The 286,797-nt window shown below is 38.8% G+C and overlaps 6 protein-coding genes across 7 annotated transcripts; 2 read left to right on the forward strand and 4 right to left on the reverse strand.

Moving 5' to 3' along the window:
• Positions 1-16,574: 16,574 nt before the first annotated feature.
• LOC116637410 (protein SET-like) lies at positions 16,575-18,007 on the forward strand. The gene is given in 1 exon segment (XM_032412757.1): positions 16,575-18,007. A coding segment is annotated over 1 exon segment (888 nt). The 5' UTR covers positions 16,575-16,621; the 3' UTR covers positions 17,510-18,007.
• A 12,421-nt stretch (positions 18,008-30,428) lies between these two features.
• TMEM155 (transmembrane protein 155) lies at positions 30,429-34,697 on the reverse strand. Its single transcript, XM_032412758.1, is given in 5 exon segments — positions 30,429-31,282; positions 31,285-31,304; positions 32,347-32,504; positions 33,540-33,604; positions 34,669-34,697. Coding segments are annotated over 3 exon segments (300 nt in total). The 5' UTR covers positions 32,481-32,504; positions 33,540-33,604; positions 34,669-34,697; the 3' UTR covers positions 30,429-31,136.
• A 34,799-nt stretch (positions 34,698-69,496) lies between these two features.
• Positions 69,497-82,591, forward strand: EXOSC9 (exosome component 9). Its single transcript, XM_032412763.1, has 12 exons — positions 69,497-69,664; positions 70,014-70,108; positions 70,827-70,946; positions 71,070-71,172; positions 72,087-72,224; positions 74,005-74,087; positions 75,832-75,964; positions 77,038-77,126; positions 77,752-77,898; positions 78,478-78,662; positions 80,907-80,985; positions 81,355-82,591. Exons 1-12 carry the CDS (start codon positions 69,599-69,601, stop codon positions 81,437-81,439), a joined length of 1,323 nt encoding a protein of 440 aa, XP_032268654.1. The 5' UTR covers positions 69,497-69,598; the 3' UTR covers positions 81,440-82,591.
• CCNA2 (cyclin A2) lies at positions 82,167-88,634 on the reverse strand. The gene is made up of 8 exons (XM_032412764.1): positions 87,933-88,634; positions 86,918-87,161; positions 85,333-85,445; positions 84,913-85,136; positions 83,843-84,050; positions 83,173-83,286; positions 82,597-82,730; positions 82,167-82,256 (listed from the first exon to the last, which is right to left on the reverse strand). Exons 1-8 carry the CDS (start codon positions 88,143-88,145, stop codon positions 82,208-82,210), a joined length of 1,299 nt encoding a protein of 432 aa, XP_032268655.1. The 5' UTR covers positions 88,146-88,634; the 3' UTR covers positions 82,167-82,207.
• Positions 88,635-88,647: 13 nt separating this feature from the next.
• Positions 88,648-139,500, reverse strand: BBS7 (Bardet-Biedl syndrome 7). Of its 2 annotated transcripts, XM_032412761.1 has the most exons (20): positions 139,305-139,500; positions 136,959-137,024; positions 132,828-132,890; positions 131,289-131,464; positions 128,558-128,744; positions 126,477-126,549; positions 125,747-125,863; positions 123,985-124,115; positions 122,432-122,516; positions 121,596-121,698; positions 119,784-119,976; positions 110,679-110,753; positions 108,078-108,143; positions 104,052-104,191; positions 102,234-102,398; positions 93,005-93,114; positions 92,768-92,871; positions 92,513-92,636; positions 90,318-90,463; positions 88,648-88,967 (listed from the first exon to the last, which is right to left on the reverse strand). In XM_032412761.1, the coding sequence occupies exons 1-19, from the start codon at positions 139,338-139,340 to the stop codon at positions 90,330-90,332; spliced, it is 2,148 nt and encodes a 715-aa protein (XP_032268652.1). In that variant the 5' UTR covers positions 139,341-139,500; the 3' UTR covers positions 88,648-88,967; positions 90,318-90,329. The 2 variants fall into 2 exon arrangements, with proteins under 2 accessions (XP_032268652.1, XP_032268651.1); XM_032412760.1 differs by lacking the exon at positions 88,648-88,967 and having other exon boundaries at positions 90,134-90,463.
• A 6,491-nt stretch (positions 139,501-145,991) lies between these two features.
• TRPC3 (transient receptor potential cation channel subfamily C member 3) lies at positions 145,992-218,781 on the reverse strand. The gene is made up of 12 exons (XM_032412765.1): positions 218,237-218,781; positions 198,777-199,548; positions 191,527-191,715; positions 182,582-182,746; positions 178,671-178,887; positions 176,416-176,649; positions 174,073-174,337; positions 171,073-171,268; positions 168,696-168,905; positions 165,549-165,632; positions 150,765-150,840; positions 145,992-147,826 (listed from the first exon to the last, which is right to left on the reverse strand). The coding sequence occupies exons 1-12, from the start codon at positions 218,446-218,448 to the stop codon at positions 147,684-147,686; spliced, it is 2,763 nt and encodes a 920-aa protein (XP_032268656.1). The 5' UTR covers positions 218,449-218,781; the 3' UTR covers positions 145,992-147,683.
• Positions 218,782-286,797: the final 68,016 nt, after the last annotated feature.

Genomic DNA, 286,797 nt, shown 5'->3' on the forward strand with positions numbered 1-286,797 from the left:
GTCAAAAAACTAGCAATGATAGTATTTCACATTGATTGAATGCTAATTTTGTGCCAAGCATTGTTCTAAGTGATTCTTCAATTTCTCACAACAATCCTGTGAAATAAATACTATACTATTATTGCCCTCACTTTACAAATGAGGAAACTGAGGTAAAAGATGGTTAAATAAATGCTTATGGTCAAATGACTAGTCAATGGCAGAGGTAGAATTTGAACTCAGGTAGTCCAACCCCAGAGCCCTTGCTTTGAGTCACAATGCTATCTAGAGTATCCATCTTCTCCAACTGTTACAGCCACAGATGATCATGTTTTGGGTAAAGAGATGTAGGGCCCTGGGGCGCCTGGGTGGCTCAGTTGTTAAGCGTCTGCCATCGGCTCCGGTCATGATCCCAGGGTCCTGGGACCGAGTCCCTCTTGGGGCTCTTTGCTCAGCAGGGAACCTGCTTCTCCCTCTCTCACTCCCCCTGTTTGTGTTCCCTCTCTTGCCATCTCTCTCTCTCTGTCAAATAAATAAATAAAATCTTTAAAAAAAGAGAGATGTAGGACCCTGACAGTTCAAATTATTTAGGTCACCAAAATGTTTTCTGTTTTCTCATGGCCTCAAACCATGAGAATGTGAGCAGTCCAGTTTAGCCAAAATTGCACAGAGATGTATTCTTGAAGCCATGCTCCCAATAATGCTTGTCTGCAAGTACTAGAAACTCAGAAGAAATGTGTCTAATTTTAGGTAGACAAAAAATAGAAAATAAAAGCAAGTATGTGAAATTTGATCAAAAATAGTGCTCAATATTAACCATCACCTAAATTACTTTTGTACGCTTTTGCCTGGACAGGCTTTAATTATTATAATTGCCACCTGTGAATTCTTAGCTGCAGAACTACAGCTAATTCATTTATCCCACCTGTGGGTGGATAATTTGGACTGAAAATTCCACCACATACATAGGTCTCTACTTTTTCTAGCAGTACTCTCTGAATAAACCAAGTCTCCATTCTTTGGTACACACTGTTCTTATTGACAGAAGAGATGGTTTACCATCTTACCAGATAAACATTTAAGAAATGTACTTGAAAGGACAGTGAACTCCTCAGCATGAAATTCCTCCCTGACTCCTGCACTTCTTTTTCCAACCATGTATTTTCACTACCAGAAAAATTTACCATTTGACTTGATTTCTCCAAGTCTCTTCTAAACAGTCAATCAACCTTTGTCATCATTTTTACTTAGTATGAATTAATGAATGACTCAATCTCATGCATGGCCAGCTGTGATCAGGGACATGGGAAGTTGGTGTTTTGACTGGGATGCAGTAAGTACAAGTCATGACTATTTTTGAACATAAAGTACAGGACTATTGTTTTCTTAATCACTCAAAATGAAGACAGTAATAAAATCTACCTCTTAGAATTGTTGTGAAGATTGCATGAACATAATGAGCATAAATACGCTTTAGGATAATATGAGACACACAGTAGGTGCTTAATAAATGATGGCTTTTATAATTAATTATGATGGCTTTGGCAATAATGGAGAAATTTCAAGGAATCAAATATGTTTGAAAAGATGGCAAGACAGTTACGGTAGTAGATCTGAATGAAGTTTAATGAAAGAGTCAAATGAAACCCTCAACTCACAAAGCTAGCTGTCACTGTCCAACATCATTTTTGCCACTTTGAATGATGTATGAAAGACTAGGATGCATCTTGTGATCTCATTGTTTAGCATGCAAACCTAAATATTCGTAGATTTATAAATCCATTTAATCATTTAAGAAATTCTGTGGAACCAAAACGTCAAGTTTATAGTTAAAATCTTTTCTTTCCACTTATCCAGTAATCCACGATCTCTTCATATGTCTATTTACTTGTGAACAAAGCAATCACCTAACATCACGCCCACCGACACGTGATGGGCAACCTAACCAAAGGGTTAGGTGCACTATTGTTTTTCTCATATGCAAATTATCTTCCTGATTTATTATCAGCAGGATATGCCCGGTGAGCTATTTTTTTCCAATAACAGCAATAGATTATATATAAAACTCCAACATTTTCTCACTGAGTTCCATTTGTGACCAGAAGCAAACCCTTTCAAGGTTGTTAAGAGGTTTTCAAAATGCAGTTTGGCTACAGATCAAAAATAAGCCAATTGTCTCCCAGGGTGCAAGAATTCAGGAGTTACGTCATTAGTGCCATGCTCTTACCAACGTGGCTTCTCAGAATGATTATACTTGGGCTAGTTTTCTGGTTAGCTTTGTGGATGATGCAATGTTTGCTCAGTCAGCTAAGAAGTGCGTATATCCATGAATTAGTGTGACTGGAGAGAAAGATCCAGAAAGGCAGAGTCTCTGTTTATACTAGGATACCATGTAGGGGGACAGGCCTGACTGGACTACTCAATGAGTCACTGATCATTGGTCAGTGGCCTAATCACTTACCAGGTGTTTTGATCTTGAGCATGTAATTCATGAGCATCTTGCCTTTCTCACAGGACAAACAATATTGTTACAGTGGAGGGTTTCTCAATACCCTTTCTCACCCTAACATTCTGCTAATCTTGTTTACAGAAGAGGAAATTGAAGTTAAAGACCTTTTCTTTCTTTTTTTAATGTTTTTAAAGATTTTATTTATTTATTTATTTATTTATTGAGAGAGAGAGAGAGAGAGAGCATGAGCGCTCACTTGCATGTGAGCACGGGGTGGGGGGGGGCAGAGAGAGAGGTGACAGAGAGGGAGAGAAAGAATCTTAAGAAGGCTCCACACGGGGCATGGAGCCTGATCTCACCACCCTGAGATCATGACCTGAGCCAAAATCAAGAATTGGACACTTAAGGGGCGCCTCGTTGGCTCAGACAGTTAAGCATCTGCCTTCAGCTCAGGTCATGATCCCAGGGTCCTGGGATCAAGCCCCGCATCGGGCTCCCTGCTCAGCGGGGAGTCTGCTTCTCCCTCTCCCTCTGCCTGCTGCTTCCCCTGCTTGTACACTCTTTCTCTCTCTGTCAAAAATAAATAAAATCTTTAAAAACAATAATAATAATTGGACGCTTAAGCCACTGAGCCACCCAGGTGCCCCAAGACTTCTTGTTTCTTATTAAGAGGTGCCATTTTCAAAGGCTGCCATGATAACTCCATATGTGGAGATAGAAGATTTCAATAAAATTAAATTATTTGTGAACTAGTGAATTAAAATAAACTATTAAAATAAAATAAACCAGTGAAATAAAATAAAAGCCACCTAATTTTCTCAAGAATCACCTTCAAATGAATCTTCAGTGTCACATGGATGACCCACACAAATCTAGTTGACTGATTTTTACAAGGGCACAAAGGCAAGTCAGTGGAGAAAGGATAGTCTTTAAATGGTGCTGCAACAAGTGGACATTCATATGCAAAATAAATAAATAAAACTAGACACAGACCCTACACATTTCACAAAAATTAACTCAAAATGGCTCATAGGAGGTCGAGTATAACTCCTTATCTCTTAAGTGTGGGCTACGTTTAGTAGTGACTTCCTTCCAAAGAGTACATTATGAAAAGGGGAAAAAAAAGAGTAACTTTATGGTGGAGAAACCTGACAAACACCACCTCAGCCAGGTGATCAAGGTCAACATCAACAGCTGCAAGTCATGTTGATAGCATATACTCCTGATAAAATTTGTTGTTAGTCTTCCTCCATAAAACTCATAAGCCTAGTCTAATCATAAGGAAAAATCAGACAAGTCCCAACTGAGAGACCTTCTACAAAACACCTCATCAATACCTCTCAAAATTGTGAAAGCCAGCAAAAACAAGGAAAGTTAAAGAAACTGCCATAACCAAACATACCATAACCTAAGAAGACATGATGACTACATGTAATGTTATATCCTGGATTGAATCCTGGAACAGAAAAAGGACATTAGATAAAAACAAGGGAAATGTGAAGAAAGAAAAGACCTTAGTGAATAATAATGTATCCATATTAGTTCATTAATTGTGTCATAGGTACCATACTAATGTAAGATGTTAATAATAGGGGAAATTGGGTGTGGGGTATATGGAACTCTCTCTGTTATGTTTGCAATTTTGCTATAAATCTTAAACTATTCTAAAATTAAGGGTTTGTTTTAAAAAATGAACTTTTGTGTATTTCCAGGCAAAATATTCACTCCAATAATATTGCTTTGAATTTTTTTCCCTCTGCTTCCTTCCTAGTAAATGATATGGCTGCTATGTAATTTTATTTGGTCCTTTAAGTATCCTTCAATTTTGGAAATTAGTTGCATTCATAGAATTACATCTTTGAAGCTAAAATATTACCAACCGAAAATAAGAGAAAAAGCATCTCACTTTTTGTGTGTATTTCATCAAACAAAACAATAATAACAAACGATTATCTTAATAAGAAGAAACAAACGGGAGCCCCACTGATCTGAGGATGATCTTGTTCTGTAAAATTAAATGATATGGAGTGGGTTGAAATAGGCAGAAAGCTACAGCAGGCTGGTTTCTTTATTGTATTGTTAGTTTATCCTAGTTAGTTACTCTTTGATTTGTTGCCCGTTAGAATGTTTCCCAGGAATGTGGTCTGGCACAAACCCTGCTACGCTGAGAGCTCGGAAACTTGCATTTTGGTCCAAATTTACCCACCAACTACTTGTGTGACACGGAGTCTCCACTGTTTTCCATGGATAAAGTATATACCAATTTATGCTGCCATCAACAGTGAAGGAGTGTGCCCATTTCCCTCTACCCTTGCCAACTCTGTGTTTTGAGGATCTTTTTAATCTACACATTTGATAGGTAAAAAAGTGATCATTTGTTGTTTTTATTAGCATTCATTTTGTTATTAATTTGAACATTAATAATTTCTCTTTCTTCTTTTGTGAGTTGCCTATTCATATCTTGCCCTTTCTTCCTTTAGGGCATTCTTTAGTTCTTTAGCGGAACTGGTTAGAGCTGACCTCCAAGGTCTCTTCCTGTTTTGTGATTGGAGACATAGGAGTAACTTACGACCACTGGTGACACACTATCATGGATTTGGTTTTCAGATTACCTGGCTTCACCTGGCACAGAGTGGGGACCTGAGGAAGAGATGTAGGATGGGCAAGAAAAAAACAGCTGAAGTTCAAGCTAGAAAAGAGAAGTGTGAGGGGATCTGACTCCCAGTATTTGAAGAACAGTCATGCGGAAAGGGATAGTAGCCATGTTCTGGGAAATTCCAGAGAACAAACTCTGGAATTTCCCTGCTCACCAGGGAGCCTGCCAACAGATATGTAGGAGCGGCCTACATCTGAACCAGTATAACCTTTGAGGGTGGTGGCTTCCGTCACAGGTGTCCCAAAGGAGAGTGGCTCTCACTGGAACAGCCGTGTCTCCTCACAGCTGAGGATGTTAATTCCCACTCACCTGCTGGGTTTGTTCTTTTAAAACTGCCTTGCTTTCCCCACCTCATCCCTTCCTGCCAACCTCATCCCTCTCCCCAGAGTTTCTGATACCCAACCCTGGTTTTTACTATAAATATTTCATGTCTGCCAGGGGTTTGGGACAGAGGGAAAAAAAAAAAAAAAGGCTTGAGAGGCACTGCCCTGGATCATTGAAAAGCCTTCTGTTAGTACGAGAGAAGGGAGTGGCCACGCATCGCTTCCCCCCTCAGCAGTGCTCTGGTCCCCTGACAGCCCCTGGTCATTCCAGGGCCACCAGCACAGCCCCGCGGAATATCTCCTTTCATAGCACAAGACCTCGTTTCATAACGAGGGCAATTTCACTATGCTTGGAATCCTCTCTTATTGGCTTTTTTTTCTAAATGCTTATAACTCCTCCTACGTATTTTAAATCCAGCTACCTAGGAGATCCGACAACGTAAGAAGTCTCCCTAAATTCATAATCTTTTTTGGTGGGGAAAGGCCTGTTTTGCCAAATTGCAACATTAGAATCCAGGAGAGCTCACTTCTCCCCTCAGATGGAAGGAAAGCCACGCGTGCTGAGTACACATCCCAGTTTTCCATCCTTTAAGTGATGTGTTGGTTGAAAGCCACAGTGCTGGGGCGCCTGGGTGGGGCTCAGTCGTTAAGCGTCTGCCTTTGGCTCGGGTCATGATCCCAGGGTCCTGGGATCGAGTCCCGCATCGGGGTCCCTGCTCACCGGGGAGCCTGCTTCTCTGCCTGTCGGAGCCCCCTGCGGGCATTGCTAGAATAATGGCTTTTTCTCTGAGACCACAGTTCCCTCCCAGGCCATCAGTGAAAATTAGAAGAGCACAAATATACTTGGTGGGCCACCTTCCTGAAAGTGTCCTGCCATCTCACATTTTCCCTAACAAACTCAGAAAACGAGTATCCGAAACATAGAAGATGGCCTCACAGAAGAAGGACATAACCTGAGACATTTCTTTCTAATTTCCTCCAGTCAGAACAAAGCTTGAGACCCTGTTGCAGTCTAATACTGAAAATACAGTCTCGTCGGAAGACATAAACATCAAAGGACCGCACTTTTAATTTTTATAAAACAAGTTGAGTACCTGCTTCACGGTTTATCAGTTCTATTGATACTCAGGACAAATATCAGCAACCGCCTTGCTTGTAAGTCACAGAATATTTTATTACCTTTTCTTTTTTTTTTTTTTTTTGCAAAGATAATCCCGGCAGTAAAATAATGGGCTGAGTGACTGACGAAAACCTAAATTATCTCCAGGTAGGTTTCAGGCCAAGTTTATCGGGAGTTACCTGTGTCTGACGGGCCACACCTGTCGCTAAGTGCTCATTACTATTGCAAGGCTGTTCATCTATTTGGTTCATTCAAGGGGCCCCTTCCTCTCTCAGGAGGACATGACCCGGAGACCTGCCATATCGGTGCTTCTGCTGTCCTTAGCCCCAGCTTCTATTGGTGTTTTTATGACATTACATGGAAATCATTTGTTTTTACATGTCTATCTGTCCCCCCCTACTACACTGTGAACTCTTTGAGGACTGCAAGGATGTCTCATCCATCTTCGCTCAGAATGTCAGTGCCCAGAGCAAAATAACTGTTCAATGTGTGTTTCTTGAGGGAGTGACCAAAACGGTGACCTGACATCACACTGTGGCCCGGGGGTTAAGAAGATGCACTTCCATGGCAGGTGTCTGTGTTTTTCAACTCCTGTTCCCCCCACTTTTCAACTGTGTGACACTGCACAATTAACCCATTTGCACCTCAATTAATCTGTTAAATGGGGTAATAATAGAATTTCCTTTGCAGGTTATTGAGTTAGTATATATGATGGAAATTGTGGAAAAATGCAGGTACACTAATATTTAATACATGTTTACCGTGGTTGATGTTGTTATTAATAAGATTATTATGGCTAGGCAATAATAATACCCCTATTAGTAATACTGGAAGAATTTCTGACATGGGTTCATGGTTCTTTGCGCCAGAGCCTTCGATAGCAAGGAGGCAAGTCAGATACATACCACAGGATAGACAGACAGCAGAACGATGTATAAATGTTCTCTGTCATCTGTGAATGAAATGTAGCTAATACTGGGCAAGGGTTCCCTATGAGCCAGGAATGTATTAGATGATATAACCTCTTTTATTTTTTTTGATAGATTTTATTTTTTAGAGCAGTTTTAGGTTCATAGCAAAATTGAGGGGATGGTACAGAGATTCTCCACTCGTGGATAGGGAAGACCCCATTATCAACATCCCCCACCAGAGTGCTACATGTGTTACAACTGATGAACCTACATTGACCCATCAACCACCCAAAGTCCATAGTTCACATTAGGGTTCACTCTTGGTGCTGTACATTCCATGGGTTTGGACACACGTATAAGGACACATATCCACCACTTCAGTATCATACAGAGTAGTTTCATTGTCTTAAAAGTCCACTATAAATGACCTCTTTACATTTTCAAAACAGTTATGAGAGAGATATTGCTATTATTATTCTCATTTTTAAAAGATGTGGGAAATGAGGATCAGAGAGCGTAAACAACTTGTCAAAGATTATACACTAACAAGTGGATCATCTGGCCCCAGAACCCGTTATCTTTCTGTTCCAAGTTGCCTCCCAGTGGAATATGCGAGAGCAGATGAATCACAGGAATATAATTAAGTGTCCTCTATAGCAGCTCCCACCTTATGAGGACATAAGCCACTGTCACCAGGCCTCTTCAGCCTAGGGTACTAATGAGGTCTCGAGAACAGTAGCATCCAAATTATGGTAGTTTTTAGGCCTTCCTCCAGCCCTGAGCGTACTTCACTGGATATATTTCTGGGAGTTGAAGTAGAATTAAGAAAAATATATTTGAATGCAAGTCATTATGAAATTATTACATAGTCATAATCTAATAATTAATAATGCATACATTTTCTCCTGGGAGTCCTCAGTCAAAACTATGCTGTGCCCAACTACAAAACTCTAGGGGTGGATTTCGTATTTTCTGGCCCACCACAGGCCAAGTTCAGTTCCCAAAGAAGCGCCAATATAACTCGGTGCTTTTAAATCACAACGCTACCCATCAAGTGGCAGATACTATTATCTTCATTCTGTGGGTGAAGACACTGAATTTTTCAGAGTTAGGTGACTTGTCTGAAGTCCTAGAGTTAATAAAAAGCAGAAGATGGAAACTCAGATGTTCAGCATCCACACCGCCTCACTGACAACCAGCTCAGAGCCATTTTCCGAGGACCAGCTTTGTGACAGGCGCCGTGCGAAGGGCTGCAAGTGGAAAAGTGAATAAGACAGCACCCACCCTTGTTGGGAGACAGACCTGTAAATAATTATCATGAAATGTAAAAATGGTGGTAGAAGACCTACAGAAAATGCCACTGGAACACATGGAATTCTTTAAAAAGGATGTGACATCTGAGCTGGGCATTGGAGAATGAGGAGGAGTCTGTCCAGGAAGGGAAGGGCACGGTAAGCAGAAGGCAATGCTGGGGCGTGGAGTCCGTGGGAAGTGTAAGGGAGTGATTTCTTGATTTTTGCTGCATTTTAAAAGGTGAGACACTTTAAATTATATTATTCATAATACAATACTAATAAACCTTGCAAAAGTGTCCTTTAAGGTGGCTACTTGTTAAGTCCATATGTATATGGACTTATATATATATTATTGAAGTCAAATATATATATTTAAAGTCACTAAATATTGGTGTGCTTTAGGACCATTATCTTACCTTTCGTCCTTAATCTATCTCGGTGGTTCTTGTCTGGGGCCATCTTGACCCCATGGGACATTTGGTAATGTCTGAAAACGTTTTTGGTTGTTACAACTCGAGCAGGACAGAGATGTTCCTGGTATCTAATGAATCTAGACCAACGTGCTGCTCAATATCCTACTGTGCACAGACCTGCCCCACACAACAAGGAATTATCCTACCCAAAATGTCAGCTGTGCCCAGGTTGAGAATCCCCGCTCATCTGCTTGGAAGGCCACGACTCTCTCTCCGACTACCAGCCGAGTCCAGAGCAGGAACCCCCCTGAACCAAACCACAGAGATTTCAATTTCAGAGGGAGCAGCCCTGGAGCTAAGGAGCCTATCCTTTCCTCCCAACCTGGCAAAAAGTGTGCTCTGCATTATCTGGGTACAGAGAGAGCACAGAGAAGACAGAGAAGAGCAAGCTGATCAGGGGTCCTGAGAAAGAACCAACAGTATCACTTAAAAATAATTTGTTAATGGTTTACCTAATAAACAAAATCACCAAACTAAGTTTTAAAGGCCCTGCCCCACTTGTGAAGGGCCACAGTCTTTTTTTTTTTTTTTTTTTCCTGTGTTGTTTTGTCTTTACTCTTCTTACTTAACAGTAATAACAACAGTCAACAACAGAGCACTTACTGGATACCAAGCACTGGGCTGACTGCTTTACGGGAATTATCCCCCATTGCAATATTACTTCCAGAATGTACGTTTTCTCCTACTGGACACTTAACCTGACGAGAGGAAACACTGGAGCAGTTCCACAAAGAAGGCAGTTAACATCACATGGATATCAGTTTTCACTGGGCGAGGCAGGAGGGAAAATCCAGTCATCAGACCAGGAGAGTTCGATAAGCACTTCCTGGGGGGACATCTATCTGTCAGGTTGGTGCTATTCCCTCAGAAGTCTCTTACCCTCAAGGAGCTAGCAGAGAAAAAAATACATATTTATACAGCTTCTATTCCACCAAAGTTCCTATTTAGATACCCTTATGGTAGATGAACCACTTACATTCCTCAGTGATTCCAGGCAAGAAAAGTATTATCTTTAAGTGTTATGTTTTAGGGAACTTGACTTAACCCAGGCCTGGTGCTGGGGTTCAGGCGGGAGGAGTTTAGTGGTAAGAGTTGCTTAGTTGGAGAATTTTAGGGTTATTTTTATAGAGGCTGGCAGGTGAGAACAACAGAGAAGGAGAAGGAAAGCATAATGACCTTTCCCAAGGCCCCCTTTACAGATTAGCCTTAGCCCTAGAGAGAGATGATTTTTCCAACGTTTTTGTCTCTGACTACAGGAAGAAATGTGATTTACCTGCTCCCCGCAACAGTTTCATAAAACGCTATTTATACTTTCACAAGTGACACACTGATCTCTTCTGCCCTGATTCCATTTCATTTTCTTTACTGTTGGTCTTGAACTAGTGGGTGAATACATGTCTTGGTTTGTCCAGAACAGTTCCAGTTTATGCCTGTTGTCCTTGTGTAATTATTAATACCTCCCTCTTTCACTCACTGATTTCATAACCCACCAGCTCGTGTTTGGAAAAATCCTGCTATAAAGAAAGAAGCCTCAAGCAGCAGTGAAGGAACAGTTTTCACAAGGAATAAGAGCTGCCCTGGGGCTCAGATGGCAACGAGGAAACAGATCAACAGGGGGCTGCCCACTCCCGATTTCTAAACCAAGGTTTGGGGCTTTGGGGATCCACCTGTTTGGCAGCCGCCCAGGCAGTGGGGATTGCGCCCAAGTGGTTTCTCATAACGTCATCATGGGACATGGCCCCTCTTCCATCAGGCACAGACGCTATAAAGAAGAATGGAACTAGAGGGTATTATGCTAAGTGAAATAAGTTAATCAGAGAAAGATAATTATATGATTTCACTTATTTGTGGAATTTAAGAAACAGAATAGATGGGGCACCTGGGTGGCTCAGTCAGTTAAGCCTCTGACTCTAGCTTTCAGCTCGGGTCATGATCTCAGGGTTGTAAGATGGAGCCCAGGGGCTATCCCCCTCTGCCTCTCCCCGTGCTCTCCCTCTCTCTCTAAAAAAGAAAAGAAAAGAAACAGAACAGATGAACATAGAGAAAGAGAGGGGAAAAAATAAGACAAAATCGGAGAGGGAGACAAACCATAAGAGACTCTTAACTGTAGGAAACAAAATGAGGGTTGCTGGAGGGGTGGGGGGGGATGGGGTAATTGGGTGATGGGCATTAAGGAGGGCACTTGAAGTAATGAGCACTAATGAATCGCTAAACTCTACCCCTGAAACTAATAATATACTATATGTTAATTAATTGATTTTAAATTTAAAAAAAAAAAAGAAGGATCATGGCCTCAACCCAGAGATGCACTGAGACACTAAAAAAAGCTTGTGAAAGGACTTAGGGCCTACAGAATGCATGTTGGGCAATAATTCAGTAACATGGAGTTATTTCTGATAATATTTAAGCCCAGAGTTTTAGGAAATTAATTTTTGTAAATATCTGTCTAACCAAAACATGCTAGAAATAGATTAGTTGCTTAACAAAGTTGCTTATTCATAATAAGCTATTCAAAAATTTTAAAAAACATAAATTTTTGTTTCCTTTAACTTTAAAAAGAAATTTGCTCAGAGGTACAGAAGTTTCAATAACTTTCCTGTGAATAAAACTTAAATTTGAAATGAACAGCACTGAACACTTTTACAGTGTTTTCTTCTATGGAAAAGGAAACTTTTACTTACTTTAAACTGCTTTGGATATTCATTTATTTAACTCCTCCTCCATGTTTCCCCATCATAAGATACATTTGAAATGAGTGAAATCATACAGAATTTGTTATGATACTGCAATTCAGGAGGAAGTATTTGGAAAGAGGACTGGCCCATATTCTCCCCAAATATTATATTCTAACCAACAAAAGAGTAGTTTTCCCCTACATTTTTAAAAAGAGATTTCACATTTCTGCTTGAAATAATTAATAGCAAAATATGTCAATTCTTCTGTCTTCTGAAATAATTGTTTTAGAATTCTTATTGCCACTTCTCTCTCCTCAAAAGTCTTATTAAAAAAAATAGAAGAGCATTCCCCCAAATCAATTGGTACATAGAATTTCCGTATTATTTTTATTTGCTGGGGCTTCTGAGCATGGCTTTCACAGTGCCGCAGCATAAATCCAGCAATGTATGTTGACACGTTCTTCTCATGTACCGTGCTAAGCTGTAGGCTTAAGACAACAGCAGCTTCTGGCTTTTTTTAGCTTTCCAGGCAAGGGCCCAAAAACAACTTGTTAAAATAGGTGTTTTAAGAAAGATAGAAATGAAAGAACTATAGTCCTGATTGAGTGCTTTGAAATGTCCTCAATGCCTGTGGATCCTTCTTCTAGAATACCAGACTTGCTCTGAAAATGATAAGCTGGACCTTTATTGTCGAAGTTCCAAAGGGAGGCAAGAAGACATATGCTCTAATGCTGCACTGTGTTCTCTAACATTACACTAAATATGGAGATTAAAACTGCCCAGAGAACCAACCCTGATAAAAATCCCTAAGACCTTATGCCTGGCAACTTCATTCCTTCTGTGTCTCTTCTTCAAGCACCTTGTTCACTTGGCTTTCCAAGATGGCTCCTGGCCTGGATTTCTCCCGTCTCTCTGACCAACCCTCCTCCATCTTTTTTGCTGGATCCTTCTCATTTCCCCAGATTCTGAACATGGAGTACATCTGGTTCCATCTCTGGCTTGGTTTAGTCTTTTTTTCTTCACCCACACTCACTCCTTAGCTGATCTCGTTTATTCTCACCACACTTAGTAAGCCATCCCCTTCCTTCTCATGGCTTTAAATTCAATCTATGTTAATGTTCCTAAGTATGGAACTCAAAACACCTCCCATGGTTTCCAGGCTCACAAATCTAGTCGCCAACTGAATGTCTCACAGGCATCTCAACTTTAATGTGTCTATAATTGAGTTCCTAATATTGCTCCCATCCCTCAATTTGCTCCTTCCACTGTCTTCTCCATCTCAGTTCATGGCAACCCCAACTTCCCAGTTGCTCAGGCCAGAAACCTTGAAGCCATCCTTCATATTTCTTCCTCTCACATTCCCTATCAGCAAATCTGGTTGCCTTTGCTCAAAAATGTAGCAAGAATTTGACTGACCCAGTACTGCAACATTATACAATTCTAAGAGGCCCCTGTGACACTGAACGCATATTATGCCTCTGGAGGCTCTGATTGTAAGACCACTCCCACTGTCACCATCCTGGTCCAACTACCACCATCTCTTACCTCATATTAAGGTTACAGCCTTGTAACTGGTATCTTTGCTTCCACCTTTTTCCTTTCTGTCTATCCTCAATAAAATGCCATTCTGGTAAAAACCTAAGTCATATCATATCATTTTTTACCTCAGAACTTTCCAGGGCTTTCTCAGTTCATTCAGAGTAAAAGCAAACATTATATGGTCACCTATCACCACTCTGACATCATCCACCAACACCTTGCCTCTCTTTCTCCACTCTTGGTGCTCTGACCACTTCATTGTTCTTTGAGCATGCCAGGAACACTACTATCACAGACCTGGTACTTTCTGTTCCCCCAGTCTGGAATAAACTTACCCTAGATTTCTCTCTTCCTTTAGATCTTCACTCAAATGTCACTGTTAGGTGAGGGCTGCCTTGATTACCCTATCTATAATTTTAACCATCCCATCCTATACTTCCCTTGGCCTCTCTGCTTTTTTTTTTTTTTTTTAACACATATCACTCTCTAAGGTTTTGGAGGATAGTGCATTATCCTTCAGGATCCTGCAATAAATATTTTCAGATGACTTTTATATGGTGTTATGTCCCTAATCGGTAAAATACATGGGTCCAGGAATCAAGGGAAGGAAGCAGAAATGGCCCATTTACTACAACTCCCACTAATCTACTTGGAGAACTTGTGTGTACTGTCCTGTCAGCTCCAGGTTCTGTGGGTTTAGAGGTCATGGTTTACAAAAGGGGCAAACACTTTCCCCACAGGACACAGCGAGAGAGTCCTATAAATTATAGCTGACACTTCAGACCCCTCTTGACAAGAGACTAGCAAACAAGAAATGGAGCACCACCCTGGCTGGATATCTGGCCCTAATCATCAAGAGGAGGTGACAGCTACTGTTACACGAAGGGCACAAGAAGGAATATGTTGACATTTGGTGATTCACATGGGCACCTGTGTATATTCCCTTGCTCCATTTTGATAGTAAATGGACAAATATTCAAGCCACAGCCTGAGAAGAGCGTGGCTACCAGAGGCAAAATCATGATGCTAGTCCACAGAGACCAGCAGAGAAGCTGAGAATGAGAGTAACCTAGATTGGATCATATGGGAGCAAGAGTGAATTTCATTTGCAGCTCTGAGACCAATGACAGCAATAGGGGCTGTCATTTACATCCCACCAATCTTCCTCTTACAAGTTTTCCCCAGGAAAAAAGCCCCACAAAATCCTGGAAGATCTGCTCTCAGAACTTTCATAATGAAATGAATCTGAGCAACACAAGAGGAGGACTTCAGCAGAGGCTGTGGTGTGCTACCCAGGTCTCTTTCGAGACAAAGGACTTATTCCCCCAGCATTTGGGAGTGCAGTCATCAGAGAGTGCTCAGCTGTCAGCCCTCTGTGGGAATTGCCTCCGCTAAAGAGTTGCCTTGCCTGAGTTCATGTGCCCTTAGGAAGTCTACATCCAATGACTGGTTAATGTACAGTATAACTAGCCCCCATCCCCATCCTGACTTGGGACAACTCTGAAGGGCCATCCCAGCTTTAGAACTCCCTAATAGTTTGGGTGAGTCCTTGGTTCAGACTGCATTATAGCCCAACTTTTCTTTGTGCCCAATCATGCTCCTTTCCCTTCCCTTCCCCAGGTATTGACTCCAAGGGCTCTCCTTAGCAAGCTTCTTACACGCTAATTGCCATCTCAGATTCTTCTTTCCAGGGAACCCAACCTACAGCCCCTTGAAACCCAGAAATCTTGACTGCTTCATCATACCTTAAAACTATACTGAGAAAACCAGTTGATTGGACAATGTACACCAAGCCTAGGTATGGGGCTTCTCTAAAACCTCTTAGTGGAAGAGGAAGAATACGGCAAAATTAGACTCTACATGCCCTTATTTATTCAAAAGTAAAATTTAAGAAAGAATTTTGCTGAAAATAATCAATGGTTACTGAGCTCCAGCAAAATTTGCTCTTGCATTAACTAATATATAATACAGATACGCTATATCTAGGACCAACTACCATTGTTCATGATAGGTAAAATCGCCTGATAAAGATTTCACTGGTACATCACACAGCCATTGTTAGGTTACAACAAACGACCCCAGGATCTCAGTGGCTAACAAAAGAGATTTGTTTCTCCCACATAAGGATATGCTGTGGCTCTGTCTCACATGATTTTCTCATCCCAGGATCCAGATGGAAGGACATGCCCCTAACTGGGGCATGTTGTTCTCATTGCAGAGGGAAAGAGCAGTGGGAAATGGTGGGATGGCTCTTAAAGCATTGTCTTGAATGAGGCACGTGTCACATTGGCCAAAGTAAGTTATGAGGCCAAGGTTGACAGATTCAACTCCTTCCCCAGGCAGGGCTTCTATAGGAATAAATCCACTTGGGGTTGGGGGCAGGGGGAGGCCGACAATGTTTTGAACAAATACAATTCACCACAACTGGTAACATGAAGGTCACAGAATCTGACATCTTTAATAAACATTTAACCTCCCTAAGTTAATCCTATACTGAAATCACATGAAGAGAAGTTCCTGTGTCAATCATGTCAACAAAACATTCCACAGCACCCTTCCTGCAGGCACATACTAATTCTAACATCTCAGAGATGTTAGATAACAAAGAATATATATGGGGAGGTAGGTGGGGAGTAAAAGAGACTTTAAAGAAAACAGCAAAGCAGCAATGTACTTCTAAATTCACCAAAATGTGTTTCTAGTCATCAGAGTCATTTCCACTCTGAGTTTGGCAAAAATTCAGGATGTCTGAAGATAAAGAATGGGCTTTTAAGCAAGATCCAATGAACTAACATTCTCCCTGGCTTCTTCTTATGTTTACCATTCTTCATCATCATCAACATCATTATTATTAATATTATTATAAATATTAATAGTATAATTTTTATTAGTTGTGCTTTTCTCCTCCCATTTGTGATAATCTTATATAGGAACAATTTTTAATTTGTTCTAAAAGACTTGGGACTGAGGGGCGCCTGGGTGGCTCAGTCGTTAAGCGTCTGCCTTCAGCTCAGGTCATGCGTCCAGGGTCCTGGGATTGAGTCCCTCATCGGGCTCTCTGCTCAGCGGGAAGCCTGCTTCTCCCTCTCCCACTCCCCCTGCTTGTGTTTTCTCTCTCGCTGTGTCTCTCTCTGTCAAATAAATAAAAAATCTTTAAAATAGAAGCAGGGCTTTTTCCAGACATGCCTCTCTCCTGGTTTCATGGAGTTTCCTCACAGCATGGCCCCCAAACGCCAGTCTTCACTCCCGCCTCAAATGAAGAAACCGAGACTACCTCCTGCCCCCAAGCCGCAGGAGACGTCGACATCTCAGCACTTGCCTAAGAGAGAAAAAGAACAGCAAGAAGCAATTGAACATATTGATGAAGTATAAAATGAAATAGACAGATTTAATGAACAAGCCAGTGAGGAGATTTTGAAAGTAGAACAGAAATATAACAAACTCCGCCAACCATTTTTTCAGAAGAGTTCGGAACTGATCGCCAAAATCCCCAATTTTTGGGTAACAACATTTGTCAACCATCCACAAGTGTCTGCACTGCTTGGGGAGGAGGATGAAGAGGTGCTGCATTATTTGACAAGAGTTGAAGTGACAGAATTTGAAGATATTAAATCAGGTTACAGAATAGATTTTTATTTTGATGAAAACCCTTACTTTGAAAATAAAGTTCTCTCCAAAGAATTTCATCTGAATGAGAGTGGTGATCCATCTTCAAAGTCCACCGAAATCAAATGGAAATCTGGAAAGGATTTGATGAAACGTTCAAGTCAAACACAGAATAAAGCCAGCAGGAAGAGACAGCATGAGGAACCAGAGAGCTTCTTCACCTGGTTTACTGATCATTCTGATGCAGGTGCAGATGAGTTAGGAGAGGTCATCAAAGATGATATTTGGCCAAATCCATTACAGTACTACTTGGTTCCTGATATGGATGATGAAGAAGGGGAAGGAGAAGAAGAAGATGATGATGATGATGAAGAAGAAGGATTAGAAGATATCGATGAAGAAGGAGATGAGGATGAAGGTGAAGAAGATGAAGATGATGATGAGGGGGAGGAAGGAGAGGAGGATGAAGGAGAAGATGACTAATGGAACACTGATGGATTCCAACCTTCCTTTTTTAATTTTCTTCAGTCCCTGGGAGCAAGTTGTAGTCTTTTTTTTTTTTTTTTTCTCCTCTTGTGCTCATTCGCCCTGTTTTTTGAAGTCTCTTTTCTCTCTCTTTATACCATGGTTCTCAACTTATTTTGGGGGGAAATACCTTGAGCAGAATACAGTGGGAAAAGAATCTCTACCCCTTTCTGTTCCAAATTCATTTTTATCCCTTCCTGTCTCAACAAAAACTTTATGGAATCAACACCACCGTGCTCTGTGGGAAAAAAGAAAAACCTTCTGCTCCCTTAGCTCTGCTGGAAGCTGGAGGGTGCTAGGCCCCTGTGTAGTAGTGCATAGAGTTCTAGCTTTTTTCCTCCTTTCTCTGTATATTGGGCTCAGAGATTACACTGTGTCTCTATGTGAATATGGACAGTTAGCATTTACCAACATGTACCTGTCTACTTTCTCTTGTTTAAAGAAAAGAAAAAAAAAAACTTTAAAAAATGGGGTTATAGAAGGACAGCAAAGGGTGGGTTTGAGATGTTTGGGTGGGTTAAGTGGGCATTTTGACAACATGGCTTCTCCTTTGGCATGTTTAATTGTGATGTTTAACGGACATCCTTGCAGTTTAAGATGACACTTTTAAAATAAAACTCTCTCCCTGGGTGGCTCAGTCGTTAAGCGTCTGCCTTCGGCTCAGGTCATGATCCCAGGGTCCTGGGATCGAGCCCCGCATCGGGCTCCCTGCTCTGCGGGAAGCCTGCTTCTTGTGTTCCCTCTCTTGTGTTCCCTCTCTCGCTGTATCTCTCTCTGTCAAATAAATAAATAAAATCTAAAAAAATAAAATAAAATAAAACTCTCTCCTAATGATGACTTGAGCCCTGCCACTCGATGGGAGAATCAGCAGAACCTGTAGGATCTTACTTGGAATTGACATTCTCTATTGTAATTTTGTTCCTGTTTATTTTTAAATTTTCTTTTTGTTTCACTGGAAAGGAAAGATGATGCTCAGTTTTAAACGTTAAAAGTGTACAAGTTGCTTTGTTACAATAAAACTAAATGTGTCCAAAAAAAATCTTTAAAATAAATAAATAAATAAATAAATAAAAGACATGGGACTGCTATATATATACATATATATGTAATTTAGTTATTTTTAAAACAAACAAAAAATCTTACAAAGTGGACAGTATTGAAATGAGAAACAAAATAATCTTACACAGTGAACAGTATTGAGATGAGGAAGTGAAAGAAAGTTGAATCATCAGAAAGGTTTAATTTAGGAAGGAGTCTGGGACTCATGAAAGTAAGAGTAAGTAATCCTGGGAATTGAAGAAAGGGCATTGCTGAAGGCCAAAAATTGAGCCCCGTTTTTGTAAGACCATACTCATTGGAAAAATAGCCAAAATATTAATAAAAATAGCCAAAAATATGAAAGGCCAAGATGCAGAATGAAAGAGAATTTCAGGAGCAAATAGAAATGAAACACCACAGAAGATAACCACGAGAAAATCCCAAGGGAGGCAAACATTGAAAAGCTCCCTCCTGGCACGTCTACTCCTTTCCTGCCCTTCCAGAAATTTTCGTACCAGTCTCCCAAAACTGACTGTGAGATAAGCATGCCGCATTTCCCAGCCACGGCCGTGTTACTTAATGTCGTTTTTGTAATTAAAAACACTGATATGTATTAAAATCCGCACAACTTGTGAAGTGAAACCTGAGACTTCAAAGGCATTGTTTTTCCCAAGGGGCCACTGTAGGTGAGTCCACAGTTCTTGGAAGACTTGTTTACTCTCTCCTCTGCCACTGGGAGCAAATGTGAGAAGCACCAGCCTAGGAAATGCTAAACTATGCATTTACGGGAAACCATTAGAACTAACAATAAGAACTGTAAATCTAAGAATGTTTGTGCTTAAGGGTGGGTGTGTGTTGAGTTCTAACATCTTCAAAACAATTCAATGCTCCTGATATAACTCACTTTCTGGTGTCTTGAAATAGTTAAAATGTGCTTCTACAAAAGAAGTTTGGCTTTGATTTAGACAGGCATTTTATCTACTAAAATCACATGCAAAACTGTTCGAGGTGGATTTACAGTCGCACTGAATTTGTTTTCTGAAGAGTTCTTTTTTTTTTAAGATTATTTATTTTTATTTGTTTGAGAGAGAGAGAGACAGACAGAGAGAGAGTTCTTTATAATCCCAATACTCCCATCTGGTGGCCATAAGAGCTCATGGGCCGAATAAAGTATTGAGATCAGGCTGGCAATGTGTTCCCCAAAATGGGGCTGCTGAGTCCTCTGGTCACAGCAAAGGACCCCGGGACCCAAAGCCAAGGGTGATTTAGGGACACCATATGCTGTGGGTGCAAAGTGTAAAGAAGAAAGGAGGTAAGGGGAAAATAACATGGCATAATAATGGCACCCTCCTCGGGGGTGTGTTGGAGACTGAGTAACACACCTGAGCACAGTGCCCGCTACGTGGTAAACACTTAACATTACAGACACTCGTATTATCATTCCCCCAAGATGAAGACACGTGGTGGGTGCCAGTGGAAATAGTCAAAAGACGACTCAAAGGCCCCCTTTTGAAGGGAACTGTGACTTTTGAGGGCAGATCTGAGGGGTAAGATGAAATCCTAAAGGCAGACTCCCCCTCCTAGCACAAAGGTTTCCCAGATAAAAATAGAGAGAGAGGCTAGGAATTTAATGAATGTGGGGAGAAGCTCACATCTGAGGTCTGAGCTCGCCTCTTGTTATACATTATAAATTCCTTCAGGAGAAAGGACTCCTTTAAGATTATACATATGGAAAAGGTTTCTATTATAATTCAGAATCTCTCTACATGAAATAAAATCTCTAGGTCTAATGAATATGAAAAACGCTGCAGTCCCTGCTGTCCTTGTTCTTCATCACAGAACGTGTGCTGGAGAGGGCACATGTGTGGAGACCCTGGGAGCATCTTCAGCTGCCTGGGTGGGCAGAAACCTCACAAACATAATGAGTGTATAACCCTTCAGACCCTCCTGAACATCAGAACTTTCACACTAGAAATATTTAGAGCCTAACCTTGCACCTCTCTGCTCCCTGACTACTCAGATACTCATTAGCTATGTGCCCATATATGTTTGGCTCTTGATTATATCCAAGTTAGATCAAAGTCTGCCGACATTGATCAAATCCTCTTAGTACTACTAACTTCTAATGGTTCATCAGGGCACACAGAACATAGGTGGAACTCTCCAAAATGTCTCTCTGTGCATTTTGAAGTTCTGGGCAGAAAGCTGAAGAACCCCAGGGCACAGGATGTGTTTTTATCTTGACTTCCAGGAAAAGGCCGTGACTTTGCAAGATAAAGAAGGATGTGAGAGGTGACCAGCCAGCTTCCTTTATGGGTAGGGATGAATTTAGATTTCTGGGCCAGTGGGCTCCTGCAGCGGCTGGAGTGTGTTTGCATGGGCTGGAAAGAACACATTTGGCAGGAAGGTACCAATCTGACATATGCAGGGCAGGAAAAATGCCCAGCTAAAACTGTACACCTCCAGAGAATACCAGGTATGACATGAGAAGAACAATAGCATGGGAGCGGACCGATAAGTCTTGGCAAAAAAACAAAGTGTCGAATTAGGGACAGTACCACAAACTCACATGTCTATATATAAATTAACAAAACATAGGTTATAAATCAAGTTAACCTGAAATTTTAGCAAAGGAAAATGAGTGCTGTATCAGACAAAAGAAGCTCTTGGGAGATGGAACAATTACCTAAAATAAAGTGTTGGAAGAAGTATACTTTGTCGAATTTAGAAAGACTAGCTAACATTTATTGAGCACTTAATATATGTGCTGCCAAAGCGAGCACAATTGAGCACTTAATATATGTCACATATGGTCACATATGCTCAAGGTATTTGGCAGTATTCAGACGGTAAACTGAAGCACAGAGAAGTGATGGACCGGGGATGTAAATGCAAGAGTCCGGCTCCGTTGTCTAAGGTTTTAAGCAACGTCTCTTTAACAGATTAGAGCTAGCCAATAGAAACTGAGAGAAATTCATAAATGATCGTTGCGAGACCATTTCAGTTGAAAGTAAAATGAGAAAGAAAAATGAAATTCTTACAAGATAGGTAAGCTGGCCCAATATCAGATATAATAATGCAGTTTAAGTCTGAGGAAAAACTGGCACAGAGGCAAACAGTGGAGCAATTGGTGATTTCAGCGATCAGAAAAGCTGGGATCCAAATGCCCTCCTTCCCTTGCTGGGGTTCTGAGAAGCCAAGCCTGGCAGAGGTGCTTTCACACCAGGGCTGCAAGGCATGCAGAGGAATCATGGGCAACGGGGTGGGAACTTTGATTTTGGAGGCAGGAAAATGGTCGTGTTTTCAAAAGGCAGGCAGAGTGAGTAGGGGTAAGGAGAGGATTCTGGAAATTATGAAGGAGGGCTTAATGTCAATCCACATCAAAATTCTATCTTTAAAAATATAGTTTGTAGGGGCGCCTGGGTGGCTCAGTGGGTTGAGCATCCGACTCTTGATTTCTTCTCAGGTCATGATCTCAGGGTCTTGGGATCAAGCCCCCTATCAGGCTCCGGACTCAGGGCAGAGTCTGCTTGAGATTCTCTCCCTCTCCCTTGCCCCCCCCCACTCTCTCTCTTTAAAAAAAAAAGAGAGAGAGGAGAAAAAAAAGAGAGAGAGAGGAAAAAATAGTTTGTAAAACACTTAGAAATTAAGCCATCTGAAAACCACTGAATCATATTTCGTATTTTGCATGGGTGGAGGTAATATTCTGGATGAAGGTTTCCAGTTCCTTCAACCCCAGCCTCTGTTGGCAAGAATCTGCTGTGCTGACCAGGTTAGAAAGTGTACCAGCCGTCTCAGCCTGCCGACTCGTGTTGGCAACGGGGCATCTGGAATCAGCTCTTCTGTCACCAACCAGACAGCCAGTGAGCCTGAGGTAAAACTCTGATTCACAACCTATTTCTACTCCTCACTGTGTTAGCCTAGACCATATGACTAGGTTTCTGCCTCAGTTTCTTTGCCTTGCTCTCTACTTCTGGCGAGTCGGGGAGGCTTACCCTTTGCTCTAATCCACGGGGCCCAGCTTCCTTTACTTCCAGCTGCTGACCTATTGTAAATGGACTGACTGCCAGATGTAAACGTTACCTATTGCACGTCTGCATTTCTCTATAAGAGATAGGAAAAGGGGAATTCCTGCTCGTATGCAGTTTAAATGTTAATAGATATGCCAAATTGCCCTCCGGTGTATCTCTTCAGATTCCAACTTCTACCTGAGTATATGAGAGGACTTATTTTAGCCACACCCATGCAAAACAGCACCACTTTTTAAGTGGAATATTATCAAATTGGACGGCTTCCAGAAGAAAGCAAACAGAATGGCAGAGCTTTATTCATAATTACCAAAACTTCGAAGCAACCAAGACGTCCTTTAATACATGAATGGATAAACAAACAAAATATAGTGTATCCATACATGGAAAATTATTTAGAACAAATAAAAATAAATAAGATTTTGTAATGATCAAAGAAAATAAATTTGAAGCAATATTCCCTTTACTTTTATGTTTCTGATTTCTATAACAAAAAATTTTACACAATACACATACCCAGAAATTCCACATCTAGGATTTTATCCTCTAGATATATGGACATATTGATTAAAGATTTATGTCAAAAAATTATGTAGTGTTGTTAGTAATAGCAAACACCGAGAAACAACTAGATATGTATTAAGAAAGAATTGGATAAGTAAATTATGCTTCCTTTACCCATGGAATACTATAGAGCAGTTAAAAACAGGCAGCCCTACATACAGAATATAAGTAAACTCTATGAGGGAAGGAATTATCTTTTTTGTTCACTAATATATCCCAAATAAGCAGGATTGTGAGGACGTCTGTGTGGCTCAGTCAGTTAAGCATCTGCCTTTGGCTCAGGTCATGATCTCAGACTCCTGGGATCAAGCCCCATTTTGGGATCCCTGCTCAGTGGTGAGTCTGCTTCTCCCTCTCCTTCTGACCCTCCTCCCCGCTTGTACTCTCTCTCTCTCTCTCAAATAAATAAATAACATCTTTAAAAAAAAAAAAAGTAGGATTGTGCCTGGTACATAGTGAGTGTTCAGTAAGTATTTTTAATGCAAGGTACAAAACAATGTGCAAATAGTGCGGCTTCATTCGTGTGAATAAAAAAGATATATATGTATGAATATATATTTCGTAAGTCTAGAAGTATACATAAGAATCTAGTAACCATAAAGAAGAAATGGAGACTGACTGGTAGTTAGGGAGGGAAGTGTGATTTAACCTCATTGTCTTCCTAATTATAAAAAAATAACGTTCTCCAAGGGAATAAAAATAAATATCAACAAAACATCCATAAGGAACTAAAGAATGCCCTAATAGGAAGAAAGGGCAAGATATGAATAGGCAACTCACAAAAGAAGAAAGAGAAATTATCAATGTTCAAACTAATAACAAAATGAATGCTAATAAAAGCAACAAATGATCACTTTTTTACCTAACAAAGTTGTAGAGTAAAAAGATCCTCAAAATGCAGAGTTGGCAGGGGTAGAGGGAAATGGGCACACTCCTTCACTGTTGATGACAGTATAAATTGGTATATCCTTTCTGGAGGGCAATTCAGCCCTCAACAATATGTAACAATGCACAATAAAGTTAGTTAGATACCTCCCTTACATTTAACACAAGCTATCCAACTGTCAGGAATCAAACAGATGCAAAGGTTGTTTTTACAAAGAGATTGAAAGCAGTGTAGCTTATATACATATATATTAACATGTTAAATATATATACTTGTTTACCAATAGAAGACTAGGTAAATAAATTTTAGTATGTATATTCAATGAAATACCATGCAGACATTTAAAATTATTTATCTATATACTTCTGGATTTGGAAAGCTACTCAAAACATATTGTTGAGAAAAAGAAAACAGGTCAGAAAAGAAAACAACAAACATTCACATGAAAAAATGAAAAAAAAAGAAGAGAAAAACATAGGAAAATTGTAACAAATATAATACTTAAAGGTTACACATTAGAAGTGTAATCATTTAAATTAGGAATAAGATAAAAGACAAGAATGTCCATTATCACCAGTAGTACTTAATGTTGTACTAGCTGTCCTGGTCATTGTTCTACGAAAAGAAATAAACTGCATAAATGCAGGTTGCAAATAAACAAAACTCATTATTTGTACAATATGATTGAACACCTAGGAAATCCGAGAAAATCACTGAAAAAATATATTATTACAATGAATAGAAGAGTTTAATAAGGATCCAGATATAAGATCAATGTATAAAAATAAATTGCTTTCTTTTAGGAGCAATAGCTACTAAACAACCCCTATATATCATCAACCAAAACTATAAAATGCTTAAACATAAACTTAAGCAGGAATATCCAAGATTGCCCATATGAAATAAACAATCTAAGCCATCACCAAAAGATACAAAAAAGATGTCAAGGGACACCTGGGTGGCTCAGTCAGTTAAGCGTCTGCCTTTGGCTCGCGTCATGATCCCAGGGTCCTGGGATGGAGCCCCACGTCGGGCTCCCTGCTCAGCCAAGAGCCTGCTTCTCCCTCTGCCTGCCGCTCCCCCTGCTTGTGCTCTCTCTCTCTCTGACAAATAAATAAATAAAATCTTTCAAAAAAAGATGTCAATTTTTCTCCAAGTTTAATGTAGAAATTTAATGCAATCCCAACCAAAATCCAAAGGAATTTTATTTAATGGAAATTGACAGATTGATTCTTAACTTCTCATGTGAAATGCACACACACACACACCCCCCAGAACAACAGCCAAGAAATGAGGAGACAATTGTTCTATTACAGTGTATAGTTACAGAAAGTAAACAGTATGTATATATAATTTTAAACTTCAGTATGATGAAATAAAAAACAAAATTAAACTGGTGCGGCCACTCTGGAAAACAATATGGAGGTTCCTCAAAAAGTTAAACATAGAACTACCCTGCGATCCAGGAATTGCCCTACTAGGTATTTACCCAAAGGATACAAAAATATTGATTTGAAGAGGTACATGAACCCCAATGTTTATAACAGCATTATCAACGATAGCGCACTTATGGAAAGAGCCCAAATGTCCTTGACTGATAAATGGATAAAGAAGTTGTCTCACATACACACACATACACACACACACACTGAAATATTACTCAGACATCAAACATAATGAAATCTTGCCAATTGGAATGATGTGGATGGAACTAGAGTATATTATGCTAAGCGAAATAAGTCAGAGAAAGACAAATACCATATGATTTCACTCATATGTGAAATTTAGAAAACAAAACAGATGAACATATGGGAAGGGAAAAGAAAAAGAAAGGAAAGGAAAGGAAAAGAGAGGTAGAGGGAGGGAGGGAGGGAGGAAAGTGAGGGAAAGAAAGAAAGAAGAAAGAAAGAAAGAAAGGAAGGAAGGAAGGAAGAAAGAAAGAAAGAAAGAAAGAAAGAAAGAAAGAAAGAAGAAAGAAAGAAAGAAAGAAAGAAAGAAAGAAAGAAAGAAAGAAAGAAAGAAAGAAAGAAAGAAAGAAAGAAAGAGGCAGCAAATCATAGGGGACTCTTACCCATAGGAAACTGAGGGTTGATGGAGGGAGGTGGGTAGGGGATGAGATAAATGGGTGATGGGTATTAAGGAGGGCACTCGCTGTGATGAGCACTGGCTGTTATATGGAAGTGATGAATTACTAAATTCTACTCCTGAAACCAATGTTACAATATATGTTAACTAATTAGAATTTAAATTAAAATTTGGAAAATAAATAAATAATAAACAAACAAAAGACAAAGTTAAAACGTACACAACTCATTAGGAGAAAACAGTTTCAACTTCCAACAAATGACTAATAATTGTATGTATATATTTACTGATTTTATATATATGGCCATCCAATAGATAGAGATATTCATTATATATCTGTACTATAGTCATTATATATCTGTACTATACATAAATTACTTATGAAAGGACAAGCAACCTATTAAAAATGGGTAAAGGATTTGAATAGGCACAAAGAGAAGAGGAAATGAAAATGGCCAATAAGGGGCACCTGGGTGGTTCAGTCATTTAAGTGTCTACCTTCAGCTCAGGTCATGATCTCTGGGTCCTGCAATGGAGCCCTGCTTCAGCTCCCTGCTCAGCAGGAAGTCTACTTCTCTCTGTCCCTCTGCCTCTGCCTCCCACTCGTGCTCACTCTCTCTCTCTCTCAAATAAATAAATAAAATCTATAAATAAATAAATAAATGGTCAATAAACATAAAATAAGAGCAACAGGGGTGCCTGGGTGGCTCAGTCGGTTAAGCGTCTGACTGTTGATTTCAGCTCAGGTTATCATCTTAGGGTCCTGAGATCAAGCCCCACGTTGGGCTCGTGCTGGGTGTGGAGTCTGCTTAAGATTTTCTCTCTCGCTCTCTCTCTACACCCCCACCCTTAAAAAAAAAGGGGGGGAGAGGAACAAACTGCCTCATAATTTTTCAAATCAAACCTGTAAGGTTTTATTGTATTTTTTTGTTCTTATAATGGCGATTTTTTAAAAGACCCATAATGTCAAATACTGTGGAGAAGTGGATAGATATATTCTGGTACATTTAGAATGGAGACTGAGATTTCCAAACCAGTTGACCCAGAAATCATACTTCTGTGAATACAATCTTAGAAAAATTTGCAACAAACTTAATGTTCATCAATAGCTCATCTGTTAAATAAATTGCTGAGGATTCTCTACAATTTAAAACAATAAAGATGACTTTATTTTCATTAAAACTTTTAAAACATATGTTCCAGTTACTATTGCTGTAACAAACTCTCCCAAAATTAGTGACTTAAAACTATTAGGATCCAGACAGGGTGCAGTGAGAACGGTTGGTGTCTACTCCATAAAGCTGAGGGCCTCAACTGGGAGGACTCAACCCCTGGGAGTTACTCATTAGCTGGGGCTCTGCACTCGAGGACCTACACAGGGCCTCTCTGCCTGGGCTTCTTCAGAGAATGATGGTGGCCTCAGGATAATTCAATCTTACATGGTAAATCAAGGCTCCAAAAGTAGGTATTCCATCAAACAATGGGGAAACTGCACTGTTTTTCTGACCTAGCTTCATAAGTCAGACAGTGTCATTTCTGCACCTTTCTGTTGTCACAAGCCTGCCCAAATTCAAGGAGAGGGGATATAGACTCTCCCACTCAATGTCAAATCATACTGCAAAAGCATGTGAAATGGGAGACGTTGTTCTGGCCATCTTTTGGAAAATACAACCTGCCACAACATACTAGAGAAGCAGGCAAATTGCAGAATATCTATAGTCTGATGTCATCTATATTTAAAAAAAAAAAAAAAAAAAAACCTTCTGTGTATCTGCATGCAAATGTGAATGTAACTGGATAACTATGCATGGGAAATACACAGAAAATCATTTCAAAAGATATACTTCAAACTGTTAACAACCGTTAGCTCCCAGGAGGGAGTGAGCCGACATAGCTGGAGATGGAGGAGACCATTCACGTTTCCTCTAATGGGTCAAGACTCTGCAGTGAGTTCCAAGTTGAGATGCGTAAAGGACAAGAAGTAGTGTATCTGGAAAAACTGCATGCAGGTAAAAATGGGGCAGGAGAAGTAATTTGGTGCCAATCAAATGATCCTAGCTAAATTTCTAAAAAGCATGATCAGATATCCAAACATTCAAATATCAGATTACCACTGAGGTGAGGGGAAAACATCAAAACGGATGTCCTAATACTTGAGCCAGGCAGTTCAATCTGTGGTTAATTCTACATTAGTAACAAAGATGGGACATTAGCAACACATGAACTTCTGTGCTTTGTTTTTTGTATCACTTAGCTTTCCTACAAAAAAGTACCTTTTATAAAGTACAATTTGCTCTCAACTGTAGTAACAGAAATATAAGATATTTCCCAGTTATCTAGATATGTAGAAACACAAGGACCCACGTTTTCACCAAGTGCTACCTTAAATCCAGATTCAGATTGTGGGTGGAACTAGAATTGAGAATAAAAGAAGCATGGTATTGGGGTAGGGTTGACCTTATTGAATTTGACCATTTTCAACTGAAATTACTGAAGCCTCTTTCTGTGTGTAGATGCAGACTTTAGTAGTTTATTATAAAAGTTCAGATTCAATAACATTTTGTAGTGAATACCAAGACTTACTATAAAACTACAGGAATCAAGACAGTGTTATAATGGATGAGAATGGCCCTATGGAACTGAATAGAGAGCCCAGAAATTGTCCAACACTTATATGGTCATTTTATTTTTGAAGAGGATGCCAAAGCAGTTTAACGGAGAGGGAAAAGTCTTTTCAACAAATGGGTAGAAAACTTTATATATATAGGGGGAAAATAGAACCTTAATCCTTACCTCATACCTCACACAAAAATTAATTTAAGATGCATAACAGACATAGTAAAAGTTAAAACTATAAAGCTTCTAGTATAGAAAAAAAGTACAGGAGAATATTTTTGTGACCTATAGGATAGGCAAGAGTCTCTTAGAGAAGACACAAAAAGCAATAAACATAAAAAAAAAAGTGGATAAATCTAACTTCAAAATTTAAAATACCCCTATTAAAGACATTGCTAAGAAAATGAATAGGCTAGCCACAAACTAGAAGAAAATTGCTGTAAAGCATATATGTCATAGATCAATCGTGTCTAGAATATATCAAGAATTCCTATAACTCAATAACAAAAGACAAATAACCCCAGACAGGGCACTATAGAGAAACAAGATCCAAGTGATGTTCAAGACAGAAAAACAACCAGACGAGGAAAAATTAACCCAATACAATTACCACCCTCATATTTTACCCAAACTCTGAATATGATGAAAATATTATTTAATATTTTTAAAACATAGCATTAATTGACATACAGACATGCCCATGAAAAAATCTGATATAAAAATAAATATTTCCAGGTACCTGGGTGGCTCAGTTGGTTAAGTGTCTGCCTTTGGCTCAGGTCATGAACCCAGGGTCCTGAGATCGAGTCCCACATAGGGCTCTCTGCTCAGCGGAGAGTGTGCTTCTCCCTCTCCCTCTGCCCCTCCCCCCTGCTCCTGCTCTCTCTTGCTCTCTCTCTCTCAAATAAATAAAATCTTTAAAAATAAATAAATAAATAATAAATATTCCCTTCTATCCATTAACCTTGTCCTAATTAACTCTTTAAAAATTATGGGTAAGAATAATTCACACACAAAAAAAACTGAGTTACATATAATTATTTTATTTCACAGCCTTTTAAAAAATATAAACCACTAAGTATTTTGAAAAACACACATTGAATAATCACTTAGCAGCCACAATATTACAAAAATAAACCAGAACGAATTGCACAACAGAACAAAATTATTCCTGCTGACTCACTCTGGCTAGGAACGCATAATGTTCACTAGGAATGGTAAGTGGACCAGCACCACCACCATTTCTCCACCATCAATTATCACAAACATCAATCACAGGACCCATTCCCAGGGGATCATTCCATTTATACAGAAATCCATACAATGTATAGATGTCAAGTTAACATCTTGACTTTAGTTCTAGGATACTATTTTTCCTTTTCTCTGGGACACAAGTTCAATGGCAAGGTGGAATAGTGAAGACGATGGAACACCAAGCACATGACTGGCTCAAACCCCTCCCAGGTAGTTGGAAAACACAAGAAAAAGAAAGTTGTATACTGTGCTGTACAATACAACAGCCACTAGCCACATATGGCTATTTACATTTTAATTATTTAAAATTAAATAAAATTAAAATTTACTTCCTCATTCACACTAGCCACATTTCAAGTGTTCACTAGTCACACATGGCTAGTGGCTACCATATTGGACAGTGCAAATATAGAACATTTCTGTCATCACAGAAAGTTCTTTTGGACAGCCCTGGATGTGGGAAGTGTTTCTTCTTCCTTTGCTTAGGCAGGATGTAGGCTGATTATGGAAGCAGCTTTGAGAAGCAAGTCTTCTCCCAGGATATTCCTAGATGGGTGGTAGAGTCACAGAAGGGAGTCAAGTAGCCTTTCTTTACATAGATTACTTTTTCCTATGTATGAAAGGGATGATCCCTTTCTGGGGATCAAACAAACTAGACTCCACCAAAAATCTGTAAGGAAAATTAGCGATACATGAAGCAGATGGGAAAGCAGCAAGGTACAGCCTTCTTTATCCTGTTCCAAACTTCCATAGCCTATGTCCTCCAAGGAAGTGTAAGGTTCCCAGGGTCCTCTTCTAGAAAATCCTGATGTCGGGCAAGCATATCGGCTGACTGCAAAAGCCAGTTCTGGCAGGTGTTTCAAGAAAAAACCTAGGATGTCTTCACTTTGCTCACTCTCTGGGCAGAGCAGTGTTGCTTGGAGTACTATTAGTTGTGAAGGAGTTACAGTTTTGATCTGTTTCAATCATTATGCTCCTTGACAACTGTATTTTGTAACCAGGGCACAGACTGCTAGTTTGTTCCCCAAAGATCCACCATCATCTTTTTTCCTTAGATTTCCTCAGATTTTTTTGTTGAAGGCAATCATCTGTCCAGCTACAAAAACTACATTTCTCATGCAACCTCGCAGATATGACACAGTCTGGCCAATGAGATGTAAGTAAAAGTTGCTGGGCTTCTGAGAAAGCTCTTTAAAAGGAAGCAGAATCAAAATGGTGTGCCCTGTTTTCCCTTTCAGCTTCCTTCATCTTCTTGGGGGAGCTGCAGCAACCATCTTGGAACCTAAGGGAAAAGCCAAGGAAACCTCAGGGGCTACCTTGACCCTGACATCTGTGAGCTGCTGAACGAACACCAGCAATAATTTACCCCTAACCTCCTAGTCACATGAGAACGAAACAAAACCCCTACTTTGTTTAAGCTACTGTTCGGTCCAGTAACTTCCTACTCTATTTCTGAGGTAGCCATCCGTCTTGATTCCCAATAGGAAAGCAAGATTTCCATCTTACTGTAAAAACACTTGCCTGAAGAATCATATATATTCAATAAAGTTCAAGTAACTTCATAGAGTCATACTAATAAAACAAAAGTATAAAAATTTTAACTTCAACCTACCCATGTCTACACAGTGCAACAGTGGAAGAAATGATTAGGTTTATTACATAAAATAGCTGCTATTAAGGAAAACAAGAGGATTTTTAGCTTACTTCATCAGGAAGTTTTTTCTGAACACCTATTATGTTCTGACTATTGTTCTAAGCACAGGTCTGCCCTGATTGCCCACATTCCTATGGAGTAAGATGCTAACTACTCAGATAATTAATCAGATCACTATTTAATCTATAATCTTATTTTGTGTGGACAAAGTAAGAAATGTAGTGTTGAGAATTGATTTCACTGATTCAACCCCCCCGCCAAATTAACTTCAAAGATCTGCAACTCAGTTTTTAGCTTTCCCTTGTACGTGACACAGACACCTGACAGTGATTTCCTAATGATACCAGAGTTTTAATTGTGGTTTTAGCTTAAATAAGCACACCTACCTCAAAGTAGCTATAAAAATTAAAACCAAAGTACAGTACTCTGTACATATTTTCTATGTACTGTATTAGTACCACTAGCATTCTAAAAGTCCCTAGATTAGTAGGTATGAGTTAGAAAAAGTAAACATTTCCCACTATCCTAAATGGTTTAACTATTTACAATGTTAAAATGCTGGGCCATTAAAAAAAAATTAACTCTTTCGCACTTATTTTGAAACTATAAACAGAATTGGAAATATAAAATGTCAAGCTATAAATGGGGTTATTGCATCTATTTTACTCACCTCGTTCCAAGTTTCCACCCCTGCGAATGAACCAAAAACAAATCCTGGCACCTTGTCGTTCCCAGAAAAGCCAGTACATGGCACACTCTGGGTAAATTTTATCTCTTTTTCTGTGGAACTGCACCAGATGGCATCAGTCCTGCATCTACAGCTGTGCCCTAAAATTGAAGTTCAGACATAGGAATCTACTTTATTAGACATTTCAGATTTTGCAGGTGTGAGTGTGATGTTGTTCTCATTCAACTGAAAATGGTTCTCTTTCCAAGTGGAACTGCTGATTCATTGCACTTACAGGTTTGGAAATCAGCGACACAATCAAGATTATCCTAATAAGATTTGAAGTCATTTCAAACAACTGAAATTTAGAGACAACATGAAATAAGAACACTTGAAATAAAATACTAATATTTCCTAATAATTGAATTATGGCCTATTTCCTCATGACGTAAGAAATTCAACTAGGCTTCTAGCATCGCTGAAGAATCACTAAAAACCTTTTATTGAAAATAGAACATAAGAATCTTCTATAATCAAATTATATGATGAGCAGTTATTTTAAACGTTCCTGACTTTTCAAATATTTTCATGTCTAGCCCACATGCATACCATCTTCAAAAATAGACTTGGTTTAGTGATAGTCAGGATCAGAATGTGGTCAGTGGATAGAACAGCCCACATGCACAAACTGGGAACCTAGACCCTGGTGGGTGTCAAAGCGTTAGATCAAGAATATACCAATAGCAAAAAAAAAAAAAAAAAAAAAAAGTGAGTTCAAAAGTAGTTCTTATTTGGGAGACTGGTCTTTGTTGAGTTTTGGAAAAATGATGATTGAATAAACAATAGAAAAAGGCAGCTCATATATGGGGTGTCCCAGTTTCAAAAGCAGAGTGTCTAACCAAGCAAGGGCAAGGCAGGAGATCAACAGCAGCAAGTTCTGAGAGCAAATGTGAGGGACCTTAATTTCCAGAGTTTAGGGCCAAGTTCCAAGCAGAGATTAAATAACAGGAATAAATATTCATTTTTTTGGCCTAGACAAATGGGAACTTAGTAACTAATAATTAGATTACAAGGAGGTTATAAAATGGCACTGGGCACAAGATAGAAAAGTAACCACCCTTTCACAGGGAGCAGAGTCAGTAGAACCACCCAGAGCTTGGCTTCATATGGGGACGGGACAGCAGCAAACTACTCACCCTGAGTTCTCTAGTCTCCTCTCTAGAAGAGTCAGGAGGGTTTAAACCTCTGGACACCAGGGGCACTGCTGGGAAGATTAAAGGATTACAAACTCAAGAAGTCACGGAGGTGTTTAAAATAATTTACCTTCTGGTTATTTATAAAGTATGAAGTGATTGTTTTCTACCCTTGTAAAAAAATAATGGCTAATTAACTACTCCCCCCACTCATCTTCAATGTCCATATTAACCATACAACCCGATAACTAAATGCTACTGCAGGGGTGTCAATCAATTACAGAACTATTGCTCAAAATACAAGATAGAGTCACTGCAGTTGATTCTGGGATTCAAACTGGAAATTCAAAACAAGTCGTACCATAGCTCTGATAAAGAGAAGTATAGATAGATAAATAGAGATATAGAATTACATATATTTATATAAAGAGAATTATATGTGTATTTCTATATGTAGAGAGAGAAATATATATACACACACAGTTATACTTCATTTAAAACAGGGCTGTTCTAGAAAAGTGAAATAGAAATGTGGGAAATTATCTGAATGTCTCAGCCAAAAAAATTTTCCCATTTACCTATATGAGAGTATTTTTTCCTTCCCTAGAATTATCAAAATAATTGTCTTCCACATCACTTTCGTATTATCCACTTAGGCAAAACTTAGTATTTCTTGTTTTTATCCTCTCTATGTGGTCCTTGTACCTAAAATTAATAAATATTTTCAATATTCAGTCATGACATGGACAGCTCATCCCACCTTAATGTGACTGAACCCAAATCTTCCCTTACTGAAGACAAGTATATCTGCATTCCGTATTTCAACTCCAAGGCCCCCTGCACTGTTTTCCAGAAGAGCAAAATGATTATTACGATTGTAAACACTCCTCACATCCCATTCTAATATCTAGGCTCCTCTGCATAGACACTGCTTCTTGCACTTAGTTAGAAATCAGTTCGGCTCCTCCAGTTCTAGTAGAAAGCTCATCGGTTCTAAGATCCTAGGTCCTAGGATCCTAGGATCCTAAGATCCGTTTCCTCGATCCTAACCTCTCACTTTTTTAGGCTCTGGGTCTTCAGAAGTTCAGCTACAACCAGGGACAAAGTGAAATCAAGGGTGGTCCCCGCTTACCATTTGCAGCGAAGGTCCGTTTCGGGTTGTCCCGGTCCTCTCCGTGCAGGGCTGCCCCTTACCAGCTGTAACTGCAGTGGTGGTCTTCAGCGAACCAACCCAGGGCAACAGCTCGGTTCCAGAACTCGAGACGACATAAATCGAGGAAAAAGCATCTGGAAGATGAAACTGTTATTCCCCCAAACTGACAGTGCCTGGAGGGAGCTTAGGGCACATTAATAAGAAGTTTAATGCTGCCCGCCAATCTTCTGGCAAATGGTCTAGTCACGTAACCTGAAACGACAGCCTTGCTCCTCTTTTTCCTGTTGCCCTACAACGTGTGAACAGTATACCTCTTTTCATCACCCCCAAGGCATCTCCCAAATGACTCGCTAACGCTCACCCTCCCGCCGTTTGAGATTCTAAACCCACCTGGTGTGGCAACTCAGCAGGCATCAATGGGGTCGGTGGCAAGAAGAGGAGTAGGGATTAAGGGGAAGAAGGGCCACTGCATCCTCTCTGGCACGGTCAGATGAACCCCATTTAGCGTCTGCCAAAGCGCAAAGATATTTAAAGCAGTATTTGGCATACTGTTTCCTCCTGCTTCCTGTCCCAAAGCCCACACTTTCTCAGTAATTTGGACATTAAGGTTGACATTCGATTTGGGATATCAAATTTGGTTTGGAAGTGGTTGGATTGAATTATCTGAATGATTTAGTTTTCCATCCTTTCCTCACAAGCTAAAATGCAGTGGGGCTGGGAAGAAGAGCTTGCAGGTGCCCAAAGCCATTCCGGCTCCAACCGCTGAACATCTCTCTTTCTCCATCTCTCGACCCCGGAAAAGCTGAGGGTCCGTCCCCAAGAGCACAGCGCCAGCCCAGACCCCATACACCCGCCGCGCCTGGCAACCGAGCGTGCTTCGAGCCCAGAACCACCCCGAGGGGGGGAGAAACTCACCCCTCCGCAGACCCCTTCCACACCCGAACGAACCTGCCAACGCTACAACCGAGCCTGGCACTGGAACCTGGGCGGCCACGCGCACAGGGAATCGAGGTTGAGACCCAGCCCGGCACCCGCGCAGCTCCGTGCCCTCCCGCTAGTGCCCGCGCCTTACGGGTCACACCGCTTGCTCGCGGGAGAAACCCCAAGGCTCCCGGTGCACGGAGAGACGCCCGGGCTGGAGCGCCCCGGCCGTGCTGGCCACAGAGTTCTTCAGCTGCTTGATGACCACGAAGAGCAGGAGGAAAAGTAAGAAGAGCAGGAAGAAGAAGAGCGCCAGGTAGAGCAGAAAGTTGAGCTCCCACTCCATGCTGGAGGCGCCGGCGCTCGGTGGCAGTGCGCGCTGGGCGCGGGTAGCGGCCGCGGGGCAAGGCTTGCAGCCCGCTCTCCCACCTCCGGGTCTCCTCCGCCCGCGTACGGGCGCCCCACGTTGGGCGCCTACTCCGCGGTCCGTGCTCGGCCTCCCCCAGCTCGGAGGAAAAGCGCCAAGGAGCTGGTTAATCCCAGCTCCGCCTCTCCCAGCAGGCACAAGAGCCTCCCGCTTCGCTGAGATCCTCTCCTGCGCTCTTGGGGACGTGAGCGGATTTTTCTAGGAGCGAATTTTGCGGGCGGGGACACCAGGAGAAGGGGTCATGGCTCAGTCCCCCAAGGGGTGTTGGGGCTGGTGTTTGGCAAATGATCTTAAGATCTCCACCCCCAACATCCAATGGGTCCCTAGCCCCCTCCCTTCCTAATTAATTTCTTTCATTATTTTCCCCTGTCCTGGTTTTCCCAAAGGGGAAAGATGCCATGGCCCAGAAACCCAAAAGAATGAAAGATAGCAGTGAAGGTGGGGTCTAGAGGGCTGAGGTGACTTCACCAAAGTGAATTCCAGTTCAAGCTGCCTTGCTCTCCAGAGTTGCAGAGGCACTCAGTACAGAGTGCTCTTTTCCATGGACAACAGCTCATTTAGGAAAGCATTAAGAACAAAACACATTTCAAAAGTTATATTGTACAAAGCTTCAGAACCTTGACTTGAAACTGAATTTCCTTGGTGGAAAGCAAAAATAAAACAACAATAAACAATTACTCGAAATGCTCCCTTAAGTCCCTAACACCTCTCTGTATTTAAGATCACCCATAGCCTATACGGTGCAGCTTGTAAAGAAATCCAGTTTATCGACTGCTGTGTAACAAACTGCCCAAAACTTAGTGGCTTAAGACAACACAAACCTTAGTTCTCTCTCATGGTTTGAGACACTCTCACAGAGTCAAGAGTTTGGTAGCACTTAACTCGGTGATTCTGGCCTGGGGTTTCTCATGAGGTTACAATTGGATGTCAGGCAAGGCCACAGTCACCTGAAGGTTTGAATGAAACTAGAGAATCCAGTTCCAGGGTGGCTCACTTAGATGGCTGACAAGTGGTGCTGGCTGTTGCTGGGAGGCCTCAGCTCTTTGCCTGGTGGGCTGCTTATGTGTCCTTACAACACTGTGCTGGCTTCCCCCAGAGCCAGTGACCCAAGAGAACATGACAGAAAGTGCAGCGCTCTTCACAGCTAGTGTAAGAAGTGGTATGCTATCACTTCTGCGATGTCCTGTCAGTCCCACACAGAGCCTTACTCAGTGAAGGAGTCCAAGGACATGAACACCAGGAGTAACGACGGCCGGGGGCCATCTTGGAGTCTGGCCATCAAAGCTGCTAATGCAACATACTGTCATTGTCCATTCTGTTGGCCTCCAAATTCATTTCATTGTTTATTTGTGAAGAGATGGGAGGGGCCCCCTGGGCTGAATTCCAGGAATAAATAAATGCTGACATACATATCCCAGATTATTTACTGGTCTGCCCATAATAAATAGCTGTTCCAGGGATGGCAAGGGGTTCAAAGAAACAGGATGGTGTGGAAAAAGCTGGGAACTGGAAGTCTCAAGGACCCAAATCTAGTTTCCACTCCACTGGTCAGTGGTCACTTCGGTTCTCTGACTCAGTTCCCTCACCTATAATATACCTTGCATACCTTTTCCCTGGGTTTGTTGTGAGGATCAAAAATGAATGCAATGTTGAATAAGAATGTGTTTTGTTAGATAAATGTCAGATACTATTATCAATCTGTTACTGAGGATCCCCAATGTACAAAAATGTACTGTATAAAATGTGCAGGTCCCAGGTCTCTCACCAAGCACTGTACTGTGTAAGATCTCTCTCTCAATAACATTATTGATCCATCCTCTAGCCAGTAGTGTGCTGACTCACAACATTTTTTTGAAAACTTTTGCAAGGCATTTGCTAAAATACAGCTATTATGAAAAATTAAATGGTGTAAGCTTACAACTAAATAATGTTAACAACAAAGGTAATAAATACTCAAAACTCATTACTTCCACATTATTTTACTATATTTCACTATTATCTATGCACCTGAGGTTATGTACATCTGTTGTAACTATATGGTTACATATTATATAATAGTATATTGCTCTACCTCTCTTCTCAACTGTGTTCAGATGTCATGTGGGTAGCCAGGAATTGGCCACGGTAGGAGCCTTTGCCCTTGGAAATGTACGAACGCTACAAATCAGGGCCAGAGTCATTTGTTAAACACTTAACCACCACACCATGGCTCATGGAGCTACTGAGGAAAATTTGAAGTCTTATATAAGTAAAGCAGAGATTTGTGGGTTTTTTTTTTTTTTTTTTTACTACAGAGAAACACCACATGTTCCTACTGGTAGAATTCTCCATTTTATCTAATCTTGACAGGAGGACAGATTCCAGTGAGTGCTTTCCACTGCCACCTCCTGCTATGGAAACCAAGAGGTTCAAATACATCTTTTACCCACTCCTGATACAGTGCAGGAAGAAGGGCAGGAAGAGCCATGCCAGAAACTCGGCCAAATATCCTTGCTTCCCAAGACTCTGAAGCTTGGGAGCGGACAGAACAGGAGGAGATGTTTGGAGGTCAGATGCATTCTGGGTAGCAGAGGAGCTCTGAAAGCCAGACCAGTCCCAGGAGTGACCTGGGTTTGGCTCTTGTTGCCTGCCTCTCAAGGCATCCTTGATTCCTGCCCTTTCCCCAGATGTGGCTCTCCTGCCTCTCTTCCATTCTGTGAGCTTCCACTGGTTTTCTAGTACATCTCCTTATTGTAGCAAGGAATGGTGGTTAGTGCTATCTTGCAGATGCAAATATTGACTGAGAAAGCATTACCTACACACTCTGCATATATTATGCACTCATAATCAATAAAGTGTTTGGTAGAAAAGACATATGCCATTTGGCACATTGGCATCCAGATATCCAAGTTATTAAAGGATGGAGATTAAAACACAGAGAGGTTAAGTGACCTGCTTAAAGCCACACAGCTAACAAGTGGCAAAATTGGGATGTGAACCCAGGGAGTTTGGCTCCAAAGCCTTCACGCTCAACCCCTATGATGCACTGCCTCACAGGGGAAAGTACCTCTTTCTTGTGTATGACCATCAAATTAATGACCATATTTTTTTCTTTTGAGTGTCAAACTTAAGGAAAATAAATTTCAAGAAACCCATACCTTCTGCTTACTTACATCCCGGGTCCTTCCTTTGAAATCTTCAACGCCAAAGCTTCAAATGAGTGAGTGTTTGCCTGCAGATGAGGAAAGAGGCCAACAGATGAAAGTTTTATGTCACCAAGCTCAAACCCATTTCAGCCTTCCTGACCATAACTGTTTAGATTTTCCATTTATCTGAGCAGCTTAAATAGATTTATAAATATTAACTAATAAATCCTCATAGTCACTCTCAATAGAATGCTATTTAAAATAATGTTGCTACAACAAAAAAATAACTTATGACATTTATTAGATGCTCCCAATGCTTTTTAGCTTCTGGTCATATTTACACACCTCATAAGATGGTCTGAATTTCAGTTTCTATTATATAAATGACTCCATAGAAATAAGATACAATATTTCTCTACCTAAATATGCATATTAATGGAAATCCATAGAAAGAAAACCCAACCATTTTACAAGGCAGAAAGGACACTTACTTTATATAAGAGCTTGGCTGGTTCTAGCATCTAAAAAGAAAGCTCTTGTGCACAAACTGGTAAAACAGACGGAGACTATGTCATTACAATCCCATACCACTGCCCATAAAGTTGACCCCATATATGCTTTCACTTAACACGTCGACTACTCATAGTTAGACTTTATGTATCTTTCAAGTCCTCAGTCCTCTCCTCACAAGTCTCAAAGCAACTGGATATTGCCCCTGGGCTGCTCCAGGTCCTGGCCTATGGACAGCTATGGTGTATATATCAGAATAGGGTTCTCTATCCCTTTGCCTGCTCTGTTCCTCCTCACCCTCACCTCTGCTAGGGAGGAATCTTTTATCATAACAAGCATCAAAACTATTTATGAGAAGTGATTAAGGGTAGGAATAGAAGAATTTGTCTTATAAATGTGCTTCTCTAAAGAGTCTAAAGACCTAAGAAAACACAAAAGGAAGGACAATAAAATTCTACTGTCACCATCCCCGGGTGAAACCTTCCTGGACTTACCTGTTGGGGGTAACCTGCAGAATGGAAGCAGTTTCCCCAAGGCAAGGGAAGGACAAAACTGGGAGACTAGAGAAAAAGATTTCCAGGTATCTTTCTAAGGCTAATTCAGTTTGGTCTGAAGTGAACCCAAAAGAAATGGAAGAAATATTTTTACGCCATGCTCTGGCCTCAAAATGTGCTGTTGACCATGATTATTAACACGGGGTTGTTAAGTAACTACACACCTTTCCAGGTGCTCTGGACCTCAAAAACTGGGTTACAGGTGGATGGCTTCTGCGATGGAATCTCCTGTAAAGCACTCATTCACGTGCTGAGGATGAGATCCATTCTCTGTGGAAGTTCCCAGGCCCTAAGAAGCTCTGTCCTAGCTAATCAGGGCCTGAATCACCCAGTGATCAGTGGCAATTCTTAATGGCCCCAAATATCCCAGCGCATACTATCCATGTCCCTCTGACACCCCAAATCCCTTGCTTCTTCCCCATACACAAATGTACCACCATGTTCATTTCTAGGCGATACAAACTGGGCTTCCTTGGAATTGCCCCCTTATTACACTCTTTAAAACTCCTACCACCCTCTGGGTCAGAATTAGAATATCTATGGGAATGTTTACTGCTGTAGACAGCAGAAAAGTGAGTTGTTCTATTTCAGGGAGTCATATTAAGTTAGCCAAGAGTTATTGTAAGACCCCGACAATTGGATTTGCTTTCCACACCCTCACCTCTTTTCCTACTCCATCCCAAAAGAATGACTGTAGCAGTTTTGCAATACTAACTCTTCAAGAAATAAGTAAAATGTAAATGATAAACTGCTTAAATCTCACATAACCATTTAGGAATTCCAGTGGGAAGGAAGGAAGGGAGAGAGGGAGGGAAATCTAAGGAAGAAATTTATTTGAGGGGTATGTGGGAGATCATCCTATGTGGGTAGCCTTTGAAACCCAGAATTCACCACTAAGAATAATTCTAGACCCTGTCCTTGGTTTAGAATGTCTTAAAACGCAACAGAAGATGCCTAAGTCTGTCCAATATTGAAAAAAATTAAGTGACAGATTGTGCTAACAGCTAAACACTATTTCTTTAATTTAGACTCTTTCCAGTAAGTTAGCAGTAACACTAGAAAAAGTCGATGTGACTGTGGCTGACTCTAGACTTGATCAATACTATGTCATGTAGCAAAATAAAAAATCTGAGCATTATAGAGCAATAGATCTTTTGTTTAGCACAACCTCAATAATGGCAGTGGTGAAACTGTCATTTCTAATGGAAGGTCTGCGAACTTCTGTATGAGCTGATAATAATCAGAGCCGTGGGCTCGCAGATGCACGTGCACATACATAGGACTAAAATTACACTGCCACAAGGGAAAAAGAAATTGGAAAAAAAGGTAGAATTTGTCTGTAACCCATACTCCTTGTGAAATGCCAGCTTGTAAGATCTGGTGACCTCAGCAACTGGGGCCTGTATTCCCAGATCTAGGGATCCAAGCTGCCTTTTAGACATACACACAGGCAAACTGGCAATGAACAGACTTGGGTCCTGGTACCAGCCCTATACACTCTACCTTATACTGTACTGTACAGTGATGAGAGTGTCTTGAGTCCAATGGCTTGGACATGTATCTTGGCTTCATCTCTTGCTAGCTGGGTAACCTTGAAAACCTTTGGTTGCCTAAGAAGCACCTCATCCCTCATTCTTCCTTATTAATAGAATCCTGACTTTATTCAGGTATCTACCTCTTTCCCAGGTACCCCATGTGACTTAGAGGAAACTGTATTGGGGATGCGCATCCTAGTGATCTAAAAGTCATTCAGTTAATACGATGATTTTTTTTTTTCAGTCTAGGAGGGGCATATGACATAAATTGACCTAATCTAATTGAAGAAAAGTATTATCAGTTTCCAAAAAAGAAAACAAAACCGCTGTAGGTATCTAAAGTAGGGAAATTGGTTAGACAGCTGTTGAATGAATGCAAGATGCAAAACAGAGACGTACTACAAGATTATAGTCCCCTGGACTAGAGGTAAAGTACCACAAGATTATAGTCCCCTGGACTAGAGGAGCAAAGGGGAAAATGGAATTACACAGAGTCAATGGTCACTGTTACCCAGAGCTCATAATCACTGTTACTCAGAGCCTGTAATCTCTGTTACCATAATTTATGTCCAAGACTTCTGGAAATTGCAAGCCTACAATAGACTCTGGAGTTCCAAAATAGTCGTATCAGACAGATCCTGCTGCCAGTACAATTGTTGTTTAGGTGGGGAGACAAATTCATAGTGCTTGCTAATCCACCATCTTCCCAGAATCCTACCTCTTTTTTTTTTTTTTTTTTAAGATTTTATTTATTTGACAGAGAGAGCACAAGCAGAGGGAGAGAGAGGGAGAAGAAGGTTCCCTGCTGAGCAAGGAGCCCGATGTGGGACTCGATCTCAGGACCCTGGGATCATGACCAGGGACGAAGGCAGCCACTTAACTGACTGAGTCACCCAGGCGTCCCATTTTTTAATTTTTAATTGTGGTAAAACACACTTAAGATAAAATTTATCATCTTAACCATTTTTAAGTGTACGGTTCAGTGGTATTAAACACATTCATTATGTTGTGCAACCATCATGACTATCCATCTCCAGAACTTTTTCATCTTGCAAAACTGAAACTCTGTACCCATTCCACAATAACTCCCCATTTTTTCCTCTCTCCAGTCCCTGGCAACCACCATTCTACTTTCTTTCTCTATGAATTTGACTACTCTAGGTACCTTATATAAGTACAATCATACAGTATTTGTCCTTTTGTGACTGGCTTATTTCATTTACCGTAACGTCCTCAAGGTTCATCCCCATTATAGCGTGTGTCAGAATTTTCTTCCTTTGTAAGGCTGAATAGTATTCTGTAATGGTTCATTTCATCTGTCAGCTTTATTGGACCCCAGGGTGTCCAGACATTTGGTCAAACATTATTCTGGGTGTATCTGTGAGGGTGTTTCTGGATGAGATTAACATTCACTCAGTAGACTGAGTAAAGCAGATTGCCCTCCCTAATTATTTATTTATTTTAAAAATAAATAATTATCTATCTATCTATATCTTCTATTGGTTGCTTCTCTGGAGATCCTTAACTAATACATATTTCATTGTATGTATATACCACTCTTGTAGACACTTTTTGAATAAAACAGGAGCTTTATCATATGATCTAAATCATTAAAATAATCTACTTTGGTTATTGGTTATAAGAAGACATACATATATGCCCTCTGAAGAACTATTTCCTGTAGAGTGCAAGTATGCTTAATGCAGAAAGCCACAATACTATTTAATATATGTGAAAATTATTTCTCCTCGGGATTTTCTGTATTTAGAGAGACCAATTCCACAGTGGTTAAGGTATCAGTTTGGTATTATTGACTCTGCAATATGCCATATCAGAAGGCCTGTTGTCATAAATACTGGTTAGAACATAAACAGAAACTCTTGGTGAAAGAGAGAGATTCTATAGGGCTCCACTTGAAAATACATCTGGATATTCCTTTTGTAATCCCCACCACAAACAGCCAACATTGACTGCCCACCCAAGCCTCCCTCTGGTTTTTGTATCAGCTGTCTGGAAGCCACTGTGAATCTATCCAAGGAACCTTCTCACCCTCCCCAAGGAAATCATTACTTCAAACTAGAGGCTGCTGGCTTGGGAGAGACAAAGTCTCTTTCTTAGCTTTTTTTTACTTAATGGATCTGAGCATCTAAACACTAAGATGAATGGCACCATAGAGATAGCAACCTTTAAAATATTTTTCAAGAATTCAAAAGGTATAGGTTATGAATTCAGCAATAAAGAGATTGTTCTATTATTTTCTGTGACTTGAAAAGCATTGTAAAAAGAAAATGTTCAGGGTGTTTGTGAATTACCTGTATTTGAATACTAATACTGTCTTGAGGTTTCCTTTTGCTCCACCGCAGATACTGTTGGTTGAACTGAGTGCTATTATAGCAATTACTCAGTAATGAAAACGAAGGTTTGTGACATCTGAAGAAAATGCATATTCTCTGTAGGCTGTTGCACACCTGGCTCTCTGTGTGGCCCTTCATAATCATGATCTCTTCATGTGTTGTATGGCTAAGCTGGTGGGCTATGATTGAAACTTACACCACCAAGAATTTTCTTTCTCCACCCACCGCAGCTGGTGGTGGAACCATTTCTCACCTATGAGAAAAGATGAACACACAACTCAATACACAAAACTGAGCACCTGCTACCTACATATTTTTTTGGCTCTTCATGTTTTCTTCTATCTTGTGTATCTTGTCAGATGGAAAAAAATCTATCGCAAGAAGAAAACAGCCATATATCAGTTTCATCATTTTGCTGATGCCTTAGCTATATTTTCTGGTATGATTTTTCCTCCTTCTTCTCCAGATTTCTTCAGAGTTTCTGGTGTTGTGGAAAGAACACTGGTTGGAAACTTCAGAAGCCTGGATTCTCACCATCCCCTGCTAGCATGAGCCATAACATTAGGCATGTCGTTAACTTCTCTACGCTTCTGTTCCCTAACTTAGGGGATTGAACATAATTATCTCCATGTCCCTTCTAGTTCCAAAATTCAAATGACTTATCGTTTTTCCTGCCAAAACCAGGGGTGGCAGAAGAGTGAGAGTATCTGTGTGAATTGTTCCCAGCTGCCACGACGACAGGGTAGGCTTGGAACCCAGAGCGCCTTCTTTCTCGAAAGGAAAGCAATTTGTTCCCAGAAGGGCCTCTGGCACATTAACAGAAGAGGTTAGTTAACCACTGCTCAGCCCCAGCCATGACATTTTTCTTTTAAGTAAGTAGAGTTATTCACATGTAACCTACATATCAGCTGCTCCAAAAAACCACCACTTTTCCCCTATGTGCAAACCATAAGCAGGACTCAGCACAACGTGGGTTCCTCTAAAAGAGAAAATCACTCCACAAAACATGACTGAGCAACACAGAATTTACTGAAGGGAGACTAAAGGGAGAATTTAGACCACGGAGCAAACAAATATCCATTAGACAGTCCTGTCACTCCCGAAGGCCCTGGTTGGCTGTTCGAGCAACTTTGGGCGCTCTCTCCTTTTAACACCGTCTTCCCCGACAAAGTTATTATTTTCTTTCCTTTGCTTTCTTTGTTATGCAGGAAACCTGATCACCAACCTGAGCTAGCTCCTACCAGTAGGTTATCAAATTCCGTTTTAAATAAAATCGACCCCACCGATAAGGTATTCTACAAGTTGCCAAGAAGATATTCTCCCCCTGAGTACTACACACATAATTCTTCAACTTCTCTGATCAAGCCCAAATCATTTCCAAGTAAGAAAGAGTATAAGAGAAAAGTTGTATTAATAAGACCTGCCAGGTAGGCTGCTGAGGACAGGGCTTCATGCGCAGTGTAACTGTATGCACTGTTTGTATTTTCTTTCAGATTAGAATAAGTAAAACTCCACTGTGGCTAAAATCAACAACACACAAAACAACAGGTGCTGGCAAGGATGTGGTGAAAGGGGAAGCCTCTTGCACTGTGGGTGGGAATGCAAACTTGTACAGCCACTGTGGAAAACAGTATGGCGGTTCCTCAAAAAGTTAAAAATAGAACTATCCTATGACCCAGCAATTGCGCTACTAAGTATTTACTACCAAAATACCAAAACACTAACTCAAAGGATACACGCACCCCTGTGTTTATAGCAGCATTACTTACAGTAGCCAAGATAGGGAAGCAGTCCAAGTGTCCATACATATGTGTATATGCCATATATATATATATATATACACACACACATATATAATGGAATATTATATATAATGGAATATATATTTTGGAATATATATATACACACATATATATAATGGAATATTATTCAGCCATAAAAAGAATGAAATCTTGCCGTTTGTAAAATGACATGGATGGAGCTAGAGTATTATGCTAAGCAAAATAAGTCAGAGAAAGACAAATACCATATGATTTCACTCATATGTGGAATTTAAGAAACAAAACAAATGAACAAAGGGGAGAAAAATGAGAGGGACAAACCAAGAAACCAACATTTAACTATAGAGAACACACTGATAGTACCAGAGGGGATGGGAGGTTGATGGGGGGATGGACAAAATAGGTGATAGGGATTAAGGAGTGCACTTGTGATGAGCACTGGGTGATGTATGGAATTGTTGAACCACTACATTGTACACCTGAAACTAATATAATATCATATGTTAACTAACTGGAATTAAAATAAAAACTTAAAAATCAAACAAAAACAAAAACAATAAACCCTCCATTGTACAGGCTTAAAAAATGAAGCTTTCTTCATCCCACCACCATAAGAAAATGGTTTTACTAGTTTTCATCTAACTTTGAACAAAAATTGGTCTCATCTTAAAGATTATTTAATACTAGATAGTATTGAGCATTTTTGTTATCAAGCACTTGACAATCCATTATTTTATATCTTTTGTAACAACACAATAATCATTTCATGACAGTATTATAAAGCTAGAGCTGTTTGGTATTCATGCTTTTCTAACAAGGTTTGCAGATTTACTCTGCCAAAGAAATAATGTGACAACATTTGCTCTCAACTTCAACATAAGCAGAAAATTAATTTGAAGGACAATTGTTTGCCCATCATTCTATGATAAACTATTGATAATCATGTTTGTAAAATAATTCATGCATAATAACAGTGTTTCTAAAACTATTGTACAGACTGTGATTTTTTAAAATACCATGAACTAAATTGTGAAGTTAGCCTGCAAAGATGTGGAAATTATACTCTTCAGTTAGTGAAATATATTAAGGATAAAATAATTCTGTTTTTTCAGTGAACTACTAAATGAAAAACAGTCTTTCTCTAAAGCTTTTCTAAAGGAAAGTAAATGAACAAATTGTTTAAAGTTAGCACTATAGATACAACTTGTAAAATTTAATACTTATCAATCTGTATAGCTAACATTAAAAAAAATATATAGAAATAAGCATTGCTTCATAGCAGAGTATGGTGATTAAGTCCCTGGGCTGTAGAGCCAGGCTGTTTGAATTGATAAATCTTGGCTTCCATCCCAACCATCATGTGACTTCAGTTTTCTGTGACCCAACTGTCTCATCTGAAAAATGGAGGCCCCAACACTGGGTTGTTGTGAAGATTAAATGGATTAATACATGGAAAGAGCTTAGAACATTGTCCAGAACATTGTAAGTGCTCAATAAAAGTTAACTATTATTCTTAGTATTATTTCACAAGTCAGGATATTAACACACCAAGGACAATGCTGATCTGTGAGCCCTCTTGTAATTACACAAACCAGCTGTATGTTTCATTGCCTACCTCACTAACCATACCTGTCACTGTCCAGATCATGTTTCTACTATTACATTTATAGGGTTTTTTAATGTTCAAATTTTTGATACATTCAGAATTTAATTTTTGATGAGGTATAAGGCAGAGATCCATCCTTATTCTTTTTTCCATATGACTACCCTGTTTTCCCAAAACCATTTTTTTTCAGATGAATAACCCATCTTTCCTACATTTTTCTTGTCTATTCACTCTCCCATAACCTTAGACCAGAGGTCTTCAAACTAGGTTTCAGATACAACTGAAGGTATATGAAGACTTTCTAAATAGGACATGAGCATGGCTATGTCCAGATCTTCAACTTCTATGTACTTTTTCCTAAAATCATCTGTCAATCATCAGAGGTCTCTCTTTTTTATTGGACTTTATTTTTTAGAAGAGTTTTAGGTATACAAAAAAACTGAATAGAAAATACAGAGTTCCCATATATGCCCTCTGTCTCTACAATACACACAGCCTCCCCAACTATCAACCTCTTCCACCAGAGTCCTACCTTTGTTATAGTCGATGAACCTACACTGACCTACATCATTATCACCCAAGGCCCATAGTTTACATCAGAGTTCAGTCTTGGTAGTGTACATTGTATGGGTTTTAACAAATGTATAAGGACATGTATCCACCATTATGGTATCCTACAGAGTAGTTTCAGTGCCCTAAAAATCCCCTGCTCTGCCTGTTCATCTCTCACTCCCCACTAATCCCTGGCAGTCACTGATCTTTTTACTGGCTTCACAGTTTTGCCAATAATACAGCATGTAGCCTTTTCAAATAGGGTTCTTTCACTTGGTAATATGTCAAGGGTCTCTTTTCATACTCCTCTTTCCAAATTTCCTCCCATTTTTAACAAGACTTATCTCTTACCTATTCCTAATCTTAATATTTCCAAATTCAGAAATAATTCTGAATTCAGAATTATTGCCAAATTCAGAAATAATCCTTTAAATAATTTCTTTACTCAATGCACCATAATACATCCTCCCCCATCCATCTCATTAAGAAATATATCTCCAAAGATGTTTCCTTTTTAGGTGACAAGAAACAAAAATCCTTTGTCCACCAACTGGCTTCAGTGGCTCTCTCTCCTTACCCCATTAGGCAGCCCAGCAATGAGCCAGCTCAAAAATACAGTGGTGAGGCTTCTAGCTGATGCCAGCCTAGGCTCCAACTTCTTCGCTTTTCTAAGAAAGTCATCCTACCCCTAGGAAGCGCCTATTGTTACATAGTCAAATAAAGGCTCCCTGCCCCCTCCCAATGCCTTGGGTGAGGTCCTAGGCCTAAACACCTCTCCTTGCTGGATGAGAGCTGGTGAGATCCTGTATGCTCTTCTGCTGGCTCTCAGATATGAGACTTCCCAATAAATCTGCTCTATGCCTCCTCTGTGTATTGTTTGGGATATTTGTGCCAACTAATAGTCACGTAATAATTGTTTATCAAAATTCATAATTTATGCTGTTCTAATCAAATGTTACTTGTGTTTATAATGATAAACCAATCCAAAACAAATTGTTTTACGTACATGGTCATAGGATATATATTTGATGTGAAGAAGCATAAGATAGCCAATAAAAGACTTTCAATATAAAAGCCTATTAGATTAGGATAAAAATCTATAGAGAAGTGAAATAGGAAGTTGAAAGAGAAAAAAACAACATGAAATTACTGTTAGAGAGGAGCTTGTTTATAAATGTTTTAAATGGATGATGATGTGTTCAAATCACTATGGATCTTACGTTTCCACTGAAGAGTGATACAATAGCTTTATTTTAAAATACAGATATTTGTAGTATGCCATAAACAACATCCTTGGCTGCTATTTAAATTTATGATAAAAAATTTTAAATGTCAATTTAAAATATTTTAGCAGAAATACAGTTGTTCTTTTTTTTCTTTTCAAGAAGCTTTTAGGGGGACTGTGATCAAAAACATCCTTAAAAGGATCCTAGACTGCTTATTTTCTTACATCCCAAACACCTCCTCCTCTCACCTCAAACGTGTTTGGAATTGTTCAGGTACTTCTGGGGTGGTGGTGGTGGTGGTGGGTGGGGGTGAGTGTGTGTGTGTGTTTAGGGGTGCAAGGTACCAAGGTTATATAATAGGAGCCCATTATCGATGGGCTGCACTTCGAAGAACATAGTCCTTGGCTTTATCCTCTTTCCTTTTTCTTTTTTCTTCCTAATCAGCAACTTTTGTGAAGGCTCAGCACCTTGCTGCTCAAAGTGTTTTCCATGGATCAGCAGTGTTGGCATCACCTGGAAGCTTGTTAGAAATTAAGACACTCAGGCCTGAGTCCAGGCTTTTGAAGCAGAAGCAGCATTTTAACGATTTCTCCAGGTGGTTCCTATGCACATTAAAGTTTCAGAAGCACTAGGTTGGGGGCACTTAGTTGTTTAGTTATCTCATGAATGTCAGCCGTGCCCGGGGAGGTCCCAGCTCCTCACTGCCTAAATGTATTTTGGCTGTTCCATGACGACCATCATCATTACTCATCCTAATGACATATATTTATAGACCAATTAACAGGGCACTTTCCCATACATAATCTAATTTGATCCCAACTAAAGTCTTCAATTTAGAACAAAGTGCTTTCTGCAAAGTGCACCAATTCATTTCCACCAACGTGAAGAGACGCAAGTAGAGCTTCCTGAATTGTTTTCAAAGATGAGCATACTCTATGTCCAAAGAGTCATTTGGAGTTATTTTCAAATTTAATGACATCAGTACTGTTCATTCAAATATATTTTGTTGTTTTTCCGGAAGATTTTAGAAAAAACCATAAAGTAGTGATTTGGGTTGGGTTGGTTTTATTGTTATACCGTAAAAAGCTAGATCTGCAAAGTATGTTAATAAAACTGTGTTGAAAGAGGTCAAACAGGGACACCTGGGTGGCTCAGTTGGTCAAGCAGCTGCCTTCGGCTCAGGTCATGATCCCTGGGTCCTGGAATCAAGTCCCGCATCAGGCTCTCCACTCAGCAGGGAGCCTGCTTCTCCTTCTGCCTGCCGCTCCCCCTGCTTGTGCTCTCTCTCTCTCTGACAAATAAATAAATAAAATCTTTTTTTAAAAAAAGTGGATTTCTATCATTAAAAAAAGAAAAAGGTCAAACAACTTGTTTAAGATAGATTCACAATCAAAAACACATAGAGAATCATCTCATAAATCACAAAAGGTTTTTAAAGGTCTAATTGTACATGCCCTGTCTCAGGCGCTGAGTGAAGAAATAAAAACACCTGGTGTTAACTCTGTAACTATTGTCCACAGTTCACCCTTTATACATTAGATAGCATGCCAAATAATAAAAGATGCATCCCCATCTTTAAGGAATTTTTATTTTCTGCTTCAAAAGAGACTAAATTGAAAGATCAAAGAAATAGGTAACAATTACAGGGAAGAATATGGAAAAGAGCTGTATAATTTAATGTTGTATGTATCACAGTGATGTGGACAAGCAGAATGAGGTGAGATTAGTAAAATAAAACTGAGACAAACATTTGTTTCAAGGCTTTGTAGTTGGTTTCTTTTGGACCCACTGCTTGTTATTGGGCTGCCAAATAAAAAGTAAAAAAAAAAAAAGACTGCAAGTGAGTGGGTAGAACAAAAAGGCAAAAGGATCAAACTGCCCATTACCAAGGAGTACTGGGAAAAAAAGCAAAGAGGAAGGTGCCTGCAAAGACGTGACACCTAGTGGCAGTTCTACATGGAGGGTCTATAAGAATGAACCAAACAAAAGGAGTCAATATACTAAATACTAATATTTCATTCCTCCTACCAGGAGATCACTCATTCATATGTAGACATATCATTTTCAAGGGATCATATGTGGCAAATGGGACTACTGAATCTGCTTTGGTAAGCCTGGTGGATCCCTGCAGTCCTACCAACATGTTTCTCTAAAAATCAAGGAGCCCTCTTCTGGCTTGGGAGTCACACAAGAGCCTTGCAGTTCTAATGGGTTGCTTTTGGGGGCCAAGACTATGCTGACACAGAGATGCTAGGAGCCCTGTGCTAGTTCCTAAACCTCCTGTGTGGAGTCAGAGTGCTTCCTTAGAAGTTTACCACTGTGTCAAGTACACAGTTCCTCGAGCATGGCAACCTTACCTTACCTGAAATTCACTTGGTACAGATTGTGACAACTGCCTCCCTCCCCACACAGAGTAGCCACTCGTGTGTCACATCTCTGAGGGCAGCTTCTCTGTCGTGTATCTCCCATCCCTCCTTGGAAATGGGTTTGCGTTGTTCCCTTTGCCTCTTTGTTCTACCCATCCACCCACAGCCACTCTCTCTTGGCAGCTGGAAAGGACCTGGCACTCCTGATGTAACTGCCAACGACTTTCGGCTTTGCCAAATTGGGTTCTGACACCATGCTCTGCTGCTAAGGGCTGTGCCTCGCTCCAGCTGTTCCCTTATTTCTTCCCCAGCAGTGTGACACCCACAGTGAGGGGTAGGGGAGAACGCATCCCCCAGCATCCCGGTTTCTCTCCCTGGGCTCCACTGGAAGCTCTTAAGAACCCAACACAATCATGTGCTTCTGAGCACAGGGTTTTTACAGAGCTTGGGCTAATCAAAGAACACAGTTTTGTGCTTTGGGACAGAATAAAGCTTATTAACTGGTGTCACATGTGTTGAGCCAAAATAGACATCATAGCCTGGGGGAGTAGCCACAGGGTGACATGGCTGCTTTCTAAGAGTTCAGGTAGACATGAGCCAGATGCTTGAGGCTGCCACCAGCACGAGTTGTTAAACCTCGTATCTCTCCCTGATTTTTGTCTATGGCACATACAGCATCTCCACAAAATTCAGGGGAAAAATCCCACCACTCTAAATACATTCACTGGTTTAAGTTTTATATAACTCCTTCCAGTGCTATTGCCATGGATTAATTTTTACACAAAGTTAATCAACTGGTTTATGTTTCTTCAGGATGAAGCTGAAAGTGTTGCCATTTAAAAGCATGCCATCAACATATATCCTGATCACCTTCTCTGTGAAAAGCAGAGCTTCAAACTGCCTGCTCAAAATCTGATTACCAAAATATTGACTAATCTCTTGCAGAAAAATAGAAATGCACTGAGCATCTTGTGAGATACAATTTGGATGGCTAAATATGTTGTGGGTTTTTTGGGATTCTATAAAGATTCCCAATTCTGAACAAATTTCTTTATGCATCTTAAATTAATGGCCTGGCTCTATGAAACTTGGTACTTTGCCTCACCTCAACTGACTTTGGTATCCTTCATATTATTGTAGATGATGAAAACACCATCTGTCCTTCTTGAGAAGGCTTTGAAACTATTTTGAATAAAGGAGGGTAGTTTCATTGAAATTTTACATTATTTATATAATGTTGGCAAAGGTTCTGAAAAATAATTTAACAGGTTTCTCATAAAAAGGATGCATGGTTATTTAAAATAAAATGATATTTTCTAATTTAAAGATTTTTTAAAACTTGTTTTAGAGAACTTGAAGCCTCAAACTTGAAGTCTGTCATAAGCATGTTAGTGGTACTTTTGTGCAAAATATGAAGTGATATATTTTGTTAGACATAGTGAACACTCATAGTTCCCCTACCAAAGAGGAGGAAAGCATCAAATTAATAAATGTCTTACCTTTGGCAAGTTGCCTTATTTATCTAGGCATCAAAATCCTCATCTACTTAGGGTTGTTGGGAAAAGTGCAGGTTTGGAAATTGCTTTGAATGGTGCCTGGAACGCAGTAGGAATGCAAATGTGACTGTGAAGATTACTCTTGCTCTGTAGTACAATATAGGCTTGTGGTGCCAGGTAAATATGCTTCCATTTTGATCCTTGTCTTGCTTTTCTCTCATTTATTCAATATTTACTAAGTATCTGCCATGTTTCAGGCCTAGGCGCAGTGGATAAAAAAGTGAATGAAACAGATTCTCCTCATGGAGCTTAAGGAGAGACACAACCAGGCAAACAGACCACTTTAAATGCATGCCATAAATGTTCTAGAGGCACAGAGTGGGGACTCCAGTCAGTGTGGGGTTTCAGGAAAGACTTCTTGCTGAAATGTGAAGAACGGTTAGGAGTTGGCCAGATAGAAAATGTGGAAGTATTTCAGGCAGAGAGAATCCCAATGCAAATGCTTGGAGGTGAGAGAGAATGTGGTGCTTTTGAGTAATTGAAAATAATTCAATAAAGTTGAAGATTAGATAAAAAGAAAAGTGTTTACAGATAGGACTGGAAAAATAGAGGATAAATTAGAAAAGGTATTGTAAACCATGGGGTAGAGTCTGGAATTTATCTTAAAGTAATGTGGAGTCATAGAAGGGCTGTAAGTAAAACAGCATGGTGGATTTGTGTTTTACAAGCATCACACATAATGTGGAAAATGAAGTGGAAGAAGGCAAGACTGAAGACTGGCAGGCTAAGTTGGTGGCCAATACAATAACTTAGAGAAAAGACAATAGCGACTTGAATAATGGTCATGACAGTGGGTCTGGAGAAAACAAATGGATTAGGTGTTTAGTAGGTAGCCTCAGTTGGACTTGGTGAGCTATGAGAAGCGGTGGGTGTGGTAAGAAACGAGTCAAGAATGACACCCTCATGTCCTGGCTACTGGGATGCTGCCATTCACTAGAGAGAATATAAGGAAAAACAAGTTTGGGAAGAGAGATAATGGTTCAGTTGTAGACACAGTGAATTTGAAATGTCCACAGAACATCTAGAAAAATTCAGAGGAGGTCTGGATTTAGGTCTGAATTCCCACAATACCTTTGGGAGTAATCAGCACACAGCTGGTAATTGAAACCAGGGAAGTGGAAAACCAGGGAGAGTGTAAAAAGGAAGAAATTTTCTGAAACAGAATTCAATGAAACACTGATACTTGAGAGATGAACTGAGGAAGAGGAATCCCCAAAAGGGACTAAAAAGGAATGTCACATAAGGCAGAAGAATCAGGAGAATTAGAAGTCATGAAAGTCAAGAGGGAAAAAAAAGTATTTCAAGAAGGTCACTAAAATCATAGGAAAAAAACATCTCAGGAAGACAAATGATATCAAATGATGCAGAAAAATCAAGCAAGAGACTCAATTTTCATTGGTTTTAACAATAAGGAGTGTAAGTCAATCTAAGTGCACAAACACACACACAGACACATGCATATACACACACTCACATCAACTTTCAATTCTCAACTAACAGATTAGTGTTCCTCTGAGATCCACCAAGGTCTGCTCTGTCTTGTTTTCCTTCTCTTACCACCCCCATCCTTTGTAGTTACACTACAACTCATCCTCAGCTCTCAGCAAACCAAACTAAAGGAGGAAAGAGAACAGGCATTGAGGTACAACCTTGGGTTCCATGACCAAGGCCAAACCCATGTCAATGGTGCCCTGATTCCAACTGTTGTAGCAAAACTTCCCTGTGGAAGCAACTTATTACCATTTTAACTGTAGATTGTAGAAATAAAGTACAATTTGACCAACTTAAATTTTGGAGTTTAATTCTCATCTCCTAACAATGCCATTGACCTTTAGAAAATTTAAGAAGGGAGACCATGCACTATCCATTTCAATATTTCAGAAGTTTTACTACTAGCTTTTGCTTTTAGACAACACCATCTACAGAGAACACAAAAGTATGCATAGCTTAATTTCTTTGCTAAATTTAAGTAACCAGAAACCATTTATTAAGAAAGAAATGCAGTTGGAAAATTTTGCTGCAAAGAAAATGACTGACCTATTTTCAAGGTCCAACTATAACTCAGAAATTCAAGTCTATAAAATACCTAATTGGTCAAGGGGTTCTATGTACAAAAATTTTACATTTTTATTTTTTCTTTACTCCTTTAAAACATATGGTTTAGTTAAAAGAAATAGGATTTATTTAGATAGCAGAAGAATGTCAGATTATATGACTCATATCCTACCTAAATTTTCCTGTTGGAAAATTTCCTCTAACAGATGAGTAATCTAATTTTATGCTGGATCAGCCCCACAATCTGATACAGTTATGGGTTTGAAATAGAAGTGATTTGCTAGTTGTATGATTCAAATGCTCTTCTAGTATAATGCAGTCATCCCATTACTTTAACAAAAAATTGAAACTATGTAGAAAATTTCTAATGGTCTTCATCAGTAATGAAGTATGCCAGTAATGTAAACTAGATTTTCATCCTGAAGAGAACTAGAAGTTCCCCAAGTTCCAAAAATGCAAAGAAGGCAAATATGTAAATGATGGTCTTGACACTGATTGCAAGCAAAATTCTAAAATAGATTCTCAAACAGATGGTCTGTGGGCATTTAGAAACATAAGAGGTGACCATCAGAAGCCAGCATGGTCTCAGTACAAACAAATTTTGCCAGGTAATCCAATAGGGTTATTAGACTATAATGGACTTGTAAAGTTGATGTAATAAATACAAGATTACCTAAAAACGTGAAAAATAATTGAATTATTCAGCCATAATAAAGTATGCAGATATTTACTAAGATATAATTTACTACGACTTTGCATAATTAGTCATTCAACAAATATTTATTGAGCACTTACTTAGTGTCTTGCACTGTGATGAGTGCTTACACATAACCTCTTAATATGGTTCTACCAATGAGGTAGAAACTGTTATTATGGAGGTAGTAGAGTATAAGGCTTTTAAGCACACAGACTTGGAGCCACACATAATGCATTCAAATCCTGACTCTGTCACTTAAATGGCTCTGTGACCTTGAGAAAGTCACTTGATCTCTGCCTCAATTTGCTCATTTGTAAAATGGGGATAACAGTAACCACTTTGTAAAGGGATTGTGAAGATTAAATGAGCTAATGTATGTAAACATCTTAGAAAAGTATCTGGCACATAATAAAGGCTGTAAGAGTGTCAGCTATAACAACTCCAGTTTAGAGAGGTAGGATGATGTGTCCAAAACACTACTGTTTCCCAAGCCAGGATCTAAACCCAAGGCTGCCTGATGCCCTGAACCACTATAAAAATTACATTTTAGGGTGACTGGGTGATAGACACTGGGGAGGGTATGTGCTCTGGTAAGCACTGTGAATTGTGCAAGACTGTTGAATCTCAGATCTGTACCTATGAAACAAATAATGCAATATATGTTAAGAAAAAAAAAGAAGAAGATAGCAGGAGGGGAAGAATGAAGGGGGGGAAATGGGAGGGGTAGACGAACCATGAGAGACGATGGACTCTGAAAAACAAACTGAGGGTTCTGGGGGGGGGGGGAGGATGGGTTAGCCTGGTGATGGGTATTAAAGAGGGCACGTTCTGCATGGAGCACTGGGTGTTATGCACAAACAATGAATCATGGAACACTACATCTAAAACTAATGATGTATGGGGATTAACATAACAATAAAAAATAAAATAAATAAAATTACATTTTAGAAAATGTGTGACTTTCTTAGATGATTTCAAAGAACTCTTGACACCTACTTCTTTATACCTTTGTTTTAACAATGTATACCTAATGCGTCTGAAGCTAGTTCTGGGTTCCTGTGCTAAAACTCTCCTAGAGGCCAGGAAAGCTACTTAGGAAATTGGGCTTGCAAATTTGAAGGCTAGAGCCCTCATCTTATAAAAGGCAGATCATTATACCTCCAGAGAGCGATATGTGTTGACCTTATTTAATAACGAATAAATATTGTAATAGAGAAAATTTATTAAGAACAGTAGCTAATGTTTATTATAGCTAACTATGGGCAGAGTCCTGTTCTAAGTGCTTTTCACACATTACTTAACCCTCATGAACACTTTATGCGGGTGTGATTATTAGCCTCATTTTTTTTTTTTTTAGGGAGGTTTATAATTTGCCCAAGGTCACCCAGCTAATAAGTTACAGAGCTGGAATTTAAACCAGGAGGTTGGCTCTGGAGCCTAGGCTTTTTAAATTCCCTCTCATAAAACTATGTCCCGCTCTGTATGGTATGCGCTACAGAACCTCAAAGAAGTAATTTATTTGTTTCCAGCAACCCCTCTCACAGCCTATTTGGTCATTTGGAATACCAAAGTCCACTTAATAATTCATTCCCCACATTTCCAAGTTTCTTTGAATGCCTACTCATCAGAGAGGCCCTTTCCTGATTATATTATCTGCACAGTAAACTTCTGGCCACTCTCTCTCACCCAAACCTGGTTTTACTGTTCTTTGTATTGTTTGTTATTACCAGGCATTATTCATTTGCTTGTTTTTTGATTATTTTACTGTCCACCTGTTTCTATAACATAAGCTGCAAGGGACTTTGTCTACTTTGTTTACTACATTATTCCAGCGCTTGGAATAGAGCCTGGCACATAGCATGCTCACAAAAAATATTTATATAAATGACTGAATTCTTTCAGATTCTTATTTGCTACACAATCTAATTTTATTAGTAATATCAGAAATGAAAATTAAAGAAAAATGTCACCATCAGACATAATACATAATCCCTGTTAATGTCAGCTTTCCTTTCCAGTCCCTGTTTATAAACAGATACTGGTATTTCTTTTTATAGATATGTTCCCATAACAGAGATTCCAATATACATTCACCTTTTCAGATAACATTATTGGATCCAATAAAAAATCCATTGCTGAATGGATTTTTGCTTGTCATTGACTTTCAACAAACTACATATTCAGGCTCAGTTTTTTGTTTTAAGTAAGAGCAAAGTCGGTCAAGGCTTTCCTATCTGCACATTGGAAGTCATTTTCCCATACATTTTATATTGCCAGAGATAAAAATTACATTTCTAGTCCAGTAGTACTTAACTATAGCAAGATTCTTGAGATACAAACCATGCTTTCCTTTCAGTTAACCTCTTCTCTTAAAGATCATCAAAAAATTTCTTGGTCACTAAAGAAAGCATACTTCAGTGATAAAGAATTAGCATTTATGTGCCACAAATTCCTTCATAAATTATTTTAGCAACATTTTCATAAACTCAGGGGTTGCAAAAAATGTTAAATATAGATTTTCTTCGCACTATCAACAAGATGAGAATAGGTCAATGGAAATATGAAATCCAGAAGTAATGCTTACCTAAGAGTTTGTGCTAGAAATTGCATTAGCTGTCTATTGCTACTTAGCAGCTTAAACAATAAATGTTTATTACTCCTAGTTTGTGAGTCAGGAATCCAGGCACAGCTCAGTTGGGTCTGCTTAAGGCCGCTATCAAGATGTCAGCCAGGGCAGGGGTCTTACCTGAAAGCTCAATTTGGGAAGGATTTTTTCCAAGCTCACTTATGTGATCATTGGCATTATTCAACTCCATTTGGGCTGTGAATTGTGGGCTTCAGTATCTACATGGCTGTTGGTTGGAGGACATCCTTACTTCCTTGCCATGTGGGCCCCCCTAACATAGAAACGTGCTTCATCACAGCCAACAAGGTAGTGAAACTGCTAGGACGATGGAAGTTACATTATCTTGTAATCTAATCACAAAAGTATCATCCTCTCAATGTTGAGGGAGTCTACTGGTTTGAGGCAAGTCACTCAAAGGGAGAGGATTACGCAGGCCCTGAATTCCAGGAGGTGGGGAGCCCTAGGGGCCATCTTTGAAGGCTGCCTACCACTGAAGTACTATCTCAAAAGAATACTTTATTGCTTATTTTTTAATATTTTATTTATTTATTTGAGAGAGAGAGAGAGAGAAAGAGAGAGTACCAGTGGGGTGAGAGGCAGAGGAAGAGGGAGAAGCAAACTCCCCGCTGACCATGAGACCATGACCTGAGCCAAAGTAGGACAAGTAGGATGTTTAACAGAATGAGCCACCCAGGTACCCCTACTTTATTGCTTGTTAAAGAGACATGCCCACATGAAACCACCTTCTCGCTTTGGCTGTCCACTATTACCTCTCTTGAGAGTCACCATCATGAAACCACCTTCTCGCTTTGGCTGTCCACTATTACCTCTCTTGAGAGTCACCATCATCTGGTATTCTCCCACTTCTGCTGACGCTGCTGCTTCTGAAACAATTTAAGCCTTCCTTCCTGGGCAACTTTAGGAAGAGGTAAACAAAGTGAAAACAAGAAGTAAAGTAGAAATTTTTCCTCTTAAGTCATTAATTTGAATAAAGAGTTGATCAATGATATAGGGACAGCATCCGTGGACTTTAGGGCTAAAGGTTGTACAAATGACATATTCTGTAAGAGTCTCTCAATCAAGAACCAACATCACTTTTGCACATAGAAGTTCTCATACTGCTTATTAATAAAAGCTAAATTACAATCTTACTTCTGTCTGTATGCAAGCTTTGGGATTACAGTTGGATCTCATCATGTCTCTTTGCATTAGTGAACCCTACTTCATGGTTGTACGTCTAATTGCATGTCAAGTCTAAGCATAAGAAATTGAGTTTGGGTAATATAATATCAGCTTTCTTCTCTATGCACGGTTGACCTTTGAACAATGCAGGGGTTAGGGGCGTTGACCCCCCCCCAGTGTCAAAAACCTGCATGTAACTTTTGAATCCCCCAAAACTTAACTACTAATAGCTTTTTTTTTTTTTTTTTTTAGGACTTTACCCATTTATTTGAGAGAGAGAGCACGAGCAGTGAGGGGAGAAGGAGAAGCAGGCTCCCCGCTGAGCAGGGAGCCTGACACAGGGCTTGATCCCAGGACCCCAAGATCACGACCCAAGCCTAAGGCAGATGCCCAACTGACTGAGCCACCCAGGCACCACCTTAACTACTAATAGCTTACTGAAGACCAGAAGCCTTACCAATAACATAATTGATTAAACATATTTTGTATGTTATGTGCATGATATGCTGTATTCTCACAACAAAATAAGCTAGAGAAAAGAAAATATTAGGAAAACACATTTCCAGTACTATATTGTATTTATCAGAAAAAAATCACATGAAAGTGGACCCAAACAGTTCAAACCCATGTTATTCAAGGGTCAACTGTAGATGTCAATATAATTGAAAGAGGAAAGTTAAGATCCTCACAGAGAAAGAAAATAAATTGACTTGGTGTTAAGGTGAAGATCATATACTTGGCATAGAAATGGATTCCCGTTTATAAGAAGCAGCACAGGGTAGTGGTTATAAATACAGTCTCTTGAGACAGACTGCCTGCAAATGAGTCCTGGTTTTATGATTTACTAGCTGTGTGACCCTAGGCAAATCACTTAATTTCTCTGTGTCCTGGGTTTCCCCAACTGTAAAACAGAGATAATAATTTGACCTACCTCACAGGTTAGTTATTAGGATTAATATTTATAAGTGCTTAAATCAAGACCTGGCACATAGTATTATATGCATGTTTGTTAAATAAAAGAATCTGTTTTAAGTTTTTACTTCACGTGATAGAGCTACCATACGATCCAGCAATTGCACTGCTGGGTATTTACCCCAAAGATATGAATGTAGGGATCCAAAGGGGTATGTGCACCCCAATGTTTATAGCAGCAATGTCCACAATAGCCAAACTATGGAAAGAGCCATGATGTCCATCGACAGATGAATGGATAAAGAAAATGTGGTATATATATACAATGGAATATTATGCAGCCATCAAAAGGAATGAGATCTTGTCGTTTGCAATGACGTGGATGGAACTGGAGGGTGTTATGCTGAGCGAAATAAGTCAATCAGAGAAAGACATGTATCATATGACCTCACTGATATGAGGAATTCTTAATCTCAGGAAACAAACTGAGGGTTGCTGGAGTGGGAGGTGGGGTGGGAGGGATGGGGTGGCTGGGTGATAGACATTGGGGAGGGTATGTGCTATGGTGAGCACTGTGAATTGTGTAAGACTGTTGAATCACAGATCTGTACCTCTGAAACAAATAATGTAATATATGTTAAGAAAAAAAAAAAGAAGAAGATAGCAGGAGGGGAAGAATGAAGGGGGGGAAATCGGAGGGGGAGATGAACCACAAGAGATGAAGGACTCTGAAAAACAAACTGAGGGTTCTAGAGGGGAGGGGGGTGGGAGGATGGGTTAGCCTGGTGATGGGTATTAAAGAGGGCACGTTCTGCATGGAGCACTGGGTGTTATGCACAAACAATAAATCATTGAACACTACATCAAAAACTAATGATGTAATGTATGGTGATTAACATAACAATAAAAATTTTTTTTTAAAAAGTTTTACTTCACGTGACTTACTTCCAGTTTCTGGTCTAGCACACAGTCATCTTGGAAATGGTTATTCCTGTCCACATGAAAAGAAAGAAGCTGAACAAACTAAAAATCAATAGCTTTTCTTAGATCTGTCACAGAAGTGAGGTCACAGAACAAACCACTGCCACAAAATCTGGAGAGGCAGATAGGCAGATACGGAGAACCACAACTTACCAGAACAGAAACTCACATACAGAAACCTCTACAGGAACCTCTGTGGTCGAACACCTAAGCTGTAATGGACTAATTGCTGGAGTTCAATGCAGACAAGTCTGAGAGTTAAAAATTCCAGTTGGGGGTCACTCATAGGATGACTCCCACTCTTTGTGAGTTTTACCTACAGAAGCCCTACCAGGCTCTCACAGTGAAGACTGGGGGAAAAAGTCTTCTCATGCTTCTAGCAAGGGGAGGGGAATGGTAGCCATTTTGACATAGGGCCAGAACACTCTCTGTTCTTTTTAATAAGGCCTGCCCTCAAGAGAAACTATGTCACCAGAGCCCACCTGACCTGGGGGAAAAGAAGGATCCAACTCCATTCCCCACTAGTTTTCCTGTCTTACCTAAGGAAGGTGGGGTGGGAAACTGAGAACCACTTGTAAAATGTCACAGCCTAGGGGTTCAGGCTCACTAAAAGACTGAGACCAAATCATAGGACTATAGAATGTTTCCTGTTCCCCACACCTTATCAACACTAAGGGGTTATGTATGCCAGTTCCTTTTATCCAGTACCTGATGTCTGGTTTTCAACAATAAGTTACAAGGCATACTACTAGACAAAAAATAGAGTTTGAAGAGACAGAGCAAACATCAGAACCAGTCTCAGATATGGCAAGGATGTTGGAATGATCAAGCCAGGAATTTAAAACAACTATAATTCATACACTAAGGGCTCTAATGGAAAAAGTAGAAAACACTTAAGAACACACGAGACAATCTAGATGACCTTAGGTTTGGAGATGATGACTTTTTAGATACAATGTCGAGGACACAATCCAAAAAAGAAACATTGACAAGTTGGACTTCATTAGAATTAGAATTAAAACCTTCTGCTATGTGAAAGACACTGTCGATAGAATGAGAAGACAAGCCACAGACTGAGAGAAAACAGTGCAAAACACATATTTATCATCCAATGTGAGAATTCATAATGCCTGGCTAGATAAGATTTAATAAATATATGCCTTTCTGGGTGAGACTAATTGAAAAGCAAAGAAGGAGTTCCAGAAAACTGGGCCTCCTTTGCAGTTTCTGGGCTGAAAACAGCCGGATCCTTGTTGCAGATCAGTGCACTCATCCAGGGGATAAATTCTTAGGAGAAACATTTATCTTTGGTGGTCACGTACTCCCTGCCTGCATGTGTGACATGAGCATAGCTTGTTCTAATCACAGGATACTCCCTTTGTTACTGTCCTGATTATTAAAGTTTCACACTCCTTGTTTTTTTTATTCCCTTGATGTATTGATAACGCTCAATATAAAAGTGGAGGAAGAGCTTGGCTCGGGGCCTTTTGCCACTAGAACATCAGATGGTCCCTTCTCCTTTCTCCTACTAAGGTATCTGGAGTAATCTTTTTGTTTGCCGCATCGGGGTTTGCTGGCCAAACCCAACAATCCAAAATATACAAAGAATTCTTTAAAAAAAAATTTTTTTTACAAAGAACTCTTAAAACTCAAGAATATGAAAATGTAAAACTCAATTTAAAAAGGGAAAAAGATGGGGCACCTGGGTGGCTCAGTTGTTAAGTGTCTGCCTTCGGCTCAGGTCATGATCCCAGGGTCCTGGGATCGAGCCCCACATCGGGCTCCCTGTTCCACGGGGAGCCTGCCTCTCCCTCTCCCACTCCCCCTGCTTGTGTTCCCTCTCTCGCTGTCTCTCTCTCTGTCAAATAAATAAACTCTTTAAAAAAAAATTAAAAAAAATAGAAAGGGAAAAAGATCTGGACACCTCACCAAAGATTTGTAAATGGCAAATAAGCATATATATTTCCTCAACATAAGTTAATATCATATGCCATTAAGGAATCGCAAATTAAAATAACAAGATCCTACCATACACCTATTAGAATGGTCAAAATCCCAAACACTGAAAACAGCAAGTGGTGCAGATGTGGAGCAACAATCATTCATTGTTGGTTGGAATGCAAAATGGTACAGCCATTCTGGAATACAGTCTGACAGATTTCTTATAATGCTGAACATATTCTTACCATATGATCCAGCAATTGTGTACTTTGGTATTTACCCAAATGAGTTGAAAACTGATGTCCACACAAAAATCTGCATGTGAATGTTTACAGCAGCTTTATTCATAATTGTCAAAACTTGGAAGCAACCAAGATGTCCTTCAATATGTGAATGAATAGAGAAATTATGGTATTTCCATACAATGAAATATTATTCAGTGATAAAAAGAAATGAGTTATCAAGCCACAAAAAGACATGGAAGAACCTTAAATGCATATTGCTAAGTCAAAGAAGCCAATCTGAAAAGGCAACATACTTTATAATTCCAACTATACGACATTCTGGAAAAGGCAGAACTGAAGAGGCAGTAAAAAGATCAGTGGTTGCCATGGGCTAGGGGAGAGGGAGGGATGAACAGGTGGAGCAGGTGATTTTTAGGGCAGTGAAACTATTTTGTATGACACACTACTAGCAAATATATGTCATTATACATTTGTCCAAACCCATAAAACATATACCACCAAGAGTAAACCCTAATGTAAACTATGGACTTTGGGGATAATGATGTGTCCATGTTGGTTCATCAGCTGTAACAAATGTATCATACTGATTGGGGATGTTGATGGTGAGGGAAGCTGCACGTATGTAGTGGGGTTGGGGAAGGAAGGGTATATAGGAACTCTGTATTTTCCATTCAATTTCACTGTACTCTTAAACATGTGTCTATTAACTTAAAAAAAATCCATGCTGTTAAAAAATAAAATAAAATAATAAAAATCCATGCTGTTGAAATATAGCTCAGGTTTAGATTGTAATTGAAAACTCTCCTTCTGTAAAATCAGTGAAGATCAAGTTGGAAATCACTGTACAGAAGCACAAGCACCAATCACACTGCCTAGCATATATTAGGAGCTCTGTAATTCCTTTTCTGCCTCCACTTCCCTCCAGAAATCAGTAAGTCCTCAGTTAGCAGTGTCCCCTGGGGAAGGGCAGTGGATGACATCTGCAAGCACATTTTGCTAAACAGACTGGGAATCCCAGAGCTATGGACAAGACCAGGTGTATCTCTTTCTCTAAGAAATTTAGATCGGGGCTTCTCTAACTTTAGTGTGTATAAAAATCATCTGGAGGAGTTTTTTAAACACTGATGGTAGGGCCCGTTTTGCAGTTTCTGCTTTAGTAATTCTGGGGTGGAACCTGAGAATTTGCCTAATTTTCTTTGAGTCCAGGATTACCCACATGTTACAACTATCTGAGAGCAGTGTAAATCAAAATTTCCCCTGCCTCTCTTCCCCCCTCATTTTGTTGTATTTATAAGCTGAAGATAATAATATTTTATTCCTCTAAACATATAGAAAAAGCTTAATAATGAGAGTTCATATATAGATATTTGATCATAGCAAATGATAAAAAAGAAAAGGAAGCTCTTTTAACTAGTCCATAGAAACTAGAGATGAACTTGATAATCTAGATTTTTAAAATTTATAATATGGAAGGGGACGCCTGGGTGGCTCAGTCGGTTAAGTGGCTGCCTTCAGCTCAGGTCATGATCCCAGGGTCCTGGGATCAAGTCCCACATTGAGCTCCCTGCTCAGCGGGAAGTCTGCTTCTCCCTCTGCCTGCCGCTCCCCCTGCTTGTGCTCTCTCTGACAAATAAATAAATAAATAAAAATCTTTAAAAAAAATAAAATTTATAATATGGAAGAAAAATATGGAAGGGTAATACACACTACATGTGACTGATTAGTGTTCAATCATTTTTGTCTTAGTCTGTTTGGGCTGCTATAACCAAAATACCACAGACTGGACAGCTTATAAACAATAGAAATTTATTTCTCACCATTCTGGAGGCTGGAAGACTGAAATCAGGGTCCTGGCCTGATTGGGTGAGGGGTCTCTCTGAGTCAGAGACTTCTTATGGTATCCTCATGTGGTGGAAGGGGCCAGGGAGCTCTGTGGGATCTTTTTTATAAGAGTATTAATTCCACTCATGAGGACTCCATCCTCCCCTTCCAAAGACCCCTACCTCCTAACATGATCACTTTTGGGGGTTAGAATTTCAACATATGAATTTGCGGGGTGACACAAACATTCAGACCACGACAGTTGTCAATGCATAAAATCTTTTCACATATTAACTATGTAGTTTCCAGTTTGAGTCTTGAAAAACAACAACAAAACAAATGTCTTTGTTAAAATATAGTTGAGGGGCACCTGGGTGGCTCAGTTGTTAAGCGTCTGCCTTCAGCTCAGGTCATGATCTCAGGGTCCTGGGATCGAGCCCCGCATCGGGCTCCCTGCTCCTCAGGAAGCCTGCTTCTCCCTCTCCCACTCCCCCTGCTTGTGTTCCCTCTCTCGCTGTGTCTCCCTCTGTCAAATAAATAAACAGAATCTTTAAAAAAAAAAATGTAGTTGAAAGCCAAAATGTCTTTAAATAAATAGTTAAATGTTTCAGAACAAGAAAAGGAAAACTCATTTTTATTTTTACTTTTTCTGATGATAAAAGCTATTATATGCCTCACAGGAGATTTGGGAAATTCATAAAGAAGAAAGTTCAAAAAAGAAAAAAAAAATTCCCAGAATCCCACCACCCAGAGATAACCACCTTAACATTTTGCATTATTTTCTTCCAGGATAATTTCTGGAAAATCAATTTCTATAGAGACAAATTGTACAGCAGACATATTATATGGTAAACAAAATTGTAAGATTCCATTTGTTCATTTATTCATCCACCTATTAATTTCTTTTACCAGATGTGCTGTAACAGACCATTCACTCATTCATTTACTCACAAGGTACACCAGTTTCAGTAGGTGCTATAAAGGTTAGTAAGACATGGATCTTTATAATCTAGTAGAAATGTATTTAGTCAGGATTCTTCTGGACACACTTAACCAGAGACCAATTCAAATGTACTGTCACCAACTGGGAAGTCCAAGAACTGGTGCAAACTATTTCTACATAAGGGCTCCACTTCTCTCCTTTATTTCTCAGTTTACTGGCCTCTGTCTGACTTCATTTTCAAACACATTCTCTCCCTGTGGTAGCAAGATGGCCCCTAACAGTTCCAGACTTGCATTGTCGTTAGAGTTCATAATCTTAGAGAAGGAAAGACCTACTCTTTCCTAGAGTTCACATGTCAAGACTGATGAAGTGACTCTTTTTAGCCCTGCCTGGGTGAACAAGCAATGAGGAGAGAGGGATGGAGTTCCATGATTATAGGGCCTGGTCATACCCTGCCTCCTATAAACATTAATACCAGAATAATGTGGGATCAGGAAAGGACATTTCTCCAAAAAATAGAAGGATGCTGGTCAGACAAAGCAACAGATGCCCAATAAAGAGGGGGAAAAAAGATGTATACTCAAATATTTTGTTGAAAACCAGGTTATATTTAGACCGACAATCCAGTTTAATATTCTAATTCAAATTGATTATTTTTAAAGAGCAGAATGTACAATATTATCTGAACCTCTTTTCAAACTTCAAAAAAAATTTTTCCCTGAAAACATGAAGCCAAGGTCCCTTGGGTGTTTCAAAGGTTTCTTACTAAAAATAAGATTATGATGTAAATATATTTTGTGATGGTATGTAGATGTGGGTGGAGATGGGTTATACATCTTTGGATTAACTCCAATAAAAGGCAGATGCTGCAGTGTTAAAATTACAATAACATAATAGTGAAAGTAGGAAAGAACAGTGGAAATTCTACCCAAGTGGAGAAAAGCAAAGGCAAAGTAATCAAGTAGCAATCTCAGAACAGCAATCTGACATGGCAAATCTGGGTGATTTCAAGGGAAGCCTTTGGCAAGCCAAAAAAAGGAAGGAAACCAATTGAATAGCTATCCTGTCCAAAACACTGTGTTAGATTCTTTCAACGAAGTAATGATTCTTTCCAAACTAAGATACAGAAGCTGAAGTTCACAAAGATTACTTAGTTCACTCAAAGTCCATTAGAACTGAAGTTTATCTGAAGCCAAACAACATTCTTTTTCCATTACCAAGCTGCCCCCCAGGAAAGGACAGACTACTTCAGTAAAGGCCAACATTTCATTTCTGAAGAAAAGAGAAATTCATAAATGCCCACTAAAAGAACACAAGGATTTAAATGATGAAGTTAGCCAGGAGTTCTGTTGTGAAGTTGTACAATAAAAGAACTTATGTTGTTAAAGAACTTGAATGGCCTATACTCCATAATCCCCTTGCCTATTTTGAAAACCAATTCACTGAGCATGTGGACATAGTTTCTGTCCACTTTCCTCCTTCACAATTTCTGTCTCCAGGCCATGTTAAGCTTATCCTATCTCATTCTTGGCTAATGTTGCTCCTTCTGCTTGAAACACTTCCTTTCTTCCAGATGATATCATGGCTGCTCCTTCTTATCACTGAGAATTTACTTAACTCAAATGCCACCTCTACAGAACAACCTCTTTCTGCAACTTTCCCTATTGAAATAGCAACCCCATTCTCAGATAGCATTCAGAGTGTGAACTTGGGTTTTTTTTGTGTGTGTTTAAGTTTTTATTGTTTGTCTCTTCCAAAGGGAATATGGGTTCCTAGAGGAACAAGATTTTGTCCACCCCTTTTCTCCGGCACTTGGAATTATTCTTGCCACACAGAAGATCCACACACACACACACACACACACACACACATACACAAAATGTAATTTATTGAGTACATGGATTGCAAGTAGTACAAACAGACTACACTCTATCACTGGTAGGAAAAAAAAAAAAAAAAAAAAAAACTTGTAAAAAAAGACGAAAGTAGGGGAATAGAACCTGAAAAGGAGTTACAGTGACTATCACCTCAGAAACAAATGTTAACAAAGTAATATGCAAACACATAGTACTTACTCGTTCCAGACACTGTGCTAAGCATTTTACATGTATTAACTCGTTTTCATCCCTCATAATAAATAGGCTTATCACTCCTACTTTGCAGATGAGTAAAGTGAAGCACATAAGCTAACTTGGCCAGGGTCACAGAACTTCGGAGTTCCTGCTCTTAACTACTTGATACTGCCTCTCTAAAAAAAAGCTGAGTGGTTGGCGGCGCAAGCATCAGGTTCCTCTATGCCCATAAAAATAAGTTTATCGGCTTAAAATAACTGGGGAGACTGAAAAAATAAACAACAAATTTTGTTTCAGCTAGTGGTGATTATAACACCGTTAGTTACGAAGTGTCAATATTCTCAATTCCTGTCAACTTCTCAAGTCTACGAGATTTCACCTTTCAGCCCGCAATAATACCCCACCTCACCGTCTCAAGTTTCGTCTCCTCCCTCCTCTCCACTTCGCCCGTTCATTCCAGTGTTTCTCCATTGAAAATGCTACAAACTCTGCCTTTGCAGCTTTCTGGCTAAATCTCAACTTCCTCATCTGTGTAAAATAACAATAATACCTGTCTAGTCTACCCCGCTAGAACTGAAGAAAGGGTGAAATGCGAAAGCCCTATACTGATATTAATTTCTATCATTGATAGTTGTTTTGGGGTCCTTTTCTTCCCTACAGTTTCTGATAAAAGAAATAGAGCTTTACGTTCAGAAGCCCGCCTCCTCAAACGCACTTGCCTCTCTCCTAGCCAGCCCCGCTAGTGCCAACATTGCTTTGAGCTTGCGCACTAGCGACCGCCCCCAGCCTTGGCTTTCCTAAGCCGCCGAGCTTTGATGACGTATATTTCTTGCGCGTCAGAGCGAGCTGGGAGCGCGTGAGGGGATCAAGTTCACTTTTCCTAGCTGATTCCGGTGCTAGTGTGTGCTGTGGTCCCACAGCATGAAGGAGACACCACTTTCAAACTGCGAGCGCCGTTTCCTACTCCGCGCCATCGAAGAGAAGAAGGTAAATGGTCCCGGGGAACTTCGCGGTGCGTGGGCGCTCTGGTCGCACCGCCGCTCGCAGCCTTCGGGTTTGGTCGTACAGAGCTGGCCCTCGCAGGCCCAGGGAGCCCCTGGAGGGAACCGCCGGTGCGTTCCCCCAATCCCTCAACCTTTTTTTTTTTTTTTTTTGGCTCTAGTTGGGTTCAAAGCTGGAGTCACACCAGCGACTAGTAGTGCTTGGGCATCTGGTTTCCACTTTCCTATGCGGAGTGGTTAGGAATCCACCTATTTCCAAGTGTTTAGCCCTGGCATAGAGTAGCTGCTCAATAAATATTTGTTGAAGGAATAACGAATGAATGTTGTGCTTACAGCGGCTGGATGGCAGACAAACCTATGATTATAGGAACCTCAAGATTTCATTTGGAACAGATTATGGGTGCTGTATTGTGGAACTCGGGAAAACAAGGTAACAAAGGATTCAAATTAGATAAAAGCTCAACAGGGAAAAGTTTAAAAGGACCTTATTGACTCGGTTGTTTACAAAGCAGCTAAGAAGTGTGGACAGACTTCTTTGTTTCGCTGCCAAAATAAGTATATTTTCTTTAATGCGAGAGTTTATTTTTAACCATAAATATATTTTTCATCACATGAGTGTCACATAGTTTTCTGATCTCTTTAAGTCATATATACAGCCAGCAGTAATTGCCCTGAATTTGTTTTCTGCACTTCCCATTAAGTAGGCCTACTTTTCTCATTTTCCTGACATGAGAATTAGGTTTTTAATATTCATTTGGAAGCTGTGAGGATATTGTTCAGATAATGTTGGCCAGCCATGCCATATGAAAACTCTTAAGAAATCTCTCAAGTTTTCAGGCCATCTTGTGTCAATAAATATTTGTTTTAGAAAAGAGAAGTAAAGATCATTGATTTAAAAAAAAATCTGTGGAATAGTCAATATTGTAATAAGAGATGTTTTTTCTTGTCATCCTTTTGTGTATGCCAATATGTGTTTTATTTCTGTATATATTCTATACTTTATATGTAATTTCAGCCTCTAATGATATATCATACTGAGTATGTTGTTACTCGGAGTAAGATCGAAACTTAACTGGTACCTGTTTTAGATTTATTTTTAATTGGAAAGGAGATATATTTAGTTAACAGATTTGTACTTTATTTTGCAGAGTTCTTGGACAGGTTTCCTGTGAACTTGTTTCTCCAAAGCTCAACAGGGCAACAGAAGGTATTCTTTTTTTTAACCTTGAACTCTCTCAGATGGCTGCCCCAGCTTTTGAACCTGGCAGGTATTTAAATCTTTTTTTTTTTTTAAGCTGCTTTTTAGCCAGAGGAGAACATAACAGCAGTGAGCTATTGTTTTAATGCCTGGTGTTATATTTCATGACATTAGCCCATTCCTATTTTCATAGGCAGTCAGATCTCTTGGTGAAGTTGAATCGACTCTTGGAAAGATGTCTAAGAAATTCGAAGTGTATAGACACTGAATCTCTCTGTGTTGTTGCTGGTGAAAAGGTGGGGAATATGCCCAAAATTCTTAATCTTAGGTTGAGTATTGTTGATTCATGGATTCCTATATCTGTACTTTTATTCTCAGAGCTTCCATTAATTCAATTTTATACTGATTCACTTCACTTCACATGTTCCTGAGTGCTACGCATAGAACTTTGTCATCTCTCTCTCGGAAGGGACAATAAACATTAGTGAAAGTATCAACTTGGATGTGTGTAAAAATGTCTTATTCAAAGAACTTGTGGTTTTTCTTATATTCTGTTTTATTATGTTCTTTATGTGAGTTGATAGAAGCAGGTAATGTGTTCCTTTTTTTATGAATGAGGAACTGAAGAACAGATTAAATCCTTCTTTTGTGAAGGTTTATTGACTTACACAGGGCTACACAGGGAGTCAGTGGTAGACTGACATTGGAAATGTTACTCTCAATAAATTGTGCTGCATGATGATGTTTTAGAACTTTACTCTTGATTAGGGTATTTTGACTATCTTTTTGACTCCAGAGAAGTCACTTTCCACATTATATCCTTGAATATGATCCTTCCTATTTGGATTACATGTAAGGTTATTATAAATACTGTCATGTAAAACCTAAGAGTTTGAGGTTTTTAAGTTAGGAGACAAAATAAAAATATATTTAGGATTGGGAAAATCTTAGTATTAATTGTGCAATGGTTCTATTTATTTAGAGTGTATATTTTACTGTTGTCAGATGACTCATAGAAAGGTGAACTACTGGTACTTCAGTTGTTGGCCTGGCTTAACATTTCTCTTAATACATTTTTATTAATAAAATAGAAGGAGTAACTGCATATTTTAACTGCAAGAGAAAAATTTGCACGCAGTGTTACTTTCCTTATGAATAGCCACTGGTTGTGGTCAGTTAGGATTTAGTTTTGTTTTAAATTCACATTCAGGTTTGGCAAATACGTGTGGACCTACATTTATTGAATCATGATGGGAATATTATTGATGCTGCCAGCATTGCTGCAATTGTAGCCTTGTGTCACTTCCGAAGACCCGATGTCTCTGTCCAAGGAGATGAAGTAACACTGGTAAGCTCCCATGATTCGAGCCACGCTTCTCCCTATGAAAGAATGAATATCCTTGATGTTCAGGCAACTTGCTATTAGTGAATTCTTATTGTAGATGGTAATTAAGTATGTTCTGAAATTTGTTGATAAGGCAAAAATGATATATGGTCAAAATTGTCCTTGAAATCTCTTAAATCTTTTGTATCAAAGTGTCTGTCAATAAAAGCACACCCCATCTTGGTTTTCTAGGATAAAACTAGATGACTTTTTCTTGGGATTGAGCACTAGATGAAGCGGTTGGCTTATGTTTAGGAGCCACATGTGTGAGAAATACATGGTTCTCGGCACATTGAGATACTTGTGCTTACTCTCTGGCAGAAGTCCTTCAGAAACAACTGGAAGGTTTATTAAAACATTGCTAGGCTCCACCCTCAGAGTAGGGTAGGGGTAGAACCTACAAATTTGTACTTGTAACAGAGTTCCCAGGTGATACTGATGCTGCCAGTGGATGGGCCACATTTTAAAAACTGTTGACATGTACTGTTTACATTGCCTTTCTTTTGTGCTAAGTATGTCAATGTCAATTTATATGAATTCATGCAGGAATAATGAAAGTACACTGGATAGTTTGAGTCTTAAAGTTGTGAAAGGAAACATCAGATGCCCACATTTCTGAGCAGTCATTCATTTGCTGCTTTTAGGCATTAGACTAGAGTAGACTCTAAAGACTGAGAGGTAGAGACAAAGGTTTTTTTTTTGTTTGTTTTTCTTAAAGATTTTTTTTTATTTATTTGACAGAGGGAGACACAGCGAGAGAGGGAACACAAGCAGGGAGAGTGGGAGAGGGAGAAGCAGACTTCCCGAGGAGCAGGGAGCCCAATGAGGGGCTCGATCCCAGCACCCTGGGATCATGACCTGAGCCGAAGGCAGATGCTTAATGACTGAGCCACCCAGGCGCCCCAGAGACAAAGGTTTATTAACAATAGACATGTTCCTTTAGAAAAGGGAATTGGTGTAAGGAAGTAAAAGAGAAGATCAATTTAAATATATTGTAGAGTTATTGCTGATGGTATAGCCACATTGGAAAAGTTTGGCAGTTTCTTTAAAAAGTTAGTGTCAACTTACACAGCCCAGCAGTTCCATGCCTAGGAATCTACCTAGGAGAAATGAGAGTACATTTTCAGTCAAAGACTTTCATGTGAATGTTCCATGGCAGCATTGTTCATAATAGCCCCAAACTGGAAACAATCCAAATGTTCATCAACTGGTAAGTCAAAAAACAAAATGTGGTGTATCCACACAATGGAATACTATTCAGCAGTAAAAAGGACCAAACTAGTGATATATACTGCAAGATGGATGAAACATGCTAACTTCAAAGGAAGCAGACACAAAAGACAAAATTGTTTGATTCCACTTACATGGAATGCTTGGGGCTGGGAGTGGGAGTGAGAAGTGATTGCAGATAGACTCAGGGAGATTGGGCGGGGGGGGGTATTGGAAAGGTCAAAAAACTGGATTGTGGTAATAGTTGTATAACTCTAAATTTACTCCAAAGTGACTAGATACATACTTACGATGAATGGATTTTGTGGTATTTATACCTCATTAAAGCTTTTTGACATATGCATAAAGTTTTAAGGAACATGAGTGGCAAAGTCGAACAGGTAATTGTGAAAGAGTTAATTTAGGTACTCAACTGACGATTAAAGGAATTATATTTTTTAATACTTGATGTGCAAGGTGTTTTTTTATGTTTATAATTTAGTGGCTAATTATTGAAGCTTTTATTTTCAAACAGTATACACCTGAAGAGCGAGATCCTGTACCGTTAAGCATCCACCACATGCCCATTTGTGTCAGTTTTGCCTTCTTCCAGCAAGGGTAAGTCTCATGCTTGTCATGGGCTGAAATTGTACATGTAGCTAGGAACTTTTTTGTTCTGTTCAAATGTGCTGTGGATAGATGAACAGACACCTCCTCTAATATTAAAGCACCTTATATATATTTTTTTCTTTATTTGTGAGAGCATTAGTTGGCAAAGAGCTTTCTCAATGGAAGTGACAAATTCTTCTGTAATGAAGAGACTTCACAACACTTTTCATAGGATACTTATAAATTTCCTGCAGCAAGGGACACCTGGGTGGCTTAGTCGGTTAACCGTCTGCCTTCAGCTCAGGTCATGATCCCAGGGTCCTGGGATTGAGTCGCATCGGGCTTCTTGCTTGGCGGAGAGCCTGCTTCTCCCTCTACCTGCTCTGCCTGCCGCTCCCCCTGCTTGTGCTCTCTCTGACAAAAAAATAAAATCTTTAAAAAAATAAATAAATTTCTTGCAGCATGGTGGTGCTAGAGATGTACAGGTGTTAATAGAGTTGTGTGCTAGGCTCTAATTCGGGAAAGTAGGCTGAGAATTACTGTGGATTAATGGAAGATAGGACTTTGGAGCATATTAGAGGAGCAAGTCACAAGGGGGAATGGTTCACAAATGGGATAAATCTAGTTTTCTTCAGCTCTCTAGTAGTTTCTTCACAACTTACTAATTCTTCCTACAACAGAAAAACTGGAGTCCATGTAGTGGTGCCTTTCAATGAAAATTTGAGCCTTAAATCTTCTCGGAAACAAAGGGAAATACAAATAAGATATTGTTGGGGTGCCTGGGTGGCTCAGTCTTTAAGCATCTGCCTTTGGCTCGGGGCGTGATCCCAGGGTCCTGGGGTCGAGCCCCGCATTGGGCTCCCTGCTCCACGGGGAAGCCTGCTTCTCCTACTCCCCCTGCTTGTGTTCCCTCTCTGTCTCTCTGTGTCAAATAAATAAAATCTTTAATAAATAAATAAATAAATAAATAAGATATTGTAACAATTTTATGAATAAAAACTAGGGAAGCTTTCAATTTTTAGTCATTGTAATGTAGAATTTCATTAGTGGGAAGTAGACCAGCACTGTAGAAATACAACATGAGCCATATATGTAATTTAAAATTTTCTAGTAGCCACATTAAAAGTAAAAAGAAACCGGGAAAATTGATTTTGATATATATTTTATCTTATATGTAAAATATTATCTTAACATGTAGTATAAAAATTATTCATGAGATATTTTACATTCTTTTATTTCTACTAAATCTTTGAAATCTAGTATTTTTCACTCACATACATCTCATTCTGGACTAGCTACATTTTAGAGGCTCAATAGCCTAGAGGCCAACATTGGACAGTGCAGAAATAGTATTCTTTTAATGAGCCATTAGCAGAACCTAGAAGCACTTCAGGATCTAGGACACACTAGGGGACATTTAAAATTAACAAATTAATATTATCTGTTTTTATTAATGAGCAACAAGTTGTTTAACCAAAATGATAGCATTTGGTTTAGATTATATATTATTTAAAGAAAACCAATATGAACTTAAGTGAGTTTACTGTAATAGCTAGTGATATCCCCTTAGCATTTATTTTGTCCATAAAAATATAATTCTTATCTCTTTTCCCATTAAAATGGCTCACATCCACAGGCTCAGACCTTCACTGTGTTGACTTTATTAATGCTATCTTTTAAAAATATTCAGTATCTTAAAATTGACAAGCATTCAGCCTCAGATTTGCTCAGGTCCATTTAACATTCATTTCAGTACATATTTATTGGTGGATCCCAATGAACGAGAAGAACGTGTAATGGATGGCCTGCTGGTGATTGCCATGAACAAGCATCGAGAGATTTGTACTATCCAGTCCAGTGGTGGGATAATGCTGCTGAAAGATCAAGTTAGTGCTTTGATTAATGTTCTATTAAGAATAGGTCTTTTCTTTTTAGAAGCTTTTTCTTTGTTTTGTTTTGCTTTTTCTTGTTTTTTTAACTAAAAGCCATCAAGGATATTTTCAGTGATTGATTCTAGGATATGTTAGAATCTGGTTTCAATATTATTACATTCTGTTGACTGGTGGCTACAAGGTTTCCTTTCTTCCTTGCTGCTCCCATGTATGGCCCTCCAGGGTCTAACCCTTCTACATAGAGGAACACTTTTTTCTTCCCAGTGAGAAAAGAGATTCATCTCCCTATTCAAAAAAAAATAAAAAGGTGTCAAAAAGATAGAAATTAGGTACTCTCAGAAATTGGGTTCCGTAAGCAGTAGTTCTCAAATCCAGCTACTTATCAGATTCACATAACGGCTTCTAGAAAATAGATTGGCATATAGCATGTAGCACAGGTGGGGCACAGAGGCTGCTTTAGTTGGAATTCCAGTTCTGCCTTATATTAACTGACCTTTTGCAAATGATTTCCTATCTTTGTGCCTTGGCTTCTTTATCTGTAAAATAGGGAATAAAGTTATGTGTCAACACCTTGATAAGGAATGTTAAGGATAAACACATGGGCATATTGCACTGTATAGCATATATTAAGTGTGCCATGTTAGTTTCTATTACCAGTATTATGACCACTATCAGATCCCTATTTCCAGAGATTCTGATCCATTAGGTCCGTGAGGCCTGGGAATCTTTGCTTTATAGTTTCCCAGGGGATACTGCAGCCGTATCTTGAATTAATGCTTTGGATCACTCACACAGAAAGGTAGTTAGTGCATCCCTGAGTATATAATGTATGTCTGTGGCCTTTTCAGTGGTATCTTTTATACTGTCAGAGAAGTTTTTGAGTCTGTTTTCTTAACGTGATAATCCTTCAGATATTTTAAAACAAGTCTCACATTTTGCATTCATTTGTGTTTACATTGTATTTTCGTATTTTAAAAGTAGAAAAACCATTCTCATATTTCTAGTTTTGTTAGAGAAAGCTGTGTAGTTTGTTGTCTTTAAATAATAGAATGCACTTTTATAAATAGGTTTTGAGATGTAGTAAAATAGCTGGTGTGAAAGTACTGGAAATTACAGAGCTAATACAGAAGGCTTTGGAGAATGACCAGAAAGTAAGGTAAGTTTAATTTTTTTTTAGAACTAAATGGTCTTTTTATTTTTAACAGATTTTTCTGTTAAGGACTTTTCTTCCATAAGAGTAACCATGTTAATTTTCACACTCCCATTTTTCCTTATCTGTTAATCTAAGTTGAATATACGGAAGTGTTATATTGTATTCCACTTTAAATATAATCTGAATTGAGAAGCCACATAATATTGGTCTTTAAAAAAATTAACATTTTCTTTAGAAAAAAGAATCTAGTAGCTCAAACTAACAGAAGTAACACAAACTGGGGTTGGTTCTCTGCTTCTTCTATAACCCAGCACTTCAGTGTCTTCTGTAATGTGGGAGGTAATACCTACTTGGTAGGGCTGGTTTGAGGATTAGAAAGTAATATACTTAAAGCACTTAGCACTTGCCTGGCACGTGGTTCAATAAATTAATTATAGTAACTTTTTATTATTTCTCTTGATAAGCATAATAAATTGGTGAGGTTAAGTTAGTCAGATAGCTTTTTTCCCCAGTGTTCCTCTCCCATCAAAAGGATAAAATGGTTAACTTTCCCCTTCCTGTTTTCTCTTCCATCTTATCATTCCCCCTCCTCCACCTCTCCCCACCCTCAAATAAAAAACCCACACAGGAAAGAAGGTGGAAAATTTGGCTTTGCAGAGTCTATAGCAAGTCAAAGGATCACAGCATTTAAAATGGAAAAGGCCCCTATTGATACCTCCGATGTAGAAGAGAAAGCAGAAGAAATTATTGCTGAAGCTGAGCCTCCTTCAGAAGTGTATCTTTATTGGATGGTTTTTTCAGTAACAACATGATTCATAACACTTTTGGCATTATTAGGTATATGTGAAGGGTGTACATACTGAAGTTTGTTTTCTGAAACACTGTTAGAGAAAACATTTAAGATATAAGACAGTGATTAGTCTTATTAAGTCTTCGATATAACATCCACCTCTTCAACTATCCTACAAAAACCGAAAATTTTCTATCTTGTTAGCCAATTTATAGCGTTTTATTTTCCTTTGGAAAATTGTTCCTTAATCTTAGTCAAGCACTTTATATATATACTATTACATATTGTTCTTGGAAATTATTTATTCACCCATTTGCCATATTTATAACTGCAACTGTTGAGAGTCAGTATGTCTCGATATTTCTCACCATTGTTTCCATAAAGTCTTACCTGAGTTACGTTTTTTCTTTCTTATTGTTCAGCCACCCATAGTGTAGCTATTAGTGAAATTTTTTCGCACAAACTTGATGCACACTTCAGTCTTAAAACTTTTACTCTCATCTTTTTCAACACTGCATCAAATAGCAGTATTTTTGTTACTCATAATTTTCTTAACTTGTTAAGTGTTTCTAATCCTGTGCTTTGGACTCCTGGAACTGCCCAAATTGGAGAGGGAATAGAAAACTCCTGGGGTGATCTTGAAGACTCTGAGAAGGAAGAGGACGATAAAGATGGCACTGATGAAGGAATCATTCTTGATAGTATAAAAATGGACACTGGAGTAGAAGTCTCCAATATTGGAAGCCAAGGTAGGTAACACTTCATTTATGGCTTCTATGTAATTATATATATTATATATACATAATATATATACTTTCCTGTTTTAGGGATCTTATTTTTATATTAGCAGTTCCTTTTTTAGAGGGGCTAAGTATTTTGTGATTTAAATTTCAGTTAAACTGTTGATGCTAACTACAATATTAACTCCAATTGTTTTTTAAAAGAATGTGCTTATCTTTGTGGAGTTGTGGTACTCTGGTATGTAGTGGCATTTTTAGTTAAAAATGTTTTGTTCTTTTTTTCTATGTATATCTGGGCCAGTTTTAAAGGGATGAGTTTCTTAAAAAGTTCATTCCTGCATGCTGTTTTTTCTTTGTGGTTTCTAGACTCAAACATAAAAAACCCTTATCATATCATAACATGTATTAGAACTGTCCAAATGAAACTGTTTATAATGTTAGAAATGTTCTATATGTACACTGTTCAATAAATAAAATAGCCACTAGCCACATGCAGATATTGAGCATTTGAAATGTGGTTTGTGACAGAAGAATTCTAAATTTTAATCTTAGCTAATATAAAATTAAATAGCTATATATGGCTGTTAATAGAGCAGTATTAGAACATACAAAACTCTAGAATCACTTGGAATAATGGTAGTCCTGGATGTTCTTTGCATTCTGAAAGCTGTAGAACTGGAGAAAATTGTTTTTAACTTGTGGATATTTTTACTGTTCGGAAAACCAAATGCTTGCTTGGCCCATAATAATCATGAATTGGGTTTTTCAAACCCAAATCATACAAGGATGGATGCAGCAAGTAGGCTGGCAGAGAACTAAAGGGTGTATTTACTAAATCTAGCTGAAAAAAAAAATAGTGTTGATACAGTTTAGGTATGTAATGTACATACCTGCCTACCTTCAGGGAATGAAATCATTACTGAGAGCCTGCCAGGGTTTTTTGTAAGGAAAAAAAAAAAATCCCCATAACTGGGAACCTTTTTCAGCTTTCCTAGTGGTTACTTCTATTTGGTATTATTCTTCCAGACCTTGCTGTATGTATTTATTTACTATATATTTACACCAATATAAGCTGCTTTAAGCACTTACATTTAAAGGACTGTGAATGAATCTTTAGAATTTTTTCATGTCATCAGCCACATTTTTAAATGCTACACAGAATTCTAGCTTTGGCAATAACTAGGTTGGCTTAATAACATTCCCTTATTGATAAATGTTACCATTTTCTGTTATAGTGCTACAGTAAAGCATCTTTGCATAGGCCTCTTTATATATTTGTGAAATATTTTTCTAAGATTAGTAAGATTAATACCTAAACATTCAGTTACTGCTTTGAAGAGTAATATTTTCAACTGAATAATGAAAGTGGACCTAAGATAATTGGGAGGATAAGGCAGGTAAAGCCTTTGTAAAGCATATGAACACAAGGAGAAACTAATTGAAAACTCAAAGATTGATTTATATACATCATTAACTAAGGCTCAGGAGAAAAATTGGCAAAAGATACAAAGTAATTCTCAAATACAAATGGCCAGTAACATATTTCATGGGCAACCCTAGTAGTAATAAAGGAAATAAATTCAAAGCAAAAAGGGATGTTTTCTAACTACTGTATCAGACAATATTAAAATTTAGGGCACCTGAGTGGTTCAGGTTAAGCATCTGACTCTTGATTTTTGCTCAGGTCATGATCTCAGGGTCATGGGATCAAGTCCCAGTTCGGGCTCCATGCTCAGTGTAGAGTTTGCTTGTTCCTCTCCCTCTGTTCCTCCCCCTGCTTGTGCTTTCTCTCCTCAAATAAAATCTTGAAGAAAAAAAAAATACCACCATTGGCAAGGGTGCATAAGAAAATGAGTTTTTCATATAAATTTAAACAGTATTTTGGGTGGATTTGGCAAAATATTTTTTAGAATGTATATACCTTTTGACCTAATAATTCTTTCTAGGTATTTTCCTTTCAGTGTTGTTTATAATAGGGAGAAGTTATATAGACTTTCCCCCCTATTACGACATGTACAAAATGGTCATATAATTACAGAATTTTTAGGAAGTAAAGAAAGTATGTGTTATTTTTCAGAGCTTTGCCAAGGAGTCACTTCAGGGAAGGAAAGAACAAGTAGTTCTGTAAGCCTTAACTCAAGAGTAGCTGGGATTATTTGTATGGAAATAGAGTATTAGAACTGCTGACATAAACCCACACAGAAATTTTCCAAGAGAGTATACTTATATTGTTTCCTTAACATTTTCTTAAAGATGCCCCTATAATACTCTCAGACAGTGAAGAAGAAGAAATGATCATTTTAGAACCAGACAAGAACCCAAAGAAAATAAGGTAACAAATTTCTGGTTTATTTCAAATGTATACACATAAGTCAAGACTTCTCTGGTTTTATTCTTATCTTATTCTACTAGAAACAAAGACACCCCTTTTTTATTTGAAATCCGGCTGTTCTATGGTTTCTTCAAACTGAGATTTAAAAATAGGACCTAATTCTATAAAAATGTATGGATGCCTTTTAAGGTTACTGCATTTTATTCTTAGTTGGCAAATGTTACATATTCTCCTGGGGGGAAAAAAAGTCTCCTATTTTGGTAGTCCAAAATTTAACGAGCAGAATGGTGTAAGTCTGGTAAACCATCCATGGCATCGGCTTTCTAGTGCTAATACTGTAAGTAAACTGTTAATTTATTTTATTCACAGAACACAAACCATCAGTGCAAAACAAGAAAAAGCACCAAGTAAAAAGCCAGTGAAAAAGAGAAAAAAGAAGAGAGCTGCTAATTGAAGTTCACATAGTTGTATATTTGTGTATATAACTATTAAAAGGATATTTATTCAGTGCTAATAACTTGAGTATTTTTCTATTCACAAATCCATTATAAAATCTAGTTGATTCTTTATATAATTTTTTACATTATGCTTTAAAATAAACCTTCTGGACAATTTAGCAGGTTTTAAATAATTGTCACTTCAGTAAAGTGGAGAAATTGAGGAATGAAAAAGCAATTTCTTAGTGTGTACAAAGGGCTGAAAGATTCTCAGGATCATCACAACTGATAAATAAGCACAGATTTATTCCAGATATGCTTAGATTATGCTCAAGTCACCAAATTGATCCAGTTCCTTGGGAAAAATGAGTGTTCAAACTTTTATCTGTTTTCCTAAAACTATTTTTTAATTTCAGGAGAAGCCTTTCCAGTTCCCTTCTGTAGTAAATCAAATTAATTCTTCTGAGTGATATCATAAAGTCAAATCAGATTTGACTTAACAAACCAAATTTTCCAAATCCATTTATTAGTTCTTATTCTTACTGTGCTGACAGCTGGCATCATTAATACTTTAACAAAAGCACTTAAAATTAGCCAAGTATCTAAAATAGTTACATGTACAAAAGATATACAAATTAAAACCATTTAAAAAGTAATAGATACCATAATTTGTACTTGACCATAACTCTATTCAGAAATGATTGTAAAATTAAAACCTTACAAAAACTGTACACCATATACTTTGAGTGATTTACATCTTAGAAAACAAAGGCAGTCTTTCACTGTTACACATTTAGTGTCTCTGGTGGGTTGAGGAGAGAAACACCATGATACCTGTAAGTAGGAAAAAAACTCAGTAAATATTCATTGGGTAAAGGAGATCATGGAATGATAGATATAACTAGGAACTCAGAAATGCTGTTTCTATTCTGATTGAGTTAGTGAATCATTGGTCCACAAAATATGCATGCATGCATGCCCCATTCCTCTCCCCTCTTCTCCCTCAAATGCAGGACATAAAGCATAACTACAACCTACCCAAAATACCTGGCCTGCTAAGAGGAGGCTGTGCCTGTTTGTGAATCCTTTGATAAAGTTAAAATATCAAGGATCTCAATCATACAGTAACCTGGAAAAGCAAGCTTCTTTAGTATCTATTCATGTCAATTCTTACTTTGAACTTTTATACTTTTCTCTTATTGACTGTTGTGCATGCTGTGGTGCTCTGAGGTAGGTCTGGTGAAGGTCCATGAGACAAGGCTTAAGATTTTCCAAGGTATATCCAGTCTTTTGAACTAAAGATTCAGGCTGCAGAGAAGGGAGTAGAGAACCACTGAGTTTTGTTTTTAGCAACAGACACTAAACACAATGAGGTAGTACTGGCATTAAACTTGAGTTCTGTTAAATTTCAAGAGTAACACCTCCAACTAACAAATCTTCCAGATTTCTCAAGCCATTATTCCGTCTTTTATGTTGACTTTGATCAATTTTTACTACTTTCCCTTCCAGCAGCAGGTCTTATGGCCCTAATTCTTTAAGCACACCTTTCAAACCCAAGTAATAACTTTCTACCTAACAAGCAAACATGTTACTAAACAGGTAAGACACTTTAAACAGCACATATTTTTTGATCAGTTTTTCTAGGTAAGTACCTCTATACCAGCAACACTTGTATAGGACAGTTATCTAACTTACCTGGCACAGATACTTAAGTTGCAAGACAGATGTGTGAGGACATGGTGATACATACCCAGCTCTGTCCTGTGACTGTGTAGAGTGCTAAATGAAAAGCTGCTGCAGCAATAACTGATGGCAGATACTTTAGGTAGGGGTCAGCATCTATCAGACTTAGTTCTCCCAAAAACTGGAATGAAAAAGCAAATATACTTTATGATCACAAGAGCTCTAGAATTCAAGCCTCAAATTTTTGCCTTCTGCCCTAGTATTTTCCTCTCTTTAAGAGTGGCTCTATGGCAGGACACCTGGGTGGCTCAGTTGGTTAAGCGCCTGCCTTCAGCTCAGGTCATGATCCCAGGGTCCTGGGGTGAAGCCCCACGTCTGGCTCCCTGCTCAATGGGGAGTCTGCTCCCGCTCACTCTCCCTCTGTGCTCTCTCTCTCAAATCTTTAAAAGACTGGCTCTATGGCAACCAAAGAAAAAAACCCATAGCCTTATCTATCCTCATCCTGTACTTTTTCCTCTTTTAATAATTTTTAAAACTCTTCTGGCTACCATTTCCTAAGACTTCATCCTCATACCACTATTCTTAGTACTTTCCCAATTCATGTTATCTTTTGCCAGTGGTAGGCTCTCTTTATACTGCAACACTAATTTGTCCCCGAAATACTAAATCCCTTGACCAAAGCTATAAAATTAAACTCTGTCACCTAAGAATCTTCATTCAACAAAATGAAAACTTACCATTGCTAAACTTTCAACTTTGCAGTTGGCAGACGGCTGGTGCAGAAAGTATTGGGTAAGAAACTGATTTATTGTCGGTGCAGCTAGGTCAAAAGCAAGCACTTTCAAAACTAGGTGCTCCATTCTCAGGACCTGTTTCTTGGTATAGGTATCATCTGTAATGTACACAAACTCTGCTACTTCTGGGGGATATATTTCTTCAAACTTTCTACAATGAAAAAAGTTTTAAGTAATCAGTCCTTCCAAAAAGAGAAGCAAGCTGTTTATCTAATTCTGAAATCCCTTTAGCAGAATACATGAAATGAGTCCAAAACCTAAACTCCACTAATTGCCTGTTTCCCCTGATACTTGACCATTTCCAGTAGAGCTAGATAAATGCTAACTAAAAGACCCAAATCCATCCAGGACTTGGGATTTTGTCCCAATGCATTTAAAGGATGTAAGAGGCAAGAGAGTTCCCAAGATGGGAACAATGCCAGAGTTCACCAAGTAACTGAAAATTTAGGAAATTCTTAGAAAAATAAACATTTTTAGTTTCTTAATTTAGTTAATTTCCATGGGAGAAGATTTTATGCCAGAAAGCACTTTTTGATGGAAGGAACCACACTTTCAAACTTGGTAATCTAGTCCTGGTGTATTAAAATGTAGCCAGTCTCCCATCTTCATTCAAGAAGGTACCCTGGAATCTAGATCTGGGAAAATTAATGTCCTAAATTAGTTTCACACACTGTTTCATACTGCTACCCCTAAAGCAGTCACTGACTTTCTGCCTTCTGTATATATTAATATGTCACAATGTTAAAAATCACAACTTGTGGGCGCCTGGGTGGCTCAGTTGGTTAAGCAACTGCCTTCGGCTCAGTTCATGATCCTGGAGTCCCTGGATCGAGTCCCACATCGGGCTCCTTGCTCAGCAGGAAGTCTGCTTCGCCCTCTGACCCTCCCCCCTCTCATGTGCTCTCTCTCATTCTCTCTCTCAAATAAAATCTTAAAAAAATAAAAATCACAACTTCTTCCCTACATAGAAGCATATCAATCACTTTTAATCCAACAAACCAAGTTGGACTTACGAGGCCAATAGCATAGCAGCAGTGCCCACAAGCTGAAGTTTTCCTCTCAACACAGACATCGATGAAAGGAACCTATCAATGTAGTTCACAGCCAAGTGCAGGGTCTCATTCTGTAGTTTATATTCTTCTCCTACTTCAACTAACCAGTCCACAAGGATAGCCCTCATACTGTTAGTGATGTCTGGCTGTTTCTTCATGTAACCCACTTTAGGCTTACATTTAACCTGTTGAGAAAGTTACTTACTATAATGTTAAAATTGCAATTAGATTATTCTACCATTAACAAAGATGCTACATACCAGAAACATAAGTATAACATTAGAATAATTCACTAGCAGTTAAAAAACTTAAAAACATCCTGTTTCATTTTGCCACAAGGAATAAACAACAGTATAAGAACTGGATTCCAAGAGCTCTTACCTCCATTTCCCTAAGGTATGTGTGAATGTCCTCATGGTAGTCTGGGACTTCATTGACACTCAGTGGCTTTTCATCTTCTAATACAATTGATATGTCCATAGTATGTGGTGACTCTGGGAGAATATAAAAGTATGATTAAGTTCACTGTTTAATTTTCTAATTAATTTTTTTTTTTTTTAAAGATTTTATTTATTTATTTGACAGAGAGAGACACAGCGAGAGGGAACACAAGCAGGGGGAGCAGGAGAGGGAGAAGCAGGCTTCCCGTGGAGCAGGGAGCCCGATGCAGGGCTCGATCCCAGGACCCTGGGATCATGACCTGAGCCGAAGGCAGACGCTTAACGACTGAGCCACCCAGGCGCCCCAATTTTCTAATTAATTTAATAGCCAAAACTGATAGCCCTTGTAAAGCGTCCCATACGAAAGCATTTCTTTCATCCAACTAAAAAGGGCTTCTTATGACAAAGTACATAGAATATTTCACTTTGGTTTTAGTACCTCTGTCCACTTGGTTTTAATCAACAAGAGAAAATACTGATAGGCCACTAAAAGGAAAGTGCATTTGAAGATGTATTATGTTAAAGTATCACTCATATTCTATGAGAGAGAAGAGCAGATGGCACAGTGATCCTGTGAAGACAGAGTTAAAATCCAAGTTTTGTGATATTATGTAGTATTTACCCTAAGAGATTTTGCAGACCCCAAAGTCTGATAAATTCAAAGTACAATGTAGCAATAACTAGAAGGAGGGCTAACGTGTCAATGAAAATTAGGTTTGTTATGAGCCCTTCAAACAACTTGGCACTACAATCAACAAGTGTTTCATGTTTTGTAATTTTAAATTACCTTTTGAGGCAAAGAATATCATTCGTTACTCTTTTCACTTCAAGGTTCATCTTGAGGTTAAAACTTGTTACAAATTTTCAATAAAAATACAAAAATTACTTTATTTCCAAAGGATTTTCCTGCTATTCCCAGACTTCTCATAATAGAACTAAAACCTAAATGAGATTGAACTTAATGAGTTGTCAGTGACTCGACAGACCTATGGTAAAGAAGTTGCACAAACTGTTGGCAGCTACTTTATTTTATATGTGGTTAACTGCAAACAGCCATGATTCAACTCTTCATTCACAGGACAGTGTCCCTTTCTGGTATCAGACTAGATTTACAGAAAATTTTAAAGCTGTAAGAGATGTTAGATATCACAATATTGAAAGCTGTGTCCTATTCAAATACTATGAAGTGGTATGTACAAAGTGAGTTTTATCAGTACAATTGAAATCTATTCTCCTGAGCAAGCAAAGTGTTTGAGATCTAATTAAACTGATGTTATCAGCAGTTTATACAAGAAGGAAGGAGCACCCAATTAGGATTTATAGGTCACTAGGTCAACGTATTAGCTGTGAGATCTGAGATAAGTCACACACTTTCTAAACTTTGTTACATTAAACCAATTTCATTATGTAGTAAGGATCAGGTACGATAATGTCTTAAAATGCAAAATATCATTAATTCAGCCTATTTAATAATTATGATTACATTGATTTGATACAAATCTTACAAGTTTTGATACAAAACTTACCAAAACTACCATCCATTGGATAATCAAGAGGTACCAGTGGTTTTCTTGGTCCAGGTAAAGTAATAGCTGAATTAAAAGCAAGGACATTTTCACGTTCTGTTTTTTTAGATTCAGGTGGCCTCTTTTGAGTCTCTTCTTCCGCTTCATCCACATGAATGGTAAATGCAGGCTGTTTACTGTTTGTTTTCCAGGGAGGAATAGTGACATGTTCATCATTTATAGGAAGATCCTTAAGAGGTGCAACCTAAAAAGAAATGAATATCTGGCTTTGAGCCTATTAAATGGAGTTTTGCTTTCTTCCCCTTATGGGTCTCAGTTTCTGCTTTCACTCCCAAATACTCTCAGGAAATAAAACTATCTGGGACAAAATCCAGGCAACAAAGTTTGAGTGGCTGAAGAAAGGGATGTTCAAATTCCTTACAGGCATTCCTACATAAGTTATAGAAAGAATCACACTAAGTGAAAGTACGTAAAACTAATCAAGGCTACAAGATGAGTGGAGTGGCAGGCTGAAAGATGACAAGTTTAGGAGAGCAGGCAAAGAGGTGTTGGTTCACCACTTTCGCCCCAGGGTGGAGCAACAGAGCAAATCCGGTAAAATGGCGGAATTTACTAAAAGCAAAGTATTTTTTATACCCTTTCCTAAAATAGAGGTAATCTTAACCATATGGAAAGCAGGAAGCGGGTCCAGATCTTAGGGCAATGCCTAAGGTTTAAAGCGGCGAGAAAAGCGCGGACACACGTAGGACTTGGTTTGACCTCATTATCTATAGAAAAATATCCCCAATAAAAAGCAGACAAGCAGGAAAACACAGCGCTGGCGAAGAGAGCAATGGGAGAGAAGCTGTAAGTGGCATCCCACATGCCAGAAAACTAGGGATCAAGGGGACTCCAGACCCAGGCCTCCCTTAAAAAAGCTCGGAAGATGCTTTCTCTCCACGCTCCTCGGCCTGCTAAACCTCGTGCAAAACTCCCGCTCGGCCCTCCCTCCCACAGATACCGCTCATCTCTTTACCCGTCGTGTCTTGGGCCTCTGCTGCGGCGCTGGAACGCGCGGGTTCCCGGCCTTCAGTACCGCCAGCCCCGCCCGGGTCCGGGGCTGCTGGGCGGGCGCCGCCTTCTCGGGGTTGATGTTCTCCTGGTCCTCTTGGAGCGCCGTATGCTGCAATGTTAGCAGCGACGAGCCCGCCTCGCGGGCCGCAGGCCCGGGCTCGGAGCTGCCCAACATCACTGCTCCCGGGGTCGCGGCGGGATCAGCCTGCGGCGCCAAGCAGCGTGTACTCCGTCCCGCCGACACCGCCGAGAAACGCTCCAGCCGTAACCAGCCGCCGCAGCCCGGGCCAGCCTGCTCGCTCGGGATCGCGCAGTTCCGAAGAGGTTGCGAAAGGCGTAGGTAGGAACTGCCGGGCGTGGAAGGCTAAAGAAGCCCCCGAGATGTAGCGAGCAGCCCGCCGGAGCGGCGGCTGTTCGTGCAGTTCAAGTATCCCGCGACTATTGAAATGGGCCAATGGGAAGGGCCGACGCCCGTGACGTCACTCGAGGCGACACAGTCGCAGGCGAATGAAGGCGGCGGCGAAGGCCACGGAGCAGGGGCGGAGAAACGCCGAACGGCGGCTGGAGGAAAAACGCCTGCGCCGGCCGAAGAGGCGGGGCCTGAGTTTCTGGCGACTAAACCGGGCCACTAGGATCCCTGGGCACGGGGCAAGGGCCGTCTCTAGGGTAAGCTGAGTTAAACTTCAGCAATTGTTAGTGTGCCGCCCTAGCCTAACGTTAGCCCTGGGACCTTCAGTTAGCTTAACTGGTTTCCAAAGCTCTAAAAGCTGAGCCACTAACTGGCCTGATAGTCTTGCTCCGGTTATTCAAGGTCTCTGATTCTCAGTTTTCTTATCTATTAATTGGGAGTAAAAATATCTCCATGTCATATGGTTGTCCTGATTATATAATGTGAATAAATCATTAACACGTTGCTCACGTAGTAACTGATACTCAAGTGCCAGACTATAATGTCATCTTACCATTTAGGTGTCTTCAGTCATGCCTTTGAATTTACCTAATGAAGATGCAATTAGGGAAGGTGCCACCTTGAACCACTGTTGATATATATAGAGACATTATCTATCTATCTATCTAAAACAAAAAGTACTATAAGAAATTAAACTAGACAGTCACTGATTTTAATGCATCTTTCCCCAAGCTGTGGCAGCCAACAAAAAGCACCCAGTGAAATTCCAGTGACCTAAATAAAATTATTTGTTCCATTTAGCAATGAAGGTTGTTTAAATATAATAAAAACAATATGACCTTATTAAAATAAAACTCTCAATGATTTGTGCCTTTAACAAATTTTCAAATTTAATATACAAGGCTTGCATATAATAAATATAATGGTAGATAATTAAGAAACATTGTTTTTGACAAATTCATGAGTGTGCCCTTCTTGAAAACATAATTATATAATCTTTATGTCATTTTAAAACAACCTTTAAATACAATATTACCCTGAATATGAAAAAAACATAAATTAAGATTAATGAATAAAACTTCTGTAGCTTTAAAGTCTTATTTCCCTCCATATATGATAAAATGGAAATTAGTGGGTACTAGTGCAGGAAAATCTAAGGAGCCATCACTATTTCTGCACTCTTCACATGTAGTACACTTGTATAGTTTTACTGGTTACAGGGACAGCAAGTGAAGATCCCTTCAATCTGTGCAAGCTCTGCTCATTTCCCTGGCCACAATTTATAGCACTGAACCAACTCAAGCATTTCACAAACTGAGCATGGTTCACGAAACATTACCCAGCAAGAGTGAAATCAGTTGCAAATCAATCTCAACTCCGAGAAAAAATAATTGGTAAGTTATTTCCACTGGTTAACAACGTATACAGTAACCAGGACACAAACCAGGCACCAGAACTTGGGATCTGGTCCCAGCTTTACAAAATAATAACAGCTTGTCCTCTTAATCACTTAACCTCACAGAGAATCAGTTTTCCTATATGACTTGACAAAATAACAATATATATTGTGAAGATTAGATGACGTAATGAATGTAAATACATTTTTGAAAACTGTAAAGTAGTTTATACATGTGGTATAGCTTGTTAAATATTTGAATATATTTTTAATTTTCCAAATATTTCTCAATTTAAAAGTTAAAACATCCACTTGCAAAAAATTCATTAAAATTCCTTATCATCATTCCACTTGTTTTAAAATAAAAACTCTATTTTTAAAAAGCTCCATTTCTCAAAATAGAAGCATTACTAAAAGAAGTCACATCTTAAATATTTTTAGACAATATTAAAAAGCATTTGAAATAAAAGTATGTACAGTTAGCTTGTGCCATAATTCTGTTTTAACATATTTCGTTTAAAAAGACTCCTTTGGAACTTTACCTTGTTTATAGTTCATGCAGCATCAAAGAAAGCAATCAATGCATTTTGGTCATAACTGTCCAGAATCTCCAGTAAAAGAGGTACTTTGGTTTTTACATTGGTGCCTTTGAACTTGAACTTATCTATGAAAAGATCAGTGATCATGCCTATAAAGAAAAATGTTAATTTCCTGTCATTAATTAGTTCTAATAACACAGTACTTAATGAAAGTGAGTGATTACTTGAGAAACTATTTCTAAGCACTCATCACTACATTATTTAATATATAAGCCTAAGGGTATTGATACTTTTTTTTAAAGATTTTATTTATTTAGTTGAGAGAGAGAGCACAGAGGGAGAGTGTGAGGGAGAAGCAGACTCCCCCCAGGTGAGGAGGGAGCCCGATGCAGGACTGGATCCCAGGATCCTGAGATCATGACCTGAGCCAAAGACAGATGCTTAACCGACAGCCACCCAGGCACTCCAACAGATTCTGTTCTTAAGTTCTATTTGAATTAAAATATTCCATCAATATGTTGACCATTCTTGGGGTTTATCCAAGACATGTTTCAGAATTTTTCATATTTTAGAGAGATAATAAAAGGGATATACCAAATATAGCATAATATCCAAGGGGAATGAGTTTCTGCAACAAAATATATGGGTGAATATTCACACTAAGTGGAATAAAAATGACTATAAATAACCTCATGTCAGTTTAAGTGAAATTTTGTCATTAAATTATTAATTCAGATCAAGTCAAATTTGCTGCCAAATCATTTATGAAAGTTTTAGTTTTTAAAGCTTTCTGGATTTTGGAACTGGTAATAATAGAAAACCACCCATCTTCTAAGTTATTATAAGGATAAAAGATCATGTGTTTGCCATATAGTAAATATTAAGATATTAGATATTATTGTTATAGTTTGTGAGCAAGTCCCTGGGTATTAAAATAAATTCATTAGGCAGGTTCAAAGATCAATGTGGATTGATGATACCAACTATGCCAAAAAGATTTGGCATAGTGCAAAAAGCAAGCATTTTGGGGTGAGGAAGTTCTAGTGCAGGCTTTGCCACTACCAATGTGACAACAAATTCTTTAGTGTCAGATTTCAGTTAAAAAAATGTGAAAAATGAAGATAACACCATCTACTTTGCAGAGCTGTTGTAAGGATTAAATATCTGATTAATGAAGATGTTATAAAGAAATAGGAAATAAATAAGCTTAGCTTATATAAAGATCACACACACAAAAATGTTTTCCTTAAGCTGTTCCATCCTTCCTCTTTCTCTCCCTTCCTGCATATCTCCCTCTTGCTCTCAATGTTTTTCAAGACAATTTGTGAAACATCCAACTTGTCACCACCAAAGCAAAACAACTTTTGCTGTAAATTCACAGCACATACATATCCTTTATTACATTTTGCCTAAAAAATATTAAATGCTGCCTTTTGATATTTCACAATATCAACAGAACCTAAAAATTATTTGTGTGAAATATGGCCTACATTTTATTGCTTCATAGGTTATATTCATTTCACACCAGGTTTCTTCATGTAGAGATTAATTTACTACATTACACTTATTTCACTTAATTTTTGCTTTCATTTTTTTCTAGATTTTTTTTTTTTAATTTATTTGTCAGAGAGAGAGAGAGAGCACAAGTAGGGGGAGTGGCAGGCAGAGGGAGAGGCAGAAGCAGGCTCCCCGCTGAGCAGGGAGCCCAATGCAGGACTCCATCCGACTCTGGGATCATGACCTGATCCGAAGGCAGATGCTTAATGGACTGAGCCACCCAGGCTTCCCTTTCCTTTCATTTTTTCAAGTAAAAATATTAAATATTAAAACAAATTTTACAAAATATTTGATGCAATAAATTGGTTGTCACTGGTTCATGATTGCTGTAATCTTCGCTTATCTTTCTGCCTAGCTTCTCTCATGAATTCTTCACAAATAGCCAGTAGAAAAGAAATACAGCAAGGGGCCGCCTGGGTGGCTCAGTTGTTAAGTGTCTGCCTTCGGCTCAGGTCATGATCCCAGGGTCCTGGGATCGAGTCCCACATCGGGCTCCCTACTCGGCGGCAAGCCTGCTTCTCCCACTCCCCCTGCTTGCGTTCCCTCTCTCGCTGTCTCTCTCTCTGTCGAAAAATAAAAATAAAATCTTTAAAAAAAAAAAAAAAGAAATACGCCAAGGTTTTCTAGAACAGTCCACTAACCATACAGTCTTTCAAGATGTGCAGGTTGCTTTTTGTATTCTTCCTGTAGGTGATCTGCCTCTTCTAGAATACAGCGATATTCTGGTATCAGAAAGTTTGTATTTCCCTCATGAACCTGCAACTCCTTATTTAAAATTAAAAAGAGAAGGACTTTAATAATCAAAATCCAATCCAGTGTAACTTTAAAGTCTTTACAATTTTAGAAATCCCATCACAATAAAGTAATGATCATGAGTCCATGAAATGTATACTTACTTTTAAAGCATCAATTAATTGCACTTTCTTAGCCAAAAGCAACTGGTACTCCAGCTTTGGGTGGATTAGCTTTAAAGTGTGTTTGACTGATACTTCATTTATCTCTAGAAGGAGGTGAGTCAGGCACAATTAGCTAAGTCACTTTGATCAGAAATATTCTTATTGTAACAATAACCAAAAAACAATACCCCATAAAGAATGATTTATTTTTCTTCTTCTTTTTTTTTTTTTTTATACCGTATGATATGTTGAGGTTAATCTTCCTTTTGGTAGCTTCTTTAGAGAGCACATCTTTTAGGATGGATATAGTAGAAATGTTGTCAGATTTAAAAACTCCTTCTCCTTTTCTATAAAATTAATATATTTTTAAAAGAACAGCATTAGAAGAAAATACATAAATAGGTCCAGTAAATACATATTTTGTGACTAGCACCTGGTGTTTAGAATTCATTTGATTTTAGATCTCTTTCTATACATTAATATAAAATACATTGTTTATATAAAACATATTTAAATGTGTAACCTTTTACTATTATATAAATTCAAGTTCTGAACATAATTGTGAAACTAAACAAAAGATGTTAGATATATGCCTCCTAAACATATAACAATTTATATAAATCCTTCATTAAAGCATCTTTTTTCTTCACTTTCACCAATAAAATTTCTAACAGCTAACTCCATATGTATATAAAATGCTTTTAGAATTGCTTATTTACATGTAAGTATGTTTTTCTTTGATGTAATCACATAAATTACAACATGACTACATTCTTTATTCTCAAAAGAAAGTTGATATTAAGCCTAAGAATGACAGCTTCTGTTCTTCCATGCCCATCATCCATTGCTACTTCTTATGGACACAGGACCTGTCATCTTCTTTATAGAACCACTTCTTTCTCTTACCCTTCTCAATCCATATACAGTTGATCCTTGAACAATGTGGGGGGTGGGGTGCCAAACCCCTGTAGTCAAAAATCCGCATATAACTTTGGACCTCCCCAAAACTAGTAATACTCTAGTAAACAGTCGATCAACACATATTTTGTGTAAGTATTATATACTATATTTTTACAGTAAAGTTACAGAAAAAAATGTTATTAGGAAAATCATAAGAGAAAATACATTTACAGTACCATATTTATTTAAAAAATCTACATATAAGTGGTCCCATGCAGTTTAAACCTGTGTTGTTTAAGAGTCAACTGTAGTTTCACTGGCACTGGCCTCAAGCCCATTTGTGGGACTTTAAGAGAAAGCATTTAGCAGTGTATATTCCATCCTCCTGACCACAATGGTTCACGGCTCTACAATGACACTCAATCCTGGGATTTTATTGGAACCAGTGGGAAAGAGAGGGTCTATGATACCTGAAAAGATAGAAAACTGGACAGAACTGCTGGTGGCCACTATGGTACTTAATAAGAAAGCCAAAAAAAGACAAGAACGGAGCTGAGCAATGGAAAGGGACAGTCTTATTGTTTTATTTTTTATTTTTTTTAATTTAAATTCAGTTAATTAACATACAATGTATTATTTGTTTCCAGGGTACAGGTCTGTGATTCATCAGTCTTATATAATACCCAGTGCTCATTATAACACATACTTTCCCCAATGTCCACCACCCAGGTACCCCATCCCTCCACCCCCCTCCCCTCCAGCAACCCTCAGTTTGTTTCCTCTGATTAAGAGTCTCTTATGGTTTGTCTCCCTCTCTGGTTTTGTCTTGTTTTATTTTGGAAAGGGATAGTCTTTGTTGTGCCTGAGGCAGATTACTACTGGACTTTTAAATTGTATGAGCTGATAAATTCCTGTTATTCAGTATGTTGGTCTGCTTCTATTTGGTTCCTTCTTATGATAACCAAAAGTTTCCTAATTAACATATATACCATCTTTCATATATTAAATGCTATCTTTTCATTTGGTTTTCACACACACTAATAGTTTATATTAACTAGCTGTAGACAAATGCTAATTCTTTTTTTCTAGGAAGATGATTCATATATATTATTTTGATTCCAATTATGTTTTAGAAATCATGATATTTTCACTAGTCTTTAATTTTAACTGATGATGTTTAACATTAAACACACAGTACCTAGCACTGTGGAATGATTCACATGGTTTATCTTCTTTTAATCATCACAGCTCAATGAAGTGCTATTATTGCCATCCCTCAGAAAAGAAAACTGAAGCTCAGAGAGTTAAATAGTCCAGATAGGGCAAATAGCTGGTAAGTCACAGAGCCATGATCAAACCTACGTACGTCTGCCTCCAAAGCCCCCTTTCTGCATATATATGTATTTTATTCAGGCACCCTAAAAACATTTATTAAGCACCACTATGTTCAAAGCCATGCAGTAGGTACTTGGAGGAAACATATGAAGATAATTAAGAAACTGACTCTGCTCATGAGGAGTTTAAAGTCTAATTTGAAGAGACAAGCTTACATAAAAATCACTATATACTTCAAATAACAATAAATAACCTAAGACAGGTAGGAAGGCTTCAAAATGTAGCTATTAAGTTGAGCCTTGGAGGATAAGTAGAGTTTTGATTGTTTTTTTAAGGGATTTTATAGCTTTATTTTTTTAAAGATTTTTTAAAAATTTATTTATTTTTGAGAGAGAGAGAACGCACAAGCAGGGGGAGCGGCAAACAGAGGGAGAAGCAGGCTCCCTGCTGAGCAAGGAGCCCAATGCAGGACTCTTAATCATAGCAGACAATTCAACATGCCCCTGGCATATTCTGTATTATTATAATAGCATACCTTTGCTCTTTCCCATTCTGTGTCTTTAAATATTCTTTCCTTAACAATCAAAGCTCAGGTCATGATCTCGATGCTGGGATCATGACCTGAGCCAAAGGCAGATGCTTAATGGACTGAGCCACCCAGGCATCCCTATAGTTTTGATTGTTAAGGAAAGACTATTTAAAGACACAGAATGGGAAAGAGCAAAGGTATGCTATTATAATAATACAGAATATGCCAGGGGCATGTTGAATTGTCTGCTATGATTAAAGTGTGAGGTTTACTGTTGATGAAGGATAGTTGGAAGGCAGGCAGGCAGGGACAAGTTCCCCCCACCCCAAGAGGAAACCACCCTTAAAAAGAGTTTACACCACCCTGGAAGGACCCCTCCACCCTTTCCCATATGATAGGTGACAAAAACCTAACTGGATGACAGGTACAGGGAGCGTTAATCAGATTAAAACAGCCAGTCTCAAGAAGCCCATAAAAACCCCTAGACTTAGAAACTCTGGTGGCAACCCTCTTGGATCCCCTCCCTCCTGGGAGCTTTAGTACTATCACTTTGCTATCACTCAATAAACTTCCGCTTTGTTTCCCACCACTCTTGGTCTGGTCTACCTCTTCCATTCTTTGAAGCAGTGTGACCAAGAACCATGGGCACCCACAGAGAAAAAAATCCTGTAACATTTATGGGAGCTCGTCTGGGATCTTCACCATCATTAAGGACAACTAACCGTGAGTAGTGGTCAGTAAGTCTCTCTCTATTCCCCCTCCATTTTGTTTGTTGAAACAATGGGCACCCATCAGCCATGTAAGAGCCATTAGCGCAACTCCCATTCTCAAGTCTCAGGTGACAGGCTCTCTGAGCTCTTTTCCGACTGATCCCCCAACAGAAGTTGGGAATGTTGGTTTGGTAAGGACTCAGAACTCCTTTCGGGGCAGATCACCGATGTGAGGGACCTAGGGAAAACCTAGCAGCAATTGAAGGGCCTGACCAAGGCTACCCTTTGGACACCCAAAGGCTCTCACGGGGACCTGGTTCCTTACTTGTCCATCTAGGCATCCAGAGAGAAACCTCTCTACTACTCTTTCTCAGCTGATTCCTCCCCTAGGAGAATGAGTGGGAAAGCCCAGGATGGTCCCGTAGACATTCCCTTGTTAGTGGTTTGGGTGGCCTCCAAGGGATCTCACTCTGTTCCCTGTTACAGTTAGAAACACTCTCCTGTTTCTGACTCCTCCTATCCTGGGCATTACTAGGAAACCCCTCAGACTGGCTACACCACCTTTGTGAAGGAATGGCCAAGCAGAGCAAAAGAACTAAGATCTAAGGGATCTCCCAACTTTTCAGTTCCATTGGGGCTTATCCCAATGGATAGGTGGATTTCCCCTCTCTGGTGCCCTATCTTGTACCTCCATGTCTGCCAGACAGAACAATTCTACTAAAAGATGATTAAGTGGCTATGCCAGACAGAAGAACTCTACTAAAAGAAGTCTAGTGTATCCATTGACTTCTAAGGGAGTCTTAAGGGTGGGGAAACCAGGGTCACTCTCTGGAGGTAGGAGAATGACTAGGTAAGTGCAACTACTCCCAATACCTCGCAGAGAGGACAGTGGCTCTGGCTATCAGTCGCCTGAGTAGCTAAAGCCACACATCAAGAAAAGATGAGGAGGAACTGAGGTGGGGGATGCCTTTTCCTCTCTTCCCAAGTCTCCCTGATAAACTATAAAAAACTGAGGTAGGGATGCCTTTTCTCTTTTCTTGTAGATGGGTAATTCCCTGACCAAGACCCTTATTCCTTTAGAGACCCTTCCTGGCATTATAGGCTACAGGAAGAGTATCAGACCTATAAATAGCTTAATATCATTTACTTGGATGCCTTCCTGGTTTTAACTGGGGGAAGGCAACTCATTTTCTTTTGTTCTGGGGCATGGCCATGATATAAGTTGGAAGATGAGACATGGCCATCTGAGGGACAATGCCTTCCAGGTTTTAACCGGGAAAAAGGTGGCTCTTTTTCTTCTAATCTCAGCAATGTAGGATTGATCCCAGCCACCTGGCTGCTCTTTTCTGCAGGAGGAACAAAGGAACACCACATCCACATCAAAAGTAGATAGGCAAATGGAGTCTGCAGGGTAATCTCCATGCCTGGCTCCATCCTTCCTAAGGTAAGATTGGGTCTCCTTACGTGTCCCACCCTATCCTGGAACCCCTGCAGGTGCTGAGGGCTTTACACTTTACAAGACTAGGTAGTGCTCAAAGGGGGACCGAGGGGAGGTGCCACTACAAGACCTGAGACGAAGGTGGACCTCAAAGTTTTCCAAACTTGGATGTAATGTTTCTGTTAAGTCAGACCCTCTCCAAAGCAGAAAATCATCAGGTTCTGGCCACTGCTGAAAGATATGGGGATCAAAGGACAGGTTAAGTTTCCAACTGGAGCCCAGGCTGTACCTCCTCAAGACCCCAGTTAGGATCCTAACAATCCCCTTGGAAACTGGTATCACCATCACTTCCAAGCCCACATCACAGAGGGATTGAGCAGTACATGGGGGCTTCTTCCTCATTCATTTACCAGGGTTAATGGCTATAATTGGAGCCAACTGTGGTTAGTCTACCTCAGGACCGAGACTTCAAGGAATATCCCCAAGCAGCTGCTGAAACTCCCTTTGTTTTGGGGAAATTCCCTGTCTTCTCCAGCCTGACATGGACTGGAAATTTCCACTTTGGTAGAAATTTTTTTCTCAGAGTTTGCTCCTCTGTTGAGCTGACAAGGTTTAGAGCAGGGAACAATTCTATCTAGGTTTCCTGAAGGTCAAATAAGCTTGTGTTAAAATGGCAGTTAATCTTGTATATCTTAAAGTTTTCATGGGTAATTGTTAAGAAAGTTTTGCTTGAATGATAAATAGGATTACATCTAGGTCTTTTCCAAATAGAATAAAGTACTAAAGCATTGATTACTGGACATAGGTTTGTGCTTTTAAGGATATTTGGGTCTGTTGCTAAATAATGGTGGTTAATCTTAAAGTTTTCATGGGTAATTGTTAGGATACCTTTCAAAGTCTCTGGTAAAAGATATTTGCATCTGTTGGTAAACATGATGCTGTCAACCCGAATTCAGGAAGAAAACACCAATAGTTTTCTTAGAAAGGTTGAGAGAGGCTCTCATTAAATACACAGCTATCTCCCCCGGTTCTCCCGAGGCCAAAATCACTCTTAAAGACCCAATCAGCCCCAGATATTCAGAAAAAACTGCAAAAGTTGGCTCTTGGCCCCGAAGGGACCCTAGAAGAGCTCTAATGAGCTGCCAGTGGGTCTTCTACAATCAGGACCAAGAGGAGAGTAAGGGAGAGAAGCTAAAGAGGAAGTCTGAGCCTTTGGTTGCAACCTTGCATGCCACTGCCAGCTTGGCCTCCCAAGGCTCTGGCACCAAATGCAATCTCTGTGGCCGCCCGGGACGTTGGAAGTGAGAATGCCCCCATTGGCATAAACCAAGGGCCTGTAACCCTTGTCCTACTTGTGGAGGGGGACACTGCAAATCTGAATGCCCTTGGGGACCTCAACCTGCAAGAGCTCAGGTGGCCAGTGCCCCTGATTGGGACTGATGGGGCCTGATGGGGCCTGGGGCTCTACATGGTAGCTCCTCCAAAGTAGCTCACCATAGTAACCCAGAGCCTCAGGTAATTTTGGAAATAGAAGGAAAACCAGTCGATTTCCTTCTTGATGCTGGAGCCACCTGTTCTGTTCTAGTCTCCGCCCCGGGCCAACTGTCCAACCGCAGTGTTGTCATTAAGGGCGTCACTGGGTGACCCATAGCCAAATTCTTTTCTCACCTTCTGGGATGCACCTGGGGAGATCTAATTTTCTTGCACTCTTAATACCTGAGAGCCCCACACTTCTCTTAGGTAGAGATATTAACTCTCATATTGATAGCCCCTGGGAAAACTAGCAATTGCCTCCCTTTAATAGAGGCTAATATTAATTCCCAGGTCTGGGCAACTCAGGCTGAAGTGGGTCGGACCTTAACAGCAGTGCCGCTTCCCGTACACCTTAAGGACCCCACAACTTTCCTTTGTTGGAAAAGTTTTTTGGGTATAACAGGACACTGTCGCTCACGGATACCAGGATAAGGAGAAACAGCATGCCTCCTCTATCGGTTGACCAAGGACACCCAGACAGCTGGTACCCATCTATTAATGTGGGATCCAGAGTTAGAAAAAGCTTTTACAAATCTCAAGAGGGCCTTGCTCAGTGCCCCAGCTTTAAAGGGAATGGCCTTGGGTGTCAGGGAGTTAGCTCAACAGCAAATGGGATATTTAAGCAAAGAGTTGGATCTGCTGGCTTATGGCTGGCTGGCATGCCTTAAGGGCAGCAGCGACTGCCCACTCTTGATTCCCGAAGCTACCAAGTACTTGTTAGAGCCTGTCTGGGAAGGCCCGCATACTGTGATTTTAGCCACTCCAACAGCAACGTGCCTGAATTTGAAGCCTGAATCCACCATTCCAGAGTCAAACCCTGGTCCCCAACAGGGCCTAAAAACAATCCGTCTGTGAACCCAGGGAAGACCTCAAATTAGGCTTGAAGCGACAAGACACAGATAATGTTACTCTCCCTACATAATCTATCTCTCCCTGAACCCCTGGCTGTACTCGGTCTTGCACTGTGCTTTGGGCCTTGCCTCTTAAATGCCCTAACCTGATTTATAAGGAGCCTCACATGGAGCCTCATATCTACAGGGGACCCCTTGATAGATCGGGATGAAAGGAACACTGACTGCCACTCCATCCAATGCCCCTGACCAGCAGGAAGTAGCTACAATGTGTCATCGTCCTTTTTCCCTAACAGAAGTTAGGGTTACCTCTTTGGGGGGGGGGGAATGAGGGGTAGTTGGAAGGCAGGCAGGCAGGCAGGGACAAGTTCCCCCCACCCTGAGAGGAAACCAACCTTAAAAAGAGTTTACACCACCCTGGAAGGACCCCTCCACCCTTTCCCACTGATAGGTGACAAAAACCTGACTGGATGACAGGTACAGGGAGCATTAATCAGATTAAAACAGCCAGTCTCAAGAAGCCCATAAAAACCCCTAGACTTAGAAACTCTGGTGGCAACCTTCTTGGATCCCCTCCCTCCTTGGGAGCTTTAGTACTATCACTTTGCTATCACTCAATAAACTTCGCTTTGTTTCCCACCACTCTTGGTCTGGTCTACCTCTTCCATTCTTTGAAGCAGTGTGACCAAGAACCGTGGGCACCCACAGAGAAAAAAAACCCTGTAACACTGTGGTACTTGAAAACAGGAGTCATTGCTACAGGTTTAGACACATGTAAGATCCCCTGAAGGTTTTACAGTAAAACACCTTCATAGAACTGATGCAAAAAAAACAGTTATATCTCTGGAGACTTCTTGATCTCAAAAGGCTGCATTCTGAGGTAAAATTATGTGTTCACTGCTATTTCCAGAACTTAGCATGGTAAAGTCTCACCTAGGAAGCAAGAAGTAGAATACCTCAATAATCTGCTTAGGGAAAGAATCCTAGACAAGAAACTCCCTCATCTCCAAACAAAATAATAAAAACAAAAAAACCCAAAAGGCCAAACAAACCTACAGATGTGAGAAAGAGAATGAAGCACCTTAAAGAAGTATGAGAGCAACCCTCTCGAGTCCCCTCCCTCTTTGGGAGCTTTGTACTATCACTCAATAAACTCTGCTTTGCTGCCCACCCAAAAAAAAAGAGGTGCCTGGGTGGTTCAGCCGGTTAAGCATCTGCCTTCAGCTCAGGTCATGATCCCAGGGTCCTGGGATTGAGCCCCCTCATTGGGTTCCCTGCTCAGTGGGGAGTCTGCCTCCACCCCCCCCCCCCCCCCCCCCCCGCCCCGGTCTCTTGGGCGCACGCCCCCCCCCCAAAAAAAACCTAAAAAAAAAAAAAAAAAAAAAAAGAGGGTACAAGTTCAAAAGCAGACAGAAAAATTAGCCTTACCCAAGAAGTAGGTCATTTCACATTCAGAGATAGGAACAAAGGAGAAGGAAAATTTAGCCTCTACTCTATTCAGAAACAAATTATGGAAGCCTATGGGAGATAAGTAGTGATAGTGAAGGGGCAGGAGTGCAACTAGGAGCTTAAGAAGAGTGTAGCAACTAGGAGCTTAAGAAGAGTGTAGAAGAATATGACCTCCACCTTTTAACACGATAGCTTCAAAAGCCTCTATGTTCTAAACTCTCAAGTTCTGAGCCATTTCCTATTTTTGCATAAATTTAACTGGAATTTTTATTGGAATTAGAATAAATGTTTGAAACAATTTGGGAAGGACTGCCATGTTTACAATGTCTTCGTATTGATGACTATAAAATATATTACTCCATTTAATCAAGTCTTATGTCAATAAAATTTTAGTTTTCTTCATGTAAGTTCTGCATATTTCTAATGAATATTCCTACAGATTTTTATATGGATATTTTGTTATTATTGCTACTCTGAAAGGGTCTTTTCAAATAGTTTATTTTCTAACTGGTTATCGTTGGGAATAGGAAAGACTGATCTTCCATACTCATCTTTATTCAATCATTTCTAAGCTCAGTAATTCTACTTGTTTTTCAATAGATTCTTTTGTACAGTATAGGTTTTCAATCACATTATTTTCAAGTTATTCCTGCCTTAAAACAAAAATTAGAAATTCCATTTATATAAAAACACTTGTGAACCAATAATAAGTTTTATTTACCTGTAGGTACTTTCAAGTTGTGTATCCAGGAAGGTGTTCTGAAAGTAAAATGTCACACATTCTCCTGCTGGAGGTTTTTCAGGAACTTCAGGCAGGCAAAAAACCACCCAGGAGTGAACTTCAGCAAAACTGAATTGGCCCGTTAAAGTCAGTGTATTCATGGGTCTGAAATTTAATGGCGGAGGTACACATTTGTGTGTGGGAATACGTGGAGGTAATTTATATACACAACACATGAACAAACAGAATTCTGCAATAGTGTTTAAACAAATATAAAAGTATCCATTTAATTTTCCTCAGATTAATATTAACCATCAGATAACTAAAAATTTCAATTTCATGGGAAAAAGAATGCTTATATCTGTGCTTTTAATATTCAATTAAGTAACATAATAGCTTTACAAATAAAATTCAGTTTATCCAGGTAGACTTCATTTTTTAAAAGTTCATCTATATAAACTATAAAACGTACTTACATAAGAATTTCCTGAGGGAAAGAATCAGCATAATGTGAAGGCAAAGAATTGGGCTTTCAAGTAAAATAGACATGGAACTGAATGAAACCTTGCTCCATTATTTACCAGCTGTTTACTAACTCTGAGCCATTGGGCAAGTTGGAGAAAAATACCTGCTATCTTGCGGGGATATGGAATAATGCTTTCTATTTTGCAAAATCACACATAGACATATGCACATATACACAAAAGGCTGTAAAATAAATAAATTTAAATAAATCAAATGGATAATTACAAACAGTTAAGAAAATGCAAAGTTTAAGGGATTAAAGATTCAGAGGAATTTTAAGAAGATACAAAATTAAGAAGGGACTTTTGAGATCATCCTGACCAACCCTCTCATTTGCAGATAAGAAAACTAAAACCCAGAGAGATTAAGTGCTTTCCCCAAAGCTAAAGAGGGACATTAGATAAGATACAAGATTAGAATCTTAGTCTCTTGATTCCCAGTTTGCTGTTCTTTCCAGCACACCATGCATGCTACCTCCACTAACAACAACTTAGACTTCAAAACAGGAAGATACCACAAAGAGAATCTATTCTCTTTAATGTTTTCCAAAAATCCAAAAATCTTCCCTATAAATATTTTCCCTTACATCTTATTTAAATTACATATCTTTAAAATTACAAACTGCAATAGAAAAAACATGGGCTTTGGCCTCCAATCAAGTTTCCTGTCAGCAAGTTACTTTTCCAAGCCTCCATTTCTCATTTGTAAAATGGAGACATTACTACCTGTCTTGCTTGCTGTCAAACTTAAATGATAATGCCTATGCACCTAGCAAAATGTACAGCAGAGGGGAAAGTATTCAGTAATTATTACTTCTTTCCCTTCTTCATTTAAGCCCATGGCCTCTCATCTTTAGGAAAGAAAGTGAAAAACTACCAACAGGAGGATGCTTAAGTTGGAATGGAAGTCAGAAATAAGGGACTATCACAACCAATTGCTTTACCAGTATTCCCTGAGGTGAAATAGAAAGCAAATATAATGTTTGAGGCTAATATTATAAGATCCTATTCACAGAAAAACTCATGCTAAATCCTATTTATTCATCATAGGTGTTTGGGAGAGAGAACTATTACTCTACTGATATCAGAATGGTAATATATGAGAAAGATAGGAAAGTTCAACTCAAACCAACCATTAAAAGAAGACAAATTTTATATTAAAAATATGAATCCATACTATTTAATTTTTAAAATGTATAAATAGCTACCAGAATTTATACTATTAAAATCAAAAGCAAGTTTATTTGCATCACGTAATATCCTAAAAAATAAATTCCTTCCTCCTTTGTCCTACCTGTCATGATCAATAAAGTGAGTTCTTTGATGGAGTGAAAGGGGTTTGATAAGGTATTGGCGGACCTGACAGGTTTTAGGTTGAATCCTTGGAGTCACATATGCTTGAAGTGTGCCATACTGGCCTTCAATTGAACGAATCTGATTTAACACAAAAGAGAAAAGAAAATAAAAATAATCTAGCAGCATAACATAAATGTTATCTTTAAAATGTTCAACACAAGTAATCAAGTAATTAGACTTTACTCTCTTCTGTAATATTCTGAAGTAAATGACATTCTATTAGACAACTACTTTTTACCTAGAGTAAAGAAAAATTTAAAAAGATTTTGGCTGTCAAAAGCAAACTTAATCTATCTATAAAAGTTATCCCCACCACATACATTTAGGTGATTTGTCTACACTTAGCTGTGCTATGCCATTCCAAAAAACACACATTCTCACATACTACCCACCGCATCTAAAAACAGGTGTATAAATATATTTCATAAGATTCACATAAAAAATGGTTAAAATTTAGACATTTTTGCTGAGGGGATAAGTGAGTTTTTCAAAGAACTAAAACTTAAATGGAATACTTCATTTCTCATGAGGATATTACAGCATACAGTTATTGTTATAAAAAATCAATTGACAGAGGGGTGCCTGGGTGGCTCACTTGGTTAAGCGTTTGCCTTTGTCTCAGGTCATGATCTCAGGGTTCTGGGATTGAGCCCCGTATTGGGCTCCCTGCTCAGTGAGGAGTCTGCTTCTCCCTCTGTCCCTCCTGTGCTCTGCTCTCTCTCAAATAAATAAAATCTTAAAAAAAAAATCTATTGACAGAAAAAATGTTACCAAGAACTTAATTCTTGATTTTCTATGAAAATAGAGAAGTATACACCATCTAATTATTACATATTTGGATTAGGAAATTCTTTTGCGCTATTTTAAATATACCCGGTTGGATATCCTGAGAATTCAAAACTTAACAGAAAATAATAATTCATTAAACTGTGAAGAACTAATTTTAGAGGAGTTGGAGAGTTGTCCAGCTTCTCCCTCCTGGCCCATTTTCCGCTCCTCTCAGTTCGAATTCATGAGATGGATTGTGGTACCTCTTGTATCACAATGGTAGCTTCTCTAAACTAGCTGATATTTTAATTCATACTTTTCTTAGCATGTTGCGGGCGGGGGGGAATCAATGTTTTACCTAAATGGGAAACATAAATAAAAGTTTAAAGCAAGGTTTTCTGCAGATGTTACACTTCCAATATTGCTCTAAATGGAAAGAGGAAAGATAAAAATAAAAAATACATCTGATACAGCTATATTTTAGGGTTTCTTTTTAAAAGGTAAGTTTACACTGGCACATAATTTTTTCCAGAATAAAAATTCATACTGCTTTCTTTGATTATATAACAATTCATATTCATTATTAAAAAATATAAAGAAAAATTAGGATGAACATATAAGTCACCTAAAATCCTGCCACCCAGAGATGATCATTAGTGCTATTTTGGTAGTTATGCCTTCATACATTTCTCTATGCACACGTACAAAAACAAAAGCATAATTTCATATGAATAAATTCTATTTATATCATAGATATCTTTGTTTTTATTTCTAATAATCACTTTTTTCCTTTATCTTTGCCTCTCCTAATGCCATCACCTCCCACCCACTCCCATTCCACTCATGCTTTCCCCCTACTGCATAATCTATCATACCAGACAGATGTGTTTCTTTTCATATCTTTCTTATATATATAGGGATTTTATCTACATTTTGTTTTTCATGGGATTCACTCCATGTTAACAGGAATAGATCAATGAATTCTTAATTGCAGCTGTGCTATATTCTATGGAATGCATAAACAGCTATTTATTCAACCATTCAATTATTAAATATTCACTTTGGTTCCACTTTTCTGCCTCTACAAACAATGCTGCAGTTAAATACATATCTGTGTGTATAATACTGTGATTTTATTGCTATAAAATAGATTCCTCCAAATGGGACTGTTGCTTATTTTTCCGAAGTGGCTATTACAATTCTTATTTTCTTCAGCTACAATTGAGAATGTCCTTTTTCTCAACCCTGCCATCTGGTGATGTTGCTTTTTAAAATTTTTTGCCAACCTGTTAGATCCAGAAAATCTATTTTGTTTATTTTAATTTGAATTTCCCTAACTAATAATAAGATAGAACATTTTTTAAAAATATTTGTTAGCTCTTTTGACTCCTTGTGTGAACTGTCTATCCATATTCTTTGCCTATTTTCCTTACTGGGTAGTCTTTTTTTTTTTTTTTTTTTTTAACAAGTTATAGGCAGTCTTTGTATTTTATTGATATTCACCCATTACCTAGAAGACAACTAAATTTCCTTCTTTTTAAAAATAATTAGGTACTTAACTCATCTGAATTTATTTTTTATATATGGCATTAAGATAAGAATCCACTTAATTTTCTTTCAGATAGATGCCAATTGTGTCAACACCAATTTTTAAATAGACATAGTAATTTAATAGAATTTTTTTTTTTTTTAAGATTTTATTTACTTGACAGAGAGAGACACAGCGAGAGAGGGAACACAAGCAGGGGCAGAGGGAGAGGGAGAAGCAGGCTTCCCGCTGAGCAGGGAGCCCGATGGGGGGCTCGATCCCAGGACACTTAGGATCATGACCTGAGCCGAAGGCAGACGCTTAATGACTGAGCTACCCAGGCGCCCCAGGAGAATTTCTTTCTACATAAAAATGCCATCCATTAAATTTCCATAAATGTGTAGTGGGCTCTATTTCTAGAGTATTCTGTTGCACTGCCTATTTACTTAGGCCTTGTAAATACCCTACATTATTTTTATTATAGTAGTTTTATGGTACGTTTTACCATATGGCAAGATAAGTTCGACCTTTTTCTTCTTTTTCAGTAGTTTTCTCGCATCTATTATTGCATCCAATTTTAAAAAAAGAACACAGCTTTTTAATATTTTTAGGCCTACTTCCCAATTTATTGGCACAGTCTTGTTCAGTGGAAATGTAATTTAAAATGCTTAATTAAGTTACATAAAATATGTTTAAGTATATTCCTTTAGAAAAAAAATTTATTCCAGTTTTCAATTTTTCTTTCAAAATACACAAAAGGGAACTTATGCAGACTAAAATAAATTGTTTAGAAAAAAACCTACATTTAACTGGAATTTCCTTAACTAGATGTGAAAAAGTTATTATGTTAACAGCATCTCTCTTGAAATAAACAGGCTTTGAGTCTGAACATCAGGAACATTATGAAAAAAGTTATAGTCCCTAATAACCTCACACAAATTAAGTAACTAAAACAGATTTGTGTGATACAATCAGTATTTAATTATAAGGGAGATCACATTACTAAATTGCTAAAGAAAACATTGAAAGATCTCTAGATGATAATAAATGACATTATTGGAAATCCGAGTGGTAGGAAAATATAGGGCAAATGCTCAGATACTTCAATAACCAAATTATGGACAATGACTGGATCAAACGAACTGTAGAAACAAATCAGTGAAATCTAAATACTAAATATTTGATGATACTAAGTTATTGTTAATTTTCCTTAGGTGTGATAATAGTATTGTGGTTATGTTTTAACAAACAGTTCTTATCTTTTGGATATATGTACAGAAATATTTACAAATGAAATTATAAAATATCTTATACTTGCTTCAAAATAATTTGGAATGGACAGTGACAGTATAAACAAGAATGCCATGAGTTGGTGACTGTTGAAGCTGAAGTCATTACCTTTACGTAGGTTTGAAACTTTCCATAATAGAGGATTAGAAAAAAAATTCCACTTAGAGGAAATTCAGGATGGATAATTTTAGAGAAGCCAATAGCAGACATAATGGTTGGGGCTGAGTTAAAACCTCACTGGTCATCCAAAAATCATTACTCCAAATGACTCAGTTCAGGGAGAAAATAATACAAAGAAATGATATCATATGTTGTAAGATACGCCAAGGGGAAGAAAAGTTCAAGCTTTCAATTAAAGGTAATTTCAAATGTTTTTACCTTGAGTTCCAGCCTTGTAGTATTTGCCTGGCACCGATAAGTAGCAAGAAGAAAGTTGTCATTTGACTGGGAAGAATTCAAAGTTGAAGAAAAAGGATGAATTCACATTTTTAATAATAAAAACATCAATAATAATAATGCTTACCATTTACTAAGCACATATCATTTGGGTGACACTGTGATGTGCTTTTTTTATTCTTGCAAACAACCCTATGTGAAGTTTTACTAAGTAAGTTTTAACAGACAAGAAACTGCAGCATTACAGGTTAGGAAAATTTCCCAAAAGCTAGTAAGTAATGAAACTGGAATTCAAATTCATATCTTTTAAGATTCTAAAGCTCACGCTCTTTCATCCTGAGCTTCTACAATAACATTTAAATATTAATTGTCCTAAAAATTTAACTGACAGCACACACTCCTAATGTTTATATTAAAAGACAAAAACATCAGTGTTTGGTGTTGACTGTCTTTGACTTTCACAAATACTTTTAGAGGACTAAGAAATATCTCCTCTCTGTATTTCCAGCAAATAGCACAGTGCCTGGGATGATACTGTAAGCATTCAATACATGCTTGTTGAATTAAAGTGGAGAGGTTACTTCAAATATTATAACTTCCTGAACCTGAATATTAAACTACTAAAAATAGAGAAATATATCTGTGTGCAGGAATTGCAAAAACAAATCAACTTGAAATATTTAGTATTCAGTGTTCATGTACTGCTATTTCCCTATTTTTAATAAATAACTGAAGAAATAAAAAAGATAATATCAAAAAGAAAATTTGAGCATTTTAATTTCAAATCATTTAAATTTAATAAACACAGAATATCAGTCAACCTAAAAATAAATATGCTTTCATGTGATTAAAAACAAATGTTATATACTTAAGTATTTATGGATAGGATGATAAAGATTAAAATACATGAAAGTTCTGGGATTAGGTTTGGGATAGGAGAAGGAGAAGAGCATAAAACAAGACTGGTCATATGTTGAAGTTAATGATGAGTACATGGAGGTTATTATACTACTCTTTCTACTTCTATATATACTTGAAATCTCCATAACAAGGTGGTTTTAAAGCCATCATTCTAGAAAATGGATTTTAAATTAATATAAAATACTCATTTCAAAGAATCCTGCAGTGATGTAAATAAAATAGTTTAATCTTTCACAGCAACTAAGAAATTAAAATTTTAAGATCAACTTGATATTTTAAATGAAAATTAAAATGTAGGACCTAATCTTTGTTTTATTCTCAAACAGGGATGACAAATCATATATATTACATAATACAACTTATAAAATCTCTTATCAAAAAAAGTTTTACTATAAAATTATATTGAAAACTATTCCCTAATATAGCTATCAACTTTGTTCTTCCTCTATTCTTTTCATTCCTCCCTTTTTATGTGTGTAACTACCTGCCAACTCTAGTCACCATCTCCTGCTCTGGCTTGCCTTCTTCAATACAACTACTCCAGACCTTATCTTTACCCTAACTTCTCTTCAGGAGCCACACTTAGCTCTGAGAATGCTAGTCAGCTAGTACTAAGCAGAAAGAAGTGATATAGTAAGCATATCCAAAACCTCTGACACACTCTCATCCAAGGTACTTTGCACATGGTAAGTACTCAACAAATATCTACTAAATAAAGGTTAAGCAAGATTCAACAAGCCCAGAAAAGGTGAAAAAGAACAGGCAGAAGGAACAGACCATGTTCAAATGGAGGATGTGTGAAACTATATAGCATTTTCAAGAAATTTTAAGAACTTCAGTTTGGCAGAAATAATGTGCATGGGAGGGAAGGTAGCAGCTGGTAAGAGATAAGCTAGAGATATAATCAAGAGCTGAATCATAGAAAGTTGTTATGCCACAATGAGAAATCTAGACTTATATGCAGCAGGGAATAAGGAATCTTTAAAAGGTTTTGAGAAAAGAAACGACAGAGAGATGTTTATACTTTAGGAAGACCTCTCTGGTGGTAGTGTACAGCAGAGCCTCGAGGTGAGAGGCAATACTGGGGGCAAAAAAACTGGTGACGAGTAATTCAAGCAAACATGATAAGGGCCTGGAAAGTTAACAGAAGTGGAAATGAAGGGGCGCCTGGGTGGCTCAGTCCATTAAGAGTCTGCCTTCAGCTCACGTCATGATCTCGGGGTCCTGGGATGGGCCTTGAATCGTCGGGCTCTCTGCTCAGTAGGGAGTCTTTGCTTCTCCCTCTTCCTCTATCCCTTCCCTTGCTTATGCTCTCTCTCTCTCAAGTAAATAAATAAAATCTTAAACAATAATAAAAATAAAATTAAAAAAAAAAAAGTAGAAATGAAGCAGAGGAAAGATATAATAGCCAAGGAGATAGAACTGGCAGAAACTAGTGACTAATTGGATTTAACAGATCAGAGAAAGGAAGGAATCTAGGATAACACCCCAGGTTTCTGGATTATCTGAAAACAGGGAAAAAGAGCAGAAGCAGATTTTCAGGGAAAGGTTATGAAAAAGAGATAGAAGAAGAAACATCAAACCCTAGTAGCATTTATAGACTTTATTCAAAATGGCATAATAGAAAAAGTATCTGAAAAGTTGTTTATACTTTGTACTCACCTCAGAATCACAGCTGCTAAAGCTGACAACAGCAGAATTTTTATCCACATCAAGTAAGTCTATTGGAACATCACTCTAAAGGTAATATTAAAAAAAAAAAAAAATGGTTCAGATGGAAAACTAAAAATTTTCACAAAACATTATTTTCTCTTAAAGATTTTATTTATTTGAGAGAGAAAGAGAGAGCACGAGAGCAGGGTGACGGGCAGAGGGAGAGGGAGAAGCAAGCTCCCCGCTGAGCAAGGAGCCCAATGCAGGACTCAATCCCAGGACCCTGTGATCATGACCTGAGACAAAAGCAGAAAATTAACCGACTGAGCCACTCAGGCACCCAACAAAACATTTTCTCTAAGGGTTCTCTTTAGTTCTAGTTCATAGTCATCTTTAAATTTGAACATATGAATTCTCAATTTATATTTGATAATATGTACTTCTAGAAAATAAATGCAATAAAGAATAAATGTTATATCACAATGACTTATTTTTTTTCAAATTTTATCAGAGATCACAGACTGTCATCTCTCACCACCCCCCTTAAAGTATAATCTTCCTAATATGGCCATTCTGATTATATCAGTTCATTTTTATCAATTTTATTTTCACCTGTAACACAGAAAGGAGATAATTTTTCTCTCCTGGAGAGGTAGTTTCTAGGACACAGCTGTTGCACCCAGTTCTATGTAAATTATGCTCCTAGAGTTATTAAATGCAGCTCTTTTTTTTTTTTTTATTATGTTATGTTAATCACCATACATTACATCATTAGTTTTTGATGTAGTGTTCCATGATTCATTGTTTGCGTATAACACCCAGTGCTCCATGCAGAACGTGCCCTCTTTAATACCCATCACCGGGCTAACTCTTCCCCCCACCCTCCTCCCCTCTAGAACCCTCAGTTTGTTTCTCAGAGTCCACACTCTCTCATGGTTCGTCTCCCCCTCCAGTTCCCCCCCTTCATTTTTCCCTTCCTACTATCTTCTTTTCTTTTTTTTAACATATAATGTATTATTTGTTTCAGAGGTACAGGTCTGTGATTCATCAGTCTTACACAATTCACAGTGCTCACCATAGCACATACCCTCCCCAATGTCTATCACTCAGCCACCCCATCCCTCCCACCCCGACCACTGCAGCAACCCTGTTTGTTTCCTGAGATTAAGAATTCCTCATATCAGTGAGATCATATGATACATGTCTTTCTCTGATTGACTTATTTCGCTCAGCATAACACCCTCCAGTTCCATCCACGTCGTTGCAAATGGCAAGATTTCATTCCTTTTGATGGCTGCATAATATTCCATTGTGTATATATATATATATATATATATATATATATATATATATATCTCACTTCTTCTTTATCCATTCATCTTTTGACGGACATTGTGGCTCTTTCCATAGTTTGGCTATTGTGGACATTGCTGCTATAAACATCAGGGTGCACATACCCTTTGGATCACTACATTTGTTATCTTTGGGGTAAATATACAGTAGTGCAGTTGCTCGGTCATAGGGTAGCTCTATTTTGAACATTTTGAGGAATCTCCATACTCTTTTCCAGAGTCGCTGCACCAGCTTGCATTCCCACCAACACTGTAGGAGGGTTCCCCTTTATCCACATCCCTGCCAGCATCTGTCGTTTCCTGACTTGTTCATTTTAGCCATTCTGACTGGTGTGAGGTGGTATCTCATTGAGGTATTGATTTGGATTTCCCTGAAGCCAAGCGATGTTGAGCACTTTTTCATGTGTCTGTTGGCCATTTGGATGTCTCCTTTGGAAAAATGTCTGTTCATGTTTTCTGCCCATTTCTTGATTCAATTATTTGTTCTTTGGGTGTTGAGTTTAAGAAGTTCTTTATAGATTTTGGATACTAGCCCTTTATCTATGTCATTTGCAAATACCTTCTCACATTCTGTCAGTTGGCTTTTGGTTTTGTTGACTTTCTTTTGCTGTGCAAACGTTTTATCTTGATGAAGTCCCAACAGTTCATTTTTGCCCTTGTTTCCCTTGCCTTTGGTGATGTTTCTAGGAAGAGGTTGCTGTGGCTGAGGTCGAAGAGGTTGCTGCCTGTGTTCTCCTTTAGGATTTTGATGGACTCCTGTCTCACACTGAGGTCTTCCTACCATTTTGAGTCTATTTTTGTGTGTGGTGTAAGGAAATTGTCCAGTTTCATTCTTCTGCATGTGGTTGTCCAATTTTCCCAACACCATTTGTTGAAGAGACTGTCTTTTTTTCCATTAGACATTCTTTCCTGCTTTGTCGAAGATTAGTTGACCATAGAGTTGAGGGTCCATTTCTGGGCTCTCTATTCTGTTCCATTGATCTATGTGTCTGTTTTTGTACCAGTACCATACTGTCTTGATGATGACAGCTTTGTAATAGAGCTGGAAGTCCAGAATTGTGATGCCATCAGCTTTGCTTTTCTTCTTCAACATTCCTCTGGCTATTTGGGGTCTTTTCTGGTTCCATACAAATTTTAGGATTATTTGTTCCATTTCTTTGAAAAAAGTGGATGGTATTTTGATAGGGATTGCATTGAATGTGTAGATTGCTCTAGGTAGCATTGACATCTTCACAATATTTGTTCTTCCAATCCATGAGCATGGAACGTTTTTCCATTTCTTTGTGTCTTCCTCAATTTCTTTCATGAGTATTTTATAGTTTTCTGAGTACAGATCCTTTGCCTCTTTGGTTAGATTGATTCCTAGGTATCTTATGGTTTTGGGTGCAATTGTAAATGGGATCAACTCCTTAATTTCTCTTTCTTCTGTCTTGTTGTTATGTGTATAGGAATGCCACTGATTTCTGTGCATTGATTTTATATCCTGCCACTTTACTGAATTCCTGTATGAGTTCTAGCAGCTTTGGGTTGGAGTCCTTTGGGTTTTCCACATAAAGTATCATATCATCTGCAAAGAGTGAGAGTTTGACTTCTTTTATTTCTTTTTGTTGTCTGATTGCTGTGGCTAGGACTTCTAATACTATGTTGAATAGCAGTGGTGATAGTGGACATCCCTGCTGTGTTCCTGACCTTAGGGGAAAAGCTTGCAGTTTTTCCCCATGGAGAATGGTATTCGCTGTGGGTTTTTCATAGATGGCTTTTATGATATTGAGGTATGTACCCTCTATCCCTATACTCTGAAGAGTTTTGATCAAGAAAGGATGCTGTACTTTGTCAAATGCTTTTTCTGCATCTAGTGAGAGGATCATATGGTTCTTGTTCTTTCTTTTATTAATGTATTGCATCACATTGATTGATTTGCGGATGTTGAACCAACCTTGCAGCCCAGGAATAAATCCCACTTGGTCGTGGTGAATAATCCTTTTAATGTACTGTTGGATCCTATTGGCTAGTATTTTGGTGAGAATTTTTGCATCCATGTTCATCAGGGATATTGGTCTGTAATTCTCCTTTTTGATGGGGTCTTTGTCTGGTTTGGGGATCAAGCTAATGGTGGCCTCATAAAACGAGTTTGGAAGTTTTCCTTCCGTTTCTATTTTTTGGAACAGTTTCAGAAGAATAGGTATTAATTCTTCTTGAAATGTTAGGTAGAATTCCCCTGGGAAGCTATCTGGCCCTGGGCTCTTGTTTGTTGGGAGATTTTTGATGACTGCTTCAATTTCCTTAGTGGTTATGGGTCTGTTCAGGTTTTCTATTTCTTCCTGGTTCAGTTTTGGTAGTTGATACATCCTAGGAATGCATCCATTTCTTCCAGATTATCTAATTTGCTGGCATATTGTTGCTCATAATATGTTCTTATAATTGTTTGTATTTCTTTGGTGTTGGTGGTGATCTCTCCTCTTTCATTCATGATTTTATTTATTTGGGTCATTTCTCTTTTCTTTTTGATAAGTCTGGCCATGGGTTTATCAATTTTATTAATTCTTTCAAAGAACCAGCTCCTAGTTTCATTGATTTGTTCTAGTGTTCTTTTGGTTTCTATTTCATTGATTTCTACTCTGTTTTTTTTTAAAGATTTTTATTTGAGACAGAAAGAGAGGGCGAGAGAGGCAGAGGGAGAAGCAGGCTCCCAAGGAGCAGGGAGCCTGATGCAGGACTTGATCCCAGCACCCTGGCATCATGACCTGAGCCGAAGGCAGATGCTTAACCATCTGAGCCACCAAGGCACCCTCTGCTCTGATCTTTATTATTTCTCTTCTCCTGCTGGGTTTAGGCTTTATTTTCTGTTCTTTTTCCAGCTCCTTTAGGTGTAGGGTTAGGTTGTGTATTTGAGACCTTTCTTGTTTCTTGAGAAAGGCTTGTATTGCTATATACTTTCCTCTTAGGACTGCCTTTGCTGCATCCCAAAGATTTTGAACAGTTGTGTGTTCATTTTCATTTGTTTCCATGAATTTTTTAAATTCTTCTTTAATTTCCTGGTTGACCGATTCATTCTTTAGTAGGATGCTCTTCAGCCTCCATGTATTTGAGTTCTTTCTGACTTTCCTCTTGTGATTGAGTTCTAGGTTCAAAGCATTGTGGTCCGAAAATATGCAGGGAATGATCCCAATCTTTTGGTACCAGTTGAGACCTGATTTGTGACCTAGGATGTGATCTATTCTGGAGAATGTTCCATGGGCACTAGAGAAGAATGTGTATTCTGGTGCTTTGGGATGGAATGTTCTGAATATATCTATGAAGTCCATTTGGTCTAGTGTGTCATTTAAAGTCTTTATTTCCTTGTTGATCTTTTGCTTAGATGATCTGTCCATTTCAGTGAGGGGGGTGTTAAAGTCCCCTACTATTATTGTATTGTTGTCAATGTGTTTCTTTGCTTTTGTTATTAATTGGCCTATATAATTGGCTGCTCCCATGTTAGGGGCATAGATATTTACAATTGTTAGATATTCTTGTTGGATAGACCCTTTAAGTAGGATATAGTGTCCTTCCTCATCTCTTATTATAGTCTTTGGTTTAAAATCTAATTTGTCTGATATAAGGATTGCCACCCCAGCTTTCTTATGGTGTCATTAGCATGGTAAATGGTTTTCCACCCCCTCACTTTCAATCTGGAGGTGTCTTTGGGTCTAAAATGAGTCTCTTGCAGACAACATATTGATGGGTCTTGTTTTTTTATCCAATCTGATACCCTGTGTCTTTTGATTGGGGCATTTAGCCCATTTACATTCAGGGTAACTATTGAAAGATATGAATTTAGTGCCATTGTGTTGCCTGTAAGGTGACTGTTACTGTGTACTGTCTGTGTTCCTTTCTGGTCTATGTTGCTTTTAGGCTCTCTCTTTGCTTAGAGGACCCTTTCAAAATTTCTTGTAGGGCTGGTTTCGTGTTTGCAAATTCCTTTAGTTTTTGTTTGTCCTGGAAGCTTTTTATCTCTCCTTCTATTTTCAATGACAGCCTAGCTGGATATAGTATTCTTGGAGGCATATTTTTCTCATTTAGTGCTCTGAATATATCATGCCAGTCCTCTCTGGCCTGCCAGGTCTCTGTGGATTGGTCTGTTGCCAATCTAATGTTTCTACCATTGTAGGTTACAGATCTCTTATCCCAAGCTGCTTTCAGGATTTTCTCTTTGTCTCTGAGACTCGTTTTACTATTAGATGTCAGGGTGTTGACCTATTTTTATTGATTTTGAGGGGGGTTCTCTGTGCCTCCTGGATTTTGATGCCTGTTTCCTTCCCCAAATTAGGGAAGTACTCTGCTATAATTTGCTTCAATATAACTTCTGCCGCTCTCTCTCTTTCTTCTTCTGGGATCCCAATTATTCTAATATTGTTTCATCTTACGGTATCACTTATCTCTCAAATTCTGCCCTCATGATCCAGTAGTTGTTTATCTCTCTTTTTCTCAGCTTCTTTATTTTCCATCATTTGGTCTTCTATATGGCTGATTCTCTCTTCTGCCTCATTTATCCTAGCAGTTAGAGCCTCCATTTTTGATTGCACCTCATTAACAGCCTTTTTGATTTCGACTTGGTTAGATTTTAGTTCTTTTATTTCTCCAGAAAGGGTTTCTCTAATATCTTCCATGCTTTTTTCAAGCCCAGCTAGTATCTTTATTATCGTCATTCTGAACTCTAGTTCTGACATCTTACTTATGTCCGTATTGATTAGGTCCCTGGCAGTCGGTACTGCCTCTTGTTCTTTATTTTGAGGTGATTTTTTCCATCTTGTCATTTTGTCCAGAGAAGAACAGATCAATGAGAGAACAAAATGCTAAGAGGGTAACAACAACCCCAGAAAAATATACACTAAACAAATCAGAAGAGACCTGAAACTGGGGGAAAAGAAAGGGAAAGAATGAAAAAAGAAAAAAAAAAGGAAAAGATAAAAAGAAAAGAATATGATCAAATATGATCAGGCTGGTGACTAGATCAGTGCCACACACTAGATTTGGGGAGTATTTTGGTCTGTTAGAAGAAACTGCCTCCCAAAATTTTAAAGAAAGAAAAGCTTATATATGTACAAAGGGTAAATACAACAAAGGGATGGAATATGACTGTAAAGATGAAAATTATAAAAGATTTTATAAAAGGAATTGATAAGAAGTTGGTTGAAAAACGAAAAGAAGAGAAATTAAAAAAAAAGGAGGGTGGGGAGAGAATGTGATCAGGCAGGAGACTAGAACAAAGCCATACACCAGAGATTTAGGGTATATTTTGGTCTGTTAGAAGAAACTGTATCCCACAATTTTAAAGAGAGAACAACTTATATATATACCAAAAATAAGGTTAGCTACTATGAAGGGATAGACTATGACTCTAAAACTGAAAAATAAAAAAGATTTTTTAAAAAGGGATTGATAAGATGTTCGTTGAAAAAGGGAAAAAGAAAAATTCAAAATAAAAGAAAAGAAAAAGAAAAGCAAGAAAATTTAAAAAATTAACTTTGAAAGACTAAAGAATCGTGGGCAAAAAGCCATGAATTCTATGTGCAGTATTCCCCTAGCGCTGGAGCTCTGCCGTTCTCATTGATCAGTAAACTTGGTCTTGGCTGGCTGTTCTCGCTGATCTTCTCAGGGAGGGACCTGTTGCCGTGGTTCCCAAATGTCTTTGCCAGAGGCAGAATTGCCCCACCCTTTCCGGCGTCGGGCTAAGTAATTTGCTCGGGTTTGCTCTCTGGAGCTTTTGTTCCCTGCAAGCTTTCCGTACAGCTTTGGAGGACGAGAGTGAAAATGGCAGCCTCCCAATCCCCGCCCTGGAGGAGCCGAGAACTCGGGGCCCCGCTCCTCAGTGAGCCCCCAGAGAAAAGCAGTCAATCACTCCCGTCTCCCCGGTCTCCGGCTGCAGTCCGTGCTCACCCGGCCTGTGACCGAGAATTTCTATATCTGGCACACGACCCCATGTGGAGTCTCCAAACCCAGCAGATCCCTGCGGTGCACTCCCGCGCCACTCCTCCCAGGGGAGGAAGGGGAGTCTCTCCGGATCTGCCGCTTGTTGGGTCCCTGCTGGAAGAGCAGTGGCCCGACTGTGCCACGGATCACGGTTTATAGCAACCCCGAGCTGAGAGCCCACGCCTTGGCTCCATCTCTGCAGCTGGCTTTCCTGCTCCGATACCTGGGAGCCTGCCGCACTCAGGCACCCCTGGTCTTTCTGTGACCCCGAGCGTCCTGAGACCACACTGTCCCCGCGAGGGTTCCACCCCCCGCTTAGCCACTGGAGCGATGTCCCTCAGCGGAGCAGACTTCTAAAATTCTGATTTTGTGCTCAGCTGCTCTATCACTTGCCAGTAGCGGCCGACGGAGGTCCACTCCCCTGCCATCTATGTTCCCGAATATCGCCTCGGATTCACTTCTCCGAATGTCCTACCTTCCAGAAAGTGGTCGCTTTTCTGTTCAGAGAGTTGTTGCTATTCTTTTCTTCGATCTCCTCTTGAGTTTGTAGGTGTTCAGAATGGTTTGATCCCTAAATAGCTGAATTCCTGGGACCAGATGAAACTTAGGAAGGAAGTAGGAGACCCCTACTCCTCCGCCATCTTGCTCCTCCTCCTTTGACTGCAGCTCTTAAGCTAGCATTACTTAAGACAGATTTCAGCATTTACTTTTTAATTAATAATCTGATCTCTCCCCCACATCTTTTTAAACCTTGTCTTCTTCCTCATCTTTATTCTTTTCTCATTATCTGATGGTTTTCCATCTTTTGTTTTCCATTCATCCTACTACCATCCTTTTCCACTACCTGAATATCATCCAATTTAAAGAAAACTAATTAAATATATTGTTGAATGGAGTTGTATATTATTATCCCTAAATTTCACCCTTTGTCCTTACCCACTTTGTCTACTGACCTACCTAGAAACTGATAGCTAATGAGCAAGCTGTACTATAAGCTACCATTTCAGAATCTGGAGCTTATAAAAAGATTCTTTTTTTTTTTAAGATTTTATTTATTTGACAGAGAGACAGAGAGACAGCACAAGTAGGCAGAGTGGCAGGCAGAGGGAGAGGGAGAAGCAGGCTCTCTGCTGAGCAGGGAGCTGGATGTGGGGCTCGATCCCAGGACCCTGGGATCATGACCTGAGCCAAAGGCAGCCACTTAACCGACTGAGCCACCCAGGCGCCCCTTAAAAAAAGATTCTAACAAGGGCATTGAATACTGTAGTTTTCTGTCACATCTCTTCAAATTCTCCTAAAGGTCAACCAAAGAACAAAACCCTTAACTTCTTTCTGATGTTTCCTAAAACTTAAGTCCATGAGTCTTTCGTTTAATACTTATAGTATAAATAAAAAGTAAAGATATAATCCAGGTAATCCATGAGCAATTGATTACCTAATGGAAGGTTAAGAAAAGCTTTTAAAATTATATAAACTAAATGCAACATTTAAAAGATAAACACTTAAAGGGGCACCTGGATGGCTCAGTTGGTTAAGCGTCTGCCTTAAGCTCAGATCATGATCCTGGGGTCCTGGGATGGAGCCCAGCGTTGGGCTCCCCGCTCAGTGGGGAGTCTGCTTCTCTCTCTCCCTCTGCCTACCCCTCCCCCCATTGGTGCACTCACTCTCTCTCTCTCAAATAAATCTTGAAAAAAAATTTTAAAAAAGATAAACACAATTACTGTCTAAAAAGTGTTCAATAATAATTAGTGTATATGACTGGTCTGCAAAATAGATCCAATCACAAAACAAATAAATTAGACATTTTGCTTACCTGTATTAAGACGTTATCTATCGCTGTCTGTACCTCTAAGATGAGACTGTAGCTGGCATCATCTTTATTTAATGTGAACTTATCATTTACACTAAATGAAGGTACTGCTGATTTTGCTTTGCTTGATTGAGAAGACTGTTGATATTTCTCTCTTTCCTGTAGTACCTTATACTGCAGATGTTCCAGCTCACTCCTAGAGGAAAATATATACAACTCTGTCACCTATAAGTATACACATTTGAAGTCCTTAGAATGATTACAAGAATTTGAGACATTTTCTTCTGCAAAATGGATTTTTATTAGGTGAACTAGAACTATGACACTAATAGGAACAAAATTTTGTTTCTATGACTGGCCAAACAATTCCACATTATTTATCTCTAATCTAAAAATTAAAACTCAGTTCCATACCAGCAATATTAATAAAGAGTTGTAAGTATCAAAGCAAGTTGCAAATAATCAATTCTAATACACAAATCTAGTTACAGTTACATATAATACTAATCAGAAGAGAAACTGATTGTACTGGCTGAGAAACATATTAGATTTAATTTGAAGAAACAAAATGTGTAAATATGTACCTGTCAATCAGAATTAGGTGAGACAGACAAAGGAAGGAGGCTGCAGAGTATTCACATTTTGGGGACCACAGGATGATCATGAGCCAGTGGTACAGCTGAAGTTCTATTAAGTGTTGAAGAAGATTTTGCTTAGATTGAACTGTACAGGCATTGCTTCATTGCTTAGAGTCATTCCAGTCAAAGGGAAAACCCATATGCAAATGAAGCAAATAGTAACTGAGAAACAGCAAAGAGGCTTCACCAGCCCCAACTTAGGGGGAAAAGTCTGGGAAGAGCTTGGAAGAGATTTGTGCAATAAACAAAGGAAAAGATTTATTTGTCCAAGAAATATTTACTGAATGCTTCATATGTACCTATGTTGTAGGTACTGAATGAACAAAACAGACATAAGCTTCTCATCCCATATTCCACTGGAATCAGGAGGGATAGACTGGGTTATAAATGTACAGTACTATACTGAGGATGTGAGATAGTAGACATTGACTCTACTTGGTTTCTTTGTTGCATGAACGTTGGAGCTTGCTCTCCAGGTGGCTTTGCTAAACTGGCTTGTGGTAAACTTGTGTGGCTTTAGTGAATTAGTACTTGTGGCATTTTGCTTCCTTAAAAACTTCTGTAGCCCTCAACTACCACCAAAAAAAGATTGGCCGTCACTGCCCCAAGAGGTTGGCAAGGGTTGAAGTAGGGAGAGCAGTCGTTAAAAGTTTTAGCAACTCACACTTCTTCATTATATGAAGCAATTTTACTTGAGTCTGGGCCCCTTTTCATAGGACTTGTCAAACTGAATAGGCCACAGAAGCAATCCCTGTGTCTAAAGGAATCAACATTACTCATTTCCAGTAAGAAAACTGATAAGCCAAAGTTAAAGATTCAGAAGGGTCTATAGGAGCAATAAACATTACAATTAATGAGGAATAGAGCATCTGTGTTGGTTTCTTTCTAATGCCTGTGAAAAAACAAAACACTACAACTATCTATAACTAAACAAGTGAAAATATGATCTAAGAAAAAGTCAATATAGAATAAAGCATATAAAAGTATATTTCTAACTTTGAAATAACTAATTAGCACTTACTGCTAATTTTCTGACTGATAAACTTTCATTTAAAAAGGTGATAAATGAATTAAAAGGTATAGTTCCTTCCAATATTCTGCTTCTATTAGTAATAAAAAAACAACCACACACTTCATGAAATAAAAAAAAAAAGCAAACAAAAAAATCCAAGATTACCTTAAAGAAGAAATTTTATTCTGCATCTCCTGATTAATTTTCAGTTCTTCTCCTGGTCCACTTTCCTTATGTACAGGCTCTGTTGTCAGACCTGTAACCCAGCCTGTAGAGATGAAATTACTTAATCATGCACCACTTAGTGCTGCTAGTGTTAAAAGAAACCCCAATTATTACATGCCCCTGTGTCCACCAACAGCAACCTCATTTAGTCTAGGACTTATTCTCCTTCAAAAAACAAAACAAAACAAAAAACAAAAGAAATCAAGTTGGAAAATATTCAAACCACAAAGAAGAAATTACTTAAGCATGTTGTGATATTATTTTTATTTTGCCTGAAACACTATAATACTATGATTAAGGAAATCTTTCACATCTTACAGTTTTAGTTTTCAAATATGGAATAAGTCAACACATTCTAGCAAATACCTGATGAATTAAAATAGTCTTTCAAATCATTTTCATGTAAAATTAAACTCTCACACTGGCTATTTTGAGAATGCAAAAATGACCATCTCAGAAGCAAGGAAATTTTTATAAGAAATGTACACAATAACAAAACTAAATTTCAGTGAATACTTTTTAAAACAAAGAATGTAATTTAATTTTCAAAGATACTAGAGCATGCTAAGTACTCTTAACAAGTATTATTCAAATATTAACTGTTTTATAAATCAATACACCCACTCCTTCCCTCATTTTTCAACCAATAAAGGTTTAATAATATAGGTAAGATTTACTAATAACACTTTTTTTAAAAAGTAGTCATCAAAACTAATTTATTAAATGTTAAGTTTTTTCTTATTCATTCTTTCTTTACTTACTACCGTTTACCTTACCTGAATATGTGGATACCACAATTTCATCATAGCCATCTTTCCCTATACAACCACCCTGGATAGATGTGACACTTTCAGACAACATCTAAAATCAATTTAAGATCAAGCACTTCATTAATAACTAAAAAATTCACATATTAAAATAAGCCATAAAACTTATTTTCCCATTTCCAGATTTCAAAACATACATTTACTGAATACTTACCATGTGGAAACAATGAGATTGGAAGGCAAAAATCCTGCACAAATGGCAGAAAATTCCAGTGCTTTTAAATTTGGGGAAAGAAGATTGAAAATGACTCATATATTTGTGTGTTGCACTTAGCCTCATCAGTCACCTAATGAGCAAAAATCATTTATTTATATAGTTTTTCCCTTTTTGTTTTTAAAGATTTATTTATTTTAGAGAGAGAGAGAGGGAGACTGTGTGCATGAGTGCATGTGCATGGCGTAAGGAGGGCAGAGGGAGATGGAGAGAGAAACTTAAGTAGACTCTCCCTTGAGCCCAGAGCCCGAGGTGTGGCTCAGTTCCATGACCCTGGGATCATGACCTGAGAGGAAACCAAGAGTCGGACATTCAATCAATTGTGCCACCCAGGCATCCCAAGAAAGAAGTTTTTTTAAAAAATTACATAAGCAAAACTCCCAATATGTTTAGTCTATCTGAATTCCATATGCTATCTCTCATGTGTTTTTCCCAAATAGTTTTTTTAATGAATAAAGAAGAAGATAGCCTATATGAAACCTTTAGAGAATTTTTATCCCCATATTATCTATGTAATGTACTTTCTCTATACATCAAAACATCTGTATTTGCTGATCTGCAGTTAAAGCTAAAACTGAGAGGTAGCACTAGTACAGAAATTAGACAGAAAAGTTAATTGATACTGAGTTGTGGTTTTTTTGTTGTTTTTTAAAACAGCCTCAATGAATCCTCCCTGAGGCAGGATGGGAAATCGTGGACTGGAGAACACCACTTCATGAAAATGAAAGATTCCATTTACGGCAGAATGATTCTCCATGTAACTCTGTACCTTAGGATAAACAAGCTGAACTACATTTAAAATTTGTGAACTAAAATTACTCTTATCTAGTAATTCTCATATGGTAAACTCTTGGGTGGGTAGAAGTGAAATTGCAACTTTTCTCTCTCTGCTTAAGGATATTTTGATATTGTCCTAACAACATGAGTTTACTCCTAAAACATTATTATCTTGAAACAACACAGTCTTGTTTATGTTACCCAAACATATAAATGTTACTCCTGTAATCTACTATGCATTATAGAAACTAAGGCAAAATATTTAACACTTCAAATATACACTATTTGGAAACCAAATGAAGCAGTAATTTATTATTCAGCTGGAAGTCAACAGTCTATTATTCAAACACAAGAGTGGTCTAGAGAAGATTTTGACAACATCAAAGGTGCAATATTCTAAGCCAAACACAAGATTTTAACATATTTGATTTAATAAAACCCAAACCATAATAGTCATCTCTATAATTATTTGATGAATAAGCATATATAGTCTTTTTTTAAATGAACTGACCTGATCAAATCGTAGAACAGGCTCATTTGCATTGTCAAAACTGTACACTTCCACCATTCCATCATCTCTCCCAACAAGTAAATCCTTAACCCCATCACCCACAATGTCAAAGCTGTCAACACACAAAATCCCTTTAAAAAAAGATGATAGAGGTGACAAGTTATTAATAAAACTAACACTACAGTCAAGTATATACAAAGTAAAGAATGAAAAAAAATGTATATACCAAATCAGAATGGGAAAAAAACAAAAACCTTGGACCATAATCAGGTGTCCTCTTTTCTATCTACATTCATCCATTTCCAAGACTTTAAATATACTCTAAACAGAAATGGCTCATAAGTTTATATCTCCAGCTCTGGCCTCTCCCCAGAGCTCCAGACTCATATATCCAAGTCTCTATTCAACATTTTCTTTGAGACATACATTTGCATCTCAAACTCTCCATATCCAATGAAAACTCTTCATTCCCCTTAATCACACCCCCTCAATGCTCCTTCCCCAATCTCTCCTCATCTCAGTAAGGTATCACCCAGTTCCTCAGGCCAAAATTCTAGGCTACATCTCTGATTCCTCTCTTTCTCACTGCCCAGATCAAATCCCTTAGCAAATCTTATCAGCCCTATCTTCAAAACACATACTGAAATTGTCTCCTTTCCATTTCCAACTACCATTAGCTTAGCCCAAGCTACTTATATCTCTAGCCTAGAGTAAAATAAATTATAACAACCATAACAATGACTTCCTTACCAATCTCCATGCTTCCAATTTTGACCTGCTTCCCCCCAAATCCATTCTCTCTAGTAGGTTTTTTGTTGTTTTGGTAGATTAGATCATGTCATACTCCCACTTACAATTCTCCAAAGACTTCTCACTGCACTTAGATTAAAATCCAAACCCTTTTCCAAGGCCCACAAGGACCTACATGATTTGGCTCTATGCTACTTCCTTGACTTCTTCTCTTGCCATGCTAACACATTTAGCCACACTGGTCTTCCCTCTGCTCCTCAAATGAATCAAGTTTACCTCTGCCTCAAGTCCTGACTTTTTCCTCTTTCTCCAGCATAATCCGCCCCCCCCCAAGTTTTTACATTACTAACTCCTTTTCTTATCAATCAGATCTCAGCTCAAATTTTACCCTTTATAAGATGTCTTCCATTACCACCCAGTCTAAATATAGTCTTCTTCCCTCCACCCATCACTAATACATCACCCTCTGATATTTCTTTCAGGTGACTGGATGAAGCTATCTTATTTATTCATTTGTTTATTCTCTGTCTCTCCTACCTAACAAGTATTTGTTGAAGGAATAAATGAATATATGAATAGAATTACTATACCTATAAATAGCCATCTCACTACCTTCTAAGTCAGATATAAATTCCTGCAGAAAGGCATAAATTCCTTAGAAAACAGAAATATTCCCTGACCCATTGGACTTTTTCCTTGCCTCCTATCAAATACTCTCAAATTCAAATAAATTTCCTACACCAAACAGTGAATAATGGCTTTGAGCATAGAATGATGTTATGGATGGACATTAGCCCATAAAAGCCTATCTATCCTGAACTACTATTAGCATTTCTTAATTAATAATTATGCCAAAGTATGACAGACCTGCTAAATAAACAAATAGTAAGGTGGCTCTGTGAAGTGCTAGGTCTACTATGTACCATGAATAAATAATACAGAATGAACTATATAATTTAGGATATTTAATAATCAATGAAATTTCAGAATCTAAACCACATCAAAAACATACCTCCCCGCTTTTTCTCATTTCGAATTTCCCACTTGTGTATTGGTTTAGAGGTACTGATCTGAATAAGCCCAAGTTTTCCATCTGATGTTCCAAACCAAAGGTCTTCTCCAGAGTCACCTAGTTATAATTAAAGTCAACATGTAATATTTATCCCATGACTCATCTCTTTAAAACTGAAAATTTTTTGTATACATTGACTTTCACATAAAAATCTCATTTAAAAGGGGCGCCTGGGTGGCTCAGTCGTTAAGCGCCTGCCTCCGGCTCAGGTCATGATCCCAGGCTCCTGGGATCAAGCCCCACATCAGGCTCCCTGCTCTGCGGGGAGCCTGCTTCTCCCTCTCCCACTCCCCCTGCTTGTGTTCCCTCTCTTGCTGTGTCTCTCTCTGTCAAATAAATGAAGAAAATCTTTAAAAAAAAAAAAAAATCTCATTTAAAAAATATAAAAAAGAACACTTACTTTGGGGGGTTGGTTATTTAGTCACAGAATTTTATAAATATAAGAGATAAGACCCTTCCTCATCTAATTTTAAGATAAGGAAACTGAAAATTAAAGTTCAATAATTCATTACTGTTAGTTACTAGCAAGTTATCTGAAGACTACTGTCTCAATTCCAGTTCATGTTCTTTCTACAATTTCCCATTTTCACTTAATATATAGTTAAATGATTAAACCTGAAATATCTAGACTTAACTAACATAATGCCCTCCCTTATCTAATTGTGATTACCGCCATTTCCGTTGTGTAGTGCTAAAACAGTAGGTGGGCCAGGCACTTCAGTTTCATACATCACATCAGATCCCTGAAGGAGAACAAGTATTTCAAAACTGAAACAGAGTACAAATTTAAAATAATATAGGCACTCATAGATAATGTCAATATTCATATAAAAAACTCCAGAATAAAACTGCCAGAAAAGATTAGGTTGTGATTATTAACTTGTCTTTGTTAGCAATTTTGTATATGTTAATTCATTTTAAAATACATACAAAATGTAAAGATCGAGAAGAAATATATAAAATATTCTACACTTTAAATACTTTTCATTTTAAATACTTTGCCCAAAAACTTGACTGACACTGGTAAATTTTCCTATCAAAGCTTTCCAGAAACAAGTTGTTTCTTTTTTCCAGTTTAACTTAGAGCACATTCAAACATTTAAACAGACCCAAAGTTATTTCCTAAGGAGAATGTTGGCTTTTCTTTTAGATATTTCCAAAACCTACTCCAGTGAGAGGCCGAATGACCTGTTACTTAGATAAGAAAACAAATTATGTCCATTTATTTGTCTTTTTAAAAATTTTGTCACTTGTAATGTTTTCATTTAGTACACAGTATTTGTGAAGCTGTTAAAGAATGAGGTAGAAGTACTTACACTCACATGGAAAAAATATCTATGATAAATCATTCAACAAAAAACCCTACAAAATTATAGTAAATATGGAATGATAACATTTTTCTTAAAATATTAAATAACATATAAAATTATAAAAGTCATATGCTTTATCTTTTATTTAAAATTACACTTGAAACTTCACAGGTATCAAGTATATAAACAAAAAAATACACAAAAAAACTTTAAAAAAGACTACCTCTGGGGCAACGGATTGCTTACAAATGCGGAGTCGATGGGGTGTAGGGATATGTGAAGGGTAGAACAAAGGCTTCAAGTTTTAACTTCTCACAAATCCTTAGTGACTTTTTTATTTTTACAGTAAGCACATGGATCTCTTCTTGTTAAACAAAGCAGAATCCTCAAATCAGCTAGACCAATTCCTAATTGAATACTAGCCAGCTCCTGTCAAAAGCCTTATTCAAACAACTCGTATTTGGGAGCACAGGCTATGGAAGAAATTAATCATTCATGCCCCTAGAATGAACCTTGAACATTAACTTTTTTTCCCATAGAAAAAAAAATAAAACCTCATAGAACTACTGGAATTTTCCTTATATAAAAGGACTGATGTCAAGAAATGGCTATGAAATTTCTGGCTGTGAAATTTGGAAGAGTGAGAAAGCCTGTGATGGCACAGGATAAACGGCCAAATGTTTTGTTCAACCGCACTATCATCAGCCCAACTTTCTAACCCAAGTTATCCACCTGTTCTAGGTTATTTGCATTTAAACTTTATTTTATGGATCCTGGTGTGTTTACATATGTGTATCTTATTGAAAGCCACTTTTGAGAAGACATAATTGTAACTCTTATTACTAATAACAATGCCTTATGCAGTTGTTTTAACCAATCATAGTTTTTAATAGAAATATAAGGACAATAAACTGATTTTTCTCTCTATCATTCATTTACTTATCCAATAAATATTTACTGAGTGCTTATTCTGTTCCACATATTGTCATAAATGTGGAATAAACTCAAATGATACAACGCTGATCACAACTATCCCTTCTTTGTTAAAACCTAACACCCTCTCCCCAACACAATTTCCTCCATTAATTTGATTTTTGGGGGAGGAAAGAGTAATGGAGGAAGAAAGAAAAAAAAGCTAGAAAGCGTTCTTTGTAGCAAAGGCATTCCATTCTGACTGAACTAGTTCAGAAATCATGCATGGGGGCAGAAAAGCATCCTTTTTCCCATATATGTCTAAAAACTTGCCAAAGATCTCAATACATTTGCCTCAAGTTAAAAAAAAAAAAATTAGCTTACCAATTAAAAAGCATTTTTTCCAGATATAATTTTAAGTAGGACATTTAAAGTGGTAGTAATAAGTAATTTATCTCAAGTACACATTGTTCAGCAATATTCATTTACATAAATTATGAAAAACCATAAAAATGCAAATAACAGAAACCTGTAAAACTCTGAGCACTCTGTCCTGGCAGGCCAATACCGGTGTAATACGAGGTAATCTTTCCACTGGAAGGCAGATGACGTCATTGATTTTGTCCCCAGAAAGGTAATAATGTTGGTCTTTGCAATCACAATAATGGTTATAGATGTAACTTGCACTGAGAAAGAGGTCTGAGCCAGATATATGCCTGAGAACATTAAAAGTAATTTAAAATATCCATATTTTAAAAAATAAGCATAGGAAACTCCTGAATTCTTTTGATATGAAAATAAGTTTATTTATACAGTCTCTATCATTTTATCACAGACTTAAAGAAGTTCCCCCCGCCCCGTTTCCCCCACTTAATTTGTAGCTTTTTGATATGACGCTGATTTTAAAAAGCTGAAAATGAGGATCTTAAGGCCTCAGGCATCTCAAAAATTAAGCTCAGAAAAACTGAAAACTTTGTCTATATCTGAAGACAATGTCAAAAAGTAACTTTTTCTCAGTATGCACTATGTGCCAAGCACTATCCTGACAGATTTACATGTATTACATGTATTAGCTTAATCCTCATAATTCTGTAAACTAGGGACTATTATTATCCCTTTTTACAGAGAACAATAAAATGTTAAGTAACTTGCCTAATGGTGCACAACTAGTAGTGGAGTGGATTGCAGCTCAGGTAGCTTTTAGCTCTAGAGTTAGCTTTCTTACTACTACACTAAGTTGTCCAGAAAAGGCTTTTGGAAACAAATCTACTTTAAATGATAAACAGTGGGGGAAAAAATGATTTCATTAGTATTTCTTGAAAAAAGAAATGAAAACAAGTTCATTTCAAATTATATTTAACAAAATTTAGGCAATAATCATAGCAATGTTCTAATTCTTATATTGAATCCAGTTTTCACTGGGGGAGTTGAAATTTGACAAAAATCATATACTAGTGTATTACCTTTCACTTCTAGATTGTTAAAATCATGTAATCATAAAGAAGGTAATTTTATTTGAAGGTTTCATCTATTTCTCCACCGTTCTAAAGTCTAGTTAAAAAGTTTTGGTACTAAAATTATTCCCTATGCTATAAAGATCTTCATTGATTTTCTCTTCTTTGATTATCACTTAAGTGGCCTCACTTTGTGGCTCTGCGTATGATTTCAGTAGTCCTCTTAATATCATTTTTACCAACCTAATGAAATTCTATCTTTTTCAAGATTTTAAGTTTCATCTTGAAATCCATCTGCACTACATTTGAAATTATACTGCAATTACACATTTTCCAAAGTATTACTTGCAATCACTACTGTTGACAAGAGCGGGGACAGATGGAAGCATTAAGCAGGGAAGGATGAGTGAGTGGTAACCAACTTTGTAAGTGCTCAGTTTCTTATTGAATATTTTCAAGTTATAACCTTGCTTTTCTGTGCACCCTTATAAATCTGGGGATTCAGACAATAAATTTTAAAAAACTGAGTAAAGATCCTCTCCATCCCACCTCTGCCACTCTAGTAAAAACGTTTAAGAAACTAGCAAAAGATACTGGCTGGGAAACTCCTGATCTTCCTCAAACCTCTATCCACATACCTTCCTGAATGTGGAGTTATGCAAATTATTAATTTATTACTTTTATTTTAGTATTTCACAATTATCACTGGACAAGTCAAAAATACTACATTCTTGTTAAACCACTGAACTCACTCCCACTTGCCATTGTTTAATTTTTACCTAATCTCACCAAAGCAAAGTTTTACAGCCTGGACGTTAGGACATGTGATATGCATTATACAGAATTATGCAGGACAGCTGTGCATCACATAGAACTCTGGACTGAATTAGTAGTTTTCAAACCAAGGTCTACAACTTGGCTGTTGTCAAATGAAGAACTTTTTACTTTTCACTCACTCCTAATAATTCTGAATCTGCAGGTATGAGTAGGACAAGAAATCCACTCTTTTAAGCTTCCAAGAGATTCTCCTAAGTAGCAGGTCTGAGGACAGGGGATTAGATAAACTTTAAAACCCTTCTAGTTCCCATTATTCAAAAAACTAAAATTTTACTTGCAAAATCTCACAAATCAGGAAGCCATTAAGGGAGTTATTTTTTTACTCAGAATCTTACTTGATTTACCTGAAATTATAGCCTATTGGTAGTTACCAACTTTGATAGCCAGCTTTTTGACAAATGATGCTACCTCACAACCAAAATAAGCAGAGACAGCAAAGGAACAGAAACCTAAGTATCTCTAGATTTCTTTTACTTTTTTCTTTTATACCTTGGTCATCAATCAGCTGAACCATTTAGTCAAAAAATAAATGTATAGGGGCGCCTGGGTGGCTCAGTCGTTGGGCATCTGCCTTCGGCTCAGGTCATGATCCCAGGGTCCTGGGATCGAGCCCTGCACTGGGCACCCCACTCCGCAGGAAGCCTGCTTCTCCCTCTCCCACTCCCCCTGCTTGTGTTCCCTCTCTTGCTGTGTCTCTCTGTCTGTCAAATAAATAAATAAAATCTTTAAAATAAATAAATAAATAAATAAATAAATGTATAAATACTATAAGGGTCTTAAAAAGAAAACATTTCAACAACCAACTAATTTTGTACTGATTCTATGTTAATTAATTTCTGACTAATAAAGTACCTTTACTCAATTTTATTTCCCAGGAAACCTATTAAGATATGATACTCAATCTGATGTTTGTCACCTATCCAAAATATTATAAATGGATATGTAAAAATAAAAAAAGGATAAACATACATAGCTTTAATGCTTTCAGTGAGGTTGGTTTCAAAAGAGAGGAACTGTTTTCCTCTCTTTGTGAAGCCTCTAATCTCAGATCCTGCAGCAATAAAAATTTTCTCCTGGGGTGTGTTAAGAACCCCTCCTAGCTCCAATCTTGCAATCTTCTGCCCCGGTAAAGTCTTGAACACTGCCTGCAAAAATTATTGGGGAAAAAATTAAGTACACAAATTTACTGTAAACATTTTCCTTTACTGAAAAAAAATGCTATGATTTCAAACACACAAAATATTATAGTTCCACTTTAGAAACATCTTTATGGATACGAATGTATTTACTCCAGTGAGTCTTCAAGGTTTTTGGCTAAAAATCTTCCAAATTTGGAATATTTATTGCCACACATTTCAGCCACATCATTAAAATCTAAACTTCTGCATCTCAAAGTACAGTTCATTAAGCAGTGGCATCAGTATGAGTAACCTTATTAAAATGCAGAATCTCAGGCCCAACCCCAACTCTACTAAGTAAGATTCCCTCACTGGCTCCAATGGACATGTTTTTGCATTTTAATCATCTTTTTAAAACTAAAGTCTCCTGTATCTTTTATAATTTTCATGAATTTTAGTACTATAAATAAAAGGCTATAAAATTTACTGAAAACCCAAATGTATAACTTAATATCTAACTGGATACAACATTTATATCATTAATTTTTTCCTGGTTATTTTCCATTTTATTATTGGCACCAGTTTCTTTCCCTCCCCTCCAATGACTTTATACAGAGAATAAAGTATCTGGGAGGATATATGAATAACGGAAACACTGGGCTTCTGACAGTTTTTACCTATTCATCTTTTTATAATGTCTATTCATCTTTTTATAAATTCTTCATAGTTAATATAAGTGTTCACAGCTCAGACCCATTGCTTGTAAACTATGATTCTGTGAATATAATGATATACAATCACATCCTTGATTAGCTTACATTAAGTGGCAAAGGTGATGGGATAGTCACTTCCATGTTACATTATGTTACATAAGACTCCACCTTAGCTGGCTGGACAGATTTTCCTGCTGGCCTGAAGAAGTAGGTCACCATGTTAGGAGTGAGCCTGTGAGAGGACCACAGGGTAAGGAATTGTGGGGACCTCAAGACGATGAGAGCAGGCCCTGGTGTACAGACAGCAATAAAGTGGGGACCTCAGTTCTACAACAGGAAGAATCTGAATCATGTCATGTGAGCTTGGAATAGGACCCCAGCCTGGCACTGCAGCCATATGAGACACTGAGCTCAGACTCCTGACATTCAGAAACTGTGAGATAATAAATGTGCGTTGTTTTAAACCCTGAAGTTTGAAGTAATCTGTTCCACAGCTAGCTAGCATATGACTCTTGTGTTGCCTGTAGCCTCGTACTCCATGTAACTACTTCCCTCATAACGCATTTTTCATTGCTTTTAGGACAATTTTAACCTAAGAGTATTCAATAAATAGTGTGTTTCTCTTTTAGAAAAATCTGTTTTTCTCAAAAAAAAAAAAAAAAAAAAGCTATACATACCACTGCTTCTCCTTTTTTCATGCCAAAGCACATAACTACCCCATCGTGATCTCCAATAACCACCTACAATAGATTGAAGAGAATCTAAAATTACTATTATTATGCCCTTTTAACTTATATGGGGGAAACAAGAATCTCAATATATAAATTATGACTTTAAATGTAGAGATCAGAAAATCTAGGCAAGTACCCCCACACAAACTAATACTCCAAGAAATTATAAGAAAAGGGCAAAGAGGAGGTACAGAGAGTCATTATGCAAGTAGTGGGCCATATATTTTGTTCCTACAATGTAAACAGAACAAGAGAGCAGAGATAGAAATGTCAGGGAGGTAATTTTTTTTCTCAACTGGAACATAAGAACATGTTAAGATTAACTTTCAAAACAGATTATCAATTAAAGTTGTGACTGACCTCTTTGATATTTTTAAAACCTTTGTAATAGAAAAATTTTAACATATACAAAAGTAGACAGAATATTATAATGAATTCCCATGTATCCATCACTTAGCTTCAACAATTATCAACATGTAACCAATGGATTATTTTGAAATAAATGCAGAGGGAGATTTCAACACTTCTTTCTCAGGAATTAATAATCAAGCAGACAAAAGATAAGGATATAGATTAGAAAAACAATTACCTTTGATCTAATATATATGCACATATGTATATATGCATGTACATATATATAGGGTGTGCGTGTGCGCACACATGCACAAATAAGTAATCATTCATCCTAAGAATTAAATTATAAATGTTCTTTCCAAGCACACAGGAACATCAGAAAATTGACCATGTATTAGGACATAAATAAAATAAGTCTCAAATACCAAAAACTTGACGTTGCAGAGCACATTCTTAGGCACCCGATTTTTTTTAAAATTTTTTTAAAGATTTTATTTATTCATTCATAAGAGACAGAGACAGAGAGGCAGAGGCAGTGGGAAAAGCAGGCTCCCTGTACAGCAGGGAGCACAACATGGGATTCGATCCCAGGACCCCGGGATCACGACCTGAGCTGAAGGCAGACACTTAACCGACTGAGCCATCCAGGGCCCCAAGGCCCCTGATTCTTGACTTTGGGGTAGGGAGACAGCAAACCCTTTTGTGCATTTGATGAAAGCTATGGACTTTCTCCCCAGAACAATGAACATTCACAAATAATTATGCACACATTTTCAGGAGATTTATAGATCTTTGATATTGGCAGATTTCTATTCAGATGAAAAAATACATAAGAACAGTTAAGATTTTGAGTTTTTTTAAACACTACACTACTCCAGTAATTTTTAAAAACAATAATCTATTTCAGGGATTCCCAAAGTGTGATTCCTGGACTCCTGGGGTCAACAAGAACTTTTTAGGGAATCTGCCAAGTGAAAACTATTTTTCTCAGTAAGTCTTTCTTTTTTCACTAGGTTGATATTTACAATGATGGTACAAAAGCAATGGTGGATAAAATTGCTAGTGTCCGGCAAGAATCGAAACAACAATAAACCAGACCAGTGGTCACTGTAATCTTCATCACCACTTCAGAGTATAGAAAAAAAAATCCAACTTCATGTAACAGTGTTCTGGATGAAGCAATAAAAATTATTAATCTTGTTAAATTTTGACCCTTGAGTCATCTCTTTTTAATATTTACTGTGAGAAAATAGAAAATATGCATAAAATTGGGGTGCCTGGGTGGTACAGTCTGTTGAGCGTCGGACTCTTGGTTTAGGCTTAGGTCGTGATCTCAGGGTCCTGAGATCTAGCCCCAAGTTGGGCTGGTGCTCATTGTGGAGTCTGCTTAAGATTCTCTCTGCAGCCTGCTCTCTAAAATAGATGGATGGTCGCGGCACCTGGGTGGCTCAGTTGGTTAAAGCGTCTTCCTTCAGCTCAGGTCATAATCCCGGAGTCCTGGGATCAAGTCCCGCACTGGGCTCCCTGCTCAGCGTAGAGTCTGCTTCTCCCTCTCTCTCTGTGCCTCATCCCACTGAGTCTGCTTCTCCCTCTGTTCCTTACCCCACTTGTGATCTCTCTCAAATAAATAAAATCTTTCAGAAAAAAAATAAAATAAATAAAATGGATGGATCTTTAAAAAAGAAAATATGCATAAAACACTCTTGCTGCAAACCAAAAAGCACTTATATAATTGTTTCAGTCACAAGCTGAACTACCCAGTTTTTTTAAGAAACACAATTATTTTTAAAGATTTATTTTATTTTAGAGAGAGAGAGAAAAATCGGTGGGGCGGGGGAGGGGCAGAAGGCGAGGGAGAGAGAAACTCAAGCAGACACTGCCCTGAGCACTGAGTTGGATGTGGGCTCAATCAATCTCATAACCCTAAGATCAGATCTGAGCTGAAATCAAGAGTCAGAGCTTAGCTGACTGCACCACTAGGCGCCCCAAGAAACACAATTTTAAGAATGAAAAAAAACAACTGTCAACTATTTTTTTTTTTTTTTAAACAACTGTCAACTATTAACAATGGTTAATAACAAATTGTTATTAACACTTGTGTATTTGTAGACATTTTTTTTTTTATAAAACTGAAGGAAGTGAGCTTGTCATTTTAAAGGAAAATAATTGAGTGTTTGCTCCCAATGATAAAATTTGAGCTTTCACGTGAAAATAAGTACTCTGGGAGACTTGTATCTGCCACTGGGAGCTGGACAGCTAGCTATGCCATATTTAACAACTTTTCTGAACATTCAACCTTTGGGAGATCTGTATAACTCAATGAACTAATAATCTCAAATGACCATTACAAGATGCTATAAAACCATGCATGAGTAAAAGATCCATTCAAAGTACAAATGGTTTTTAATGTACCAAAGTATGAAAAGCTAATCAATATGGTTTCATATTCCACATTGCAACTAATACTTAAGAAACTACTACTTGTCAAGTATATGTGTCATATCGTGTATGAAGAGCCATAATTATCTGGAAAAGCTATTTAAATAACTCCTATTTTCAACTGTGTGTCTGTGTGAGGTGGGTTTTCTTTGTATACTTCAACCAAACAATATATCACAATAGACTGTAGGAAACAGACATGAGAAGCCAGGTACCTTTGTCTGTGCCAGACTGAAGAATTGACAAAGGTGTAATACAATGCCACTATTCTCACTAAATTCTTTTTGTTTATGAAAATACAGTTATTTTTCATTAAAATGTTATTTATGTAAACGTAATGGGTTTATTATTTTAAAAAATAAAATAATAAATATTTTAGACATTTCTCAGCTTTAATTTTAATATAATAATATTCATAGATATAACCCAAATAAACAAAAGTTCTTTGGGATCCTACATAATTTCAGAGTGTAAAAGGGTGCTGAGACCAAAAAGAATTTGAGAAGTTCTGATCTAATAGACCAAATACAAATGACAATCAGAAATCTGTTGATTTATCTTAATAAAATGTTATTACATCAGGAGAGTGTATTTATTTGGCAGCTATTAAAATATCTTACTAGTCTACTAGGAAAGTATAATTGGCTTATATAAATCACAGGATCAGTATTTCTATAAAAATAATATAAGCTAAATAGAAAGTTCAATATCAAAATACTTAAATACTTATAAAAAAAAATTTATTTTTATTTATCAGAAAGAGAGAGCGGGGCAGAGGAGGAATCAGAGGGACAGGGACAAGCAGATTCCGAAATGAACATGGAGCCGATGCCAGGCTCGATCTCAGGACCCTGAGATCATGAACTGAGCCAAAACTAAGAGTTTGACACTTAACTGACTGAGCCACCAAGGCACTCAATATTTAATTTATTCTTACAAATATGATAAAGTTTAACAAGAATTTTCTCTATATCCTATTGTGCTTTATGTTTCTTTTTCATATACACAATCTAGTACACACAAGTACACATTGAGTAAATTATTAACAGGAAAATGGAATATGTTTTTCAACAAGTTTGCTTATCCTTTACAGATTGTACATAAAAATTATAACATCCAAGAAAATTACTGTCTATAAATATCCCTTGGTATTCCAACCTCTGTTCAAATTAAAAGAAATTTATTTACATTTTAACATTAAAGAGTAACTTACCAATAAAGAAATATAAACCTCTCTTCTGTCAGAGCTAAAGCGATAGGGAGAAACCAATATCTCTACAGTACCTTTTGTGTCGTTCTATGTCTTGAGGCAGGAAGTAGCTTCATAGTCTTCTGAGAGGTCACTCCCACCTAAGGAAACACACCAGTCACCTAGTGAATGTTTTCTGACACACTAACTTGAAATGATTACATCAGAGATTAAAAGGACCTGCAGGGGCGCCTGGGTGGCTCAGTTGTTAAGTGTCTGCCTTCAGCTCAGGTCATGATCCCGGAGTCCTGGGATCGAGTCCCGCATCGGGCTCCCTGCTCGGCGGGAAGCCTGCTTCTCCCTCTCTCACTCCCCCTGCTTGTGTTCCTTCTCTCACTGTGTCTCTATCAAATAAATAAAATCTTAAAAAAAAAAATAAAAGGACCTGCAGATTCAGATCATAGTGAGACTTTTTATTGCAATTGGTGATATGAAATAATTATGATCAGTGATGAACTTATTTTTTTTTTTTTTTAAAGATTTTATTTATTTATTTGACAGAGAGAGAGACAGCGAGAGAGGGAACACAAGCAGGGGGAGTGGGAGAGGGAGAAGCAGGCTTCCCGCCGAGCAGGGAGCCTGATGCGGGGCTCGATCCCAGGACCCTGAGATCATGACCTGAGCCGAAGGCAGTCGCTTAACCAACTGAGCCACCCAGGTGCCCCGATGAACTTATTTTCTAATGAAATATGCCACAAAAGTCAAAATATAGGACACCCAAAAATACCAAAATTTATGCTATAAAGTTGTCAAGCCAAAAATAATGCGACATTAGTGGCAAAACACTTTTTTTTTAAAGATTTTATTTATTTATTTGTCAGAAAGAGAGAGAGAGAGTGAGCACACAAGCAGGGGGAGTGGCAGGCAGAGAGAGAAGCAGGCTCCTCACTGAGCAAGGAGCCAGATGCAGGACTGGATCCCAGGACCCTGGGATCATGACCTGAGCCAAAGACAGATGCTTAAATGACTGAGCCACCCAAGCATCCATAGTGGAAAAACACTTTAAAAACAAATATTTCTAGAAGACTTCATAAAAAACTTCATACCTACAGTTGTCATATAGTTGTTAAAAAGTTTTTGTAAAGTGATTAAAAATCTTTGGAAATAGATTACAATTATTTAAAATGCAACATAGAAGATTTTTGCTAAAATACCAAACACGCTAATGCAATGACACCCAATCTGATGATGAAGATTATTTTACAGAAGATATGGAAGATGAAAACAGCATGGCCTGTTCAGCAGGGAACTATCACTAGTGGTGCACAGTTAGGATAGGAGGCTGGGTGGATGGGACCAACGGGGGAGAAGTTGGAAAAAACAGATCATGAAAAGATTTACAGATAATGTAGAACTACAACTTTATTCCATATTCTAAGGAGTAGTATTAAAGTTTAAAGTAATCTGTTTAGATTTGCATTTGTGAAACATCACTCTAACAAGTGATGTGAAGGATGGCTCAGAGGGAGATGAAGCTGGAGGCTAGGAGCCCAATTAAGAAGATGAGAACCTGAACTGGGGGTAATGGAGATGGCAACAATGGGACAGAATCAAGACATATTTAGGAGATAAAAGAAGTAGCAAAATGTAGTGACCAGTTCAATATGGAAGATATTAAGGTGGAAAGTACCTAGCATAACTTCCAGGTAAACTGACGGGGCAAACTTTTGCACCATTAGTCAAAATAGGATTACTGAAAAAGAAGATGGAAAAGCGGGGCAGAATGTCTAGAGCTTAAATAATGAGAGGCAGGATGGTGTAACAGAACACCAGCTCTGGAGTCAGAGACTTTGTTTCACATAAGAACTCCATCCTTTTTCTCTGTTAAGCAAATTGCTCTATCTGAGTCCCTGGATCCCCATCTGTAACATTACCTACTTCGAGAATTTTTATGAAGATTAAATAGCAATGTATGTTAAGCTCTTAGAATAAATTGCATGCACAATAAGCAGTTGTCGTTTTTATGATGATCTGGCTGGTGAGGTCCAGCTCACAGTAAGAAGTGTCTGGTGCTCGGGAGAAGGGGCTGGGTAGAGATGGAGATTCGGGAGTTACGGGCCAACAGGTAGCTGCAGCCTGGGAGAAGAAGGGCCCCGGGGAGTTATCCGGGGTCACGTCAGTTCTTTCTAGGCATCTTTAGGACCAGGCAGGCGCCAGCAACGCGGGAGCATGTGTCGCTTCTTTACAAGTCCCGGCGGACCCCCAAGGACAAGCAGGAGCTGCCCGTGACCGGGACTACGCGAGCGCAACACCCAGCCCCGCCGCATCTTCGCCACAGCACCCGCTCCGGGCGACCGCGACAGACGTCAGTGGAAGGACAAAATCCTCTCGGGGAGCGGGGCTCACCCCGCGCGGCTCCCGTTTTATCCCCTCAGGTTTACCTGTAAATAATCCGCTCGGTTTAAATTTAGATCCATGACGGTGGCACCAACGCGCTGCGCAGCGCCGGGACGGCACAGGAGTGACAGAGGCTGCCACAGCCCAGGCCTCTGAAGGGGTACCGCTCGCGTCCCCTCGAAAGAACAACCCCAGCAGCCTCAGTACGGCATGCAAAGGCAAGGCGTCAGGACAGCGGCGTCCGCGTGACGTCAATACGTTCACGCGAAGAGGACAGCCCTCGCCAAAACGAAGCCCCGCCCCTCTCCCGAAGGACCGCCCACGGACTTAACCTGCCTCCAATCAGAGGCAGAGAGGAAAGGAGGACGAGATCCTGGAGACCGGAGAAAGGTGGTTTCCCCGGAGACTGGAAACGCAGCATTGGCCCCACCCCCACCGCCCTCCAGAGCTGCACTTCTAAGTCCTTCTTGGTGTAGACCCGCGACGTGAAACCTGTGTAGATTCTGAACTATTTTACTGACACTGGAAAGGGTCCTTCAAAGAATTAGGTTCCACAGTTATAGGCGTTAGCTTACCACAATGGTTATCAAACTTCTGGCCTTACGACCCCTTTACAAAACTCTTACAAACCATTTTGGACGACCCCAAAGACCTTTTGTTTATATGGGTTATCTGTTGATATTTACGTTAGAAATGAGAATTGAAATTTTAAAATGTATTTTCAAACCGTATTAAATATTTTAATGAAAATAACTTATTTTCGAAGAAAAAAAAGAGGTAAAAAGACTGGTGTTATTTGCAAATCTATTTACTGTCCACCTGAATAGTAGATAGGCAAGTCCCAGATCTACTACTGCATTCAACCTGTTGGTATAGGTGTTGTTTTTTTTTTTAAGTATATGAAGAAAATCTGGTCCAAAATCAACAAGTGGTAGTTTCTGGAAAGCTAATTGCAGTGTGGAATGTGTCTTCATTATACAACATCCAAGGAATCCTATATGTTAATATTACCGTGGATTTCATCAGAAAAGTTTTGAAGTATTAGAAAGCTATCAACCTCAGACATGGATACAAATTTTGCAATATTCTAATGTGTGTTTAGGCCAAATTTTAAGCATTGGCAACAAATGTCAATTGTTTTTCTTGAAATGATAGATTCCAGTCTTGAATTCACCAGAAAGTGTATACCAAATATCCAAGTCTGAATAATCATAATTTTTGTCAGTTGTGCTTTTAAAAAAGAAATGTTCCAGCTAGCAACTCAAATAATCACACAAATGTTTTTCCTTGAGACAGTACCCTTCTGTATTCAATAGAAATGTTTTATGTACTTTCTATTTCATCACACAGAATATTTTAAAAGCGTATTCAAGAGTTGAGACTTAAAATTAACAACTTTTACTCTTCACAAAGAGCATTTTTATACAGAATTGTGTTTCCTGCCAATATGTGGCATGAGGAATGCAGTAACTATTACTACTGCTTGAAGCTACTGCTTTGATTCATGCTTAAGTACCAGCAGTATTAACCACCACTGTTTTTTTTTTTTGTAGGTGATTTCTTAGGTTTTTTTTTTTTTTAATTTTATTATGTTCCAGTGCAAATATCAACACAGTGGAAAAGGCAGATAACATCCTAGTGTAATGAAAATAGTTTCAAAATCACAGACCCCCTGAAAAGGCCTCAGGGACCTGCAGACTACCAATGGCCTATAGTGATCCAAGGTCTGACTGAGAGCTCACATTCCCTGATTCTTTCATCAATCCTTCCTTAATGCACACAGTGCTCTGCCTACAGAAATACTCCATACGGATGAGTAAGATACAGCCCCTTTCCTGATTTCTTTGGTCTACTAGTGGAGAGTTCATAAGTGATTGTGAAACAAGAATTGAAACCCTGAGAAGAGGTGCTTCTTAGGTAGAAAAATTACTTCCTGCAAGGGATCTGAGGTTTTGACTAGGTACCAGAATGTTCCAGACAATTCTTTTTCTGAGGCTAAAATAACTCCATATTAAAATAGCAACAGTGCCTGAAGATGGGTTAACTGTGTAGAAATTTGGGGGAAAACACACATCAATTTAGATTTCACAAAAATACAGATAAAGTTCAGACATAAACTGAAAAAGCCATAGAGGAGATATAGGAGAACATAGAGTTGTATAGAATTTTGGGAATTGGAAGGTGTATTAGTCAGCTAGGGCCCCCAAAACAAAGTACCACAAACTGGATGACTTCAAACAACAGAAATTTATTTTCTCACAAGTCTCACAGGTTAAGAGTACAAGATCAGAAAGTGTCAGCAGGAAACCAAACCAATCTTCTGAGGCATCTCACCTTGGCTTGTAGATGGCCATCTTTTCCTTGAGTCTTCATGAGGTCTTCCCTCTTTTCAAGTCCCTGTTCTAATCTCTTCTGATAAGGAAACCAGTCACATTGGATTAAGGCCCACCCTAATGACCTCATTCTAACTTAATTACCTCTTTAGAGGTCCTATCCCCAAATTTAGTGCATTCTGAGGTACTGGGATTAGGACTTCAACATATGAATTTAAGTGAGACACAATTCAGCCCATAACAGAAGGGAACTTGTCTGATCTTAAGAGGAATAGAAAAAACCACAAAGAAAAAACATATTAAAAATAAAAATGAAACATCTCAATATGTAACAAAAAATTTTACATATAAACAAAAATTTGGGGGCTATGTATAAACTTAATATATTTATAAACAGTTCATACAAATTAATAAAAATGGAAATATTATGATTCCAATAAGTAAATAGGTAAAAATATGAACAGATATTTCACAAAGAAAGTGGCTACTGAACACACTTATAGAAATCTATTACCTTCATTTCTAATCAATAATATTAAAGCAAGATATCTTTTTTATTTTGCCTTTCAGATTAGAAAAAGATTTAAGTGATAACACTGTATGTTGCAGAGAGAGCATGTTCTCATCAACTGTGATGCTTTAAACTGGGAATAAAACACTTTCAAAAGCAATGTAGCAATATATATCCAATCCTATAAATATGTGATTTTTTAACCCATAACCCCAATTTTGAATATTTAATCTACAAAACCAAAGCAAAGTAAGAAGTCATAACTGAGGAACCATTTAAAATAAAGACCAACTATCCAATATAAAGGGAGTGGTGCATCCACTTTATGGACCACTACGCAGCCACTGAAAAGTGAAAATAATGAAGGCTGTATAGCAATGTGGAAAGTGTTAAGGATAGTAATAAAAATTGAATATAAAATAGTGTATTGTACTGACTTGTTATGAAATATATCCAAAAATTTTTAGTTGGTTACAGATTAAAGGATTATAATCTTGTTTTGTGTTTTCCGTAAGATTTTTGCATTTTTCTAAGATTTTATTTATTTGAGAGAGGCAGAGTGATCATGAGAGAGAGAGAGACAAGCAGGGGGAGTAGCAGGCAGAGGGAGAGGGAGAAGCAGTCTCCCCCACTGAGCAAGGAGCCCGATGCAGGAGTGGATCCCAGAACCCTGGGATCATGACCTGGGCCAAAGGCAGATGCTTAACCGACTGAGTCACCCAAGTGCCCAGCATTTTTAATAAAATGTTGCAATTTAAAAATAAAATTGTTATAAAATAAAATTAAAAATTAAGAGATTCTAAGACTCCTGTGTTTAATGCTGTGTAGTCCCCAAAATGAGCATTCTTCTGTCCCTATGTTTGCAAGTTTCTGAAAAAGGGTTATCCAAAATGGTAGGTACCAAACCTTTCCACTATCTATTCTCTTGTTTCTCTTCTCAAGTCCTGGCATTGCATGTTAACAACTTAAGGAAAATAATACAGCTATTATTGCTGTTTTTGCATTATAACAAACAAATCAAAATATTGAAAACCTGATGAAGTGGGCAGGAATTATCTTTTTAAAAATTACTCTGGGAAATTCAATAAGTATTCCAGGGCTGGGCAAAATTTTGGAAACCATTAGTCCAGTGTTTTCCCTTTTGGATCCACAAATCACATTCATAGTAGTATATACTCTTTCAAAGCCCTTAGAATTTTAATAATTATTTCATTTTTTATTGTGCAATTTTGTAATTAATTTTGTACAGAAGGAAAATGTTTGTGTAAAAATGTAACTTTAAAGAAAAGGCATTTTATTTTAGGTTGCTATATTATTTAAGAAAGCATTATAAAATTCATCTTCATGCAATCTTTACAATAATTGTAATAAAAACATATACTGGCAATGCTTATTTTCCATTTAACAAGTGATGCCCACTGTTTATTCTACTTTAAGCTAATTGTATAAAAGAAAAAAAGAGTTTATTTTGAAGATCAAATTTCTTTTAAAACATTGAAATGAGGCTATGATATAGCATCAAAAATAAAAAGAGCTTGCATAATACGATACTTGGAATTCTTTCATTTTGCATGTAGAAAAGGCAAGTGATTTTTTTTTTTTTTAAGTACTGTGTTTTGTTTCTAAATGGCAAAGGCTTCAAAGGGCTAATTTTAAATACTTCTTATATAATTAGCAGGGTTTTTATTCACAAAAATGAAAAGCCAAGTTAGACAAAATTGCCACTATACTTTCTCTTTTCAAACATATTTTAAGGTACTAGAGACATCTTGGTGGGCTACATTAAAAAAATCCAAAAACAAAAACAAAAAATCATTATATCTCAGATGTGATAAATGTCACCTTGAGACAAATTTACAGAAGTATCATACACTTCAGTAACTTATAAACCTTATGTTGTGGTCTTAAAGCAATCATTATGAGTATAAATTAAACAACTATGACTAAGAATAAGAGCAATTTAAACTGCATTAAAGTTAAAACCATCACACAGCTAGGGGTGGTTGACTGAGTGACTGACTCATGAGTATATACATTGGTCTCCACTAACATGTGGTACCAATATGGAAACTCTCAAACTCTTATTTAAAAAAAAAAATTAATAAATAACACTTTTAGATTGATTTAAAAAAGAAACAAGAGGAGAGAGATCATTACCAGCTTGGATGATGATATCAACCCCATGAAACAGCTCTGTGACACCCAAAGACTGAGAACCTGCTTGTAGCATAACCCTGTTTGACTGAACAAGTTATGAAACCAGATTTGTCCCAGGGCACGCAATTAATGATCGATGTGGCTTCAGTTCTCTTTAGATGTCATTCATAAGACACTTTACCTTCCCATTTACAAAAGCTTCTTTCATTTGGCTTAACATATTTGAAATTGAAATATATTGGACATGATTGGGTAAAAGAGTTATCCTAAGTTGTACTAAATTTGCTTTTAATAATCACAAAATATATGTCATTTTTAGGTTTTTATAGTGCATAGAACTCTGAAGACACTGGATACTATTTTGCTTAGTTCCCTCTTTTATTTCAAGTCTATTACTCTAAGCTTCTCAACATATTATGAAGTCCATTAAGTCAAGGGTCATCAATAAATTCAATACAGAAACACAAAGTGTCCAAATTTTTAAACAGTAAGCCAAAGAAGCAATTTGAGAGTTGCCTCCTTTACTTTACATATAACCAAAGAAAAAACTAAGAACAGCAGAGAAGTTGAAAAGAGATAGAGGACTCTGATAATTTTCTAATTAATCATAAATACCTAAATGTCCTTTGCTAAACAAATTGTTTTTGGTCCTGTTAAAATGTTCCCTTCCCCGAGTTGCCCCACTGACTTCTTTGAGTGTTGCTTTTAAGCCCAATGCCCCTGTCAAAATGGTAAGTGGGGCAAGGACTTGCTGACCCAGAGCTATATCATTAACCTCAAAGAAGTATTAACTTTGACAGCAATCACCTAGAGTAATCCTTACCTGGCCCCTATATTGCCACAGTAATACCCAGGTCTTAGAATGAGCTCATTGTGGACAAAGCCTAACAAGATTTGTATGTGGTGATTTATTGAAGGAATGTTCTCAACAGAAAGGGAGGAATGGAAATGTGGTAAGACAGAGAAAAAAGCTAAACACAGATTTGGTCTCAACTGGTGTCTGGCTGAGCCTAATCCCTCCCTGAGCTCTAGAGCATGAACTACACCAAAAAGTTGGCCCTACCTTGAAACAAGGGCCCAGCCTTTTTGTTTCCACCCCAGTCAGTTGGTCACTGGCATGGGGAAAAGGGGGCATAACATCCAAGGCAAGGCTGCTTCCTTTCAGTGGAGGGCAATTCCCTGGGGAAGGGGATAGTTGGGAACTGCTAAGGAGCCAACACTCACAGAATCTGGGAGATTCCTGCACTGGCCCATTAAAAAGGATCTAGGCAGGACAACAACAGCATCAGTGTATCCACCACACCTTGGCATGACATCTTCCTTCTTGGCTACAACCTAGAAACTATGAAGAAGGAAAAAAAAATGAAATAACAGAAACATACCAGTTTTACATAAGTATAGTTAATAAAGAAAAAACAACTTATGTTGAGAACTCTACAGTTGTGTGAGGCATAGACTAAAAAAAAAAAAAAAAAGGTATTTTCTCACAGGGTATATATGCGTGATCCAAGGATCCTAGGCTGGATGTCCTCAGATGAATCTGACACTTTTTCATTCAACATGTTTCCAGTTCCAATTAGGGATATTACTAAATATGCTGTTCCATAGCTATAGACGAAAACTTTTATTCTTGGAATCCGAGACAATACCAGAAGACTGAAAGTACTGTCTATTATGGAAACTCCATGTCTTTACTGTTTTATTATAAACTATAGTCACATATAACATGAAAAAAATCAATATTCTATTCAGTTCTGAGGTATAACATAAAATACATAAAGTTTGAAAAATGTTTCAGACAAAATACCATTAGCATAGCACAAAAGTCAATGAAATAGTCTACAGTTGTAGCAAAATTGTATAGTCTTTTCTTACCTTAACTGTTTTAACTCCCCAAAAGTAGAAATTAAGAAATTATCTTTAAAGAGCTTTATGTAGTACCATTTAATGTTCATTTTTGTTTTCATGCCTAGAAAGCCTTCCTGTGTGATATTAATGATTTTCAAAGTACCATGTATTTAATTGTTTTTTAGAACCTATAAAACTATCCTTGAGCTATGATCATAAATCGTATTCCTCTAAGACCTGACAAAAAACAGAGTGAAGAGAATCCAGATGATAAGCACAACTCTTTAAGAGATTAAAACCCAGCTGGTTAAAAAAAAATACTTTGAGTGCTTTATTGTCTTGTGAAGAGATGAGGGATATTATTGGTCTGTATCCCCTTTCTTATTAAAGTCATGAGGTAGTGTGGATACTACCAGTATCCAGCTCAGTTATAGAATAAATCAATTACAGGTTCATCACCATCCATTTTGTGTAAAAAGTGTAAGAGAGGCTTTGATAAGAAAAAGGATGTCAATCACTAAGTAATGATAGCAAGAGATGCCTCGAAGGGAAATGAAACATACCTGGTGATGCTTGAATATGTGTTTCCAGGTAGACAGCCATTGCTCTTTCTTGGTTCTTCCCATACACATACCCTCTAAAACTCAGAATTAAGCTAATGGGCAAGATAGAAGTCAATTGTTGATATTTTCTTTAGCATTAAAGCATCAGAGGCAGAAATTAGAAGGTTATCACAGAATAGCAACCTGCATAGCCCCAAACTTTAAAAAAACTCACTACCCCATTGAATAAATTCACATTACTGAAAAACAACAAATGAAAATTTAAGACAGAAAGCAAACTGTATATACTTTAGAAAAATCTTTAATGTGTTGTTTTGAACAATTATATGAAACTTAAATATGTAATGTAATTATATTTTCTATTAATCCATTTCATTGTTAAATTCTTCATTCAGGGCTCAAAGGTTCTAGGATCATGAGTGATGCCAAAAATTCTAAGAAAATCTTACCAAGTCATGGCTGGTTATAAAATTTCTTTAGTTTCCATTTAAAAAAAAAAAAATCTCTTTAGCACTTGGACAAGGGAAGGAATGCTATATAGTGATGGCCTTTTTATTTTTATTTGTATTGTGTTGGCAGTTCCGTTTAGTTGGTTTTAACATTTATTGAGCACCTACTATGTACCAGGCACTGTACTAGACGCTGGAGACACAAAGATGAATAAGACATGGTCCCTGTCCCCAAGGAGCTTACAGTCTCTTGGAGGCAAATAGGTAGTGCAAAGACACAGAGTTTATTCTAAAGTGGACAAAAATGTCAGTAATGTAATAATATTGGGCCTTTAAATACAATGGCATGTCATTGTTTATAATGTCAAGGCAGACAATTAAAATGAAGACCATTTTCATGTGATAAAACAGTAAAATCATTAAGACCTATGTTTTAAAGATTCACATGATAAAGGTAGTTAACACTAAAAATTTACACCATAGTTTTTCAAGTATTTCATACTTAGAAATATTATTGCCCACATTTGTGCTATAATCAAAGCCATTATTCCAGGTTACTGAATCATTCACATCTCAGCATGCTAGGATTCAGTTTCTCACTGAGTTTATGAATCAGAACAGCTAATTCCTCAGTTGCTTGGCTCTTGTCCTCCAAAAGTTCATAACGAAGGCTGGAGATATCTTGCTTGATTTCTTTTAATTCACCTATAGTATTTGTATTTAAAAAAAAAAGAAACATATCATTGGTAATTTGCTCTTTGGATTTAGAAAAGAACAAAGAGTGAAATTCATACAAATTCATATAATATGAATACATTTGCTTCATAAAGTCCAAGGTAGTTTTAGTATATGTGCTGCCGAAGCGAGCACAAGTCCAAGGTAGTTTTATCAAATTTTTTCCTGCAGGATATTTAAGAAGTATTAGTCTATTTTTTTTTTTTTTTAGATTTTTTAAATTTATTTGTCAGAGAGATCGGGAGAGAACACAAGCAGGGGGAGCGGCAGGCAGAGGGAGAAGCAGACTCCCTGCTGAGCAAGGAGCCTGGATGCAGGACTCCATCCCAGGACTCTGGGATCATGACCTGATAGGAAGGCAGACACTTAACTGACTGAGCCACCCAGGCATCCCAAGAAGTATTAGTCTTTAAAAATATATTGACCTTTGAAAAATCTATAAAAATAGTCCAGCTATGTTTTCAATAGCAAAATTCAGCTAAAGTATTGTTCTGTGGCTTAATCACCTCTTAACACAGGGTGATTTTTCGGCTAACTGATCTACAGCCAGAGTATCCCATTCTGTCTATAGGGAGTCCCTTTGGTTCCCTCAGACATAAGGGTTGAAACCTACATGGATCATCTCCCTTTGCTAAAATGGAAGAGACTCCTAGCAAGATGAAACTTTACTAAAGGTGATTCAATCTGTTTAACAGGCAAATACTGACATGGAACAAGTAAATTTTAAGTCAGGTTTGAAGTAAGGGAAGGGAAGAAAAAAAAGTAGGAGTGACTATTAAGGAAGGCAATGGCAATGAACTTGGGGCCAAGGAACATTTTGCAGGACACAGAAAACCAATGTATAAGGAAGTGACAAGCAATGGTGAAATTAAGTTTAATGTGATACCACTGGCAATGGGTATACACATAAGAGTCTCCAGAGGAGACTTGTCACTATTAAAACACAACTATTCCCATAATTCAGCTTGGCAGTATTTTGAGCATATGTAGTTTTCAATTAAGAACTGGATTCTCTTGCAAATGACTGCAATGTAGATAAGCCATTGACATTGAAAGGTGAACTTTGGGGCAGAAATTTATCTTGGGGTGCCTGGGTGACTCAGTTGGTTAAGTGACTGCCTTCAGCTCAGGTCATGATCCTGGAGTCCCTGGATCGAGTCCTGCATCGGGCTCCCTGCTCAGCAGGGAGTCTGCTTCTCCCTCTGACCCTCCCCCCTCTCATGTGCTGTCTCTCTCTCTCTCTCTCTCATTCTGTCTCAAATAAATAAATAAAATCTTAAAAAAAAAAAAATTATCTTGAATCTAAGAAATGATTCTTCAAATTATTGGTACTTTAACAAGCTTTCTGTAAAAGAATCACATGTAAAACATACCTTCCATGATATTACCTGGTACCTTTATGATGCTTTAAAGTATAATTTCTACATTCTTTCATATATATATATATATCAGAAACTTTTGACGTTAAGGAACTCTATTCCTCAAAAATACACATAAAACATTTGCAGATTCCTTTTTTTAGGCAAAAAAAAAAAAAAGTGCTTCTTCCTTTCCCATCTGGCAATATGATCTAATTTGAAATCCTGAGGCTGGTCTGTGGTGAAATAAATGGATTCTCACACCATTGAATATCACGTTTGGACTACAAACCCACTAAATTCCCTTTCACCTCCCTAGTGCCATATCCTCCTTCCTTGTTTTTGAGTTATGGGGAGACTAGTCATTAAGTGTTATATGTCGTCTGCCAATATGGGAAACACAAACTACTCAACCTCTTGGACCTCAGTTTCTTCATTTATTAAATGAGGATGTTAAACTGTATGATAGTTTAGCTAGAACTTTGTTCAGAACTCCAAATTCTCATTAACTTATTTTCCTCTTTGGTGCAGGGACATGGAAGATGCTCCTTTGTTTCTGAGGCCATCAGCAATCCAATTCCCCCAGATCACTTTGTTTTTCTTCTCCCAACTGCCATCCACCAGGGAGGTTACTGATCAGATTTCTGCTTTCTAAACTACAACCCTTCTCCATCCTGTCTCCCTGAGACAGTTTCTAGGGCATCATGATTGGATTTTTGCTGGTCCTCAATCACACATTCATAGACTTCTTTTCTACATAACGTACCAGTGGATTGATCCAGATTTTCAAGGGATTCTTTGCATAAATCAAGTAATGGCTTTGAAGCCCATCACCAGTTTTATTTAGTTTAGCCCTTTCTTATCAGCATAGATAGATCTAGTGGAATCTCATTGCTATTGGAAGCTAAGTTTCCATTTTTAAGGCAACTTACTTTTCCCAGGTTGATTTCTTTCCAACTCTGGGCCTGTTCTTTGGCCTAGCCTTTGGTGAAACATTTTTATAGTACAGACAGCTGCCCTGCCTAGGATATGCCTGGAAAAATAGGCACCTTTAAATAAGGAGCAAAGGAGAAAAGGGAAAGGGAAAAGAGAAACAGCAGATGAGAAAAATGGGTTACAGATTTCTTTCTGTACAACAAAGGAAACATTTTTCTGAAGAAATGTAGGTTTTATTTGAGCCAACCAGCCAACTATTTTATTGGAAAATGTTAACATTGGAAAAATGTTAACATTCATGTGAACTCACTGCAACAGAATTGAAACTACTGACTACTTTATGTAATAGGAATTTAAAGGCTCCCAGAATGATGGCAGGTTTTACATTCTAAGAATCAGTTAGGGCATTCAAATAGAGATCAACTGTCTCTGATTGACATTTTTAATAACCCTTTCTTTTAAAAGATAGAGTTTTAGAAATGTAACCTAAGATTCTCCTATCAATCTTGGAACTGTTACTTGAGATTGGATTTTTAAAGTATCTTTCAATATCAAGTTTTCCAAGGTCATTAAGTTAGTTGCAAAAGGATGCTTCTCAAGGTGGAGATGCTTACCTTCATTAACTTCATCATTTTCTTTGTCCACTTGTGCTTTCAGAACATATCGCTTTATAAGTCTTTTCATTATCTGCTGTTGATCAAAAAGAAATAATTATATCATCAATGATATACACAAGTAACATGGATCCTATTCTCCAAAGAGTCTTACATACCTGTAAAGCAAACGCAGCTTAGGAGAGAGAAATTTTATCTAACTAATTATAGAAGATTCACCCAGATTTCAGAATTCAACCATTTTTCACCTTCTATTGAGACTTACTGCATAATCTACAAACATTCTCCCCCACCCCTAGGAATGGAAGAAGCTATATAAAAAAAAGTTAAGTTGGAGAATTTAAATTCATGGTTTCTCTTTAAGATGTGCTGACATCGCATTATCATCTATAAACACTACCTTATCTTTCACTGTTAAAAAAATATGAATATATGCTCAACAGAGAAAAGTTGGAAAACATAGAAAAGAAATAAACGAAGATCATCAATTGTCCCACTATCCAAAGATAATCATAATTGTTATTTTGGTGTATGTCTCTTTAAATTCTGTATATGCACTAAATACTGTATGTATATTTTATGTTTTCAAAATACCATATATTCTGTTATATTGTATGCTTTCTTCTCATAGCAATATATATTGTAAATATATTTCAATCTAAATAAATGCTCTTACAGGATAACTGTTTATCCATAAGGAAAAAATAAAATAAAATTGGAGCCCTACTTCATACCATACACACAAAAATTAATTCCACATGCATCTAAAATGTGGAAGACAAAGCTTTTAAATCCTTTAAAAGAAACCATAGGAGAATATATTTATAAATTCAGTGTAGAGCTGGATGTTTTATAAACAAGATAAAAAAATTCCAATTATAAAAGAAAAGATTGATAAATTCAACATTATTACTCTTAAAACTTCATTAAAACTTCTGGTTATAGAGATACTATAAAGAAAATTTAAAAAGCAAGCCACAAACTGGAAGAAAATATTGGCAATACTTACAACTGATAAAGAATTTAATTTGTATCTAAAATATATGAAAAACTTTAATTCAAGAAGAAAAACTCAAATAACCCAATAGAAAAACAGGGCAAAGACAAACAGGCATTACACAAGAATGGAATCATGAATAGTCAGTAGGCATATAAAACAATCTCAAATTCGTTTCTCGGGGAAATATAAATTACAATTAAAAGGAGACACAATTTCCCATCTAAAAAGGGAAAAAATTAATAAATCTTATAATGCCAAATGTTGGAAAGAATATAAGTCAATGGGGACTTTTATGCTTTACTGGCATGAGTATAAACAGACCACTTTGAAAAGCAATTTGGCATTATCTTTTAAAGTCAAACACTGGCATATCCTTTCACCCAGAAAGTCCACTTCTTGATACAGAGCCTGGAAAAACTTTACACATGTGGACCAAGAGACATAAACAACAATGTTTATAGCAATCTTGTCCAAAGTAGCAAACACAAATCTGGAAACAGTCTAAACAAATATCAACAGGAGGATAGAGAAACTATGGTATGTTACACAATGTAATCTCATTGCGTTCACTAATGAAATTAAATAATGAAATTAGTGAGCCATAGCCACACACAACAGGATGGATGAATCTTAGAAGCATAAATGTTGAATGAAAAATTCAGTTTGCAGACTTCACAAAGTATGAAACTATTCTTATAAAGTTCAATAAGTAAATCTACATAATGCATTGTTAGGAATACTTTTATATGTAATAAGTCTATATTTGAAAAGGAAACCAAAGCAAGAGGATGAGAAACTCAAACTTCAGCTTAGCGATTACCTCTTAGGTGGAGGCAAGGGGTGGGCCAGGGAGGAGCACCTAAGTAGAGGCAATGGACAGATAATGTTACCATTCTTAGGCAAGTGGTGGTTCCCACAGGCGTACATGTAATTATAATCTATTATGTGTTACTCACATTCTTGTGCATATATCAAATATCACACTAAAAAAAAAGGAAAGGGGGAAAAAAAGGCCTGAGGTAAAATGAAGATATAGTAGGAATAGAAAATATATCTTAATTTTAAGAAAGTAGAAATCATGAAGCTAAGTGACCTATTAGATGCCAAGCTCAAGAAAAGGGAGAAATCTAGGAATATTCAAAATGTCTGTCTCAAAGAATAACAGATCAAGAGAGAAATTATGCAACTGGAAAGGAAAAACCCATTTTACCAATTGCAGTAAAATAGAAAACCTATTGAATTCTGTGGAATCTAGACTTCAGGGCAGACTCACAGCTGGGTGGATCTTGGCCTGGACTTGCTCATTTATTCACCAAATATTTATTGAGAGCCAACTCTGTGCCAGGTACTGTACTAAATGCTAGGGATGCAATAGTGAACACAGCTCCTACTCTAATAAAATGTCATTGGAACAATTCACTATGATGGGTGGACATGTCAGGGATCTAATTAACTTTAGGGGATAGCAAAGGTGATTCCTATAGAAAGAAAATACAAAGAAATAGATATCAGTTAAAAGCAACTTGAGGGGCACCTGGGTGGCTCAGTCGTTAAGCGTCTACCTTCAGCTCAGGTCATGATCCCAGGGTCCTGGGATCGAGTCCTGCCTAGGGCTCCCCCCTACTTGTGTTCCCTCCCTCGCTGTCTCTTCCTCTCAAATAAATAAATAAAATCTTAAAAAAAAAAACAAAAAAAGCAACTTGAAAGGCCATAATACAAATCAGTGGGAAAGAAAAGACTATTCAACAAATAGTACTAAGACAAGAACTATCCTTTTGGGAAAATTAAAATTAGATTTCTACCTCATATCACATATAAAACAAATTTTTCAAGAGTCATATAGACAAAAGATCTAAATGTGAAAAGCAAAATTTTGAAAGGAATAGGGAAATACTTCTTGAAAAAGCTAAAGGAAAGGATAAGCTATAAGGAAAAGATTAGTAAATCTGACTGTATTAAGACATTTTAAAACTTTTATACAAGAAAGAATACCAATGAAATGTAACCTTATGTCAAATGGGATTTTTTCTGGTTGTCCTGACATTGTTGATAAATCCAAAACTGATGAGAAAGGATGCTAAGTTCTCCATGGTCCAAGACCAAGTTTTCACTAGCAGTTGGGGCCAGCCACCCTCCCTCAAGGCTTACTGAGAATCACCAGACCAGTACTTACCACCAACTTCCTCCTCACTCCACATAAGGAAAAGGACTGAGAGATGGGAGGGATCACGGGCCTTTGGGGTGGAGATGTTCTCTTTCGGGGTGGAAGGGAGGTGGTGTACCTCCATTCCCCAGAAGCCAAGGGAGGGGAAAAAGCCAAGGCAATCACTCATAAAGATTAGAGTTGCCTTGGGGCACCTGGGTGGCTCAGTCGGTTAAGCGTCTGCCTTCGGCTCAGGTCATGATCCCGGGGTCCTGGGATCGAGCCCCATGTCGGGCTCCCTGCTCATCCAGAAGCCTGCTTCTCCCTCTCCCACTCCCCCTGCTTATGTTCCTGCTCTTGCTATCTCTCTCTCTGTTGAATAAATAAATAAAATCTTCAAAAAAAAAAAAAAAAAAAAATTAGAGTTGCCTAAACCAAAGTCTTGGCATCCTGCTCCCAATTAAATATCAATTCCAGCAAACTTGCCGACCTGCTCCTGGCAATTAAGTCAGGGAGAAAAAAAAAAACTCAGTTAAGAGTGGAACAGCCATTGGGTCAACCTGTACTCCCATTATTTGGCAAACAGATAAAATTTCCACTACATTGGGTGGAAGGCAGTAGTACATATCAGTGGGAAAGGGGAGTCTTCAATGAATGGGGCTGGGATGATGAGCTGTCCCTATGGAAAAGGTGAAAATTAGATGTGAACCTTAAATCAGAGCTAGGTCTCTGCTTCAGGAGCTGTGCAAAAGGGAAGGTAGCCCACATGGCCTTTCCAAACCCTCTCAACATGTCCTCCAACCCAGTTACAGAGGCAGCACATGGGTGCCTGCCACAGTGAAGACATTAGAACTTGGTCAACTTTAGAGCAGTAGTGACAAACAAGGAGGAAGCTGCACCTATAGTTCACTCAAGTGAAAAGATGCTTGCTCCTTGGCTTCTTCTTCCCACTCCACATAGCAGAGGATTAGCACCTCGATGAGTTAGCAGGGGGATGTATGTACAAAGCAGACCACTGCCTTTCTCCACTAGAGACATGGAAAGGTTTAGCTTGTACTAGGAGTAAGGAGAAGAGCTTTAGATTTAGAGATTCATGGTTCAAGATAAACTTAACTGTCTCTTTAATTACAAAAATGAGACTTTTTAATAACCAAGTCACTGGAAAGTTACGGAGTCTTGACAAGATGTGTAAAGGGATCCTCCATCCAGTGGAAAAGAAGAATCCAAAATAGGACAGTCAGCGGAAAAATACTAAAAACAAAGTCATTTTATACACTCATAAGCTGAGATTCCTTAACGAACCCATTACCCAAAGTTAAAAGACAAACCAAAAATTAAGAGAAGTGGTTTGCAAAATACATCAACAAAGAATCGGGATGAAGACTATTACAGAATCTTGAGAAGTCAAGAAGGAAAAGACAAATAGCTGATTAGACTTAGGAAAAGGAATTTAAATTCACAAAAAAGGAAATCTGAATGATCAACATATAAAAAGATGTTCAATCCCACTAGTAATCAGAGAAGAGTAAATTAAAATAATGAATACATTTACACCTATGAGTTTAGCAAACATTTTTCCTTCTGAAAAAATTCAAATCTACAGAAGAGTTGAAAGTAAAATGAATTCACATATACTCTTCACCTAGATTCACCAATGTGAGAAAGTTGCTACACTGCTTTATCTCACTCTGTGTCTGTATTATTATTATATTGCTAAGGCATTTGAAAATAAATTTCAAACATCATGTCCCTTTATCCGTAATAACTTCTATATTTCCAAAGAACAAGAATATTCTCTTATATAACCAAGCCACAATGATCAAACCTTAGAAAAAGTAACATGAGTCAAGAACTGTGTAATACATAGTCAATATTCAGTCTCTTTTTTCTAACTGAGGAACAATATTGCTTTCAGATGTTATTTATCTTTACTCTTCCTTAATCTGGAATGGTTCCCTGGCCTTTGTCTTTCATGATACCAACATTTTTGAAGATGTACAGGGCAGGTGTTTTTTAGTAGGCAAAATTTTTAAAATCTGTTAATACCAAGTACTTCTGAGAACAGTGAGAAACTCTTGTACCACGTTGCTAGAAATATAAACTGATATAACTTCTCCCAGGTATGTCATCCAGAAAAACACAAATGTGCAAGAGGAGACATTTACTAAGATGCTCATTACAGCATTATTTATAATAGTCAAAGAAAGAAAATAAGCTAAATATTCATCAATAGAGGAATGAATAAACAAAAATGGTTTATTCATACAATGGAACATTATACTATAGCAGTGAGAATGAAAAACAAGATATACATGTATCAATATAGGTAATTCTCAAAAGCATAAAGATAAGTGGAAAAAGAGCAGAATATGTAGTATATTATTCATTTATGTATATTTTAAAAACACATAAAACTAGTACATAAAGATATGAATGTACTTATATGTGTAATAAATATATAAAAGCATGCATGGGAAGAACACATTTGAACTTCAAGATCATGAAGATCACTGGGGAAGGATGAAGGCTAATGTGATAGGGTAGGGGCATTTAGTTGTATGAGAAAATCCTTACAAAAAAGGTCCAAAAAGAATATGGGAAAATGTTGACATTTATTCAATCAAGACGGTAATGACACAGATGTCTAACAGGGTATTTGTGGTACCCTTCTGGTTTGAAATAGTTTATAATTAAAACTTAAAATAAAAACTATTAAAATGTTCTTCTGAGTAGGTTTTTAATGCTGCCTAACAAATTGATGTGCCTCCCCAGCCTGTGCATTCCCTCCATCTCCGGCAGCAACAGCCCTTCAATTATAATAAATAGACAAACATTTTTCACTTTTACAAACAAAGCTGTAAAAACTTTAGCTAATACATAAACTGAGAGCAAGTCAGAGCTTATAAAAGGGTCTTGTTTAGAACCATTCAGAAATGTGTTACTTAGAAATCCTATCTACAAAAAATAAAACTGCTTAAAAATTAAAAGGAGGCAGAAGGAGTTTGGAGTAAAAAAAAAAATCTCTGAATTTGAACAGGTCTTTATTTATTAGCTGAGTGAACCTAAGGTGCTTTAACTCTCTAAGCTTCCATTTCCCCATATAAAAAAATGGGGCAATAAAAACTCAGAGGTTGTACAGATTAAATCATCAAATGCATGTAAAAGCAGAATTTCTGCTTAGAAGAGGTTCATTCTTGCTAGTATTATTTATAAAGATAAAATTTGAAGGCTAAGATATTGCTACCCACATGCTCTAGTATGATACTCTCTAAAATATTTAACATTATCCAAAACTATGCTTAGAAAAAGCCTATGAAAAGTTATATTTACTGCCAGAAAGGAAGATGATTGGAAAATAAAATATTTTAAAAATTCAAATAGAGTACAGGTTCCCCAGAAACACCTGTACAGAGTCACTCAGATTAAATTCCCTCACTGAAGGGAAAATAGGTAGATACATTCATCTTTAACCTATAGGGAAAATTATGGTTACAGGCTTAAATTTTTTCCCTTCAAAATTGGGTGTTTTAGGTTTTCCATGTATCCCACAAAAATTCTCATTTTTTAAAAAAATTTCATCTTAATATTTACAGCTTAAATATTTTTGATATCTACCACTGTACTAAATTTGAGCTTCTCTACAAGGCAAGAAGACACCTGATGTTGGATTGAAATCAGTTTCCCCACACATGACACTACCTGGCAATAGTCCACCCCTCAGTTCATGTTGGAAAGATAATTCATGTGAATTCCAAAATTATGTGCAACTCAGAGAAGGGGCAAAGGTTAGCCATTTCCATTCTGTTAGGTAGCTTGCGTGGTGAACCTGAGGCAGTATTGTGTAAGCAGTTAAAAAAGTGGGCTGCAAGGGCAAATTGCCTGTATTTGAGTTGTGACTTCATTATATACAAACTGTGGAACCTTGGCAACTTAATCTGTATAATGGAAATGTTATAATCTACATTGTAAAAGAGATAATATAGGTAAATTACACAGTAGGTGCTCAATTAACATAACTATTATGCTCTCATTATCAAGGATGCTTCTGTAAAGCAAATCTTCATTAACCAATCTTAATAGTGATGGTTATATGGGCAAGGATCATAAAACATATGTGACACACAAAATTACCATTATAAATATTATCTTTAAATTTTCAACTGATTCCTTAATCAAAGCCAGTACCAAAAACTAAATTGACCAATAACAGATTCATCATTTTCCCTTCTTGGTCAAGTTACTAACTAATGGAATAGAAAACTAATGGAATAGAAGTCTATAGACATTGGGGAGGGTATGTGCTATGGTGAGTGCTGTGAACTGTGTAAGACTGTTGAATCACAGACCTGTACCTCTGAAACAAATAATACATTATATGTTAAAAAAAAGAAGAAGAAGAAGAAGAATATAGCAAGAAGGGGAAAATGAAGGGGGGGAAATCAGAGGGGGAGACGAACCATGAGAGACTATGGACTCTGAGAAACAAACTGAGGGTTCTAGAGGGGAGGGGTGTGGGGGGATGGGTTAGCCTGGTGATGGGTATTAAAGAGGGCACGTTCTGCATGGAGCACTGGGTGTTATACGCAAACAATGAATAATGGAACGCTACATCAAAAACTAATGATGTAATGTATGCTGATTAACATAACATAATAAAAAAAAAAGAAGTCTATAGATTAATTTCCACAGTCCACACACCTCCAGGAACTATCCAAATTTCTTGGTATGATCCTGTGAATCACTCTTTAGGTAGACATTGTGACTTTTGTAGAGTAGACTATGGATTTTCTCTATCCAGGGTATGGAAAGCCTAGAGTGTAGTTACCTTAAACATTATCTCTTGCAAACAAATCTGAGTTCCTTTCTCAACCCTCCATTAAGACTGGGAAAAGGAATGAAATGTGGGTGGTTGGATATATGGATATGCTCTTCATTCCTAAAAGGCATCAAAGCCTCTCTTCTCGCTTATTTTTCACTGATTCAAATTCAACTAACAATTGTGAAGCACTATATCTGGTACTTTTACATTCATTTTTTTCATTTAATCCTACAGAGAAGCCAAATTTGACTGTTATCAGTAGTTCCATGATATTGATATTAGCAACCTTTAAAGTCTGACTATAAGGTAAGACTGATGTAAACAAACATAAAGAACCCAGAAGTAAAGAGTAGAATTTTAGAGAGGGAAGGGACCTTGGAAGTCATGTGTTTTTCGTATTTTCATACCACTCACTTTGACCCATCACCATTGCCCAGCCTCTGAATAAACATCTGTGATTCAGAGCCTATTACTCTTTCCAGACAGCTGATTTAATCTATTTTTAGACAACTGAAGCAGTTTAAAAACAATTCTTTTGTATTGCACCAAATCTGCTTCATTGTACCTTCTAACCACTGGTCCAAGCTCTGTTCTTTAGAGAAACAGAGAAGAAAATTGCTTCTTCTACTTGATCGGTTTTCAAGTATTCCCCTCCTCTGGGTTTCCCTAGGTCCCCTTACTATAACATTTTATTTATGTTTCATCTATACCACATAGCCACACCACAGGGTTGTCTGAATGCTCATCCACCTTTTTCTTCCCTTCCTTTCCTTCCCACCTCAACCCCGCACTTCCACTCCAGGGAGAGATCATTGCAGGCATGGACTGTATCTTTATATCCTTATAACGAAGGATCATTCTTCATAGTGGGAGTCTTGAATGTGCCCTCAAGCTCACTGTAAATGAAGCTTAATGTGAATGTCTCATATTGCCTCCTTTAAAGAAAAACTGCCATGTGCTTTCCAGTAAAACTAAGCCACCTATGGTAGCCTTCATGGACTGGACCAGGGACCACCATGTGGGTCAAAGACAGCCTGACACTACCTGGGCCAAAGGTGTCCCCAAGCCAAAGAAGTTGGTTAAAGCAGTGCTGCTACAAGAGACACCAGACAGAATAGGACCCAAGAACCTACAGCCTTGCCTCTGTGGAGCCTTAGAGAAACTTCCCATTTCTTAAGGTCACCTTAGCATATCTATGTACCTTTAACTTGAACTAACACAGGTGTTCATGAGCAGAATTCAATCAAGGCTATCCCTTCAAGTCCTTATATTTTTCAGAAAAATTATCCCTAGTTCTGTTAAAAAAAAAAAAAAATCTTTACACACATAATAAAAATGATCTCAGGGGCGCCTGGGTGGCTCAGTTGGTTGAGCGACTGCCTTCGGGTCAGGTCATGATCCTGGAGTCCCTGGATCAAGTCCCGCATCGGGCTCCCTGCTCAGCGAGGAGCCTGCTTCTCCCTCTAACCCTCCCCCCTCTCATGCGCTCTCTCTCTCTCTCTCTCATTCTCGCTCTCTCAAATAAATAAATAAATCTTTAAAAAAAAATGATCTCAGCATATTATTAATAATGTTAATATAAATAATACTGCCATTGAGCAAAGTATTTTTGAAACTCTTCCTCTGTTGTACTTTGAGGCGCATTTGAATCTCTCTGCTTTTGAAGTAACTGGCGAAGAAATACTCATTTAGATCTAAAACACATAGGGAGGTAAAACCAACTGGTGACAGCCATGTGTTTTTTTGAAGATGAATGTGACTATTTTTGAAAAAAAAAATGTAAAGTCTTATGGCATTGAGTCTGGTTGAAAAGTGAATAATTATCTGAGTTTAGTAATGAGACTAAAGCATTTTTTGTGTCTCATAAGCTAATTATAAAAGTAATTCTTTAGAGATATTCAAAAAATGTTCTGAGCTGTGGTAGCACCATTAGAATTAGGGTATCCCAAAAGGTTACCACTTTGAAGAAAGTAATCCCCATTTAGCAGATTAGGATCTAGGATTTCTTCAGGGTAAGTCATATATTTTAATCACACTACGTGAAACAAAAATCCATAACAACTAAACTAATTGTTACCACTTGCGGAGTTCATAATAAAAAGACTTTATCTAAATATAATCAAGGCATTTATATGAAGTTTGATTGACACGTGAAGTTTGATAGCTGATCAAAACTTTTTTTCTCAGAGTTTATAGAAGCATAACAATTTTCAGACCACAAGAAGTTTGAATTTGACAATAAACTTGGGAATTTCTCCCACTTCTAAATCATTCAAAAGCAACAAGGAGAATAAGAAACAGAAACACAAACTCCTTTGATGAAACTTAGAGGCATCCATACCCTTTTTTAGAAAGGTTATATGAAAAGATCAAGTGGGGGGGTGAGGAAATGCCAAGGGCAGACATTCATGGCTGAGAACTTCCCTTGACTTTTTGATATAAAATCTTGAGAAGCTTAGAATAGAAGAGTAAAGGAGAAATTATCAAGGAAAGCCATATTTGCTAGAAGTAGTTAGTGAGGTTGAGAGGGAGTGTCTGACTAGTACTGTAGTGCTATTTTCTGATAGGGAAACATGAAGAAAAAGTGAACATATACAATTCTGTGCCTAAAGGAAAATTCTATTAGCTGAGAATGAGGATCTGGAATTCTCCAACACTCCAACCTCCTGAAAGCAGCTGGTTCAAGAACTCACTTCATTCAAAACTGAGTAATAATCAATAAGGAATCTACACAGTCTATATTAAGATAGTCTAAGAAAAAAAGGATAAAACAAATAGCAAATACAGAAAAATCACCAGAAAAATGTTAAAGAAAGGATGAAAATACATGATGCCATCATTTAGATACATTTAAAAATAAATGAGCCAATCCTGTCTTTAAAATAAGAGCACAAAGAGGGCAAGGAAAATAAGGTGAGCCAAGGAAGGAAAGGATATATAAACTTGAAGATCTCAAGAAGAGGAGGAAGAAAAAAATAAAATCATCACAGAAATGAAAGGTAAACTTGAAGTAGCACATACGCAGACCAAAAAAAAAAAAAAAAAAGATACAGTATGAGAAAAAAGGAGCCAAAAAGGAGAAATGGATGAAAAATTCAAATGGATTAGAGTAAAAATGGTAGCTATAGAGACAGGCAAAGAAGATTCAGCAGGCATCTAACTGGTATCTTTAAAGAAGACAGCCCAAATAAAGGAACAGAAAAAATATTTCAAGATATAATTTAAGGAAATTATTCAGAAATAAATGAAGACTTGAATGTATGGATTTAAGAGTCATACTTTGTCCAGAAAAAATTCACGCAGATTCACCTACAGAATAAACAACAGCAAGTTATTGGATTTAAAAAACAAACAAAGAAAATTCGGGCATTCATTCAAAATCTCAGGTCAACAGTATAAGAAAAACAATCCAGCCTCAAACCTTTTCACATCAGCATTTCATTCTAGAAGCAGTGGAGTGATACTTACAAATACATTAAGAAAGTAAAGTCATATCTAAGAATTGTATAGCAAGTCAATATAAATATACAGAAAATAGTTTAGAATGTGAAATAACTGAGAGAACATAGTTCCCATGAGCTCTTTTTGAAGAAACTAAAGGAAGACAAACTTTAGCCTACAAAGAAAAATTATGGCAAAATATCAGTGGTGAGTTTTGACTCTGTGGAACTAAAATGAAAACAAATGTGGTTTATAATCCTGACCAGGTAGTGAAAGGGATCAGAACATGCCACCCCAATATTTACAGCACTTTGGCATGAGGACTACTTTGAGCTGAAGTCAATTAAGAAGCAGAAAACACAGAAAGAGCTCACTACCCTTGTCCTACCTGCCTAAAAGCAAGACATAAACTTCCCTTTATGAAGGTCTTCCCTCTCTCCTGTCCCATATCAGGAGGAATTAAAACAACCATCATCACTGGAGACAGAGAATTGGCACTGAGATGCATCTGCACAATTAAACCTTAATAAACTAACCCTAATCTTCCACTGGTTTTCTCATATATTACCCTCCCGCAATTTACTACTCCTGGGAACCCAAACCTCTTTTCCTTTGTCAATTGTCACTTCTCCCCAAATTTACTACTCTTTGATAAGATGGTATGTAAGCTCCAAATTCTAACTAACCCCTTGAGTTACTCATCACTGAGTTCTCCTGTGTGTATGCACTTTGCGTGTGTAAATAAACTGTGTTTTTTTTCTCCCATTAATCTGTCTTTTGTCAGTTTAATTCACAGGCCCTAGCTACAGAACCTAATGGATAGAGAAAAGGTTTTTTTTTTTTTTTTTCTCCTCCCCCACAAGTTCTAATGATTTAACCAACAAAAGCTGAGAGAAGGGGGAAATGATGGAAGATAAACACATTGATTTTCTCATATTTTAGAGCTGGAGGATCAAAAGATAAAGTCGCAACTTATAAATCAAGTAACAGAGATAGAAGTGTGTGTAAAGACATAAAGATAAGCACCAAGACAAGTAATATAATCCATTTCAGGAGTGACTGCCAATTCTCTTCACGGGTTTTTTAGCTTGGCCAATAGCCACTAGGAATTATGACTTTATTTCCCAGCCTCCATTGCAGGTAAGTTGTGAAACTTTACAGAAGTTCCTTACAAGAAGGAGGCTTATCTTTCTTACCTATCACCTTCTAAATGTCTTTTGGAATGCATACATAAGAGCCAGAGCTCCAATAGCTTCCTTGGACCAGAGAGCACGTTAGACTGAAAGCCAGTCATGACAGAATTATATGATAGAAGGGCCTTGGTCCCTGACATTGGTAGGTACCATACCAGCCCTGGAATGACCACTTCTTGACTTCTTGAATAGGTGAGAGAAATAAATTTTTGTGTTTTTTTTAAACATAAATTTTATGCTTTTTTTAACTACTTAGTGGGTGGTATTTGGTGGTTTTGTGTGGTTTGCACCAAACTTAATCCTAATTAATATGAACAATAGGAGGACTACTTTATAATGATACTGAGTACACAAATGAAGATCTGAATTAATGGAAAGGTATATTATGTTCTTGAAAAGGAAGACAGAACATTATAAAGAAGTCAATTTTACTTACGTTAATACAACCACAATAAAAATATCAACAAAATATTTTGCAAACTACACAAGCTGACTCTAAAGCTCAAATAGAAATATAAACAAGAAAGAATAACCAGAATATTATGTAAAATAAGTCTTAAAGTAAGGACATGTGTATATGTCGGTCTGTGTCCATATATTTTGTTTGACTTTTGTTCTAAACTATAATAATTAATGTGGTTCTATTGCATATGGAAAGCCTAAAAATAAATCTAAGGAGATAAAGAAATTTAGTAAGTGATAAAGGTGATATTTCAAATCAATAAAAAGATAATTATTCAACATATCCAGCTATATAATCATCTGGAAAAAAATAAATTTGGATCCCCACCCCACACTTTGCATCAAAATATATTCTACATGGGTCAAAGATTTTCATATAAAACGTGAAACCAAGAAAATGTGTGTAAAAAATTTCTTAAGTATTCTTATGTGGGGGAAGACCTTTCTAAACAGGATACAAAATCTAAAACCATAAAAATTTTGTGGAGTTTATACAAAAATCAGAAAGTTGGGGGAAAATTATTAAAAAGACACACAACAAACAGAAAAAAAATTTTCAACTCATATCACAAAGGGCTGTGTTCTTAAAAGAATTCTTAATTTATAACAAAAAGCCCATCAAGAAAAGTAAATACATAGGATCTCAAACATATGGAACACTAAATAAAAGATGGTCAAGTTCATTTATTACAAATAATGTAAAATAAAACTACACTGTGATACCATATTCACCCATCTATTTGGCAAAGATAAGTTTTGGTAACACACTGTTGGTACATTAAGGAGGAAATGGGCTCTCTCATACATTTATTGTAAGAATATAAACTGGCACAAGCTCAATCAAAATCAGGTTGGTAATAACTAAAAAATTAAAATGCCTAGATACCAGACAATTTCATAGATTTGCACATTTCAAATGCCATATATACAAGGTTACTTACTGCTGTGTTGCTTGTAATAGCTAAATATTGGCCATATCCTCTATTTCCACTGATAGAACACTGACATATTAAATATAACCATATAATGGGATATAATGTAACCATTAAAAAGGCTTTGACAATCAAGTGTGCCAAGCAATTTTGCAGAATTTGCTGCTTCCAAGAAAACTATACAAAACTGTACCCATTATTTGACATCACCATCCATTATAAATTCCTGGATCCTCATTCTTGTGGTCTTGGACACATCAGAAGTCTACAGTCAAAATGATCAACCAGATGGAAAATAAAAAGCTACAACTTCTTCTGAGTTGGAATTTAGCGTTCAAACGTCACATCTAATATCAAAATGCAAAAGATACTCTAAAGTAGTACTGATGAAACAATATAGCCTAAGAATCCATTGGAAAAATGGATTACCTAGAGAAATGTATCAGATTTCCATACTATGAAAGCATTATTTTCCTAATATTTCATATCTTTCACTGCTTTTCCAGCTCAAGGTATTTGAAGGTGTTCTTTGGAAACTCTGGCAACACTTGCCTTTTAATATCACAAAGAACTCTTTTTCCTCAACTAAAAAAAGGAGGACTTGGACTCTGATTTCTAAAGTCCTGTCCAACTACCATACTATTTTTCTCTCTCTACTGTTTTATCCTTGTAATATATCAGAACACAATTCTACTCACTACACACACACACACACACACACACACGTACACACACACACACACACACACAGGTAATTACATACAGATAAAGAGATACATCTACTGAATGCTTACCTGATAACGTGTTGGCTGGTTGAGAATGCTGTTAAAACTGTGTGATTCAAAAACTCTTGAGTTAGACTGAGTGAAGAGGTTTAACTAGGAAAAAATACAATTAACCTAGTAAATTAGAATACATTCATTGGGAAACCAAAAATATAATCTACTATATTCTCCTTGATAACATTTCCAAGGAACATTTTGTGGAAGTTGAATTTCATAAGTGATTTAATATATTTCCAACAGTAAAAATTAACGTGAGCAACATGCTCACACTTGTCAAGATGTTCACAAGGTGAATTGCAATAGAACTGAAAACCTATTTTAAAATCTGGCTCATACTAAACATAATTGTCCCTGGGGACTTGGATGTTTTATCAAAATGTATTCATGCCATCTAGAAGGCAAAGATGCCTAGAAGCAACTCTCTGCTCCTGAGCCTATATTCGTCTCCTACACTTGAACAAAAACACACTACAAGTTCGAATGGGTCATTCGATAATTTATAACCCTAAAATATGAGCCAGAATGACGTGTCTTCCTAGGTATCATGGCCTTATACTGATTCAGATTCACAACTTTGAATAGAATAAGCTTGAAGAATTTTGGTTTTCTTTTCTCTTCTCACTCTCTTTTTAGGGTTTAACTTCAGAGTGGGGAGAAAGAGAAAGTAAGAAGAGCACACTGTTACTGGCTACTCTTTATGCATGTGAGCAGGGACCGCCTCTTACTCCTGCGCAAGCTGCTACCGATTAGGTATGATTCGAAGGCAGGGCCCCCAGGCCAAAATGTATATTCACCCACCACCTGACTTCCCAGCGTCATAACTCGGGAATGGCTGGGATGCTAAGAGGAAGGAAGTGGCACAATCATGCCAAGAGAAAACCTTGGCTAATAAAATTAATTCTCCTCTTTGCCACTGGAGGTCAGTATCTGACTGTTGCCTGAGGTTAGTTTTACTACTGGTTAGTGCAAAAGATTTCTTGAGGCGACTTCCTCTCTTCTAAAAAAGAAAAACAGAGACATATAATTTCTCCAAATTTTTACTCAAGTCAGTACACAGAGAGTATCTATTAATATTCATAGTATTAATAATATTGAAGAGATTTAAACATCTCCATGCACAATTTAAAAAATAAAATCAAAGTGATGGTTTTAAATCGGATCTGGGGAGACTGGGAAGCCAAGGCCCATGGCCTCTTGAGAGATCAGTGCTCAACTTTTTTTCTACTTCCAGCAACTTCTCTGAAAAAAAAGCTATTCTTTCCGCCAACGGTGCAATCCAGGCAGGAGAGGACACCCTAAATGAAGCACATCTGATCCCTTCACATTCCTTTGCCAGTTGCATTTCCTTTACAGAGGCCCAGGCAGCCACAAGCCACTGGAATGTGCTCTCTCTCGACCTGACTTACTTACACTCTCAGGAGTGAAGTCACGGAAATCAGTTTTCTACAGAAAGAGAACTTTAAGTTGTGAAGAGCAAGAGCTGTGGGTTCCCACACTTGAGAGACTTCTGGTTTTAAATAATAAAGACTCAGTTAATAAATCCCCAGAGAAACAAAGTGCCTTCAAAACAAAGTCAATTTCAGTCGTGGCAGGAATTGCCCAGGATGGCAATTAAAGCCTGGTCCCTTTAAGAGATCAGCCGCCCTGCAAGGTGCTGAGTATAAGGCAGTCGTGTGCAGTAGAAAGAGCTAGACATCTGATGCTGGAAAACTTGGATTCCACACCTACCCCACAACTGGCTAGCTCCCTGACCTGTGTAAGTGCGCTACTTTAATGGCTTCGGTGGTCTTATTTATAAAATGGGAATAATAATAATACCTACCTCACAGTGTTGCATGAGGTTCAAATGTACAGCAAAGCACTTTGTAAACTGTGAATGAGGAAGGGCACTGATATTTGTTGAGGCTGGAACTGTACATCTCATATCATCCTCACATTAACCCTACAAAATTTCCTCTCTTTCAGAGGAGACAACTAAGGCTCAGAGCGATGAAATGACTTATCCACGCTACTTGCTAGGAAGCCAGAAGTGCCAAAATTCAAATCCGGGTCTAACGCAGAGCTCTCTTCCTTATCTTGTACTGCTTCTCACTGTGTACATATGAGCTACTATTTGAAATCATGGGATGAGATAGCCCAATCAGTGCCTCAAGAGCCCACATCCAGGTAAAATTTTTAAAGGTTTAAAAGGCTTAAAGAATAAGATGCCGGGGTATTACAAATCTTAGAAATGCACATCTATTTTTTAAAGTGAGAAATTAAATTGCAGTAATCCAGTCTTTTTTCCCTAGCTTCAACTGAGAACAAGAACCTACCTCTGCTCAACAGGCCTGTACTTTATGGAGGTAACACTGCCACCTGGTGGGCTCCCCGGGTATTACAACTACAGGCCATTTTCACAACTTAGGCAAAAATGCTATTTTAACTCCACACATTTGCTACTCTATGTCTTGCTCCCTGTTATCTGAGGTCCTGCTCATATCCTTCTGCCTCCTCTACCAATTCTATCTCTGAAAATTAAGTTCATTATTATAAAGTACTATCATAAAACTCATCTTTGTTAAAATCAGAGTATGACTCAAACTAAAACCCAAGTATGACTTAAATGGGACAACTCTGGGACAAACCATTCTTGATTACATACAAAAATGGTACTTATGATTAATATTTGAGGATGCTCTTAGGTCTGTGTCAATTTTATGATAGTAAAGAAAAAAAAGATTACTTAGCCCAATCAAGAGTTTCTACAAATAAGAAGAATATGGTGGCGGTAAACCATACATATAGCCAAGAGAAAAATTGAGGTTAAAACTATTTAACGACAGAATAACAGTTGAGAAGCATGGAACACACACACACACAAAAAACCAGAGTATTTTCTCACAATAACATTTCTGTTTACTTTTAACAAGTTAAAAAGATGTTTTTGTTTTTAATCTGGTACTTTGCATGAAATTCTGACCAGAAGCAAGGTACAGACCAAGCGACTTCTTGAAACATTGTGAAGATACTAAGTATTAGTCTGTGAAAGACTATGGAATGGACAGTAACTTTCAACATCTTCTAAGTTCACACAAAAATTACTGAACAAACATCAAAGACAAGGAGAAAGACAGAACATTCATCTTCAGGTCTTGGTGAATTTTGGATACCTACCCTGGACTTGGAGTTACCCATTCCCATTTCTATATCCTTCTGTAGCCGGCTTCTCCTGCATTTAGAGAAGTTAATGATCCGCATGATGAAATAAACAAATGACTTCGGACTAGGAACTAGACTGAAGGGTGGAGGTAATGTTTTTCCATCATCAAAATAAGATAACCAAAGTTTTGAACGGGCAAACTTCCATTCTACATCACTGTCATCCTGTGTCACAAAAACAGAAAAGAAATAATGACTTATTTTGAGTAAAGGACAGGCGGGGCTAGGTAGGGAGACATAGGTGTGTGTGGTGGCAGGGCGCTATGGGATTAGGCTCACAGAAATCCCAAAAATGCAGAGGTGTAAGGACACCAGAGAGAAGGGAACAAACCAGACCACCCTGCCCCAGGTGGAATCTTGTTGCAACAGCTACCTGTGATGAATAAAGAATTACTGGACCCTAAAAAGGAAGCAAGCCATTAAAGGTGTTGTCACTAATCCTTACTCAGTGGTGCTATCAGTAGAGATGTTAAAAGGATTTAAGTTCCCTGGTTAGCCTTCAATAAAAGACCAACCCTAAAAGCCCTCAGTGGCAACCCTGTCAGGACCCCCCTCACTCCTGAGAGCTTTTTCTGTAGCCTTGCTTAATAAAACTCTATCGCTTTTTTCACTCTCCTTCGTCCACGAGACTCATTCTTCGACTCCGTGAGACAAGAACCTCACTCCCCTACTTAGATTTTAAAAACCAAATATTCCAGTAGGATCATACAATGAACCTAAATTATCCTTTTGAAATAGATAAGTGACTTGCATACATTTATCTGCATATAACCTCTATTGGCCTACATATATTCTTAGTACCGCTAAGAATGTTTTTATTTTTCTCTTCCATATGCCTCTGTCTCTACCAACTGAAATTTAACCAGAATGTCCTGTTCCCCAGCCAAAAACAAAGCAAAAATGCCAGAAAAATTCAAGGTCAAGGAAGGATGAAAAGATAATTCCATATATTCGACCATACTTCCCCACTCCTTACCTGCCCTCCCTCCTCATCTAGACCCACCCAAGGCAGGCTGTAGATAGACTATAACATACTTCAGAGCAAAAGAAAAAAGACAGCACTCAGTTGAATTGAACTTCGGAGGTTATGTGTCTGCCATCTGTCCTCAAATGTCACATGAGGCCCTCAGTGGCCTATTCCTGCTTATATGTCCTTTTGATGAAGGATAGTTGGAAGGCAGGCAGGCAGGGACAAGGGGCCCCCACCCTAAGAGGAAACCATGCTTAAAAAGATTTTACACCACCCTGGAAGGAGCCCTCCACCCTTTCCCATGTGATCAGTGACGAAAACCTGATTTGATGACAGGCACGGGGAGGGTTAATAAGATTAAAACAGCCTGTCAACAAGCCCATAAAAACCCCTAGACTTAGAAACTCTGGTGGGAACCCTCTTGGATCCCCTCCCTCCTTGGGAGCTTCATACTACCACTTTGCTATCACTCAATAAACTTTTGCTTTGTTTCCCACCACTCTGTCTGGTCCCACCACTCTGTCTGGTCTACCTCTTCATTCTTTCAAGCAGTGTGACCAAGAACCATGGGCACCAACGAAGGAGAAAAAATCCTGCAACACTTTTATTCTCAGTCCTGGCCCATGGTGATGGAGAGAAGAAATGAAGAGGAGGGGGGTCCAAAGGTGGGAGAAGTTGGCTTGCTTATCTCACACTGCCCAGAACTGCTATTACCACACTCAAACAGGTATTCAGGATCCCACAGTTTTCATTTCTGGCGGACCTAACTTCTGCTTTGAGAAACCTTTTTATGTGTTTCTAAAACACACACAGACTCAGTGCATTTAACAAACAGCAAAGCACTAAAGAGATACTGAACACTAACCTGGAGGACAAGGGAAAGCACACATATGATTATGAAGGAAGGTACCAAACCAAGCCCAATCCAAAACAAGAAATAGGATAACTTCAACAATACTAAAAATTCTGACTGGATATGGAACATCACCAGTGTTTGCCAGACATCTAGTGATTCCTCTACTGGGATTTTTCCGATGGTTGGCCGGCTAACTTAGGAGAGAATAATTTCCCTATAGCCAATACTTCTGGCCCCCCAAATTTCAAAACTTGAAATGTACTCTGAGAGGAGGCAGAGTGATGGTAAATTCAGGGGGACCCCTGCTGTGCTCCTAGAAGACACTGGAGGCTGGGGGCCTATCTACCCAGGAAGAAAATGTAGGGAAATGTCCTGACTCCCTCTGCTTGGGTATAAGTCTCTCTATTTAGATGACCTGGAAATCCACCATAGGGCACAGAAACAGATGTGTGTACTATTAGAGTGGGATGGCAAGAATAGACACCATGGATAGAAAGCAGGTTTACCTCAATTTCTTGATATGAGCTATTAATCATAGCAATTAACATGTTGAGTAAAACGACCACCATAGTTACATTGTATATTCCATAAAGAACGTATCCAATATTCTCTATGAATTTGTGATCGTATTTGAGCACAACGGAAGTGACTTCAGATAACCCAAATATCGACCAAAACAAAGTCTTGAAACTTTCTTCTACACTGTTGAAAGAATAAGGTACACAGTAAATAAATTGACAGTTTTCAGTATGAAAAAGTCAAAAGAGAAACAAGTTAGGGTCTGAATTCTGTAAAGAGGTAAAATGCCATCATTAAATATCATCATAATAAACCCCAGGAGTATAATTATTTTATCATAGTATTTAATAGAAATCATTCTCTCAGGTTTTCAGGAGTTTGTGATTAAATAGTGCCAATGCCCAGCTTTTCTGGAAGTTATCATCAGGTGAAAATTCTCTCAACTCAGCAGAGGAAAGCTGAACGTCATGCCACGATACCCATTCCTTTCTCCTAGAAGGATGGAAATTCGGGGGTTGATTTTATCGGTGGTTTAGACATTTAAATCAGGTTTTCTGGAGTAGAACAAGGCCAGGATAAAAATTATATACTCACTTCAAAAAAAAGTACGTACAAACACATTCCCTGTACTGTGGCAGCAGGGAAGAATGAAAACCACCTAAATACCCATCGATGGGGGGGTGGGTAAATAATTCCGACATCTATATGATGGATGGTATGCGGCCACTGGGACAATGAGACAGATCCATCTACACGTGTTTATATAAAATGATATCTGAGATCTATTCAGTAAAAAAATAAGACATAGCAAGAGTGAAATAGTCTATCATTTGACTAAAAAAGAGGGGTTTACAAATACTTATATTCTTGTTTATGTATAAATTATCTCTGAAAGTATCCAAAAGAAACCATTGCTTCTGTGAACTAAGGAGAAATAAGAGACTGGGGTCCAGTGGTGAAGAAGGGGACAGATGCTTTTCACTGTAGATGCCACTCTGTGAATTTTTTGCCACAAGAATATATTCCCTACCTAAAAGTTGTACTTAACTGGAAATGAAAAGGAGGCAACAGATTGAAAGATTCCTGGTCTTTTCCTTTAATTTATATAACTTACTCCCTGAGTCTTCCATCATAGCGGTGAACACTTAGGCCCTTACCAGATTATTTACCAACTTTTATCCCCTCAATGAACTTTGCCAACTGAATTTGCCTGGTTTTGGCATATAACCAAGTTGTACTCACTGCTTTGTGAACCACAAAAATAATCCTTAAATTAAACAATTACACGTGTAGAATTCCATTACACAGAAGGTTCAAGTCAGTCCTTTTTCCAAAGAAACAGTTATGGTAACAGTGTTTTTTTTAAAAAAAATTTTGTAACAGATTCTAAACAACAATTCTATAGATTTACAGGTTTTAGTACTAGTTGGTTTATTCATTCCATTAATAAGCAAATATTGATGGAACACCTATTATGTTCTAGAAAGTGTGCTAGACCCTGAGGGTAGAAGGTTGAACAGAAAGGTTCCTACTTCTATGCAGTTACTCTCTATCACAAAACATTTCATTGTGTGATGTTATAGCAGAGATGGTAGCAGGAGACTAAGAAAAACTATAATCTCTTCATTCCTTGCCATTAATGTAACAGTATCCCCAAATTCTCTGACTCCTTTGTCTTGTTCTTTTGCAGACCTTCTCGCCTCTAACTTCAAGAATACAGATTCCTGAGAAACTGTACGTATGGGAAGAGGCAGACAGTGGAAAAGGGGAGGACACAGACAGTTCCTGAGCTCTTACTGTGTGCAAGAGGCTTTCTATCAATGACCTTAAATCATCCTCACAACAACCTGATTCCAACCTTATTGTGTTTATTTTAAAAAGAAGGAAACTAACACTGAGGACTGCTGAGTAACTTGACCAAAACCACAACCAGAAACCAGCAGAGACTGCATCCACATCCAGATCTGCCTGATTTTCCAGCCTATATTCTTTTCACCATATCAAGTTGCCACATCCTCACACGAAACAGTGAACACAGTGGGTTGTATAAAATGAGTTCTCACAGAGTTCAAAGGGGTGGTGTTGTGTGTAGGATCTCTCTGTCCCTCCCCAAGTGGGTTCAAACAGATTTTTTTTTTTTCATTACAATAAAGGGAGTTTCAGTCCTCTTTTACCCCTAAGACTTGCTCTATATAACTCTTTGGAAAAAATCATCTCAAAACAATTTAGATGCCTGAAAGGGCTTAATATTCTATTTTAGTCTGCAGGGAACTTATCGAAGGTCTAGATTCTTTCCAGTCGTGGCACGACAGGGTACAAAGTGAGGCAGGGAGGGCTTACGACCTCCCTACCTGGAATGACTACAGTAAAAATGAGGGCCCACGTCTTGACCACTAGGCACCAATGAGTGAGAGGATCTCACAACTGGATGTCTCCATGCTGAGGGAACTTCAAGGGACAGTGACTAAGGAAGTTTAATCAAGAAAGACTTCCCAGGCAAGGTGAGTCCCCAGTGCAGAAACCAGTGTCGCCACAGGAAGGAAGTGATTTTAGAGTTACAGTGAGCGGTACAACGTTTAGCTCTAATTTCTTCTTACTCACCTCCTGTACTGATTAATGATACATTAAAATAAAAGACAATGCTTCTTTTTTGAATAGTAATGGCTACAAAATGATGAAACTAAGTTTAATGTCATACATAATGTAAGGGACACCCAGTATTAAAAATTTGCTGCCCAATTCGCTCAAAATAGTCAGTTTTGTCTAGGATTTTTCAAATTCTGATTCCGTTTCGTGGTCAAACACTTACTAAGCTCAAAGAAACAAGCCTTTGGAGCAATGTAATCACACATAAGCATTGTTTTCAATGGATTTTTTCCCCTTAAAAACATCTTTATTAGGATTTCTGAATTTTTTGTGTGTTTGCTTCGTCTAGATTTGTTAGAAATTCTCTTCATCGTACCTTTTTCATAAGATGTTTTACTTACGTGGTAAAAGCAGCATTTACTTTAGCTCCAAGGTAGTAAGAATACAGTATGAACATGCCAATCATAAAGGCAAGAAAGACCATAATAAAGAGGACCATGAACTTGAAAATGTCCTTCACAGTCCTTCCAAGAGAGATCTGCAAGGGGCCGAAGCTCTCATTTGCAGGAAGGATGTATGCGATCCGAGAGAAGCTGAGCACAACAGCTATAGCATAGAGGCCTTCAGATATGATCTGAGGGTCAGAAGGGAGCCATTTATCTCTGGCTAGAAAAAGAGAGAGAGAGAGAGATTAGAAATGGAACTTCCTAAGCATTGTTAGCCATGCAAAATAAATACCTTAAATAATATCTATTTTTTAGGTAGGTGGTTTTTATCTTGGTTGAAACTACTCTAGATTTAATTAACTGTCCAGGCACTGTTTTTCATGTTAAACCAGAAACATATGAATTCCACACTCACATGGAATCTTTTAATGGAGGAAACACTATTATAAAGATACTAAGCCTGCTTCACATTGAGTAGAAACAGAATCAAATACAAAAGATAAAGAAAGAGGTTAAAACCCTTCATCAGAGACAGACTGTGTCCAGAATGACAAAACAACAGACTTGACTAATTTATCCGCTCAGTTACTAGATTTATTGACCAACTGTTCTGTCATCCTGTAGGCTCAGTTGGCGCAAAACTTCTTTTTCATATTTCATAGGGAAATTAGTTCATCTAACAGTTTGTGCAAGTAAAATGTCATATTATGAGAAGTAAGAATGTCAACTGAATCACACTGGTGCTGTCGGTGTGATATCTGAGCAGTATGACTTGTTCCTGGAAAATGTAAAATGCTACTGAGGTGCAAAAATTTGGGATACGGATTCTAAATGAGGACCCACCCCTTTCAAGATCACTTAGTAAGTTCACAGCAGACTACTGGATACTCATTTCCCTGGAAGGTCAATGAAATACTATGTGGCTAATTTTGTGCAAACTGAGTCACTTCCAGAAGAATGGATACATTGTAGACATTTGCAACAACAAAAGTTAACATTTATTGAGTGTTCCTATAACTCTATGGATTTGATGTTATTATTATCCGCTCCTTAGAGATGCAGAAACCAAGACTTAAAAAGGCTAAATACTTGATCAAAATCATACACACAATAAGAAGTAAATCCTGAACTCACAAATTTCCCTCCAGATGACAATCATTAGATACACATTAATAAATTTAAATAAATAGGTTATTGAAATAGGATAGATATTATACAAAAATACAATTTAAGCTAATTCTTTAATTATAAATGGTAATCATTTACTCATTTGATCTGGTGTCCTTGGCATATAAAAATCTTTGTTTGCTGACAATAGGAGATAACGTGTTTAAAGTTCACAATGTGTGAAATGTACATTTTATATTTTTGAGCAAGCACCCAGTCTTCTTCAATGTTAACATGCCACTTGTACTTATCACAATGTAAGCCTTAATTACATTTATAAACAATTATTCTTCACAATCAGAACACATTTGAACTCTGTGCCTGAGTTTCCTTATCAGTAAAATAAGGGGTAGGTAATAAATTTCTAAAGTCCTTTCCAGATTTAAGATTGTGCAACTACATGAAAATCTGCTAATCGCACCTCCCCAGTCTGGCCTCAAGGGAGGGGAGGCTCACATTGCTTACCACTGGTTTGTGCTGGGCAAGGAAGGAGTCAATATCCTTACACACTGGTTATCAGCTGGGGTCTCCCTGCTCTTCATGATACAGAGAAGTTAGGCATGAATTCCCTTCCACCTCGTGTTGAGGGGCAGGACATTCACCCCAGTATTTCTGCCTGTTCTCCAGAGCTTACATTGTCATGTCACTTTGGCTTCTAGTTCCTGCCTCTGTTGAGTTTTTGTTCACTTCACCTGCAGAGCAGGTGGTCAATGGTCAGTTTATCTCCTCTGAACCACACTCTCAGGGATTCATCTTCCACCTCAATCAGTTTCTCAAACTATTTTTTCCCCCTAATTAAGACAGTTTCATACCTTCACAATATATGAGAGTAATTATGTCGTTAGGCTTAAAGATAATTTTCTCCTACCTTGCAACATCTTCTTTGTATAAATTTGAAAACTGAGACACAGAGAAGGAAATTAACTTGAACAAAGTCACACACAGCAAGGGAGAGTCGTAGCCTCGACAGGAATCCAGTTTTGTACAGTTCCAAAGCTCATGCTCTCTCCTCTGTTCATATACATTCAACACACATCTCATATTAAACAGATGGACACTTCCTTCCAAAATGTGGTTTCAGTACCTTTTCTGAGGACCTTTCATATGAGGAGCCTGTAGTTAATAACTTACCATAAGTGAAATACTGGATCTCTGGTGGAAGTGTAACTTCACTGAGGTCGCTCTCTTGGACATAACTGTCCACATACTGTTGTGCTTTTGTCGCCTGAAGGAAAGCTAGGAATCTGGCCGTGAAAGCAGCAATGAAGATGGAGAGCATCCCAAAGTCCAACACATTCCACAACTGCAAAATATACTCCCTAGGTCCTTCCAGCCAGAGCTCCTTACACTCAGACCACATCATTCCTGTCACACACGGAAGGTACAGATTACTTCTTACAGCTTAGACTGAGAAGATGTTACTTTGTCCCCCATCAGTCCCCATCTAGAAAAGGCTCCATAGATAAGGCACATCATACTAGGCACCACCAAGCACTAGCTCTTGTTCAGCTCCCTGAGGCCCTGGGCAGAGTTAAGTGGAGGAAAAATCTTCAAATAAGTCAGAATTAGAATTTGGAGAAGCATAGTTCTACATTTGGCACCAGCAATGGTGCTACTTATGCAGAGGGGTGGGCAGGAAAGAGGGAAGGAAAATAAGCAAAGAAGACTCTTTAAGTCAAATGATTTTGCCCTATGAGACTTTTGGGGGAAGAGGAGAAAGTTCATCTTTGTGGATCCCAATGGTCATCACACCATAGTAATTATTGGTGAAATAAACCCCTAAATGAGAAACTTATTATAAACTCTTAACAAGATCAGTTTCCCAATCACACAGGAACACTTACGTCACTCCCCTACCTTCTCTCCTCTTTCTAGTTTCATGCCAGGGAGGTGAGGAATATCACTGGAAAAAGAAGGAACCCTTAAGCAGGGGCCCTAGGACACTGTGAAGAAATGGAAAGCAGAAAATGCCATTCTGGGAGAAGGGGGCCAAATATTCCAATTTAACAACTTGTCCTGACCATGTAAGGGGAAGATATTGTGGAATTTTAAAAAATGTCATAGCTCAAAATAAAATTTATAAAATAATTATTTGATGCAAGTTGAGTCCACAGGAGTGAATGAGGGGAATAACCAACCTATTAATTCAGGAACTGAGACAATACCAAAAACACTCTGGGTAAAACAGAGAGACTAGAATAAAGTGACCTGGATTAGTGATGGATAGATAAATGAGTTCCTACCTCCATTTTTTTCCCTCTCATGGCTTCAAGTTTTTAACTTTAACATAGCTATTCAAAATGGGCTCTTGTGAGCCAAGATATGAAAGCAACCTAAACATCCATTGGTTGATGGATGGATAAAGATGTGATATATATATATATATATATATATATATATATATATATACACACACACACACACACACACACACACACACACATACATACACACACACACACACACACACACACACAAAGCACTGGAATATTACTCAGCCATAAAAACAAATGAGATCTTAGATTTGTGACAACATGGATGGACTTAGAGGGTACATAGTAAGTGAAAGAAGTCAGAGAAAGAAATACCATATGATTTCACCTTCATGTAGAATCTAAAATTCAAAACAAATGAACAACAACAGACTCTTCAATACAGAGAACAAAGTGGTGGCTGCCAGAGGGGAGGTCAGTTGGGGGGGGCAGGTAGGAGAAAAAGGACATTAAGAGGTATACAAACTTCTAGCTAATAAAATAAATAAGTCATGGAGCTAAAAAGTACAGCGCAGGGAATATAGTCAATAATATCGTAATAACATTGCATGGAGACTACACTTATCCTGGGGAGCACTGAGTAATATACAGACTTGTCAAATCACGATGTTGTACACCTGAAACTAATATAACATTGCATGTCAACTACACTTTGCTAATAAAAATTTTAAAAAGCAAAAAAATGCACTATTGTAAGGTGAAGTAACAAGCATTCTGAAAACGGAAACTCTCGTAAAAAAACCTCTGAAAACAAAAAATGTTCTTTAATCATCAGTTAACGGCTACCCGTTTATTTCACAAGTATTTCAATTAATTTGATCATCATGGTGAGTCACATTTTTTTAAATTTACATTTCTCAATAATTAAAGTTAGAAACGTGGTGTATTTATAACTAGGCTCTTGTTACTCATAAAAATTTTTATTTAGTGTTAAGGGATACCTTTCAGTATTATTAAGCTGCCAAATTATTCAATTATTTTGCTCTTCTGCTTATCTTACAATGATAATGTTGTCACCATATAACGCACGATAACATTTTAGATAAAAAAGATAATCATTACATAGACACTATTTTTTGGTAGAAATTAGAATATTTAAAATAGTAAGCTCACCAAGAACCCAGACCATAATTAGCATCTCAGTCCACGTGAACTGGGTGGTTTTCACCCTGAAGATCTGCTTGGGATAGTCAATAACAGTGATATTGGGCAGCGTGGTGATGCCTTCAAATCTGTCTGAGGCGTTGAACACAAGCAGTCCCAGGAAGATGATGAAAGAAGCAGCATGTGCTACAAACTTCATAAAAGGGCTTCGTAGAATTTTCCCCAGCTGTAGGACAACAAACAAACAGACAAAGAAGAAGAAACTTTTACTTTGGAAAACTTGGTTTCCGCTTTTGAAAATGACTATACAGGATTAAAAAAAAATAAATGAAATCAGAAGACTTTCAAAATTCTGCTTCTGTTTGTGAAGAGCTATACATTACGAAAACTACTCCTTTTAGGGGATGCTTCCTCCAAGAATAATTTAAGAAGTCTTCAAACTTCATTGTTTCTAAATACCCAATTTGTCTTAGGGTCGACTGCATACACAGATGCCTTTCTGAAAATCACAAGGCATATGCTGGTTATTCTTATTTTTACATGAAATACTACGCAATCAACATCTAGGTTTTGAGAGTCTAGGAAGAGAAACTCCAAATCTGTAGTGTGTATTCTTTATTGCTTTATAACTGAAATGTTATGAGTTTGGAGACCCATTCATTTATAACTGAAGTGTTATGATGGGTTTGTAGGACCTAACAAGGACTCTGAAGATTCAAAACCTTACTACTGCAGAAATAAATTTTCATTCTCACTTCTAAATATTCTGAAATCAAGCTGCACTTTGTATGCTGTGAAAAAAAAGGGAGAAGATACTAGAATCAAGTAAATATTTTGTGTGTTATTACCTCAATAAGAAGAAGGAGATATACAATAAGTAAAACCTCTAAGTAGGTTAACTTAATTAAGTCAGCCCTGAGTTTGGAAAATCATATAAATAGTACCAAAGCATCTCTAAAGTTCAGTGCATAATTATTTTAAGGTAACTCCTTTAAAATTCCATGTGATATAATGTCCTTAAAAGCCCCATGTTCTAGTAGAAATGAAAAACAATTCTGCCTGTCCCAAGGGCCTCTGTAGCCCAAGAATTAGGTACATTTGGTAGATTTATCAAATAAGTTCTCTAGTCTACATACTCAGAACCAACTTTCAAACTCAGTCTGTGACCTTAAAAACTACCAAGGTTCACATTTGAGAGACTGCAACTTCAAACAAATGTTTTTGTATGTCCGGAACCTTAATTTGATGTCAACAAATAACCAAAGAATGTTAAGCATTTCTGGAGTTGAACATGAATGCAGACACACAAATGTCACATTTTCCATATTAGACATAGAAAAATAAACAACACATTTACACATCACTGTGCTGTTCTGCAGCTGCAAAGAGACACATTTGGGGGAGCTCATCTGTAGCACACAGTGACTTCTTGGGAGCTGCCAAGTCTGTTTCTCATCAAGGCTGATCTTTTAACTTTAAATAACATGAAAATAAAGCAGCATGCCTGTCTTAAAAAGGGGATATATGTGGGGAGCTCTTGCTATGTACTTTTTTGCCACAGGCTAGGTGGTATATGGCAGGTATAAATGTGGGATCCAGAAATGATTCAATTCAGGGGTGCCTGAGTGGCTCAGTCATTAAGCGTCTGCCTTCAGCTCAGGTCATGGTCCCAGGGTCCTGGGATTGAGCCCCGCATCGGGCTCCCTGCTCAGCGGGAAGCCTGCTTCTCCCTCTCCCACTCCCCCTGCTTGTGTTCCCTCTCTTGCTGTGTCTCTCTGTCAAATAAATAAATAAATACAATCTTAAAAAAAAAATGACTCAATTCCCTCCTTTAACCCTCTCCGCCAGACAGAGAGTTCACCACACACTGCACTTTTATAAATGAAGAGTAAAAAGTAGTGGATTTCGATGTTTTAACTGATTAAGCTGTCCCCAAAGATGAACACTTAGAAATCTGACCTTTCCAAGTCATTTCCCTCAGAAAGGGAAATTATATGCATGGGAAGTGATTTTGGCTCATCACTTAGAGATTTTAGTCTTCAGGGTTTATATATTGGAGGAATCGTAAGGTACTTTCCCATGATACATAATAAAGGAACTTAGTTGAGTCATCAAAACTGATCACAATGACAAACTTTCTGCCTTCAGTTGCACAGGCAGCTCAACAATGAAGTGAGACGGATGAATAGCCTCACATGTATATGAGAGCGGGCCTCACTCTGCCAGAAAGACGATTGAGCCAGAGAGCTGACAGATTTCCAGAATCGTTTGTAAGTGGCCTTGACTCATTTTTCCTGAAACTGCCTCCGATTTAAACGAAACCAGATTTTGGAATATAAAAACAGGATTAAAGGATCTCACAATGGCTTCTTCTCCCTGGTGGTGCCCTTTATTAACCTAATACACATTCTGTTAGCGTGACTAGTATTCCTTCCTATATCTTGTTCAGAGGATCTCTGAGGCACAATTAAATTGAGTCTATACTAGTAAAGTTGAGAGGGATGGAGGTAGTGAAAAAACGAGTCAGGCAAAATTAAAGAGATAAATAATCTAAAAAATCCTAAGCCCCCAAATCCAAATTCTACCTTTTTTAGAATCTTCTGAAGAAATAAAGGGCTGAGGAAACCTGGCATGCACTCTCTTGAATTCTTCAAATTAACTGTCGAACGACAAACCACTATTCGTGACCATACTTAATACACTCAACCTCAGATTCTTGACAGGTTCCAACGAGTTGCCCTTCCAGTTCTCAGGTTCACTGTTTCTTGGTACCACTGCCGTAGGGTTGTTCTCCTCACACAGGCCAACTCAGTTGGCTCTCTGTTTATTAAGCTGTCAATAGAATCAGCAAAATTGCTACCTCATATTTACCCCAAAGATACAAATATAGTGATCCGAAGGGGTACGTGCACCCCAATGTTTATAGCAGCAATGTCCACAATAGCCAAACGATGGAAAGAGACAAGATGTCCATCAACAGACGAATGGATAAAGAAGAGGTGGTACATATATATATATACAATGGAATATTATGCAGCCATCAAAAAAAAAAAAAAACATGAAATCTTGCCATTTGCAACGACGTGGATGGAACTAGAGGCTATCAGGCTAAGCAAAATAAGTCAATCAGAGAAAGACATGTATCATATGATCTCACTGATATGAGGAATTCTTAATCTCAGGAAACAAACTCAGGGTTGCTGGAGTGGTGGGGGGTGGGAGGGATGGGGTGGCTGGGTGATAGACATTGGGGAGGGTATGTGCTATGGTGAGCACTGTGAATTGTATAAGACTGATGAATCACAGACCTGTACCTCTGAAACAAATAATACATTATATGTTAAAAAAAAAAAAAAAAGAAAAATATAGTAGGAAGGGAAAAATGAAGGGAGGGGTAATCGGAGGGGGAGACGAACCATGAGAGACTATGGACTCTGAGAAACAAACTGAGGGTTCTAGAGGGGAGGGGGGTGGGGGGATGGGTTAGCCTGGTGATGGGTATTAAGGAGGGCACGTACTGAATGGAGCACTGGGTGTTATACGCAAACAATGAATCATGGAACACTACATCAAAAACTAATGATGTAATGTATGGTGATTAACATAATAAAATAAAATTAAAAAAAAAAAGTGCTACCTCACTCAGGCAGCTTTTCCTCTTGACTACCATGGGGATTTTATCTTAAAAGCCTAATAAGTATTATACACCTTCAAATGTGAACGACCCCACTAGTACCAGATCCTTTTTCATCCCTTATTTGAATTGATCCAGTCATTAAAAAAGTAGCATTTGTGTTCTGGAGTCAATTACCATTCAGGATAAAACTGATAAGAGCCTTAAGGAGGGAGCTTTTCTTTTTTCATCCCCAAAGCACATGGTACACCAACCCCAGAGGAAATGGATGAGGAAAAACACATACCCTGCTGCATGGTGCGATCCAGTAGCCGATGGCGAGAAACGGAAGGCCCAAGGCCACAACCAGCACAACCAGACACTTGATAGCTATGGTCTGTTCCCGCAGGCCTGAGAGGTTCTCATACCAGATTGTCAAGAGCTGCTGCTGACAGTTGGGGTGAGCCACAAACTGTCGGCAGAAAGAGACGAAGGTTACTACTGTGCCATTAGGGACACTTCAACTACTGAATGCACGTGTATCCTAAGGATATTAATGTGTACTTTTCTGGAATATAGGCACTAGAAGTTTCTGGTAATATTTTCCTTTACCTTCCCTCCATTTCCCAAAACTGCTTCAGAACTAGTAGAATTAAAGTTGGCAACAAGAGGGTAAAATTGATGTTGTCCTTAATTACAGTTCTTTCTGATTGAAATTCTCCGTAATTCACAAATTCCTCTCCAGAATCTAGGTGACATATGCTTTCCTTTGTGAAAATGTGTCCCATCCTGCTGTCTGCCCGCTTACTTGCTTTTGGTCCAAAATGGAAAAGAATAGTCATTTGGTTTAGTGTAGACTACAGCTTAAAGAAAAATGTGTCAAGTTTCATAAGCAATTCCTAAAATGCTACATGTATGGAAAATATATACACGGCATGCCCTATGTATACGTATGTACTACCACTGCAAATCTGCAAAGATCTGCAAAAAGCCAATGAAACTGGCAAGAATTATGCTTGGTCCACACTTGCACTGGCTCCAGGAACTGGCATCAAATGTCCCTGCCTTCCTATTTCAGTAATCTGTCCTTTTTGTTGCTGTTTCTCTCACAGGTCAAAAACCACAAACATGTATCTCCAACAGTTCTTTTGTAACTACAGTTCTAACCAGGAAAAACTGAGCAAATTATATTTATTTCAGCCCTGCCATTTTATTTTGCCATCTGGTTTCACTAAGTCATCTGCCAGCATCTATTCAGAGGGACTGGGATTTCACTAAAGTCCTGTCCTTATTCAGGTAGCAGAATGTATCTGTAGTCAGGCTCATGTGAAAAGGCCCCTACATCAACAGGTGCCCATTTGTGACTGGATATGCCTGTCTTTGAATGACCAGGTACACTTTGCCCAAGCTTAGAAATTATTCAGGGTCATTCACAAATCAACTATGAGTACCAACATATTTTTTTAAAGTGTATTTAGCAACACAAAAATCAAGGTATCACTATCTTCTAAAAAACAAAATAAAAAAATAACAATGAACATGTTAGGAAGTACTCGTGAAATGTTTTTTGCAAACTCTTAGAGGCAAGGAAAACAGCCACAGTCTCCACCCATGAAGGGTTCATCTTTAATCAAATTCTAGTTAATGATCCTAATGATTGTTAGCAACTCTAGGCAATTCCTCAAGTTATCTGGCTATTTATCAATTACACGCCTACAAGGAAATGAACAGGTTTCTACTCACTGGTGTGTAGTTTCTCATTAGCTCTTCTAATTAAAAAATAATAATAAAATTAAAAAATAAAACCTCACCCCCCAGGGTAGGCAGTAGAGACACAATTTCTCCCAAGTCCCTACTTTTGCCCCTGTGTGTACCTGCCCTCTGGGAAGTCCGTTGATAGCCACTCTGGTGACGCGTGTGCCCCCTGGGCACAAGGGGGTCTTATCCTGGTAGATGTGGTAAGGATGAGTTTACAAATAATAGATCTGAAGTACTTAACTGAATTTATTTCAATAATACAGACTGAGAGGATTTGGGAGATTTAAAGTACTACAAAGAAGATGCTATCTTTTCTCACTTAACAAGTTCAGTGTGAAAAAGCGTATTTTATAAATGTCTTTCAATTCAATTCTAAAAATCCCAGGTCCTAGAGCTCACTTACTGGTCACTGCTAGCAGCTAGGTCTATATTAGATCTCCTTTCCAGAATCAAGATCCAGTCACTCCTCCAATTTTCGATCAATACAGTCATTATTTGAACTTATGATAAAATACGATCAAGGCTGAAAGCCCTGGGGTCTTGGTGACAACTTTCTAGGTAGGGTTCTTGTTGAGAACTTTGCCAAACTTCCACTTCTGCCTCTATACTTAGTGGATCATCTCCTTCCTGCTTTATCCCTCCTTCTGTGTTAAAAATCCTCATCCCCTCGGAGTTCCTAAATGTCATTTATTCATTTATTCATTCACTCTTCAAAATGTAAGCTCTTCCTGTGAGTCAGGCACTGTGTTAGGTATTTGGTAGAATAAAGTGAAAATGGAAGCATCAGTATGCATTAAGTGATAAGCGGGTCCTGTTCTAGGGCACACTCTCAATAAACGTGAAAGAAAAAATGGAGGGGCACCTGGGTGGCTCAGTGGGTTAAACGTCCAACTCTTGATTTAGGCTCAGGTCATGATATCGGGGTCATCACGGGATCCAGCCCCACATTGGGCTCCACGCTCAGCGGTAAGTCTGCTTGAGATTATCTCTCTCCCTCTGCCCCTTCCCCACTTCCAGGCTTGCTCACTCGCTCACATTCTTTCCCTCAATTAAATAAATAATTCTTTAAAAAAATGGAGACAGTCTCCTTATGCTTGCCAAGATAAATAATCAACATTTAAAATAGTACTAGTTTGAATGTTGGTCTGAATGTCCTGCTGTTTGGAGGGTCTGCATTGTGAGAGGTTGGACAGATGCAAATAAAAAGCCGTCCTGTGACTCCAACTAGGCTCAGCTGAGGATGGGGAATAGTGCATTCAGAGAAATCTACAGGTGGAATAGATAATGTCCTCGAATCAGATTACCACTTGGGAAGTCAACATGCACTTTTTTATAGGCCAAGGTTTTCTACAAGACAGAAAATCCCCATAAAGTTCAGAGACAGGTGGACATGGGTCCATATAGAATTGATGGACAAATTTCGCTTTTGTGAGTGTCCAGCCTTTCTTTCTTAGGTTTTAAACTCTTGAGGACAGAAATATTAATGTTGCAGTATGGCTCCCTCTTCTTGCTCCTCCTCTTCCAGATCATCTTCAAACTTGAATATGTGCTTTATGGCATTAGTTACATTGTATATAGGTTACACAGCCCTTAAAGACTTGATGGAAATCAGTGCTTTCCATATGGCATTATATAATGATAAATCTTCGACCCATTGTGACTTGTACAATACAGTGCAAACACTTAATATATGTTAAATATTAGCCCAAATTGTGGTGTTTGCATCTTACTTGTTACACTTTAAAATTCGGCTTCACATCTATATTTCCCATACTGTTAATTCTACTCTCTTCTTAATTGAGATAGTAAGACACCAGCGTATGGTATCTGTTCATCCCTTCCAATTCACAGGAAGAAAACACAAATAGATATTTTCCTCCAATAATTTAAAATCCTAATGCAAGCACACAAGGAACGTTAAAAGAAAAAAAGAATAAAATCAATACAATAGTAACAAGTGAGGGGAAAAAGTTAATCCCTCTGGGAGATGAGTTTTGCTCTTTTCAAGGACTTCAAAATGGGGCGGTGACCTTGATCTCTTAAAATTGTTTACCACTTCCTATGCTGCCACACCAGTCATAGCCAGTTGGATACATTTGTATGCTGCATCCTAACTTCAGTGGACCAGCAAATTGAAATCATTACAAAAATAATGCCCTTATTTGAGGTTTTCTGATTTAAAAGGAGAATCCCTGACCCACAAGAAAATCTCAACCTTTCAATGGAACAAAACTACCATAGCATTGAGAACATTTTTTTTTTTCCTGCCAAATGACTAACAGATTGTAAACGGAACCGCTGATCAGGGCAGGTTAATGGAAAACAATGAGATAATTTTCAACTTAAAAAAAATTCATGTTACACTGTCTTATTATCATATCAGCCCTTACAAGAACTATCTTCACGGGACTACTGTTGTACAAAAACACGGTAGGAACACTCTGTTTTTGTTTTGTTTTGTTTTAAAGATTTTATTTATTTGACAGAGACACAGGGAGAGAGGGAACACAAGCAGGGGGAGTGGGAGAGGGAGAAGCAGGCTTCCCACTGAGCAGGAAGCCCGATGCGGGGCTCAATCCCAGGACCCTGGGATCATGACCTGAGCTGAAGGCAGATGCTTAACGACTGAGCCACCCAGGCGCCCCTGTGTTTGTTTTTAATGACATGGTTGGAGGCACAGCTCATACCATTTAAAATACTGCTATGAATAAAAGCTACTTCATTCAACTTCTTTTTAAAGTTCTGAGTTGTGAAGTATAAACCGAAAATTTACATTGTATAAGTTTGCTGGATTTCAAACCCAGAGCGCAAAATGTTCTGTTCTTTCTTGGTGCCGGGCACGAACCTGGCCAAGAGGCTGCCCAATTGTAGGACTCAGGACCGCACCGGCCAGCACATGCACCCTGCCCAAGGTCTCTGCAGTATATTTACCACTCACATTGCATTGCTCAATTTTTGGAATTAGGGAAAGCACAATTTCTTCATACACAATGGGTAATTTTATGTGCATATATTGCTGCATGTCTCTTTTCTAGATGATATTTCTATAGTTAAATCTAATCTCACCATGGAAGAAATAAGAGAACAAAGAGGAACAACCCAGGAAATTCTCTCCTCTTTCTCAATAGCCCAGTTTTCCACATTCGATGATTTATCAACTTCTAGTATCTTTTAACTTTGTCAAGGACTTTCTTAGAATAGACAGAGCTTACTTACTAGAAGCAGGTGAAGCTCTCATTATTTCTATGGGGGAGAAGGGATTGATGTTCATCCTCAAGTCGCAGAGAAGGCAGAAGTACAGGCAGAATTAAAACTCAGAGCTTTTGGGGGGAAGTAAATAATCAATTATTCTAACTGGAAAATAATTGATGTTTTTGCCTAAAACTTAATCTTGTACTCTTTCAAAAAAATCAAATTTCATCTTTCACTCTATTCCATTCTCTTTTGTAGAAAAATATGGGTAACTCTGCAAACAGTAATAATATTTACTATCTTTCCAGTTTTATTATTTACCTTTGAGACTCCTCAGAAATGATTCTGGGATGAATAATCTAAAACATCCACTCCCTGATAGAGAACGCATTATTGTTTGTTCCTCAGTAGGAGCATAAGATTGCCCATTACACCAACAGCATTGAGAATATTTTTTATTCTTTAAAAATTTGAGAGACAGGAAATGTTATTTGCATATTAGGATGCATTTATTTTAGTACTAGAGGGTTTGACAATTTTAAATATGTTAGCCATTTGAATTTTCTGTGAGTTGCCCATTGAAGCCCTTTGCTTATTTTTCTGCAGAGCTCTAGAAATTTTTCTTAAAAATTTGTTTGAGCTCTTTGGACATTAAGAATATCAATCTTTAAAAAAAAAAAAAAAGAATATCAATCTTTTGTATGTTAGAATTGAGAAATTATACCTTTCTCACATTGCCCTTTACCTTTTTGTTTATGATTTTTCTGTGTACAGAAGTTTTAAGTTGTATGTTGTCAGATTATTTACCTTTTTGCTTTGTTATTTCTTTGACTACTTTTGTATTAGAAAATTCTTTCTCACATAAACATTAAATTCACATAGAGATCGGGCGCCTGGGTGGCTCAGTTGGTTAAGCGACTGCCTTCGGCTCAGGTCATGATCCTGGAGTCCCGGGATCGAGTCCCACATCAGGCTCCCTGCTCGGCAGGGAGTCTGCTTCTCCCTCTGACCCTCCTCCCTCTCATGCTCTCTGTCTCTCATTCTCTCTCTCTCAAATAAATAAATAAAATCTTAAAAAAAAAAAAAAAAATTTAAAAAAAAAAAAAAAATTCACATAGAGATCAGGGCACCTGGGTGGCTCAGTCAGTTGGGCATCTGACTCTTGATTTCGGCCCAGGTGATGATCTAGGGTCATGAGATCAAGCCCCACATGCTGGGCGCGGAGCTTGCTTAGGGTTCTTTCTCCCTCTCTCTCTGACCCTCCCCCATGGCGCACATTGGTGTGTGCTCTCTTTCTCTCTCTCGCTCTCTTAAAAAAAAAAAAAAATCATGTTCAGATCTCTCCTATTCAGGTCTTTCATATTTTCATTTTCTTGACTAATTGCCACTGAGCTCTGTAAGGCCTGAGTAGAACTCACAGTGTGATTCCTAGGGAAGACCTGAGCTCTGAGGACTGTGAGGCCAGACAGAAGCTAGGCGTCTCATAAACAGAGCTGGGGGTACATCTTAGGCACGTGGCAGAAGAGACTTCCTGAGTCTCTTATGGGTAACAGCTTACCGTTACACAAAACTGGTTTCCTTGGTGGAATTATGAGTTGATTTGAATAAATATAAGTTTATTATGTTATCAGGAGGAAAAAATTCCATAACATATATTTTGAAATCCCAATGCCTCGCATGTAGCTGTAGACTACCTCAGTGGCACTGGGGATAGGGTTCACGCATCACTGTAAGCCAAGAAGTGGTTTCACTTCGGTACTAGAAATGAGATGAAGGAAAAAGGAAGCACCAGAAGGGATAGGGCATCTTTCCTCCTTGCTAGATGGAGACATGTGAATGTTGAGTGAAGAATGAAGGAAGTCTTGGGGTTTTTTGGGCATGCTAGGATAAAGTTTTTATATACACTGAATGAAGCTTCCAAATCAAAGAGCATAAAACAAACAAACCCAGAAATACCTGCAGAGCCCTAAATCTCCTTTCAGTTTCAAATATATTATTTTGTTGTTTCCTGGTAGTTAGTTGACTGATAACAAATTTATTATTAATGACACCTCATACGTTGTAAGCTATACATCAATTTATTTAAAATTAACATGCCAGGAAGACATTCACAGTCTCAAGACAGTTTGGTCAACAGAAGCACATCTACAGATGAGCTGCCTCTGCTAATGACACTCTCAAAGTAATGATAACGAACTGGAGACAACTGAAATCAATTCACTCCTCTCAGGTGCTAAAGAAAAGAGATGTGTATTGCAAGATCTGTGAATAAATGTCCAGACAGATTTCTAAAAATGGTTTAATATTAATCTTATTCAAAATTATCTTTTCTCCTTTAATATAGCAAAACCTCAACTAGCAAGAATGCTCTAGAGAAAGACAAATACCATATGATTTCACTCCTATGTGGAATTTAAGAAACAAAACAAACAAGCAAAGGGAAAAAAAGAGAGAGGGATAGGCAAACCAAGAAACAGACTCTGAACTATAGAGAACACACTGATGGTTACCAGGGGGGAGGAAGGGGGAAATAGAGGATGGGGATTAAGGAGGCACTTGTGATGAGCACCGGGGGTTATATGGAAGTGTTGAATCACTATATTGTACACCTGAAACTAACATTACACTGTATGTCAACTGGAATTAAAAAATAAAAACTTAAATAAAAAAAAGAATGCTCTGAGAGGAAGGCAGTTGAGCCAATTTATTTTTAAACGATGATTCCTTGAAAAGTTATTTTACATCAGTATTTACTAAGAATCTTCACATTTGCCTGTCTTACTAAGTTGAGGGGAGATCTGTGATTAATAGTTGGCTAAAACCTTGTGAATACTATATGTGAAAGTTCTCTAGATTGTGGCAGAATTTTTGGGGGGGTGCACGCGAGTACACGTGCACGCACACAAGGAGAGAAGAGGAAAGAGAGGAAGTTTCCCTCATGCTCACTTGCTGCTAGAGTGCCTACACTTGCCTCCGTTCCACGGGCCAGGGGCATATGCGCAGGTCTCCGTTCTGGGCCCGGTTCTGAGGAAGCTTTCTGGAGGCACGACTTAGGTGTGCTTGTTCCCCCCCCCCCTCCTAATGATTTTGTGAGTCTCCTCAGATCCCTTACTAAATTCCTTTCTGCCTAAAATGGCTGTAGTCTATTACTGAGGACTGGAGCCAACACAATGAACGTGAAATCTGTGTTTGAGGACTAAAAGCTGAACTTGTTTGAGAGTCAACATTTTGAGAATGAATTTTCATAACGTAGAAATGTTATCAGCTAGTACATGTTGAACAATCACCATGTACTAGACCTGTGCTAATTACTTTACATGTATTAGCTCTTATAATCTTATAAACAACTGAAAAAGCAGTTTGTGGTCCTTACTTCACTAACTGAGCAGACAGAGGCTTGGCCTGGTTGGGTGACTTGCCCGTGGCCACACAGGGAACATGTGGTTAACTCAGGACTTGAAACCCTGCAAGCTGGCTCCCTGCCCTCTTAAGCACCATGCAGGGAGGAGAGAAAATTCAGCTCTACAGAGAGTAACCAGTTCATGAAACTAGATCTGTTCCTGAAAACAGCTTACTTCTTGGTGACTTATCATTTCCTCTTAGAATACAAAAAAATATCAGTTATCTAACATATAAACGCTGCTAGGTTGTAGTTAACAGATTTTTATTATAGTAAAACATCATAACTACAGTTTTCAAGAATTATTTAAAAGCCCCATACAAGCAACAAATACATACACTTAACAGTTTATCTGCAATAAACAGAATAAAAAAGTAATCAAATTTTATTTCTGGTATCCACAGCTCTGTGACTTAGACATATTTAAGCTTGGCAAACCTCAGTTTCCTTTTTAGAGTAGAAATGTCATCATCTATTTTACCTATTTTATAGGTGAAATGGATAATCACATAGGCTTGTCACAAGGATTAATACGACAGTTGTAACAGTGATTTACAAAAATGTATACAAGTAACAGTTTATTTTTAACTGCATTGTAATGAGCAGTTCACAAAGTTCTTTTGCATATCTTAATCCACTGAAATCGTATTCTCTGAGATAGATAAGAGATATTATCCTCCTTTTACATGAGGAAACTGAAGTTTAAAGAAGTTTTATGATTTATCCAAGGTCTCACAGCACACAAGAAGTGGAAAGGATCGCAGAAGCTAGATATTTGACTCACAACTTTACCATATTTATCAATAACATCTTTATTATTTAAAAAATTTTCCTGGGATTATGGCATAGTTGATATTACATGTTTATTCCAATATGGCGCTGGATAAAAGTGGGCCACTCACCTTTTTTACTTCATATTTAATAGCAAGCTTGACACGGCTCAGTGAAGCTTTATGCCTGTGTAGCTCTAGGGGCTCTGCGGATTCCAGATCTCCATTCAGAATAGCTTCTACTTCTTCTGAGTCTCGGCAAAGATCCAACACACCCACTACAAAGTCTTTGCATTGCATGGAGAGCTTCCGATAGTCATTCTAAAAACAAGAGGTTTAAAGTTTAACTCAAGGAGTTTGCTTTAATTCAATGGAAAGTGTTTAGGGTTTTTGTGAATTACAAAAAGGGGTCCCTTCTTCTGGGTAGAAGCTGCTGTTCCTACATGGATGCAAGGCTTGCTGAGTTAGACCCAAGCAGGATTTGCCCACACTCACAATCTCAGCGGGTACCTTCTGCAAACCGCCCACCCATAGGATACAGCTCTGAAAATGGTATGCACATTTGTTACTGGCTTGTATTAAGAGATGTTGGATAAATGCTAATGCTGACAGACCAAAAGGATCAAAAAGAGCGGCATCTCTCTTATATAAACAAGAGTTTCCTTAAAGCCAAAACAAAACCATTTCTGTAGTGAAAATTGGTTTAAATGGTAATTTTTCTAAAGTGGCGATCTGACATAGAAGATTGACTATACATGAAAATAACTTGTTCAGTTTCTACTCTGCCTTGCCTTGTTGGAGACGTAGCTTCTCAAAGTGTAGTCCTATAGCCAGCAGCATCAACAGCACCTGGACGTGTACTGGAAGTGTGTTCTCAGACCCCATTTCAGTTGTTCCTATCTAGAAACTGAAGAGAGGGCTCAACAATCTATGTAAACACACCCTCCATGTGTTTGTGATACACATGTATGTTTGAGAATGACTGGTTTCTAGTGAATGTAAAGAAATGGACAGGTACCAACAGAGAGAGGAGGTATTTTTCCTTGTTTGTCTGAAGGTTATCATGTCCTGCAGAACTGGAAGGAGAGAAATGTCTGATTATATGTAATTGAATTCTCAGGGGTTGCAGAGTATCAATACCTGAGAGAAAATTTCCAGGCCAGTGGAACTAACACCTTGCTAAAAATAATCTGTGAATCTTTAATTTCATTAGCATATTTATATAGTGCCATGGACTGGGATAAGGAAGTCACTTGGCAACATTCCCTGTTACCTTCTGAATGGAGTTCTATTTCTAGCACTTTGGTTCCAGTTAAGGTATCAATGACCATCTGTTGGGAAAGTATCTTACTTTCAGAAACCCCACTTCTACTTCTATGGCTTTCACTAAAATTTTAGCCCATTAAGAAGGTTAACTGGGGGACTCCTGGGTGGCTCAGTCAGTTAAGCGTCTGCCTTCGGTCAGGTCATGATCCCAGGGTCCTGGGATCGAGGCAGCATCAGGCTCCCTGCTCAGTGGGGAGTCTGCTTCTCTCTTTCCCTCTGCCTGCCATTCCCCCTGCTTGTGCTCTCTCTCTGACAAATAAATAAATAAATAGTTAACCGATGATAGTCTAATTTGGCACACTTGAGGAAAATAGAGTTCCCCATTTCAATATGGCCTGAGATACTATACGTGTCTAATAACCAAGTAATACCTAGCACAGCAGAATTTCCAGGCTTCCAAAAATCCTACCTAAAAAAAAGAAAAAGACATGAAGGATTTGAATTTTTTCCTTTAAATAAATAATTGATATGATGGGCAAAAAATCACGTCACCAACTAAAATAAAGAAGAGAGACTGTTTAAAAGCTACACAGACTAGAAAAGTTTCCATTTCAGATATCAGAAATTCAGATAAGAAACAGTTACAGTTAATCCTTTTCCCCTCATAAGAGAATAGATAAAATGAATAAAAACTTCAGTCTTTGGTTTCCATTCAAGTTGGTACCATGCAACTGATAAAATTAATAAAATGTTCAGTCCCTGGTTTCTAGGCAGTGTCAGTTAAATATCCATCTGCTTCCATTCCTGAGAGACTAATGAAATATTTTATTATAGCATCCAGAAGTATTAAATTCATGTCTGTTTCCATATAAAGCTCTCCTTTTAATACAATTTTTTTAGACGAAATTTCCTCATGTTACTCCTCAGTTCAGACTGTTCTATAAGATTTGATGTAACACAGGATGACCATTTCTCCATTGATCAGAAAAAAGAGGGACTATTTCAATGTTTGAAGAAAACAGTAGCCACCTCTGCAGTAACATCTCAGTATAACTCATTGCTTCAAAAAAATCATAATCAGTAAATTGTCTTAAAGAAAGCTGTGTGGTTTGTTCACATCCACAGAAACATCAATCAAGAAACAAAAACTGGTAGTTATACAAGTTGCAAAAACAACACTTTGTCTTCATAACACTGTAAGCATTTCCTGCTGGAAGAATTCTGTTGCCTAAGTGCAGAAAATAATCAGTGCTGGAGATAATGGCAATTTCTTTTATTGCGGGCATGGGATGTTGCTTTATCAACAGATACGGAGCTCCCAGGGAAAGACGGAGGGCCCCAGCTAAAGACAGCCTTTTCTCAGTTGCAAAAGGAACTACCTGAAGTCTGCATTGCACCATGAGGTGACTAGAGTAGTTCTACCATGAGGTCCTGCCTAATGTTACTCAATGACTTGGACCATTTGTCTGGTCTGCATTTTTTAGTAATTTTCTCTTAATTTAGTTTTGCTTAATCATCTTCATCATGCCACTCTTCTAATACCATGGCTCTCCACAAAGTTACCAGAAGGATCTGTGACCTTCTTTTTAGATGAAGGAACTCAAAAGCCCGAAGACCTGCTCAAGCCAAGGGAAGAACAAGGATGCCTGGTCCTCATCACAACCTGTCTACTTATTTTAATGTTTGTGGTTTAATCATCATTCTAATCCCTTTTTATCTTTAAGAGAAAAGTTGGAATTCAACTCTAAGGAGGCTTGGTTTGGTCAGATCCTTTCCCTAATAACAAAAGAAGCAGGATAGTATAGTGGTTAAAAGCTTAAATCTTGCCATTTGCAATGAGGTGGATGGAACTATAGGGTATTATGCTAAGCGAAATAAGTCAATCAGAGAAAGACATGTATCATATGATCTCACTGATATGAGGAATTCTTAATCTCAGGAAACAAACTGAGGGTTGCTGCAGTGGTGGGGGGTGGGAGGGATGGGGTGGCTGGGTGATAGACGTTGGGGAAGGTATGTGCTATGGTGAGCGCTGTGAATTGTGTAAGACTGTTGAATCACAGACCTGTACCTCTGAAACAAATAATACATTATATATTAAAAAAAAGAAAAGAAGATAGTAGGAAGGGAAAAATGAAGGGGGGGAAACCGGAGGGGGAGATGAACCATGAGAGACTGTGGACTCTGAGAAACAAACTGAGGGTTCTAGAGGGGAGGGAGGTGGGTGGGTTAGCCTGGTGATGGGTATTAAAGAGGGCACATATTGAATGGAGCACTGGGTGTTATACGCAAACAATGAATCATGGAACACTACATCAAAAACTAATGATGTAATGTGTGGTGATTAACATAACATAATAAAATTAAATTAAAAAAAAAAAAAAAACAAAAGCTTAAATCTGAAGCCAGACTTCCTGGGTTCAAACACTGCTTCTACCACCTACTAGCTGTATGATCCGGTGGAATTTACTTTTAGCCTTTCTGATGAGAATAAGCCTACCTAATGTTGCTGCTATGAGGATTATATGCTTATGGCATGCTTCATGCACAACAAGTACTATAGAAATACCGTGATGTTATTGGGTACAGCGCGTTAGATAGAATATCTAGTCCTGGGACCCAAGACACCTAAATCTAGGCTTAGCAGATGGGTCCTTGGCTAATAGGCTTTGTTTTCTCATTTGTAAAATAAGAGGTCTGTACAGCTAGAGGACTCCTAGAATATCTTCCTGCTTTATAAAATGCCATCTTGCTTTTGGATTATATTTCTTTACCTCTTCCTCACAGCCCTACTGTGATGTAAGTTAAAATTGCTTTTCTAATTTAAAGAGAGGAAAACTGAGGCATAGGGGAGGAAAATACCTTCTTTATTCAAAAAAAAAAAAAAGTGCATCATTGACTCAGAATTAAGAAACTTCACTTTGCATTCTCACAGTTTAATAAATGACTAGCTTTCTTACCAATGACATTCGGAAGATTAGACCTAGAGTCCATCCTGTCCAATATTCTGTTTCTCAGAATAGCTTCAGACATCATTTGCACATCCAAACTATTTCTTTAATAACCTGTCACCAAGCTGTCCTCCATTAATTTATCTAAATCTATATCCTAGAATGTTCAACCTTTTGCGGTAATGACCTTCATATGTTTTCGGCACCATGCCTCCTGTATTCTTCAAAGAACTCTGAAAACTGCGCATTGCCTGAGAACCTTCTCGGATGCACCTAAGTGATGGCAATTTGAGGGGTGAGACGATAATCTTACAGGCCATTGATAAGATAAAATAGGTACAGGTGTCTAAAAGGGGGGAAATCACCTCTTTTTCACTAGGAACACATTAGTTTTTCATTTCAAGGCTAGTATTTTGAGGGCATGGTCTCTATGGAAAGAATATAGTGAACACACGGAATAGGGCAAATTAGGTTACCTGGTTGCCTCAGAAATGAGCTTCACTCCCACTGCCCTTTCCGAGCTCAGAGTCTCTGGGTCTGTGTCCTGAAAGCACTATTTTCTCTGTCTGTCTCAAGCCCTGACAGTTGGACAGGAGCATAGGACAAGAGGGCAAAGAGATGAAAGGAAGGCAGATATGGAAAGGAATAATAAGGACAGGCAAGAAACAGGAAAGAAAAGAAACAGTCAGGGGAGAGAGACTTGTCCTTAGAGACTGTAAATCCTGAAGAACCATCTGTATTCTGGCTCAGAGAGGGTTATGCTACACAAGTGCTTTCCGTGCAGTTTAGAAAAAGGAACTGTGAAATTTAGATGATTTTTGCATATCCTTAGATACTTGGTAGCTTCCTGGACTCCCTCTTAAATTCAGTTGTGTTTTCTTCTCTTTTTGCCTCTTGTAATATTTTCCAACATTTGAAAGGTTATCAGAGGTGACTCTTCAAGTCAGGGTAAAGGAGGTTCTAAGTATTACCAATACAGATTTAGCCAGCTTCAGGGGAAAACTATGAATAACAAATTTTTAAACTATCGCTTCACTGAGATGACTTCTCTGGGCAGGATTGCAAACGTCACCATCTTTTATAAATTATTAAAGCATAATATGAGAAAATATTCCCTTTTGTAGAATCTCTTTTACAGATTTTCAATATATTATCAAGCAAAATGGAAAAAACAAGGCTTGAATGACATTTGAAATAGTGGCAAATACATTTAGAATTATATTTTTTATTACTATGTCAAAATAATGATATTCAGAACTATTTTACCTCAATGCTTTTCTATTCTCTCTAAACAGAATTTGAAGTTTTCAATTTGCTCTGAGTTCTGTCTAAAAATAAATAAATAAATAAATAATTCCTTTTGAGTCCAAGGAAATACATCTTTTCATATATCACATAATGAATCTCTTCAAAGAGAGTAACTATAAGGTGATATTTATTTTTTCTTTGTATTTTTCCACATTTTTACAGTAAATATGTGTAGCTTTTATATCAGAAAAAATTTTAATGGAATAACAAAATTATACTAAGGCCAGATCTCTACCAGGACAAGATGAGGGTTGATGAATATCTAGGGAAAGGGAAACAAAAAACATGCAAAACTTTCCTGCCATTTTTTAAATGATATTTTTTAAAAAGACCATTTTTCTAGAGCAGGTTTAGGTTCACAGTAAAATTAAGAGGAAGGTACATGAATTTCCATATATGCCCTGCCCCAAAACGTACACAGCTTCTATCATCAACATCTCTCACCAGAGTGGTACATTTTTTACAACTGATGGACCTTCACTGACATATCATAATCATCCAAAGTCCATAGTTCACATTAGGGTTCTCTCTTGGTGTTGTAAATTCTATGGGTTTGGATAAATGTATGACATGTAGCCATCATCATAGTATCATACAGAATATTTTCACTGCCCTAAAAATCCTCTGTGCTCCACTGATTTATTCCTCCCTCTCCACTCACTCCTAGCAACACTGATCTTGTTACTGTCTCCATAGTTTTGCATTTCCCAGAATGTCAGATAGTTGGAATCATATAGTATGTACCCTTTTCAGATTGGCTTCTTTCACTTAGTAATATGCATGTAAGGTTCCTCCATGTCTTTTCATGGCTTAATAGCTCTTTTCTTTGTTTCATACCATTTTCTTGCAACCCCTTAACCTGAATTATATTGCTAGTTGCATTTGCGCAAATCTCACTTAAGTATGAAAAACTGTAATAAGATCTGAAAGACCGAATAATCACTCTTTCTGTGATCTGACACCACAACACTAAAAATTGGATTAACTCAGCATCCAGAAAATAATTTAAGGAATTGATGTCTACAATAATCTTAAGTGGACAATAGGAGACAAGAACCTGCTGAAAAACAGTTTGACTTTCACCAGAACCATGAATCTCCTTTTGCCCCAGATTTAAAGGTAGAACCATCCAAAATACATAGGAGGATGTAGCAACCGAATAAAAGAAAAAAAATGTTCTGTCACTAATGTATTATTTTTGTAAAAAATAATATTGCTTAAAAAACAATAATACTGCTTGACTGGAAATGATGTTCAGAAAAAAAGTTCCTCCATTAAAACAAAATAATTTGTTATCCTTGTATTTCTGGGTTGACCCAATGTCTATGGCTCACCACTCTGAATATACATTTGTGGATTTCAGGGAGAGGCATTTTTGTCATATTAATAAAATGACTTTAATTGTATTTCATATTAGTCTTTTGACTTTCTATCTAAAGGGATATACAGATGTTTGGGTCAATAAACAGCAAAACTAAATACTCTTCTGTGTTGTGTGCCACATACCACTAACTACAGAAGAGGAAGAAGAATTTGGGAGGCAAAAAGTCACATCAAATCCCTCCTTTAAACAAATGGTGGGGGGGGGGGGGGGGAAGTCTTGCGTTCTACTTAATGCTCATCCCCACAGAACAGCACCATAACTATAGCTCTCTAATCCAGTATATACCCAGCCCCAAAGCGAATTTATCACAGCACCATGCTGAGAGGGGGAAATCATTTCTGAACATTTCCAGTATCTGGTGATTTTAAATCCGCTGGGCAAAACTGATTACAGAGCAAACTCTGAAAGGCACCAGGCGGCAGTAGGAAAGTGGATGAGCGTGCAGGGTATCCGGGGTGGAGCGCGGAGCTTACCTTGAACTCCTTCTCTATGTTGGCCAGCTTGGCCAGCTCGTTGCTGAGCTCCAGGGCGGTGAGCACCGGGTCCTCGCTAGACAAGGACAGGTACGCCGGGCTGGCCAGCCCCTTGTAGGCATTGATCCTCGAGCGTGAGTGGCTGAAAGAGTCGTGCCTCTGCTTCTCCATGCAGTCTCCGCACTTGCAGAAATAGTCGTGTGGCCGCTCGATCCTGGCGCCCTTCATCAGCAGCATGTGTACCACCTCGTACTTCTGGCAGTGCGCCGCCAGGATGATGGGCGTGATGTCGGGCGAGAAGCGCGTGCCGTCCTCGTCGTAGGCGTAGAAGTCGTCGTCCTGCAGCTCCTGCTCACAGGGGCTCAGGGTCAGGCGCTTGCTGGCCGCGAAGCCGGGGTGGTTGAGGATGGCTTCCACGATGCGCACGTAGCCCTTGCTGATGGCAAGGAGCAGGGCGTCGCCGATTCGCGCCAGGTTCTCCTTCTTAAGCAACAGCTCTGTCACCTCCAGGTGCTCGTTGCCCACGGCCAGCTGCAGCGCGTTCTGGCCCATGTAGTCCACGCAGTTGACGTTCAGCGTCTTGGACTCCTCCAGCATCTTGCGCACCACAGGGATGTTGCCATACTCCGCAGCGTCGAGGAAGCGCTCCTCCTCGGCGGTGAGGCTAGTGCCCCGGTCATTGAACATGAAAGCCGGGCCCCGGACCGCCTGGCGCCGGCCCTTCTCCCGCATCACCGTCTTGCGCCTCAGAGATGGGCTTTCCTCCATGGACCTAATCAGCAACAATGAAAAACAACTGTAGACTATTAGGGCGTATTGCTTCCTCCCACAGATCCAGCCCTTTCCAAGTACACAGCACCTACAGCAGACCTGTGGCCCACGGGCAGCTGGGTCAGTTGCTAAACAACGCACCTGAAATTTACACCTGTACCTAATACCGGCTGCTTGAACCCAGACAGAACAAGGGTTCCTGTTCAAAAGAAAATGGCATTTGGAAGAAATCATAATATAAACAACGTCTAGACATCCATGCTTCCCTTGTGGCCCTGGTATAGATGGAACTCACTGGACCTTGTATAAATAAGCATACTAGTCTTAAAAGTCTTGAAAATAGAGGTCTAGCAGGTTCTTGGCACCAAAGCACTAGGATTTAAGGCCAAAGAAAGCAAATTTTTCAAGAATTAGACCAGAAGAATCCTCTCAAATCATTGCATATTTTTAACTAAATAAAATAACTGACGGGGGGGGGAAGCCTAAGATTTAGGTCAAGGATCTTTCAGGATCTTACCTTTGTTATCTTTTCCTCTTAAGGGTATCTTGCCTCCCCCCGCCCCCCAAAAAACCCAACTTACTTGCTTGAAAATAACTGTAACTTTGTAATAAGAATTGTTTAATTACCAATATTATATAATTGTCTCTTTGAAGTAAAAGGATATAGTATGATTTATGGTTGAAAAGTCACTACTATTGGGCCGCCTGGGTGGCTCAGTCAGTTAAGCCTCTGACTCTTGATTTCGGCTCAGGTCATGATCTCAGGGTTGTGAGATCAAGCCCAGAGCCCTACATCCGGCTCCACACTGGGCGAGGAGCCTGCTTAAGATTCTCTCTCTCCCTTTCTCTCTCTCACCCTCTGCCCCCCCCCCCCCCCCCCCCCTCTCTAAAAAAAAAAAAAAAATCACTACTATTATTTTATGAATAAAGCAACTGGACACTAATTGTATATCCAGAACAACGTACCTAATACCAACCACATTCATTGAGATTTAGCTGCATTATGAAAGTGATGTCATTAATTGATGTGTACAGTGATTCAGGTTCACATTTTAATTGATGGTGAGTAAATTCATTTCTTTGGACTTCCTCACCCCAGATGTAAAATGGAAATTTACAAAGTGCTCCAGAGTTTCCTCATGAGCACATGAACAAAAAGCTTTTTTAGAAGTTCTGAGTCTTTGAAAAATGATGCTAAATAAACAACATAATTTTTAACACTGTGATTACTTTTTTTAACATTGTGATTACTTTTACTATTTAAACGGCTGTTATTATAAATACAAATCTGCATCTTTACCCTTAGCCAGTTCTAACATTCTTGCTGACTTCAATGCTTAAGATAAGCTCCTTTAAAATATCTGTGATTTTTGTTTTGTGTATGAGCTGCAACCAAAAATACCAGATAAAGCTCTTTTTACATTACCGACCTCTGAAGCAAATAATAGTGACAAGTTAAAAGTGAATGCTGGGGGAGAAAAATGCTTTCCTTCTATGATATATATTCCAGAAATATTTTCCACCATTGATAAAACAATATTCACAGAGTCAGGGGCTGAAAACTATGCTAGAGAAGACACTGTCCTTCTCCCTGGGGGTCTGGGAGCAGAAGTCAGAGGCAGTTACCAGCCCCCACTCAATTCTCACCTCTGTTGACCTCAAACCAAGAGAGGAGTACAGAAGGCACTAGCAGAGGTTTCTCACATGGAGACCAAGGGAACATGGCCAGGCAAACCTGGGTCGTCAGAGGTGGTAACCAAAGAGGTCCGGAGAGGCATGTTAACTCCAAGGGCGACAGTGCTAGACTGGCACCCAATCCTAACTGCTCAACTAGTGTCAGGTGATCAACTTTTTAAAATTAAATAAATATAGCATTTATATGTATATACAACTTTATATACATACATATGTACACACATGTATGCACACACATACATATGTGTTTGTAGCAATTTCCAGAAAGCAACACAAGAGGCTTTTAATTGTAGTTATACCTGGGCTCTGAGCAGTAGAACTGAGGAGCCAGAGGAAAAGGGAGATTTCTGCTCTTCACTTATACCCTTTTGCACATTTTGATTACTTTTAACCACAGTTTGAATATTTTTATTAAAAATAAAATTCATCATGGATGCCTGGGTGGCTCAGTCGTTAAGCGTCTGCCTTTGGCTCGGGTCATGATCCCAGGGTCGTGGGATGGAGCCCCGTGTCGGGCTCCGTGCAAAGCGAGGATCCTGCTTCTCCTTCTCCCTCTGCCCCTCCCCCCTGCTTGTGCACGCTTTCACTCTCAAATAAATAAATAAAATCTTTTAAAAAGTAAAAATAAATAAAATAAAATTCATATTTTAATGTCTATAAATTTTAATCCCTTAGTTGACAAAAATTTTTAAATATAGGTGCTTATTGGCAATGATTACATTATAATCTTTCTGAAGCTAAATAAATGCCCTATCAGTGGAGTATGGATGTAGGTTGTGTAGGGTAGCATGTAGAGTGAGGTGTGTGGGGGAGACAAGGAGGTGTAAGGGTGGGTCGGGGTTGGGGTGTGTTGTGTGTGTATATATGTGTGTGTCTGTATGTGTTGGTATGAGGATGCTTTTTAGGTGGACAAGAACTGGGAAATAGCAGGGGTGCCTGGGTGGCTCAGTCATTAAGCGTCTGCCTTCAGCTCAGGTCATGGTCTCAGGGTCCTGGGATTGAGCACTGCGTCTAGCTCCCTGCTCAGTGGGAAGCCTGCTTCTCCCTCTCCCACTCCCCCTGCTTATGTTCCCTCTCACACTGTCTCTCTCTGTCAAATAAATAAAATCCTTTAAAAAAAAAAAAGAACTGGGAAATAGCATTCACTGGACTGCATAGAAGAGAACTTTGTTTCAAGACCAAACTCTATGACAGGGCTTTAAACAAATCTGGTAAATACTGCACTGTGGTAGGTGAGTATCTTTTGTTACTCCTAATGGTACTGACTTTTTTGGGTTAATATTTTTACTATGAAGCTACAAACTGGAACTCTTCAAATGGCTAGAATTTCCATATGGCATAAAAGATGAATTTTATGCTTCCCAGTGATAATATATTGACATTTTCTATAACTCCAGAAGGTATCTGCAGAGTATATATGTCTGAAGAATTCCAATCTATACTCAGATACATTATCTTTGTGGAAATAAACTCATTATTAAAGTGTCACATCTTAATGGAAAGGGCTCTTTATCTAATGATTGCTATCTACAACAAAAATCACTTATAAAAACCCCACCTTTTCTCCCCAAAGAGTGTGATTTGAAAATACCGGAATATGATTTTTTAATGAATTTTTCTTTGCATTTCTTAAAATTTAAATTTTTTTTCTTAGTATCTCTTCCTCTTTCAGAACTAATATCTCCATATTGTGTATTTGAGCTGAAATGTGGGATTTTAGTACTACACAACACATGTCACATGAGTCATTTTGATTTTGTCTTTAAAAGATTCTAACACTGAGTTAAGTGTGAAGTCAATTTCTGAATTAGAACAAATTATACAGCTATTTCAAAATAAAAGAGCTGATCTAATGGATCTTCATGGTGAATCTATGTAGGAAGTGCCTTTAAAAAAAAAAAAAAACAACTTGCCTTACAGTATTAGGTAAAACAACCTTCATTAATCTGGAATGATAGGATGGTATGAGTCACATTGAATTCAACTTGTCCACAATTCATAAACATGGCGCCAAGCTTAGCTGGTCTTGACAGTGCATCTCCGCTAGCATGAGAAATAAGGAAGGAATGAGGGTGAAAGGGAGAGGATGCCTCGCTTTAGTAATATTAACACTAAAATCATTTTGCCAGACATTTTTTTACCTTCAGATCCCCATCCAGTGGGTTGACTCATTCAGCACTACAAGGGTCCATTGCACAGGGCCTTCTTTCTTATAAGGGCATTGGAGTACCACTGACCTAAACCAGCTGCTCAAAAGTCCTCTTGCAAGCTCAGGCTGATATGGATGCCTGGTAATATCTGTCTGCTGTGGACTGAACTGTGTCCCCCCACAAATCCATATGTTTAAGCCCTAACTCCCAATGTGATGGCATCTGGGAATGAGCCTTTGAGAGGTTAGGAGGCAATTATGATTAGATGAGGTTATGAGGGTAGAGCCCTCATGATGGGATCAGTGCCCTTGTAAGAAGAAACAGTAGAGAGTTCTCATGTTCTTTCCCTCCCTCTCTCTCCCCCCACCTCAAGCCCCCACCCCACCCCCACTCCACGAGGTGAAGACCCAGCAAAAAAGAGCCACCTGCAAGCCAGGAAGAGAGAGCTCTCACTAGAACCTGACCATACTGGCACCATGATTTCAGACTTCTGACCTCCAGGACTGTGAGGAAAAAACACTTCTGTTGTTTAAGCCAGTCTGTGGTATTTTGTCGACAGCCCAAGCTGAGTAAGACAGTGACCATACATCTTAAGAAAAAAAAAATGCATGCTATATGAAACAAACTTTGGATTCTTGGTACTTCTCCAAACAAAAGCAGATAAAAAGTTCTTTCTGAGAAATATTTTGGTGTACCCAAAGGCAACCCTTTGCTCCACTGCATTCAGAGGTAAAAATACAAGTAACACTCCTCAGTCTTCATAACTTTGACATAAACTCATCTGACTTCTAACACTGTTTCTCTAAATGTGACAAGAGGACCACCTGCCTCAAGATCACTTGGAGTGCCTATTAAAATGCAGATTTCTGGGACCCATTTTAGATGAACTAAATCAGAATCTCTCAGGGGTGGGGCTATGGAATATGTATTTTATTTTTTAAAAAAGATTTTATTTACTTATTTGAGAGAGAGCGTGAGAGAGAGCATGAGAGAGAGAGGGAGCGCACAGGCAGAGGGGAGGGGCAGAGAGAGAAGCAGCTCCCTGAGGAGCAAGGAGCCTGATGCAGGGCTCATCCCAGGCCCCTGGGATCATGACCTGAGCTGAAGGCAGACTCTTAACCAACTGAACCACCCAGGTGCCCAGGAATATATATTTTAAATGAACATCCTTTGAAATTCCCAAGCACACTAAAGGTTGGGAACCTCCAGCATAAAAACAATGGGATTATCCTGAATCAATGACCCCAGACTATGAGGCCCTTAAACACCTGTCATACTGGCCCTGACGAAAGTCAAGTTGAAATAACATGTGTGAGCACTGCAGCCTAAGGGACAAACAGCCATATGTTTGTTTAGGTTCCCTGTGTTTTTATTAACATTTAAAATTTGAACTTCAGGAAGCTGAACTTCAGCAAGTCACCTGAATCACAGTAAATAAGAAGCGTACAAAATGCCTTCACCAGTGACTTGTTAATGTCACGCCCTTGCTTTTATCAAGGATTGATATTTTTAAAAGGTTACTATGTCGTCTTCAAAATTGCATTTAAAGGGTTAAGAGGTTGTCATATCCATATCCATTGCACCTTTTATGAGGATGCAAGTGCTAAAGTTATCATAGAATTGTGTATTAATAGGCCTCTCTCTCCAGATAAGTTTGCTTCATTTAATCTAATAATATATAAACTATATAACCCTTGCCTTTTTTTTTTTTTTTTTTTTTGGCCCAGGAAATCTAGCAATTTAGCTTAGATCTAAAAGTGTTCAGTTACCATCATTATTCTACCCCAGATTTCTGGTACATTCTTTTCCCTCCTCCTAAATGATTTCTCACATAGATTTAAAATCAATTATCATATATTCCACATGTTCTAAACCTATTTTATGGTTACATGAATTTTTTTTAAAGAAATACAGTATTAATAAATATCCCCTCACATGTGCACATATTCCTGGATGGTCAGGTAATTCTTTATTTCTCATTATCCAGTGACCCATAGGGAGTAAGTACTCAATAACTATTTGTTCTTTTGAGCTCCCAAATCTCTTCCCATGTCCTGTCCTCCCCCTTGACCTCAGATCCTACATGTACACCTATTGTTCTCTGGTCACTCTAAAATGTCCCAACTCACCCTCTCTCTTAACAAGCACCCCTTCCTTATTCAGATTAAGCAATTTCTTTATTTTATTTTATTTAGATTTTATCTATTTGACACACACACAGACACAGAGCAAAAGCAGGGGGTGCCGCAGGCAGGGTGAGGGGGAGAAGCAGGCTTCCCGCTGAGCAGGGAGCCCAACGTGGGACTGGATCCCAGGACCCTGGGATCATGACCTGAGCCAAAGGCAGATGCTTAACCGACTGAGCCACCCAGGCGCCCCCAGATGAAGCAATTTCAAGGTCATCTATGACTCACCGTCTTGACGCTGTCAGTCTTAAAGTTCTGAAGCTTCTCCTTTGGAATGTTTCGTGTACTGGACCCTCCCTTCCAATTCTCATTGCCAGCACCGTCTTCCAGATCTTTAACCAATCATAGCTGGATTATTAGACCAGCAGAGATGGCATGAAGGAAGGCTACTAAACTTTACTCAGCACTGGCATATAGGTATGTTTTTTAAGCACTATCATATTTAATTCCTATTTAGTTATGAAGCAGGTATTATTTCCCTTTTAGATAAGAAAACTGAGATTAAAAAACCTGCCCACTGGGCGCCTGGGTGGCTCAGTTGTTAAGCGACTGCCTTCGGCTCAGGTCATGATCCTGGAGTCCCGGGATCGAGTCCCACATCGGACTCCCTGCTCGGCAGGGAGTCTGCTTCTCCCTCTGACCCTCTCATGCTCTCTCTGTCTCATTCTCTCTCTCAAATAAATAAATAAAATCTTTAAAAAAAAAAAAAAAAAAAAAAACCTGCCCACTGTAACACATATAGCTAAATGCAGATCTGGGCTTCAACTTGGGGTCTCTCTGTTTGACTCCAGATTCTTTCCAGTGCCACAGGCTACTCCTAATTTTCCTCCTTGCATGCCATAGCCATCCCCAGCACCTTGCTCTTCTTAAATTCTGCTTTTACTGTCATGCTTCTCTTAAATAACAACAACAAACAAACTAGAATTCTCTGGTTGACTTTCAAGGATGCTGCCCAGCCAACCTTGTTTTCCTTGTTCTTCAGATTCATTTTTCACTGTCTTATAAACATATTATCCTGCTTACTTCTATACTGTCAAGGATATTCCTATACTGTCAAGGGTATTTTTGGAAAAAGTAGTAAGGTGCTTTTCTCTTTTGTCTTTCCAAATACAGTATCTTTGCCCTGGTTGACTCAGGACACCTTGCTGCGGGGGTAGCAGGAGGGGGGGGGACGGTCACGAGTCACTGGTGAAGGCATTTTGCAGGCTTCTTATTTACTGTGATTCAGGTGACTTGCTGAAGTTCAGCTTCCTGAAGTTCAAATTTTAAATGTTAATAAAACACAGGGAACCTAAACAAATATATGGATGTTTGTCCCTTAGGCTGCAGTGCTCACACATGTTATTTCAACTTGACTTTCGTCAGGGCCAGTATGACAGGTGTTTAAGGGCCTCATAGTCTGGGGTCATTGATTCAGGATAATCCCATTGTTTTTATGCTGGAGGTTCCCAACCTTTAGTGTGCTTGGGAATTTCAAAGGATGTTCATTTAAAATATATATTCCTGGGCACCTGGGTGGTTCAGTTGGTTAAGAGTCTGCCTTCAGCTCAGGTCATGATCCCAGGGGCCTGGGATGAGCCCTGCATCAGGCTCCTTGCTCCTGCATCAGTGGTTAGTTAGAGTTAGGTGGGTGTGTTTAGGGGAGAAGTAGAGAAGACAAATTTTAGAGGAGTGCAAAGAGAAAGAGCAAGGTAATTTTCAGCTTTTTGTAGGAAAAAATGGGATTTTGCAAGCAAAATTTAGGAAAAAGAGAAATTGTCTTGAGGAAAGATTTGCTCAGTTCCTTCATTTCTCTAATTAGTTCTGAAGGAACCTGATCATAGAATGTTCTCATCGTGCAGACAAGACAGCTTTTGACAGCAAGGCCATGATGCTTCCTGTCTTAACAGAAGAAAGAAAAAATAAAAGGGAAGTAAAAATTAAGATGTGGATCCAAGAAAGTGAGGAACCACTGAGGGCAAGAGATCTGGGACAGCCCAGCCCGGTTAAGTAGGGAATGGTGTGGGCTTTGTCAAGCCACCCTAAGTTCCCATGTGGTGTGGACCCTGTGCTGAGAGCCAGAGACCCTGCACCCTGACTAGGGACACCACTGGTGCTGTAAGCTGGGTTAGAGCCCTGGAGCTCCTGGGGGTTGAGCTCAAACCATATAAGCCAAGGAGCATGTCTGGGTTATAACAAAGGCAAGTCAGCCAAGATCGAGTTATTTTCACTGACAAGCAGCACCCAAGTAGACAATGAACATCGCCCAGAGACCAGAAGAATCAGAGGACAACAACTCTTTCTTTCCTCCAGGGGACACATAAGCTCCCTTCCTCCAGTGCCCAGATGCTGCAGAGGACAGTGGGGGCGGGGGGGAGGGGAGGGCTTTCTGAGAGCCTGAGCTATTTTATCCAAGTGAGAGGCTATTTATTAAAAGGAAAATTTACTTTATAACATCAGACTAGGATCAATGAAACTGGCTTCACAGCATCTCCCCAGGGTGCCCTGAACTAGAGGTGTATACATGAACCATAAGGAGACTACGACCCCTTGAAGAGATTGGAGGGAAGAATCAGCAAGCAAAAATGCCTTAGATATGAGCTCAAGGCACAAGGAGACACTGTCCTAGTTGACCTATTCCCTGCAATAATGTAGGGCAAGTCTTCCCTCCTATTAACTCACATAACTGCTTAACTGCTTAATTAACTTAATTGCTTGATTGATTGTTTAATTCACTTGTGGGATGAGAATAAGTGTCTGTTTAGCAAACAAACAAAAAAAAAACCCCAAATTTAAAAAACGAATTTAAACCACAGAATGGACATTTGGTTTATTTTTTTTCTCTCCTGGTCAGCAGGTGGGAGGCTCAAGAGAAAGACCTATTACAGGCAGATTACAGGAGCAACACGTTGCTGCTCATCTAAGTTGTTCTGGTTTCTTGACCCTGCTACACCTGCCTCTGGGATGTTCCTTTTGTTCCCATCCCTGGGCCTACCATTATTTCTGCCCCATTGATACTAAGTCTATAGACAAAGAGATTCAGTCAGAATGGTAAGTCACTTCCTTAAGGTCATTAAAGGATAAAGAATTAGAAGAAGAGAGCTCAGAGGTCCTCTCCCAGGCTCTCTACCATGCTGTCTCTGGGGAATAAGAAAAAAATGAATAAAGGTTGCAAATCAAAATAATGTTATTAAAAATGTATGCTTAGCTTATGTTTTGGAACATTTGGGTTCTAGAAAGAACAGCTTCAAAAACTGCTCTTTGGATTGAATCACAATCTCTTTAGCACTCAGCAACAAATGAGCATTATTAAAGAAGTCAAATCCTTTATTGAAATGAAGAATTAGCCAACTACTCAATTCATGTAGCAAGCTGGCAAACAGAGTAATAACACCATCAATGTGAGCCAAAGCAATGAGAATAACACCCAAGTTGTTTTGACGAAGCTGTTCACCCCCCTGAAGAAAGTGAATGTGCCAACCGGCCAGGACCCAGTCTGTCATTCTGTGAAGGGCAGGAAGAGCAGAAGGAGCCACAGAAGAGAAGTCGTGCGAAAAAGCACAGAGGAGGGGGGAAAAGCATTGGAGAGCAACGGCCATGTTACAGTGTCCGGGGTGGTGATAACTGGAAGTGATGATAAGGGTGGGAAGCAGCAGGCACTGACGGAGGACAAGGAAGCAGAGATGAGAAGTCAAGAAGTAGACAAACCTCAGAGCCCCCTGGCAAGCAGGCAGCTGTCAGTCAGCGTGGCTGCCTCTGGAGACACCTGACATCTACACCACATGGCTTTCGTGTGAGTGGGCTCACAGGGAGGCCGGGTGTCTCACAAACAGCCTCAATGGAGTCATCAAAAACACATGTTTTGAAAATCTCTTAATATATGTATTTGGAGACGGGAAGAAGTGGAGTGGGGGACACTCTGAACTTCAGTATATCCCCTAAGGGCATCAGTATGGAAGACTAGAGGAAGGCAGCCCAATCTCTTCAACTGTTTGAACAGGGTACAGGGCTACAGGGAATCCCATGTCCCACACCGCCTAGTGCTGAGCTCACACCTCCTGACACCACAAACAGCTCAATAACACATTGTCTCAGTAGCAACCAAACCAACAAGATAAGGAGCTCCATTTAAGAAACAGGAAAGCAGGGGCGCCTGGGTGGCTCAGTCATTCGTTAAGCGTCTGCCTTTGGCTCAGGTCATGATCCCAGGGTCCTGGGATCGAGCCCCGCATCGGGCTCCCTGCTCAGCGGGAAGCCTGCTTGTCCCTCTCCCGCTCCCCCTGCTTGTGTTCCCTCTCTTGCTGTGTCTCTCTCTGTCAAATACATAAATAAAATCTTTATAAAAAAAAAACAAAAAAAAACAGGAAAGCATAGCTTTCATTTCTAAAGATTCTCATCCCACCAAAAAAAAAAAAAAAAAAAAAAATTAATAGGTAGAGATTCCAGCACTTACAAGTCTGGAGAGAGATCTGGGTCTCCACAGTAATTAATTTCCTGACAGTTTCTGTTAGCCTGTGCTATATTCAGAATCCTCTAGGTATGAGTTTAATAAATCTATTAGACAATGCTAATTTGGGTATATACCCTAATCGCCAAGTCAGAGAAAAGAGGCTGTTGTATATTTAAGGAGGAAAGCTCCGGTCTTCTCCCTTCATCACTTTCTTTGTCATCCCTCTCATGAAAGCTCTTTGCCAGACCCCTCAGCAGCCACAACCAGAAAAGCAAAAAGGCCACTTAACAATGTGTTCCTTCCTCCACTGGGAGCAGAGGTGAAGACCCCTAATCATTGCCTGTATGACATGATAATACTTCTTAAACGCATGTACTTTCTAGAACTTAGATGTTTCTGCTTTCAGGAACTGTATTTTGTGTATAACTCGGTTAAACTGACTGTTGCATTGCTTTCTTTTTTAAAAAAATATTTTATTTATTTAACACAGAGAGAGAGAGCACAAGCAGGGGGAGTAAGAGAGGAAGAAGCAGGTTCCCCACTGAGCAGGGAGCCGGATGAGGGACTCAATCCCAGGACCCTGGGATCATGACCTGAGCTGAAGGCAGATGCTTAACTGACTGAGCCACCCAGGTGCCCCTGCATTGCTTTCAATTGTCTGCTTTTATGCTTGGCTCTTCAAAGATAATGTAACATCCTTAATAGCAGAGACCGCCTCCCTTTATCTCTATACACCTGGCTTTCAGTACATGGCTGATGCATATCTATCTGTTGGAGCCATGCTTGCACAGACGCATGAGTGCTTAAACCACAAGACTGAAGACCCAGAGATCAGACAATTTTCCCCTCCAGATTAAAGAAAACTTTTGGTCACATATGATAATGTGTGGAAGTAGAGGTGGAGGGGAATTAGAATAATTCTTCTATAAAAGTCATGAATAATATAAATTAATAATCAGAAGTTAAAGTAATGTAAACAATTATTCTTCTTTCAAAGCAGATTTCTGCTTAATCACATTTAATTCTTAGTTACACCACAAAAAGTATCTGATGAATTCCACATCTCTTGATTTTGATATTAAAGTGACGTTTGGGGGCGCCTGGGTGGCTCAGTCATTAGGCGTCTGCCTTCAGCTCCGGTCATGATCCCAGGGTCCTGGGATCGAGCCCCACATTGGGCTCTCTGCTCAGCGGGAAGCCTGTTTCTCCCTCTCCCACTCCCCCTGCTTGTGTTCCCTCTCTCGCTGTGTCTTTATTTATTTGACAAATAAAAAAAAAACTTTAGATAAAAAAAAGTGACGTTTATCAGGATAATATGGGGATAAATCGGGGTGCCTGGGAGGCTCAGTTTGTTAAGCGACTGCCTTCGGCTCAGGTCATGATCCTGGAGTCCCGGGATTGAGTCCTGCGTCGGGATCCCTGCTCAACAGGGAGTCTCCTTCTCCCTCTGAACCTCCCCATCTCAAGCTCTCTCTCTCTCAAATAAATGAATAAAATCTTTAAAAAAAATATGGGGATAAATCTTAGAATTAATAAGCTCTAATAATGAAGCTTATCTTCAAAAATAAACTCTTTCACAATACTTTCTAAAACTAATGTTTATTATTTCAGGAATATTAAGTGACAATGAAATTAGAAGTCAAATATGAATTCAATCTGTAACTGAACAAGAATTGAGATAAACTCAATAATAGGGGGAGACAAACCATGAGAGATGATGGACTCTGAAAAACAAACTGAGGGTTCTAGAGGGGAGGGGGTGTGGGGGGATGGGTTAGCCTGGTGATGGGCATTAAAGAGGGCATGTTCTGCATGGAGCACTGGGTGTTATACACAAACAATGAATCACGGAACACTACATCAAAAACTAATGATGTAATGTATGGTGATTAACATAACAATAAAAAAATTTTTAAAAATGAACCACAAAGAAAAAAAAAATAAACTCAATAATAAAATCAAAAACTTCTACTGACCCAAGAGAAATTCATATTTGGCTACTTAAATATATTAGATGATATTATATATATATTAATATTTTATATAATATACATAAAAACTTATTTTATATATATATCCATATACACTTTTAATATTATTAGAAGCAAAGGGATCTGGTTTTCTATCACTATCATCTACATCCTAAGTCAAAAGTCTTAAGTTTTTAGATGCTTGCTCCTGTCTCGTCACCCTGCAACATACTTTTCAACAGAATCCATATGCATCAGGACTACTTGACAAAATATATTTAGAAATGCAAAACTGGTGTAGAATATTAGCATCATCATGCTCTTTCCTTAACAGGTCATATACTTGTGGACATTTAAATCTCATTTTTTAAAAGATCTAAGACCAAATCCGTACTGTCACCTATTATTTGACTACTGCAAAAGGAGGGAAGTTTACTTTTTAATAAGGGATTTCTTTTGACTAGGTAACTGTAGACAGACACCCCTGGCCTAGATGCTAAATTAAAGACAAAACACTGTAACAATCCTAATTATTCTCATAAAGTCACTGCTGAGCCCCTTATGCCAAGTGTGAAGTTGGTCACCCCATAGTTCACAACTCCAGATCTTCTATCTGGGGCCAGACTCCTATGTGCTCACCCTGCACAGGCCACTAATCAGGCTCTCCTGCCAGACTTATCCCGTGTGATGTTGAGGACAGGGTTGAAAAAGAAGACTGCTGGTCAAGATAAGAGCCTCCCTCCTCAGAAGACTGCTCAGCAGCCATTCACTGTTCCTTAAGCATGCTCCTTGAGGGGACAATCTCAATCCTGAGCCATGAAGTTTAAAGCATTCCTTCCTACCAAGAGCCTAGGAACCCAGTAAAAACAGGTTTCTTCATCCTGTTACATTTCCCATGGTGTTTTATTGCTTACTGTCAACTGGGGTAAGGGGGTTTATGGGATATTGTAGGCAAAGTCAAAGCTCAATGGTTAAGAATACTGGGGGGGGGGGAGAAGGAAAGAGAGGAAGGGCGAGAGAAAAAAAGAGAGAGAGAGAGAAGAGAGGACAGACATTTGCTATCCCAGGCCAGTAATGAAAAATCCCTAAAATTCTAACCCCATCATCAGATGATGCCCCAGTCTTGCTCCAGGATCCTCTCACCACTTTGATATTAAGAAAAGAGAAAACCATAAATGACATTTGGCAGGGGGTCACTTATGTTTTGAGATATTCTTTTCTTTTTGTTTCCATTCTTAGTCCTCCCACCTAGCTTACAAACTTTCTCAAGTTGATCGGCCATCAGCAGTCAAATTGAAATGATGAATTAATTGGATCTCATAAATGAATTAATACTAATTAGTAGTGTCCTATGTTATTCCTCCCAAGAGTAAATGCACTTTTAAATTTCTTTGAGGAAGAGAGAAAAGCTGAACCGAAAGGAGGCCACGGTGTGAACAGCAGAGCCCTAAGAGCCTAGAGATTTCAGATGACTTGGAGCTGCTGTGAATTAGAGGTCAAACTTCAGAATCAGTTTATCAATTTGTAAAAGAAGAGACTGGACTAGATGAAATCCTTTGCAACTCAAACATTCTATTTTTTTTTCCCCAAAATATTCTATACCAGTTAGATTTAGGAAGTGTGGTACTAAGATGACTTTAGGTGGAGGAGTTCAAATGACCCTCGTATCACACTGTATAGCTTACCATCTACTCCATTCACCCAATAAGATCAGTCATGAATAAGAATATTCTTCCTTCTGCAATCTTAGCCTGTTAATAATATAGTCTTCATTGGGGCTTAAATGAACACCTAAAACATAATCGTAGGGATATTTGGTTTCAAGACAATGGAATAAAGGCCTTTCTTACCCTTTCTCCTCTCCAAAATTATCTCCCCTAAACAGAAAGGAAAACAGAGAAAAGTAACACAGCTTTTGTCTTCCATGAAACCAGAAGACATTTGTAATATCTGTAACTACACAATATGTGAAGTTGGAAGACAGGTAAATGATTTAGTGGAGATAAGGAAGGTCCAACCAGAGTGCCAGAGTGCCTATAACAAGAAGCAATTTGATCCACCTTGCTCAATGCCAGAAAAGGCCCAGAAATTGAAGGCAAAAGAAATCCCAGAAAGTAGAGATGAGGCAAGAGCCCAAAATAAGGGAATTGGCTGAAAGTCTGTATAAAGATCAGGCAGAACTCTTTCCCCAGATCTCTACCCCACTGACTGATACCCTCACCCCTATAAGCAAGATAGGGTATGAAATCTCCAGAGAAATAGAAACAGAGATACTCTGGTTGTGAGGGTACCAGACCCAAGAGAGGGCAGGCACTAAGAACGGGGGATCCCTTCCCAGTTCCAGCATGAAATATCATATAAACACAAATTACTGCTTTTGTTATGACACATTTTTGGCAGTACTACCTCTGAAGAAAAACTAAACAGAATCTTCCTTTCTAGAAGTCTTTCTCTTTTAAAGATAACACTGCTGAGAAATCTAATGATTATGTGCACATACATTAATATAAGGATTGATTCTTCCTTCTAAAAGTAGACTCATAAGTTTCTCTCTTGATTTATGAACTATTTGCCAACTATGGGTCAATTCTTCTCTTTTCTTGAAACTGGTCTTTCTAGGCAGCTTTGCCTTAGTACCCACCTGCTCCTTCATCTTGCTAGCCTTTCTCCCTACCCTCTAAACAACAACAAAAATCCTTCAGAAAAGGGAGTCTAGAGCTCTCTTTGTCTCTCTCTTTACACTCTTTCTTTGGGTAATACCATATACTCACGTGACTCAGCAACTAGCCCCATCAGCCAGTAGATTCTCAAATTCTCCCAAGCTTTAAACTTGCATTTCCCTCTTCCTGCTTGACACCTCTAATCGGAATTATCTGAAAAATCAGATCCTCCTCTTTGTCCTTTCCTTTTCAACGACATCGATGATCTCAGTTATCTAGGCCAAAATCGCCAAGTCATCTCTGACCCTGCTTTCTTTCTCTCTCGCACACGTTTTTTTTTTTTTTTTTAAGATTTTACTTACTTGAGAGAGAAAGAGAGACAGAGAGAGAGAGAAAGAGCGCACATAAGGGGGGCAGGGGCAGAGGGAGAGGGAGAAGCAGGTTCCCCGCTGAGCAAGGAGATTGTCATGGGGCTTGATCCCAGGAACCTGGGATCATGACCTGAGTAAAAGGCAGACGCTTAGCTTAATCGCTTCATTCACTGAGCCCCTCAGGCGCCCCTCTGCTTTCTCTTTAAACCCCTCATGGGCAGTTAGTTGCATATTCCATGATCCTATCTGTGTATTCTGTCTTCCAACCTCTTCCCTTTCCATCCCACCAGTACTACACTATTACAGATCTTAATCTCAGCCAGAATGGCTATAGTAGCCCCCTAATTTATTTATTGACATTCTCTCAATTGCCACTTCAATCCATCCTGCTCTCAGACTGGCTTTGATCAAATTGCTGCTGCTCTGTAACCATCAATGGCTCCCTATTGTCTCCTCCTGGCAAGATCCTCCATATTAATGCCCCAAACCAATACATCCAGCTAAATCTCACTGCTCCTACACATACTCTATGTTCCAACCAAACTCAATTAACGTTCCCCAGACATGCCTAACATTTTGGGGGAAGGGCTTCAATTAATGTCCCACTCTGTCTCTGTCTCCTTTCCTATCTTTTAGAGCCATAAATGTTTCCTTCATTTCTCCATGACCTTACATAGTCCGTCGCTCCTTTACACTTGATCCTTCATAGCTCCTTCCTTGTATGTTTTTATGGTACTTATTTTACTCTAATTTATAGCATAATAGCTCATGCCCAGTTTCATTTCCACCTCTCCCTCATGAGATTTTAAACTTCTTGAGTGTAGAAAAGTTGTCATACTCATCTTTGGGGCTTGCTGTACCTAACTTGCACTTGGCACATGCAAATGCTTTAAGAAATGTCTTTGAATAGAAACTCATGAGAACTGTCTTCAGATGCCTCTTTGGAGTTTTATCAGATATATTTAATAACTAAAAACTTCGAGAATGAGGTAATCTTGCCAATGACAGACTACTTGGTCCTAGGTTTGCAAACAATTGGGAAAAAGAAAGTCTTGGTTTGAATCAATGGTTGAATCAAGAGTTCTATCAAAGGATATTTTTAAAAAGTCTTGTTAGTGATACAGCAGATTACATTCTTTCTCCTAAGTCAGTCTGTTTAAAATTCCCAAATGGAATACTGGAGCACGGAGCAGTGAAATGAGCAACAGGATAACCTTGAGGAATCTTTTTGGTAAAAGTGGGATTCTATCTTCAGCATCCTGGCTAAATTTTAAGTCCAGCTATTCTCTTCTGACTACTGAAAATGACCCTGGGGCTTTGAGAGACTGGTTATCCTGCTCCAATTCCATCCTAGGCTTGTTGTGTTCACTTTCTGAGCTTTTAAACTGTGGCCATATTCTACTTGAAGGAGGAATAAAGAGCTGATTTTTTTCTACAGATATCAAACCAGTGCCCAACGTTAGCAAATGACAGGACTCAAACATGAAGAGGTCGCTCCCTACCACCCGAAGAAACATTTATTAATGTTTGTCTCCTTAAGATGACTGGATCTTCTCAAGCGCTTTACAAAGTAAATATACTAAGACATTTACTTGTTGAATTATGTAAAGTCAGAAAATAGAAAAAAAATGTTCTCTTCTATTAGCAGGTAGACAAGTTTACGATAGAATTTGCCTTAGTATTTTGTGTAATTGACCTCAAACTCCAAAAGGCAAAGTGAGTAATCTCTGCTCCACCCTATTTTCTCAGATAAGAGGGCAGTGGTGTCCCATTTAGTATGGATTGAACGGAACAGAAAAAAAAAAAATTAATCAAGAAACTGAACTGGGTTATAAAAACCAAATTGGCAAAAGGAAAAATAGACAATGTCTTAAAATCTTAGGGAGGCTGGGAAGCGAGCTGGCATGCTTTAATCCCTAAGGATATACCTTCCTTCCATTTCCTGGGCCATTTCCACTCCAGGCTAATCTTCGGCAATAATTGAACCACATCAGGATGCGTCGCTCATTTTAAATCAGAACCCTTCCCTAGGCGATCTACTCCTAGCGGCTGATTTCTGTTTTTTTATAAGCAAATCTGGAAGGGCCAGGCGCAGTCTCTGAGCCGGCAGAGCTATGCGAGATTAGGTCCGTCTAGAGGTCGCCGCAGAAGCCTGGGACCAGGATGTGGCAGCTCTAGGGCAGCAGGGGGCGCTGCATAACCTCCGTCCCTTCACAGAGAACCACTCCACCCCGCCCAGACGGTTAGTGCCGCCCGCCACGTCTGACCCCAAGTTCTCTACCTAGGTCTGTGCGTTTTTCCTAAAAAAGTCTGTAAACCCCGTGGCACGCCCAAGGTATGTGACAAGAAAAATAGCATGCAACCTTTAAAACTAAGCGCTCTCTTTTAATCCTCGCTATGTCTCGCAGCTGCTAAGGCTGACTCCAAGATCTGGAAATTGAGAAAAGTTGCTCTTTCTCACACACTACAGTGCCAACCTCTACCTTCCTTTAAAAAGAAAGCAGCTGCTGACCCTGAGCCGCCTGGGAACTACAGCCAAAGTTACCACGAAACAGTTCCCGCGGCTGCCTCGCGCCCACTCTCCCCTGGGGATTTGGCTTCAGTTTGCCCCCAACTGTGAATGGACTATCGAGAAACGAGGCGACTGGGCAAACTTATACCCACACTCCGTATCATACACCTTCCCTTCCCTTCTCCCCACTCCCCTGCCCCGGCTTGGGGCCGCCGGGAGCGTCGCGGGGGAGACGCACGTTCCCAGGGTAGTTCTACGCTGGGAAGCGGGGGAGGAGGTCGAAGTTCGAGAGCGCGCCTGGGTCTAGGCACACCTTCCCATTCTTTGACTTCCTGGGGTAAGCTCGGGGTTCATTTGCCGAGGGGTCCCAGCCCATGGGGCAGTAGTGTGCGTGTAGGAAAGGACGTGTCTGCTTGCTGCAAAGCGAGTCTGGCGTCCGTTGTGTCCGTCCGCGGGGCCGTTCCTTGCGCTTGAACCGGGACACAGCCCCAGCCACGCCTTCAGCGGCCCCCAAGTCCCTCCACAAAGCAGAACCAAGGGGACGAGCTCCCGATCGAGGTCTGCATCCCCAAGTCGCCCCGAATAGAACTGCCATGCCGTGCCGGGAGGCGTTTGGGGGTCCCTGGCACGTGCGGGGCGTCCCGGAGCGCGCCATCCTGCCCCCCGCCCGGCGCTGCCCTCCCGACGCGCGGGCCGCGGACCGGCGGGGTACTCACATGTCCAGCCCGGGGGAGAAGGGCGGCGGGCAGAAGCCGTGCGGTTCCCGCTGTGAGGGCGCCAAGCGCTGTTCGAGCCCCCCGTTGACGCCCCTCCAGCCCCGCCGGCGGCGCTGCGGCTCCGAGCCTTCGTCCTCGCCCTCCTCTTCCTCCTCCGGCGCGGGGAAGGTCACCCTCGCTTGCTCCTTGCACTTCCTGACCTTGGTGGACATCGCGCCCGCCGCGGTCCGAGCGTGGGGATGCCGGCCTCCGCCGCCGCCGCAGCCGCCGCCGGGTCTGTACGCGGTGCCCCTTCCGCACCGCCCGCCGCTCCGGCAGCCCCGGGCAGCCCCGGGCGGGAAGGCAGGAGGAGAGAACTGCGCGGCCCGACACCAAGCAGTTAGAGGCGGGAACCAAAGCCGAGTCGCCGCCGCCGCCCACCATGAAACCGTGGGAGCAGCCGCCGCGGCTGTGGCTGCGAGGAGGAAGCCCGGGGCCGAGTGGGGCGCCCGTGCTGGGAAAGGCTCTCCCGCCCGGCGGCTGCGGCGGTGGCGGCGGCGCCGAAGGCTCCTCGGTGCCCGGCTCCTGTCTCCGACAGCATCACTTGCTAGGACACTACCGTTACTCAGGGTGAAGGACAGAGAGGGAGGGAGCGGGGGTGGGGGAGGGAGACAAGGGGGGAGAATCAATTCCTTATCAGACAGAGCGAGCTGGAGAGGAAATCAGACCAGCAGGTAGGGAGTGAGGAATCAGAGAAACTTCTCTCCGTATTCTCCCATTTCTCTGCCGGAGGATCTAGAGCCCTTTTCCATTTACAGATAAAAAGTTTCCTAAGGAAGGGGAAAGGAAGTCGTCTGGCTTGCTAATTTTTCTGAAGTATTTACCCAGTTCGACTCCAGATTTGTTTCAACAAGCATCACTTGTTCGTTGTGTTACTCTAAGACTTAGTTGAAACTACGGAGGTTTAAGTACATTTCCTTGAGTGCCTTTGTACCCCAAGAACGGTAATGTTTGAACGTGCATTGTGCTTCAGGTTTTTTTTTAATAAGTCTCAAAACCATCTAACAAGATTTATATACATTCCAGTAAATATTTTCCAGCAAAATTTAAAGTCTCCTTTTTAAAACTTCAATAATAATAAATAAATAAACCTTTTTTTTTTTCATTTTAAAAATCAAAAGCAATACTGGAATTTTAGTCAAAAGGAGTCTTAAGGATCAAAGAATTTATCCCTTTTCTTTTTAGAAATAAGAAAACTGAGGCCTAGAAAGAGGAAGTAAACTAGTCATGGAAGGCAGCTAGTGAGAAAACTCAGATTAGACTGAAGTGAGTGTATTTTCCAAGGCTTTCAATTGCCTCAAATATGCAGTTTTCAATCAAGTCCAGCTTGGAAGAGTCACAGAAATACCAGACATGCTATGATGAGATGAAATAAGATACTCATCTTTTAACTGTATCCAATTATACTGTATTTTTTCAGGGAGCAGTTCTTCCCGAAATTAAATAAAACACAAGTAAGGAAATGTAGTAGCTCTTTTGAATTCAGTTCTTAAAAAGTAAATAAAATATTGTGTTTTATTAAGGTGATAACAAATCTGATGTTTAAGGAAACAATATTTGTACATCTGACAGAAAATACAAGTAAATACCATCTAGTGCTTTACACTTGGAAGCACCTTTTCCATATTAGCACATGCAGAAATAGAAGTGTTAAAATCTTCACAATATACATTTCTAGACCCCTTCAATTCCACCTCTGAAATATCTCTAAAGGAGGACTGCTCTTTGTACCCCAATACTGCTGCCTCAGTTCAGGCTCCCATCAACCTCCCTGCTTTCTGTCTTTATGCAGCCTACCTCTCCCCATACCATTTCATTTTCCACGCTATTAAGCCAGACCATGCTCAGAGCAAGTCTGATCGTGACTTTTCTCTATAAAAATCTCTGGTGGCTTTCCACTGCTTTCAGGATAAGATCCAAATTTGGCATGCCCAGCCCTTAGTGGTCTGACCTTATTTCTTCACTCTGTCCTCCCATCCTCCCTCATACACATCCTAACTCCAGTTACCCTGAACTTCTCGCTCATCACCTGACATTCTAGACACTTTCTCATTTCCCTGCCTTTGTCTGCGGTACTCCTGTCACTGAAATGTCTCTCTTCCCCTGTCCACCCAGCACACTTCTACTTTTTCCTAAAGACTTAGGTTGGATGTGGCTTCCAATCTGCTCCCCTTTCTATATCTCAGTGAAGTTCTCATGGCCATTGGTCCTTACCCATGGCACTCTGTGCATACCACAATCTTACTGGTCACATCATGTTGAAATTAACTCTTTCTGTACCTGTGTCCTCTTTAGACTGAATTCCTTTGAGGATGGTCTGGGGTCTTATTTACTTTGAGCCACTTGGGAGCTTATCTTTTTGTTTTTGCCATTTAGCTCAGTACATGATGTGCTGGAGAAGCTCAACAAATATTTGTTGAATTAATTTTTTGAAGTCTACAACTTCTTTATAATTATGTTAAGTTCATGAACTGCTTTTTTTTTAAGATTTTATTTATGAGAGAAAGAGTGCACAAGAGAGCATGAGTGGGGGAGAGGGGCAAAAGGAGAGGGAGAAGCAGACTCCCTGCAGAGTAGAGAGCCCGAGTACTCGGGGCTGGACCCAGGGCCCTGGGACCATGACCTGAGCTGAAGGCAGACGCTTAATCGACTGAGACACCCAGGCGCCCCTTGAACTGCTCTTATTAGGCTCTGGATAAAAGCACTTTGGGAATGCTGGTGTCACCAGGGTTTACTCTTATACACTATATTAGTTTTGCTAGGGCTGCCATAACAAAGTATCACAGACTGGATGAAAGACAGAAATTCGTTTTCTGACAATTCTGGGGGCTAGAAGTCTGAGATCAAGATGTTGGCAGGGTTGTTTTCCCCTGACAGATTGTAGATGATCGTCTTCTCTTCTGTCTTCACGTGGTCTTCCTTCTGTGTCTGTGTCCTAATCTCTTATAAGGATGTCAGTCATTTGGGTTAGGGCCTATGACCTCATTTTTACTTAATTACCTCTTTAAAGACTCTATCTACTAATAGACATCCTGAGGTATTGGGGAGTATGACTTCAACATATAAATTTGCCAGGGGAGGGGTGGTGGGGAGGAAGGGGGCAGCGTAATTCAGTTCATAACATAAACTAACTCTCCTGGTCTGAGGGAAGTCTCTTCCCAGAGTCCGCTAACATTTTTATCCTTAAAACGTATGCCCCTGAGATTGATGAAAACCCAGAGGAGAGGAAATCTGAAAGAAAGTAGGTTCTTGAAGATAGGAAATATGTTCTTCCCTGGCATAAGCCAGCTTTATCTTATGTCCTTCTTTTGTAAAAGAGGATCTATCACTGCATATATGTTGTTAGTTATCTGTGTATTCATTAAATGAGTGTTCGCCTAATATACATTCAAAATCCATTATTCCTTTGGGGGAAAAATCATTATTCAATATTCAGAAAATCCAACTGTTGAGGAAGATTATTTTCAAGAAGAGGTGGCCACTGAGGCATAAGTAAAGCATAAATTTTATGCTAGGTCCAAATAAAATAAAACTAATTTTTTAACCTGATAGCAGAAAATGGTCTCCAAATTTCCTCCTAAATCTCTAAGAAAATGCTGTGTCTTATTTAAAATCCATTTCACACACTGTGGAATGCCCCTGTTCTCTTTCTGTGCCTCTTTCTCTCCCTTGCCCTCTCTCTCCCTTTCTCCAGGTCTGTCTGTAACACACCTAATAAGAAGACACTATTGAGCAGTAATTCTTGCACCCCAGGATGAAGGTTAGCAATTTTCTCAAGGGAGCAAGAGTATGGGAACAGGTATAATGTTCCAAATAGTGCACATTTTTTTCTCTTCTTAAGAATAGAGGTTCTCTTATAAATGAATTTTGCTTTGCTCTTTTAAAAAACTAGATTTTATTTTTTAGAGCAGTTTTAGGTTGGCAGAACAATTAATTAGAAGGTACAGAGATTTCCCATATACCCTATGCATATATGCGTAGCCTCCCCCATTATCAATATCCCCCACCAAAGTGGCACATTTGTTAAAACTGATGAAGCTACACTGACACATCGTTATCACCCAGAGTCTATAGTTTTCATTGGAGTTCACTTTTGGAGTTGTACATTCTGTGGGTTTGGACAAATTTAAAACTATCCACCTTATGGAGGAGTTTCACTGCCCTAAAAATCTTCTGGGCTCTGCCTATTCATCTCTCCTCCCTCCTAACCCCAGGCAACCACTGATCTTTTTATTGTCTCTATAGTTTTGCCTTTTCCAGAATGTCATAGAGTTGGAATCATACAGTATGTAGCCTTTTCAGATTGCCTTCTTTCACTTAGTAAGATGCATTTCGGTTTCCTTCATGTCGTTTAATAGCTTGAGAACTCATTTCTTTTTAGCACTGAATAATATTCCAGTGTCTGGATGTACCACAGTTTCTTTATCTACTCACCTAGAACTCTTGGTTGTTTCCAAGTTTGCGCAATTATAAATAAAGCTGTTATGAATATCCATATGCAGGTTTTTGTGGGGACAGACATTTTCAACTCCTTTGGTAGCTACCAAGGAGCATGCTTGCTGGATCATATGGTAAAAAAACGTCCAAACTGTCTTCCAAAATGGCTGTATTATTTTGCATTCTCACCTGCATGAATGAGAATTCCTATTGCTCCACATCCTCGCCAGCATTAAGTGTTGTCAGTATGCTGGATTTTGGCCATTCCAAAAGGCATGTAGTGGCATCTCATTGTTTCAATTTACATTTCCCTAACGACATATGATGTTGAGCACCTTTTCATATGCTTATTTGCCATCTGTATATCTTCTTCGATGAGGTGTCTGTTAAGATCTTTAGCCCATTTTTGATCTGGTTGTTTGTTTTCTTATTGTTGAGTTTTAAGGCTTTGTGTATTTTGAATAACACTCCTTAATCAGATGTGTCTTTTGTAATTATTTTCTCCCAGTCTGTGGCTTGTCTTCTCATTCTTTTGATTCTTTGCTTTTTAAAGTAAACTTAAGTCATTAATTTTCTTAGTAAGGGGGGGGAGCTGCTGCCTATAAGAACAATTGAACCTAAAAAAGGAGAATCCCTGAACTTACAATGTGACAGTTAATACTCTATTGCCTTTTGCACCAAATTTACAGTGTCCTATTAATCATAGGTCACTAATGCTCACAGGTCTTTTCTAGCCTTCTAGAGGTTTCAGGTACTTTCTTACCTTAAAACACCCATTTCAAAATTTCTTCACAAGTTTGGAAGTCAAAATGTACTTTATCACAGAAAGAAGTTGTAAGTGATGGTTATATTTCCTGGGCAGCTCACAAATGCCTAATTAGCTTAAACTAGAGTCAGTGTCAGTATTACCTCCCCCTACACTGGGCCAGAGGCCTGGAATCAAACCCCACCTCAGCTGCTCACTGGTTCTGTGACATTGGCGTGGATAGATATACACTCTATAAGATAGAATCATAATACCTATTTCATAGGGTTTTTATAAAGATGCTCATTGTTAATTGCACTTAAAACTGCCTGGCTGTGTATGAATTAGCTACTATTAGTTCACTATTGTGGGCTACAGAACTAATGATGGAAATATGAAGTCTGGGTCCTAAAGCAAGGACCTACCTTGTCTGATTTAGATGCATTTACTAAATTGTATAACTGTTGACTTCCTTGTCTATCTCCCACACGGGACTGTAATGTCTTATCTGACCTTGTCACACCAGTGTAAACATAAAACTGGACGCATAGCAAGGGTTCAATAATTGATAACTAGTAATATTAGCAGTGGCAGTTGCCACAACAGATACTCAATAAATATTTATGGAAAGAGGATCCAGGGGCGAGGAGAAGGAGGAAGAGCATGTTCTTCCTCTGCTTTGGGCACAGTGCCAACTTCAAGTAAAATCAGAATGGGTGCAATTTCTCTTGGATATCTCCCTAGTCTTTCTCTACTCTTTCTCTCACATCTTTTCCCACCTTATAGTGCCCAGCTGCCCTGCACGATGGACTCTGACGTCATATTGTTTTAATTCCCCCACAGTGTTATCTCTCTGGCCTGCTATACCCCAAAACTGCTCCAAACTTCACAATTACCCTTCTTCTCTCCTAACAATCAAAATTGCTATTCCTTCAGAGCAGCCAATCTCAGCTGGCTTTTAAAGGACAAGTGTCTTACACAAATTCACACTCATGTGTGTAAAAACCCAAGAGTCCTTAATGCTCTAAGAGATTTACATTTTTCAAAACTGTAGTGATTATCCATTTAGCTGTGTGTTGAAGTGAAATGAAAGGAAGATGCCTTGGGGGAGGATGGCGGGGACGGTTGGGAGCTGCCAAATAGCAAGCCTGCTCTGGGGTAACTTCCCTACAGAGTTTTTGACTTTCATCTTTCATCTTCCCACTACTAAAGTTACAACACCTAACTGATTCAAAATTGCTCCCATCCCTCTCCCCACCAGCATCTGCCCGTAGTATTTTCAAGAAAGACTCCCAGTTTGAAAAAAAGAGTAGAAAATGGGCTAAGGGACTTTATGTATAGTCTCAAGTTTGAGAAAATAGGGATTGAAATTTATTATTGTTCAATTCTCCGTGAGTGCCTCACATTTCTGTACATCTTGCAAGCAGAGGCAATGGCTGCTTTTGTTCTGGAATATCTTTTCAAGGGTGTTTGTATTGAAAAAAGCCTTGGAAGACAGAGATAGAGTCCCTCTATGGAGCAAAAAGCAGGTTTGTTTTCTGTCCGGTATAACAAAGAGAATACAAAGGTCACATGGGCTTACCGATCATTACAAAAGATTCAGTTACCCAAGCTCAGGGTTCCTCTCTTGTAATGCGCCCCACTGCCTGTGCAGGGATCATCTAGCTCTCTTCATGTCACTCTGTGGGAATTGGGACTCAGGGAACTGGCACAAATGCTGACACTCTGGCTCCTGTTATTGCTGTGAGTAATAAACCATCCTTTGTCTCTAGTCCGGGAGTTTCGTGCCTTCTGCTAGCATCCATGAAACTGTGTCAACTTGTGAACTTGCAAATCATGTAAAATCTCAGATGCTTCATAATTTTTGACAACAGTTACATCTACAGATGAAAAAATTCACAACTGTCCCTACCCCTACCCTAAGCAGAAATCTCCAAGAGTGAATTAGGTTCGTTTTTTTTTTTTTTTTTCTTTTCAGTTGAAATATAGTTGATACACAATGTTACATTAGTTTCAGGTGTACAACATAGTGATTCAACAAGTCTATATGTTATGCTATGCTCACCACAATCCAAGAGTAAATTAGGTTCTTAAAAGGATTCTAATAACTTTCCCATGGGACTAAAGGCATTATTAATTAATTTTTCTATGCCAATTCTTTTACATATTTGCTAATATGATTTTTTATGTGAAACTAGTACCAGAGGAAATCAATGCGCTTCTGCTAGTAAGATACAGACTTCATACTTGCTTGCAGTTTTGTTTCAACAATCTGAGGAGTAGCTTGATGCCGGGACTGCCCCTTGAGGCTCTGAGTGCTGTTGTGTTTCGGGGCTGGGGCGGAAGTGAGGGTGCATGTTTAGCTTTCATTTCCTCGACCTCTGTCTGTGTGTCATACAGAAATCAAATCTGTGTAGCCTCTATTTTTGGCAAGGATAAGAACAACTCTGCTCCATCCTAATCCCGATGATCCTTGCCCACCTCCTTCCAAAACCTATTTTTTTAATTTTCTTTTAAAGATTTTTTTTACTTATTTGACAGAGAGAGAAAAAGAGCACAAGCAGGTGGAGCGGCAGGCAGAGGGAGAGGGAGAAGCAGACTCCCTGCTGAACAAGGAGCCCGATGTGGGACTTGATCACAGAACTCTGGGATCAAGACCTGAGCTGAAGGCAGACACTTAACTGACTGAGCCACCCAGGTGCCCCCCAAAGCCTATTTAAAGACATGTTCCTTAAAGTTATATTTGTCCTTCCTTGAGGGAGGAAAGAAATACTGATTACTTACAAATGGGAAACTGGCAGAAATGTATCCTGTAAGTCACCTGGCAGAAAGGGAGTTTGAAAAAATAGAGAAGTTCAGTCTTTCCAGTCATCGTATTTTCACCTTTAGTGAAATGAGCTAATTCGTTTCTTATTTATATTATCCCTATGCAGGGTGAATTCTTAGGACAAATTAAAAATGGTCATAAAAACTAAAGTGTAATTCTCTTTCTTTTTCCTGCTCACATAGCCCTTCTATGCCAAATTTATTCTGTGCTACACACACATCTCTTAAGAGGTTACAAATGCAATCCCATTCTAAGGTCTACATTGTTTAGTAATAGACTTAGGGTAAAGCTGCTGGTATCCACATTACCAGTTCACTGTCCTTTGCTGTATTTAAAAGCACAAGGATCTACTCACCACCAATAGATGAAAGGAGACCTGACTTGCTGACACCCCAAGTCTGAACAGATATGGATTTAGGGAGAGGAAAGTGGGCCACACTTAGACACTTTGAATATATAAAGGACAATGTTTCCCCATTGCTTTAAGCCATGCCCTTCCGAGCCCCCAACTTCCTATCCCTAATCTTCAAATGTAATTCCTCTATCCTGTAACTCTTAACTTTAGGCAAAAATGTTAAGAGAAAGTGAAAGGAAAAAGAAATAGGAGAGAAGGCAAAGTTTTCTGCTTTTCCGTATATTCATCTGGAATAAATTATCTTAAAAATGAAATTCCCATATATACGGATGCTCAATGGTCTCCTTTTAATGCAAATTTTTATTAAAAATTAAAATTGCAAGATATTCACACAGCAACATAAAATATGTAATTCAATTATTAATACTTTTGATATGACATTATAATCATCGTAATATCTTTAAGGATTTTAGGGATAAAGGAAAGGGAGGGGATTACATTGTCTAGAAAATCATGAACTATGTGGATTTGAAACATATCTTAAAGGAGATCTGGTATGGTCACCTTATAATACTTGAATCCCTCCGCACTGTCCTGGCTAAATGTTCATACGTATATACTGATATCTTTATCATGTAAACAGTTTTTTAAAAATGTGATTCACTTACCTCTATAAATTGTTTTGTAATGCAATAAATCCTTTCTTAGAAGAGATTGCAGATGCAGGGGGGGAAAAATGATGTGATTTGCATCTTTTTTTTTTTTTTTAGGTAGGTTCCAGGCCCAGCATAGAGCCCAATGCAGAGCTCTAACTCACAACCCTAAGATCAAGACCTGAGCTGAGATCAAGAGTCAGATGCCTAACTGACTGAGCCACCCAGGCACCCCTGATGTGGCTTACATCTTAATCAATGAGTAAGTTACTTAAGTCTGTGAGTAACAGCCCTTATAAAGAAGATTGTTATATCTCTTAGCGATGTGTTCAAAGGGGGACAGTAAGTGGTATCTATGAGAATTCCTGGGAAGCATTGATGTCCAAGGCCACTTATATTTACAAGGACTGGAAAAGTCCAACTGGATATATTCAAATCAAATTCAGTAAACAAGTGCGTCTTCATTGAAAGTTTGCACTTTTTAAATTTAAGCCTTGGATATAACCCAGTCAGAACTTTTGTCATCATTTTGAGTTGGAAATGGGAATGGAGAGCAAATTAATAAGGATCTGCCTTCTTATAAACCCAAAACAAAACAAGTTATAGACTTTTGCATACAATAGATTTAGGCTTCACTACAAAACAGAATTGTCTAAAATGTAATTTGAAAGTGGAAGCTTTAAATCTTGGCTTAAATGTGATTTATCCTGGAAAGGGAGCTTTGTCCCAGGGACTTTGTTGGCATCTCGTAAAGGTGATGCTTGCTGCGGAGCCCCGGCACAGTAACAAAAGAGCTGGTATCTGTATCAAACAAACAACTCCTGCACATAAAAGTACTTCTCATAAAAGTTTTACATTACTCCTGGCTACTGAACAACCAAAAGGAATAATTTATTTAGAATGTTTTATGAGAATTTTTTCCTCTGCTCAGCTGTTTCGCTTGCAGCTTAAAATGCTGAAATCCCAAAGGGAGAAAGAGGCTTCTCACAGATCAGAAAGGCATGGCAGGCTCCCAAACCATAAATGGCTTCAATTCTCATGTAAAATCAGCTTAGCGAATCACAGGTGGATTTTTACTAAAAATGCATTGAGAGACCTATGCCACCAATAATACTTATTTAAAAATATCCAGCTTATCCATGCCTAGAAATATTATGTGTACTGTAGCCAAATACATTAAAACATCAACAAAGACACCTTTGTAGATAATTCGGCAGAAGCCCAATATCCACAAATGAATTGATGTCTGGAGGAATAATAAAAGTTCATAATGGGCAAAAGAGGGCATTAAGGATTTATATCTATTAGGACTGTTAAGGGGAAAAAACTGGATAGTTTAATTAGAATGACTTTTTGTAAGGATATATGAGAAGATCTTATTCATGTGTTTAGATCTGTTTCAGAAGCTACTTTTATATAAATGCAAAATACAAAATTGAGTACAAAGCAGGAAAAAATCACCAATGCCTAAGGAAGTTAAAACTCCCATGATATTAATGTGGCCATGAATTAAATGATCTTAAATACAAAAAATACCAGACTGGTGTATCATATGAGATAGTCATAGATCAGAGTCCCAGGATCTCAATTCACTACCACCAACAACTATTCTTGGCTATTATTTCTTTCTGTTTAGTGATTATTTCTTTCTGTTTAGTGTGGAGTGAGCATCTGTAGGATGATGTGCTGGAAACCTGTTAAACCCATATGCATAGAACAGTCAGATGTCCACCACTTAAAACCCTTCCAAATCTTCTCATTGCTGCCAGATAATGTCCTTTACTTCACACATAAGACCTTTGGTGATGTGGCCCTTACCTATCCTTCCAACCTTACCTCCTGCTACCTTTCCTTTGAGGCTTTGTATATGTGTCCCCTCTACCTAGAACACATTCATTCAAAAAGAGTTATTGAGCACCAACTGTATGGCCCTTCCTAAACATCTTCCTGGCAGACTCTTCATCCTTTAAGACTCAAAAATCTCCTCTTTGAAATGTCCTTCCTTGAGGCAAATTGATCACTATCCTTTTACCCTTTTAAATAATGCTACCACAGTACCGCGTACAACCCTGGTGCAGACTAGAACTGTACAGCAACTTTTTTTTAAGTGAGTGAAGAAAAGAAAGAAAAAAACCCCAACGAACTATACAAGTGAACATATTCCAGTTGTTAAAAGTTTAAAAAAACTTGTAGTCAAAGTAACAACTAACAATTATTTTCACTTTCAACCTCCACCGATCCTGCTCTCCTCAGAAGTAACTGCTGGTGGGACGCCTGGGTGACTCAGTTGGTTAAACGTCTGCCTTCGGCTCAGGTCATGATCCCAGGGTCCTGGGATCGAGTCCCACATCAGCCTCCTTGCTCAGTGGGGAGCCTGCTTCTCCCTCTGCCTGCTGCTCACCCTGCTTGTGCTCTCTCTCTCTGACCAATAAATAAACAAAATCTTTAAAAAAAAAAAAAAGTAACTGCAGTTAAGAGTTTGGGGCATATTGTTTCAGGATTTTTTTCTTTATACTTATATACCTGATAGGCAGTTTAATGTATTTAAAAGCACAGACCCTGGAGTCAGGGTGTTTGGGACAAAATTCAAGCTCTACCCCTTAATATTCTGGGGGTTTTGGGCAAATTCCTTACCTTTACTGGGTCTCAGTTTCCTTATCCATAAAATAGCAATAATCATAATAGTACATAACCGATTATGGCACCTAGAACAGTGCCCTGCACATAGAAAATTCTTTTGGAAGTAGTTGCTACATATGCAATCCAAGTATAGGTTTCTATGTTGCTTTCTAAATTATATAAATGAAATTGTAGTGTACTTACTGTTCTGCAATTTTATTTATTTATTTATTTTTATTATGTTATGTTGGTCACCATACAGTACATCATTAGTTTTTGATGTAGTGTTCCATGATTCATTGTTTGCGTATAACACCCAGTGCTCCATGCAATACATGCCCTCCTTAATACCCATCACCAGGCTAACCCATCCCCCCCTTCCCCTCTAAAACCCTCAGTTTGTTTCCTGGAGTCCATAGTTTCTCATGGTTCATCTCCCCCTCCGATTTCCCCCCGTTCATTTTTCCCTTCCTTCTCCTAGTGTCCTCCATGCTATTCCTTATGTTCCACAAATAAGTGAAACCATATGATAATTGACTTTCTCTGCTTGACTTAATTGTTCTGCAATTTTTAATTTTTGCTTAACAATCTATCTACCCTGTTTTATAATATAGACTATATTTAACCGTTCATCATTTAACTTGTTTCTAAATTGATCACCACATGAGAGTATTTTGAGGAAAATTCCTAAAATTTTTGAGTCAAAATATATATACACTTTCTGTTTATTTAGATACTAAGAAATTGCCCTGCGAGGAGAATGTAGTTGTTTAAATTCCCATCAGCAGTCCTGAGCAGCAGGGGTCAAGAGTGAATCTAGTACACATTGAATAAGATACATCTCCCTGGTCAGACACACTTATCAACGGGTGTCAAGAAGCCTCTGAGAGAGGCTTCTCTGCCTCCTTATCTGTAACTGCTGAGGACATAAAGGAGCCCTGAATACCCTGGATATCTTCTTTCCCTGCCCTGTAGCGGTTACAGTCTTACCAGGACTACACTGTCTGCCTTGAGTCTACCGGGACTGTCTCCATTACGCCTTTTAGCTACACATTTATGTCACTCACCATAAGAAACTCTAGACTCCAGGGCATTTCTACTCCTGACCTCATCTCCCACACATCGTTCAGCAAACACCTGAATTTCTTCCATTGTGCCTTCTGGAACTCATGATCCATCCTCAGCAAAATCTACCACATCTTCAACCTCTTTTCTGAGAGGTTCCTTCACCTTCTTGCTCTACAGAGAACCTGGTTATCTTCTGAGGATGCTTCTTCCCCTGCAGTCTTCTCAAGTTGGGGCTCTTTCTTCTACCACTCCCTTTGTATTTATAGACCTGGAATAGGGGTAGATGTAATCAGGGTAGCTGTTTTTGCTCCTTTTTTTTTTTTTCTCCTGCTTTAGACCATTCTTCCTCCCTCCTCCCCCAGCTTGACTCTAATGTCATCAAATGATATTACCAACTAACGCTCATTGTTGGGATCATGTCCCTACGCCTGTGTCACTCCTAAATTTCTCTATGATTTTAGCTCCTGACTCACAGTCACTCTCTCCAGCACTTTTCCTGTATTAATTTTTGAAGATTCGATATATACGTAGATAATATTTCCAACACCCTGGCCTCTCAGCTTCTTGAACTCCTTTCCTCTATCTTGTCCTGCACTCTACCTCAGTTGTGAACTCCGTGATCATACCCTAGAATTTGTCATAACCAGTCCTTAAAACCCCTCTGGCCTCTCCGTTTCATACCCCTCACTCTCTGACCTCCCACCCCCTACAGACCTCTATAGAGGCGGTTGGCTCCCTCTAGTAGCACAGCTCCAGCCATACTCCAATCTTTCCAGAATCTCCAATCCATCAATCCTAGCCTCTTCCCTTTCCCACATGCCCCCTTACCCAACTTAGATGTTAGGATCATGATTATTTCCCGTTCCCCGTGTAATGCCCCCAGCCCCCTCGCCCCATCTCCCTTCCCCGTATTCACTTGGCAGAGCTAACTCTGTTGTGGCAGGCCTCTGCTGATGCAGCTGATTGTGACTGGAGGAAACCATGCAGTCCTCGGGCGTGACCTCCCACTAGAGCAAGACCAAGACTATTACTACTATCTAACCGTCACGACACGAAAAGTGGTGGGAGATGGAGGCAAGTAGAAACATGTGAAGAGTCACGTCTTGTTTGGAGAAAGGATAACAATATAGATTAACTCTATAAAGTGACAAAAATATACACTTCAGAATGTGTAATTTATGAGCAACCACTGTTTTTTACAAATTGATTTCCCTTCAGGATGTTACTCTTGAAGATGAGGACTGTGTTTATTCATTCTTGAGTTCTAGCAGCCTAGTGCTTAATAAATCCTTGGGGAATTTGATTTTGACCAGAACGTTCTTTTGTTATAGGTAATGACATAAACCAATGAATATGGCCGTGGGAGAAGGGGTGATGTTGATGACATGGACCTAGGCACTTCTTAAATGTATTTTACCTAAACATCATCCTCTCTAAACTGTGATCATCTTTATGTTCTTATTAGGCAATAACTGCATGCATTTACAGTGCTAGATTAAAAATTTAAGTTCCAGGATGCCTGGGTGGCTCAGTCGTTAAGCATCTGCCTTCAGCTCAGGTCATGATCCCAGGGTCCTGGGATCGAGGCCCTCATTGGGCTCCCTGCTCTACGGGAAGCCTGCTTCTCCCTCTCCCACTCCCCCTGCTTGTGTTCCCTCTCTCACTGTCTCTCTCACTGTCAAATAAATAAATAAAAAATCTTTTAAAAAATTGGCATTTACTTTAAAAAAAAAATTAAATTCCGAGAATATTCTGAATTCTTTAGAGCAGAAGTTCTAGATTCTTGGTGAATCTCTCTGTCCCCTGTCTTAAATCCATTTTGTTTCTTTTTCTTTTAAAAAACTTTGTTTTATTACTCTTTTATTTGTTGGCGCATATTTAAGGTATAAAGCTACTTTGGGTGTCAAAGAACCAAATTGGATAAGAGACTGTTAACCTTAGGAATAATCTTTTCCCCCAAAGCCTTTCTTTATTAACAGTCTGATGTTTTACCTCTATAAAAGTTTTTGGATTAGGGGGTAAAAAAGGTCACCAGCTATGAAGATGGCTAGAAAAGAGCAGAAATAAATAGTCCATGAACTGATTGCTTTAAAGGACATTCTGAAATATTTTTGAGTTTTTTTCATCATTTGTGTTGGTGATGGAATTATTAAAAAAAAAATGATGTTGGCCTGTGACAGATAATCTCATTCTCATATTTTAAGTATGTAATCATAGTCTAGAATTTTAGAGTTTTGTAGAAGTCATATAGTAGATTTTTGCATGTGACACAAATCAAGATTGAATTGATCAATGATCGTGTATCAATGTATTGAGCATTTATATAATTTATCTGGAATGTACTCGTCTTCAAACTTACCTGAATTAGCAAGAATTCTTCCCCATATTTATTTTTTTAGTAACTCACTGAGATAAGGTAAATGGTATAGAAAATAAATGCTAAGCCTTTTGTTTGCTGCATTTTAAATGATTTAAGGCTTTAGTTATCTATAATCATTTATACTCTAAAAAAGGAAATTAGTCACTTTATAAAGGCACATATTTTACCTGTAAGATCTTAGTATCTTATTTCTTAATCACATTTCAGAACTCAAGAGATTAGTAATTTTTCTTTCTTTTTTTTTAAGATTTATTTATTTATTTGAGAGAGAAAGAGAGTAGGGGGGAACAGCAGGGGGAGAGGAAGAGAATCTCAAGTAGGCTCCCTGTTGTCTCGGGGCACAGTCTCATGACCCTGAGATCATGACCTGAGCCAAAATCAAGAGTCGGACGCTTAACCAACTGAGCCACCCAGGTGCCCCAAGATTAGTAATTTTCCTATGTGAAAATGTAAAATATGCAATACATGATTGTGTGAAGCCATCTAACTCCATTTTTCGTCTCTTTTTAATTAAGCATCCTCCCTTATCAGAGCTCAACTATTTGATTAATTATTAATTGCTATGTGTATTTGATATAATATTAACATGAATATTCACAGTATTCCACAATTTATAATGGAAAAAATAGAAACAACAGGATTTTGAAAAAGTAATTATGATGCTCCCATGCAATAGAATACTATACTGGCGCAAAGGTCATGTTGTGGGGAAAAGTTCATGATATACATTAAGTAAAAATTGAACTCTTTGTACAGCTTTATACCATTTTTTTCTGCAAACCAACATAGTAAAAAAACCGTAAGAACTTTCACCTGTTTCTGGGGGCAAAAGGGAAGTGGAGAAAGGTGTTTAGGACTTGTGATGACTTTTGAATTTTCCTTCAGCTTTTCTGTGTTTGTCACATTTTCAGCACTAACCATGTGTTACCTTTGTAAGTAGAAAAAAATGTTTAAAACCAAATTGCTAAAATTAAATTTGGTCTTTGCTTAATTTCATTATCCAAATCAACCAAAGTTATTGAATACCAACCTGGTATAAAACACTGTAGGAAGATATTTTAAAAAGACAATTTTTCCTGCAGCCAAGGAGCTTCCAGCCATGTTCTAGAAGAATTGGATGTAAAAATATAAAATGTTTTAAAAATCAATAGGGTTTGAATAACAAATCAAGCCAGAAATAAAAAGGTGATAAGCACATATAATTAATTATTGACGATTGTTACAATGGGGAGAATCACTTTTCTGCTTAACATTCCCATGTTTAATCTGATATATGATGAATCTAAGCAACATCCATGGTTTTCTTTCCTACTCGTACACAAAGCTAGTTGTGTTTCACTGAGGACCTCATCATTTGTGTATAATCCTATTATGGAGTTCAATTCTAGTGGTGTTCAGCAGACCACAGTTCTGGAACCTCCTAGTTCCTTGACTACAAGCTTGACTTACCTTGACTTACAAACTACAAGTTTAGTAACACCTAAGAACTTTACTATACAGTACACTCCCCCCTCCTTGTCTGAGATCTCAATTTAGATAAAGCATGTAAATTTTCTTTCTTTCTTATTTCTTGAAGTGGATTAAATGGGGGAAAAGAAGTCATATATTTTTACTCTTGGAGCTTTTGACATATTTTCTCCACCACAGAAGGGAGAGTACCGTAGGCTACCCAGTCATTTAGTCAATGGTTATTTCTTGAGAGGTATTTAGAAGTACAAGTAGCAAAGCACAGTGCTGCATGCCAGTCAGTGAAGTGGCAAAATAATGAAGGGTGAACTGAGGTACCTAAATGTATTTCAGATAAGGACCATAACCGTAGTTGTTTTTCTCTCTCTGTGTTTATCCATGTTTGTTAATTCTTCCCATGGGAAAAACTAGGAGTGAATTATTGTCATTCAGAGAAGCTAATTCCACTGTAAAGAAATACATTACTTAGCACCCCAAAAAAATTGGTATTCTTAGTCTAATAATGGAAATGATGGTTTGAATTTCTCTGAATGTTATCTATGGGGTAGGTAAGCCAAATAATTATTGAATCATATTCTTCTCTTACACTATATAGATTTTCACACATTTCCTTCCAGAATAATTTTCAAAACTCTGTATGACGATGTGTATTCCCCCCCAGAGGAAACTTAAGGATAGGATAAATTTAAAAAGTGGTACAATAAAAATGATAACAGGGTTTTAATAACATTTTTCATGTCTGATAAGTGAGAAAGGGGCAAAGATAAATATTTCCCCATTGCACTTGTGAATTATATTTATCTAAGGAAAATTTTAATTTTTTATTGATTTTTTCTCCCTCCCTCCCTTCCTGTTTTCTTCCAAAAGATTACATACATTTTTGAAATTAGATTTCTATAGCTACTGCCAAAGAGTGAATATGTCTTTTCTCATTGATTTTGCAAACACAAAAGTTCATAAATTCTGTTCTCTGGGGACAAAGCAAATACGGTAACTCAAAGAAAAACAATAGTAGCTGCCTTATTGAGACAGAACTTTTCAACAGCTCATTTAAAAGCTAAAAATAATTTATTTGAAACAAATTAAGCATAACCAAATGAATGCTTTATTCAAGTAATGTATTTTGTGTCAGTATTTTCCCATAATACCAGGAAGTTGTTTCTCTGAAATAAGTCTTTATTAAAGGATGATTTCCTAACATTGCACTCACTCTTATATAATTGTAAGCTTATTAAAACCACAAATTGTTCTTTTAAATACATTATCATTTTCATAAAATGATATTTATTGAATATATTATATTAATATTTATTTCATGAAATAGTATTTTCTATACCCAAAGCTAGAAATTCTGCTAATAAAATGACCAACGGGATGGAATAAAGTTAAACACTCTATTGAGTAAGTGACTTTTTTCCCCTGGGAGTCACTGTTTACATTATTCACTTTATATGAGGTGAATTTAAGATTTGAAAAAATGAAATGGCAGTGGCTTTTTCTTTGATGCTTTTGGCCAGCTGAATATTCTTTTTTTTTTTTTTTAAAGATTTTATTTATTTATTTGACAGAGAGGGAACACAAGCAGGAGGAGTGGGAGAGGGAGAAGCAGGCTTCCCGCAGAGCAGGGAGCCTGATGTGGGGCTTGAACCCAGGACCCCGGGATCATGACCTGAGCCGAAGGCAGACGCTTAACAACTGAGCCACTCAGGCGCCCCAGCCAGCTGAATATTCTTGATGTTATATTTTTACCTGAAAATTAAAAAGTAATAATAATAATAAGCCTAATAATAATAATAATAATAATAATTTCTTAGGCTCTTAATTTCCAGAAACAACAAGAATAGAAAAAGGAAACTCTAGGGACCTTTCCAAGGGTCCTGCCTCTTCACAGAGATCTGAGAAGTCAATGCACTAGTGTGTATTGAGAGGTGTGGCAGGAAAAGCGCTCTGCCTTCAGACAGATAGAATCTTAGCACTGGGATCCTAGAGATCTCCTTGCCCAACACCCTCATTTCCCATGTGAGGAGAATGTGAGCGGCTTCCCTAAGGTTACTAGGCTGGCCAGTTCCCTTACACCCCTGCACTTCTCTTTCTGCTTCATCATCCTCCCAGGCACCTGAATAAGTGGCCTTAGGCTATTTCTCTTGATTTCTTTTGAGCTGAGCAATTCTTTAAAAAGGCATGCTTTTAAAAAAAATTAGTTTCAGAGGTAGAATTTAGTGATTCATCACTTGCATATAACACCCAGGGCTCATCACATCACCTGCCCTCCTTAATGCCCATTACCCAGTTACCCCATCTCCCCACCCACCTCCCCTCCAGCAACCATCAGTTTGTTTCCTAGAGTTCAGCATCTCTTATGATTTGCCTCCCTCTCAATTTTCATCATATTTTATTTTTCCTTCCCTTCCCCTAGGTTCATCTGTTTTGTTTCTTAAATTCCACATGAGTGAAATTATGTGGTATTTGTCTTTCTCTGACTGACTTATTTCGCTTAGCATTATATACTCTAGCTCCATCCACGTCATTACAAATGGCAACATTTCATTCTTTTTGTTGGCTGAGTAATATATATACATATATATATATATCTCACCTCTTCATATCACCTCTTCTTTATCCATCAACAGATGAATGGATAAAAAATAAACATGCTTTTTATAATTTATTAAGGAATTGGCAGTATGATCATGGAGAGCCATTCAGAGTATCCAGTCTGCCATCCTGCTAGGATTGAAATCAGCCGAAGTCACCGGTGCAGTTCCTATCCTGTTGCTTCTCAGTCATTCAGCATCCTTCGCTCACCACCCTCCCACCTCCCAGTCTGGTCACTTTGCTTGAGCACACGTAGTGCCTTGATGCCTTTGTTTGTGTTGCGGCCATCATGCTCATTCTCCTATACTCCCAAGAAATGAACTCACCTACTTTCTTTTCTGTCTGGAGAAATTCTCTCTGTCCTTTAAGCCCAGTATAGGCACCTGCTCTGAAAACCTCCCTAACCACCAGCCCTCGCCTCTCCCAGGGCAGAATTAATTAGTCCCTCCCTTGTACACTAATAACATCACTGCAATAGTACTTCCGGGCTTCCTTCGGTAGATATGGGAATTTGGCATTGGAAAACTGTATCTTATTCATCTGTGTGTCTCTAATATGGCCACACTCAAGAAATCTGAGAATTAAATCTAATTGTGGGAGTCATGATTCCAGAATTCCAGGGATTCACTGCTCTTGGGCACTGCTATTATTACTCAGAGATTTTCTTGGCTTTAGATGTGAAACTTTATATCATTGCCCTTCACACTTCCAGGGAATAGTCAATAGAACTGTTTCTTTGTCACACTCTTTTTGCCAATGGTATTAAATGCTTTAAAAAAATAGGGTTCTCAACATAAAACACTATTGTAAAGAATGGCAGTAAAACATGTAAGTGTTTTTATGTAATTATAAGATTCCATTAGATATAGTCATTAGTGGCTTGCACAGTTGTTCAAAATGATTTAATTCTTAAGAAATTTGAAAGCTAGGGGCGCCTGGGTGGCTCAGTCAGGTGAGCACTGGATTCTAGGTTTTGGCTTAGGTCATGATCTCCCAGTCATGGGATGGAGCCCTGGGCTCTGTGCTCAGCTGGGAGTCTGCTGGAGATTCTTTCCCTCTCTCTCTGCCCCTTCCCCTGCTCGTGTGCTCATGTGCACACACTCTCTCTAAATAAATAAATAAATAAATCTTTAAAAAAAAGGAATTTTGAAAGCTAGGCAAGTGGTATTTTTTTATTTTTAAAAATTATACATGTATTGGAGACTTCTCTTTCTTCTTGTGGTAGGCCTGTATTGCTATAAACTTCCTTCTTAGAACCACTTTTGCTGGTGAAATAGGTGAAGGGGATTAAAGAGTATGCTTATCATGATGAAGAATAAAGTAATAAAAAATAAAAATTTAAAAATTTAAATTATACATGTAATATATGAAAAGATTTTAACTGTAAAACAGTTATTCTAACAATGTCAAAGTTTAATGAGGAAAAGTGATACCTCCCTTTCATCCCCCTTTTCCCGCAGCATCACTTCCTCTTTATGGGCACCACTATTAACAATTTACTGTGTATGAAACATATGAGTATAGATGTTGATATAGATAGAGTCATTAGGTCACGATGTTAATTCCTTTACTAGAGGGCAAAAGGTAAGATTACATGGATCCTCTTGGTTCTTCCATCACAAAGTATTCATTTGATGTCAGCAATGGCAAAAAAAAAAAAAAAATCTAAATCATTAAATGGATGAGTGGCCCGATATCAAATACACTGGATGCTAGTATACTACATATTACTAGCAATGGCATTTTTGTTTTGCATTAGGACAGATCATGATGGAATGAATTTGTGAGGTTCATAGCAATTAGAAAAGAATAAGTAATTAATAGGACTTAATGACCAAAAAATAGCAATACACCATGCTTAAGTATTTATATAAGGTCATTGTTCTGTCAAGTGGAGGCGATTTTTTTCTATTGATATTTTACAGAAATTAGTTATACTGTTGCTTTTTAACATATAGAGGCCTGGCTTTAAAAAGCCTCTAGATTTCTGGGGTGCCTGGGTGGCTCAGTCGGTTAAATGTCCAATTCTTGATTTAGGCTCAGGTCATGATCTTAGGGTTGTGGAATCGAACCCCTTGTGGGGCTCCATGCTCAGTGGAAAGTCTGCGTCTCTCCCTCTCTTTCTCCCTCTAACCCTCCCCCCACTCATGTGCTCTTGCTCTCTCTCTCTCAAATAAATAAATATTTTTTTAAAAAGCCTCCAGATTTCTAATTACTATTAAAGTAGTATTTTGTTTCCTGTATTATTTAGGCATTCAGAGAAAGAAATGTCTGAAAGCCCATCCTCCTTTTATTGATTAAAAAAATAATAAAAATACAACCAAGAGGGGCGCCTGGGTGGCTCAGTTGGTTAAGCGACTGCCTTCGGCTCAGGTCATGATCCTGGAGTCCCGGGATCGAGTCCCGCATCGGGCTCCTTGTTCAGTGGGGAGCCTGCTTCTCCCTCTGCCTTCCCCCCTCTCATGCTCTCTCTCTCTCTCCTTCTCGCTCTCAAATAAATAAAATCTTAAAAAAAAAAAAAAAATACAACCAAGAATTTGCAAATGTGTGTTAAAACATACTTTTAATTTTAATCTCTGGGTTAAGGATTTGCATCCTAATTATAGCATGGAATCTTGGAGGTGCCTGGGTCGCTCAGTCGGTTAAGTGTCTGCCTTCTGCTCAGGTCATGATCCCAGGGTCCTGGAATCGAGTCCCACATTGGGATCCTTGCTCAGCAGAGAGTCTGCTTCTCCCTTTGCCTGCAGCTCTCCCTGCTTGTGCTGTCTGTCTCACTATCTCTCTCTCTCTCTGTCAAATGAGTAAGTGAAATCTTAAAAAAAAAAAAATAGCATGGAATCTTGGAAGGAACTAGAAAGGACCTTGGAAATAACCAAAGGGCAATCAGTCCTTCACCTTACAGATGAGGGAAGTATGGCCCAGAGTGATGGGACTTGTGGCTCTTCCATGGCATAGTGCAGGAAGAGCTGCACCAGGGCCCCAGAAGTCCTGGGTTTGAATCTCACCTCTGCCACTAGTGCCCTCCTGAGGCTCAATTCCATCTTCTATAAAATGGGGCTAAGAACAGCTATGGCATGGGCATATATTAAATGAGATTATTAAGTGAGATAAAATAGATGGGTCTGCCTAAGTAGTGGAACTATTCAATAGTGTTCTTACCCTACCCTGTTCTACCTTGTCTGCGGATACAGATCAAGATTGTAGGAAAAGTGGGGATGAGAATTTAGATTATCTGACTTGCAGGCCAGTTTGCTTCCCACTAATTCCTTTCAGCCAAACCCTGATGCCTATTAACCTCTTCAAGGATGTTATTTCCAGTCTCCTAGACACACAAGTAGAAGTCCCTTCACTACGAGTCTGAGTGTATTCTTGGCTGAGGCTGGATCATAGCAGTCTTCTTTTTTGACTTTCCTTTGCCCTCAGGATAAGGTATACCTCTTTCACATAACCTAAAAGACCTCTGTTGACCTCTCTTAGCCTCAATGTGTGCCCTTCCTAAACACTCAGATCCAGCCATAGTAACCTATTTTCAGGCAGTCTGTTATCTTTGTGCACTCAAAGACCCTTTCAGCCCTCACCAGGCAAATTCATACCCATACCTTGTGTTTGCTCCAACTTACATGTCATCCTTTTTGGGAAGCCTTCCCCATCCTTGGATTTGATCCCCCGTATTATAGAAAATATCCTAACACTATATAGTAATGGATTACTGACTTATGTGAATCCTCCACCCAGCTATAAAGTCCCTGAATCTTGAATAGACTTTATTTATCTCAGTATCTGTAATACCTTGCACAGCCCTTCACACTATGATTTTATTTTTTATTTTTAACTTCTTATTTGAAGTAGAACATACATTCCAAAATTACATAAATCATATATGTACAGCTGGATGAATTTCACAAATTAAACCCATGCTATAACTAGCACAGATCAAGAAACAGAACATTACCCCAGAAGCCCCTTCATGCCCTTTCTAGTCATTACCCCTCTTATTTATAACACAATACAGTGTTGCCTCTTTTTGAGCTGTTATATAAATGGAATCATACGGAACATATTTTCTTTTGTGTCTGTCTTCTTTCACTCAATATTATGTTTGTGAGATTCTAAAAGCTTTTTTTAAAAAAAAAACTGAGTAATATAACAGTATCTAAGATTTTAATCAATGTATATGAGATGTTTTCTGTATCACCAGTTTAGAAAGAAGGCAGCTATTATGAGGCATGTGTGAAATTCCTTTCCTATCTTTCCTAAAGGAGCCCACATTTTTTAGGCGCCCCCCCCAACTCATGCAACCCATATAATTCTTGATGGGGTAAGCCTGATTGGCAGTCTTACTCCTCCTTGCCAGTGATTGGCTGAGGAATGGGAGTCCCCAAATTGACCAGTGAGACCTGAAGAGAGGTTTGCTGGGGCTCCTGGGAAGTGTTTTTTCCACTACTCCAGGAATGCTTGCAGAAGTGACCCTCTAACTCTTCTTCTGGATCTTGACATGTGTGGGTGTGAAGCTCAGACCTCTAAGGCTATCCCGTCACCAGCCTGGAGGATGAAGTCAATACTAGGAGAAGACAGGGCCAAAAATCACAAGGAAAAAGGGCTGTCTATTGGATTAAGTCATCGTCAAACCTATCTTACCTCTAAGTTTACAGTTATATCACTCAGCAAATCTCATTATTGTTTAATCCAGCTTGAGACTTTTCTTGTTTGTTCATTTTTGTTTGTTTGTTTTACTACTTAAAATTAAAGGCATTTATTTTATTTTATTATGTTACGTTAATTACCATACATTACATCATTAGTTTTTGATGTAGTGTCCCATGATTCATTGTTTGCATATAACACCCAGTGCATTTTAACCAACATATCTCCTAAGGACTTGGATAACTACCTAGAAGGCACATTTAACTGAATGGAAGGTGATGTGAAACCTGTTTTGGGAATGAGATACAAGTCAGGTAGCAAGGGATGGAGTGGCATGGGATGAAGGGCTCTGACTATGGCATGGGGCCGAGATGGAAATCTCTCAAGAATGAGCTGTTCTGGCACTGCCCACAGTACCTTGGGCAAAGGCTCTGTGGGTATATTGTTATAGACTTGAGGAAAGATGTAACTTCAGAACAGTAACGTTCTGAGTGGTCAGAGATGAAGGCAGCTGCTTGTGCCTACAAGTAGAGAGGCTTTTCCTTTTCCCCTTCTTATTGAAGGAGATGATGGTCAGGGCAAAAACAGTTGTATAATCTTACTTGACCGCCAAAGGAATTTCTTTGGAGGACAGGGATTGTGCCAGACTTGATGGTAGTACATGTCCAAGATGACAAAGATCCTCAAGTAATGGACCTGAAGTGTGGTACAAGGATAGGCCCATTGGCTGATAGAGCAGGTTTTCTGGTTCACACCCCCACCCCCGCAAGATAAGAATAATTAATATTGCCCACTGGGACTAAGAAAGCAAGTTTGGGGGAACTGGAGTTCCCATGGAGAGAGGACTCTCCAACGGGGGAAGGGCATTCTGTGAGGTAGCACTTCAGAGCTATTTGAACCAAAAATTAAAGGGAAAATAGTTCTTTCTTCCACCAGAGCTGGGGAAGAGGATTAGATCAGCTACATTTATATGGGGATTATCAGAGCGGCTTTGTCAATAAGGCAGCATCTGATCTGACCTGTGAAGAAAAGATAGTATTTATAGTTGAAGTGATGGGGAGGGTATTTCAGTTAACAGGAACTACAAGCGAGAGGCATAGGGCAGTAAAGAGAAGAGCGGGCATAGGAAGGAATGAGGAAATCAGTTTGACTCTGCCATAGGGTGTGTGAAGAGGGGAGGGCTAGTAAAGTTGGAAACAGAAGTTGTGGTGAGACAAGGAGGGTTGTTAATGTCTCCACAGGGGTTTGAATCGTATCCTGTGGGTGATAGAGAACAACGAAAGAATTTTAAGCATGCCAGTGATAAGATTGAAGTTGGGCCTCAAGAAGATTAAAATTAAAATGCACTGGAATCAGGAAAGACAGGAAATAGGAAGATCAAATTAGAGCCAAAAGCCATAGAACAGAGGAAAGGAAGTAAATCAGGGTCATGGTGACAGACTGTGGAGAAATGAAAGAACTTAGTAAGGAGTGTTTGACAGGAATCTGATTGGGTGTGAGAATGGCATGATTAAGAGGAACTGGATCGTTGTCACAAAACCTGGTCCCAGAGGTTCATAATTTTTTCACACTATGTTACATTTTCCACATAACCATCTTGCTAGTGAAATGATTCCCAATTTGCAGGCTATTTTAGGAGTATATTTGTAGCAAAATGAAACAAACAAAAAACAAAGTGGTGAAGAGGTACATGTGAAAAGGATTTGCCTGAAACAGACTCCTCTGTCTCATGCAGTTAACAGTAGCACTGCTTTTGACCACACCAAATTGTGCGTTCCAATGATGGTAATGGAAGAGAAGTATGTTTGGAGTTCTGTGCACCTTCTCTGTGCTCCCAACTCTCTATCAGAACCCACCAGAACTGAGTCAGAGCCAAGCAATTGAGAAGGTTTGTTGTTTTGTTTTGTTTTGTTTTGTTTTGTTTTGTTTTGTTTTGTTTTTTTACAGTTTTTCAGAATTGGGTTTGTGGGCTAGAGTGCATTCATTTCTAAGCAGGAAAACTGAGCTTGGGAATTGACTCCAAAACATAATTCTCTTTATTAGTAAAGAGGAGGAATCGTGGATGTGCTCCTTAAGGAACAGATGCCAAAAAGCTTTCTTGATGATAATAGAGGAGCCATACCTTTCAAAGGAGTGTTCTTAAAAGAATTACTTTAATATCTTCTCTTCCTGAGGCAAAACCATAAACTTTTCATCTCTCTGGTGTCATGATCATAGTAGTTGCTCCATAAATATCTATAAAATAAATATCAGGAAGAGGTTGTAGCAAACAGAGAAGACCTAAGATAGGAGAAATCCTTAGCAATTATACAATTTTAAAGCTATTGTGCCAGGGGAACCGTCTTAGGCTCAGGTAATTGGAAAATAAATAGATCTTCAGAGATAAAAATAAAGAGGGAAAAGCATTTACTCCTAGGGGCTATTTGGTTCACCCATTTAAGATTAGACTCAAGAGTTGGGACTAAGTTTGTTTGTCTGTTTGTTTTTATTTTTAATTTTTTTACTTGGAATTAAGTTTAGAAGGAAATGGCCATTCTGGAGATTCTAAACAGATTTTAAATTACTCATTCCCTTCAATTACGTTGGATTCAAAAACATCATGGGGACTTATGAAGGATCCTCAAGGCCCATCACTTCATCCTCAGGAAGAGGCTAGAGCTCACACTGACTACTTAATCATGACTGTGTCTGTTGAACAAACTATTCTCCCAGATTTACATTGCTTTGTGTCTTCTCTACTAGAGGTCCAATTTTTATGGCACATGTTGGTTGGACTGCTAGCTAATCCTCAAAAGACAATCTTGAATATCTGAGTTATATTATATTATACTGCACAAAAAGGGAGAAAAATGCTCAACTGCCATTAAGACATGTGGGAGGTAGATGAATTTTGAACCAAAAGATGAAAGTAATATTATGATTCTGGAAATTTAATGTCTCCATTGTGATTTCAAGTGTTGTAGCTTATGGTAAGCATCATTGGCAAAAGCAAAAAATGAATATAAAGCCTGAGTGATTATCCTGAATCTAAATTTCAAGATATGAGTTAGGAAAGAAGGCATAAACTAGCTAAAATTCTCTCTCAAGCCACTTATTCTTTAAATGCATCAAGACTTTCTTAGAAATAACTTCATTATGAGAAGAGTAGCAAAGTATCAGTATCCTGACTCTCATGTAAAAATCAATAATAAAAACTTTTATCTACATAGAATAATCATTTCATGACTTGTTTCCTTTGTCATCATTTAGAAATGTACAGTGAATTAAATGTAACCTGAATTCCCTTCTTCTCCCTCCCTCTCTTCTTCCTTCTTTCCATTCTTTTGAGTGGAAAGGATGATGTATGTAGCCAGAAGTTATCACTTCCAAAACAAAGGAAATTAGTTGAGGATTTTTGTGGACTTGCTAGCTGTATCAATTAGCTATTGTTGCATCACAAACGACCTCAAAATTTAATGGTTTCAAACAACCACTTATTTAGTTCATCAAGTAGTCAATTTAGGCTGGTTTCACCTGGGCTCCCTTACGTGTCTGCATGCACCCATGTGATGACGAGTAGCTCTGCTTCCAGGACTTGGCTGGCACCTCTTGGCTCTCCTCCATGTGATTTCTCGTCCTTCAGCAGGTTAGCCAGAGTTAGTGTTCAGGGTGGAGGCAAAGGTCCAAGAGAGAAAGTGGAACCATGCAAGGGTTCTTGAAGCCTAGGCTTAAACCTGGCACATGTTTATTTCTTTGGCTTTCTATTAGCCTAAGCAAGTCACAAGGTCAGCTCAGATTCAAGATATGGGAAACAGACTTTACGTCTCGATGGGAGGAGATGCAAATTCACATTAAAAGGCAGGGACACAGAGAGGCTGTTAATTTGGACCATCAAGTGATCATTTGCCATACTAGCTACTGTTCTTCTAACACTTTAAGACATTTATTAAAGAAATGTTTTTTTATTCCTATTTTACTAAGTCTTTTTACTCAGGCATGAATGTTGAATTTTATCAAATGTCTTTTTTTTTTTTTTGGTATATGTAGAGATGATCATGGATTGGAGGTTTTCTCCCTTGAATTAGGATAATATGGTGGATTATCTTAATTGATTTTCTAATTCATTGCATGTCTGGAAATAATCCCTTCACCTTGAATGTGAGCAGCTTCTATGACTTGTTTCTAACTAGTAGGATATGATAGATGTCACTTCTATGATTAAGTTACATGAGAGTGACTTGTGCCTTGTTAACAGACTCTCTCCCTGACACACTTTGATGAAGCAAATTGCTATGTTGGAGAGGAAATGAGGGTGACCTATGGCTGTTGGCTATGTCAGTCCAACAGCCCTTGAAGAACTGAAGGTCTGCCAACAACCAGCTCCTTCCCCAGTCAAGTCCTCAGATAAGACCCCAGCCCTGACCATACCTTAGTTGCAGTCTTGTGAGAGACCCAGAAGCAAAGAACCCTGTTAAATCATGCCTGGATCCCTGATTCACAGAAACTATAAGATAATAATTGTATATTGCTTTAAGCCTCTAAGCTTGTGGTAATATATTAACCAGTAATAGATAACTAATTCAATTTGAGTAATAGATTCTCAGGGTGAGGAGGACCTTAAAAAAATCACACAGTTCAACCTTACATTCTTTTTTTTTTTTTAAGGTTTTATTTATTTATTTATTTTAGAGAGAGAGGGTGCAAGTGGGGAGAGGAGCAGAGGGAGAGGGACAAGCAGACTGCACACTGAGTGCAGAGCCCAATGTGAGGCTCAGTCTCACAACCCTGAGATCATGACCTGAACCAAAATCTAGAGTGAGACGCTTAACCAACTGAGCCACCCAGGAGCCGCTCAACCTTACATTCTTGTAAGACAGTTATCCTCTTTATCCCTAATCTTCTACTCTTGTTTACACTGTAATGAAACTATGAACATTCTGAGACTGGAAACCAGTCCTATATATTTTGTATCTCCAGTGACTATAACCATCCCTGGCATCAGGGACATGTTCAGCAAATGTTTGTAGAATAAAATTGAATCATAAGTGTTAAATATTCCCAATTCTTCCAAAATCTCTTACATGATATTGTTTTGTGTCCTGTCTTATCATCTTTGTTCCTTTTCTTACTTGGGTGCCCATAAATGACACATGGCATTCTCAATCTATCCTTTAATTTTCTTCATTTTCCTCTGTATTTTCCTGTTCTTTTTCTCTATATATAACATGTGATACTCTGGATAATTTCTTCTAACCTGTATTCCAGTTCATTAATGCTTTCTTCACCTTTTCAGCTGAATCTGATGTCAAACTCATTCATTGAGTTTTCAATTTTTTATCACATTTTGTTTTTTCTTTTCTGAATTGGCTTTGCTAGTTTTTATAGTTTTCTATTTCTTGCAGACGTATTCAAGCTTATCTTTTATTTATCTCAACAAAATCAGCATAGTTCTTTTATTGTTTCAGCTGGTTTTTACTCAAGTCTAGTTTGCTTATATTTTTGGTTTTCTTTGTGTGTTGGACATTGTATGTGAAAATCATTCATGGAAACAATTTGAGGTCCACAGATGAAAGTACTAAACTCCAGAGGGAATTTTTATTTGCTTCCGCTAAGCTTCTGGAGCACTTTCACCTTAAACTAAGTTTATGTCTTGAGATAGTAATTAAATCACAGGCTTTAATTTTCTTCTGGACTGGTTCATGCTTATCCTGAATGTGCAGCCTTTTGGGGGAGGGCTCCCAATTTATTGAAAAGAGGGTCTTCCACTGGATTCTCCACTTTAGGCCATCTCCCTTATCCAACAAGGTCATCAAAACAAAGCTTCTGATTTACCCAGATTGGGAACTGCCTTCCAGGCAAAAGCATTTCTATGCCCACTTCCCTTCTGTGCCCACTTGCCTTCCAGAATTCTCATTTTCTCTTCACATTTGGCCTTTTAAAAAACTGTCTTGTTTCTTTGATGATTTGAAGAAGATGGTTCTTTTAAGTATTTTGGTTATTTCTAGCAAGACAATTGATTCAAATATCATAGCCCACCATTACACAGGAAATTGCTTCACCTCAAATCCTCACTCTGTTACATTATAGTTGTGTGACTTTGGACAAGTTATTTAACCTCCACATGCCTCAATTCCCTTGTCTGTAAAATGGGGATAATAATAGTATTTACATTACAGGATTATATTTAAAGAATATAATGTGCCAACACATGGTAATTATCCAGTACATCATAACTACTATTAGTATCTATTTTCATACCATTTTATTTATTACTTTTAGGGGACTTAATCATTCTCAAAAATTCCCTTATTTATCTATTGTTGTCATTTCTCTTCCATTAGAATGTAAACCCCACATTTTCATGTTTATCACTATAAGTTGAACAATATCATTTTAAATGAATTAATGAATTTATTCAAGTTTTTCACTATGAAAACATCAACCTTGACTCAATCCCATTAACTCACAAATGAAAAATGGGTCACTTTTTGTGAACAAATATTATAGCAAATTCTATTTTTAAAATAGTACATTAAAACTCATCTTGGGATGCCTGGGTGCCTCAGTCGGTTAAGCATCTGCCTTTGGCTCAGGTCATGATCCCAGGCTCCTGGGATCCAGCCCCGCATCGGGCTCCTTGCTCAGCGGGGAGCCTGCTTCTCTCTCTCCCTCTGCCTGCTGCTCCCCCTGCTTGTGTGCTCTTTCTCTCTCTGACAAATAAATAAATAAAATCTTTAAAAAACAAACAAAAAACCCCATCTTAACCCAAGAAAAATGAAAGAATAATTAGACCAGATTTTACGATTTAATTGCCAAAATCACTTGGATATGCAGCATATTTTTTCTGTTTGGGCAAACAGTGCCTCTCTTCAAATGTTAAAAAACAAACCTTAGTTCAAGTATCTTTTAAAATTTACATATGTACTCATTTGTTGACTATCTCAATCTTTCACTATTTATTCTAATTCTAGGAACTCTTTTCTTCCATGGAGCCATACTCCATTCATAGGAGTTCAGGAATGTTCAGCATGTAATTTCTTACATTACAACCTTTTGATAAAGCCAGTGCATTATCTACTCTAATCCATGCCAGTGAAAGGACAGGAATGAACTATAAACATGTCTGATTATGTGAGGGCCTCTTTCTGGATGGAAATGCCATTTGGCTTATAATTAGGTGGCTGAAAACTTCACTATCATATCTGTCTTCTTTCAATTCAGAGTCTCAGAAGGATGTGGATCATATTAGACAGGATAATGGGTTTGTCTTAAAAAATGCTCCTCACCATCTGGCTGGGACACAGTCATCTCTGCTCTATCGTCTGTGGGGAGAACTGGCATTGACTTCTGCACAGAGAGACCAGGAACCCCTCTTCAAGGACGTCCTCCTCTAGCTCTCGTTAGCAGCTTTCCAATAGGCAAATACTTCATTGCCTTTAATTTTTTTTCAGTTAGGATAGAGGGTTAAACTTAACACAAAACTTTTATATTCTTCCTGCTTACAGAACATATAGGCCTTTGCAAAGAGAAATCTAAATGTTAATATATATTTGTATAGAATACTCAGCTTTATGCAAATATTTCTCCCCCCAAATTTATGTGCATTGTTAGATTTTTATAAGTTAATGGTCACATACACTAAGAGGTCTTTGTATTAAAAAATCTGAGGTGAATTATTTTAGAAAGCATAGAGTGAGGGGGGGAGTAGGAAGAGATGAAGTTCTATAGGCACTTAGAAGGGTCCTCCAGACACTCCCTGACTCACTCTACCCTGCTTTTTGTGTTGTCTGAGGTGGGTTCTTTAGCACTTAAGTGTAGGGGTGGAATATTCTCCTCAGAGCAGAAAAAGAACTGTGTGTCTAGGGAAGGTAGTAGGGGGAAGGGAATCAGATTACAGTCATTTAAGTAAAGCCAGGTGTCAAGCCCTGGAGAAGGTGAGTTCCAAGGGTTTGCAGACCAAGGGTGTGACACTGGGAAGACAGGGTTGGAGGAAAAGCAGGTTGCGACCCAGGGAGAGAAGCTGGGGGACCATGGACCCAGGGAGAGAAGCTGGGGGACCATGGAGAGCTCCAGTGGGGCTTTCCTCATTCTCCTTTATGGGCTGGGGGCGGATCAGGCTAGCCGGAAGCAGGGCAGTAAGTGAAGAAATGGTGACTGTAAGTATAGAGTGAGTCCTGTGGAGGAATTTGTCTGTGAACAAAAGAGAAAAGAATGAGAGGTTTTATCCTGGATTTTAGTAAAGTAATGTATGTGCTAAGATGGTTTGCTTCTTAAATTTAGGACTCACTACACATTTCAAATACTGAACTTTTGAGGTTTTGGTTATGTTAACATAATGGATATAATTTACAAATATATTTGTTCTTCAAAAAGTTTCTGTAGCTAATGGGCCTAATTTCCAGAAAACAGACTTTGTGCCAATGCTGATTGGCAACCACAACACTACCTTTTGATGTCTATTTTTATTTCTAACTAGTAAGAATAAGAAGATCAGAGGAATAAGGCCAGTGGAACTCCAGAGCAGCTGAAATCTAGGGCTATATGAAAAGTCCTACAGGGAGTAAGCTGAACTTTTCCAAAGTTACCACCTCATCTATATATATATATATATATATATATATATATATATTCATAATCTGATTTAAAAATCTCTGTCCTTTTCATCTTTTCTACTGCTTGAAGACATTTCTGCCATGTGTCCAAGCTGAAGATGTGGGGCGTGGTCATCTTTTCACATGACCTATGCCATTTATCCAGTGGCTCATCAACTTCTACTGCACTGTCCCCATGAGTTGTGAAGGGAAAAGGCCCCTTCCCTCCTGGCAGCTGAGGACCAGGTCCTGCTCAGTTCCAACTGGCTGAATCCACTGGGGCTGACTGGTCCTGGCATGTCAGAGGTCATGTTCGCAAGGGCAGCTTGCGCTTTTTGTGTCTTATTTTCTAGGTAGATATTCAACACTCAGAAAGCTAGCAAGAGAAATTTCCTTGAAAACACATCTCTTCCTAAAAAGTGTCTGTAAATACTTACACATATATATTGTGTGGTGGCAATGATATACATTAGTCAAATCTCTTTAGACTAAAAGCGATTGTGTGAAACTGGATTAACCCAAACTGAATTAAACCAAAAAGAGAATGTGTTGTTCCTCGTAATCGAAAATCAGGGAGAGAGTTCCAGCTCACTGGAACCCAAGTGTTCAAAAGCAGTTGTTAGAAATCTGTCTCCACGTCTCAGCTCTGCTTGTCCCTGAACTAACTTCATTTTCCGACTCTGACCAAGTCATGAGAAAGGTGGCAGCCAGCAGCTCTAGGCTTGTATCCTATCGGTTTATGAGCTCTCACAAATAGAGAGCACCTCTTTTCCAACTGTTTTGGCAGATGTCCTGGAGCTAAATTTTATTTAGGGAGTGGCTAAATAAAACAACTACTGAGTCCAGGGCACTGGACTTTACTGGTAGGCCACACTTATACCATGTGCCCACTCCTGGAAGTGGAGTTGAATGTGGGGTTAACCACATGAAAAGCAACAAGCAATAAAGTGTGCTACATTCCTGTGTTAGGTAGGCCTTTGCACTTGTGGGTAAAGCAGACCCCTTTTTACTTAAAAGTAGAAACTATTCTTCAGAAGAGGAAAGGGAGGGGCACCTGGGTGGCTCAGTCAGTTAAGCATCTGCCTTCAGCTCAGCTCATGATCTCGGGGTCCTGGGATCAAGCCTCACATCAGGCTCCCTGATCAGCAGGGAGCCTGCTTCTCCCTCTCCCTCTGCCTGCCACTCTCCCTGCTTGTGCTCTCTCTCTCTCTGTCTAATAAATAAGTAATTTTTTTTTTTTAAAAAGGAGGGGGGGAAGGGACAATAACTGATGTGAGGAAAGCAGCTCTCTAACAGAAAACCTGGAGAGAGCAGATAAAAGGAATAGCATGAGAAAGAGAGTAGTTAGAGAGAGAGAGATTTAAAATAAACAAGCAACAATGACTATAAGCAAATATAAGGATAATTAAACAGCTATAAAGTTAACCACAACATTTGCCTTGACCAATTCCTATAGAATGCAATCTCCTTTGGTAATAAGCTCCCTGAAAATGAGCTGCGTTGGCCTGTTTTGGCTCATCCCCAGGGTATGCCTCGTTCTCATCCTTTCCTGCTCTCTACTTTCCATCCCTCCTGTTTTCTTTCTGACTGCTCACATCTGTATTGACAGCTTCCTCCTTACCTCAGAAGCTACTGTCTTCCACATTCTTTTAACTAATTTTGCTTCACCTCTGCACAACACAGTTTTATTTTTGCATTCTTCCAAGGAGAGATGGAAAAGAGAAAGGTGAAGAAGACACTCTACCAAGCGCCTGGCACAGTTATTCAAGATGCCAGAACTCAGACAGGCTACATAATTTTCAAAATTAATTAAGAATTTCATGAGAGCAGAGCATGAAGCTAAGGACAGGGCCCTTCTGGAGCTGGGCTCTGGGCAACTGTTAAGGATGTACACTCATGAAGCTGACCATGAGCAGAACTCTTTGGTTACCTTCCCAACTGTTATCCTCAGATGTTCCTTCTCTTTCACATGACCATCCTTTTAGGGGAGGTGAGTCCCATCCCCAAATCCAGGAGGATGGATTAAGCCAAGAATATATCCCCATTTCCTTTGTCAGCAACCGGTAGGCATAAACACCTGACACAGTGCTGGCCAATGGGATCTGATTTCATCTTTCATGAAAAGAGACACGGGAGAAGAAACTGCTCTTCTTTCCTAGCATTGCTGTAGCCATCTTGTTAATGAGGGTCATTTTCCTGAAGATGGCAAAGTGGAAAGACGGAGGGAACCCATCAATTAGTTGTTGAATTAACCCATCAATTAGTTGTTGAATTAACTAGCCATGAAGCCACCCCTGCTTAGGCTTCTTGGTATATGAAATATATATATATATTTTTTATTAAGCCAATTGAGTTGGGCTTTTCCTCTTAGAGCTAAAAGCAGTTTAATTTATATATCTTAGCAATCAAAACAATTCTTACATAAAAGTAAGTTCTTACACAAAAACAAGAACAGAAAAAAATAGATGGAAATGTAAATAGTGGTGCAGCAGGGGAGGATAGGCTTCTCCAAGGCCCTTTTTCCCCATTAAAGAAACCATCTCATACTGTCCATTTTCTCTCTCTCGTGAGATGGTAAAGCATTTAGAAAGTTTAAAAATAAGAAGCAAAGTAACAAAACCTATTAAATGAAATGCAAACCCAGATCTCAGAAATAGTTTGGATAATACAAACTTTGAATTTACAAAGATTTCCTGAGGATAACATGTGAATTAAAGCTACCAATCCAGAAGCAGAAATAATAAATCCTTGAATGTACTTTTTTGGGTCACCTTTGAAGTTAAGTGACTTATATCTAGCTTCAAGAACTTGCTTATTGGCAAAACAGAGATAAACTAAAGGGAAATCTTTTTTGAGATGCTGCCAAGTAAATATGTCCTGAAGCTATTTGTTATAGTCAGGACTCTGTCTATTGTAAGTAATAGGAAATTTAACTCAAGCTGACTTGAGCTTACATAATCAGGGATTCCAAGGTGGACTGGACTGTGGCCCAGCTGGATCCAAGACCAAATAATTAAGGTTCTTTCTTTCTCCATCTCTTGGCTCTGCCCTTCCTTGAGAGGTACAGTGCTCTGATTGGGCAGTTCTCCTCACATGCTCTGCACTGGTGCCAAGAGGAGGAGTTTGTCTACCCCAGCCATCTAGCCTGAGAGTAGAGGAGGGGTGGTTTCTGTAGGAGAATGTGGGTTTTGTTTAAGAAGATGGGGGAAAGGGGACACTTGTGTGGCTCAGTCAGTTAAGCATCTGCCTTGGCTCAGGTCATGATCTCCCAGTCCTGGGATTGGGTCCTGGGATCGGGTGCTGAGATCAGGTCCTGGGATGGAGTCCCGCCGTCCTCCCTGCTCAGCGGGGAGCCTGCTTCTCCCTCTCTCTCTGCCGCTCCCCCTGCTTGTACTCTCTCTCTGTCAAATAAATAAATTTTTAAAAATCTTAAAAAAATAAAGATACGGGAAAGAATTCTGGGTAGGAAAGCAAGTTTTTTATTACTATTTTGCAATGAATTAGTGTTGGAATTTTAGTTTACCAATAACAAGTTTTGCAGGGAAAGACAAATGTTATTCAGAAGTCAAAATAATTCTAAATCCAACACTAATGTACCTTGAAGTTAAGATTTTTTTTTTCTTAATATACCAGTTAAGTTTTGAGAATTGGGTTAAGATTTTAGTCTTCTTTTTTCCCCCAAGGATTTTATTTATTTGACAGAGAGAGGTGAGGGGTGCACAAGCAGGGGAAGCGGCAGGCAGAGGGAGAGGGAGAAGCAGGCTCCCTGTTGAGCAGGGAGCCCGATGCGGGGCTCAATCCCAGGACCCTGAGATCATGATCTCAGCTGAAGGCAGATGCTTAACTGGCTGAGCCACCCAGGCACCCCAAGATTTTAATCTTTTTTTTTTTTTTTTAAGATTTTGTTTATTTATTTGACAGAGAGACACAGCGAGAGGGAACACAAGCAGGGGGAGTGGGAGAGGGAGAAGCAGGCTTCCCACCGAGCAGGGAGCCCGATGTGGGGCTCGATCCCAGGACCCTGAGACCATGACCTGAGCCGAAGGCAGACGCTTAACGGCCGAGCCACCCAGGCGCCCCAGATTTTAATCTTCTGTTCAGTCATTCCAAAAGCTAATCCCATTTCTAAGTTGAAGGGGATTTGTGGATTCACATATGTCTAATTATCAAATGTAAATTGAAAAAGGAATGAAATTGAAACCAGAGACATTATGTATGTTGCCAAATCAAAATGATGACAGATTAAAGATAACAGAGCAAAATTCTTGAGTGAAACTATCTATTATGTTCCATCAAAATGGCAATTAAAGAGCCCGGATATAAAGTACGTGACTTACTTGGGTTCATACAACACTTCTGACTGCTTGTCAGAAAAGACAATTTAGTTATAGAGTTGACTTCATGTATTGGAAAGCAACAGTGTATTTTATTCCCTTTCCTTAAGAAGTTTATATTGAAATCTAGTCACAAGATACTGAGTGCATTAAGTTACTGGAAAAATTTCAAGAAGGAATTCCTATGAAGTGAAAGGCATACTTGTAATTTCTATTTCTAATCCCAGAACTTTTTATTTACTGTAAATTCAGGGATTCACCTTTTTAAAGAACCCAGATCTCTAGATCTGCATGATTTCGAGATTGCCTTATTTTCACTGGCACAAGACAAAGACATCAGTTTCTCATCCCAGAAAAAACAAGACATCCATTATTTCAAATAGAGGTTACTTGAAAACATGGCAGTAATTTATAGATACTATGTAATTTTAAGACACTGTGTTATTCCAAAGGCTGAAGAAAAATTAGCTATTAAAGAGGTGGTTTATCTGAATCAAAATTATGGCATTGCTTTGCAAGGAGTTTTCTTGCATCTCATGCAAACCCAAGTCCTTTTTAAGTTATCACCTGAGGAGTTGTGCAATGTTAAGTCAGTGCAGATGGCAAATCCTAGGATGGGAGTGAAGGTCTTTACCAAACGAAGAGATATTTAAAAAAAAAAAAAAAACCCAATTCATTCAATGTCATCTTTTTATATCTTATTAAGCAGGCAGCATCCATCACCACAAGGTACAATAATAATATATTCCTAAGAGAAAAAAAATGCATCTGAAATGAAAACTGACTGTGGCTGGTTCTCCCTTACAAGGAAGAGGTGGCATAATTCATTTCAGTGGAGAAATCAGTCTCTATGTGGCTGCTTTCTCCTCACAGGGACAATAGACGAAACGAGGTGGGGTGTGAGACCCGGGGCAGGAACCCACCATCATAGTCTTTGGCCATTTGAAAGGGGCTTGATACTGAATTGGGGAATAGAGGTTAGACAGCTGCAGAGCACTCTTCCACCCCGTCAACAACAGGAAGAACCATTGTCACTGTGAATGTTTTCAGTGTTTGTGGCAGCAGAAGAGGGAGGCAGAGCAATTCAGTGAGAAGCTAGAATTGGTGAAATAGCCAAGGATCTTCAGAAGAAGAAAGTCTAGCATTACATTTTAAGTTGTCTGTGCAATGTAACACTAACTGGAATAGTACCTAACTCCTAACCTTGTGAGAGTTATAATCAAGTTGGATAGATATGATAAGTCTTAAAAAGAGAAATAAAAAGCAATCAATGACATTCCAAGCTAAAAACCAAACGGCTCAACTAATGGTGGGGTACTGTAAAATTGTGGAGTGAGAAAGATCTTATGGAATCCCTGGGCCAGCTCTTCAGAAGCTGTGTGGGTTTGGGCCAGTCACTTACCCTCCCTCAGGCACAACTGCCCGTGGCAATATGGGCATGGTGAGAGCACTTGCTTTACCCACCAGAACATTGCCCTGCATCTTAAGTGAGATGACAAATGGAAAATCGCTTTGTAAGCTGCACAGAGTTACATCGATTCCAGTTTTTATTCAAGAATTCTTGTGCAAACATGACTGTCCCCCAGATACTTAAAAACAGCCCATCTTCTGCACCAAAAGTCAAATGCCAGAAGGTGAGATTATAACTGGTACATTCAAACAAGGCACCACTCCTGTCTTGTCACTGTCACTCATCTACTCATGTGGGGAGAGTTATTGGCAGGAGAGCAAGCAGCAATTGTAGCAAGGAGTATGGATGGCAGTGAGGAAAGGAAAAAGAGCAAACACAGTCCACCCAAACCCTATCCTGGCTCTCCCACTGTTGGTTATGGAACCAGGCAGTTTTATACCCTGGGTATTTCTCACAAGTACATTTTTTATTCACTCCATCACCTGCCTTCCTTCAGGTGCTTGTCGCCTCTTGACTGGGCATTGCACCAGCACATCACTCCATTTCCCCCACCACCACCACCCGTTTGCTTTCTAACTGCAAATGCGATCATGTTGCTCAAACCCTAGACTGCCTTCCTGATACCTGGATAAAGTGTAGAGTTCAGTCTCAGCAGAACCCCCACAATCAGCGTTCCCCGTGTCTTGCAGCTCCTCAAATAAGCCACAGTCAAAGCCACATCTTTGCACTTGCCCCTCCTCTCCTTGTTTTCTGATGATTTTTCACCCATCCTTCCGACTCAATGCAGGAGCGGCCACCTCTTCACAGCCTTCTTCCTGATCTGCTCCCATCCCTGTCACCGCACCCCACACACCCAGAGGTGGTTAGGGGTTTTCTCTGACCCATTAACACATTATGCAAGCTCCTCTTGTGGCATTTTCCGGAGGGAGTTTCCTTATTTATTTTTCTATTTCTTCCACTAGACTGTGAACTCCCAGAGGGTAAGGAATTCCTCAAATTTGAATCCCTAGCACCTAGCACATAACAAACAGCTCCTTAGTAAACATTGGAAAAAAAAAAATGTATCGACGCTGACTTAAAAATTCCCCATATTAGCTCAGTTTAAAAAAATGACTGCATTAGCAATATATTCTAGAATCACAGCTTGCTTGTAATTTTCTGCCTTATGTACTCAGCATGGAAATTTTTTCAATCAGAATAACTGAAGTTGTAATCATTTAAAAGAGGTGTCACTAGCTAAATGGGTTCTTGTGCTTAGAAAAACCTAAGAGTGTGGTGATTAACAGAAAAATTCCAACACATTTCTTTATCGTCGTTTTCATGTCAAATCTCCTTTTTTTGGAACCTGCAAGTAAAGTTCTGACTCCATTAGCTATGACATTATTGGCGGCCGCTATCAACATAAAGACAATGTCAAGAATGCTGAACTGTGAAAACCAGCAGGGGTGAAGGAGCATGGAATAGGGAATATTTCAGTATGAGAAACTCTCTAAAGGAAGAAATCCAGTGCCCAGAGACCATTATCTGGTAAAGACATTTGTCTGACCATGGGTATAAGCCAAAAGCAGTTCATTTATAGTGGGCAGGGTAGAGGAGGTCAGTGTGGGACATAACTACTTTAGCTGCTTTTTCTGGTAATGGCAACTATCACAGAATTCTATAGAAAAAGTAAGTGAAATGCATTAATCAGTGACTCATCCTCTGGGAAACGACAATTTACACTAGACTAAGTGGTAGCACTAAGGGGGCATGACATTCAAATTGGTCTGGCTTTCTGAGTGGAAATTTTTAAAGGGAAATTGGTAGCCTTTTCCCCTTTCTCCAGCTTTTTTTTAGAGGCTTCCTTAAGTAGCACATATCCATTAGAGTCCCTAAATAAAACCTTGCTTTCGTGTGAAGGCTGGGATTATTGCTCTTTCTGAAAGGACAGAGAAGACCTGCAGCTAAAAGGGCAGGGCAGCAGGACATCTTTTCCTTTTCATCCACTTTGTCAGTACTCTCGTCTGTGCCCCCATCATCCTGTGACTGCAGCTGCCTCCGACACCTCCCATCCCCCCAGCCTACCTTTGGCTCCAGCCTTTGCCCGGCTACCCAGGTCCTCACGGGGTCACCTTGCAGCACCGGGTGCAAGGTGCTCTGCGCATCTCTCTATTAACGAGCTGACCTTCTCTGATGCCTCAGCGTGCGATGCCTGAGGGGCCTGCTGGGACTCTTACTGGCAGCCTTAGAGTGTGTATGGACGGGAGCCCCTCTCCTCCATCCCTTGGGTGGAGAGATCTGAGGCTCATTCTACACGGTGCCCCAGGGGCCGCCATTGGCATCAAGCCCCCGTTGCCCACAGGGATAGCCAACTAGAGGACACACCATTGTATTGGCTCTCTTCCTTCCCTGTTTCACTCTACCTAGTTCCCCATCCTTGTTTGTTGAGATCACTTCTCAAAATGAACTACCTGCCTGCATACAAACCTTGTCTCAGGGCTCTGTTTCCTGGGAACATGCAGGCTCTCCTAACTGATCTATAACAGATACACTTTTCCATTACTAACTGTGATGGATAGTATTTGCAATAATGAAGTTTCCACTTCTACTTTGTAATGGGGTAGGGGGCATTTATTTAGTCCAAGGTAACTCAGCACATTTTGGTTAAAAACATCTCTTTGGATTATTACAGTGTCAGTCCTTTAGCATTTAAGCTGGGCCAGTTCTGGATTCTTTCCCTCCCCTTCTCCTGCACTTCTTCCCAGAGACCATTTAAGTTCTTAGATACTTAATAGGAAGTCATGTATCACACGATCTCACTGATATGAGGAATTCTTAATCTCAGGAAACAAACTGAGGGTTGCTGGAGTGGTGGGGGGTGGGAGGGATGGGGTGGCTGGGTGATAGACATTGGGGAGGGTATGTCCTATGGTGAGAGCTGTGAATTTTGTGAGACTGTTGAATCACAGACCTGTACCTCTGAAACAAATAATACATTATATGTTAAAAAAAAAAAAAAAAAAAAAAGAAGATAGTAGGAAGGGAAAAATGAAGGGGGGGAAACCGGAGGGGGAGACAAACCATGAGAGACTATGGACTCTGAGAAACAAACTGAGGGTTCTAGAGGGGAGGGGAGTGGGGGGATGGGTTAGACCGATGATAGGTATTAAGGAGGGCAGGTATTGAATGGAGCATTGGGTGTTATACGCAAACAATGAATCATGGAACACTACATCAAAAACTAATGATGTAATGTATGGTGATTAACATACCATAATAAAATAAAAGTTTAAAAAATGTATCATCCTGGCATCTCTTGCTTTTTCTGGTATTTGCCTTCCTCTTTCCTAGGGCAACAATTCAGAATCTCATGGTCTAGTAATAGTAAGAGAGTGTAGGAAAAAAATTACAAATAAGAAAACTATTATTGGGATGCCTGGGTGGCTCAGTGGTTAAGCGTCTGCTTTCGGCTCAGGTCATGATCTCGGGGTCCTGGGATCAAGTCCCACATCGGGCTCCCTGCTCAGTGGGGAGTCTCCTTCTCCCTCTCACTCTCCCTCTGTGCTCTCCGTCTCTCTCAAATAAATAGTCTTCGAAAAAAAGAAAAATATAATTTAAAATATTACAAATATATTATTTCTTTTCAGGTCTCTCCACTCTTTTTCATGTCTACTCCATACTGTAGTTGACAAGTGCCATTTTTTCCATGTCAATTATCTACAAAGGAACCAAGAATGGCATCCAATTTATTCCCTCTGCTATCAAGTTTAAACTTGTCTTCTCTTCTTGCTTAAAGTTAGTGTCCATATCCCTTGAACTGAAGGAGGTGCATAGGTAACAAAACTTGGGGTAGTATTAGGAAGGAGAAAATGGGGACTAGTGAGGTGACCAGCATGACCTGTGATATGCTCTTCTTACTGTCTTTCATGTGACCTCCTGCAGCAAAAACAATGCATACGTTTGCTCTTGAGTACATACATAAACTACACTTCCCAGTTTCTTTGCAGTCAAGTTGGAGCTATCCGACTGTGTTCTAGATAGTAGAATGTGAGCAGAAGTGATTTACACCACCGCAGGGCTTGTCCTCTGAAAATCTCCCATGCACATTCCTCCATTTACTCATCTCTTCTGTGGTAACCTTAGGAACCACACATGGAAGATGATGATATCAAGAGATGGAATGAGTCTGGGCTCTGCATGACTGAGAAGCGGTGAGCCCCTTATTCTCTCCCCACTCTTGGCCCCGCCACATTAGATTGGGATGTAAGTGAGTAATTAAGGTTTACTGTGTTAAATCACGGACATTTGGAGACTGTTATAGCAGCTAGTGTTATTCAGCCTAATGCTGCCCTCAGTATTGTGCATGGGAGTTCTCCTGCCTAAAATGGATACTGTCTTCCCTCTTTTTTTTCTTATAAAAATCCTACCAATGTGTAAAAACTCAGCTAAGGGTCCTACATGATCCACAAACTTTTCAATGATCACAATAGCTCATGGTGATAGCTCTCTTCTAATTCCTAGGGTCCTATTTAGACCTTACATATGTATTGCTTTGTTTTATTACTTAGCTTTTCATGTGTATGTGCTTACTTGCCCAACTAGATGATCAATTCCCAACTGGAAAAAACTATCATTATTTTATTACTGTTATTATTATTACTTGACCCCCAAAGCAATTATCACCAATCCCTGTAGGTGGTACCTCAGGAATAAAAAGTCAGAAGTCATATATAATAAGGCTTATACAAGTCCTATAAATATCATTGTATGATTCTAGCATGGGCTAAATATAAGAATTCGACCTAGTAATTCTGGCTTACAGGTATGACAATGAATTCTCCGAGGATAAAATTAATTCCTATATATAAATAAACTGTTCAGAAATACATTTAATTTGCTTTTTCCTCAAGGACTAATTAATGTTAGCATTTCCTCTGCCTCTCCCCTAAACACATACTGAACAATATCCCAGATTGTGAAAGGAAGGATTAGAACGTGAGATCTCTTTGAAATCCCCCACACTACCGGTTTCCTGTCACCCGTATTTAGCTTCTCATTTGAAACGAAAGTCAGCAGGTTTAGTACAATCTGTGCTGGATTTTATGAGTCTACTTTTTCAACAACAACAATAATAAATATTTCTTTACATTCCCGAATCTCTTCTTTCTGACCCCAGCTGTTAAACAGTCATATTCATCTCTTTCCTAATTGTGACGGAAGAACAAGCTGCTTCTGTTTATCATTCAGGTGGCCAGGATTGATTTTGCAATTAAGCAAAGGGGTTGGGGAATCACTGTTTTAAACATAAAGATTAAGAACTCGAAACAAGCACATATTCAAAAATTTCATACAAGTTGCTGTTTGAAGATGCTGGAAACAGTTTTAAACTGGAAAATAAAAGGTTGCATATAAATTTTGATGCTCTAGAAATGTGCCAGTTTCAATAGTGCAGATTTCTCTGAACTCCCCTATTCATTCAGCGGGGCTTGGTGCTAGCAACTTGCTTTTCTGCCAGTCAATGCACTTTCCTTTTGAGCTGGAGAGAATACCTCTGCAATTGTAGAGTTCGTGCCCTCCAGTCTTTGATTTATTCTCCACTGAAGCTACTTGTATAGAGATCAGCTCTGCTGGTTGCATCAGCGGTTCTAACATCACAGAATTCAGTCTCATCCTTTTCAAGTACCAAGTGCAACATATTAATGATAAAGAGTACATTTTCTATCCTTTTAAGGAATAACTTGAATTGGCACAGCAACCTGGAACAAATATCTAAAAAGCAAGGAAACATTTTTTTTATGGGCAGTCTAGCATTCTTGCATTTTAATTTCTTAATAGCCATAACTGAACTTCTGGTTCACAGGAAGGAAGGACTAGAACTAGGATATAAATACATTGGTTCATATATTTTCTTCCTCTAAAAACTCTAATTTCAGAATTGCCTTTTAATATGTGCTCAAAGTTTTTGTTTGCTTTTTTGTTTTTCTTTTTAAATAACCACCATTAAGGACTTTTAGCAGAGATTTTTCTTAAACCGTGTTTCTCAAAGCTACAGGTTCTCCGTGGTGGGGCTCAATGTGGGGGCTTTTCTTCCCCTTCCTACTGCAGTAGTTCTGCTTTTTTACCCGTTTTGTATTTGGATTTCTACATAACATTTACAGTTACAAAAATGGCTTCTGGGAAGAAAAAATTCTAAAATCCCTGAATGTTGGAATCATGGAAACTTTTATTTTCCTCTAATCAGTGCAACTCATTTTTCTGTATTGAAATAACCAAAAATGTTGTGGTGCAAGAATGTATAGAGGATATTTGCTCCCCATTTCCTAGCAGCACCCCGATTTCCTTTGGGGAATTACCTGTCTTCCACCGAATGTGATGCTGGCGGATGGTGGATCCAGGGCCTTCCCTCCATAATAGTTGAAGTGACCTGATCCTTTCTCTCAAAGCCCCAGGCCAGCAAGGGGGTATGCTTCCCCAATCAGATGTTCTCTCCCAGGTATTGGAATCTGTTGTGAGGGACACAAGAAAGCAACATAGGTACTCTACACATTTTTTGGTGGTACCCTTACCTATCAGGAGACTTTGCTAGGGTCCCTCCTTCTTGGTCTTCCAGAGCTGCCTTGGTGCCTGTCCATTTCCAAATTGGACTGTCCAGCCTTCTGGCAATTTAATGAGACCCTGATAATCCTTCTACCTGCACACGTTTTTCACACTGTGTGTCTTCATTTTCCTTGCCTTGCTCTTTCCTATTTCCTTCTGGATCCAACCATAAACTGCCTTATGGCAACCCTCCACTAAAATGTACCTACTTGCTGTCCTTTGAGACATATTTTTCTCTTCATATAAGGGCTTTGCACCACTTACACGCTATTTCCATCTACTCCAATGTATACATTCACCCCCTCCCTGTTTTTGATTTGTTCTTCCTGGGTTGGTGCTGTTATCCCAATATGTCCCTGATTCTCTATTCAGTGAAACATTACCCCAGCAATGGTATGGAAGTATGTAGGCCTCAATTGTCTGCGAGAGTCAGAACACCTGTCAGGAAGGTGAAGGTGAAGAAGGTCAGAATCAAATGCAGAGAATCAGGAGTGCAGAGGGTCAAAACACAGACGGTGAGGCAGGCAAGTATTAGAGAAGGGGCAGAGAAAAGGCACAAGATCCAGACACACAAGGAATTTAGGAGTAGGTGCCACAATAAATTGAGCTCTAGTTTGTACAAGGGCTTCTGTGTGTTTTGTGCCTGAAGAGGGACTGTTCTGGTGAAGACGTCTAAGTTCCCCTCCCTTCCCCCCCATCCAAATAAAACAATATGGATTTTTTTTTCCAAATTCTATTTGATCTTCATGAAGACAGTCCACCATTGTATTAACACAATGGGGACAATAAGATCTCCGTATGTTTTTGAATAATGATAGCTGTCATTTATTTTTTTTAATTTTTTTTAAAGATTTTATTTATTTATTTAATTGACACACACAGAGAGAGAGAGAGACAGCGTGAGAGGGAACACAAGCAGGGGAAGTGGGAGAGGGAGAAGCAGGCTTCCCGCCAAGCAGGGAGCCTGATGTGGGGCTCGATCCCAGGACCCTGGGATCATGACCTGAGCCGAAGGCAGTCACTTAACCAACTGAGCCACCCAGGTGCCCCGATGCTGTCATTTATTGAGTGCTTACTATATGCCAGGCTCTTTGGTGAAGTGCTTTGAGTGTAAGGAGAATTGAGGTTGAGATAGGTTAAATAACCTGCCCAAGTAAATGGGAAAGCTGAGATTTAAGCTCATGTTTGTTAACTAAGAGCCCAAGTTCTTAATCATTGAGCATCCATGCCATTAAATTGGACTGGGCTCTGCAATACACCCATAACTGTGTCTTCCAACTCCACGCTTCCTAGCTGGCATAAAGCAGCATTCAATAAATACATGTTGAATAAACACATACAAAAGAGCCCATTAACTCTCACTTGGTGTAAGAACGTGCATAGTGGGCCTTCTTTGCCCACAACCATACAGCTTTCTTCTGGAAATGCTCCTTCCTCTACTCTAACCTATGTATGTAGGAGCTGCCCTTCACTTAGAGATCCCACTCTCCTGCCTCCTCTGAGGGTCCCCGGTGGCCCTGCTTGGAGCTGAATCCAGCAGGTTTGGGTTCAGCGGGGAGAACACAAGCCAGGCTAGAGTCCTCCCCACCAATCTTTCAACGGGGACCAGAGTCTCAGTCTCCCTCTGGTGGTGAAGCTAGGAGATGTCTGGCGGAAGAGCAGCTGGTGGTTGTATATCCGTGAGGAAATAGGTCTAAGAATAAAAAGCTGACCTATGGACAGAGACCAAGTGATTGAGAGACAGAGGTCATGAGGAGAGATGGAGAGAAAGTAAGAATGGCGGAGTCTGAGACCTGGCATCAAGTTGTTCTTGAGTCCCAGCTCCTCCCTTGCCCTTACCCAACACTAGCTGGGTTTAGTTATGTCCACCCAAACTAGTTCTGAACAAGATGGTCGGTTTATAATCATTTCTAACATATTAAGCCCACATTACACTAAGAAAAGGGGAAAATACTTCGTCTTCTGTCTCTGCATATAGCATATGCTTCTGCATCTCTAAACCTAAAGTATGCTGTACTAGAAGGGAGGATAGTGGGGGGATTGACAGCACAGAGAAACAAATTTGGGGGAATAATTTACCAGTAACACTCCTATTTTCTTGTCTCCCTTGACAACTGCCAACACTTTTACTTTTCAAAGAAGCTTTCCTGACCATTAGGTAGTGAGAAATAAATTTGTTAGAGTGTCACGTATTTCTACAGAATAGCTAGTAATTCGGGCACCTGAGTGGCTCAGTTGTTAAGCGTTTGCCTTCGGCTCAGGATCCCAGGCTCCGCAGGAAGCCTGCTTCTCCCTCTCACACTCCCCCTGCTAGTGTTCCCTCTCTCACTGTCTCTGTCAAATAAATAAAATATTTATTTTATAAAATATTTATAAATAAATAAAATATTTAAAAAAGAATAGTAATAAAGGTTTTTGTGTGTGTGTGTGGTTTTTTTGTGTTTTTTTTATGTGTTTTGTTTTTGTTTTTGTTTTTTACTCTGAAGAACTCTAGGGCACATAGATAGAGGTTTTTTGCCACCCTGCACATGAAGAAATAAGCTGAGCTTAATTTAATTTATTATTAAATTATTCTATAATAAATAATTACTGTAATATTACTATTAACTATTGATTTGTATAATAGGTAAATTAGGAGATACTTCTTCCCCTTACAAAAAAATCCGTCATGGAATTGCTGCAGAGTATAAAATAAGATATTGCCCTGACAATTTACAATATCTCCTCTTACAGGAAAACCAAAGATCACAGTGAGTCCATACATATTTAATCACATACAACTTACTAAAAATATATTTATTACATGAAGCTAGGCTGCCAAATACAGGTGTGCAGTTTGTGCACTGCCCAGTGACACCTGGCTTGGGGCACAAGTGGGAGCCAAAATCCAGCCCTCACTTCTCACCCTTAGCCATGTGCCCATGAAGCTGCCTCCACCCACTCAAAAGCACCTATAGGCCAGCAGTGGCCCTTCCAAAAGCCAGGCAAACCTGCCTGGGACCTAACACTCTGAAAGAGAGAGGCATTCTTCTGAAGCACAAAATAGAAAAATGACAGAAGTAATGTTTTCCCTATAAAATTAAGCACATAAATGCCCAATAAGTGCCTAATAAACTAAATGAACAGGTTATAGAATAAGAAAGGTAACGATTTTCTCAATAAAGCCAAAGAAGAAGTGATAGCAAATGTCTTAAATTATATGCTCTTATTTCTTTTCATGGCTTATTTCTTCCTTATAGTTGGTTTTTGTCCACCTGGCCCAACAGTGTTAAGACTGATGACAACCTTATGACATCCCTTCTCTTGTCAAATAGGGACACCAGAAAAGTAAGATGCTTATTTTAACTTTAAAAGTTTTCTTATTTACCATCAATGCTTCCCTCCTCCATCTCTATCCTCACAGCTGTCCTGATCCTCATGGAACACATGACAGATGGGGAAATAGCCCCAGTGAGTCACATAATCACATCCTCATCACTGGGGTTTTTCGATTTATCAACATTGACAATGTATTCCTCTCTGTGGCTCACCGCAGTTTGCTTTTTTATACCACAGAAAGGTCCTGGACGTGCTTACGGTGCTTTCTATAAATATCAGCCACACATTCCAGCTTTCGAAGGAGCACATTCTGCTAAACATAGACTGTGGAGACAAGTAATCCCTGTTTTTCTTGCTGTATATTATGGATGCTAATTCAGGCTGAGTTTTCCTTATCCCATCTCAACTTGACCTTGGTTATTTTGGGTATTTCCACAAAGGTCACCATATTACTTCTAGTGCTTTATAGTTCATACCCAGGCCAGGAGTATCTGCAGTCCTAGGATTCTGGAGCCTCACAGCTGTAATCACCATTAACTGGAAGGGCCACGGGGTTGTTAAATAGTCCCATGGATATTCTAATCCCAAACCAGAGGTTTGGGAGTCTCTTGGCAATTGCAAGAGCCATAAGCCATTTGAAAGTTAAAGTCTGGATATTATTGACCTAGGACTTCCCCAGCTGAGGCAGAAAGACAGACAACTTGTCATGAATAGCAGCTAGTTAGTCCAACGGGTCTATGGAATATATGACTAATACAAAAGGCTTAAAGTTTGACTACTTGGTCCTCCTAGTTAATACCAGGATACAGGATGATCTGGAGAGTACAGGATGTGATTTGGTTAAATCTTTTCTTGATTTTTGTTTGTTCCTTTTGTTTTGACTTCTTGTCTTTTCAAAAGCATATGACATTCAGCACTAGAAATGTCAGATAGAAGTCTTTTGGAGTTACTTGTTATTGGCTCTTTATTTTGGATAAATATTTTCTTTAAGACCCTTGCTCCTTTCTGTCCATATTCTTCTATGTAGCTATAAAATGCCATTAGGCTCATCAGTCACATCACATTTACCACTAAAGTGTCATGGTCTATGCAGTGCTTTTCAGTTTCCAAAAATGTGACCGTACATCCATTCCATCACTGATCCCCAGAACAACCCTATGGATAGGAATTGTTATTTCCATTTTAGACTTGAAGAAACTGAGATCAGACTGAGTATGTGACAGGTCCACAGAGGACAGCCTGACGCAAATCCTAGCCTAGTGATTTTTCCATTTTAACCAGTGTCTTTTGTCTTTACAACTGTTGTAACTTGTGTGCTAGACTGCATGCTGGATGGGAGGCCCAGGCCTTTCAGTAAGTCACTTACCACCAGCCAGGGGACCTCGTAATGGTTGCTTAATCTCTCTGAGCCTCAATTTCCTCTTCTGTAAAATGAACTCACGTTTTGCTCTCTCATTTTATGATCCAATGATAGGCAACCAGGGCCATCAGGAATCTTTCTTCCTTCCATGTGCAACACAAGTGTGATATGTGCATTACATGCAGAGGAAAATAGAAAAGTTGGATATTTTTTCCTTCTTCTCTGTTTTCATTTTTCTTTTACCATTCCTTAGTTTGCTGCCTTTGGTGAATGATATACTGCCATTCAATTCTCCAGATTGTCAGCTGCTAAGTAAAGAAAATAGTGCTGTTCTCACATGATTTTATTGAGAGTTAACATCTTGTCTTCATCAAGTAAATCGTAGTACAGCATGTCCAGATAGCACACTAAAATCCTATGGCACGTTAGATTGGTGTTTTTTTGCTCTGACTTTAGGTCCATCTTATAGAATCTTTTTGGCTTCTATGTTTGTGTTGGGAATAGAGATGCCAAATTTTTTTTTTTTTTTCATTTTTAAACCTCGATTCTAACCTTGTGATGCATGTGAAGCTGGTAGTTGCTGGAAACATAAATGGAGAAAAGACAACTTTCCTGGTTGATTCTCACCTAAGGCAACAGATCTGCCCATACAGTTAAATCAGAGGTTAGCAAAGTGTCTTTCCTAGACAGATAGCATCAGCATCAGCATCAGCTGGAAATGTGTTGGAGATGCAAATTTTTAGACCTCACCCACGAGCTGCTGAGTCAGAAACTCTGGGATTGGGGCCCTGAAATCTTTTTTTAAAGCCCTCCTCCCATATGATTTGAAGCACTCTGAAGTTTGAGGACTACAGATTTGGGTTTTTCTCCTATTAAGCTATTTTTTTCACTCCTAAAGTTCCCAGGTGGCTCTGTGGAAGTGAAACCACTGAGAGTATCTGTTAGTGGAATGGAAGAAACTATATATAAGGCCACTGGGGCATAGCTGTTACTAGAGAATAACAATTAGCTACATTAACACTCCATTACCTCTTAAATTTTCTTATTGCTACCTTAGACAGACACTATTGATGTCCTTTCTTGTATTTTAAAGGTGTATTAAACTTTAGTCTTTCAATTAGCATCAATACAGAACATAAAGTTTATAAACCTAAATCTTAAGATACATGTAGCTGACAATGTTCAAACCCTAGTTCAGTTCCACTAAACTAAGACTGGCCATTTTTTCCATGATCCCACTGGGATGTTAACTACATAGTAAATCTAATTTTGTCTCTTAGTTCTATAGGCTCTGCCTTGCTAAATTATTTCTCTACATTGCCAATTGCTATTCCACACAATTTTGTAAGAGACTAAGCCTGACTACCCTGAGGAAAAAAGAACCCTCCCGAGGCACTCGATTTCATTTATTAATTCAATTAATAGCAGAGTCCTTTTCTGGGAAAGGCATTTTCTGTTTTGATCAGCACTTTAATTTCCAAGATTAATACTCACAAGCTTCCCAAATGTGGAGGTTTAGCTTTAATTCATTGAAAACGTATTATTCATATTAAGAAGGCAAAAAATTGGGTTGGGTTGTGCTAATTTGGGATGGGATTTTGAGCAAACTACTTAACCTCCAAACTTTGGTTCTTCATCTGCAAAATGGAGGTCTCACAGCGGGAGTTCAAAATCTGGAGTGGAATTCCCCCTCCCTTTTTTTTTTTTTTTTAAATGTAATTCACTTCTTTCTCCATCCCTAAGTTTTTCAGCCTTTGAGAGGAGGTGACCCAAGGGCTTTCTCTTCCCATTTGTCCTGGGAAAACAATGGAGTTTTGGTGTGTATTATAGGCTTGGATGTGAATCCTAAACTTAACACTCACCAGCTGTGTGACTTTGGGCAATTTACTTAAGCTTTAGTTTCTTGATCTATAGAATGAGGTAATAATAGTACCTATCCTGTAGTGTTGGAGAGATATGTAAAATGCTTAGTCTGGCATGTGAGGAGTGGTGAGCACTCAAATGTTCAAATGTAACTATAATTATAATTACTGTCTCTCTTTCTTAGCATATATCAAGCTTGGTACTGCCCCCTCTTTGGACCAGACCATTCATCATTTTTTTTTTTTATAATAATGAGACAAATTAAAAGATTTGACTTCCCTCTACTTTTTTTTTTTTTAGATTTTATTTATTTATTTGACAGAGACATAGCAAGAAAAGGAACACAAGCAGGGGGAGTGGGAGAGGGAGAAGCAGGCTTCCCGCCGAGCAGGGAGCCCGATGTGGGGCTCGATCCCAGGACTCTGGGATCATGACCTGAGCTGAAGGCAGACGCTTAACGACTGAGCCACCCAGGCGCCCCTCTTTTTTTTTTTTTTTTTAATCAACTCAAACTAAGCTCTATCTGGCTATTGGCCATTCTGTTTGAAGCTCACTTTTTGAAGTTAAAGATGGGACTTCTCAACTGATGATTGGCTTTGACCCCTAGAACTAGATGGTTCATATATGGACAGATGACCAAGGGCTTTTTCTTAAGGCTGTAGCCTGTGGGCAAACCCATGCCAATAGACCATGGGTGGTTTTTCCCAGAACAGAAATAATGGGCTACGGTGACAGCCAATCACAAAATTCTTTTGCCTGCATTGAGAGATTAATTCTCCTCTTCTCTACTTTTTGTGGGAAGAAAAACCAACAAACGTGGTTTCTAAACAAAGGGTTTTAAGGAGGGGCTTTGCTGAAGGTACAAGTTCTCCTCTTGCAGAAATGCAATCTGGCTCTGGGAGGCAGTACACAGACCTTGCTTAAGAACGGTAGGCAAGGGGCACCTGGGTGGCTCAGTCATTAAGCGTCTGCCTTCAGCTCAGGTCATGATCCCAGGGTCCTGGGGTTGAGCCCCGCATCTGGCTCCCTGCTGCCCGGGAAGCCTGCTTCTCCCTCTCCCACTCCCACTGCTTGTGTTCCCTCTCTCACTGTGTCTCTATCTGTCAAATAAATAAATAAAATCTTTAAAAAAAAAATAACAATAAGCAATAGGGATGGGTGGTTCAGTTGGTTAAGCTTCTGCCTTTGGCTCGGGTCATGATCCCAGCCAGCATCCTGGGATTGAGTCCTGCATCAGGCTCCTTGCTCAGCGGGGAGCCTGCTTCTCCCTCTGCCTGCCACTCCCCCTGCTTTTGCCACCCCCCCAGACAAATAAATAAAATCTTAAAAAAAAAAAAAAGAACAATAGGCAATATACCTGTATCAGGAAAAATCTTTATCTGTCATTATCTAAAGTTTTAGCTCCCTCATAGAGAATCTTCCTGAAGGCCTCTCATCATGACTCCCACAAACTTATTCTGAAACTATACTGTGTTGTGTATATGTATGTATGTCCTACTTAGGCAATGCTAGTTCTCTCCTTTATATAATTCAGGATCCATGCAGAATCCTCAAACAGGGTAATTGAGAGGAGTTTAATGGGGGCCTATTTACAAAAGTATAGGCTGGGTAAAGGGAGAACTACCAGGGATGGGAAAGTACCCTGGAGCTAGCAACAACAGGGTCCATTACCACCCCTGGGCTAGAGAGGCATGATAATGTTACAGTTAAAGGACCTGGACCAGGAGCTATAGTCTTTGGTGGAGAAACTCAGCAGCTGCCAGCATAGCCCAGCACACTTTCCACCTTCCAATCTGTGGGGCCTCCTACAGCTACCTCACACTGGCCAAAATCTAGTGCTAGGGAAGCCTATTAATGCCGTCCATAAAGGTCTATAAAAGTCCATGTATTATTTTCCTTGAGCTATTATAACAAAGTACCCAAAACTTAGTGGCTTAGAACAACAGAAATTTACTATCTCACAGTTCTGGAAGCTGGAAATCTAAAATCGAGGTATTGCCAGGACCATGCAGTCTCTAAAAACTTTAGGGAAATCCTCCCTTTCCTCTTCCTAGATTCTGGTGATTTGCCAGCGATCTTTGGCATTTCTTTTGCTTTTCAATGCATCTCTCCAACCCTGTGTCTTCACATGGTGTTCATCCGCCCTGTGTCTCTGTCCTCACATGATCTTCCCAGGACACCAGGCATACTGGTAGAGGCCCATCCTATTCCAGTATGACCACATCTCAACTACTTACATGTGTAATGAACATCTGTAATGACCGCATTTCCAAATAGGGTCACATTTTGAGGTACTGGGGATGAGGACTTCAACACTGTCTTTTTGGAGGGACACAATTCCACCCACAATAGTGACCCTTCCAGACGGGGGTGGCTACAGAGCTAGGGCTGAGGAGCAGGCAGGGGAGAGCTGACACACTCTTTCATCAGGTCCTTGGTGGTTCACGTCCACAGTGTCCCAAACTTGCTCTTCTTAGGCTTCAAATCCTTCTTTCCTCATTTTACTTATTTATTTTTTCTATTGAAGTGTAACATTTATACAGAACAATTCACAAGTAGTAAGTGCATAGCTTGAAGACTTTCTACAAAGTCCACATACATTGTAAAGGGCATCTGCACCAAGCACCAATGTTACTACCGCCGCATGTTTAGTAACATTGTTACTGGAATGGAATTTCCTCTTCTGTAAAATGAACAGAAGGGAGCCCTCAGGCTCCCTTCCAGCCTCTCCCAAGGGTGACCATCCTGGTTTCTAACACCATAGAATCACGTTGCCTGTTTTTGTACTTGATCTAAGTAGAATCATACTCTTTTATGTCTGTCTGGCTTTTCCCACATGTTATGTCACCTGTGTTGTGTGTAGTTGTAATTTGTTCATTCTCACTCCATTATATACCACACTTTATTTATCCATTCTGCTGTTGATGGACACTTGCATAGATTTTAATCAGGGGATCTGATGAATAATATTATTATGAACATTCTTGTAGATATCTATTGGTGAAAGCATTTGGTGATAAGTGTTCATGCATATGACTTTTTTGACAAACATCCTCTGGAAAGTCTTGCTCACTTCCTAGTCAGAATTATTTGTACTGTCCTTAGTGTTCTCGAAGTGAGCACTTACCATAATGAATTAAGAGCATGTGTATTTCCCAGCCTATCCAATAACTTTTTGTGTGTCTGTGAGCTTTTCAAGGACAAAGATTCTACATTATGTATCTTCATATCCGAGCATGTGCCTGCTACTTATAAGGTATCTAATCAGTTTTTGAGTGAGTGAGTGAATGAATGAATGAACGAATGAATAGGGAGGGTAGAGACACCATGAATCAGGATTTCAGGATGGAAAAGGGTATGATGACAGATTCAGCTTATCCTCAAGAGTCTGACATACTGGCATCATCTTGTGCTGTCACTTTCTCTCTTCCACCTGCTTTTCTTCAGGGTCTTGTCACCACTCCCTCCCCACTGACTCATTTTAGGGTTAGATATCTCTGAAGACTTCATTTTCCCCTCTTTAGTAGTGTCTTCACTGCACAGATTCTCCTGACCATGGATTTCATGCATAGTGGGAATTTTTCTAATACTTTAATCTCTAATACTTTAAATATTTTTCTTCCATGTCTTCTCTTTTGATATTTAGACATGATTCAATTTTTCTTTACCATGCAATATAGTCTTCTTTTCTGAACCAGTGCTTTACATACTCTGCTTCCATTCCATCTTCTCCTCAAATCTGCACCTCTTTCAAAATTCTCCATGAATGCCAAGGCCTCCACACTCTCCTGGGACCCTAGGCTCCCAACATCGGAGTGCATCTTAGTTACTGCCTCTCTGTCCTGTTCTCCCCCTTCCTCCTCACTCAGTCAGCTGCCAATTCATTCAGTACTTTCCCCATTAAACTTTTCTGACTAGATCCACAGTCACCACGTTAACCAATATCCTACCCGCCTCACACGTGTTCGTAACAGCCTCTTAGCTGGGCTCCTTGTCTGCATTTTCTTCCCTCCCAGTTTATCCTTCACATACAGAATAGTTTTTATCATCTGCTCATGAGGCAGGAGAGGCTCCCAGTTGCTAATCAGATCCAGCTTGGTTGTGTCCAATCATTATTTCTCCTTACCTAGCCTCATTATTGTGCCCATGCTGGCAGAACCTGCTTCTCATATATCTCCAGCTGCCGTCATTGTGCCTCTGATCACTCCTCCTTTGACAAGAGGGCTAAACTTCCAGCATGAAACAGAACTGGGTTCCTTATTGGCTTTCCAATCACCAAGTGGAGATAACCTCAAAACACAAGACAAGAAGGGTACTTTGATAGCATTTGCTATTTTGATAGCATTATTATCCTTAATTTATAAAACTTTCAAACTTAGGATTCAACTGGTCAACGCTGCAACCTCTGTTTCACGTGTAGTAGGCATTTTCCCACAATTAGGTCACAAATTAAGTTTTAATTGTATCAATCATTTATAAATTATATGGGCTAAAATGTGACCAATAGCCCTTTTTTACTAAGTGAAGAAGTATACAAGAAATTAAGTCATTTCACAGTACTTCTGCAGGTCATCATTTGGTAGTAAAATCTTAGCTAGATTTACTATATAAATATCACATGTATTTTTTTTTTTTTTTTTTGCAAAATGACTTCAGCATTAAAAATCAAAGGTTAATGAGAGACGATGGACTCTGAAAAACAAACTGAGTGTTCTAGAAGGGAGGGGGGTGGGAGGATGGGTTAGCCTGGTGATGGGTATTAAAGAGGGCACGTTCTGCATGGAGCACTGGGTGTTATGCACAAACAATGAATCATGGAACACTACATCAAAAACTAATGATGTAATGTATGGTGATTTACATAACAATAAAAAATTAAAAAAGAAAAAAAATCAAATGTTAAAACTTAGAGTCTTCTCTTTTGTTATGGACATATTTTAATTTTACAGCAGAAACAAGAGACATTTTATAAGACTATTAATGGTAGCCAATTATCTCTTTGTAAAAGAGGTTTTATATCACCTATTTTAGGAAAAGCACTTAAGAGGCTATTTTGGTTTTCAGTGTCCAGAGATTTTGCATCTTCATTTTATATCATAGTTACATATTGTAATCAAAGTGGGTTTTTGTGCATGGTTTTATTCAGAGAAAGTTACTGTAATTCAAAGAGAATATTAATCCCTGCCAGTCACCAACATGAATATAGCTCAAGATTGGTCAACGATTTCCTTGTACTATATCCAGGGAAACATGAGAACAGAGCCTGGTCGGGGCAGGACTGGCTTGGGGCATCTAAGAGACAAGTAGCTTTACTTAATGACTACTAAGAGAAAAATCTGGTGTACGTACATTTGCTGCTACTTGGTTTTGTAGCCAAACATTGTGTCTTGGGTTTTTTGGCTTACCAATGAAATCAAAGATGTCCAGTTTCAATTGGTGCTGTCAGTTCGATTCCTGACTTTATTGAAAAGCCATTCTAATAATGCTAATGTTAGCCTCAGCTTAATAAATTCTTCTTGAATTTGTTATCTTCTACCTTAGGAGAAGCTACATTAGAGTTGAGGCATATTAATGATAAAGGCATAGGTCCATGCCTGAACCAGCTTTGGGAAAAAGGACCTTGGCTTTCTGAGTATTAAGTTGATTATTCACAGGTTCTTAATTGAAATCTCTACATGTGAATGTGCAATACATTGAAATTTTAGCTGAAGAATTGAGATACTTTTCTACATTACTATACAAAATTCTCCCTCTTTATAAAAAATCCACAGCAATGAAACTAGCTCATTGCCTTATTTTTTTTTTTTTCTTTTTCAAGTTTTCTTTAAATTGCAGTTAGTTAACATATAGTGTAATATTAGTTTCAGGAGTAGAATTTAGTGATTCATCACTTCCATATAACACCCAGTCCTCATCACAACAAGTGCCCTCCTTAATATCCATCACCTGTTTAGCCCACCCCCCACCCACCTACCCTCCAGCAACCCTCAGTTTGTTCTCTGAGGTTAAGAGTCTGTTTTATGGCTTGCCTCTGTCTTTTTTTCCCCCCATGTTCATTTGTTTTGTTTCTTAAATTCCACGTATAAGTGAAATCATATGGTATTTGTCTTTGTCTGACTGACTTATTTTGCTTAGCATCATATACTCTAGTTCCATGCATATCGTTGCAAATGGCAAGATTTCATTTTTTATTATGGCTGAGTAATATAATGGAATATTACTCGGCCATAAAAAAGAATGAATTCTTTTTTTATCCATTCATCACTGGACATTTGGTTATTCCATAATTTGGTTATTGTTGATAATGCTGCTATAAACATCAAGGTGCATGTATTCCTCCAAATCACTATTTTTGTATACTTTGGGTAGTACCTAGTAGCACAGTTGCTGGGTTGTAGAGTAGTTCTATTTTTCACTTTCTGAGGAAACTCCATACTGTTTTCCAGAGTGGCTGCCCCAGTTTGCATTCCCACCAACCATGTAACAAGGTTTCCCTTTCTCCTCGTCCTCACCAACATCTGTTGTTTCCCGTGTTGTTAATTTTAGCCATTCTGGGAGGTGTGAGGTGTTATGTAATCATGGTTTTGATTTGTTTTTCCCTGATGATCAGTGATATTGAGCATTTTTTTATGTGTCAGTGATCTGTATGTCTTCTTTGGAAAAATGTCTTCATGTTTTCTGCCCATTTCTTAACTGGATTATTTGGTTTTTGGGTGTTGAATTTGATAAGTTCTTTATAGATTTTGGATACTAACCCTTCATCAGATATATCATTTGCAAATATCTTCTCTCGTTCTGTAGGTTGCCTTTTAGTTCTATTGTTTCCTTCACTGTGCAGAGGTTTTTATCTTGATGAGGTCCCAATAGTTCATTTTTGTTTTTGCTTCCCTTTCCTCCAGAGACGTGTCTGGTAAAAAGTTGCTATGGCCCATGTCAAAAAGGGAGCTGCCTATGTTCTCCTCTAGTGGGATTTTGATGGTTTCAGGTCTCACATTTAGGTCTTTCATCCATTTTGAATTTATTTTTGTGTATGGTGTAAGTTTCATTCTTTTGAATGTTGCTGTCCAGTTTTCCTAACACTATTTGTTGAAGAGACTGTCTTTTTTCCATTGGATAGTCTTTACTGCTTTGTCAAAGATTAGTTGACAATAGAGTTTGGGGTCCATTTCTGGGTTTTTTATTCTGTTCCATTGATCTATGTTTTTTGCCTTATTAATAGCGATAACGGTATACACAATTTTTATAAGTAATATATTACTACACAAACAATAATTATTGTTATAACTCCTAATAAGTGGCACCTTCATGGTGGAGACAGTGAAACAAAAGTTCCTATAAGGTATCATGAATAGGTAAGCAAACAAAAGGTCCAACAGTGTTCAGCAATATTCCTAGATGAAGGACACAATATAACACCTATAAACAGAATCCTGAGCCTTCTGGGTTATTTATATAACCATTTATATAATATTTATATTATAATGGTAATTATAAGGGTAATATTTACCCTTCTGGGATTGTGATAAAGACACTTCTCAACTTCTGGAGCCTAAATCTTTCAAGAGTTTGTCCTTTTATTAATCATTTACATCATGGGCGGTGTGTTCTAATGTGTATGCTTTTCATCCGAGCTACTATTGTAACCAAAATACTTCAAAAATGTCAGTATTTATTTATATTCTATAGAAGTTGTTCAGTGTAAGCATGGACATAGTTTAGTGCCTCCAGCTTTTGGGAGATCAAGTCACCACAAAAGTAATACTTTGAAAAATAAGATTCAATTCACTGAATTACCAATTTGCCAAAATTTCTTGACTTATTAAAAATGGTTTTAATATTTGAATAGGAATGTTCAGCTTTAGTTACTGGTGATAAAACATACAAAATTAATGCTGATGTGTCATTTGAAGAATTGGCAAAAAAAAAAAACCCTTAAAAATGCTTCAAGGTTGAAGAAATAGAAACCGTCACCCCAAAAATAGTCAAAACAATTCTCCCACATATAAAATATTTTTAAAAATTGGTTTCAAACAAGGAGCGATTAGAATATGTAGACTTGGCAATTTGTTGAAAAGTTTAATGTGAAAATCCTTCAAAGCATGAGAATAGCCAGGAGGGTACCAGAGGCAGTATTACAATGGGCCATGTGATCAGTGTAGGTAGAGAAATAAATGAGCTAGAATGTGACAGGAGAAGCCACATCACCTCAAATATTGATCACCAGTTGTTAAAAAAAACAGCTGAAGGTTGATATGCTACCTGAGAAACTGACAAAACATCTTTAAAATGTTTTATTATTAGGAAATTGTAAAATGGCATTAAATAAGATCCCTGGTTACTTTATTGACTTTCCTAAGACTTTAAAAAGTTTTGCTCTGTATTGTAAACCATAGTTTTTTTGTTATTGTTTCTCCTGTGCATTGCTACAAAGTTAGTGTAACTCAGTCTCAAGATACCTCATCCTTTGGCATCCTGTGTTGTGAGCTGCTGTACTCAGTAATCAATGGAATCGGTATAGACTGTTACTCCATTGGAGTAAACTGGGAGCTGGAAGTATAGTGGCTTCTCATTGGCTCGGTTGTTGCTGTCTTTCATTGGCTGGACTATTGCAGGGGGAGGAGGACATCTTTCCTTCTTCTTGTTGGGGTAGTAAAGGTAGTATATCCACTTGCAAGGTCCGTCTCTTCCTGTTGGATCTGCAGTTGACAAGTGGTAGGGTGTGAGAGCTCCCTCTGCTGAACCTCCTAATTCCCTTCTAGTGAGGTTTCCCTTGATTAATTTTCACAGTTCTAATGTGGATACTTCTTTCACAGTGGTGGCTGTCTTCAGACCTCAGTGGCCCACTTCTGGCTTCTTGTGCTGTTTATTAATTCTTGTAGGCTTGCGTGACTTGATGACGCCGGCTACCAGAATTGCCAATGCTACTTTTCTTAGTTATTATTAGTAGTATTTGTTATTGTTATACAGTGTTATTGATAGCAGTTCCTCGTGTGGTAGGCAAACAATAGTGGAAACTTATTGGCAGTAATCTAGAAACCAATCCACTTAGCCTAGAAATAGTTCAGGGGAAATCAGGCTTTCTCTAGCATGATGTGACTGTCCCAGAGAGCAGCAGAAGTTGCTATGACCTAAGCAACTGAAACAGACTCCAACACTGGAGGCATGTCTCACAGCCTCAGAAAATAGGTTTCGAAATATTTTCAGATGCAGGGAAGTGGGAATCGATGAGTTTTGAAGTTTCCATCCTTACACTAGTGCCCCAGAACCTGCTAAGTTACTTTGATGCATTGAACTCTATGAAGAAGGCTAAATACTCTCATGTTTATACCCAGAATCTTATAAAGGGAAATTCCTGTCTTCTGCCAGTTCGTTTGTCTCATCAGAAATGATGACAGTGCACATTACAGCAATGAATGAGTTTCACTAAATGTAGGTATTTTTTTTCAGCTTTATTGAGATATAGTTGGCATATAGAATTGGAAGATATGTATTTAAAGTGTTCATCATTGTGATTTGGTATACATATAGATTGTGAGAGGATCCCCTCCAGCTAGTTAGTAAAGACATTCATCATTTGCATATTTATCTTTCCTTCTTTTTTTTATTTTGTGAGAATGTTTAAGTTCTGCTCTTAGCAAATTTCAGTTATAAATATAGTGTTATCAACTACAGTCACCATGTTTTATATTAGATCCTCAGACCTTATTCATCTTATAGCTGAAAGTTTTTGCAGGTCTTTTTTATATCTGTGTGGTTCTTTATGTGGTTCTTTACATATTCACCATCCTAGAAATTTTTATGCATCGTATAGATTTGCTCCCAAAGCTACAGAGGAGGTCGAATGTCCAGCTGTTACCTAGATTCTTGATAGCTTCCATTATATTCCTTCATTTAACATTAGCGATATAGCTTGAGTGGTCTGTGCTCACCACTGCTCTTATAACTTTGCCCTCTGGGACCATGGGTACCTGGAGATGCTAACTCAGCATTACTCAATTCTCTTATATCTCTTTTCCACCACACACTATTCCCGTGGTAAAATATACCCCCAGAAATGGAAACTGACATAGATGAATTCCAATGACATAGCTTTGCAATCTTACCAGCAGCACAGTAACTGCCACATCATTTTAGGGTTTATCCTGAGAATTGAAGTCATGTGGTCAAATTTTAGGTAGGGTAAAAACTCAAGGTTCATGAGTTTCCACTTAACTTCAAACCCATCAATGTTTTCATTTCACATTCTGAGTGTTTGGGTCTTTGGTTGGGGATAAAATGGCAAATGGAAGGGCTAGCGCAGTTATGCACAACACATGGAATTATATAGAATACAATAATTTGTTTAATGCAGTCAGGGATTTGGACACATCTAATCAAGCATCCCCAAAATGATGGGAAGCTACCACTGTCGGGTAATCATAACAAATGCAATACCAAATTTTTGTTGAAATAATAGAATTTTATATGAAAATTATTAGGTTACATTGATAATTTTTCTTTTGAAATATGTTAACATATTTAGGATTTTATTCCAGTATCTTGGGTAGCATTAATTAATATTTAAAAAGTAACTCAATTTGAATATCATTAGTAATCAAAATTAGTACTTTCTCTAAAGGTGCTCAGACTATTAAAGTCATAATTGTAAAATTGTCCTGACTGCCTAAGCCACACATAGAACACCCAAATAGGGTCTGTCTTCTTATTTTCTGTACTCACAGATGACGAAGCACACAAAATTAAGGTTGACACTTAGTGCAGGCTCTGGTGTATGGTAGGCGTCCCATAAACACTTACTGAATTAAGTATTGAAATAAATGTTGTTTGGGTCCTGATGATGGGTCTAGCTTATCTTGCAAGTCTCCTTTCTCCCTTATTGGGGGTTTTCATTAATCTGGTTTCCATTGTTCCTCATCTTTCAGACATGTCCAGACTCAAACTGTAGAAAAGTGTCAGGTTTTTTCCTAAGAGGCTCCTCAGCCCCTGTGTAAGTCAGTGGTTCAACAAGATGGATATTGCTTACTTTCTCTGTTTCAGCACAACCAGGAAAACTTGTTACAGGCTCATCAGTGAGGTGATGATAAAATTCAGCCACTCTGTAACTGATAAGAAACGTGTAAAGCCTGCTAAGGATTGTGATTTATGAAGAGTCAGGAAATCAGCCCAGAAATGTGGTGCCAGCAGAGCCAGATGTGGTCTATTGTCCTGTCAGCCCAGAGGCCGAGGTTGGAAAGCGATGGGGCCCTCCAGCTGGTGAAGCTGCCGAGGCGCACCGAGGTCACAGTAGGTGTGGTGGCAGGAGGGACGAATTTCCTTATCTGTCCCTAACACAGAGAACAAAGCAACCTCTGCAAAGCCTTTTCTTTTCAAAGGGAGAATTTTAAAAGCATTTGAGAAGGGACACCTGGGTGGCTCAGTCGGTTAAACGTCTGCCTTCTGCTCAGGTCATGGTCCCAGGGTCCTGGGATCGACCCCGCATCGGGCTCCTTGCTCAGCGGGGAGCCTGCAGCTCCCCCTGCTTGTGCTCTCTCTCTTTCTGATAAATAAATAAAACTTTTTAAAAAGCATTTGACAAGCAAAATGGGAAAACCAGTCGATTGCCTTTGCTTCCTCCCCTAGGACTGAGGATTTATTAAAGGCCCCTGGAAAGGGGAGGAGATTGGGACAATGAATTTGAAGGAAGCTCTTCAGTTTGAAAGTCAGCCAAATAGTCTGTATGTTGGGAATTCTGGCAAGATGGGAAAAGGAAGTGGATGCTGTTTCATTTACTCATGGAACATAAACCTAAGTAAACAGTCATATCACAAAGCATAAAGCATCCTCTACCTCTTGCCTGCCTACCCCCATAAGTATGATTAAGGGAAAAAAAGGCCAGTGTGTAACTTTCTTTAAATTCTCAGGATACAGGATATAATCATAATCTACTCCCTATTTTAGTCTTGCTAGAATAAGGGAAATAAAAACCTTTTTCCAGTTTAAAAATGGACAAAGTGATTGAACACTATAGTGGTTTACTGAAGAAGGAGGCCACAGAAAAGAAAAATTCAGGTATGTTTGGTCCCTTAAAGGACCCCTGAGGTAGGACAGACAGTAGTCTCTCTGCAGACATACCCCAGATCTGTGAGAATCTCTACCTTTGTGTAAGAATTGTAAGGAGCACTGATTACGGTCTGCAAATATGAGAACTGCAGAGCATCGGTCTCTCCAATGAGCTTTGCTATCTCACTAGAGGGATGAGAAATGAAGACATAAAAAGGTCAGGACTCTGAGAAACTTGCACATGACTGTCAGTGTTAACATCTGACTTCATTTCACTCTGATAGATCCTGTGGTTCCCGCTAAGGGCCCTTTGCCCATCCAGAAGCACATACCTCACACTTCCCCTCCCTTTCTCAAGATTCTTAATAACTGACTAGCATCAAGCCGTGGCTCCAGAAGAGACCTGCTGGGTAATACAGAACGTGCAGAGTACAAGTGAGCCACAGACGGAGCAGGCGGCCTGTGTCCTAGAGCACAGCATGGCCAGAGGATGCACAGGACCCGGGAGACTATCACTTACTGGAATCTGTCTTTCTGGGCTGCAAGTACTTGATATTTTGATGTTTATGAAATTACCTCACAGGGAGAGGGAAAGCAATTAGCTATCAGAGTAATTTCAAATAACAGCATCTTAAAGTTCACTGTAACAAAAACAGGGCAAAGTGGGTGTCATTAATGAATCGCTATGGCAAGATGAGAACTGAACACACTCTTTCAAAATGATCAGAAAGTACTTATAAAATCCCTACTGTTTGCCCAACTCTTCGGAGATTAAGAAAGTCCTATAAAATGTGATTCCATCTTCAAGGAGATTATAGGACTTACACTTAAGACCTCTTTACAAAAACGTTTTAAGTGTACAAGGCAGGTATGTTATATGTGTGTTACATGCAGTGATGTGCTGGTAAATGAGCTCTCCTAAAAACAAAATCTCTGATTTGTAGTGTTTGCTCATTTCACCACTGAATGCAGAGCTGGAAAGAGCTATACGCCATAGTCTCTCACAAGCTAGTACAAGCCAGCTCCAGCACAACTAGTCATTTGGCTACATGCACAATCCCTTAAATGGTGTTTTTAGATCACAGGTGTCCTAGATGTCTGGGGAAGGGAGGTCAGCCTGTCAGACTCCTATTAGGAAGTCCTTAATGGAAGAAGGGAGGATTTAAACAGGGGAAGGGCTTTCTTTGGTGAACTCTTTTTTTTTTTTTTTTTTTTTAAGATTTATTTATTTCAGTGAGAAAGAAGTGGAGAAGGGCAGAGGGAGAGAGAGAGAGAAACTCAAGAAGACTGCACTGAGCACGGAGCCCCCGTCGGGCTCCTATCTCACAATCCTGATATCATACTTGAGCTGAAACCGAGAGTCAGACACTTAACTGACAATGCTACCCAGGATCCCCTGTATGGTGAACTCTTAAAAGAGTAGGCTGCTTGGTTTCTTCTCCCCACCTCTCTACACCCTGCACAGCCTCTAGATATAGTAGAGCCTCTAGATGTACTCAACAGTTGTTTGTTTATTGAATAACAAAAACAAACAGTTGAACTGAAAGGAATTGGAAGGTTTTTTTGAGCAAAACTATTTTTCTTAAAAAAAAAAAAAAAAAGCTGGTGAGATCAAAGCAGGTATGACCACTAAATGTCTTTTAAAGCTGTTGGTAGATGAATACATATAGTTGCTCTGTATTTTATTTTCTGCTTTCTTCTGTATATTGGAAATACGTCATAATAAAAATCATTAACATTTTTTAAAAAGCTAAGAGGAAAAGGAAATTACGTGAACAAAAGCACAGAAGTAGGAATGAACACAATCCGGTGGATACCGAGTAGACACTTTGATCTGATCAGAGTGTGTCAGGGAACAGCAAACACTGAGGTGTAAGGACATGGATGAATGGGGATTTCACTTCACACATCTTAAAGGATGCAAAAGAACTCAATCCATTTTTTCTCCTTAGAATTATAATTCATTTGTTAAATTTTGAATTCCTGTATTGGTGGGGAAAATTATTAACATTAATCAAAATTAGAATTAGATGGGGAGTTAAAGATTTAAACTTATTTCATAGGGAAATAGGAACACTTAAATAAAAACATTTGTTACTGTGAAATGAAATCAGTGGTATAAAGTGGTGTTTATTAATGCAGCTACCTCCATATTGAATACAATCCAAGTGTCCAACCCCCTTTCCCTGCCCTAAACACACATTCTGGAGCAGCCTAAAATAGTGTCCAGCTGGACAAATGTATAGAGTGGTATTGGGTCCTCTGAATTAGAGTTCAGTATTTGTATAAAACAAAGAATAAACCATACGTAAATTTACACTCTGTTGGAAGTCTATTGCTGATAAAACGAAAGGAAGAAAAGTAATAATCACAGCAAGCTGGCATTCAAGGCACTGGAAAAAGTATAGCGGAGGGCATTCACCACTTGGCTTCATAAATTTCACATCACTGTATTAGCATCTGATAGTATTAAATAGCACCTTAGAAAATAACTCAGAGCACAAAAGCTTTCAGAAAACATTCACTGTATCTTCAATGCACTCTACATAATGCATTCAGCACCCTGCAGACATGCCACCAAATTGCAGCAATAGGAAAACAACAAATGCTTGCCTGTAACACCAGATTTCTGGAATTGAGGGTGGGGCTTACTTTATTCTTTCAGATCCTTGTTATATAAAGCTTGCTTAGACTGGCTCTATTAGAATTATGCTAAACGAAAGGCTACGACGTTGGCTATCTATGGGCAAATGAGGTTACAAATCAATCAGCAGAAGCAATCTTCAAAAAGCGGGATTGATAAAAAGTTTAGCAACTGACACACAGTCCGTATGCCTCTGGTATGCATTTTACTGACCCATGGTCATTTGGAACACACTGTGGCATTCTTTGTTTTCCTCATAGATATCTAAATCCAAGCTGAGCCCCATTAAAACGCTCTCACATTCTCATAGTTTCTTCATACACAGTCATTCTCCCCTTTGTTAGACTCTTGAGCTTGTCATCATGAAGTCTTCAGAATATCTCAAGGAATAAAACTTCTACCGGTGATCATGGAATTTCCAGGTCGGATGGTTTTCCTCCTACCAAAACGTAAATAATGAAAATTCAAAAAGAAGAATCTTTTCCTCTTATTCTATTCTACCATGCTTACCAAATTCTGATGGCTTCCACCCACTACTTATTTTCCTTCTTTTCTCTCAGAGATATATATCAATCCCTAATAAGCCCCCAGTAACTGAGTCCCTAATAAGTTTCTCTCAGCTGATGGGTTTAGTTCTTTTCATCTCATCACATTATTTACACCTAAAATCCTTTGTACTATGTCCATGTTTTTCTCTGAACCTTTTTCTTTCTTTTTAACTTTCCGGCACCTGTGTTTAATACCGTGACAGAAAAATAATAGAACATACTTTTAAGAAAATTTGGGGCTGAATGCTTAAATGTAGCTTCCAGAAGTATAGATTTAAGTGCAGTATTCCAGATGGGGTCTAATAGGTCATATGGCATTACAAGACTGCTTTCCTGAATGCTGATGTGATATTCTGATATTCGACAAAGTAGGGCACCAACTTTTTCCCAATTATCTCTCCTTCCACTCCAGGCTTTCTTTGACCTGGTTTGTGGCTGCATCCCCACACATTAAGCTCTCATTCCTTAAACATACAATCTGCATTTTCAGTGCTTGCCTTTCATTAATACTTTTCTATTATTTTATGCACTTATATATTATGTTTATGCACATTTTCTTCAGCTCTTTATTAGGTCCCTAAGACCTTTTTTTTTTTTTAATTAAAAAAACCCTATATTTCTTAAGATAAGGTTTAGTCAGATATTTTACTAAAATATTGGCATTGCTAAGATTCAGATTTTGATGCATTCTCTGAGCATTGGATAGGATATAATCTAGAAATTACACATACATTTAAATGAAAATAGCATACCTAAATTAAGATGTAGTATTTGGAATTTCATATTAGAACATGTTTTCCAGGGGCGCTTGGGTGGCTCAGTTGGTTAAGCATCTGCCTTCAGTTCAGGTCATGATCCTGGGGGGCCTGGGATTGAGCCCTGCATCAGGCTCCCTGCTCAGCAGGGAATCTGCTTCTCCCTCTGCCCCTCACCCTGCTCTTGTGCTCTCTCTCTCACTCTCTCTAATACATAAATACAATCTTAAAAAAATGTGTTTTCCATATCTTTGTATCTTTGTTTCTTTTTTTTATTATGTTATGTTAATCACCATACATTACATCATTAGTTTTTGATGTTGTGTTCCATGATTCATTGTTTGCGTATAACACCCAGTGCTCCATGCAGAACATGCCCTCTTGAATACTTATCACCAGGTTACCCATCCCCCCACCCCCCTCCCCTCTAGAACCCTCAGTTTGTTTCTCAGAGTCCATAGTCTCTCATGGTTCATCTCCCCCTCCGATTTCCCCCCCTTCATTCTTCCCCTCCTGCTATCTTCTTCTTCTTCTTCTTTTTTTAACATATAATGTATTATTTGTTTCAGAGGTACAGGTCTGTGATTCATCAGTCTTGCACAATTCACAGCACTCACCATACCACTGTATCTTTGTTTCTTGATGTTCCCATCTTTCAAGCAAAGGGATTATATCTGAGTTTTGTCGTTTTCAGATGTGAAAATAGTCAATCTCTTTTCAAAAAGACGGAAGCCCCTAAATTTGGGCTCCTCAGAAATCTGGCATATTTACCACCCATTTAAAAAATATGTTATCCTTATGATCTCTGATATGAGGAATTCTTAATCTCAGGAAACAAACTGAGGGTTGCTGGAGTGGTGGGGGGTGGGAGGGATGGGGTGGCTGGGTGATAGACATTGGGGAGGGTATGTGCTATGGTGAGCGCTGTGAATTGTGTAAGACTGATGAATCACAGACCTGTACCTCTGAAACAAATAATACATTATATGTTAAAAAAAAAAAAAAGAAGAAGAAGAAGATAGCAGGAAGGGAAAAATGAAGGTGGGGAAATCAGAGGGGGAGACAAACCATGAGAGACTATGGACTCTGAGAAACAAACTGAGGGTTCTAGAGGGGAGGGGGTTGGGGGGATGGGTTAGTCCGGTGATGGGTATTAAGGAGGGCATGTACTAACTGAGGGTTGCTGGAGTGGGGGGTGGGGTGGGAGGGATGGGGTGACTGGGTGATGGACACTGGGGAGGGTATGTGCTCTGGTAAGCGCTGTGAATTGTGCAAGACTGTTGAATCTCAGATCTGTACCTCTGAAACAAATAA

The sequence above is a fragment of the Phoca vitulina genome, unplaced genomic scaffold (assembly GCF_004348235.1).
Source record: "Phoca vitulina isolate PV1807 unplaced genomic scaffold, GSC_HSeal_1.0 scaffold14, whole genome shotgun sequence".
Lineage (NCBI taxonomy): Eukaryota > Metazoa > Chordata > Mammalia > Carnivora > Phocidae > Phoca > Phoca vitulina.

What these genes read in the sequence shown, in the direction of transcription:
- TRPC3 (XM_032412765.1), bottom strand. Translation starts at nt 218,448, where the DNA reads ATGTCCACCAAGGTCAGGAAGTGCAAGGAGCAAGCGAGGGTGACCTTC. An exon ending in GGATCGCACCATGCAGCAGG is followed by an intron (nt 178,888 to 182,581) that starts GTATGTGTTTTT and finishes GTTGTCCTACAG; the next exon opens with CTGGGGAAAATTCTACGAAG. An exon ending in GCTCATATCAAGAAATTGAG is followed by an intron (nt 168,906 to 171,072) that starts GTAAACCTGCTT and finishes TTTGTGACACAG; the next exon opens with GATGACAGTGATGTAGAATG.
- BBS7 (XM_032412761.1), bottom strand. Translation starts at nt 139,340, where the DNA reads ATGGATCTAAATTTAAACCGAGCGGATTATTTACAG. An exon ending in TGAAAAAAGGAGAAGCAGTG is followed by an intron (nt 131,465 to 132,827) that starts GTATGTATAGCT and finishes TAATTTTTGCAG; the next exon opens with GCAGTGTTCAAGACTTTACC. An exon ending in AATAAAATTTCTTCTTTAAG is followed by an intron (nt 119,977 to 121,595) that starts GTAATCTTGGAT and finishes ATTTTCCTCTAG; the next exon opens with GAGTGAGCTGGAACATCTGC.
- EXOSC9 (XM_032412763.1), top strand. Translation starts at nt 69,599, where the DNA reads ATGAAGGAGACACCACTTTCAAACTGCGAGCGCCGTTTCCTACTCCGC. An exon ending in TTTGCCTTCTTCCAGCAAGG is followed by an intron (nt 74,088 to 75,831) that starts GTAAGTCTCATG and finishes CATTCATTTCAG; the next exon opens with TACATATTTATTGGTGGATC. An exon ending in AAGAACCCAAAGAAAATAAG is followed by an intron (nt 80,986 to 81,354) that starts GTAACAAATTTC and finishes TTTTATTCACAG; the next exon opens with AACACAAACCATCAGTGCAA.
- CCNA2 (XM_032412764.1), bottom strand. Translation starts at nt 88,145, where the DNA reads ATGTTGGGCAGCTCCGAGCCCGGGCCTGCGGCCCGCGAGGCGGGCTCG. An exon ending in AAGTTGAAAGTTTAGCAATG is followed by an intron (nt 83,287 to 83,842) that starts GTAAGTTTTCAT and finishes TTTTCATTCCAG; the next exon opens with TTTTTGGGAGAACTAAGTCT. An exon ending in CAGTCACAGGACAGAGCTGG is followed by an intron (nt 82,731 to 83,172) that starts GTATGTATCACC and finishes CCTTCTCTGCAG; the next exon opens with CCTGAATCTTTAGTTCAAAA.